The following is a 288,358-nucleotide window of genomic DNA, read 5'->3' as shown; positions in this document are numbered from 1 at the left end:
TGACATTCATTCCCTCTGATTGTACAGCCTGGACTTAACCACAAAATAACAGAGGGTATCACATAAAATAAAAAGTGATTTATGGTGTGCCTTCTTTATTGATGAGTTCTGCAAGCAGAGAACACCCAGAGCCCAGTCAAGTGACAGAGAAAATGAGTTTTCTCATTTGAATTTGAAAAACATGCACTTGACAGTTTTCAAGGGCTGTTTTTAGAACAGCCACAGATTTAAAAGTTAGCCAAGGTTTATCTGAGACCTGACCAGAGCGTTCTGTTGCAAAGGGAAGAAAAAAAAAAATATGCTGCATTTTCTCAAGGGACCTTATAATTTGCTGATTTTTTTCCCTAAGTGATTGCTCTTATTGAGCATCATTGTAGTCCTGTAAAAAGTAAGAACAGACTAAAAAATGTCCTGATCTTTAAATTGTTTGAGGGAATGATCTCAGTGAACATAACAGAAGTTTTGGGGTTTGTTTTTTTTTTTTGAATCAGGAATATAAAATCAATCCTTTATTTGTTATCCCAAGTCTACGTTTATTGTTCTGTTTCCATAAGAGAAAGTAAGTCCAAAGCTTCCCTACTATTTATTGTTCTACCAAAATCTACTTTTTTATTTTGATAGAAGGTATCACCTTATCTGCTCTGCATGGAACCTATAACTGAAGGGTTATATGTACAGATACCAGTTGGGGAGATTTGCATGGAGGCGATCATAAGACCCAGTTTAAATAATTTAGAAGAATTCTAACCTATCTGCTCCTCAGGGTTCCACTCATTTCTTTACATTTTCATTGCTGAGAATTAATCTCTGCTTTGTTTTCCTATTCCTTTGAACAGATAATGATTGGATAAAATATCACAAAATGGCTAGCTTTTACAAAACTCATCTGTAAAGGAGTAAAGTAACCTTCCCTGAAAAGAAGGACAGCAGAATTTTGATGAATGAACCATGAATTGAAGGTTTGAAAAATTATATTAGTTCAGCATTGGACTACTGGGAGCTGAGTTAGACCACATCTGTATACTTCTGAAAGTATGTTGTATTATTCATTATTGATATTATAGGTCTTTTATATAAAAATTAGAAGCATACTAAATTTTGAAAACTGCTCTTACAACTGCAATGTTGTTTTCAATGTAGATCTAGTTTCTAAAAGTTTTGAAAGCAGCTAGACAAAGGGTCTTCTTTCTTTTATTTATTTTTAACATTTCCAATTTGTCCTTATTTTTTGCCTGTCTTGAAATACACATGTATTTCAACCCATTTCATAGTATGTCTCTTTTCACTAGAAATAGTGCAGCCTTCTGAGAAGTGTAACTGATAGGGCAGGATGCAGCTGCTTGGACTGTAATCAGTACAAAATGGATTGACCATATTACATTAAATCTTGGTTCATCAGCTTGCATCAGCCCTCAGGTTTCCTCACTGATATAAGAGAAATTATGAAATCTCTTGGATTCTTTTACCTTTTGCATTCCAGAATTCTAGCTGAAAATCACTGAAGAAAGTTTTCAGGACACTTGCTTTAGAAAGCTGCTTTTCAGCATGGTGCTGTCTAAATAAAACTCCTTGTTATGAGATATTAGAAATGCATTTTGCTTTCTACTTGAAATTCATATTTCTTTATTCCATTTCTCATGTTTGGAATTATATATCCAATATGTTGTGTGGTTATGTTTTGGAATTTAATTCCCTACTTACCAACAGACTAAACTTATTGTCTTCCAATTCTCTGGCTACTGAAAAGTTAAAAGTTCAAATGTTAAGACTACTGAACCTCAGGGAGATTTTAACTTCATTGAAACAAAATTTCAGGACTAAGTCCCAGGTGTGAATGTCATTACATTTTAAAGCTTTTAAAATCCCTCTATAATTTTAAATACTATGACCTAAATATATATTCACCCATTTTTCTTAGTCTCCCCTATACACACATTTAAAGATACACACAAAGTCATTGTCTTATGAGTATCATATTTTGCCTTTCTGTTTTAATGAGAATATTCTCTCTTTTGAATGTAAATTTTGGAATCATATCAATACAGTAAGAACTCCTATAACAAAGAGACCTATCTATGCCACAGTGTTTTCCATTGATTTATAACATGTACTATATCGCACACATTAGTCTGTGCTAAGATTACATAGGCTAAAGCCAGAGCATATAGAGCATCTCTAACTTGGTTTCAAAGCAGCCTATGACAGCTAAGCATACCATAAAAATCAAGCTACTGCATGGCCTACTTCTGGGGAAAAGACTTACATATATCTATATTTTCACAGTAATCTATCTTTTGCTCTCATTTAAGTTCTATAACTAGTGTTATGCCTACAGGATAACATTGATACTTTGAATTTGAAACTAAAAAATGAATAGTAATATGCCCCTGTCATCATTTAATATTTGCATTAGGTCTTCACTTCGAATTCTGTCCTGTGATTAAAAAATATAATCACACAAAAATGTATAAACTATGAAGTGATAAAGAAAACAAAATAATATTAATCACTTTCCATTGGTGGAAATTTAAAGACAGAAGTAAACTGGGAGGATTATCAGTATTCATCTACTCTGATTTATAAGTTTAAGTATAAATTGATCATCTAAATCCCTCAGAAAGCGTGTCTGGCATTCCAGTTCTGTCTCCCCCACCATAAAAAACTGAAGCATTATACAAAGAGAAAATATCATCAACAGCTGTCTACCATCTCAAAGAAAGCTAGTATTAGACATGACCATACAATGGCTTTGCAGACAGCTCAGTGGATCAGTAGACGGGAGACAGGCACCGATTCCCACTTGTAAGCACGTATGGGCATTGCTCAAATGACTGCCCAGGGAAGGAGAAGACACTCAATAAATCTTTGCACCTACATGTCCAGGTAGTCAGAGTAATTAAGTAGGTCGTATGACTGTATGGGACAGATGAGTTTCAGGTGGTTAAAGGCTGGGTAAGGGTAGATAAATTAAGGCTGGATTTAGGATGAATGTGTCTAACACTTAGAAACAAAGCAAATGGATGCAATCATTAAATGGAAACATAAAATGTTTTCAGAAAACGTGCTCACCAAAGGGAAACTTTCCCTGGCAACCTAAAGCAATGGACCTGTGACATTCATCAAAACTGGCTCTTTTTCACATACTATATTGTATTTTTTGAATTAATAAAATAGGAAAAGTGGGTCACAGAGTGAAACATTTGCACGGAAAGAAAATGTCATGTAAGTAACAGGAGATTATTTGCTATAGGCTGAGGTCAGCATGCATCTTGCTGAAACAGCTCAAACTGTTTTATAACTGCTCTGATACCTGGCATATTTCTATTTTACAATGATATCAATGTACTGCATTGATATGGTAATGATTCTTGAACAGATTTTGTAATTCTAAGCATCATATACCTGTCCAAGGTTTCCACTTACAGAGAATCTTAATTATTCTATGGAATTAACAAAGATCTAAGTTATCTTATCCAGTGAAAGTTCAATAGCACTTGCAAAGTGGTTCCTGGCAGCATCAATTTACAAAATTCAAGTAGTGCAAAATCAGCTTCCATCTGTTAGGATAGATAAAGCAACTGTTAACACATTGAAAAGATTGAGTATATTGGCCTACATCCAGTAATTACAGGTACTTGGGGGGGAAAAAAAAAAAAAACCACAAAAACCCCCCACACACTTCAAAATAAACATGGCCTCCTTAGCTAAAGAATATTTTTCTGAGGTAGGGGATGTTGAAATGAAAGATATAAACTAAGGACCCATCTATCTCTCCATAAACTTGCTCGTGACTGTTTTGCCAGAAGACATTTTTCATCATATGGATATAGAATAGACCATTTTGATTTTAAACAAACACTAAATAGAAAATAAACTGACTAGAACTGTGGAATGGCTGCACTGATTACAAGCTAGCATCCTGAATTATACCTACGTGTACAGGGAGTACGAAGGGGAAGCTTCCACATTGTTTCTAATACAGAAATCTTGGAAGCTGAATTTTGGCCATGTGGAAACTGTCCATCACTGTAACAAGGTAAAATAGGTCAGACCTACATGGGGCAAAACTAAAAAAGTAAATTCTCTAGCAGTTTCCTTCGCTAGAAGATGGTCTAAAAAAGCCTATGACACCAGAAAACTTAAAGAAGATGTAATAAACACCGAAAGGGAGAGGGAAAAATATAGACAGAAATCTCATAAATAGGAGAGCGTCTTCCAGGTCGTTCAGGCTGCTGTGTATTGTAACAAGGCCTTATTGCAACCTGCTTTTCCTTAACAATTTATAGCAGGCTTACATAAGTAAGACGATTCTCTATTCGAACATCTATATTGGTCAGAGGTGTTGCCTCCCTCTGCCACTGATAGGAGCTGTAAAACCCCAACACTATTGTTAGTGTTATCATATGCCAGCAGTATATGCATTTCTATGGAGGCATAAAGTATTTTGTACCTTGTTCCTTTAAAAGTTCTTGAGAACCTAACAGGAGAGGAATACATTAAAGAGTTTTGGGATAAGACAACTGGTCAGTTATTTGAACCACAGTGCTAGAATGGTTGAACATGAGAAAACTTGCTCCTTGCATAGAAAGGAATTTAAACAAGAAATCAGCAACACTTCAGGTCAAAAAATGTTATACAGATGTCTTTAGCCCAACACAATGTAAGTCATATGTGTTATGAGATACTAACTGAAAGACAGTATTAAGAGTAGATACCTTAGAGAATCTCTTCCTTGCTAGATGTATTCATTCTGACCTGAAGCTGTTGGTTTTTTGGCATTCTTAATTCACAAATTGGGAGCCCTTTTGAGGAGTTTTGCTTCCAGGTACTATTCAGTCAAAATAGATGTATTGTTTCCCTGAAAGCTTAAAACCAAAGTCTAAGACAAGGGTCACTAAAATGAAACAGATATAAAGGAAATACCAGAGAGCCATGACTGTGTAAGTCATCAGACTCAAGCACTGTTCAGAGTTGTTTGACCATTGTCAAGTTTGACAAGCGTACCATGATGAAGAATTAAAAGGAAGAACTGCAAGAATGAAGATTGTTTTGTAGATGCTAAGAAGAGAAAAATCTTAATATGGAGACAAATTTCAAGATATCTATTTGAAACATAGAATTAAAATAATATGTAGAAACCCTTGAAAATTAAGTCTAGAATTTCAAATATTTTATATACAATGTGACAGATAAGGAAAAGGCCATGAAAAAACTTAGTTTCATGAACATAGGACACAAAATTTATCTGAGATACCATTTTGGGTATAAGCAGGGAAAGATGGCAGCTGTCAAGGATGAAGCAAGGGATTTTGTGATGACAAAGAGATGGTGTGATTCTGAACAACGAACTCAGTCACATACATAAACGGGAAAAGCCATAAACAAGACCTTAAATCAAAAGGATCTGCAAAATGTAGCCTTAGTTTTGACATGAAGATCTCAATGGATGTCCAACAGAAGGAGGCAGATGATCTTCCAATGGCAGACCTATATATAGGGAGCATCCCCTTTTTCTATAGCTTATCCCTTTCCCATGTAAGTGAATGACCTTCCTGGATCCTATTAACTTCCAGCTGGGAGGGTTCTTTTTTAATTAGTTTCCCTGACCCTGCCATAACACTAGAGCTATTGATGTTCATAGCATAGCAGCACAGATCCTTTCTGTTGGCTTCAGTCTGGAAGCTGAGATGAGCAAAATATATCAGCAGCGGTACTGGCAATTTATGCTTTTCTAAGCCACAGAAAAAAACATGGCAAACAGACTGCTGGAAAAGTTAATGATCCCTTTTTTCCTCCCTTCTTCCCCTCATAAATCCATCATAGGAGTGTTCAGGTTTCTGTCCACTGTGACAAAAAAAAAAAAAAAAAAAGATAAGTAAACTTTTGCTTTTAAACCACAACTAATTGTTGTTACTATTTTAAAATATGTTAAAAAGTAAAAAGTTGAGCATAACTGTTAGCTTAAAACAAAAGAATTAAAGAACAAAAATTTAGAATTTTAATTTGAGTTTGTGAGTCTGAAGTGAAATCAAAGGAAATCTTTAAAGAATGCTTTAAAAGATGAAAATGTTTCATCTAGAAAGCACTGAAACATAGCATTTATGAAAGCAGAAAGCATGAAAGCAGAGTTCATTGAAGTATACAATAACAATTTGGTGTTTTGTAATGGCTCTTCTGTGGATGGAAATGTTACTGCAAGGAAGGTGCGTATGGTCAAGTGCTGCTAGGGTCAGAGGGGGTCACCAGAGTGTGCTGCTGCACTCGAGGACAGCAGCTAAGGAACTTCTGTTATGGAGAAGAAGCTGGAGAATTACAGAGAGAAAAGGGTGAGCCACAGGGAAGGAGAAAGTGCAGCGAGTTGTGAGAAAATGTATGCAGAGTGAAAATTAGAGCCAGGAGAAAAAGGTCTGAAGGAGCAGAAGAGCAGCCAAGGCTGCAGACATGAGATTCAATTAAGCTCAAGAACAAACCTGCGTCAGTAGGAAAATGAGAGGATGGATTTGTCCTGGAAGATGTCAGTCAGGTCACAGGATTTTCTTCCCACAGAAAATGTGTTCTTGCCTACGTATGTAGGATATCTGTTGCTGTGGGTCAAAGTACTTTTGCTGGTAGCAGATCTTTTTGTAGCAATACAGTAATATTTTGAACAATCATTTTTGAATTGCCACCTCCCTTGGACATTTTTGTTTGACCATGCAGCCTCCCTGCCCAATAGACCTGTCTCCCAGATAAATAGGTCTATTGGACTCTTTACCAATCTACCTTAATGATTATGGGAGGACAGGAACAATTTTAAATCCTTAGGCTGAAAAACAACGAAATAGGGATCTAATAGTGATATGCAGTTCTAGTGTTCTTAGTGAAGAATCTAAGTCTCCCTAATTAATCAGTTCCAAATAATAATACTCAAATTGTTCAAAACTTAAACAAAAATTTACAAAAAAAATTGATTACACAAAATGTAGAAAAGAAAAATAATAGAAATACTTCTACTAGAGCTGACAGAAATGTCTTGAATGGTGAAATTCTCCCTGCAGAATGTGTCTTTACATAAATATGTTTTTCAATAAAATATTGTTGTACATAACACGTTTTGATTGAAAAAATACTTTTTTTTGTTGCACATTGAAATTTTAATTTGTATTTCCAAGTTTTTTTAAAAAATACTTTATTGTAATTCTCTCATAACATTTCTTATTGTTTAATATAATAATAATAATAATAAAGAATGATATTTACTTTGGGGGTCGGGAGTTCATATTTTCGTCTTTATCTTGGTTTCCAAACACACAAGGCATACGGGGTCACAGCGTGTGTCTATGGTTATGTCTTCATTCCAAGAACAGTTGCACCAGCACTTCACCCTGCTGGTGAGTTTCAACTGCATTTCACAGGCTTCCTTCCTTCCTGCATGCAGTGCCTTTATGTGGACTAAAGCCATTACTCATCTTCTGCATTTTCCCCCACTGAAGTGAAATGCCTCTCATACCTCCTCAACTACACTCCCATACTCTGTTTCTTTGTCCATCTTTTAAGAAAGAAAAGCAGACCTATGTGCAGGTTCCTGATTTCCTCCATACGCTGTGGTTAAAGATTCCCTGTCATTCCTGCCCCTGCAGACCCTAAAGCCTGTTTATCTCCTGCACATTAACCTCCCTGTATTTTTGGATATTTTGCTGTTCTCATTTTTCCTGTGATGAGATGCTCATCTCCTGACCATCTGCCTCTGATCTCTGTGGTTCACTAATCAGAGTATTTCAGGTGCAGCTATAACACTGAATTCTCCAAGCCCACGTAGCAACATGCAGAAGGACGGCCTTTCACACAGCTGTAGCCCTGTAGCACTGACTCCACTTCCTGACCCCTTCACGCTCCTGATCTGACATGCATGTGGGTCATCTGTGAAATACCTCTTACTGCAGAGGACAGGATATCTGAAGAAGGAGGAATACATTTGGAAGAGCTTCATATTCAAAAGGAACCCAATAAAGCAAAAGATTGCAATGCTTTACCATGGTTTTTTTTCTTCCATATCATGAGATTTACCTTCCCCATCAGATATGCTGATGTTCCTAGTATGTAGCATGATGTGAGTTTTCCTTTTCAATATGACCTGAAACACCAAAGCAAGAAAGGGTGGAGTGGCAAACTAGCTGATATGAAGTAAGAGCTGATGCTTCATTACCTATGGTGCCTACTGCAGTCACAAAATACCTTGAGTCCATTAAAGAAAAAAATGGCCAAGTGTCACATGTCTATCAGGGGCAGGAATTCTTTAATTCTGTATCTCATGGAGTTCACTCTCATTTTCATTCTTCTTATTTTCATCTGAGGGCTTTTTAAAACAGTATCAACTTAAGAAAGAGTTACAGAATTCTTAAAAAAAAAAACAAACCATGTTGATTTTGCTATTTTGTAGCACAATTTGAGAAAATTTGAGAGAAAGCAGTGGAAAATCGATTTAAAAAAAGGCAGAAGAAAGGAAGGCAAAACCACCCTATGAATATAGCATAATGGGGTACTTTTGAAATTAAAGAAATCTAAATTTGTTTCTTTATTAGCTGTCAGCAATACATCCATGATATAAAAAAGAAAATTCTAAACCCATGTGAATTTTTCCCTTTGAATTTCAGTATTTTGCTTAAGTGTTGGAAACACTGAATATGTGGGGTCTCTTTTATGTGTATGAAAATAATAAAATAGGAATGATTAAAATCTAAGTGAGTGATTGGTAATTATCTTTTGTACTGAGAGAAATGTAAAATGGTAAGACAACATAAATAAAGTGAATAATATGTGTAAAATTCAATCATTTTAAATACTAGTAAAAGTTATGGATGTTTTGGTATATTTTAAATATGTGTTTCTTTAAGGCTGAAAACTCTTTTTATCTTTACACTGTCTCACAGCTTTTAAGCATTGATTTCAATCATTAATAGTATGGATCCAAAGTAGTACAGAAAAAATATACAATAATCTATTTTCAATTATTGGAAGTCTTCTGTCCTCTATTTCCACCACCGTCTCCATGCTTATCTATTGACATCGTAATAAAACTGAGACAATGCATTTAACAAGTGATCTGTGTACTAATTGCTCCTTCATTTTAATGTCTGTTGTGGTACTTTTAGGACAAGCTGAGGTTTGCAGAGGATGCTCTGAGGTATACCAAGCTTCTGGAAACCTGATTGCAATTTATAGTTTGCAGGGAGTCTTGGTAAGTTGAAGAACATAAGAGTCAGATGCACAGCAGCTGTATGGCACATAGAGCTACACCGAATGGCACTGTGTGTCCAGTCTTTTATGTCTGGAAAGCGACATACCTTAAATGTTTAAATACCCTTATATTAAGACATCTTCAGCTGTTTAACCCAAACTATATGAAGGTCCTGACACATTGACACATACTGTTTGCATGCTCTCGCAGTCTTATATCGCTTTCATGAATATTCCAGAGACCTGAGAAGTTGCTGAAACTGTCTGCTAGAGCGGTCTGAAAGAAAAGCAAAATAAGTGACACCACATTCTCCTCTATTCTTCCTGGCTTTTTCATCAAGAAAAGGTCCTCTGTCTTGTTCAGCATGGTAGCTCTCACTTTCTCTGTTGCCTGTTATGCTTAGGAAAGACTGGCCTTCCTGACCCCAGGAGAAAACACTTACAAACCCAGCTGCTGTGAAAACAAACCTAACTGTCTCCTCTTCTATCTTAAGAGTCAGTGAGTTTGAGGGAACATAAGCTAGGGTAATTGATTCTTTTCTCAAGACCCTTTCCTTTGTAAGTTTGTCTTTCCCTTAATGCCTGAGGTAGATTAGGAAGATTTAGTTTCTGTAAAATAACTTTAAACTCAACTTCTATACTGTTAAGAGAACTTTTTGTAAACCTACTGGTGCCAGCAAAATGCTAGTCATTAAGCCATCCTTGACTTTACAGAAGGTTGGAAGGGGACTCGGTTCTTTGTTTCATTGTCCTCTCAAAAGTCATAACAGCTGTGTATACTGGCGTAAAATGTTTTCCAGTCAACGTGACACCATTTCTACTATCTTTGACAATGTGGTCTCACATATTTATTTATTCATTTTACATAATAGGAATGGCAATGCCGTTCACAGCAGTGAAAAGAAACTGTGTTTTATGCTTCAGACATGTGACTTTACACAATAGTTGTAAACCAGCTCACAGAATGTTTTTCTCTGCTTCACTTTGACTGAAGAACTGCGATATAAATCACAGTAAATACGTCTTTTGATTGGTTTCTGTCTTCATTATCTTTTAAATTTAAGCTGGGCTAAGCAACTGTGTTCCATGTCAGGACATGATAAAGCAAATTCTATGTTAAGATAGCTGACTATAAGGGAGAAGTTGCCCAGTATTTCTCAAGTTTGCTGCTGCACAGAAATTTTAGATTTAGGTGAAGATACCCCTAAACCCCAAAAGTTTATAATATCCTTTACCTTTATAAAAGTAATACAGAAAATTACTTTTCCAATTTCTAAATACTTACCATCAACTTGGGATTCAGAAAGCACTTAAATAAATATGCATGTATTGGTACTGGCATCTCCCCTAAGTGTTTTCTATAGAAAAACGGAAGCAAACCTTTTACTGCAGGCAAAAAGAGGTGTTGTAACAACACTAAGAGATGTTGTGAAGAAGAAGTACTAAAACTGATGCCTGTATTCACCAGTATAAATTTTTTCTGTGCAGTGGTATTTTGTTGAGGAAGATGAGAATCACTTCAGCGAACATGGCAAAGAAACAACATACGCATACTTGACTGCCACTTCCCTCACCTTGTGGAAGTCATGCAATATTTCCAAACTGAAATTATTGTAACAAGCTACCCGCCAGGTTGCAGATTCTTGTCCAAACTGAAGGTGGGCAAACCCTACTGTCCTGCCATGCATACAAAACTGATTTGTACAGTTGCTTTGATTTAATGTTGTTTTGGATTTACGACAGGAAAAGATGGTGCTCATATTGTGCATTAATATGGATGAAAAGTTTGCTCTATTATGGTAATCTTTCATCTACAAGGAATTCTAAATAACCTGTCAACATGGCACAACACAAGCATTAATGCACTATTAAAAAGGCTTTCATAAAAAAATATGCGCTTATTTTTCCAACGCCCACTCCTGAACACCACAAGGCAGTATTCACACATCACATCCAAATGCAGGTAACATATATGGCTGTACAGTTCTACTGAAAATTAACTGGGTCTGGCCCATGAGCTAAATCAAAGGAGTTATTTGGAAGCTTACATATTCAATACTTGACTTAATTTCTGTTATTTTGTATACACTTTTTGCAAATTTCTTCTTTGTTTTATATAAACATATATATGTATAGCACTTGCAATATTTCAGTGGTGTTTTCTTTACAATTACTATAGCTGAACTTTTAGAAACATTCATACCAAAAATGCATAAAAAGTCTATGTTAGGGGAAAAAAAATCTCAGAATTATAGATTTTTTTATTACTTTCTCATAGTGTTTTCAAGGTGTTATAAACAGCAACAGCCTAAAATAAATAAATAAATAAATAAAACCAAAAAACCAAGCCTGAAAATGAGAAATAAATTGACAGAGTTTTTTAAAGTAATAAGTCACAGCAGGGTGTGGGGCTACACTACTGCCTAATAGTTGTTAATCTGAATAAATAATATGTTTTTAATCATCAAGTGGCATTTAATTAACCTGCAATAACTGGCTTATTAATTCTCAATTAAATCATTATTTGAAACACTTAATTTAAATGTGAATTAATACATTTTCTGCTACCTCCTATAAGGTATCTCACTGTTTGTGATGAATTGTAGGTTAAAGTTTGGCATTTGCTCTCCCTCTTCCTCAATGAACATCAAGGACAGGTTTGAAAAGCTTCATGCTGTTTGTTAATTAAAGTAAACCAGAAGAGCAAAAGACAGGGAATTCAGAAAACAAAATAGCCCAATTATCATACACTCCAACAGTGCAATATGATTTATTTACACATAACCCCACATTTAAATTCTGAGGGCCAGATCCTCTGCTAGAGTAAACTGGCAGTATTGACTTCAATTAATTTATTTACTAAGTCATTATGTGTTTTGGTTTGGGTTTTTTTTTGTTTGGTTTGGTTTTTTCTTTGATGTTGGCTAAATATGGTCAAACTGCTGGATTTTGCCTAAGAAACAGAAGCAAAAAGCAATCCCCGTTCCAGGCAACTTATAGTCAGGGGCACAGGAAAATTGGGACAATATTTTGTTCCTGTGGTGTGATACTGACCCTAGTATAAAAAGAATATTTTTTTTACTAATAATTTGAATAAAAGCAATGACCTGTAACTGGGACTGGGAGGTAGAGGAAAATATGTCACTAAGGAGAAAAAAATGGAAATGTAGAGCCCTAAACACTAAAACACACTTGATGACAAGAAACATTTTAAGAAGATCTTCTTGTAATGAAGTGTGATAAGCCTTTGAAGGGTTAGTCAAAAAGACTGACTTTTACCTATGAAGGAGAATCTTCTTATGCATCCTCAGTGGAGGAGGACACCTTCAGTGATGATTAAGAGCCTCTTGTTATGAAACATCTCCCTTGTGGAACCTGCTCCTCTCCTTTGATTAAAAAAGATACCTGCAGAGACCAACTTTCCTGCTGTAAGATTAGACCTTGCAAATACCTCTCTGTAGGTTCCCTAAAATAGCCAAAGGAGCTCCTACACAAGAGAAATGCTGGAGTGGTCCAAAATGGCATTAAACTGCATTCCAAGACAATGCACAGCTTTCTCCCATGAACTGCTTAAAGTCCAGCCAACACAAATAAAAACTTCCAGGCAGTGAGCAAAAACTAAGTTCTGATTGTGTTCTGAAAAGATAATAAGGATGGTGTGTAACTTGTACCACAGATTTCACTGGAACAAATGTATTAAGCATCTGTGATAATGCGCCTGCATAATACAATCTGTTTCTTGCATTCACAGGACATGAATCCATCACAGGAATTTATGTTCTATATAAAGTGCAGTTAATATTTGCACCCACACAGGAAAGTCTTATGTTTATATTGTGTCTACGTATTAGCAAGCTTTTGTTTTCACAATTCTTTTGATTTCTTCACTTTGTTGATAATTTTTTTTTCTTTAATTTTTCTGGTCTCATAAATTCTCTTCTTTCACCTTCTGCCCAAGATGTTCCCCCAAATTACTTCCCTGGCAGCATAGAATATTTGCTCCTATAACAACTGCTTACATGCCAGAAAATCTCCTTGTTCTAAATTGAAATGGCTACTTGTTCTTTACACAGAGAGGCCAAATTAGGTTAGAAACATAGAAAATATTTTAAAGGCCATGGATTAAACAAAAATGATTCAGCAGCTTGCTTCATGGATATTTATTGATACAGGGATGAAATTAGACACTGATTTTAAAAAGCTAGTGAAATCTATGCCCTTCTCCCTCCTCCCCCAGTTTCTTCCTCTTCCTTCCAGATTCTCTCCCTCCCGCAAGGTGGTGCAGTACTGCAGTATTCAGATTCACTTCAAGACACCACTCTTCCTCCTTTAAAATAGAAGGAGGTAGAGGGATAAAGGATGATAGAAGTGTCCCTGAGTGTCCAAAGGTGCACCTTTAGGTCTTCTATTTTCACTTATATTCTTTCCATTTTAATTTCTGCTGTAATACTGCTGCAGCAAATACCTGTAAAAACATTCTTTTTCTTGTTTCTTTCCATTGGAAGCTTTTCCAAAGTCTCTTGTTTTGAGGCACCAGCTGCAACCACTGAATACTAAACTCCCAATCAGAACTTCTCGGTTCTCTGAGGTGGCAGGGTTAGAGGAGATACAGAACCTCACCAGAAGAAGCCTGTCTTTTAATTTCCATCAAGGGATACTTTGAAACAAGTTCAGGTATTTTACTACCAGCATATCTCTGCACTAATGTAGCATTTCACAGAGTTTCCGCAATAACTATCGTTGGGTCTTCTCATAAGAGCCCTATAATAGTCATAAATATTCCTCAGGAGAGCCAGATAGACTCTGAAAGGCATATAATAGCTATCATAAATGAATAATAAAATGTAGAAAGGACAAGCCGCCATGAAAATGGCAAATGAATATGATGACGTGTGTATTGTACATGAGTTAATTGTCTGAGTTTTTTATTTACAGAAAATCCCAACTGTTTTCTGCTGTGTCAGCAATATTTATGAAAGAAGAAGCATCCTCTGGAAGGTTAACGCTTTTTACGGAAAGAGTGAAGTAATTACGGAGTGGAAAGTTTGCACCATGTTCTGTATGTACTTCTTATACAGGTTCTTAAATTGTTTACTGCAGTGAGAAATTCTGGAAGCTACAGTCCAAGCATTATATTCATCTTGCCAAATGGTGTAGATAAATTTTACTTCAACATAAAAGCTAAATCAGGGATTTAAAAAATGAGTTAACACCAGTGGGTAACATAACACTGCACTTCAAAGCCTCCCTTTGAGCCTTTTCAAGCCTCCCTCTGAGCCTGTTCAAGCCTCCCTTTGCCAGGACTTTGACTGAGTAAGAATACCGGCCTCGGATGCCAGATTCTCTTAATAACAGTCACAATGTGATTACTTTGTTTTAGATGTAGTCCTTTATTTCCTGCATAACTTCATCAATTTCAGTCCAGCAATATATGGCGTAACGTACCACTTGATTTAGGAAGTGGTACTACTCTGTAAGTAGTGCCATTAAAATCAAACCCATTGTATTTGTGATGAAGTCTTTGGTTTTAGTTACACTGTCATAATCAGGCTTTAATAGTCTTCTTAAGGGGATATTATGGCTTCATAATTTTGAGAAGACAGACAAAACATGAATGAACATATGGCTGCACACAGAAAATACATACAAAAAACTAGAAAGGGAAAAAAATTCAGATGACGTCAGTGTACAGATCTGAATAGGAGAAGTCTTGAGATCTGAGACCTGAAAAAAAGTTAATCTCTCTCTATGTATCAACCAATATAGGAGCTTCTGTTTTAAAACAGCCATCTATGTCAGCATAAAAACACTGACAGTAAAGCACATTGCAAAGTGGAAATACACTATGACTATGTGACTATACAGTAGGGGAAGTTTGGTTAATAGCAGCTCAATATTCTCCAAAATATTTTACATCCTCAGTGCAGACCTTTTCTGGTTTTGCACAAAAGAAAACTTTCTTAAGGTAAGTCAGGGAGCTCATAAAAACCAAAGAGAGATTCTTTTTTTCCTTGGCATTTCCAAAATCCTTTTAATGTGTATTAGTAAATTGGGAAGATGCTATAACCATTTGAAGTATAGGAAGGCTATAGAGAGCAAGCATCATGATTTATTGAAGGCTGTTCCTGATATGCTTCACTTAGATTATTTTATAAGTCTCTTTAAATATACAATGTCACAAAAACACTGAATGATATAGCCTAGGTCAAAATTTCCACGGTGGTGGTTTCTTAAGAGGAAGGTCTTGAAGTCAGAAAACCTGCTCTTTTGATTGTAGGGTGGATTTTTTTTTTTCCTGTTTTCCCTATATTTTAATATTACTTTCTCTTGAGTACTGTGTGTCTTAAAAATAAGGGTAATTGAAGTCAAATCTGTGTTTAATTATGTGTGTAATTTACTAATATTTAGATATGGTTAACCTCATGCTGTGTCTCTGGCTTGCTTTATGAAATCGAATGCACAGTTGTACAGAGGTGATTTGTGTTGGATGTGAATTATTTTTTTAATGGTACATTAAGCTATGGCACTGCTCTAATCGCAGTTACACGAACCTGTTTTCTACACTGAAGATTATGGTGGATAGCCATTTGCTTTCTGATCCATAGATTTTGTTTTTCCTCTTCAAAATTCAGTGTTGCTTCATTTGACTGACACAGAAGCTAGCAGAGAAAACATGTCAGACAGAGATGCTCACAGAGGAACCTGTGAGCTGATGATGCCCTCAGCTCTTATTGAAGCGAATCACTTAAACGTTTACAGAACTGGACTTTAAGATGGACAGGAATGGGTCTCCATTGCAATACATAACACAGAACTACCACAAAAATTAGCCTGAATTTACAGTTACTTACCTTTTCATATAGTAAAGTAACTGCCCAGCTCCACATGTCACCACCTCCTCTCTAACACAAACAGAGCTGCACTACACAGGCTGCACATTTCTTGTTTTACTTCTAATTAGGCACACAGGGGGAAAAACCATTAAGATGTCACAATTTAAACTGAAAAAGACAAGTCTTAAGTTAGATGCCTGTAAGGATATCTGATTTTCAAGAATAACAAATGCTTACCTATGTCAGGATTCTAAGGGGAAAAAAAGATATAAGAGAAAACCATGAGGCTTCCATATAAGGTACTTCCTGTCAGCTCTTCTGACCTCTTTGTTTATAACCATGTGAAACCTCCAGTTGTAGAGTGGAGATCAGCTGAGGGAATATGATTCTGTCTTCTTACTCTGCAATTTTATATGCTGGTGAAATCAAGGGCTGCATAATTAGACCAATTTAACACAGGTATCAAATCCGTAACTTTCACATTGACTGTCTAAATTATGTACACTGATTTAATGGGAAAAAATCCAAGGATCTAACATTAGCATGTTTGACAAACATTAGGCAATAAGATTTGAAACATTAAGTCAACATTTTCCTTATGACATTGTATCGGAAAGGTTTACTGAAGTATCTAAGAACAACATTTTTAAAAGTCAAATGCCTAAGTTTAGGCAACTAAATTCTTATTTAGCTTTAAGGTATACTGTATATCAGAGAACTCCTACTGAGGTAATCCAGAATCTAGGCAAGATGATCATAAAACCAAAACATACTTATTACTCTAGCAGACAGTCTTTCTCTGGAGTTATAACTATTGTTATCCATCTGCAGTCATGCTCTTCTTCTATTTTGGGCATTATATTTAAATAATATAAAACTACATTATTACTCATGTTCAGAAAGCTCAGTAAATGAAATCTGTTCTTTCTGTGAACTTTTCAGAAATGCCTGTGTAATCTGCAGAAGACAGTTTCTGAAGAAACAGACGTCTGGAGATCACAGAGGCACCATCCATATGTCTGGACTGAGTTATGATGTAGAGCACATACTCCTCCTCCTTAATAAATTCCTGTGCATTTCATTTTCATTTGAGAAGGAGAAAGTTCATCAGAGTTTTACAAAATATTTACAATATGCTTAGAAATTTTATCTTCAAGCAAAATAAGGATATCTGCGTAATTCTTTTTATAAGCAATAAAAGAATAAGAAGGAATTTTTGTGTGTTTGCATGTATGTTGCCCTCTCCTTTATTTTCATGCGAAATCACTGCATTTGTGAAGCAGATAAATTAGTGATGTTCATATCTAAAAAATTCTAGACAGATGATATTTCAAGAGATATACCTTGGAGGAATGAGCTTAAAGGAAAGTGACTTCATTTGCAAGCAATATGTTATGGTACTCTATGCACTAAATGACCACGCTAATTTTTAAAGTTTTTATTTCTTTTATTTCAAATTAGGACCTATTTGTTTGGTTTAGGAAATATGCAACTTAGCCAAATATACCAGTGAGTGAAAAGAACTTCACTGCCTCATATTTTGACATTGACCTCACTCCATGTAGTGTTTAGTCACTACTTGCTCCTTAGTTCTCTATTGTCAAAGTTTTTAAAATCCATGATAAAACATTTTTCCATGCTCCAAATGCAAAGACCTTTAGTAAGGAAGTATGTTGGGATCTGCATTGCCTTATTTCAAACAGATCTGCAGTTTAATCGTCTTAGATCCATTAGGAAAAAAGTAAATTCTGAAATGACTGTAGGATGCTCTATGTGAAAGGAAAAAAAAACTTGTTTGTTCTGTGGGATAAACTGGGGACACAGCATCTATTACCCACAGATCCAAAACTTCATAAAGGATGAAGGGTCTTGCTTTTTCTGGAGAAACAATGCCTATCCCTTGCGTTAAAGGGACAGGGTTTCTGACAAAGGGGTTTTATAGTGAAAAAGTTCATACAGGTTGTGACTATGTAGCATTAGATGGCATGTTTTACTTATTTGGTAGGAAAAACTGAAGCAACACTAATTATATATGCAAATGTAGGACCTAACAAACAGGCTCCTTCCAAGTACAGAAGTAAGGGACTATCAACGGCCAGCATTTTCTTGTGATACAGTTTTCCTTGGCTCTTATTCATCCTGTTGATTTCCCTTTTTAGAGGGTTTCATAGTTATGCCTTAGACTGGAGAGTAGCTGTGCTTCTCACTTTTTCCAAAACAGGCATATTTTGTGTGCAACAGTAGTCAACAGAGTCCCCTTTTTTTCTAAGCAGTATTTTGCAAGAAGCGCTACAAGCATATGCATTATTCACATCCTAGATATGTAGATATTTGTCAGACCAGGGAAGGGAAATATATTTCCAAAGGCTAATTTTGTCTATAAAGGCTAATTTCCCTAGAGTCTCTTGTAGTCAGTAGAGGAAGATAGTATGATAGTATCCTCCAGAGAACGGTTCAGAGTAGGAGACTAATTAACCTCAGAGGGGGAGATTAACCACACTATACTAGAGTCAGGCTTGGTGAATGGCTCCCACTCTGGTCATTCACCCAGATTATTCCAATTGCACAGAAATAACTTCTCCTTTTCCTCATCTATTATTCCACCAAAGCCTGTTGTCTGCAAAACTTGCTAATAAATATTTTTACATCATCATAGATGCAGGAATGGACTGAGATTTTGTCCTAAGGGGACTCTCCCTACTACTCCACTGATACCTGTGCACTGGCTGCACATGTTGGCTGCTTTATGTATTCATCCCATGCAGTTACCTTACATCATGGTATGTTCAGGAACTTGTGGTTCAAGAGCACATACCGAAAGTATTGGAGAGCTGTGTAGAGCACACAGTAACAAGCCTACTGTTGTCTTATCCCCTCAGCCTTTTGGAAGCTATCTGTCAAACAAGCTATTCCCAGAACCACTTTCAGGTTGTGTTTCAGAGTGAGCTACTTAAATAATATCTATTTTAAATAATATGTATTTAAATATTATAATATTTAAATAATATCTATGCAGTACAATCAGCAGACTAGATATGGCAGTGGTGAGGGGAACTGAATTATTTGACAGAGCAAATTTATCCATTAAGAATAACATTTAATATTATTTGGAAAGACAGTTTTCAAATACATGTTGTGGATGTCTTAATTCCAAATAATGGTAGATCTTTAATCAAAATATTGTGTGGCACAATGAAAAATAAATTTTTAAATTAGGTTTTTTAACATAATACATGATCTACTTGGTGGGGATTCTTGAAGACCTGGCTAGTGTATGATTCTCATTGTTCTCTGATCTCAACTGTTTAATATTAGTAAAAAATATTAAAAATAAAGACACTCTCATGCAAAATTTATTTAGCATCAAAGCATTTGTCAGGGACTGTTTTATCAAATTAAGCAGGAAGAAAAGTGGATCTTATAATTCTGAATGAAAAGGAACTGTCCATGTAACAGTTTCTCCCTTTAATGATGACTGTTATTAAGGAAAAGTTTGACCCCCATTGCTTTAGAGGAAGACCTTTTTTTCTCTAAGAGTGTAAGCAACTTTAATTTACACACATACCACCCCCTTTCATATTTGCTCTACATTCCTCTGGCAAACACAGCAATCACTTATGTGGAAAAATATCTTGAAACAAAAGCTTAGCAAATATTCAAGCAAGACACATGCACTCTGCAGGAGACAATTCTGTAACAGAGATACAGATAATGGATCTCTTCTCTTTGTTGCATCCAGAGTTGAATGAAAACTGTAATATTGTTATTTAAATCAGCTCTACATGTTTCATTTTGTTGGCGCAATGAACAACTGTATACATCAAGAAGCAGAGAGGTTTTTAGCCTCATTCTGGACACAGGGCTATGTGTGAAGAAAATCTAAAAGCATGCAATCTCAAAGAAAATTCTGATAGCTGTTGTTTGAACTGCATCAGGATCATGCTGAGAGAAAAAAATACAGCTTAGAGTACAAGTTTTTTTGTACCCTGAAATTTAAGACAGCTAAACCAGAGGAAACTTTGCTTCTGTACGGATCTAATGTGACAAAGTTATTGCTCCAGCTGCTTCTGGTTGAAGTACAGATAAAGGCAAAAACATAATACACAAAACCTTGCATCAAATCATATAATCTCAACTGTGTTGCACACATGGAGGTGTGTCACTACAGTAATTCTCTCTTCTTTAACAAGAAAGAATGCTTCTGAAATATATGCACTTACAATTTTTTTAGACAGCAGCAATTGTATCTCACATATTCCAATGACATCACGAGCATGGATCTCTCAAAGGCACCGAGGATTTCATTACAAACGTATAAAGGCATGTAACAAGAGCCCAATGTCTCTCATTAATCCACAGAATAATATGAGATGTGTTTCAGTGAATAAGCACAGGCAATTAAGAGTAAGAGAAATAATAAACATCTATAGGACATGATTTCTGTAAGTTTCATGGGGTTAAGTGTTTTGCTTTTTGTTAGTGACAAAAGCTTACAGAAATTCACAGACTGAAAAATGCAAAGCCCTGCCACAGTAATTGCTTATTAAGTTCAAGATATGTTTCAACTTGCAAGAGATAACCTGTGAGTCTGGACTATATTCCAGTACTATTTTCTTAGAATGGGTAAAAGTACAGAACTTACAAACAACCAATAAAAGAATTTTAAAACTCTGTCCTTCCAGGCAAGTTTAGGGTGTAAAAAGTATATAAGACTTTCTCCCTGATGTAACCTGTCACCTAGGAGAGCAAGGCATCATTTGTGTGGAGCTTGGAGAGCACATGATGTCAAACTCCCATAGCTCTCTGGCAAAACACAGGTGACTTTTAACAGATATTTCACTTTTGAAAGACAGACACACCCTCAAAAGTATAATTTTTTTATTTGATGTAAAACCTTTATGAAAGAGCTGCTGAGTGTCTTGTTGTGACTGCTGGAATTAACACAGTTTTAGGTCTATGATTCATAGTAGTATGAAGGGGGAAATATCTTTTAAATTCTATGTCTGTGTGTTCTTTCATAACTGGTCTTTAATTTTGCTTGGAACATCATCTAGTCTTCTTAATTTACAGCCTAAGTGATTGTGAAAACCTTTTTTCCTGAGGTAGTAAGAAACTCCTCTACTCCTTCACAGAAAATATCTGGCCTCTTTAATTATAGCTCATCTCACTGTTGGATCTTTTTAAATGTAGGTAGAGTGATCTACTTTGGCTTTGGAAGTTCAAAGACTTATGTTTATTCTGCCTTTTAACAGTGACTTGATCAGTGATCTTAATCAAATCCTTTAGATCTCAAAGCAGGAAAACACAAAACCACATTTTTTATTTGAATAGGACTTAACATTTAGCAACCGCTTGAGAATTTTGCATTCTGTTGTTCTGTGCCTCCCATCTGTGTAAAGGAAAAAAGAATGTTTATACCTTCTTTTCTGCCCTCACAGATGTTGCAAGATTTAATCAGTTTGAAGAAAGATGGGGTTTTAATTGCATTGCAGAGAATTGAATGGGCATGATGCATGAGAAAAGATGCAGTCTGACCAGCAGAAAGATTTACAGAGAAAAGGTGGGTTTGAGGAACTTGAAGTACAACTCTCAAAGATTAGTGAACATAAAAGAAAAGGCTATGTTGCTTCCAAGATCCCATTTTAAATTTTTTTTTTAATTAGTGAAAAGTTTTCTTATTTTGTTGGGTATTTGTTTTGAAAACTATTTAATAAAGAGGAAATAGTTAAATATCAGAATTCCCTAAAAAAAATCCTCCTCTTACTTTTTTTCCCATTAAGCTCCAGAGTTAAGGAATGCCATTAGTATTGGTATTCTCAAACAGTGGAGTTGTAAAGATGAGATATGCATAAAATAGTTATACTTTCTTTCATCAGATAAATTTCCCAGGACTACTGGTATTCAGATAAATATTTTTCTTTTGTTTCTGATGAATTCTAAAAAGTTAAAATACCAATAATTAAAGGCACCCCTACACACACACACACACACTCTCTCTAAACAATGAAATCCAACAGACCAGCAACAAACAAAGGAAATAAGCTGTAAGAGTCATTGGGGACTGATTTGGAAATGCTCCCTGATATTTTTAAATGCTAAACCTTCTGTGTATATGTGTGCATAACACTGATGCCTTAGGGAACTCAGATGCTGGAATAAGTTTTTAGTAATATATTTTGGATACTCGGGGAAGCATTCTTCAGTCTTCCTGCTTCCATCTTGCAAGATCTTGAATGCCAAGAGGGGTCATGGGTGTCCCTGCAGATGTGACATTCTAGATTTGTCTTTTCAAAAGAACAATAGAATGAAATATTTGGAACAGATGACAGGAAATATTAAGTTTCTTCTCTACAATGCGATTAAAATCCCATATTTCTTCAAACTGAATAACAACATTGTTTTTGATCTATATGTTGACCTTGCTCACCACTCATAAAATAAAGCTGGACTCCTAAGGCAAATTACCTGGCTGCTTTTAATGAAAATATTAATGAAGCATATGTTTTAAAAAAGTAAAGATGGGGGAAAATGGGTTACTGTAAGAAAAGTCTTTATAGATGATGCAGTCCACAGATAAAAAACAATAAAAGGAACATATAGGTCATGCTTCAGAAACTGTAAGGTATACAACTGCACAGTGATTTTAACAGTCTGTACTTCAGGAAAATATGAAAACCTTTTAATTTTATCAAAGTTCATATCTGAAAATTACATAGTCTTTCCATTTGCTAGGCTTTGTACTAAGGAGGAGAACTGGTGGAATCTTCTGCATTAGTTCGTACTGCATGATCACAACTCCATTAAATTCTAACTTGCTTCCCTAAGCTAAGCATAGTAGACCAAAAATGAAGAAATATTCTTGCATTATGAATGTTTAGGTCAGGATATTAGAGGATTTCACAAAGATAAATCTTTTTTCATGGTTGCTTGGATTATCATTAGACTCTGGCTCTGTGTAGGTAGTTCATATAAAATTTTGGGGCCTGTTCCTGAAAGTAAACAAATAATTCTTTTTTAGATCTGCAACTTGTGTTCAAGATACCATTGGTTTTTTCACAATAAAAATAAACTGATTTCATAGGCACATATTCCTTTTTCTTTCCTCCAACATGAAACACAGAATAGAAAAATAACTGCTGTTTCAAACATGTTTCTTAAATTAAAAAAAGTGGTAAAAATAACCCCAAATCACTCTTAATCTTTTTTTCTGGAGGGATTTTGACCTTGCTAGCATTTGTTCAAAAAAGGGAATGATACGCGTTCTTATTCCTTTTGTGTTATAGAGGAAACCTGTATTTAAGACTGCTATATCTTCAGGGACGTGATATCACCTGATCGATCCTACAGATATGTAGATCTGCCAGTGTCTTAAGCAAATGTGCAAAATAACGGCACAGTGGATATGCAACAGATGTCGAGTACTGGGTGTGGGCATGTTTTAGAGTGGAGATCTAGGGTGTGCATCTCAGGGATCCACACCTTAAAATGGTTCCAGAACTTATTTTTTCTACCTTCTAGATGTCAGTTTTAACTACGGTTGTACCAGCTCTAGTATATTGGAGGATGTAGGGTTAAAAAAGATGGAAAGAAAGGAGTCCTTTTAGTCCACACTGTAGAAACACCATGGAATAATTAAATATTTATTGATCCAGGTTATGACAGTATGTGTTTGAAAGTGCAAGTAGTAAGAAAACCCATAGATTATTGATTGTTATGGCACTCTGACCAAATGTCAGAGTCTCAACAAGAACTAAACAGTACTCAACACAAAATAAAAAGAATTCATGTCAAACACCTATATACCTTGAACTAGAGAGATTTTCCTTTTCTGGATTATGACTTAGACCTGAATTTAATGATCTACCTACTCTTGCGTAATTTGTGTAACAGCATAAAACATGGTTGTTTTCAACAGCTGAGGATGATTTCCAGATGAGGAAGCTGTCATGGCAGTGGCCAAAAATGAATGTTGAATATAAAAATAGGAAAAGCATATATGATAATTCCTTCTGGTACTTTCCAGGCTTTAGTTTTTTTAAAGATCTAGGACTTTCTGAAGGTGTTTGGTAACATGTCAGGGCTCTAGGGACAGGCCTGACTGTCCCTGCCCAGACTCCCCCCCGGCACTCCCCACATTACCGATGACACAGGACCCCATGTCAGCTCCCCAGGGCCATCAGCCCCTGCCCCAGCGATGTTGCAGCAGGGCCAGTCTCCAGCTCCCAACAGTCCTGCCCTGCCTGGTCATGGGCCCCTGTCCTGGCCCAGCCTTGGTCTGTCTCCATCCCCAGAGAGGTGCCTGATGCCTGGGACTGGGGCTGTCCCAGTGACCCCCAGCTGCCCTGCTCTTGGCTGGGCAGTGGGATGAGCCTGGGCTGCCAGGTCCTGCCCTGACTGACCCTGTGGGGAACTCCCATGACTCCAGCACCATAAAAGTCAGCCTGCTCTGCACCCTCACGAAACCTTCCATAGGTTCTGCTTTTCAAACTCAGTTTCATTACTTCCTAATTATTTCCTAATTCACAGAATCTCAGAATCACAGAATGGTAGGGGTTGGAAGGAAACTCTAGAGATCATCTTGTCCAACCCCCTGCTTGAGCAGGCACATCCAGAGCAGTGTGCACAGGAACATGTCCAGGTGGGTTTTGAATAGTTCCAGGGAAGGACACTCCAATGAGACCCTGCCCCATTGATCACAACCCTCTGAGTTCTGTTGTTGAGTTGGTTCTCTATCCACCTCACTGTCCACTCATCCAGCCCACACTTCCTTAGCTTGCCTGTGAGGATGCTATGGGAGACAGTGTCGAATGCCTCACTGAAGTCAAGATAGACAACATCCACTGCTGTTCCTTTGTCAGCCCAACCAGTCATGCCATCATAGAATGCTACCAGGTTGGTCAAGCATGATCTTCCCTTGGCAAATCCATGTTGACTATTTCTAATAATCTATTTTCCTCTACATGCCTGGACATGACCTCCAGGATGAACTATTCTGTCACCTTTCCAGGGATGGAGGTGAGACTGACTGGTCTAGTTTCCCAGGTCCTCCTTCTTGCCCTTTTTGAAGATGGAAGTGAAATTTGCTGTCCTCCAGTCCTCAGGCACCTCCCCTGTCCTCCACGACCCTTCAAAGATGATGGAGAATGGCTCAGCAAGAGCATTCACAGCATCGTCTGGAAATAAGTTCTGACTAAAAAGTCTGTTATGTGACTTCTCTTTTGTATCTGGCTTCAACAAACTTGACTTTTTATCCCTTTGCTCTTATATGGGTTGGGAAAATGAACCTTTAACATGTTTTTACCCTTTCCATGACACCAAGGCATTTATACATCCTTATTACACCTTCGTTCCCTAGCTTTTATTTTGCAAACTGAAGTGCTGCTTTCTTTTTTTTTTGGCCAAAAATTTTTCTTAAAACCCACTCCATATCTTTGGTCATCCTTGTTGCTTTCTGAAGTTTTCAGAGTGTTCTATAACACCTGTGAGATGGAAAGAAAAGACCTACAGAGTATTTAAGATGTTGAAAACAGATTGAAATAGTGGCAAAATTATGATTTCAGTTTAATTCCCTATTCCAGTTTTAATATTTCCTAACAGTGGGATAATTTATGTTTTGATTTTTTTTAACAATATTGAGCAATGACCTCTTATTTTCTTGGGATGTGTCATAATCCCAACATCCCATTTGTTATCAATGGAGCAGAGTCTGGATGGAGGCTTGTCACTAGTAGGTATCCCCCAGGGGTCTGTGTTGGGTCCAGTCCTGTTCAACATATTCATCAATGACCTGTATGATGGGATAGAGTGTAACCTCAGCAAGTTCACTGATGACACCAAGCTGGAAGGAGTGGCTGATACACCAGAAGGCTGTGCTGCCATCCAGCAAGACCTGGACAGGCTGGAGAGCTGGGCCGAGGGGAACCTCATGAAATTCAACAAGAGCAAGTGCAAGGTCCTGCACCTGGGAGGAACAACCCCATGCACCAGTACAGGCTGGGGGCTGACCTGCTGGAAAGTGGCTCTATTGAGAAGGATCTGGGAGTGCTGGTGGACAGGAAGTTGACCATAAGCCAGCAATGTGCCCTTTTGGCCAAGAAGGCCAAAACTATGCTGGGGTGCATTCAAAGGAGTGTGGTCAGCAGATAGAGAAAGGTTATTCTCCCCCTCTACTCTGTCCTAGTGAGACCACATCTGGAGTACTGTGTCCAGTTTTGGGGCCTCCCAGTTTAAGAAGGACACAGAACTGCTTGAACAAGTCCAGCAGAGAGCTACCAAGATGATCAGGGGACAGAAGCATCTCCCTTATGAGGAAGGCTGGGAGACCTGGGTTTGTTTAGCCTGGAGAAGAGAAGACTGAGGGGGGATCTAATCAATACTTAGAAATATCTAAAGGGTGGGTGTCAGGATGATGGCACTGGACTCTTTTCAATAATGCCCAATGACAGGACAAGGGCCAGTGGGCTCAGGTTGAAACACAGGATGTTCCACCTCAATATAAGAAAAATCTTCTTTCCTGTGAGGGTGCCAGAGCAGTGGCACAGGCTGCCCAAGGAGGTTGTGGAGTCTCCTTCCCTGGAGACATTCAAAACCACCTGGACGTGTTCCTGTGCCCTGTGTTCTAGGTGTCCCTGCTCAAGCAGCGGGGTTTGGATAAGATGATCTCCAGAGGTCCCTTCCAACCCCTACTGTTCTGTGACTCTATGAACCTGAGTGACAACACTTACTTTTTCTCAGTATTTTCCTAAGCTTAGACACTCTGCCAATCAAATTCCTTGTTTTGCTGACACCTCTGAGCTGGGAGCATCAAATGCTTTAGGAAGTGAGATGAAATATGAAAACTGAAGGACACTGGATACCAACCTATATAAAGATGCAGAAATTTACCTTTTTGCTATGAATTCTTATTTGAATTAATAGCAAGTTTATTCTATTCAGAATTTTTTCAGTAAAATGAAGCTTTATCAGAATATAGCTCTTCATTGTACCTAAAATATTTCTCTTTAAAGATCTTGATTTCAAGCAACTTGCACCAAATCAAAGACAATCTTTTGTGAGGAAAACCTGACTGAATTCTTATCTGTTGTTAGTGACTGGGAATTCAAGGCTCTGAAGAGTCTAGTATTTTAGATATGATGTGTTTTCCCCCTGTGAATGAAATCTCATTATCCACGGTGCCAGGACAGTTTATCGTGGCAACACTCCTTGATCCCAGTTGCTGAGCTCCACCTCTAAATAGTGATCAGCTTTTGGCTACGCAGGAAGAGCCTTGAGATCTTTGTATCAAGTCTGGGTTCTTGGATTTTCCAGGTTTCTTGGCATGGAAATGTTGAAATGGACAGTTGTGACAATTTTACATGGCTAGCAGCAGCAGTCAACCTGACCAGAATGTTAATTCCACTCTAGCAGCTGCTGGAGATCAATGGCGTGTGACCATAGGAAACCCCACTGGGCAGACTGTCCTTTGGCCAAAGATTCTAAGATGTCCCGACTCCTGAGCCAACTTGTTCCCCAGTCTCTTGATCCCCTCAGGAATGTGATTTTTACTTAGCAGCTGCAGGTCCCAGTACATTTATTTTACTTGACAGTAACAGAGGGTGATAGGAGAAAATGCCTTTTTTTCTTCTCCAGAATTTCTGTTCATGAGAAATTTAACAAATTTGGTTTCTGCATGATTTGGTTCAAAAACAAATATAGAAATATCATTATGTAGGTTTTATTACACAAAATAGAGTATCTGAATTTTGGCCAGTTGCTGTGCCAACTATTCCCATCTGCCCTGAAAACAGGCATGCAGCAGAAGTAGGCTCTAAGGACAAAAGTAAGAGAGTGGCTGGTGTTCAGAGTGAATCAACTGCTACAGAAAGTTTGAGGGGAAAAAAAACAGCACAAAACTTCTAAAAAAGAATTTGACACAGATTCTTTTTGTATTCTTTTTATTAAAAATAAAGATAAAAGGTCTTTGCTTGAAAAGCTATCTCCAGAACAGCAAGAAAGCAATACACTTGTTTCACACAGCCATCTGGTGTTTCCAGGGCTCTAAAAGATAGACCCTGTTAACCCTGATCTAGGTTTATTTTTTTTATTTAACTTTCTGATGTCAGTGGAAAGTGCTTACACATGCAGTATCAAGCCATTTTGTATAAATCTGTACTAATACTCTTAAAAACACACAGCACTCAGAATCCAGGATTAAGGCTTTAAAGCAGATGAAATATATATTGGGATTCCCAACAAGTTTTCCTTCTTTTTGTAATGCAAATGTGTTAATGCTCTGACCTCAAAACTGAAAGACCAAAGCCCAGATAGCTAACCAGAATCTGGCAAAGCACTGTTCATCTACAACAGGCACTCAGAAAGACAGGACTCCCCCATGCTAAATAACAACAAAGAGAGATATCAAAGACTTATATCTCAGCAATGTCATTTTTTTTCCATTCTAACCACAATTTGAGATGAGTGTTGCAATACTTTCAGCTTTCTGCTTGTTAAAAAAAATTGTAATTCCACAAAGTAGAGTATATTTTAAATCTGTAGCTTCTTGAAAGAAAATATATTAATAATTTAATACAAAATACTGAAAAATGCTGAGACACTTTTCTGGCCTGCAAGCAGTTTATAATAAATAAATAATAAATAGTAACAACAATAAATATTTAAACAATATCTTCTATTTTTGTGATTTTTAAGCATGTATCTCGTGTCTTCCACAAATATATAAATTTTAGTATTTCTTTCATTAACGTAATAATCCAAATAAAAAAAAATCATGTGATATACTCAAAAGCGGCACTAGAATGCTACTCACAGTTCTATGCTCAGCCTAATAAAACACAGCTTGTCATATATTAGACATTCTGGATGCTTAGAAGCAACTGGTCTTCAAATAGAGAACAATATCAATTTTGTTAATCTTTCTTTCATGTTTTCTGTTGTTTTCCACACCACCAAAAAAAAAAAGTTATATATAACCTTAAGTGAAATAAATATAGTATGTTTGTGTATGTACAGGAAAGAATAATAATAATGCAAAAGCTGTGAAAGGTGCCCTAATTTGGCAACTCTTTGCTTCTTAAGCACAAAGTAGCATGCAAGTGATTTATCAGCAGTACAGCACACTGCCACTGTACAAACACTTGGTCTCACCCTACTTCCCCTTTTGAAGGTTTCCCAAATGTTTGATCGTCAAAAAGGACGGCAAGCCTATAGAATGGGTATCTTTGTTCTGTGCACGCAGCCTCTTCTCATTGTGGTTAATTTGTTATACTCTACCTGGAGGCTGGTAACAAGCAGAGCACTGCATGGGACTACCTTCCAATCTGTCCTGTTTAACATCTTTATCAGTGCTCTGCAGGAGATGAAAGAGTGTGTTTTCACAGAATTTGCAGAGGTCACCAAATTGTGGAGGATCAATTAATATGCTCAAGGGCAGGGCTACTGTACAGAGGAACTAGGCACTGGCTGGAGGAATGTGCTAACCTTACGGAAATCAACAAGGACAAATACAAAGTCCTGCACCTAGGACGGAAGAACTCATTGCTGGTTGGGGACTGACTGGCTAGGGAGCAGCTCCCCTGAAAAGAACATGAGGCTCCCAGTGAACTGTGAGCTCAATGTGAGCCAGCAGTGTGCTCTGGCAGCAGGATGGTCAACACAAACCTAAGGTCTGTGACTAAGAGTATGGTCAGTACATCAAGAGAAGTGATTGTTCCCCTCTACTGTTACTCATTAGACCACATGGAGAATACTGTGGCCAGTTCATCCCTGCCTTCTCCCCCAACCCTTGTCAAAGAAAAGAAAATACCAAGCAACTGGACTGAGTTCAGCTTCTTCATCAAGAAGGTGGAGCCAGGTTCTTGCCCTGGTTTCAGCTGTGATAGAGTTAATTTTCTTGATAGTAGCTACTGTGGGCTTACGTTTTGGATTTGTGCTGAAAACAGTGTTGATAATGCAGAGGTGTTTTAGTGGTTGCTAAGTAGTGCTTACACTAGTCAAGGACTTTTTCAGCTTCCCGTGCTCTGCCAGGTGCACAAGAAGCTGGGAGGGGACACAGCCAGGACAGCTGACCCCAAATGACCAAAGGGATATCCCATACCATATGACATCATGCTCAGTTTATAAAGCTGGGGGAAGAAGAAGGAAGGGGGAGATATCTGGATTGATGGCATTTGTCTTCCCAAGTAATCATTACGCGTGATGGAGCCCTGCTTTCCTGGAGATGGCTGAACACCTGCCTGCCCATGGGAAGTAGTGAATGAATTCCTTGCTTTGATTTACTTGTGTGCACAGCTTTTGCTTTACCTATTAAACTGTCTTTACCTCAACCCACGAGTTTCCTCACTTTTATTCTGCTGATTCTTTCCCCCATCCCACTGAGGGGAGTGAGTGAGCAGCTTTGTGGTGCTTGGTTGCCAGCTGGGTCTAAACAACTAGAGTGTTTCACAGTGGTGTAGGTTGGGAGGACAAGAAACAATCGCCATAAACTGAGTAAAAGACATAGGCTGAATATGACATACAGGTTAGAAGGAGAAACCTTTTCAGTATGAAGAATGTCAAATGGTGGGACTGTTTCCCAGAGAGACTGTGCCGTTTCCATCCTTGGAGATTTTCAAGATCCAGCTGGATAAAGACTTGAGTAACCTGGTCTGATCTCATAGCTGAAGCTTGTTTGATGGTGAACTAGAGATTGCCTGAAGAACCTTCCAGCCTGAAATACTTTATGATTCTGTGATTATATTAGATTTTTTTAATACTTTTTTTTAAAAAGCTCCTTACCAGTCAGACTAACTGTCCACTTTGTCAAGTACCTTGTTTCTGACAGAAACAATGGTGGCTGCCTACACAGAAGTGTAAGAACATGGCAAGTGTAATAGTCTGGCGGTTCCAAGCAAGAATTCATGATGAGACTTTGTGCTGGAACTCTCTCCTGGTTAACACCACACGCATCTATCTGATTCACTCTACCACCCTAAAACTGCTCCCCATTCTTCTATAGAATTGAATGGTTAAGGAAGGCCTTATGTTAAAGACAGGACAGAATATGAGGGTAGAGCAATATTGCATTTGCCTAGTTTCTTATTCTTTCCCTATGTATTTACATCATCTACAGCAATGATTTACAACATCTACAGCAATCATTTACAGCAAAGAGGTACTGGGTTAAATGGACACTCAGTCTGACCTTCCATGGACATTCATACAGAGAGCACCTGGCTTTGCAGGTAGCCATCAGCTTTCATATTTGTACAAATTTTAGATTCTCAATGCCACCAAAGTAGTCAAAAGTTAATCGAGACAATGTCTGAAAATCATGAGCACATGCGTTCATCCTTTAGGTGGGGAAAAAAGTGATTTTCTTAAGGCAACAATGGCATTCAAAGTTCTATGTCAGCTAAGTAAAGTGCAAAACCTAGGAAATAATAAATTGTGATAAAATTGATAGCCAAGCTTTGCCATTCAGCCAGATGCACATCTATAAAGATCCATCCAATTTTTTCTTGTAATCTTGCCAGGGAAGAGAAAAAAATACATTACCAGAATTTAACATGCTGTATGATTTTGAGAATAACCCTTCAAGCTGTCAGTCTTGTTGCCAAAACTACTGCACAACAGTATTAAGCAACAGGAGCATGGACTCATTTCAAGCCCAGGTGCTGAGCAATTTGAAATGCATGAGCTCCTTGTTGTGAAACAATCATTCCCTCTCAGGCTCTTTGTGTCCTCATCACTCCGTGAGCCATGCTCATGGTGAATGTGTATTTACTTGGTTTGTAGCTAGTGTTCACGTAAATATTTCTGAGCAGAGACATCACCTCCTTTCTTTACAGGATACTGTCCTCTTAAGAAATAGAGCACATTAAACCAAAGCTGAACTAGAGGGTTTATGCAAGAGTAGTAAAGAAAAGTTAAAGAGCAGATAACATCTGATCCATGCACAGCCCATGTACCTGTATCAGGTAAAAGAAGAAAAAGCACTTCACATTCCAAAAGAAAGACACTGACAGCCAAATAGGGCTTAAGAATTTATAATAATTCATGTGAATAGGGTTCTCCAACACCTAAAAATTTTAGTTCTTGGGGGATATTTAATAGATCTTACAAACCTGTTTCAAAAAATATTAAGGACAAGTAATCAGTATGCCAACAGTTACCGTAGCAAATCTCAGAATCATTTTTAGTACTTAAAGTTATGTTCATGCAGCATGTGATTCATCTCATCCAGCTTCAGTTATCTACAAGTTACTTGTTTAAGTCAAAGTTGGATCCCTTTAAACCAATGAGGAAAAATAGACACCTCAAGATGAGATAAATCACATTTCAGGGATGCCTATTTGTTTATTTTGACTACAAAGTAGAACTGAAATAATAAGCTGAAATTCAGAGACTTTATCTGTGATATCAGAAGTATGTAATTTGCAATTTGTTGACTTAGTTTCTCAGTCCAGTTGCTTATACATTTCTGTAAAACAAGGGGGTAAAGAGTGCAATACAGATCGAGGCAGAAAAAATCTGGGTTTGCAGGGTTGAGGAATACCTTAAGGCAATATTGCCATCAAATAAGGAATCTTATTCTAACTTTTAGACATACACATCAAGTGAGATAAATCCATGCACAGTACCTCACTTCAACAAAGCTGAAAAATGTTCCACTTATTTGCTTCAGAATTGTAATTTCATTATCTAGTCAAAACATCTGTTTTCTATTGTTATGTGAAAATTACCATATAGTGGATAGTAGAGTGCTTTCACAAGCTCAGACAGCAGATCTGTGCCAGAGTTGGAGACTGATCACTGGGCAGTACAGGGCAGTGCTAGAGCTAGTCCATCCACAAGGCACAGTTCAGTGCCATGCTGAGAGAGTAGTCCAGAAAAGGGTTTTCTGCATCCTGTATCTTGTACAGAAATAGGGCAAAGAAATAAAGCAGAGCGAATTAGCATGTTATGTATACCATGGCAGTGGTCTAAAAATAGAAACCAGGTGTGTTAAGAGGGACATAATGTTTTTATTAGACCAGCTGATACAACTGGTAGAAAAATGGCAAGCTTTTGGGCATGTAAGCACCCTGCACAAGTTCCTTGTTTTTCCAGCTGTACAAATTTAGAAAAGCTATAAACAACTGCAGGCAGATTTTAGGATGGAAAATGTAATGAAAATTTAACTATGCAGCTCTACTATTACTATTATTTACTATAACAAATTTTACATATATGCACTATATATTAATTATTCTTAGCTTTGCTAAGACACCTTCAGAGAAATAAAAGAATTAGTGTTCTAAAAACGTAAGTCTTCCAATCGTTCATAAGACATAGTATCTTATGACTTAAAAGCATACAATTTTTATAAATAACAACACAGCCCTAGCTCACAGAAAGTAAGTCGTGACATTAAAATAATGCCCTACCACAAACTAGGCATCAGGCAATGGCAAACCACAGATGAGTGAAAACCTCAACCTGTTACTTGTTGCTAATTCATGGAAGGAACCAAAAATCTTTGAATTCCTTATGTTATTGATAGCAAATTATCTGAGCACTTTACCTGGATAACTGTGTTGGGAATAAATGACAACACTTTTGCAGGGTGGGGTGGGAGTGGGGGCGTCGGGGTGGCCTCTGTGAGGAGATGCTGTTTCCAGTCAGCTCCAGCAGACCCACTGCAGGAGAAAGCTGAGTCTTTCAGCCAAGGTGGGGGCATCTCTGGAAAAATGTATTTAAGAAAGGGCAAGACGCTACGCAGGCAGTGAAGAGAGAGACGGAAAGTGTGAGGAAACAGCCTTCCAGACAGCAAGATGAGAGAAGGAGGAGGAGGTACTCCAAGTCCTGGAGCAGAGATTCCCCTGCAGCCCGTGAAGAAGACTATGGTGGGGCAGGCTGTCCCCCTGCAGCCCATGGAGGACCACAGTGGAGCAGATATCCACACTGCAGCCCATGGAGGACCCCATGCCGGAGCAGGTAGATATTACCTTAATGAAGCTGTAACCTGTGGAGAGCCCAGGCTGGAGCAGAAGAAAGGTCTGAGGAGGAAGGAGCAGCATAGAGGAACTGATAGGGACTGACTCCAGCTACGATTCCACATCCCATTGTCCTGCTCGTGGAGCCTCAGGTGGAGGAGGCAGGTGAAAGAGAGGAGTTGGGAGTGAAGTAGTGAAGTCCAGTCTCGAAAGGAGAGAGTGGGAAGTATTGTTTTAATTTTTTTCTTTATTTCTCACCATGCAACTTTATTTTTACTTGGCAATATATTAAATTAATTTTCCCAGAGATGACTCTGTTCTGCCTATGACAGTAATTAGAGAATGACCTCCCTTTTTGTCTTAAATCGTAAGCTTTGTCATTCCTATTATGTCCCCTGTCCTGTTGAGGAGGGGGAGCGGGTGAGCAGCTGGGTGGGGTTGCTGGCCAAGGCTAACCCACCACAATAACTTACAATAGATGAAGGTAACAATAAAAAACTTCATCCAAGTTTCCACATACTGACATGTATTATTAGCCTTGGTGCAGAGCAACAGACAAGACTAATTTACCACTACTAAGACACTTACAACACAACTTGTTCTAAAATCAGCTGTACAGAAAATTTATAAACTGCCAGTACGACAGGATGAATTTTTCATCTGCCTATAAGTAGATGCAATGCAGCAGGTGCAAGTAGGTTAGGTGAGATATTTTAGACCCCTAAGGGGATATTTTGTGTAGAATTTACATGTGCTCCACTTTCATTTTCCAAATGCATTTTCCAATAGTAATGATAAACCTTCAGAGCTCCTGATCATAGGAGGAACAAGATCTATTTTTCACATTATTTATTCGCAATTCTAAAATCTTGCACAGGAAAACATCTCTATGTGTTCTCAGTAACTTTAGGAAGGGACCATATTAGATAGTTTAACTTACACCTAGCATTGTGCTAACTCAAATTCATTTCCTGGTTCCCAGTAAATCCTCAGTCAGCCTCCTTCTAAGGCCCTCTGAATTGCTCTTCAGAAATCTCTTCAAAGGACTTCTCTATTGCCTTTCACTAGGCAAAGGAATTTAAGCTGAGTTTAGTCTCTAAATTCTTTAAAAATCCTGGTTACAGGTATATTCTTAGAAATAGAGATATCAGCATTCAGGGTAAAAGGAATTTTGTACCATACTGAGACTTCTATTAAGAAGTCCAGAGGGGCAGTCACTCATCCCATTAAGGATGTTCTCAAGGTGTGTTATGTTTCAGAGGCACCATAAACTACAGTCACTGAGACTGTTCTCTGTGGTATTTGGTACAGCTATTGACTTTTCTAAGCTAGTGTTTATATTTTTAACAGTGAATGTAAGCCCTTTTCGAAAGTTTTCATTGCTTTACAAATATATATTTTTTTAAGTTTTGTTCATTTTCATAAATCTGTTGATTAACAGAAGAACTATTTTATGTTTTAATTATTAACATTTGATCACATTTTTCAGCGAGCTACACCAGAAAACTCTGGAAGATGAGCCATGTGTGACTTGTGCCGATGTAACATATTGCTACAGAGAAGGATCTTATCTTCATTACAGTACCTCAGTTTCTCAGAACCCTTGTTTTACATTAAGAAGTCATAGGTCTGAAAGATTAATTACTGCTAAAACTATTTACTTGGTTTTGGTGTCAAAGTGTGACAAATTGGTGTGCCAGTTAGATTAGATTAATCATAATACCCATGTGATATATCTAGTAATAATAAAGAAAAAATCTGTGGAAACAAGAATCCCAATTTTTATTTTTATTTTTATTTTCCTGAGTGATTTCCAAGGTCAGAGGTCAGAACTCATTGGGTCCAGCACACTACTATGTAGGCAAAGGCCTCCATGCCCCTGAAAGAAGCAAACATTTACTGTAAAATATACTGAGAAACTACACCTACATACTACCTTCACTGCATACCCATAAGAAAAAATGATCAAACACAAATATTCATGTAGTGTCAGAAGACATAGAAGGAAATTGTGAAAGGAATTGCCATGACTGTAGCTTGAAGCATTCCAAATACAAATGTAAACTATTAATCATAATAGAAAGGAAGAAATAAAAAGCAAGTTGTTAGTGAGAGACTGACAAAAGACTAAATAAAGACTTTCAGGCTGAATGTTCCTTCCAGGCAGTATAGTGGAAACTATAAAATACCCAACATAATATGACAAAATGCATCTTTCACTACAAAAGGCAAGATCTAATCTTGGAAACGTAAAAGTGGATGAAGAATAGTTTAAACATTATAAAATAAAAATAAAAATCACCCTTTCAATCTTGATTGAAAAAAATGTGTTCTTAGGGCTTCCAGATACTACTCTGTGTTTCATGATTAACTTCACTTAGAGCTGTAGGTGTTCATCAACTCTGAAATCAAAGCACAAGTGTTTCAGGTTTGGCATATCAAGATGGAGGCATATAAATTTACTGTGCATCTTTTTCTCTATCTGTAAAATATGGACTATAAGGCTTTTTCACCTCAGAAGAGGTTTTGTGGCAGTTAAATTATTACTGGTTTTAATAATATCTATAGTATCTGGAAATTTCTACTTCTATTCTCAAGCTACTGAGTGAACATTGTTTTATAATTGAGTCTTGCTTTCACTGAAAGTGCCGTTTTACCATTTCATTCACCTGTGATTTTCCTATTGACATTTTCATTGTCATGAAGATGTTCTTTCATAGTAGGGACTGTTTTCTGTGTTATCTGTTTAATTGACTAGATATTTATAGAAGGAATAAAAATTAATAAAATAAGAATTAATAACTGTAACAACACATGAAAATTAGTGGCAATGAGAGCTACATGGAGATGCTGAATGAAGCATTTGTGCTAAAATTAGTCTACAGTGTTTATATTGATTTTAGGAAATATCAGTTATTATTTAATATGTCCTTTGTACAAATAAACCTTCCCTGTGTTTTTGACCCTCTTGTTACTTAAAAACTTCTATACAGAGCTTTGTGTCATCACTTTTTATACTCGTTACCCTGATAGATTCAAAATCCAAGACAATTCTAATCTTATCAATCAATCCTCCTAGCAGAGATAAACCTCTTAAGTCTTATAAATTTAGCAGTACAGGAGTCAGACTTAGTTACATATGGATGCCATAGATTTCATTTATATCAATCTGTCTGTAAACTATAAATGGATCACCTATTGCTTTTACAATATTTGTTAATGATTTCTTTAAAGACAAAATCGCATAGGTTTGGTGTTATCAAACCTAATAGAATAGGCTATGGGTGACCTTTTTGTAAGACCTTGGATTTGAAACATTCAAACTTCGATTAATTCCATCTTTGCTTTCAGAGATAGCCATTAAAAATATCAGTGCCAATCAGTTTAGTCGTGATGTCATGTAAAACTAAGAGTGAGCAAGAAGAAGCAAAGAGGGGGCATCTACATTTCAGTGTAACTATAATATCCCTATCACTGCATAATTTATTTTTAAACATCTAAAGAATTTCATATCACTAAGCAAGTCCTTATGCAGCAAAAAAAGGTGTGTCTATAAGTGTGTTTGTGCATGTTCATGCATGCATGTAACTGAATAGGACGCATTCTTGGTGCTTTGGAACCAATTGTTTTGAAATGATGTTATTTAGAATTGTATACGAAAGTAATTTCTTGTAAATGTAAAAGAAATAAATAGGACTAGCAGGCATTTCTTTCTCAGAAGTTAAGATTTCCAGACCATTTTTCTAGAGATTATTGGACATTACAAAACACTGATGTAATGAGAACTCCCTGTGAGTATTGCTCATCAGTCTTTCCCTGGAAGAAGGAAAAGAACTGAAATCAGGGTCCTAAGTTAATAATAAGAGCATGTGTCATAGTCTATTGACACATTTCTCTTTTAGAGGCTGGTGAGCTGCTCAAAAATGTTCACTTCTTTCTTTGACCATTGCTGTTTCAGAGTCCACTTTGAGCATGATAAGAAAACCACCAGGAAAGATTCCATTCCTTCATATCATATTTCCATATATGGCAAGTCCTGACAAAGAAATGGGAAGTATTATCAGCAGCCATATTTCCAACATCTCTATTATTTACATCCAGAGGGATCTCAGAGAACTATGTTTCATAACCAATGACTGATTCTATTAATGACAACTCACACATAGCGTAAAAGATATTACAATCTCATGTTTAAATATATGAACAGAAATTAAAAAAAAAATCCTTTTTGGAAAAGTCTAAGGTTTCTAAGTTTAATTCAGTGATGGAATAAAATCAAGACTTTAAAACCATGTACCAAAGAGACCTACTTTCTGAGGTAGAGACACCAATGTATGTATACAAGACAGACTTGCTACTAGCTCTGTGTTTAGATGCTGCAGTGGGAAACAGAACGGCCAGGTTGAACCACTGAATGAGTATAAGGATGTGTGCCTTCAGTTTGTCTTTCATATTTCAGGCAAATGGTCAAACCTCAGGAATATAAAATCGAGTTTTTCAATACATCCTCTCTGGCTTGTTTCTCCAGTTCAGGGGCTAAAATATACAGTCATGGTCTAAGAGATTCATTGTGTATTTTACTTGATATTTGAAAGAAAGACCAGAACCTACTCTTCCAATTCCTTTTCAATTCTAAATAATGATTACTCAGGGCTGACCTTTTCTTGAGTTTCACTATTTTTTTCCTGTGAAAAAACATCCTATTGAAATCTTATCTAGACTGATGAATATTGCTGGGAAAAATAACACTGTCAAGTAATTCACAACTTCCTATCCCAAAGAGTATCTGTGTGCAACTTTGAGGAAAGTTTTGAAGTTTAATGATTGTGCATTACATGTGCGTTCAGCCTTCCTGAGGTCATTTAGGGTCTATGTTTAGCTTCTCATTATATTTAGATTCCAGAGTTTCAGTACATTCACAATATATGAATCAAAGCACCATCTGAGTAAAAGCAAACTAGATGTGATTCATTGACAAAATACTTGCTGAGGTAATAAACTCCTTGCCTGAAGCTGTGCTGGCATACAAGTGTCTCTGAGATGTGTATGTTCGCCTTTAGCTCATCGACTACAGAGGTCTTACCGCTACTCTTGGCAACCTTGGGTTTTCAGATAGGAGATAAGATTCATAACACTTCTTACCATTTTAAGACACTAAGATTTTGCAGCTGCTCATCCTCGGGCTACATGTGAGGGCTGAAAATTTCAACATGAATAGCTACTGATTTCCTCTGTGCAAAGAACAGACATGGTAAAATAGTACTAGTGAGCAAATCTCTTCACTGTCTCCATGTCACCTACTATGTGCAGATCAGCTTACTCCTGAATATCTTTAAAGCCTCAAGCAAGTTAGAATCATAACAGACCTGTGCAACAAGATTGGAAAGTGAATGAAAACATTTTCAGATAGAACAAGACAAAACGTAAGAAGTTCTTCGGATCATTTATGCTACCGTTAGTACTCCAAACTGTCAACATCCAAACTAGCTTTCAACTAATTTGGGAGCTGTAACAGGTAAACGTTTCAGCAGAGAGCTCAGCCTCAGGGAGTGAATCCTACTTCTCAGTTATATGAGTTTCCAGATGATGCCTTTGCATTTCACTCTCCAAAGTTTGGCTGATAAATTCTGCTCCACCTCTGTTTCACTTCAGTGTGCTGTACACAGCATTTTTGTGACTAGGCTTTTGGTCAATCTTTTTGTGATGTTTTGCTTGAATTTGCTGAAGGTTTGTTTGTTTTATGGGGAAAGGTTACGATACGAAGTAAAGAGGGGGACTTAACACTTGGACAGTAATTATTGATCTTCAGTATGTTCATTTCATTACTTAGAGATAGTGACTAGTGTTTTATACACCTCCATAACTAAAACACCTCTTATGCTATCAGCAAACTGACGTTTGCCAGGAATTCGTATCTTATACACATTATGAAGCAAGTTAAACATAATAGATATAATATAAATTATACTAAAATATGTTATTAAAATATCATATTATTATATGCGATATGGTATAAATAACCTATTATTACAAGTCATGATTTACCACATATAACTACATGATTTATTATATATGTTACATATTTATATTACATATTTTAAAATTGTTCTTTTCATTTAGATTCATTTGACAGCAAAGGACATTTCCAAAGGTATATTTCTATTTTAAACCTTAGTTTGACTAGCTAGAAATTTTTTCCCTGACTCTGAACTAGTCTGGGTCTTCTGTATGCTGTGCATTTATGTGCTGATTGCTGTACATTTTACTGGATCAAAATAATACCTTGTGTGTGAAGAAAATCCATATATCTAACCTTGCACAGAAGCTGGAATGTTGATGCACGTACACAACTATCACTACTCCCTGCTAGTATGGTTATTGAGCCAAAGGGCTTGTTTACAGCGATATCTTTATAGGGCAAATGGTCAAGAAAATAATATTGCCAAAAGGCTTGTCTACATTATGGATCTTTTCTACAGGTATGGTTGCACCAATGTACAGTATATTTACTTGGTTTAAAACATGATCTGCACCCATATAGCTTTGGCTTGGCTTCTAACTGACTGAACACCACAGCAGGGGTAATCCTTATTTCACTACAGATGACTTCAGTAAAAGACCAAAGCTTCATTGCTAATAGAAAGTGCCTAAGGAGGTTAGGTTCAAATTTCTACATGCATCGTTTATATAGTTTGTCTCCATATGAGACAGTTTACAAAACACTTGAGCAGATATTAGGCAAACTCAGGGAAATTCTTGCAGTAACGAATCATGCGATCAGCTCAATAACAGAGACATTCAAATCTAATGTAACAATGTAATAGACTTCTTTTGTAGTCAATAGAAACAAATAAGTACTTTGCGTATGATTTAAAAATATATTTTGAAAGAGATCAGCTGAATCTTGCCCTAAAAGTGCCCATGTGTCCCCTCTAACAGTAATTGGAATCAAAAATGTTTACTTCATACCTAAATATAAGTGAAAGGAATCCCACTCTTAAAGCATTATTTAGACACTCAAATTAGTATAGAAAAGGTCAACATCATCGCTAGAATTTTACTAAAAAGGATAAAGTCTACAATGATGCAGTGATCTGCCATGAGAAACAAGGATTAAAGTCTGAGATGTTATAACTGGAGACTGTAGCAAAGCACTCCATGACCAGACTATGTTCCCAGGAAAGAAGATGAAAGGAGTATCTTCATGAGTTTTAAACAGGGGGGATTTTCGTTACTTATATTACAGGCTCCATATTTTCCAGTCTTATATGTCACTTTATGTGATTCATTGATGTTAGGCACCTTCAAGTTATTTAGGAGTGACTACAGACCCTGAGTACAGATAGTCTGTTCTGAAGGATTGCATAACCATGAAGCTCAGATAATAATAAATCAATCAAACGCTTGACCTTTGCTCCAAAGTGAGCTATAGAAACATGTGTTGAAATTATTTTACATTTATAGTGGCCCCTGTTTGGAATAAAGTAGTTAAGAAAATGTCCATATTTTTCTTACAGGTCTTTTTTTTTAATTATTTGGACATGTTGGGTATTAGGCCTGAGAGAGAAATCCATTACAAATAAATTAAATATTTCCTATTAATACTTGCTTTAACTTGTAATATTGCCATGGCAAAGTTTGCATCCTTTTTTTCATTTACCTTTGGTGAATGCTTATGGACTCAAATTTTATTAGTGAGGACAATTTCAAAGATACATCACACCAATATTTGTGGCTGCTGAGTGCCAAGTTCCAAACTTTTAGTTTGTATTATGCAAGCCAGAACCTTACTGAAATCTAGAAACAGCCTGAGTAAATTGCCTAAGGCTGTAATTTGCAAAGCCCACTGAAGAAAAAAAAAACAGAACTGATTTTTTGTCTCATCATAATTAAGCAATTTCATGTTACCTTTGACAGTATACCAGTTGTTTAGTGTTAAAACCAGGAAAGGAAAAAGAAGAAAAAGACAGAAGGATAAGAATAAGAAGGAGAATAAGAAGGAGAATAAGAAGGAGAAAGAGGAAAATGAGGAAGAGAAAGAAGGAGATGGAAAAAAGAGAAAAGAGAAAGGAGAAAAGAGAAAAGGGAAAGGGAAAAAAGGAGAAGAAAAAAGAGGAAAATATCCATATTTTTTAAATCTGTATTATATTTATATTAGATTAATGTTTCAAGGTTTTGGTGGGGGGGTAGGGCGGGGGGTGACGGTTGCTGCAGGTGTGCCTTCTGTGAGAATATGCCAGAAGTTTCCCCAGGTCAGAGAGAGCAAGTTTCATCTTGCTCCAAGATGGACCTGAAGTTGGCCAAAGCTGAGCCAATCAGTGATGTTGGTAACAAATCTGTGACAACATATTTAAGAAAAGGTGAAAAACACTGCGCAACAACAGCTGGAAGAGGAGCGAGACGATGTGAGAGAAACAACTATGCACACACCAAGGCCAGTGAAGAAGGAAGGAGAGCAGTACAGGTGCTAGAGCAGAGGTTCCCCTGTAGGCTGTGAAGAAGATCATGGTTACTAAGGTTGTCCCTCTGCAGGCTATGGAAGACCATGTCAGAGCAGATATCCCCACTGCAGCCCATGGAGGACCCTATGTCAGAGCAGGTGGGTGTGCCCAGAAGGAAGCTGCAGCCATGGACAGCCTGTGCCGCAGCAGGCTCCTGGCAGGAACTCTGGCCCATATGGGGAACCCATGCTGGGCAGTCCATTCCTGAAAGGACTGTACCCTGTGTTAGGGATCCATGCTGGAGTGGTTCCTGAAGAACTGTAGCCTGTGGGAAGGACCCATGTTGAGAGGAGAAATGAAGAGAAAGGGAAGGGAAGGGAAGGGAAGGGAAGGGAAGAGAAGGGAAGGGAAGGGAAGGGAAGGGAAGGGAAGGGAAGGGAAGGGAAGGGAAGGGAAGGGAAGGGAAGGGAAGAGAAGGGAAGAGAAGAGAAGAGAAGAGAAGAGAAGAGAAGAGAAGAGAAGAGAAGAGAAGAGAAGAGAAGAGAAGAGAAGAGAAGAGAAGAGATGAGACTATTTCAGTTGGAAGGGACCTACAATAATCACCTAGTCCAACTGCCTGACCAATTCAGGGCTGACTGAATTATTATTAAGCAAATTATTAAGGGCATTGTCCAAATGTTTCTTAAACACTAACAGGCTTGGGGCATCAACCACCTCGCTAGGAAGCCTGTTCCAGTGTTTGACCACCCTCTTGGTAAAGAAATGTTTCCTAGTCTCAGGTCTGAACCTTCCCTGGTGCAGCTTTGAACCACTCCCAAGCATCCTATCACGGGATACCAGGGAGAAGAGATTGGCACCTCGCTCTCCCCTTCCCCTCCTCAGGAAGCTGTAGAGAACAATGAGGTCACCCCTCAGCCTCCTTTTGTCCAAACTAGACAAGCCCAAAGTCCTTAGCCACTCCTCATAGGACATTCCTTCTGTCCCTTTCACCAATTTTGTTGCCCTTCTCTGGATGTATTCAAGGACCTTCACATCCTTCTTAAATTGTGGGGCCCAGAGCAGCACAAGCACTGCATACAGTGGGATAATCACTTCTTTCGACCGGCTGGTTATGCTGTGTTTGATGAACCCCGTTTGATGAATGGTTTAATGAGCCATCTTGGCTGCCAGGGCACACTGCTGACTCATACTGAGCCTGTTGTCAACCACCACCCCCAGATCCCTTTCTGCAGGGCTCCTTTCTAGCCACTCCTCTCACAATTTATACTTGTACTCAGTGTTACTCTGTCCTAAGTGCAGAATCCAGTATTTTGACTTGTTAGATTTAATCCCATTAATCATAGCCCAATGCTCCAATCTATCTAGATCCCCCTGCAAGGCCTCTTGTCCCTCAAGAGAGTCAACAGCACCTACCAGTTTGGTATCACCAGCAAACTTGTTAATGGTACATTCAACTCGTGCATCCAGGTTGTTAATAAGTATATTGAACAGAACTGGCCCTAGAATTGAACCCTGAGGAACACTTCTGGTGACAGCTTGCCAGCCAGGTGTACCCCCAGTCGCTGCAACACTTTGAGCTCTGCCCTTCAGCCAGTTCTTCACCCACTATGCCATGAACCCACTCATCCCACAGCTGGACAACTCTGTCCAGAAGGATGCTGTGAAGGACAGTGTCAAAAGCCTTTCTAAAATCCAGAAAAACTACATCCACCATCTCCCCTTCATCTACTAGGCAGGACATGTTATCATTAAAAGAAAAGAAGTTCATGAAGGACTGTATTCTGTGGGAGGGACCCCATTCTGGACCAGGGGAAGAGTGTGAGGAGGAAGGAGGAGCAGAGACAAAACATTATGTCTTGACAGCAAACACCATTCCTTATCTACCTGTCATGCTCAGAGGCAGGAGGTAGAAGAGTCAGGGGTGAAAGGAGAGATGGGGAAAGGTGTTTTTAGATTTGTTTTTATTTTTTATTATCCTACTCTGTTCAAATGGCAATAAATTAAATTAATTCCCCCAAGCTGAGTCTGTTTTACCTGTGACAGTAAATGCCGAGTGATCTCCATGTCCTCATCTCAACCCATGAGCAGTTCATCATATTTTCTTCCCCTGTCCTGTCGATGGAGGGGGAGTGATAGAATGGTTTGGTGGGCACCTGGTGACCAGCCAAGGTCAACTTACTGTGATATTCTATTAAAAAGAGGGAAAAAAGTTTTCTGGTGATCTAGAGCTTACTCTGGTACATCTCAGGGTGGGGGTGTGGATAAACTTTCCTCACAGCCCTCTAGTAAAGTTAATGTATCAGTGACACCTGTTGAATCTCTTGGTACTTTTGTCAGAAAGCGGTAGTTACTCAGCACTGCATCTTATTTAGTATGAAAGGTCTTTTCTGTTTTCCTAAACTAATCCCTTTTCATCTAAGTTAGTTGAAAGTTTGAAAATAGGGTCTGTATTTTCTACGTAAGGACTGAGATATACTTCCTCTGGCATGTATTTGCTAGGAAGCTAGGCTAAATTCTTCAGTGAGTCGTTTGTCCCACTCATTTTAGGTACCTAGTTTATGGATGTTCCTCCAAATTTTTCTCTGGAGGTACTTCTCTCTGACCATTTCATAAAGATAGAATTTAGACAAGAGTTTCATATTAGAGGCACAGCTTTCAGATAGGAAGATGAGACAACTATAACCTTTTCTTACAAAATTATAGAGAAGCATGAGACCATTAAGTGAGAGACAGCTAAGTTTTTCCTTTGTGTTTTTGCACTTTGGCATTAGGGAAAATGAAAGACAACACAAAAATGTACTTTCCTGAAGGTTCTTGAAGACTGTGAAAGTGAAGTTAGTTCAATCTTTAAGGGAAAATTTGAATACCACATCTGTCCCTTGAGTATGCTAATGATTTGGGAACTTATAAATAAAATGAACAGTGCAGTGCAGAATAATTGCTTATTTCCAAAAACTTCATAAAGATTTTTATTATGTATAGTTACCCTATGTGCTTGGATGAGTGCTTTAAAGTCTCCCTCAGTAGACATTGATACAGTAGACCATAGCAGCACTAAAAAAACCCATTATAGTCTATTATGTCAATGAGCTGTGCATGAAGAATTTCTTTAGTAGTATTTATTGGCACAATACACCATGACAACCATAGAATGTGTGATTATACTTTTGATGGAGGAGTCATAACAGTTACATCAAAATCTCATGGAAATTAAGTAGCAGTGTCCCATGCACTTCAACCAAAATCATCATGGCTTTAAAGGGTTTCCTATGATCACCGTGGATGAAATGGAGAATAACTGTCACTGTAATCAGACCACCTTTAGTATGAGGTCTTCTTTATTCACTTCTGCATTTATTTCTGTTAATGCTAAAAATTATGGAAAGATCCTTGTTAAAATCTGCAATAAGTTTTCATTTAAAACTCAAAAAGCCATGAAACTCAGACTGGTTTTTGTGTCCATATTTAACTCATTTAATTGCACCTTGAAGTATTAAAGGGGTCTAAAAGGACTGTGTGATCTTATTGACCATGTGTGTCATAATCCTCCCTAAATACAAAAGCTGTGTAAAAATAATCCAACAAAAGCCAGGAACTACAGAGTTAAGGCTTCTTATTCCATCCCTAATACAATCCACGTGTCTGGGGATTGCATTTGATGTTCTTTGGTTCTGGGCAGATTGGCTAGTAAAACACTGAGTTGATTCAGGATGAGGCACTCCCATGCCTCTCCTTTTTCCCACTACAGGGGGAGGTGGAGGTGCAGACAGTTTTCACCAAGGTATTACTAATTAGCAAAGTGTAAACTTGACATAGGTTGTCAACACAAGCTCCTTCAGTACAATCTGGTTTTAAAGAACTGTTGAAGTCTCAGTGTTCAGTCTCTCCACAGATGCCGTATGTGGAATTCCTAATTTTTTAGTTTTAACTCAGAGTTCCAAATCTCTAGGCACCTCAGAAGCTTTCTGAAATCTATATTACCGTAGGCAAAAGTCAACAAACATGAAATGGTTATATGGTTCTTCCTCACAGCCAGAACAAAAGCTTTTACAGATGCTGTTCTTTATAACAACTCTTACAGAAGGCTGTAAAGGTTGAATTCCATAGGTTTCTGTCAATATGGAATTATATGCAGTGAGATTGAGGTTAGAAAAATTAATCACTTACCTGACAGCCTGAAGTTCTTCAAGTATACAGAAACAGCACATAAAAAATCTTGTCATGTTGGAGAAAACACCAGTGATTTTGTCAAAGCGAATGTTTCTTTTGACAGAATGGAAAAAAAATGCCTAAACAAACCACTAATTGATATTTTCATTCTACTCATATAAGGCTTCATGTGAAACAGTGAGGTGGAATTACTCTTCACCTTTTTTTGGGTAGGGGGCGTTGTGGGTGTTTTTGGAGGGGTTGGTTTTGGGTTGGGTTTTTGGTTTTGGGTTTGGTTTTTGGTTTGGGTTTTTTTTCACGGACAGCTTATCCTTATTTTTTTTTCCTTCTCAAAGGAAAGGATATTTCAGAGTGAGATCTAGTTTTCCTTTGACTTCTGCTATCTAATATAATTTACATAGATGTAAAGTGGGTGAAAAATATTTTCAGAGTTTGGTTAGTGTTGTGGTTTAGCCCCAGTCAGCAACCAAGCACCACGCAGCCACTCATTCGCTCCCCTCCCCATGGTGGAATGGGTGAGAGAATCAGCAGAGGAAAAGTGAGGAAACTCATGGGTTGAGATAAAGACAGTTTAATAGGTAAAGCAAAAGCCGCATGCAAAAGCAAAGCAAAACAAGGAATTCATTCACTAATTCCCATGGGCAGGCAGGTGTTCAGCCATCTCCATGAAAGCAGGTCTCCATCACATGTAACGGTTACTTGGGAAGACAAACGCCATCACTCCAGTTATCCCCCACTTCCCAGCTTTATATACTGCGTGTGATGTCATATGACATTGAATATCCCTTTGGTCATTTGGGGTCAGCTGTCCTGTCTGTGTCCCCTCTCAGCTTCTTGTGCACCTGGCAGAACATGGGAAGCTGAAAAAGTCCTTGACTAGTGTAAGCACTACTTAGCAACCACTAAAACACCTCTGCATTATCAACACAGTTTTTAGCACAAATCCAAAACATAGACCCATAGTAGCTATTGTGAACAAAATTAACTTTATCCCAGCTGAAACCAGGACAGTTGGTTACAACCTCTGAGCAGTCTGTGCATGAATAACCAAAATCTGAGACAGTGGATAATCAAGGTGAAAACATATTTTAAAAAAGAATAATTAACTAAATTTTAAAATAATAAATTATATATCAAAACCAGAAAAGGCTATGAAGCAGAGAAAAGTGTATACAAAATACTTTGCGAAATTCACTGCTCCATTTGTGTTGCTAAAGTTTATCTGGGCTTAAATTTGGTCCTCAAACTGACACAATAAATGACATTTGCTTTTGATGCAACAAAAGGTCTCTGTATGGAAAACATTGCTGGAAGCCTCTCTTTATTAACTAAAAGACAGTACCTTGTTAATACAGTTACATGGTTTTCCAGTTGGAAGTTGACAGTTCCCTATAACCAGGCTTACAGAAGTTCAGTCTCATTTTAACAGTGGCATGTAGAAAAGAAGCAGTGGAGCAACAGAACCTTTTTGTAATATGGTTCTTTTATAAAATATGTTTTTCCAGGAGTACTCAAAAATTAATTGAAGCTACCTTTGTCATTTGATTAAAAAAAAAAAAGGTTTTGTCATTAGCATCTGTTTTGATACAAAACTTCTCAACCAAAATAAATCATAGAATCATAGAATCATTACAGTTGGAAAAGACCTCTAGGATCATCAAGTCCAACCATCAGCCCAACACTATCATGTCTCCTAAACCACGCCCTGAAGGGCCATGTCTACACGTCTTTTAAATGCCTCCAGAGATGGCGACCCTACCACCACTCTGGGCAGCCTGTTCCAATGACTGGAACTCTTTCATTAAAGAAATTTTTCCTAATATCTGATCTAAACCTCCCCTGATGCAGCTTGAAGCTGTTTCCTCTTGTTCTATCACTAGTGACCTCGGAGAAAAGAACAAAACCCACCTCACTACAACCTCCTTTCAGGTAGTTGTAGAGAGCGATAAGGTCTCCTCTCAGCCTCCTCTTCTCCACACTAAACAACCCCAGTTCCCTCAAGCTCTCCTCATAAGACCTGCTCTCCAGACCCTTCACCAGCTTCATTGCCCTTCTCTGGACACGCTCCAGTAACTCGATGTCCTTCTTGTAGTGAGGGGCCCAAAACTGAACACAGTATTCAAGGTGCGGCCTCACCAGTGCCGAGTACAGGGGCACAATCACTGCCCTACTCCTGCTGGCCACATTATTGCTGATACAAGCCAGGATGCTGTTGGCCTCCTTGGCCACCTGGGCACACTGCTAGCTCATATTCAGCTGGCTGTCAACCAACACCTCCAGGTCCTTTTCTGCCAGGCAACTTTCCAGCCACTCTTCCCCAAGCCTGTAGCATTGCATGGGGTTGTTGTGACCCAAGTACAGGACCTGGCACTTGGCCTTGTTGAACCTCACACAATTGACGTCAGCCCATTGATCCAGCCTGTCCAGATTCCTCTGCAGAGCCATCCTACCCTCGAGCAGATGGACACTCCTGCCCAACTTGGTGTCATCTGCAAACTTACTGAGGGTGCCCTTGATCCCCTCATCCAAATCATTGATAGACATTAAACAAGACTGGTGCCAAAACTGAGCCCTGAGGAACCCCGCTCATGACCGGCCATCAACTGGATTTAGTGCCGTTCACCACAACTCTCTGGGCTCGGCCATCCAGGCAGTTTTTCACCCAGTGAAGAGTACACTCTTCCAAGTCATGAGCTGCCAGCTTCGCTAGGAGGATGCTGTGGGAGACAGTGTCAGAGGCTTTACTAAGATCCAGGTAGACAACATCCACAGCCTTTCCCTCATCCACTAGGCGGGTCACCTAGAAGGAGATCAGGTTGGTCAGGCAGGACCTGCCTTTCATGAAGCTGTGCTGACTGGGCTGGATCCCCTGGTTGTCTTGCACTTGCCTGGTGAGCTCACTCAAGATGAACTGCTCCATAACCTTCCCCAGTACCAAGGTCAGGCTGACAGGTCTGTAGTTCCGTGGATCCTCTTTCCAGCCCTTCTTGTAGATGGGAGTCACATCCAAACTTTTTAATTAATTACTTCTGAGCAAAATCAAGCTGTATATAATTTATAATGCTAGTCAAAATAGAATCCAGCATTTCAAAAGGTTAACTACAATCCAAAAACTAAAATAAAAGGAAGTCATTCTTTCAGTGGTGGCCTCCCCCTCATCTTCTTAATTTTAGGCCCTAAACGGGCTTTTGAAAGGCTGATGATAATCCTATATAACCCCTGTTGAAGAACATTAAATAGGATCAAAATATTATATTAAAGAATGAAAAAGAGAAAAGTAGCAATTACTGTTTAATCTCCCCAGTTACAGAGCTTCTTCTTGCTTATTTCAACATACTGCAGTTATCGCACACCACACCACTGTTTCCTACACCGTCACAGTAAAAATAAATACAAAATGTGTGCAGTTGGTGTATGGACATGGTTTTGAAGGACTTACAGCTTTCATATTGTTCACAAAAGATGTAAGGGAGAAAAAGGTTCTGCGCTGTTTGTGACTCCTTATAGAGTCCTTGAAGAAAATGTAATGCAAATTTTATTCTATTTTTATGTCACATACTGTGCTCATAATAAGTGAACAAATTATTGATTTTCAATAGGAAGATTATTTAAAATACTTATTTTATGCTTTCTGATTCAATATTAACCATAACCATGGAGAGCACACTTATTTAAAAAATGTAACTTGTTATGTTACTGGAGTAACTGCTGAGTCTGCAGTACCGTGATACTGGTATTTGATATCAGTGTCCTGCTCCTTCTACAAAACAATTGAAATACTTATAAGAGTTCTAAGTAAAATTTTACAGTAATGCAGTTTAAAATTACTATATTTTCAGGTCATTAAGTAAATGTTGTCTCACATTCAGTTGTTCTGCCTTGTTGAAGACAGTCTTGGATCACTCTTTCAAACATTGTGGTAATTTTCTTGACTTGGTCTGTTGTGACAAATGCATTCCTATGGAAAATGGAATGTTAGCCTCCCATGTTAGCCAAAAGAGGGTGGTTCATGAGTACAGCAGAATTAACTGTCTTGATTATTATGCTTCAGCCGTGGGACTTACTGCTGCAAGAACTAAATCACATTACCTTCAGAAATACCAACAACTCATTCTGCAAAAGAAAAAGAAAAGAAAAAGAAAAAAAAAAGCCTAGAATCAATTTGAAAAGACAATGAGACAGAAAGTAAACCTGTAGTTTCTAGGTTGGGTGAGGTACTTAAAATATTACTAATAAATACAATATCAATTAGATATCACTTAACTTACATTATTTTCTACTATGCATGTGGATTCAGAAACTTGAATAACTCTGAAAATAGAAAAGAGAGACCTAACTTCTTCCAGTCATCTGAATGATACCAAATAGAGATTTACAGTATACACTCAGACCACCTTAACTCTGCTCCCTGGAGTAGTAAATTAACTGTAAATAGCCTAGCTGTACTCAAGATTCAAATGCGAGAGGGATTCATTGGAGCGCTTTGGAAGAGCTGTGATGGAGTCTCAGAGCAAGAAAAAGATCTTTTGCCTTTCTTCCATATTTCCATTTGAAATCTTTGTCCTTGGAATGATATGTAGTTCAGTAAGGAAAGAATAGGGAAGGAAATTGTAGATCTTGCTGTTGAGAAGAGTAACAATTTTGAGAGAGATGAATATGGCTGTAGCTGTAGTGATGGGTGAGAGCATTGTTCATGTGAAATGGAATGAACTAATGGTAAAACCAGATCTGAGCTTGCAAACATTAACAGATATATCTTTTCATAAACTTTGTTAACCAAATGTGTATTCTGCACAAGTACTAGTAACCCTTGTTCAGTACAATACAAGAGCAGAATGTACATACGTTTGTTCAGGGCATGTTGGGACATAGTTTGAAGAAAGAGATAAAGCTATGCCAGCTTTTCCCCCATTTTAAGGATTATGTTTCAAAATAACTCTGGAATATTCTAAGAAGTGGTGAGATACTACAGGAAAGCTTAACTCTTAACTTCAAAAACATATATCCGGTTACTCATCCTGACATATGCCACTTAAGAATATATAAGGTATATTGTCTGGCTTCCCTGTGTTTCCCCAGAAGTTCATAAGTCTCCAATATACCCTCTCAGATGGTAGTTGTTATGTAGTCTGGGCTACTAAATAAAGAGTTTGAAGGTGCCATTCATGTCAAGGTTAGGACACTTTCTCTTGCTCAATACAAGTAATGAAGTCAAGAGAATGAGTTATCTCAACAGTCACAAGGGTGAAATTCAGAAACTGTTAACTGTGTGTGGAAGAATGTGTCTTCCTAAGGTCCTATGTCATCCCCACTACCAAATTTAGGATGTTTCAGATAACCCTAGTGCATTTCAGAAGACCTAAGTGTCTATGTTTGGACAAGCAACTCCCATGCCAGGTCTTCATCTACCACAATGATGGCTTAGACAGCTAGTTCAGACATTTACATCTATACTTAAGTGTAGCTGTCTTAACCTAGCCTGAATTCCACACACAAACTTTCCACAGAAAATGCTCTAGCTTGTGTAGGATGGGGAAGAAGGGGTGTATGTGAGTATGAGATTAAGTTTCTTTCAACACTACACTAAGCAGGGCGTATATTTATCTCAGAACCTGCATTCAGGCAGGAAAAAACATCAGAGAAACAAAATGCTTTTTAACTCTCCTCTGAACATGAGAAACCCTCCAGTTCTCAAGTTTTGGGAACTCAGGTATATATAACCATTTTTTCTTCTTCTTACACTCTGTACCTCAAAAAACCTTAAAACACTAGTTTCTGTTTCTCAAGTGAAATAAATATATTTTACCTTGTATCATTTCATGAATGATGCAAAGAAAAGGCAGACTGGACTTATATCTTTAAAAACCTAGAAGTCTTTAAATTAAACTAGATGTGGATCACTGAATGGACCAAAATCCTTGTGAAGAATACTAAAGCAAGACAAACCAAGCAGGCAATGAAGTCTGACTGGAAGCATCGCAGTACTGAAGACAGAACATAGGAAAAATGTTTTATCCATATCTGTCTCTCCATAGTCAAGCCTGGGAAACCTGTTGTGTGAACTGAAATGGTAACCTCCCCCATTTTACAAGTCCTTCTTTCTGAGACTCTAGTATTCCGACTTATGTAAGGAGGACAGAATGCCTCAGAAAAAATGCATGACACCCTGGAGACATATGAAACAAAGAGAACGCGAAAACCCCCTGGATGTCATTTTGGCTGGAAAAGCAGAATGAAGGACCTATTTCTCAAGATAGACAGCTCCCAAAATCCCCGAAAAACAAGGATGATGAAGCTTACAGATATTTCCCCTTCAGTATTCCACCTGTCTTGCTCCCTAGTTTTCCAGTCACTTTCACAGACTTTCCTGTCTTCTAGTCCCACACGCTGACCTCCATCTCACTTGCAATTATGCCTCTAAATCTTTTCGGTGAAGAAAATTCTCAAGATCTGGTCACCCACTCTAAATATTTTAACTATATTTACTCTGACTCATAATATTTATTAGTTAAATAAATGTTATGCTAGGTGTGCAGGTTGCACAACCATTGTAAATCTAAGGACACTTATCAGAAGAATGTCTTAGCTGGGGTATAATGGTCACACACTCAAGATAGAACTGTTTTGGACTGGAAGATCAGAAACATTTCTTAGAAATTTTACAACAGGAGGGTGTAATGATGCATGAGTGCTATAATGACCAGTACATAGAAGAAGCACCTGTCATGTGAGTGAGGACTGATCATTTTTACTTGTGATCTTTCCTGCGGCTCAATATAAGGACATATTAATGTGTATCTAAATGTTACAGGAAATTGTCTATTACAGAGAAGTCTGTCTCTACTTCTAGATAATAAAAAATAAATGCTAGCAGAGGCAACCTTTTGTTCCATTCACTTTGCAACAAGTGGGGTCTGCTTCATTTTTAGTGACACTCTCTTCCCACCAAAAAGAATTTATGTGGATGAATATATTTTGAAGTTATGTCATGTGTCTTCCAAATTAGATTTCCACTCAATAAGATGTTGAAGTATAAAATCACACAATAAAGTTCCTCACTCTCCAGTTTTCTTCTGTTTCTATGAAAGCACAGATTCAAATTAACAAATTAACAAATTAATAGGTCATGAGTAACCTATTTCAGGTAGCAGTATCTGTCAGGAGAGAAACCTTTCAGGTAATTCAGTCTATGTGTGTGCAAGATGGTCTATGTAGTTCGTGAAAATTGAGGTTGCACTTATGTTGAGACCTGATTTTATTTTATTTTATTTTATTTTTTATTTTTAAATACAGATATCAGTATTGTTTTTATTAATTTTGCTAGGTGATACAGTAAGGAATTGATAATTGAGACTCTCCAAAGGCTTGTTTTGAACCTTTATGTGATCAACACAAAAATGTGGGTAGAATATTTCAGCTTTGTACCTTACAAACCTATTGTTCAAATGTCACCTAACAGCAAATGTTAAGGCCACATCTAACTTACCTGTTGGAATATTCCATTGTGTGATCTGCCTGGTCTCTTTATAGCACTGATAAATCCACACTGTCCATCCTCAGACTTCCAGTTAACTAAAACCTGCAGCAACATTTTTCTCCGACAGATGACACCAAGTGTGGCTGCATTTAGAAAGATTAGTATTTGAAATATATAGAAAGCCAACCCCCGCCCCAGGCTTTTGTTAGTTGTTGCTCATTGTTTTAACTTACTTTATTTCAATATAGTATAATTTTTATTAATAGTAAGTAATGGACTATTAAGATATATAAAAATAAAGGGGCTATACACGTATTTGGTAGAGTAGGAATAACAGCTTTATTCTGTTTTGCTCCTACTAAAAATTTCCAGTTTGTTCCTGAGCCAAGGGATTTTTCTATTATTATTAATAAAATAGAAGGAAGAATGGAAGTTTGCATTTACATTTTTAAGATTTTTTGTTAGTAGGCAAGCATAAACCAAAACCAAAATTGACCATAACTTTTGCACCCCACTACAACAGTGGTGACTTCATAATCTGTAATGAAGACGACATAATGGAATTTTCCTGAACTTAATAGAATTTTTCCTAATGATTGAATTAGCATTTGTATTTCATGTTTTAAGAAATAATGTTTGTTCTTTGTTGAGTACCCAATGTCATCTTTCCTTTTGTCAGAAAGTATATTAAATAGCTCAAAGGAGCTTTGTGCAGAAGTGTTTGCTCCTTTATTCTGTCCCAGAATGTTGGGAATACAGATAGCCTCCTTTCTTTGCAACAGCAAGTGTAATAGCTTTGACAAGAACATAAGAAGGATAGTTGTGAGCAAAGACAAAATGCAAATAATATGGCTAAGGGCCCGGATAGGGAATAACTAACACAAGTGTGAACCATTATTACCATGTCAAGCTTTGCTGAAGTAATTCCAAACTCCAAAATATTTATGTTGGGATTGATTTGGAAAGGTCTGAAAAATAAAATAAAATTGAGCTGTTTGCTACTACTTTGCTGATAATATGATACACAAAACAGCTCTTTCCTTCATTCATAAGAGATGGGTTCAAGCTGCTTATCAGTAGGAATTACAAAAGGAGTGCTTTTCCTGATTGGGCAAGACACTAATATCTCATACAAATATCAAAGTCTTTATGAAACTATTGTTGCTTCTGTTTGTTCTCATTTGGAATTACATGACAAAGAGCTAAGCACAAAAATCTATGGGACTTGAGCACATAAGCTGCCAGATCCACAAGCTGTAAGACTTTAGGGTCCTTAATTCAGACTATTCATAATTAACAAACCTTTTATCAGCTACCACCTAATTTTGGAGGTGCCTAAACTGCCTAGATAACTTTTTGTTAGTAAGAACTTCTATTGCCAGGCTTCTAATGCCATGAAAAATATTGAGTGCTTAGACCACAGTGGGACTGACACAGTTCAGAGAAACTTGTTAGGCTAATTGAATGGATATGGTCTGAAAACTCATGTTGGACCAAGAGCAGCACTAGTTCCACATCCAGTGACCCAGCATTTAAAGATGCTTTGAGCATTCCTCAGCTGCATCATTTAAGGTTACAATTTCAACACAGCTTCCTTCAATCCTTCAGTCAATGAAGGTATCAGCTCTTAAGTCAATTTTATCTCTTTTTAGCCAAATGAGAGATTTAATCGTGGGGCACATATCACAAATGAATGCTTAACATACCTCCTTCTCGAGAGCTTTTTTGTGAAGCCTAATAGAGCAGGCAGTCTTTTCTTTCAGCGTATCAATCACAGCAGGCTCTGTTGGAAGCAAAATAATTAGCATGAAACTTGCCTCAGAACTGCAGTATGAACTTCAGCTCAGAATGACTCAGGAATGTCAGGACTTGACTTGTTGATTCCTCACAGCTGTAACACAAACTTGAGCTTGCTGTAAGTGCTATCACTAGAAAGCTAGACAATAAGACATTTCAGCTTCCCTACAGGTGAATAGGAATTTTGTGGAAAGAGATTCGGAAGTATTCAAATGACAGTGAAATCCCTTAGCCATAATGGGAAATGTTATATAAAAATTTAAGAACATTTTGTATTACTACTCTTTATGTCCCACTTAAAGAAATACAATAATATGACACTACTCTAAAGATCTGCTATACCTGTAGGGCCCCTCTCTGTACTAAGCCTTGGGCTTTTCTCCAACAGGGAAAGTTTAGAACTACTTCTTTGAGAATGTATCTGAATGGTTATTAAATTTCAGTGACAAATTCCCTCTGACTTCACCGAGCAACAGAAGAAGGCTAAGACAAGTCATTAAGGTCCAGAACCTCCCAATTGCTTAAGCATCTGAATGTCATTGGTCTCAGAGGGAGTCAAGAGTCAGATGTGCTGAAGGATCTGCAATGTGGCAGAACTACCTTTCAACAATGACAATGCTTGAAACCTTCACCCAGGGGATCTGAGTACCAGGGCTACATAAATGTGGCTACACTCCTTAACTTTTCCTAAGCTGTTCAAAGGTCAAGCAGGAAGGTCAAAAGAAATCAAATTTCACAAAGCATTTCCATGTCAAGAATTCAGTTCTGTCCAGAAAAAAAAAAAAATATCTGTTTACCTTTCCTTTTGTATTATCCTGTGTTACAGATGCTACGTGATGGTTGGGCTGGAACCTATCACAACGAATAAGTGCAATGGACAAGATTTTTTTTTACCTGAACCTAACTCATAGTTCAGCTGCCAGTCCCTCCAGCAAGTCCCACAGCTTTATGGACCTGCAAAATTTGCATAGGCAGCAGTTTCACTAAGGAGGAAAGTAAAAAGGAACCAAAACACCAGTGTTTTGCCTAAAATAGGAGCACAGATTATATTACAGGAGCACAAAACCGTACATTACTGGTAATATTGTCAGCAAAGAAACAAACAATCATTTTGGGAAATATGACTTAATTTTCCTTTCCTAACCAGCTCCAAAGGAAACAGCAGGGAGAATAGCTTACGTACCTTCTTACTCCTTATCTTTTGTGACAGAAACCTTTATGGGAATCTATGCTGTGCCTACTGTCCTCCAGTCTTTGTCAGTATTGGTGAGACAGTAGAGGTGGAAGGTACACAGCAGAGTGTTGACAGCTCTGCTTGACTGTGTTATTTTTCCCCATGTGTAATACCTGAGATGTCTCACTGATAAAACTTTCTTTTTGTGGGACTACTCTACCTCCTGAGTTATACTGACTGCCCTTCAAAATCATTGCCTGAAGGTAAATTAGCAGTGCCTACTGGGCCTACTCTAAACAGAACTACCAGAATGATGTTTCATGAAAGCATCCTGCATGGTATCATGCTGCCAGAAGTGGGCTATCCTGCTCAAGATACAAGCTCAGTCAAGCCTGGCTACATTTCAAGACTATAGAATGATGATATTGCCCTCCTTTATGGTAAATCCTAGCTATTGCAATCATCGCTTAGTGAGGTGTTCCACATTCTGTGATCCAAATGCTCAGAACCAATACTGTATATTAAACTGTAATCTAAATTACAACTGCTTCAGGGATTGCTTCAGACTCTGATTACAGGTTGCACTACCAAAAATCAGTGATACAGGTGTTAAATTATCATGATAATGGTCTCTTGGTGCAGAGAAACAGCCCAGAATATATTTCTGTTACTGCTATAGTTTCATAATACTCTGGAAGATCCTTTAGCATGGAAGTGAGTGATTCTTCCTGTTTTCAGAAGCATAGACAGCTGGGGACCTCCTCTCTCTCTGCATTATTATACAGCATTCTCACTTTAGGGGAGATTGCAAATAATTATCATAATAATGATATTTATTACAGCAAAGCAGATCTGCTTTGGAACACAGGTAATATGAGTTACATTTTAAAATAAAGACTTAGGAGTAAGCCAACAGGGAAAAAAGTGCGAAAGCCATCTAACCAAGGTTTAGATAATTTTTAGTTTAGTACAGCTACTTCTGAACCTGTCACACTTGGGTCTTTTATATATAAAAAGTGTGGAAAAAAGAGAATTTACTGAGAACTAGTTTCCTGACATATTTTAGACAACTAATTTACTGTGAGATGAATTGCATTCAAGAGTTTCTATTTCCTTCTAGTGACTACAAATGAAGTTGAATGTGGCTGCTCTGGATGCAGATGTATTCATCAGGCCATACGAATCTCATCCACTCTGCCAACACATCAGGTCTTTTTACACTCCACGGCAGGGTCAATCCAGTCCAGCTGTGGAGAAAGGAGCACTGCTGTGAGACCACTAAAACACGACAAGATCAAAAGTATTTACTCTGCACTGGATGGTTTTAATGGAAAGGGAAGGAGAGAGATAAAGTCCTTTAGTCTGATAAATCCATGTTAAGAGTTAGCTGGCTCTACAGTGTTTCAGCTGAGCTGCTTTCAACACCTGAACGAGCACCATTGCCTGTACAGACGGCTGCCATCACCAGTTCGGACGTGTCCTAACACATCTGTTCTTTATCTGCACTGATAAGTTAAATCTCTAAGTCTGTTCTCCAGCACTGAGGTGACTAGCATGGGACAACTTGCTATTATCCATGTAACTACAGTGTTGCTTTCTAAACAGACTGATGACACAGAAACAACCTGCAACCCTTGGCCCACTCTAATTTCCCTGCCTGGTGAAAGTACAGGGGACAGTGTCAACTGGCCAAAATAATTCCTGAGGCTTTTTGTCAACTTGGCAGCAGAGAGAGTCTGGGCCTTGAGAGCACTCTGAAGTCTTACTGTTGATGCCCAGATCTCCTCAGGGTTTCCCTCCACCCTTCCCATGGACCAGTACCCCCATTTCAGCCCCAGCTGCCCCAGTGGAGCAGTAATCTTACAGTTGCTACTAGACCTGCTGAAGAACAAGAATCTGAAAACAGATTTTCTGTACCAAGACCTCTTATGAGAATGGAGGAGGACTCAGTTCAACTGGAGGTTGGACTGTAGCTGCACAGAAGTCATGGGGATGTCAGATGTTCTTATGGGTTGGATTTTGGCTTCTAAAAGAACAAATAAGTCCCTAAATCTAATTTCTTTCAAGAATTTTTAAAAATGTTAAAAGCAAAAGGAGGATCAGCGATAACATTGGTCTGTTACTTGATGAGGTTGTCCACCTAACAAATAGGGACGTAGACAAAGCAGAGATGTTTAATGCCTCCTTTGCCTCTGTCTTTAACACCTATGATGGGCCCTGGGACATCCAGAACCCTGTGACCGCGGGGATGATAAACTCCCAGCCAACCCCAAACTTGTTCAAGAGTTGCTGCTCCAGCTGGATGTATATAAGTGTATGGGGCCCAATGGGCTTCATCCCAGAGTACTGAAAGAGTTGGCTGTTGTTATTGCAGGACCTCTCTCCATTATTTTCCAATGGTCTTGGGAGTCTGGAGAGGTCCCAGTCAACTGGAAGCTGGCAAATGTTGTCCCAGTTTTCAGGAAGAGTAAGAAGAAAAAACCTGGTAATAATAGGCCTGTCAGTCTCACTTCAGCGCCTGGTAAAATAATGGAGAAAATTATTCTGGGAGTTATTAAAAAACACCTGAGAGCCAATGCAGTCATTGGTCATAGCCAGCACGGGTTCATGAGGGCAAAGTCCTGCTAAACTAGCTTAATTTTGGTTTATGACAAGATCACCCGTCTAATTGACCAAAGGAAGCCAGTAGATGTGGTAGTTTTGGATTTTAGCAAAGCTCTTGATACTGTCTCTCACACTATCCTTCTGGATAGAATGTCCAGCATACAGCTGGAAAAGTCCATATTATGTTGGGTGAGCAATTGGCTGATGGGTTGAGCTCAAAGAGGTATAGTAAGTGGGGTTACATCAGGCTGGTGGCCAGTCATCAGTGGGGTTCCCCAGGGCTCAGTTTTAGGGCCAGTGCTCTTTAATGTTCTTTGAAATTATCTGGACACAGGAATCAAATGTACATTTTTTGTTGATAATACTAAATTAGGAGCTGAGGGCTCCCTCAAGGGTATAAAGGCCTTACAGATGGATCTGGATAGACTAGAGAGCTGGGCAACCACCAACTCTGTGAAATTTAACAAGAGCAAGTGCTGGATTCTGCACCTGGGACAGTGTAATCCTGGTTATACGTACACACTGGGGAACAAGAGGCTAGAGAACAACCCCAAGGAAAGACATCTGGGGGTTTGGGTTGATGGCAAGTTGAATATGAGTCAACAGTGTGGCCTGACAGACAAAAGGGCCAATTTTGTCCCAGGGTGCATCAAGCACAGCATTGCTAGCCAATTGAGGTGATTGCCCCACTCTATATTGCACTGGTGCAGCCCCACCTCAAGTATTGGGTGCAGTTTTGGGTGTCTTCATATATAAAGGACATCAGACTGCTAGAGTGTGTCCATAGGAGAGTGACCAAGATGGTGAAAGGGCAAGACTTACAAGGAACAGCTGAGATCACTTGGCTTGTTCATCTTGGAGAAAAGAAGGCTGAGGGGTGACCTCATCATAGTCTACAACTTCCTCAAGGGGGGAAGTGGAAAGGGAGGTGCTGATCTCTCTCTCTGGTGACCAGCAACAGGACATGAGAAAATGGAATGAAGATGCTCCGGGGGAAGTTCAGACTGGATATTAGGAAAAGGTTCTTTACTGAGAGGTTGGTCGGTCCCTGGAACAGGCTCCCCAGGGAAGTGGTCATGGCACCAAGCCTGTCAGAGGTTAAGAATCATCTGAACAACATTCCTAGCCATATGATTTAGTTTTAGGTAGTACTGCAATGAGCAAGGAGTTGGACAAAATGAATCTTATCGGTCCCTTCTAACTTGAGATATTCTATGATTCTACGAATTAGAAACCAATATGGAAACTACATTGATGCATTGATGTACCAGGACTTAGTTGTTAATAAGTCCTAAATGTAAAAATGTTTTTCATGTTAACCATGAATTATGATAAGCCATTTACTCCTAGATTTTTTTGCCAATATGAATTTCCAGCAGTGTAATACCCTTTTGTAAAGGGGTATTATTATATGTAATGCTAATACATTTGCATATTTGCCATGAAGGCATTCCCTTTGCTTATTTTTGGCCTTGAAGTTTTAAGTCCCTGCATTATACACAGACAAGGTGGTATAACAATATCAATTTCATCTCCAGAAGATGGACACATAATTGAGAATGTTGCTGTCTATGGAAGTGTTTATCCAATTTAATCTTATTCTCTCTGAGGTAATTTCAGTCTATTGAAATAGCTCATAATGTGCAAAACAGGACAAACACAACAAGGGAAAGAAAGAAGATTAAGCAGAAAGAGAAGAAAAGGATTACTTAAAAAGGATGTTCTGTGGTGAGCAGGAAGCCTTGAGCTTTATCAACTATGAAGTTTGACTTGCAACAGTGCATGACACTCATGTATAACACATGTGCATGTACAGATATTGGTACCAGTGACCTAGTGGCCATCAGTATTTTCTGACTTCACAGGACACTCAGTAGTAGAATTTCTAATTCAGTTCTTTTTGGAATAATAACTAAATTGAAACATTAATTAAAGAACATCAAAGTACATATTTTCTTCTAATAGGAAGCACCTGCAACACATGAAAATGATTTGTTAGGATTGCTAGACTTTTCTAACGTTACAGAGGCAACTGACTGTACCCATATGCCCATTTGATGTGTCTCCCGATGATCAAATACATAGAATTTTTAAGATGATTCATTCATGAAAAAGGAGGGAAAATGAGTCATCCCTTGAAAAGGAAAACTGTTTATAATATTCAATAGTGCATTATAAACACTACTTAATGGTCTCAGAAGAGATCTACACCAGTACTGGACAAGATAATTAAGTTTACAGATTTAATGGCTTTGGCCTTCAGAATATCTAACATAAAACCATTTGGTAAAAATTACCTCAATGACATATCTAGATGATACTTTATCTTTAGCTGAATATCATAAATTACATTACTCCATTTCTATGAGTATATGGCAATGCCACAGAATGCTAAATTATTACAGCCAGTTTCTCACACCTGCAGAAATAAAATACAGTATTCACTGTTCTTATTCTGTTATGAAGAAAACTTCTGGGTTTATTCCAGGTTTCTAGATTTAAATCTATCCAGTGACATAAAATATATCTCTTGGAAACAACTGTTACAGTATATTTCCTCAGACTGCATCCAACGTAAGGGTCTGGTTACTGTTAAGGATAATTCACATTTGTAAGACTTTGAAAGCAGAGAAACTCCCATGACAGCAAAGACAAATGGGAACAATAGTGTGTTGCAACTTACACAGCATCTACCATCCAATGCACCTAAGGGCCATTAAAACTCGTAATTAAACCTTCCAGAAAGTTCCCATGAAGTAAATAGTTTTATAATTCCTGTTTTACAAATAGAGAAACAGGCACAAAAGCAACAACTAATTTGCTCAATGCCACAGACAAATTAGTGCAGCAAATCAATACAGACCTATAGTTTGAATTAATGACTATGAATCCTACTTCAGTACTTTGAGCAATAAACGTCACTTTTTTTTCATTAAATTACACATTGTATTATTATTATTGTTGTTGTTGTTATTAGAGGGAAAGGAAAGTTTTCTCAACTATAAATGAACAATTCTCCAGAGAACCAATAATGATAAAACTGAAGTTTGGATACAGAACTGAAAACCCTGAAGCTATTTCCAAAGAGAAATTCCAGCATACTGCTTGTTCCATCCTGTAATAAATTACCAGCATGACACACTGTGATAAGAGCCAGAGTTTATAACCTAATTTCCATTTTTCAAAATATTTTTGTAGGTCATCCAGCAAATGGTTGAAAGCTAAGTTAACAATTCCTGTAGGTCAGTATGGTTTAGCAAGGAGAGAAAAAGACAGAAGTGGAACCAGGAAACCATTCACAGTCACTGATTTCTCACCTTCAGGGAAGGATGCTGGTGGCCAGAAGCACTGGTCAGAGAAGAGGTGATCTGCTACACAATATTCTGTGAGCCCTGGCTGAATCTTTGTTCACAGTGAGTGGGAAAGATTAGAAATTGATCCTCCAGATCAACAACTGTGACTCAGAAGCTGCAATAACCCTGTGCGCTGCTGCTTTCTAGGATCAGTTAGCTCACTCTTCCAGGGACAGGCATTGGACTTCAGATGAAATGTCAGATAAAGTCCTGCTTTAATATTCCATAGAAAGAGCAGCACAGGTTGAAGACAGACATAATGCAAGCAGGTACTCTGCAAGATCCCAGCACAAGCCTGTCAATATGGCTTATTCGTGATTTGTAAAAGCCTTTGTATTCCAGCTCTTCTCTTCAAAATAGATTGCCAGACATCCTCTATTGCACCAAAGAAAGCTGAAATTTGAAGTACAAAATATGTATCTGGTTTCATTCTGGTGACTTTCAGATGCTCCCTCAAAGTCTTAATACTAATGCTAATCAAATCCTTATGTGGAATCACATAGAAGTCTATATTTTATAATAAATATTCTAAGTTGGGTTGTATTTGAAAGACAGATAATGGTGCAACCTTTCTTTGGAAGGCCTTCTGCTATCTCTGAATGCAACAGCACATAGCGAGGAGAATGGTCCTCACTTAATAAATTAAAATAAATATTTGATTATGGAATGTATTTAAGATTAAGGGAATACCCATCATCTACAGTGTCTGAACAAGAACTTTAACTTTGTAAGAAGATAGTGTTGTGGATTTCCTCTTACCTGGTGAGGTTATTGGGCCATTTCTGGCATGACCTGCCATGCAAATTTCAGCCAAATTTAATGGGATTATCTATGTGGAAATGAAAGCAAACTCTATCAAAATATAAGCATTTCAATCATTCAACTCTAAAGTCAGTGTGACTTTTTTGCCTAATGAATTAGTCAGAATTCTATCTACTTCTGTAAAACGAAGATGCATCTTGCACATTTTTTCACTGCTCTGTATTTGCTGAGTGCTCTACTTTGAACGTTTTCTTGATATCTATGTGCAGTTACTAATTGTTTCTTAAGACTTCATTGGTGTACTTCAGCTGAGAAGGAAATCAGATACGTTTTTGTGATTGACCTGTTCTCCTTTGACATTTATCTAAATTTATTTACTCCATCTTTTGTGTTCTGAATAAATATTTTTAGAACAGCTGCTGTTGACCTAAACACTTATTGCTTTTATTCTACCCCATTTCTTTTATTAATATGTTCCCTCCATCCATTTAGGGTGCTTTGTAAGGGTGTTTATTTAATAATAGATTTTTGTTGTTTATTGTAGGTTTTTTGAAAATTTATTTTATGTTTCCTTTATGAAGAAGTACCAGGGGCAAGGTCATGCTTTGTGAAAACTATTGGTACTGCTAATGATTATTGACATTATCACCACTATTATATAACTTTATGTATTATATAATATTATCACTATTATATAACTTGCTACAGCTGTTTATTCAAAAGGCAGTGATACTTTCTGCCATATACAGGAAAATTTTTTTTATAACTACATTAAAAAAAGTTCTGGCTTATGTGTTTCTGTGTTTGGCATTTCTCAACCAGTTTACATGGTTTTCCTCTATGTGAAAACATTAATATTGCATGATAGCTGGCTCACCACCTCTAATAAAAATAAGTTACACATCAAATAGTCTCAACAATAATATAGTAGTTTACAATCCATGTCAACAAATAGTGTCTAAATCCAGCACTAATATATTCCTAGGGGTATGAATGTCGGAGCTAGAGCACAGGCATTCTATTCTGCAAAGCAAATACTTTAAAGCATATCTTGCATTCTTTTTTTCCATAATTAAGAGGAAAAAAGCAACAAGAAATCCTGAACATTCTGTAACGCTAATTAAAAGTAATAGACACAAGATAACAACTCAGCAATTCAAGACCATTGCTGTGCTTTTGACTAGTTGGTGTTGTCCCTCTAATTAATACCATGTCATGTTTTCATGCTTCATGTATCCAACTGCTATGCCAAGTAGTCTTCGTCCATTGAACCACTTCCCCCAGGGGTTAACAATTTTAGGTTCAGTGTGTTTTGAATGATAGAGTTCATATTCTGAATTCAACGGGCCTTTTCTTCTTGCTTTGAGTATTATACCAGGTTTTTGGTGTTTGGTTTGGGTTTTGTGTGTGTGTGTGTGTTTTTTTTTTTTTCACAAGGCAAAAGGATGCCTGTACTTTTACTGAAATTATATACATTTGGGAAATCTCTTTTTGCTAAATCATTGGGCTAATTTTATTTGGATACTAGCAAGTGCTATGGTCAGAGGCACAAATATTTGCAGCCATACATGGAAAACTGTTCTAAGAACAGTATTTCATCAGCTAGTAAAGTATTACTTTTCTTAGACAAAAAAACATTCTAGTTTCACATAAAGTGGTGGAATTTTTGTCTGTCCATAAAGTTGCATAAGCAGGCAAGTGTTCAAGGACATAAACAATGTGATAAAAATGCAACAGTTTATAGGTATCTCAGAAGCTTCACAAGATGGAAGTAATAGGAATTTGAGTAGAGAGTTTGGAAAGGGCAATGTGGAACTAAGATCATATCTTTATACTAACAAATTGATTGTAATCTCAACATAAAAGCTTATGAACATAATTACCAGCAGAACAGAAATTTCTGACCCTCCTATTGTACTTGCATGGAAGGAAATGTTCAGTACCATGTTTTCAGTGGGACAATGTAAAGTACTACCCATTCTTAACTAAGAAACCTCTGTTTAACAATGATTTCAACAGCAAACACCATTTTAGTCAAGCCTCTAAGATTGAATTTAACATAAGAATAACACTTTAAACATACTTGTATATCTACTTACCACAGACTACAGTATTAACCACAAAGACATTGTCAGGCCGCTACAGACTAACAAAAAACATTTTCACTTGTGTTGGGACAACACATATGCAAGCATTCATACTCATTACACTGCTTTCTGCATTGTTGCCAAGTCCTGAAATATTTTGGAAATACTTCAGTGTTTTTGCTTCTGGAAGATTTCATGGTATGTAGAGGCTGATTCATGAACCGTGGAAGCTGTTAACACCAGGCTGATACAGTTCCAGTTTACATCATTAGGGCTGTACAGCCTTCACTAAGTTTTGCATCCTGGGAGTTAGCACTGTCCTGTCCAGCTCAAGTTGGTTGGAGGATGGATTTTCATGGGGGAGGAAAACATTTTAGACATGTTCATTAGCCCTGCAAATACATTGTCAGCTTCTCATAACTTCAGTGCTGTAGTTCTATCTCCCAAAAAGTTTTATATTGTATTGTTGATTCAACAGTGGAAAGGCAGTGCATGATATAGTGAGCAATATCCAACTAAGTAACAACACAGTTTGTCTTACTGTGCTTTAGAAAGTTCAAGACGAAAAAGCACCTGGAGGAAGGGAACAGGTAGATGTACAAGAGAAAGACAGACAGCTGAGGGGAAAGAATCAGTAGAACAAGGACACCCAGAGGGAGAGTCTGGTCCTCACGATTCTAGGCATCACACCGATGTGAAATATCAAAGTAGACTTCTCTTTATACACTACTGCAGCAAGTTTCCTAGTGTTCCTGGCTTTTAAGGTGGCACTGTCAGGTTGGAAAGAATGTTAGGATATATATGTCATATATGTCAATTTATAATCCACTCTGTAAGTGTATGTGAATGTGTGTTTGTATAAAAATATCTTTCTCTCCCTCTCTTTCTCTGTCTGAATACATGCATGTATATATCAGTGCTCACATAATTAGTTTTCTCACAGCTCCGACACAGAACAGTTCCCAGTATGAGAGGCCTCTAAGAGATTAGAAAGGCACCTATCTCTCTTCATGGACTGTGGCAATGCTAGGTGACTAGTTTTAACTAAATACCTAAGCATTTCATAGTTCAAATTAGCTGTGACCACATAAACTGAGCTCAGACCCCTAACCAGAAAAAGTTGTCCATCTGTATATTTATTTAAGGAGTTGTGAAAGAAAAGTTCTGAATTTCTGCTCAATAGCTAGCAATAATTGTTACAAATTAATGAATTTGCACTGGTGTAAAAAATAAACCAGAATTCAGAAGCAGAAGTTAGTTTTTCAATTCTTATACTATTGTTCACAAATAGATTCTTTTATTTCATTAAAATTGCTTTTGTATTAAAAAAGGAAAAGATCAGTCAAAGTGGGTTTTAGAATTAGTTACTGGAAATGAGATTAATATCTGGTATAGCTACTTTTACTACTTACGTGTCTTTGTAATAAAGCTTCTTTCTTTTTCTTTCTATTTCTGAATATAATGCAGAAGTCTAAGTGCATCTCTTCCATAATATACATGAAGAAATGAACCTACAAAGAAGTCATTGTATCATAGGAAGATGACAGGCTACAGTTGAAACTGGAATGTGATAATATTGCTATCAATTCTTCTATACAATACACCTGATTTTGTGATGATGGCTGTATTAGAAATCAATTGTCAAGTGCTATAGATTTTCTAATGTAGACATGTATAAATTATAGTTAAAAAGAAAAACTAAAAAATGGAAACTGAACAGAAAGAACAACTGATCATTGCTACTGTCATCTTAAAAAAAAAGTTATGGCTGATAGCAGGGATTCTGCCTCCTGTTCTTTTTATCAACTCTATTTTAGACACCTTTATATGGGAGCTTTACAGACACCTGTGCCCTTTTCTGAACACTGAGAGGAAAGAAAGGAAGTGATAGGTTTTTACTGGCTTGACACAGACAACCTCAAAGAACACAGGAAAAAAAAACCCAACAGAACAAACAAACAAACAAACCCAAATAATGCACATGCTGCACATAAAAAGCCCTCCCAAAGGCATTGGAATGACTGAAAAATCATAGAGTTTTTAATTTGATGCTTACCAGACATGATGTCCAACTGTTGACAGCTTAATGCAATAGGGTGGACATTGTATTTCTGTCTAAGATTCACACATCTGCATTAGAAGGAAAGCTTTGTAATATTTTTGTATCAAAATCTGGCATAAGACAACACAGCTTGGCTATAGCATGCAACTGAGTGTGATGCAGATAATTCCAAACCAGCTTCCAGAGTGCCCAAAAGTCCACATAATGCAGACCTGAAGCAAACAGCAATGCCAAATTGGGTCCCCAAAGCAGAACAATGTGGTACCTGCAGTAACTAGGCTGGCCTCTTACAGCTCAGATAGAAAACCAGAAATGTTCTAGATTAAATCTGGACCTGAAAACTTTAATTTTTATCATTTAAAATACAAATATTTTACCTGAAAAATGAAAATGCTTGGCAGATTGATGTACTTCATTCAAAGGTGTTTTAACACTGAACCAGTCTTGAGCCACCAAAATAATTCAGATATCACAAAGGAGTGTTTTTCCATTTTGGCTTGGCTTTGATGCACCATTACATTCCCATGACCAATACGGAATAAAGCTATGACAGTGAAAGGCAAAACTGAAGGTGCAATAAAAATAGGAGTGAATGATGGCTTGAGACACCCATATTTCAACAGGCAGTAGCTGGTCAGAAAGATGAACGTCACACCCTCACTGAAACAGTGTTTTTCCTTTAGATTTTAGTGCAATGCTACTTTGTTAGTTTATTTTTTTAATAGTTCACTATAAAAACGTAAGCTGAAATAAGTGTGTTATGCAAAGCCATAGAGAGATCAAAACAAAATGGAAGTTGTTTATATAACAACTGCAGCAAAATTGAGAATGCATGTTGAGTCAAATGTACCAGAGCAGGAGACAATTCTTTTATGTGTGCAGAGAGGCTTGAAAAATTTTTTGAGTTAAATGTTCAAGCATTTACAAAACAATAAATGATTCTAGATTTTAGAATTGTCTGAAGCTATTATTCTCAGTTCTGCCCCTCGAATTACCCCAAATCTTCTCTGTTCCATACATGTGTGTCACTGCCCTGCACACTGATAGAGACAAAAATAGCCTCATTTCCTACTATTTTTTTCCTCTTATTTTTTTTTTTAGTCTATATTCTTTCCAGCCTTACTGCAACCAGATGAGGAACACTCAAACCCAAAGGAAACTGAGAATAGAAGTTTCCACAGAAACTTTAACTGTGACCCTTCATCACCTGGTTACAAACTCTTAGACAAGTAGAAAACAGTTTGTGGGTTTGGGTGTATGTTTATATTTACAGTTTGTCAGACACCTTTAAATTCTGTAAAATATTTCCTGGTATCTTAGCTTTTTTGCAGGTTGAGAAACAGTCTAGAAGAATAATTGCTGCATTCAGAGTCACAGCAACTTATGTAGATGAACATTGTTAGAACATGCAAATACTTATTCTACAAACGGGGATTCACTATATAATAGTACAGAAATGTGTCCTGTAGCAATTTTCTTTGTATCTACTTACCTTAAATAGGCAAATTGTCAGGAGAGCTTCCCAAAAAGCTATAAAGCAAGATATAGAACTGAAAATGCTTTTTTTGTATATATATTTTAAAAAACACTTAAAAACCAAAAACAAACAAACAAAACAAAGCCCAAGACACTGCTTATTTAAAGCTACCTTTGCCTAGAGTTTTATTTGTTTTCTACAGTTAAAAAATTTCTGGGAAGAGATTTTATCCCATCAGCACTACTTTCATATTTAAGATTTAAACATACTAGCAATCTGACTTGCAATTAAAGAAAATCCATTGATCTAATAACACCAGTAAACAATAAAAAAGCAAAGAATAAATAATTGTGACAAAGAGAAGAATAATAGGTCTTAATGGAAATTAAAAAAAAAATCAACATGTGGAATCAGGACGTCTTTTTTCTCTACTACGCCATTCCAGAGTCAAACACTGTTGATTAGTTTTTGACAGCAGACTTTTGAGCAAACCATGTGCAAGGGTCCCAAAGGAGTCTCTGGCCCTGTTTATTGCCTGGCAATCCATGGTCCTCATGTGGACTCTTTCTGAATGTTGTGGAGTAGAAGGAGATACAGGAGCTGACTTGAGATGCCAAAGGGACCCCCGCACTCAAAGGGATACTCCCCAGTTATCCCCCAATTTGTTCTGACAGTTTCTTTTTCTGTCTTGTAACAAAAGCCACAGGGACATAGACAATCTGTACTTCTATTAAGAATTTAAGCATTGTAAAAACTGCTATTTTCTTTAATTTTAATTTGCCTTTTTAAACAGGTTGGAATTTCTTATGTTTCAGTCAATGTATTTGGGCTTAAACCTAAACTTGCAGAAGTTTTGCATATATACACTCTTACTGATAATATGCCTTCTCACCACTCCAAGGAAAGATTCTAGCAAAAGCACATCCTAACTAGCTCCAACAAGTTCTTTACCATTGAGGTAAGGACATTCACAATGAACCATGTGAGTACAAAAAGTGTATGACCTCTGGCAGGCAGGCTAAACCTGTAGATCTATTGACCAAAAGCTTGGTCATTTATTTCTAGGAAGGTATGGAGATGTTGAGAGAAGTGTGACAGAGAAAAAATGCAATTTGCCCATCCTCATGACAGACTGATACAGACAAAACCCTATAAGGGGAATCTTGCAGAGATCCCCTTCTCCAGCACAGCCATCTGTGCTTCTTATTTGCAGCTATTTCTATTTCACTTACTCTGGTGTAGTTTCTGAGCCCATTATTTTATGAATAGCAAAGGTGTTAAATTTTAAATTTTGGTTTGAATTTGCTCAGCACGTGGACCGTATTTTAGGGAGGTGATTGTCTAATGGACAATTTCCTTAGCTGTGACCAATAACAACCCTAGAACAACTGTAGAAATTACTTACAGGGATAAAGCACGTTAACCAAGTTAATACGCAATTGAGCTATAGTAAGTGTTTTGTCCTTACGGAACAAGTTAGTCATACTGTCTGGTTTTGTTCACTGTTTAATCTCTCACTCCCATCTGCTGTATTTCCTTCTCTTTCCTTGCTCCCCATATCCTGAATCTTCACCATCTAATCTGTTTCCCCCGTCAGTTTCTCAACATGTTTTCGTTGTTTTTTTTCTCTTTGGTTGCATCAGTGGAATAAAAATACTATACTTTTTTTCCTCCTATTAACTCTTCTGTGTTATCCCAGGCTTCTAAGAAATAAACTACCTGTATACATAGGGAAAAAAAAGCCTTAAAGGAGACCTTCTGACCATGCAGCTGTCTGGATAAATATGCTTTAGAACACATTTTCTCTGAGTGTTTATTTAAAGATAATTTAGCATGTTGTTAGGGAAACGAAGCATCAAACCTGCATTTTCATTACTGTCTCTTAGTGATTTTACATCTTCAGGGATTCAGTATGTTCAGACTATGGGTAAGTAGTACAGTAACTCTAAGTTATAACTGAGTAACTCAAGATAAATACAGTAATGATTCTCTTGCAGCTGAAAATTAGCATCTCCTGAGGAAAAATCAGAGCAGTAGTCTAGCTCAGTTGCTCTGGAGGAACTAAACTCTCCTCACTGGTACTGTAGGGAGCCTTGTCAGATGAGCTCTCTAAACTAGACACTGGGTTCATGAAACTGGTCCTGCCCAAGGCATGAATGAGCTCATGGGATCAAGCCCTGGAGCTATAGGTTGTGCACTGTATGAAAGCAGAAGTATGAAAGAGTGACACATGACATGTCCTTCCATCCTAAGGAAGGGGTTATCATTTCAACTCAGAAACTATTAAAATAAAGTGAGCATAAGGAATTTCATAAAGCAGAACAGAGCTGTGTTTCAGAAAAACTCCCCGGTGATTCTGCTATGGATTTGTCAGAGGTTGATCACGGTAAAAGAAATTTAAACTAAGCAGAAAAGATGTCATGCAAGCCCATTGCAGGGGATTACTAAGCAACAGACAGAGCACTGAAACAACTGCAGTGACAATGATGAAGAGTTTCTTGATGCATGCTCAACCCAGCTGCGTGGTACGTGTAGAGCAGGCCTGATGCATTTTCATCATTGCACCTTCTTCATGCTGGCTCTGCAAACTCTAGCTTCAGGGCCTGACCCTGTGAGTTCAAGCCTTAAGAAGCACACCTCCTGTGAACACAAAGATTAAAAAATAGTAAAGAAAATATCAAATATATCTTACGGATGATGAAAGAAACTAATTAAAAATACATTACAACTGCTATTATGTATAGACCAATATTTGCAGAATCCTTGTATTGAACAATTAGAAAGACTGCATTTATGACTACAGATTATTTCTATTAAAACATTATATTTCAATTTTAAATGCTGGTTTTTTTCTGTCTAATTTAATTGTATGTGAGTAGTCAGAGAACTATAAATTGTTGATCACTATCATTCAAAGACAAGTGTTTTTCCACTGACTGTATACCAGGTCATTCCCACTCATTTGCTACATACTATGTTACCATTTTGTGGGAATTATTTGTACATGACTATATTTTATGGCAGTGTGTATTCTACAGGAGTTGCTGGACAAAAATTTGTCCTCAGTTAAATCTATGCCACTTCAGTCAAAGAATCTTCACCTGGGTAAATACGAGAAGAATCTCATTTAGTGTATTTGTCATTATTAAGAAAATCTAGAGCATTATATTTAACTTGACTTCTACAACAAAGGGTTTTCTAGGAGACTCTTTCCTTTTTCTTTTGGGTAGTTCTGTGGATGCTAGCAAAAAAATTTTCCTACTTTTCTTCTTGTCATCTTGTTGATTTGTTTTGCAGGCCTCTATACCGATAGCAGAGTCAGTCAGTAAGGGAAAGGATATGGCTAGAGGACAGACATTTTTTGTGGCATCAGATGAACACACATCTATGAGATAGCTGTGAAAACTACTACACACATTGTGGTTGTGTGCAACAGAGGTGTGAATCCACAGGCTTGTCCGTTGAGTATGTGTTGTAGTATCTAGAAAAGCTTACATATTTAAAACCCATTATATGTACTCCTCTTGATGTACAGATATGCAAGACAGAAACCACCATATCTATAGTTTCCTGTTGAAATATTATTCTGTATATCAGAATTTTTTTAAATTTCATCTAGAAAGAGAAGAGAAAAAGTGGCAAGTATCATTTTTAGTTTTTTCTTATAAATTTGGAGAATTTTGTCCAGAAAAACAATTAGCCTTTCACCCCTATGCAACAAACAGAATTTAATATACTTATTTTTGTACAGATATCAACAAATTACATTTGTCTACTGTCTTTTCCATAAAGGAATGTTTAGTTATTTTTTTTATCTAGGACTAAAATGTGTTGGAGGTCTCACCTTTGGTTTTTATTCCAACGGGAATGTCTTCAAAGCTGTCACTTAAAAAGTCTTGGGAGAATTATCTACAGGAATGAGATCAACTCAGACCTTCTGAGAACTCTAAGCAGACAGAGGTATTTCTGTTGAAGGGGACAGCCTGTCAGCACCTTTTGTCAGGTAAGGGAAGCTAAGTTGTCCTAGGACATATTTACATAAGTATTGTATGATAATTTGCAGTTTGGAACATTTTGGTCAAAACATCATGAAAAGTTGGAGTGGTGTTCCTTCCCAGAATGTGGTGACCCATGTCACTACAGCAATCCATGGTATTGAGATGAGGAAAGGCAAAGAAATGAACAAATGTCTCCATTCAGGAATGGAGTGGTAGGGCTTCAGTGATAAGGACTTAGTTCTGGTCTGATATATTGTGATTCCTCTCCCAGGTGCACTTCAGAAACTTCTTTCAGAAAAATACAAGAATGGAAGCACTGTATCTTACAGGGCAGCAGTTAGAAGAAAGAGTTGAAAAATATGGGTTGGTTATCTAAGCATGAATGAATGAAGCATGGAACCAGTTATGACAATGAAAACTTGAGAGCAAACAACAAAAACAAGGAGCCTAGACCAGGCCCTACATCAATAGCATCCATATAGAACAGCAGCTCTCTTCATATGTCCACAGACATTTCCTTTCCTAGGAGAGGGAGCCAAACCTCTGGGAGAGAATAGATGAACCAACCCAATCATGGAACAATGTCTTCACAACCTAGATACTCAACAGAGAAAGAGATCTCACCAGCAGGAAAGGTCAGCAGCTGAGTACCTTATTCTCAACAGATGTATTTTTGCTAAGATAAACCACAGGTAATACCCCTGCCTACTGTTAATTTCTATTAATCTTTTCCAAATTTGCTTTTATTTTACTATATGCCTTTTCTTCCCAGAAAAGTTTGGCTTTTAGAATGCATGACTGTCATTTCTTGTGGACAAAGAAATAGTTTTCCTCTTGAAAAAAAAACAAACAAACAAATGAAAAAATGTTACTCTATCTTCCTACTTTCTTGATGAGGACTGGGGCTGTTATTACTGTAGTTTTTCTAGTATAGACTCCCAGAAACAGGTTTTTTAGTATTGAACAAAATCTTGCAGAATTGTTGAAATGTTTACATTTTCATTTTTTTCCCTTAATTTGTCTAGTGTTACCTTCAGTCTTTGGTTCTTGTTAAGAATTTCTTTGCTAGTTTAAAGAACCTCTTGACACTTTATATTGTCTACTTGTGTAGGAATTTATACAGAAGGATGCTGCTGCTCTTCAGCCAGTAATACACGTATTTCACACCCAGGATGACCTTCTAGGTTGAAGGGTTGAGGGCACATTTCACAGTCATTTGCAATTTAAATTACACAGAATACTGTTACAGAAAGTCAACCTACAATAATTAGATGAGGGAGCTCGAGGCCACCACAGAGATCCAGGTCTTGTTCTACATACATTTGCTGCTGCAGTAAGGGTGGGCTTAAGGTTTCCCCACTTCCAGCAGCTTGTTCATGCCTTCTCACTATTTACCATTCTTTCAGTCATGATGTCAGTACCACTTTTTGTGGTACTGAAATATAATTGGAGTCAATTTAATAACCTTGGTTGAAATAGAAGGGATTAACACAGATATAAAAATGAGTAATTGGAAGGAGACAGATCCCTTAAACTAAGTTAAATTCCCAAAGTAGGAATGTTGGGTGACACCCCAAGATGTAGATTCCTATTCCAATGGCACTGAGGATTCCAGTGTCACATTGCCACCTGAACACTTCAAACTTTCCTGTGAGAAATACTTAGCGATGAAGGTGCAAAAGAGCAAAATACATTCTTAAAAATTCTATTTACATGCTATTGTGGTAGTTTGATCTTGGCTGGCTGCGAGACACCTACCCAGATGCTCTCTTACTTCCATTCTTCAACAGGGTGGGGGGAGAAACTAAGGTTTAAAAGCTTATTGGTTGAGATGAGGACAGGGATATCACTCATCAGGTACAATCACAGGCAAAACAGACTCAACTTGGGGAAAATGAATTTAATTTATTACCAATTAAAAAATAAAGTTAGATGGCGAGAAACAAAGACAAATATTAAAACACCTCTTCCCCCCCACCTCCTTCTATTTTTTCCAGCCTCAGACTTGCTCATTCCTTCCTGACTCCTATGAACAGCAGAGAGGGGATGAGAAATGGGATCAGTCTGCAGCAGTTCTTTTCTGCTGCTCTTCACACTTTTTCTGCACTCCTATATGGGTTCTCCACGGGATTCAGTTCCTTTAATATCAGCCTGCTCTGGTGTGGGGTTGTCTATAGGCTGCAATGTGGAAATCTGCTCCAGCACGGTCCTCTTTGTGGGCTGCAGGGGAACAACCTGGTTCACCATGATCTCCAAGGGCTGCAGGGAAATCTCCACTCTGGTGCCTGAAGCGCCTCCTTCCCCTCCTTCTCCTCTCATCTTGGTGTCTGCAAGGCTGTTTCTCACACATTTTTACTCACTCCTCACAATGCTGTGCAATATTTTTCCCTTTCTTAAATACATTTTCCTTGAGGCACTACCACCTTGGCCGAGGGGCTCAGTGGTGCCCTTCAGTGGGTGGGTTGGAGCCGGCTGGAACGAGCTCTGTCCGGCATGGGGCAGCCCCAGCTGCTTCTCACAGAGGCTGCCCCTGCAGCTCCACTGCTGCCGACACTTTGCCACCAACACACCATAGAGCTATCTGTAAGCTAGTGGAACAAAAAAGAAAAGGAGAAAAAGGAAAAATAGATTAAAGATTGGTTTGGGGGATTTTTATTGTTATCGTAAATTGATGCTTAACTCTATACTGTCAAAAATACTTAAAATGGTGAACTGAGAGTAAGGATCTGACAAATCCAGAGATCTGGACTTGATTTGCATTTTTTTTAGTTAATCTTTTCAGCAATGCCATCCATTTTGTCTCTCGTGCTGTGCTAATATACCACTGATTCCTCATAAAAAAGATTCTGTTCCTCATCATAAGCTTTACTGGGCTTTATGCACAACTGTAGTTCCTGTCCCATGTAATTCTGGCTTCTGTAAGTTGGTGGGTATGAGTCCCAGAGAGCCACTGCATGATCTGTGCTCTAACAGTCATCAGTAAGTCATCAGCAAGATTAATAAATTTGGCTTTTGCAAGTAAATCCTGCCTCGTGACTGCTATAGGCGCAGTAATTTTAATGCAATCACAAGGCCAGAGGAATAAGGATTTTGACAGTTCCTCTGGACTTTGTAAGACAAGTTGTGTATTAATTATTTACAGTAGTATACACTTAACCTCTTTCCATTATTAAGCTCCAGACATTGTAACTCTTCAAATCACCTGGGGTAAGTTGAAGACTTTATCTAAGGGACAGCAGGAAAGTGGCTGCCACCTATCATTTTGATTTTCTTAATTCTCTAGACTTTAAATATCAGCCTTAGCTTTGCAAAAACATATTCTCCCTTCTTCTGATTTTTAATGTGTTTAACATTTCCAATTCCTTTACCATAAAAATATATTTTTTCCATTACACAGCTCTTATTTTCACCTTTATGGATCAATTAGGTTGTGCCTCTTCTGTGTTCCCAGAAAAGTGCCAGTGAAGTAATTTCCAAGTGAACACAGTAGTTAAGAGTGCTTGGCATTTTCCCCAAGTGCAGCTAAAAAGAAAAAGACACAGAGGACCTTAACAGAGATGAAGCTGGGTTAAATCTGATCTGCCTACAATGAGGTATTTTGAAGATAATGAAAGGAAAAAACTGGTGTTAGAAATTTACTATTGATTGTCCCAGTGAAGAATTATGTCTGACTCTGAACTAAACTGCATAAAAATAAGATTTCCTGTACTATAAAATAAATCAAGTAATCAGGAAAATTCCAGGGCTGAAACAAAGATGATAACACATAAGAAATTGATTCCAATCTACTCCAATATTCACTGGGACCAACACAAAAGAGGCCGTAGCCTGGCCTATATTTGTACTTGAGCTGTGAGAGCTGGCCAATTTAATACACTGGGACTATTTATTAGAGCTGGGTGGAATTTATCAGAGAATTTTCAGAAAGGTCTGTATTGCCAAAACTGGAGTTCCATTCCAATGATTATTTAATTATCCATGCAGAAAGGAACAGGCTAGTATAAATGAACGGTGACCCCAAAAAAGCTAATAAAAATCTGGCTAAAGTGTTCACCGGGCTTTGGAAAAAATGCAGAAAAGAATGACTTTAATTTCTCGCATTGCAGGTAAATGCCCAGATACTTTTATTATTGGACTTTTTAAAGTGAATCTCTATTTCACCATAAAATCCAGCCTGCACTGAGAGAGTTTCATGAATTGACATTTCTTAATGAAAGCCTTTTTCACTGTGAAACTCCTAGTGTATTTTTCTTCAGAGCATTAAGCAAGAACATGTGACTTGCAGTATCAAAGACTATTCATAAAGAATACATCAGTTGTTTGTGGAATACCTCAGCATTTACAGCACTGGCTTGGGTTTCAGATTTGTACTCTACTTCATATATTATCAGCAGCGAGTTTCTCAGAAAAGCTCTTAAGAAGTATTTACGTGCCGTTAGCTCCTAAATCCAACCTCCCTAGATCCATTTACTATACTATTCAGAGCTTCTCAGGGCAGCTTGAAGACCAAAATAACCTCATGTTTTTACTGTCAGTGCCAGAACACCCTCCAGGCTAGTTTTAGTTAATTTCCTGTGCAAGGTCTTATTCAGCTGCTACCCTTGAGAGTAAGTCCCCTATAACCAAACCCCTCCATATTTAACAGGGATTTACAATATTTGCTGGACCTTCAGAAATTACGTAGTAATAAATGTTTTAAATTTGTTCACTCCTTAGTGGGTACTAGTGATATATACATCCCATACTCAGCAGATGGATTTTTATCTCCAACGTAGAAAAGAGAAGAACCAGTGTAAAGGGCCTGTTTCAGAATAGTTTCAGAGGGTCAAGGGGGTGCAAACTGCCTGAGAGCTATCACAGGGAGGGTAAGGAAGCAGGCTGGGTTTGTCAAGAGTTCCAGCAGCTGTTGCAAGTCAGGTTCTTGGAAGAATTGCATCAGGTGGATTGTCCTCAGTTTTGGGGGTACTGTAAGACTGCTCAGGGGAAAGCACGGCCTGGAATGATTATGCCTAATGCTAAGCCAGAGAAATCCTCTCTTCATGCCACTGCACTGGAGTGTCCTTAGGGGATGCATTAAGAACTGGATGTGGCTGGGTAATTTATAGATGTAGTTTGGTATGACCTTAATACCAACAGAGAACTAGAATATGCAATCTAATTTCAGTTTGTATCTTGTAGCAGACTTCACTGTAGACAAAGAAGTGTAGTATTTAGCTGGCAAATGAAGCCTAAACCTGTGGAAAATCAAGTCAGTGAATTTCTTAATGACATTTTCCACTTCCCCAGTGACCTTTATCTGATGGTCTAAAAGCACTTTACAAAAACATACATTTGTTACAACCAAAACTAGTTGGAAGATTATGTTATTTTGTTTCTTTCCCTGTGGAAAATGTTGACTTCTCTCTAAAAAATTAAAAAGTGAAAAAACTCCTGACTAAAAACTTTTGCCTTGAAACAAAACCTCTCCATTCAAAATGCTTCTGTGTATTTTGGTGGGCGTCATATCTGTAATCACTGACTTTCCAGTTCTCTTGTGTGAACTGTGCTTGGTGTTCAAACTGTATCTTCTGTTGTGCTCCAAGTTCCCCCCTTCCTCAGAATGAAGATCTCAGAGGCTCTTGGTCATCTCCGACTATGCTGCATAAACCACTTGTGGAGTCACTATTTCATACTCAGAACCATTTTTCACTTTCTTGTAAGCACATCTTCCAGACAGTTATTTAAGTTGTTAGATGAATTCCTTATAGTTTTATAGCTGGATATCAGTGTTGGTGGTCAACATGATTATAGTGACTCACCCTAAATACCTCCAGAGCATCTGGGATGCATTCTTCAGAAAAGTGAGACAGATTTATAAGACATGTTATATATGTTCCTCCGCTGAGGATTATAGCACCTCATCCCATGGGTCTGAGAGAATTAGGTGCAATGGCTGCCACAAACTATTGTTTTATGTGGGCAAGGTCTGCCAGTCCACTGTCTCACTTTTACTGCTTTGCCACTCACAGATGCATAGTCTGACTTATGTCTAACCCACAGGATTTTTTGCCAAGAACACAGCAACTCTGTGGTGAAGCTAGAAATAGCCTCCTATAAGCTTAAACATCAGGTACGCACATCTTGCTATTTCCACCCTGCACTTTTTAAGATTGCAGAGTGTTTTGTGTAATCAAATCAAATAAAACAGCAGAAAAAATAACAATGCGGGTGTGAAACACACGGATGAATAAATTTAGAATAGAATAGAATAGAATAGAATAGAATAGAATAGAATAGAATAGAATAGAATAGAATAGAATAGAATATTTCAGTTGAAAGGGACCTACAATCATCATCTAGTCCAACTGCCTGACCAATTCAGGGCTGACCCAAAGTTAAAGCATGTTATTAAGGGCATTGCCCAAATGCCACTTAAACACTGACAGGCTTGGGGCATTGACCACCTCGTTAGGAAGCCTGTTCCAGTGTTTGACCACCCTCTTGGTAAAGAAATGCTTCCTAGTGTCAAGTCTGAACCTCCCTTGGCATAGCTTTGAACCATTCCCATGCATCCTATCACTGGATACCAGGGAGAAGAGATCAGCACCTCCCTCTCCCCTTCCCCTCCTCAGGAAGCTGTAGAGAACTATGAGGTTGCCCTTCAGCCTCCTTTTCTCCAAACTAGACAAGCCCAAAGTCCTTAGCCACTCCTCATAGGACATCCCTCCAGTCCTTTGACCAGCTTTGTTGTCCTCCTCTGGGCACATTCAAGGACCTTCACATCCTTCTTAAATTGTGGGGCCCAGAACTGCACACAGTACTCAAACTATGTATTCTGTCATTGTCAGAATTATGCAACCAAAAAACCAGCCTCTGAACAGAAAACTTGAAGGACTCAGCACAAAAGTTATTCAAAGACCACAAAGAGGCTGACACAAGGTATTAAAAGAATGAGGATACCTGAAGAGATGACATAACACAGTAGAAAATACAGCAATCTGCTAGGAATAGTAAAGATGTGAACTGAAAGAAAAATTGCAGAAGAGGTTAAGATAAATAACAAAGTTTTCTCTTTTTTTAGGAACATGTTGAACAAAAGGTCATTGGAAGAGACAGTGGAAATTCTAAGAGCTGGCCTAAGTAATTTACTGACTGAAGAGACAGACAAAACTAAAGCACAATCAAATGAATTCTTTGCTTCTGTGTTCACACAGAAGGTTTGGGGACAGATGTCAGAAACAGACATAAATTTCCCAGGAGAGCAAGAAAAAATATCGAAGGAGGTAAGATTTAGCCAGAACAGGTGATCAAGGAATTAGAACATCTGAAGCTTAACAGAACTCCAAGACCTGGAAGTATCCCCTTGAGGTTTCTAAAAAGAGTTGCAAAAAGGGATGGGAGAAACATTTCCAGATGGAGCTGAAACCTTTTTGAAAACAAGGACAACATGACTAGACTACATGAACAAATACAATTTGGACTAAATTAGGACAAAACCTGCTTCATTCTGCTCCAGTGAGTGTGGAAAGTGCAATCACAGCTGAATCAGATGGCAGTCCCACAGCATAAACTCTGTGAAACCACTGTGGAATGGAATTTACCTACTCAGAGTACAAAAAACATTTGAATTTTTTTCTGGTTTATAGTTTCTTTGTTTTTAGGAGTAATCATACATTCCAAGTCAGTAAGTCTTACTGAGTAAGTCTTACTGAGTAAGATTCATCTGGCCAAAGGAAGATTTCTTCACCTGGGCTAGTTTATTACTTCTTAGTAAGTCTTTTTTTCAAAAGTGAAGGCAGAGAGAGTTAATCAGACTGTATTTGTCTCTTCAATCAGTAAATTGCATCTTAGCTTGCTGCTGTGTCTGAAATAGTCTACCCTTATTGAAAAAAAGCAGGCACTTTTAGGGCATGAGTCCAGTTAGCCTGAAGCAGATGGATAAATTGGCCAGCTAAAGCACACCTGAATAGTGTGCCTATTTCTCCTTTGTCACTGAAGAAATTCTCAGATAGTAGTTCACACGTACATATTCACATTGAGATATCTGGAGGTAGGTCAAGTGACTCCTACTACAAATATTTTGAAGTTATAGAGTGCTTCAGGACCAAAAGTTAATTCAGCCAAAAGCTATTCCTTTATTCTTAAGTCTTGCTGATATGCTGCCTTACCCTATTCTATCTGGGTTGGGAAAAAGATCACAAATCTCATACTTAGAAGTGATACTAATAGGTAAGAAAAGATTTTTCTAGGGAAGTTACTTCTCATCACAGATCAAAACTGTTAGAAGGGGAACCAGTGACTATGTCTATCCCTGTCATTTTGTGCCTATCTGGTACTATGTCTGGGTGCAGGTCATTATCATCTATGGTACTAAATTTTAGAAGATTCTCTAGTATGAGTTTGGTTTTCTCCATCTAGTGCTTTTCATGAACAATTTGCAATTAATTTACCTACAATGTTTATGGATGCACCTGAACTCAATTTATGAGCCAGAAAAATCAGAGATGGGGCTACATTATGGAAAATTACACTTCACTTAAACAAAAATGATAATATTATTTCATTTGGATGAAGGCATAGGTGAAGACTATGGTTCTCATTTTATTTGAAAGAGCAAGAGCAGCCTCTTTAGAATGTAACAATGAGAATGTACCCTTCTATTATGCAGCACAAGCTGGCATCTGCTGTGCTTGCAAACTCCAAAAGGGTCACTGTGATTGGGTCACTCCAAAGGGCATATTCAATGACAAGAATAAAGGCAAAATCCAGATTATAGTGGACAAAGTTGAGAGAGTGAAGACAAAGCAGTGGGAGTTGGCAGCTAGTGTCTCTCTTTTTTTTCCCCCTGCAGTTTTCTTTCTTATATTCTCTGCGTTATGTATTCACCCTGCTGGCTCTTCACTTCAGCCACTCTATAAAAGGCTCTCCATTGTCCATCTTCTGTATGGAAGTGAGTGGAAAAGGATTTCCACGCTCCATAGCTCACACTACATCCCTTCTGTGTGTGCCCCAGACAAAGATCAGTGTACCACAGAATCTGCATAATGATGTCCTCTTTGACGGTAGGTTAGGGAGAAAAGGCAAGTTTTCCTTCTCTCAGAGAAGCAGCCCAGATGCAGTGCATCACAAGTATGGAAACAACTAGAGGTTTATAGATGTATTTTTTATGTACACATGCAATAAACTATGTAACCTAGATTTTACCTGATGTGCCACCAAAGGAAAAAGTAAAAACATCAGACAGACAAGCAAACAAAAAAATCACAACCATACTTTTCATAAAACCATGCACTCCCATTATCTGTTTTTTCAAAATTTTAAGAAAACAAAACTCTAATTTTTATTTTTCTGAAAGTTGCTGCTTTATTTTCCATATTTTAATCTTTTTCTCTGGCAGATATGAAATTAGAAGAGAAAGGAAGTGCATATATAGAGAAAACTTGTTCTTCTTCAACACCTTTTTTCAAAAATACAGATAAAGGAAAGATTTCACTCTATGTTGTCAAAGTAAAGTATTATAAAAGCTCAGAATTAGGATATCTGTATTGCTAGGAAGGGTACTAGGGCCAAGAAGTGCACCTCCATACAATCTTGAAAGCACTATTTTCCTGTAGTTGTTAGTGTTTACCTACAAAAGTAGGTTTGTTGAATTGCCTTGAAACCGAATTTGAAAGGTAAATACTTATCCAAAGTATAGTCAGTCATGTAAGGCAGAAAAAATGATGCAATAAATGAGAGTTTAAAATACTCAAATTCCTTCAAGATCATTGTTAAAGAACTGACTGTGTCAATTCATCCATCATCCCTCTCAAATACAGCTGAGTTTCATATAGCATGGGGCTACAGGACTATGACATGAAACCCTAACAGCTCCTGGCTTCTCTGCATGAACACTAGGGACACAAAAGGATTTCTCACAAGCAGAAAATCTTCACTGAGCTAAAATTTTCCATCCCACCCTTTTTTTCTGATATATTGGATGTCAGTTCCTGTTTAGTTAGGAACCAGCCTTCACCCTTTGCATGTGTAGGCAAGTTTTATGGATTCTACAACTGCAAAAAGATCAAAAATATAATTGAAAGCCTCCCTCCTCATTCTTTTCCTTCCGTCTCTCCTTATGAAACAAAAATATTCTAAGTGAAATCCTGTCTTCACCACAGTCAATAACGGAAGTCCTTGTAGACATCACATGGGGATGTTTTTGTGTTTTGATAATACAAAACTGTCTGAAAATCACTTGACATTTCTATCATTCATACTAATAAACATTTCTTAGCATTGGCTTAGAGAATGACTTCATGTCACCTATTGCAAGCTTTAGTTGGTAGCACTAGAGTGCTGATCTTTTTCCAACTGTTGCAGCTATTCAGAATCTTGGGTACTGGACATCAAAGAGGAAACATTTCTGGTAAATGTAATAAATAAAGGTAATGGTGCAAAGCAGTGAGAGGGCCCTAACATTAGTCTTAAGGAATGTACACCAGCAAAAAACACTTGAGAAAAATCAATAGAAAGGTCTCGCCTTTCTTCAGACATCTAAGTGAGCAATACTTTGGAGAGAAAGTACATAATTTGGAAAAGTCACCGTGACAGTCCTGTGGCTCTTTCAAGAGGGGGAATAAAACAGTATACCTTATTTTGTGGCACATTTTTCAAAATCCAAAGGCCTTTTCCTGTTTTCTGTTGCTTGCAGAATCATGTTTAAGCACTTACAGCAAATGCTTGATGGATTTTGTAGTCAGAATCTGCCATCAGTTCATATAATTTTAGTAAAGTACACTGGAGTTAGCAAACTGTGCATAAACTATTACAAACGAGTTTGCTGATCTGTGATAGTGACTTTGCTTTCTCTGGCCTCACAATATTAATTTTGGTGTTTTGTTCCATCTTTAATTGTTACAGTAAATCAAGGAATTTATACAGCAAGTTAGCCTCGCATAATAACCAATTTTATCCCATTTGTTTCTATCATTTTGGTTGTAATTGATTTTTCTTTTTCCCCCCAAATTACACAATTGTTAAAACATTAATGTTTATAATGAAACTGGGACTGATGCTACACAACTGAGCAATCAGGTGGAGTGAGATGACTCATATTGTCTATTGGCTTCAGCAGGAGAATGTCATGCAAAGCATTTTACAAAAGTTCAGAACCTCTCATTTTTGAATCTTCAGCCACTTATGGGAAAAAAAAAACTGTTTAAAAAGTTATTTAGGCATCTAATTTCCTAAGACATCAAGTGGAATGGAAAGATTATTAGTGCTGAACTATCTTTGAGTTTTTATGCAGAACCTTTTAAGAAAACTGGTGAACAGGAGGACCATAAAAAGCCAGAAAAAAAACCTTTCATGATGCCTTATCTCCCAGTTCTTTTGTCTTATTAGTTCCATCTGGTTTTCTTCCCTTTTCTTTCATACTATGTCTTAAAATCTTAAACATTATCTTATCTCAAACCTGAAATATTTACCAGAGATTGTACCAAGTAGGCTTCTGTAGGAGATGAGGGTATACAACCTTTAAAGTATTTTTTTTTCACAGCACTCTGTTATGGATGAAAGACATATTTTATGTTTCACACATGGGAAACTAAAGCAATGATAAACTAATGAATAGACCAGAAATATAATTGCATGGAATACCCTTGCAATTTATAAATCAAAATACCAAAATTTTTATCCTTAAGACTCCCATTCAGCATATCTTAGAAATTCCCAAATTCCAATTATCCTTTACTTTGTGACCTTAAAATAATCTCCCTAGGTAATCGCAGCTGAATTGTAGCACATGTACTTTAGGCACCTAAACTCTAACAGGTTTGAGAAACTCAGGACCTAGCCATTAAATAAAACTACTTAGAGACACCAGCCTTTCCTTTGCCTAAGCTCCCTGTGGGATTTGATCTTACATACACTCTCAGAGCATGCCAAGTGCACATATTAAAATTCTAGCAGAGAGGACAGAATTTGAAAACAAACACAGCTGAAAGACCAAAAGATTAATTTAAACACTGGGAATTTGGATGCCTTAAATTTTTGATGCCTAATTCATGAAGAGGTATCCTACGAAAGTGACTGCAGTCAGGTGGAGTGCAATCTTTTTAGCATCTTTCTTGTCTAATATGGTACCATATGAAAATAGCCAAAGGATAAACATAAGGATTTGCTATCCCACCTGTTACAAGGACCTGATCACTTGCGTGGCTCTGAGGAGGTGTCAGCCTACTGGGGATGCTCAGCCCAGGTTGCTTTTCTGCACACAGATACCTATAACTATCTTTCAAAAGGGGTTCTGAATCTTGAATCCCAGTGACACACATATCTCTCAGATCAAAAGAGAGATGGGATTTCAGATGTTCCCTTCTTTCAGTGTCTCCCAGGGTGTACCTCATTCATCCTGCTCCCTAGCATGCTGGACGTTATGCCTTTCATTCCTACAAACTAACCATTTAAATGCTATAGCAAGTTTATGGGTGAAAATTAATTCATGCTATACTTAGCATTTGGGGCTCTGTAGATGAGGAACAAAGATGTGGTTGGTTCTGGGGTGAGGTTTTTTGGTTTTGTTTTTTTTTCAGAGCTGACCCTCAGATCTTGTTTTCTGACTTTATTAGTCCATCGAGTTAGGAAGAAATAAAAACAAATTATGAAATGTTCAGTTAGGCTCATGAGGTTTAAGCACTTACATTTGCCGAGCCTTTTGTCAGTAAGAGTAAGGTGCATCTCAGTATATTTCCAGTTAAATTTTTGAGCTACTCTTTTAATTAGGTCACAATAACTTTTATTACTTTAAAGGAATATGCCATAAGGTAGGAGTGAAGGGCAGACATTTAACAGTGGAAGATCAGTGACATAAATGGGATTTCAGAGGGCTTTTTCCTCAGTGATGTAGCATCTATATATTATTTTTCTATTTATTTCCTCCCCCTTCTCTCTTTAACATGACCCTGAAGTCTTGCATGCTATAACACAGTAACTCCCATTTTGACAACTATCCCTTCAGAATGTGAACATGCTGTTCTGAAAAGTTCATTGTTTTTTTCTAGTATTATTAATCCACAATTACATAAGAAATAATAATATTTCTTCAATTTTTCTGCCATATTTTACATATTTCAACAGTCTTTCTGAATTAATAAGGCTGCACATTTATATCTCATAAAATCTGAATCAGTGCTAAAGTATGTGCCCGCTTTTGCTTTGCTGAATTTTGCAGTTTTGCTGTTGATTTCCACAAGAAAACAGTATGAGTCCTAGCTGCAGAAAAAAGAGATTATTCTTTAGCCAGTACATCTCAACCAGTCCATAATAACCTGTTGGGGTGGGAAAAGTTCAAGCCAAAAGCTGTTGATTTCCCTAGAGCCAATCAAAATGATAGACGCCGTGGTGGAAGATCACAGCTGACTGGGTTTAGTCCTCTCATCACTAGCTGCAGATGGCATGTAATTTAGGGATGCCCATTTGGTAAAATTTACCAGTTTCTCTTGAGATCACACATATGGGTTTGCATTTAAAAAACAATTGTACCAGGAATAGCATTTTAAGCAACAGATGTAAGTATTGATGCCCAAAAAGCGGAATATATCCACACCAGATAATGGAAAGAACTTGTGTTATGCTTTACAGCACTCCATGTGACATTTTAACTTTAAAAAAATGGACAGAAAATAACCATAAAATCAATGAATACAACACTTGCCAAACCTCCTAAATTAGACATGAGCTTCTGTCTTTACAGTTTATGGCTTTCAAGCATTTTACATCTTTTTTTTTTTTTTTTTTTAACTTCATATTTCAAAGCCACAATCTCAAATCCCAAAGAGCAAAGAACAGTCTTTAAAAGAATTATGAGTTGGGCTGATCTGTTTGCTTACTTTGAAATCTGCATTTCGCTAGAATGCATCACTTAAAACCAGATTATTTGCTGTAATCGGTCCTTAATTCAGAGCAGATATTTTTGTAGTGTTTAGATTTTGACCAAATGACTGGCTTAGATTTCCAGCCAGTTGCATGACTAAAGTAAAATAAAATAAATGAATCATTAATTCTGCAAAGTTATTATATCATTTAAAAAGCTGTCAATGTAAATCACAGCACTGAACTAAGCTAGTTAAAGAAACAGTTATGATCACAGTAAAAATCCACAAAAAAATTTCTCAATTTGTGTAACAGCAGCAAAACTACAAAAGCTACAGATCCAGTGAATGTGAAAGTGGTTCCACAAAGAAGACAAACTGATCTCAGTGCCAAAATATTTATAACACCATTATGAAAAGAAGAACCAGAACATTATAGAACATTCAATATTCTATAATACACAGGCAAATGAGTTGGTATCATCCACTTCTGATATGTTCTTATATATTTTTTTGCCTAGAGAATTTTTACCTTAAGCTATTACATTGGCAAACTACTAACAGGTTTTGCGTGTGCTACTGTGCAAGTTCAGAAGAGTCCTGTATGTAGTCATCATGAGCCCAGGTGGAGCAGGCAGCTCTTATGTTGTAAAAAAGAAGTATTAACCTAAGGGCATAAAAAAATTATATTTATAACTTTTACTTTTTTTCTTGGAACAAAGTGAAAAGAATTGTTAACTCAACTCTCAAAAACATACAGGCAGCTTAATCTCATACAAACCGATTCAGATCACGATTACAGATACTACAATATAATCTGTACAATCAAGGTAAACCAGCAAATGTTCTGAGAAAACATAATAAAATTAATTTCATCTTTGGTTTCAATTAGCTTCTTCTGTTGACATTAATTCACTAAATAAAAAAATACGATTATATCATGCTATGCTGCTCTTTTGTTCTTTTCTCTCTTTTTTTTTTTTTTTTGCTTTCCTAGATACCTTTGGGCAGATCTGCAGCTGGGAAGAGCTGGAGGAGACAACCTAACCAATTTTCAGAGTCTGAGGTGGGGCCACTTAACATTAAGTGACTCTCAAACTGAAAAAAAACCCAAATGTTTAAGGCTACGCATAAAGTCAGGGACGAGAAAGACAAATAGTGACACAAACTAAATATAGACTGCAGGTCTGAATTTAAACATATAATAACCTTTAACAAATTCTATAACTTCTTAATATTCCCTCATAACTGTTTACCTATATTATTAATGTTCTTTAATAAGCCACTTAGGTTCTTTTCCAAAATATCAAAAGAATTGATGTGCCAATGAACTTCTGAACCTTTGTTAATGAAGAATGATATAATCAAAGAAAACAAATTTATGGTCTTCAAACAGTCTGGGAGCTCTTCATAGGTCACATCAAAAGGGCCATACCACAGACATGGAGGAAGGATTCCTAGGCTTTAGAATCTTGCCTAAAAATGCCTTTTAAGACCTGTTAGAAATGTATTCAGTTATGTCTTGAAATGTATAACTTACATGTCAGAAAAGGAGGTAGTTTTCAAAGTATTATTGGACAGAGACCTTGCAGGATAGCTGAAGAAACTGAAGAGAAAAGAAAGAGAACAATGAAAGCCTTTGTAAACCTCCCTCACAACATCGAGGTCAAATCTTGTTGCTGATACATAAAAATTAGATTTGCCTATCTATATTCAGGATGCTTTTTGTGCACTGCTGCTTGCGAAGGGAATAGATCAGTGAATCTATAAACTACAGATTCAGCTTTGAGTTGCTAGGATTTGGAGATAATGGGATTATCTCCATTATCTGGTACAGTTACACCAATTCACTTCAGTTTACATTTTGTCCTGTACTCTCAACTGGCCAAATCCAAACTAGAACTTAAGTGCCTAAAGTGGAATGTAGATTAAACTTTAGACACTAAAACTGCAATCACAGTTCAGCTCGCATCTGATTTCAGATGTGACCTGAACTCTGTAGATGCCCCACTGTTAGATGCTAAACTCTCTTGTTTATCTAGGGACAGGTTCATCCTGCATACTTCCAGACACCAAAATTAGGTGCCTACTTACCTTAGATGTCCTCTTTATAAGCTGGAGACATATAGATACCCACAGAAAACAGGACTTCTAAGCTTTAGATTCTCTGCATTAAAACAAGCCAGTTTTAATGTGGCTGAAAAAAGCATCACACCTCAGAGCTGGGATTCAGATGTTAGATGTCTTTCCTATTACATTCCAAAAAAGGTTCAATTCAGAAGCTTTCCACATAGCGCATGTAACATATCCCATCAGGACCAGTTTTTTCCTAAAAGGTACTGTCAGAGCTCCAATATCAGTTTATAATGGGCCAAATATTAGCACACCTCCTTTCCTTAACAAGACAGACATGTGAGCTCAAATTCTTTCAAGTCTGTTAGCTTTGTAACACAATTCCATCATAATCCACCCCAAAGTCTTTAGCTAATGGGATATAGTCTATTTGAAATATTGGTACAGACATTCTTCCTGTTGACACCGATCAGGAAGAAATTCAAGATTCATTGGCACAGACAGTATTTATTATATGTCACTTACACTTACATCACCTCTTTTCATACAATTTTCTCCAATACGAGGGATGAGTAATATGAGGCTGCTTAGCATCTTTTCATTGATTAGATCAATATCAGCACCTAGACTACTGTAGCTGTTTCTGTTAAACCAGGTGAAAGATGTTTTAATGAGAAAAAAAGAAAAACTTGGAAAAACTATAGGTGGTAGGTGTAGCATAACTTATTTTTAATATTAAAGGTAGACTAAACGACATAAAACTGGCAGGATTGGCTAAGAAACAGAAAATGGGAGTACGTAAAACAATGCCAGCACATTAACGGAGATGTCCTCCAAGGTTTCACATTAAACTCCATGTTCTTTAATATATTTTATTAATGATTTGGAAGAGAGGATTGTGCAGCGAGGTGGAAAGATGACACAAAGTTGTCAATCAAGACCAGAAGGTACTGTGAAGAACATTAGGAAAGGAAAACTATCTGCTATCCAGTTTTACAGTTTTTGGATTCAGAGATGATAATTGATTCAAACTATCTAAACCAACTCTCAAGACCCTTAGAAAAGGATGCTCTCCTACAGGGCTCAGATACCATCATGGAAAGGGGTGGAAAGACAGAGGCTATACTGGTGGAAATAGGAAGAATGTGCTGCAGCACATTCTGTGGCTTGGGTCCCAGCTGGAACTCAGGAACACCTGAGACCTGGGCACCTCTGTGAATAAGTCAATGAAATACTTCACCAAAAATGTTATCAAGGTGTTTGGAGGAATAGTGTAAGAAATAATTAATATTATGGTAAAAGCTATGAAGCCTTCCTGTAAATTAGTAGTGTGGCCTTACCTAGTGAGTGCTGCACACCTTACCATCCCTCAGAAAGATTATTCCAGAACGAAAGAGTGTAGAATAAAGACAACAATAACAAGAACTCAGAAAAAAATCTCACATAAAGTGCAGCTGAAAAAAAAAGAAAGTTTGCTAGAGGGAGAGCAAGATCCCAAACTAGCACAAAATTATTGTAAATAATTACTTTAAATATTAAATTTGTGTCATGGGTGCACTAATAAGTTTTAATGGCCTGGAGCAGCCTGTCTTTGCTGCTCCACTCACACTCTGCCTACAGGTCCAGGAGCCAAATTCCACTCAGTCTTGGGCCTTCAGACAACACCTGGGCTCCGTTATAGGGGTACCGATCTCCAGCACTGCATCCTGGATGGAACTCATACCTATGCTATGGGTAGGTTTCCTCATCCATCCCTTGGATGTACTCTGCAGCTTGCCTCAGGCCCCACTTCTGCCCTTCTGACTTGCTGACCCCGATAGGATCCCCTGGATGTATTCTGGACCTGATCCTTTACTTGCCATGTTCGGAGCTGTTGATGGACCTTGCTACCACCCCACCCCCCCAGCTCTGCCCACAGTGCTCAGACCCTGTAGGACTGCATTGCGTCAGTGAGAGCACTACTTTGGGGTCACACCTGGCTGGTATCCCCTCAAGGAGCAGCCTGCTGCTGCAGTTCCTTGTTCAGCTGGAAAGTGCGTCTTTAGATGTCTAACTTTAAAATAGCAGTATCCTGAAAGTCCTCATTTCTTCTACAAAACATGCTTATTCACGCGAAGTCCTGCCCTGGAAAACATCTGGAACTGCCACTGTCTTGGCTGACCTGAGCGTCTAGGTAGCTCTCACCTAAACCCATCTGGGATGCATAAATGAAGAATAAGTATAAATAGGTCTTCCAGATATGTCCTGAGAATACCTAATGCACATGCATATTAATGAGATCTGTACAAAATACAGACATTTTCACTTAAAAATAAACTGATGTTTACTGCTTTCTTCATAACAGTGTGCTGCTACTTGTGCAGGAAACAGGGAAACAGAAAGTGCTGGTCCCTATCTCAAGCAGAAGAGAAGAATGTGAAAAATTCCTACAGTTTAGGAAAGAGAAAGTTACTTATGAGCTCTTGTTGAAGGTGGACCCTGTGGCACTCAATAAATGGAAAGATTTTAACTTCTCATTAAACCAACATTTTGAATAAGAGACATAGATTGTGACATTAGCCTACTTCTGCATTTTACATTACAGCCACTGAATAAACCCCTGAAATTATCCTGGGAAAATTCAATCATCCTAAACTGTAACATCTCTTGCCTCTCTTCTACATATCTAATTCAAGATCTGTGTGTCTGATTTGCAGTAGTGCTGGAAGCTGTACTCTAAACACATAAAACAAGTCAATACCAAGAACATTGAATAATCAGATACTAGCTGTCTTAAACTGGGCATTCGACTATAACATTCTTTTTCTGGTGGTCTTCACCAGTAAAATGCTAGCCCACTAACATAGCCTGGCAGGGGTGAAGCTGTTGGTTGTTTAGTGTTTGAGACTCTAGAGAAGAAACAGGCTCTGATAAAACTAATTACTCGATGTCCAGAGCAGGGTCTTGAAAAGTGTGCACTAAACAAGGCTTTACACCAGACGTTTTGAATAATAAGAACAGTAAATGAGCACATACCCCCAACTAGAGGGGACTGAATGACACATTTGATTATGTCAATGAAGACAGTGACACAGGATGAGTTCCAGTTTCTGTAACTCATCTGTAACTCATTCTGTAACTGTAACTCCAGTTTCTGTAAATGACAGATAGAGCTTGTGCCTTAGCTTTGGGTGTTTAGTGATTCAGTTGTCATGAAGTGAGTGTTTTATAAATGGATGCATTTAGTGTCCTTGAGAACATCCAGGGAAAGTTTCTTTTCACTTACATTTAGACATCTAAATATAAAAATTAATTAAAGCAACTGTAGCATTTTATAACTATATTGTTTGATTTTTGCATCCTTAATGATTATCTTTCAGATACATTTTTTCTTACAACATATTCTGTATGCAGATGAACCATTATCTGTTAACATCCTGAATTATATTTTAAAAAGTGAAACTGATTTCTTCTTTCTATTATTATACAGTAAGGAAGAATCCCAGCCATTGCTAATATTCATCACATAATGCATTAGATTTTTTCTTTTTTCTGGCTTCATATGCTTATCTCTTGATGAAATGTAACACTTCTTGTAAATACAGTCTTCCATGGTTGCTTTTTATGAATTGCTTACATTTATAGCAAAACATTAAGGTCAAGTGAGGAGTTACAGTGCAGAAAACAATTCATACCTTGCTTGCTCCCGGCTTTTTCTTTTATTTGCAGGCTAGTTTATGCGTCTCACACTCTACAACTTGTTTATTTTACAACTCCATTGCATCTTTCACAGCTGTCTCTGTGGAAACCAGAGTCTTAATTGCAGATTTTAAGATTAAGTTGCTTCTGTTAAAAGCTGCATCTCTGAGTGCTCATTACTGTGGAGGGTGGGCAGTGAATCTCTTTGGGTATCACACTAGTCATCACTGGACTGGCAGGATCCAACTAGTCACCTTGGCTTTATTACATTGACTACAGTACATTCACTTTTTGACTTAAGTTAGTTGGAAAAAGAGCCACAAAACATTATAAAGGTTGCAGCTATATGAAAAAAAGACACATCTTCCTCACAAAAAGTGATGTGTTAATCTTATATTTTAATTTATAGAGAAAGACCGAGTACTTTCTTTCTCATTCCTGAAAAAATCTCTTTTATTTACAACTTTTTCTGAGTGGGTGAATTAGTTTACCTTAGTTAAAAACTCAGATGTGGTTTGGGCAAAGGCCACTCCCAAAAAGCAGTGTAGATGATACTGAACCAGTCTGAATTCCTGTCCCAGTTCTCCAAAATCACAAAAATCCCAACATCTCAAAACAAACCTACCCACCAGAGGCATATCCTCAGATTCAGACTATGGAAACACCAGTCTAGTAGGCTGAACTATAACCCTCACATTATTTCAGATACTTTCAAATTAAAAAAAAAATAAATATATATACACACATATATATGCAAAAGTGAACTGATACTTGTATCTCATAATGGAGCTCAGAGGAGACACTGAGCCAAATGCTATGCTGTAAAGATATGGCAAATCATATGTAGAAGGGACTAGCTCCGAACAGTTTGGACACAAGTCACTGTACTTGGACATGGAGGCCAGGGGTCACTCACTTGCAGTGTGTAGCTACTGCTGTCTTTTAAAACTGTCTGCATTAGGCTAAGAGAAATAACCCAGTGTTCAGTTTAGTGCATTATGCAAAGTTAAGAAAAAAACACACAGGAATTCAATGTGTTCAGCTTAGGACAGAACATGCTAGGGTTTTATATAGACAGATGTATGCATCATGAAAGTGTATATATACATATATTAATGTAAATAAAGCCATTGTCTCACACAAAATATCACAAAAGTCAAGGTAGTTTTCTTTCAAGCAATTTACATGGACAGTCTGTGAGAGAGTACATGGTTTATTAGATTATATTTCTTTAAAGAAATTCAAAGGTTCAAAAGAAATCTAGCTCAAGTGGGAGATGATCAAGTTCAGTACCAAACTCAGTCTAAAAGGTTGCATTTGTGAAAATCCTACAGCTCTCTTAAGAACATTAGTGTCCATAGCAGAAAACAACAGAGGACTCATATAGCCCAAGATCCTGGAAGCTACAACGGATGATTAGGGGAAGATGACAAGTTGGGCAAGGATGAGGTAACACTTAATCTGGTCTTGCTTTCCTGTCCCAGGCACCAACTGCCTGGGGCTTCCTGAACTGGAAGTTGCATCCAGGCCACTGTCTCTAATAACTACAGAAGGACCTTTACTTTCTGAACTTTTTTTTTTTTTCCTACTGAATTTTTTTTTAACTTTCTGAGATTTAGCCACTTCCTATGAAAATAAAATTCACTTTTTAATTACACACTGTCTGAAAAAGGTACTTCTATTTAATCATATAATTGTAGAATAGTTTGGGTTGGAAGGGGCCTTCAGAGGTCACCTAGTCCAACCCCCCCTGCAGTGAGCACGGATATCTTCAGCTGGATCAGGTTGCTCAGAGCCCCATCCAACCTAACCTTGAATGTTTCCAGGAATGCAGCCTCTACAGCCTCTCTGGGCAACCTGTGCCAGTGTTCCACCACCCTCACTGTAAAAAATTTTTTTCTTTATATCCAGTCTAAATCTACCCTCGTTTAGTTTAAAACCATTACCCCTTGTCCTGTCACAGTAGGCCTTGCTAAAGAGATTGTCCCCATCCTTCCTATAGATCCCCTTTAAGTACTGTAAGGCCATTCACTATAAAGCTTCTGCCTGTTCATCTCCTGAGGTGATCTTTAGATCCAGAGTTATGAAAAATAGTGAATAAAAGTTCCCTATTCATTTAATCTATATTTTCTTATGATTTTAGTGCAGTCTTCCTTTTTTCTTTCTTTTCTTTTTTTTTTTAATTGGTTGCCTTAATGTCCTAAATCAGCTTTTTGAATATCCATCATTTTGCAATTACTGTGGATGACATTTTTCCCATGTTATTTTAGAGGGACACTTATAAAGCCTAACTTTCAAAATCTGGGTGAGATATTCTACAACAGGTGTTTCCAGAGGCTGAACTTTTCTCTGATCTGAACTACTTCCCTTAGGAAAGCTGCATGCTATCTCAAGACAGCATAACGTAACAATGAGAGAAACTCAGAGGATCAGTTTCCCATCACTTTTCTGACCATGAAGAATTTTGGCACTACGTCTCTTTCCAGATCCCCGTACACACTCTTAGGGTTATAATTCTCGTTCTAAGACTTTCTTCTAAGACGCAGTAATGCAACTGTGGTGGAGCTTGCAGCTCCAACAGAATCTGCAGTTTAAGAGCTTTTCCCAGACTCTTGTGGATATCCTGGAATATAGTTTAGCTGTTTGAGGACTTGTACCTGTTAAACAAAAAGGTAAATGTTTCACAGATATGAACTTTTAAAAACAAAAATAGTCAGCTATACTCCTTAGGTCATCTAAGGAAAGTCAAGTTTCACACAGGGTGAAATAGAGCATAATTGCTTAAAAGAATATAACTCAATGTTTAACTAATATGCCTTTCAAACTCTGAAGCTGTTTGTTCTTCAAATTGTGTGCCTTCTGGTTTCTGTGAAGCATTTTTTCCTCATGATCCTCTTACTTCTTATCAGCCTGGATTAAAAAATATTTTGTTCTTGAACTTCTAGTGTAGGGTGTCCTCTAACATGTTACTTCAAACATTTTGAATTAACAGCCCCCCATTCATAGACACAGATTAATTAATTATGTTGCAAGACCCAAAGGGTATTCCACACAGATTCTAGAGGAGACCCAGGGCTCAGTGTTTTGTGTCCCATGAGACCAGTCTACTCTGGAAGGAGACAGCTAGCTGTGAAAAATGTGAATGTAGGCCAATCCATGCCTTAGGGTGCAGGACTGGCCTCAAACTTATTTTATTTAGCAGTATAGTCATAGTCTGCATGGTCTGTGTTAGGGACATACACACAAGTGGATTTAAAAAGGAACAAATTTTCTGTAGTATTAGATGGCAACAGCCTCGAATGGCATCTTTTACCTGCTGTGTGATGGCATGCCTTAGCACATCATAAGACAATATTACACTTTCAGGTGAACTTTTTAAAGCATCAGAATGGGAGGGAAAAAAAAATCCACACAGAAAAAAACCCTCAAAATGCCTAAACATTCTCTTTGACATCTGTGTGTTTATATACTCTGTACAGCCTTAAACTGTTGGTGAGAGCAGACATTCAAAAACAAAATTATACAAAGAGCATGGTACTATAAAAAGCATAGCAACTGCAAAAAATGATCCCTAGGGATTAGTTTAAATAACGATGCATTTGTGTTGCATAAGCAAATATAGTTGTCAAATATTTATGAACAGAGTAAATGAGCCCATCCAGAATCTTTGTTAAAACAAAACAGCGCCAAGAAACCTTCCATGTAGCACTCTGATTGTATGAGTATGCGAACCTACTGACATTCTGGATGAGAGTAGGAGTCTGTTCAACATCATGTTTTGTTCTGACATGTCCAGTGCCAAATATTTCAATAGAAGTTGCAATAATTCTGTAGCGTAAAAAGTTGTGGAATAAGCTGCTCATTAAAGAGGCTTCCTCTTTATTATCATAGTTTGGAAATCATAGCGTGTTCTGAGGTATGAGGATTTCACAGATTCATCGATGTTGAGGCTGGAAAGCATTACTATAAATCATTTAGTTTGACCTTCTGCATATTGCAGAGAATTTCCCCCCCTAATTTCTCTATCAGGACAATAAATAGCATAACCAAATTAACAGGTTTTTATATTTTTGATCCTAATTCGTAGAAAGGTAAAATTTTCTTTATCTACATAAATTAGTTAAACTGTTTCATTGGAGTTGACTACAGTTTTTTATTTTTAAAGAACAGTGATTAGTATGATTGAATGATCAAGTCAACATTATTAATTTAAATTATAATTTTAATATTGTCTGCTTAATGTTCACTGAATCCTCCCACTAAATGCACATTATGAACACAAATTTTCAGAAGTGGCTGATTGTTTTGCAAGCCTAGAAGGTATTTATTTAGGAAAATCTGTGCCATTTACATTTCTGCATAGAAAATTTCCAAAAGCTAATCCATCTCCCCAAAATTATTCCTAAAATGCCATATTCCTGCAATCTGCAAAACCATCTGTCAGAATGGAACATTCTTTCCTGAAAGAAGGTGAAAACATCCAATACGGACCTAAGGCTTAGGTCAGAAATTGGAAAGGAAGGGGCAAAAGGCAGGGTTTGTTTCTGATAAAGCCTGTGGTGAAAAATTGCTCTTCATTTGCTGACAGGATAAACTCCAAAAGCATATGACAAAACAAAAATACACATTGTGTTGTTGGATATTAAATTTATTTTGTTCACCATCTGTATAGCAAGGTATTGAAGGAAATAAGGGTTCAATGCATCCCACATGGTTTATTAGGCCCTATATAGTGCCATACAAAGGAGTTAATATGATTCTTCTGGGGGATTTGCATCAGGATCAAATATTACCCTTGTAGAAACCTATGAAGTGCATATCTAGTCACATTCTAGGTCTAGTACTAGACTGGAAGTGATTTAATACACAAGAAAGGGACTACAGGAAGGAACAAATGACCACTTTATTTCATATTATCTGCTTCTCTTTATGGCCAAAGAGCAAAACACAAAGGAGGACAGAAGAAAAGGAAGGTAAAAATAGCTAAAATATCTGAAAGGTTGGTAAAAAGTTGCTGAAGGTTTTTCATAAATTGCCTGGAGAATAAAAACATTTGATGCTAATGAGTAAAGCAGACAGCAGTTGTCAAATTTCTAAGTACTTGAACCCCTTCCTTGGGTGCTAGATGGGAATGTAATTGCACAACTAAAGAGGGCCTTCTACATAATTAATACAAATAACACATTTGCAAAATATGTCACTTTCTCCTTCTCAGTTTTTTTGAAAGAAATAACTTATTCCCTGGAAAAAAGTCTGTCATTCTGAAGCATCTTTTTCACCATAATGTTAGCACATCTTTTTGACAGTTTATTAAAGTTTCAAGAAGTAGTCATGCAGATTAGCCTAAATATCTTATTTTGCCTTACCACCAGATTTCTGTTAAAACAGAACAAATCATTACATTCATTCATCATCATTTGGCTGTGAGGTTCCAGGATGCCAAAAATAGTAAACACTTGTGGAATCTACAATAATTGAGAGCAACAGTAAATTACATTTTAAGTGCTCATCAAGGTGAGAACAAGGCACTTCATGACTCTTCGTACATCCTTGTTAGGAATTTTGCCAAGCTAGAAAAATGCACGGGTTCATATAGAAGTTGCTAGCTCTAACCATCCTATGAGTGCATTTGTGCTGTGCAAACCTGGAGATTTTTTAGAGATACCTAACCTGGTTTAAAAAAAAAAAAAAAAAAAAAAAAAGAAAGGAAAAGTAGATTGCCTTGGATGGAGAATTGTGCTAGAACCTCTAATATATGCTGCACTTGGACTCCAATTTGATAGTTTCAAATGCAGTGTGGATACCTGCTTCATTTCCTTCAGGGTTCAGGCAGGATGAGATGTTGCATTTAACTGTAGTTTGCTACAAGAAAAGTTCCCTCTGTAAGAATCAGCATCAATGTCTTAACATTTAATATTGCCAATAAAGCAGATGTTGCTTGGTTTGTCAACATATGCATATGCTATATAGCCAGTAGAAACACTATCACAGAACAACTGTCTGCTTCAGAAGTTTCACTTTCTTCCCAGTTCTGCCCTTTTTCAATACAATTCAAGGAGCTGAAAAGGTTTGCTTTTGGCACTAACTAAACACATTAGCAAGGCACAGTTTTTGGATTCTCCTTTAGCTGGAACACCATCCCTTGGTCTTCCAAAATTTAGTTATCATTCTAGTTATAAAACCTACTTGGTCTTCTCTTGCCATAGTAAAGACACCAACTTATCCACACAGTAAATGAATTGTGTGTTGCTTCTTCGCGTATTCCACTGTAAGTTTTAAAAGTATTCCACTATGCCTGGAACCAGATCATTTTGGCCAGTGATGTCCCAAGGGGTCAAAGATTCATCTTACCTGTCCATTTGTATAGTAACCAAGATGGGAAGGGCTTGATCACTCATGCCCACTCTCCAGTTCTTTCTTTAGTGTGTGTGGAACATGAAGGATGAAAGGGAGATATCCTGTTTCTAAAAACTCTTGTTCTTATAGAAAGAAGTATTTATTTTTTTTTGGTCTTCCAATTGCTCATCTTTCTATATTCTGCTGCAGGTGGCTCCAAAACATTATAGCTGAGTGGGACTAAGATGCAGATAGTAATAATTGCTGAAAGACTTTATATAGGAGGCATCCAGGGAAAGCACTTGCATTAGAATACAGTGATTTGTAAAAATGTGTATGGACCTCTGTGTTACACTGGGTGCAAATTGCATTTCTAAGCTGCACAGATCCTTCCTGAGTGTGGTCATACATTATCAGGTGACTTAGATAAATCTTGGGAATGCACAATAGACACAGAGATCCACTTTGAGATACTCTGACTGGAAATTGCTTCCCCTTTCATTCTCTCAGCAAAGGAGACAAATGGCTTTAGAAAAAATTTTGAAAGGTTTTGTCCTACACAGATAAAAATCCAAGGCCTCCCACATATCTTGTTTCTCCTCTTTGCATTTGGCATGGTTTGGTAAGTAATTAAGTTGGCTGAGTTCTGAAGCTATGGAAACTAGAAATATCAGGCAGAAATATTACCACAATGTATTTTTGGGAAAGCAAATCTTGTATTCTCTCTCCCTGGAACCTCTCCTCATTCTTCCTATTGTCTTAAAAAACTGATGGCTATCATGTTTGGAGAAAAAACTGACAGAGAAAAGGGTAACCATGAGACAACGCTAAAGGACATTTGAGATAGTGCTGCATACTTATGTGTATTTGTTTAAATCCATAAGTTTCTAAACATCAACAGCATTCAGTGAGAGCTGTTAGTAAAAACCAGAGTGTATGCTCAGAGCTCTGACATATCAAAAGGCACCTTTGGTGTCCTGGAAAACACAGCTAAGTGAGAAAAAAAATTAAATTCAGAGATGCTAACCATCTACTTGATCTAATGAATTAATCGTTGAGAGTAATGACTGAATGTAAAACAGAAATAGATATGTTTAGTCATTTTCAGGCTTAGAATAAATCTTTATGTCTAATTTTTGTCTGAGTTTTGTTTTGGAGAGGAATTGGAAGGATCAGAAAGTTTCAATCTGTTATTCTCTCTGTTTTTTTGTTGATGATGAGACTCTAATGCTGTTGTGCACAGTTTACATGTATTGGTTTTTGAAAATTAAATCTGTGACAAAGAAAAAACATTGTTATAAAGATGCAGAACACTAGACATAAACCCAGTAGCTGTTTATTTGTTGTAATGGGAGACAAACTGTTATGAATTTTTACAAACATTTCTCACAGAGGCATAGGAGAGGGAAGACAGATCCAAAGGCTGTCAACAGTCCTGTCAAACAGGATGTTACCAGATAGTGATTTTGGTGACAAGTAAGCAGAAAGTATATTACCCCTTTGAGCCTTTTGATGTATCTGAGGTTGATGCTAAGAGCACTGTGTCCTAATGGGGCATGAAGATCCACAGGGGCTGACAGGGCAACAGTCACCAGACATGGCCCATCTCACTGCCCCCACTGAATGTAAAACATAGGGCTGTCCCCAGGCCATAACTATTACCTACTCATATAATACATCTCTAGCCTAAAGTTACAGCTCTATCTCAAAAGTTTTGCTGGACTCTACCAACGTTCACATTTCAGCCATATCCTCTTTGTAATGCACAGTGAATTTCATAGAACCACAGAAATGTTGGTTGGAATGGACCTCAGGCAGCCCTCTAATCCAACCCACTTCTTGGTGCAGGGCTATCACCAATATTAGGTAAATCAGCCTTCATTTTGTCTAGCTAAGTCTTGAACACCTCATGGACACAGATTCCACAACTCCCTTAGACAACCTGGCCAAGTGTGACACTACCCCCCTACAGAATTATTTCTTCATGTACAATTTTCTTTTCCCAAGCTACAGCTTGTGCCCATTGCCCCTTATTATACCATCTGGCACCACCAAGACGACTTTGGCTGCATCACCTTTGCATCACCCTTCAAATAAATACAAGAAGCAGCCCTTAATTTCTTCTTCACTGAGCTATATAACCTCAGTTTCCTCAGGTGCCATTCATGGTAAATAGTCTGTGGCCCTGATCATCTTTCTAGCCCTGCATTGGATCCTCTCCACTTTCTTCATATGTCTCTTAAACTGTGAAGTCCCAAACTGGATGCAGCATTTTACTTACAACCTCACTGGTGCTAAGTAGAAGGGAAGAATAACTTCGCTTGACCTTGTGCCCAGACTCTCTTAACATAGCTCAGTATACAGTTTGCCGTATTCAGGAAGAGAGAGCACTGTTGGCTTATCTCCAACATGGTGTACACCATTACCCTCAAGCTCTTTTAAGCAGGGCTTAAGCTAGTCCCTTCCTAACCTGTGTTGATGCATGGAACCTTTTCTCCTTAGGTCCATAATTTTTCACTTTTTCTTAGAGAGTCTTATGAGCTTTCTTTTGGTCTACTGCTAAAGTTTATTGCAGTCTCTTTGGGTAGAGTTGTGACATTTGTCATGGCTACAGTTACTCCTTCCAGTGTGTTTCATCTGCAAATGTTCTAAGTGCAGTTTGTGCTATTATCCAGGTCATTGACAATGTTGAACACTATGGATCCCAGCATGGAATTCTACAATACTGAACTGCTCACTGCTTTCCAGAGGAACATTTAATCATTGATCATTGTTGCAGCTGAATCCAGTTAATAATCACCCCATATAATTTACTCACCTATTTTCCCAGCACATAGTTCCTTAGCTGTGGGACAATGCCAAAACCTCAATAAAGGCAAATTCCATACACCACTTTCTCTTGCAATATACCCAATCATTAAATTGCACAAAGATAACAGATTTGTTATGCATGCTTTACTGTTGGAAATTCCATGTTGAGTATTCCTGATTATTTTTCTTGTCTTTCAGTTGCTTGGAAGTGGGTTCCAAGAGCATGTGCTTTTTCATCTTCCTATGGACAAGGGGAGACTGACTAGCCAGCAGTCCCTTTAATTCCCCTTTTTGCCTCTCTTAAAGATTAATGTTTCATTTTGTTGTATTTTATTTTGTTTGGTTTTGTTTCTTCAAGACAACATGATAGGCAGCAGCCTCACAAACACACCAATCAACACGTTCAGCATCTGTTAATAAAACTTAACAGCTTCATGCTATGGAGTACACCTAATTTCTACAGCCTTTTGAAAAGTGGGGATCTCTTCTCCTTCCCAAACTTTGCTAGTACAGAGGTCAGCTTAAGCCTTCAGCATTTTCAGTATTGTCCATGACTAGGCTGTCTTCCCCCTCCATCAGCTTCCTTTCATTTTCCCTGATATTTTCTTTGCAGCTGGCATAACTATACAATCCCTACATGTTTACTTTTATGTCTTTCACCAGTCTTAGTGCCAGCCAAATTTCTGCACTCCTGATCTTGTCCCTACGTGCCTAAGAAATTCATCCGTACTTATTCTTTGTTGCCTTGTTGTCTTGCTGCCTATTTTGTTTTTTTCCAGCTCTAGTGGACTCCCTTTAAGTTGATTGGAGAGTTGCACACTTAGCCAAGCAAGTAGTTTGCCAAAATTACCAGTGTTCCTGCACAGCAGACTGGGGACAAATATTTTAGTAGGGCCTTTAACAACAGAACAAGGGGTAATGATTTTAAACTAAAGGAGGATAGATTCAGACTCGATATAAGGAAGAAATTTTTTATGGTGACCGTGGTGAAACACTGGAAGAAGGTTGCCCAGAGAGGTGGTAGATGCCCCATCCCTGGAAACATTCAAGGTCAGGCTGGATGGGGCTCTGAGCAATCTGATCTAGCTGAAGATATCCCCTTCATTGGAGGGGGGGTTGGACTAGATGACCTTTAGACATCCCTTCCAACACAAACCATTCTGTGATTCCATGATTAGTTCCTGAGATGTCTTTAAGCTCTCTTCAAAAATCAGCTAGCTGTCCTTGATTTCCTTCTCCTTCATGGCAGCTTCCCAAAGAGCAACATCCTAAATAAGATTAAATATCAAGCTGCAAAGTCTGGAATCCAAAATTTGCTGCTTGCCTTCCCATTTTATCTCCAGGTCCTTAACTGAAACATCTCAGAGACACTGCAACCTAAGCTGCCCTCTGAGAGCGCCACCAGCTCTTCCCTATTTGAATAAAGTACTACCCCAATCACCCCTGCCAGCACTTGCATCAGGAGATTGTTACCAGCGTAGTCTAAGAACCTCCTGGACTTCCTGCCTGATGATGTGTTTCCCTCCCAGCAAATGCCCAGCTCATTGAAATCCCCCATAAGGACATGGATATCTCAGTAGGACACCTTTGCTAGGCAGGATGAGGGAGAAAGTCCCATTCACTCTATGCTTTGGGTGTTATCCCCACATGCCCAGTCTTCCCTCACCTTCTGATCTTGAAAGAGATGGTCTCAACAGGCAGGGCTCTAGTTTCATACTTGAATTCTGCATAAAGGAGATCCTTAACACAGAGTATCACTGCCCTGTCCCCCTGTTCTTCCCAAGTAGCCCGCATCCAGTGTTCTAGCCACAGCTGCCATCCTGTCAAATCTCTGTGATCTTCACTACACCATAGCCAAACTGAGGGTCCTGGATTTCAAATGTTTTTAGGCCATGGTGGGGGTTTTTATTTTTTAGCTATGAGCAATCAAGAGGAGGAGGGATTATTCTGCATCAATTTAGTGCACATCAGTTCGGAAAACATTTGATGAACTGGACTTCCCTTTAGATTGACTTGGAGCAATTTGAAGTGCAGAACTGTGAATTTGTTTGTTTGTTTGTAAAGCTTGTTATTTTACTCTTTTATTACAAAATATATTAAAAAATAATAAAGATACTGACACTTCTTCTTTGAGATACTTGATTTACATACATGTTTTAGACACACATGGGCCAAAGTATTCAAGGCCAAAAGTGGGGTTTTGCCTTTATGGTACCAGTAAAACTGTTTTAGTGACAGATAGTGTGCTTGGCAGCCAAAAGGTAAGACTTATGGACATGCCCTAGGACTATTTCTGAGATAAAAATCATCTGATCCCAAGGGTTTGGCTACATGATTGCACATAGTAAGAATGCACGGTTAATGCAAGACAAAATTTTACATGGCTATAAACTACTGTTGTTCTCTATCCATTACCAGAGTTTCTAGAAATACATTTCATGCTGACATACAAGGAAAGTTTTTACCTACCAATTACATCTGACATAAGCCAATGTGTTCACTGCGGCAATTTTAGAAGAATCTGTGCCTGTTTTGTAATATTCTGTAAATAATTTTCATTCATGTAGCAACTGCACAAATATTAGTTATAATGAAACTACCTGCATGGACAGAATCACTAATTTTTGCTATTATCATATAAGACTGTAGTCAACGATTTGATTTTTTTTTTTAAACAATGGTAAAAGTGCAATTACACCATTACTGGAGAGCATCAGCTCTTCCACAGAGATATGAAATCTTTCCTTGGCTAATATAATAAACCAAACTGAAGTTTCTTCTAAAGGCCCCATAAGTAAATACAGTTTATCTGCAAGAACTGCCATTGAGCCATTAATAACCAATGCCATGTTTTTTACCACCAATCCAAAAAGAAGAAGCTCAAGGTAAGACAAGCTCTCCATTCTTCCCAAAACCAGGATGGCAGTCGAAATATGGCTTTGTACGGGCCCACTTGGAGTATCAGTTTCACTTTCTGCTACCTCTGGCAGCCATCTAATAGATGTTCAGGGCTATGGAATACCACAGGTGACAGAACATTTGGAAATTGTCCATATAAACTTAGTACAAAATTTTCTATTTATCATAGGATAAGAAAGGAAAAAATGAGAGAAAAGCTGCTGCAATAAGGTCTGAAAAGACAGAGAGCTTATCAGATGAAATAATTTAGATTAATATTGATTAGTTTAATGTTGGCTTAGAAGAAAAGGACAGTATCACCTGGTAAACAGTCTAGTTTACTTAGTAGATCTCACTATGTTTACCTTGGAAATGTCCCAAGAATTGGCTAGGGTGAGCTCCAATTTGTTGATTATATCTGGCACAACTACATACTATAGTAAAATAGTTTTTGTGTACACTGAAAATTCAGGCTATATCTAAGCTGTGAAGCTTTCATGGTCATATATAGTTTACAAATTTTCAGTGTCTATCATCAAAGGAATTATAGTGTCTTAAAATAAATAAATCTGTATTTTATCTGCCTTGGGAGAGACAGAAGAGTTATAAGACTGTACTGTGTGAGAATAATTTACAAATTAAATTGAATTAGTAATGTGGAAAGATAGAAAGTGTTCTATTCTGTGGAAGTGATAATTACAATCCAGTCTTTACATTTGGTTAAGATAAGGCCATTCTAAATACTTATCTAGATTTTACGAGTATTTCTTCGATCTGCAAATATAAGTAGAAAAGAGTCACTGGGAAATAAATAATGTCTAGATGCCATTTCAATATTTGTAATTTAATGGACTGCCTAAAATGAGATTACAGATTCACATGAAAATGGAAAACTTTTAATTAGCTAACTGTGTAGTAAAACAGAATTACTCCTTTGCTATAAGTGAATATATCTAGGAAAAATTTTAACTCAGAATGTAGTTTAGCTGAATCTGTGTGGCTCAGTTTTAAATCTTTTACTTTCCCATGATCCTTCTCCTTGTCTGTGTGTGTTGCTTGACCTTTTAAATTTTAATTTCCACATTCCATTAAAAGATAGGCACCTTTTTCATGATGCCATTTTCCTTACTTGCTTAGAAACCCAGAAGGGAGCATATTCCCTATTATTATTTAAAACAACTTAAAAACCTTGGCTCCTATAGGGACTTCACTGTCACACTCATTCATGTTCTACTATGAGTGTCAGGTGCTACTTTTGGTATGCAACATGAAATAGAAATTAAACATAATCAAACAGCTTTTATACAGATTTACCAGTGCAACGCAATTATAAATGATCTTGAATATTATACATGGAGAGGTCAATTCATTTTCTTAAATCAAGACTAGTAGTTACAGTGATACAGTACCTATTTATCTAAAATTCTATTAAAACAATATTCTTTCTGCCAGAAAATTTGACTTTGAAAAATCCATAGTTTAAGCAACTATCTGAATCATATAACAAGACTCAATTACACCAGGTGGTATCGACTGATATATTTAGTAATGTAATAAAGATGCCAACCCTGACAAAATTTGTTAGTTTGAAAATAGGGCAAAATGCCATTTTATTACAAAGCTAATGAAAAATATTGCTTACAGAATGATGAGACCCATCAAGTAGATTTATAGCATACGACGTTTGTAAGATCTCAAATATTTCAAAAAGATTGGAAGGCTTATGCAATGGGCGATATGTCTATTGTCTCTGCAATAAAATGAGCATAAGAAAAAGAAGAGGGTCGAGCTTTGACATTCAGACTTGAGTGGTAGAGGGGTAGAAGCTTTCTGTGTGGTAAAACTCTTAAACAGAGCATCCTGCTTCTTGAGCTTATGCAGGCACTGTCACGGCTGGACCACCACCTGGATGTTTTGCAAGCTCTGCAATTCAGAGAGATACAGCCTGGGGGGGGTTAAAGACTGTGAGTCGGATTCAGTGAATCCAAATCCCAGCAGAAGTTTGGCAGAGGACTGAGCTGGTTCCTGGGATGCCAGCATTAATGGCTGAGGGCCAGACACTAATCTCAGATGCACGGCACGTGTCGCCTCCTATCTCGATTAAGCCACGTCTGTGGCTTGCACACACAATGCATAACAGTGGATTTTCTAAGGCATATACTGCTTCCAGTGCCATATGTCTTAGTTTAAAATCTGGTCTGTAAGGTATGACAATGTCTTTTCTTTTTTCTTCAGTTGTTTGATGAAGAAATAAAAACAAAAGAAAAGGAAAGTAAAAATTTGTTAACAACACTCACCTATTTTACCCCCGGCTTCTTCTATCTCCTATACCCCTCCTTCAAAAGGATTCACTCTGTACCACACCAAAGATGCAAAGAAATTAAAGTAATAATAGAGGCAGCACAGGAAGATTATTCTCCTTATTCGTTCTTCAGTACATGTGAGACATGACGGGATTCTATAAACTCACAAGTATTTACTCTTTAAGCTAATTCTGCAGTGTTGTAAAACAACATGCAAACTGCAGGCTAGAGAGAAATAAGAGCGTCAGCATAGCACAACTCGATTAGAAAGTTTGATTTGATTATCTGTTCCTTATTTGCATCACACTGCTGTTTCACTCAGAGCTACCTGACTGGAATATTTTCACTGCAGTCTGAGTGTGGAAACCAAAGCTATCGGCAGAATACCAGGCTGCAGGAAGCACAGTATTTTATGCTGGAACATTCCGGTACGCTAATTGCTGCTTTGAAAATCATACTCCAAACATTTTCTTCCTTCATTTCATGTCTTGGCTTTGATGGAAAATGTCCAGAAATTATGTGGTCGAACTTGAAGATGAGAAATGGGAGACTGAGAGGCTGAAAGGTATCGTATGAGTGGATTGATGCAGTGTCTTAATGTACTGGCCTTGAACTATATGAACCTCATGGTGAATTCAGCCAGATTAAGGAAAGTGAGAATCAATCAGTTTCTGGTGGCTCTAAAAGTCACAATAAAAGGGAAAATGGCTGTGTATTTATTGTCTGAGAGCTACACAGAAGACCCTCTTGTGCAATAATAATTAAAAAGGCTCAACTAGAGAGGTTAGCTTGAAAAACATGGAACAAAAAACCCTGACCTTTCTGTTCCTAGAAGAAAGCCCATTAGCTGAATGATTGATTTTGTGCTTAACTTTTTTCTGATTTTCTTTTTTTCCTCAGCATCTATTTTTCCTCTTGGTCTCATTGTCTACATTACATGAAACACCCCAAAGTATTTTTAGCCATTGGAGACTTAGCTCAAACTGGGGAGGGGTAAGTTGGAGGCTAATTAAAATGTCCTGTCTTATTGAATTTCACTTTCAATAAGCTACTTTTAGCCCTTCACATTCTAGCAATACAAGCACCAGAAAATATACTGCTTTCAATTATTTTTAAATAAAAGGAAGAATCTGAATAGATTATGTCTCAATTTTTAAAACCATATCCCTGTTTCACTGATGCATGACCATGAAAAGATAAATAAAAAATTGCAAGAAAATGGCACCCCTCTGCTTCTGAAGTGTTGTAACAAAGAATGTTCTTTGCTGTCACTGGCCCTGACTTTGCATAAGCCTCTCTCTTGCACACTAGAATCATATATAATGTAGATGAGATTGGTAGGGCCAGAAATCTTAATTTATTTATTGTATAAGTGTAATGCCAGCCACCTCCTGTTTTCATTATACCAATCTAATGCCAGCCATTTCCTGTTTTCATTAGACCATTGTAATGTTAGACTCCTACTGTTCTCATTAGTGCAGGACTGTGTAATGGCAACCACCTCATGTTTTCATTATAACAAAACTGTATGGTGCCAGCTGCCACTTATTTTACTTTACAGAATAGCGTTTGAATGTAGTCCATATTCTTTCCAAGAGAATATATACAGAGATGTCAAGGACCTTAGAAGTCTAAAGCCCCTAAGAAAGTGTTGGGAAATGCCATTCCTGACTATGCTGGAAAAACGGCAGAGAAATTATACAGAATATACAGAGAAGAGATTAAGGCTGAGGTTGAAAAGTTATGGAACATAGTTAAATTCTAGCAACTGTCTTTCTGATCCATGACCTGTCTATCTGGGCTTCCAGGAGAAGATGAAAAGGTGGTTGTAGTAGTTCAAGGTCTGGATTAAACTTCTAGAGAAATCCAAGTTAAACTCCTGGCTCCAGTATATATTGTCTGTGCAGACTGAAGCCTATAAATTCGCAGTCTTATTACTCCAGCTGTGACTGGTCTGGAGATAATAAGATTTTTTTTTCTTTCTAAAACATTGGATGTTTTGTTTTGTTTTGCTTTGCTTTTCTTCTGTATTATATCTGCAATACAAATTTCTCGCTACTTATCAGTAGCAATTAAAAAGAAGCTGTGACTCCTTCTCTGGGGTCTTCAAATTCTATTGTAATGGTATTAAATAGTACTAAGAACTGCCTGATGGCACAATAATCTTCCACTGAGAGGTCTTAAAAATGTAGTTGCTTTGAAAGCTGGAAGGGTTCTGTTACTAAGGTGCAGTTAAGTTGTGGTTACATTCCAAAGGATTATGGCTATTTATTTTTTGTAGCTGGTAAACCCCCCTTTTATTCTAAAAGGAGTTAAATTTTAAAATGTTGTGAAAATATTTTTACTGAAATGTTTTCTAGTTTTTACTTAAAATTTTTCTTTTAGATGCTCAGGTTTCTGCTGATATTGAACATTACAGATCTTAAAAAGAAACCCAGTGTCATTGCTCTGCAAAGACTGTGTAGCTGCTATGCGGCTGTCCTGTAATATCATTGCAAATAAATATCTGGTTTACGTAAGGGGACTGTGGCCTCGGGTCTATAATGAATGAATGAGCTGTGTTTTAGTCATGAGGCAGAGCCACCACATCTACTAGTACACATACATCTGCTGTCTCGATTCTGAAGCCTTGGGAGCTTGAAGTGCTTGCTATCAGGACCAGAAAAAGCACCACAGTGAAGGCCCTTATTCTGTACCTGACCAAAATTATCAGTTCTGCACAGTGACATTGGTTTTAATTATTCATGTGATTCCAGCTTGTCATGTTTTATCTGTTGTATGTTTTAATGATTTATAGCTTCTCTGTAGCTTGTGAGGAGAGGAAAAAAGGTCTGTGAACAGGTACCACAAAAATAAAATTTTCCTGTTATTATAAATACTCGTACCTATATTCATTTTTTCTGGAAGAAAACAGCTCTTCAAAAGTATTTTTGTTCCACTCTTCCAGTCTTGATGGAAAAGTTGTGGTTTCAAGAAAAGGGAAGTGCTTTTTGTCGTTCTCAGATTGCTGTATTATTAACATCACTGAATAGAGTAATTGACAGATGTGTATAAGTTTTGCTAAAATGATTAAAAGCTCCGCAAATCATAACCTGTCAGTGTTCCCTGGGAAACAAAAGACCTTTCCATCTGTTAGGGGACTCTGTAAATGAATGTAATGAGTCACCTTTAAAATGACAGCTGTCACCCGTAGGATTTGAGCCTTGAAGGAAGTGCAAAAATGTAATGAAATACATATAAACCGTTGATCAAAAAAAATCCTTAATTTGTTATTATTTTGATCACCTCACTATGGGCAGGGTATAATAACTTGTAATTTGTCTGTGATCTCTAGTGTTTGGATTGCATCCAATTCCATAGGAAGATAGTTATGTTTAGTGATGTTACAGTTTGATAAGGCACTATATGCCTGCATATATCTTTGCACAGTCTCTGTCACAGTCTCCGCAATGAATAAAATTTTACAAGGATATTGGTATGTGATAGCAGCACATTTGAAAATTACTTCTGGGCTGTGGAAACCCAATAAAAAGGGAACTGAGGGATGGAACTGGCGGAGGTGGAAGGGTTGGTGCACTTTTGGTTCACCTGCAAAAATCGTACACATGTACTCCCTTCCCCTTCAATATTTAAGTTGTTTCAGTAAAGGTAAGTGATTTGTCATTCTTTTGCTTGTACCATTGTTTCCCCTTTCTGATACATTATCTGAACTAAGGCAGGTGGAGTCATAACATTTTCTGTGAAATAAAATGCAAATTCTGCTATGCAAATGGACCATTAAGAACTGAATTAGATTAAGCAGTGGTGGTAAATCAGCAATTATACAGCTTTTTTTTTTTTCTTTCTTCTTTTTAAATAGCAGGATTCCAGCACAAATAAAATCCAACAAGTCTACAACACATGTTGTAGATGGTAATGCTAGTCACCACTAGAAAAGAAATCCTAGGGCTGCTGATGTACTTTACTGAATCTGGTGCACATTTTACCACCACTCTGATGCAGTCTTTAAAGCTAAGGATGCTGAGCAAAGTGCTTCGAGTCAGCTGGTAACACAGTATATTAATTAGGGCTCATAATAACTTCCATTTTTACATAATTGTTGAATAGTTGTGCATGCTATGCCAAATAAAATCCTCAGTCTGGACTGGTAATCATGATTAATATTTATGCTGCTGTTAAAAATGAGCATGCTTTCAGCTTCATCAATGTAGAAGATTTTCTGGATTATTTATAAAACGAAACAAAATTAAAGAAATCCCCAAACTGAGCAAACAAGTGGTTCTCCAAAAACAGTTCTAACTGTATTTCATCTGGCTGCAAAAATGCATTCTGTGCTAACCAACACATGCATTGAACAAGGATTGGTCTTTCTCCAGACCACCCTTCAAGGCTTGGAAATGTAGACTAGCATTTTCTAGTATGCCTTACAAATACTCAGGATGAAGGAAATAAAGAAAGTGAATGAGGAGAGCTGGCACCCGCGTACAAGAGGCTATGGGATTCAAGATTTGGCAGCAGCACCTGGTGGCTTCTCACAGTTGAGGGCTGTCACTGCCCATAGAAGCTTGAATATGTTCCAGGCAGGAGGTGATATGAACAGCACCTTAGACTAGAGGAATGACTGGTTATGAGCAAAGCTGTCTCAGGTTTACAGTCTTGATCCCACAGTAAGCTTGGCAAATCTCCATGAAAGCTTTTTGGACAAGAGAGCTTGATTCAGATGTCCTCCAATTATTCCCATGTCTCCTACTGTTGCAGTAATATGGTGGTTCCCTGACATTTCACCTCCAATAAAGGGATAAGTAACAGCAACTGAGTGTCTGCCTAAAGCATTATATTCTCTTCCCTCTTCTATCTTGATTTCTGCCCCCAACCCCAATAACTTTTGCAACTCTAGTGACTTTAAGTCTTAGCAGTCCAGAGAAGATTATTAAGAAGTGCTGGAGAATGAATCTTTTTGGAAAGGTGATTTCTTTGGAAAGTAAAGCACTGAATGCCCTTACTAGCATTCTACAGGTTTTACCTGGGTTTCTAGATCTTCCATTCCTCTCTCCTATTTTAGTCCACTGGAACAGGCGTATTTAGAAAAGAATGGTGGTGTATTTATAGTCATCAACAGCGTTATTCAACTGAGTTGTGGAGAAAAAGTGTCCATGAAAAAGGTATTATTTGACATTTTTCCTGTATTTTTCTTTTCTTTTGGATTCTGGGGACTACTTTTCAAAGACTGTTACTTTTTCAAAAGATAATTGTTCTTTTCCTTTTAAAGGATTGCTGTGTCTTACTTTGACATGTACAAAAAGATTAGGTCAACTAAACAAATCCATTTTCTATCCATATTGCATCCCTAAATGGGTCAACTAAGACTCTGCTAAGGTAGCACTGGAGTGCTGAGTGGCAGAGAATTCCTGTATACCAGGGAGGTTGGTTCACTTACTTACACTGGTGCACAGAAGTGCAAAAGCTTTTATGGAAGCATAGTTACCAACCTCTGGAGTCTCTTCCAGAAGACAGAACAAAAGAAGCCCAGAGTCTGGACAGCACTCTTATTCTGAAGCTTTCCACTAGTACAGACTTTGAACAGAGATGAGCCTCAATGTTTTTAAGAAGCTTACCTTATGGTCAGTGGTAAAGCCTTATTAACAGTTGCTAATCTCTGTTTGAAATCTCTTACAGCACAATGGTACTGTAATGTTATTAAAATAGTTTCACATGTATTCTTTTCTGCTGTATTTACTGTATTCACTTGGTGTTATACAAATCCTTATTAGACGTTATAGCAGTGGCTTATATTAATTTTGTTCTCAATTTAGAACGAAACACAAGGGAATAGAAAATCATTCCTATAGCCAATCTGGCTTTAAGCACAGAAACTCAAAGGGTATTCAGAGTAAATACAATTTCTCATCTGGTCTAAGACAGTCCCTAAACATGTACTCATAATGAAATACATTGTTATAAACCGTATTATAGTTAAAAGATACTAAATGTGTTAGTTGGTTATCCAGAATATACATACCAGATTTTCTCATAATTTCAGTCAACAAATCTAAAAATAAATAATTTTCCCTAAAGATGAAATAGCTATATGTTCAGTTGTCAAGGATGACTGATTTAGAGCTGACTAGTTTACTAAGTGTGATATGCCTTTTAACAGGATCTCCTGCTGAACTCAGAACAGTGAATGAAGAATTTGTTCATAAAAATATAAGTGTTTCAACTGGAAAATAAAAAATTTGTTTTAATATATTTTAGCAACTTTAGTGTGATCAAATTTTAAAACAAAGAATTTTAAGAAATAAATGGAGGTCTTATCTACAAATATTATGATTAATATTTTTTTAATTATATGTATAAAGTGTGAAACATCTTTGAAGGCAGATGAGGAATCTGCTCTAAATTCTCTACGTGAGATAAATTTGCACTGTAAAGTATTTTAAAAGAACATATGAAAAGGAGGGTGTGGTGACTAATAAAAGGGGCACTTGCGGAAATCATTATAACTTGTAGCATCAAAAAAGATGCCTGTTGTAAAAGGGTTAAAAAAATAGATGCATGGAACATTCTTCTAAAGTCAGTAATAACAGAAATAGATAAATGTCATTTTCCGATGGATAGACATCTACGACATTTTAATGTTGATGCCAGGACAGTAATCCATTTTTTTATCACTTTCAAATCAAACCACTGAAAAGAGTTCTTTATGTGATTGCCCCTAAAGTGATGGAAAATTTGCAGCTATTACAAAATGTAATTGCAAATTTGTTAAGGAGTATTTCTTCTTGCAAACATATTACAAATATGTTTTCTGTACTGCACTAGCAATCCACTGATTTCCAGATGCAACTTCAATGTTGGTTTTGACTTGGAAAAAGTTAAGGATAACTGACTAACTGATCCTCTAGTTCTCTGGCAGCAGTTCAGTAGGTGCACCTTATTAAGATTTCCATAAGGTTAGTGGTCAAGCAACTAAATGCAACATGTTTTCAGAAATGGAATTTTAATTTTTCTATTTCTCAGTTGGTCAAAATCTAAATCTGTTGTCCAGTAATCTATGCTTCAAGCCATGTCTATACTCCTGTTTCTTACCAAGATATATCAAAGAATGTTTATGGACATTTTGGAGTCTTGCCCAGATAAAAAGTATGTCCTGGTTTTGGCTGGTATAGTGATGTGTTCTGGATTTAGTAGAATAATGTAGATACCACTCTGATGTTTTAGTTGTTGCTAAATAGTGCTCACACTATTCAAGGACTTTTCGGCTTCTCATGTCCTCCCACCAAGAAACTGGGAGGGGGCACAGCCAGGACAGCTGTCCCAAACTGGCCAAAGGATATTCCGTACCATATGACATCATGCTCAGTATATTAACTGGGGGGAGTTGGCTGGGGGGCAGGGACTACTGCTCGGGAGCTGGGCATCGGTCAGCAGGTGGTGAGCAGTTGCATTGCGCAACCACAACACTCTAGCCCAAACAACCTAAAGGAGGGAACCATGTCAGAACATTATTTTAATTTTTACAACTAACAAAGGGCTCACTATTTGACCAGCATATAATTGGGGGAGGGGAAGAAATAACCAACTAAAAAAATATTAAAAAGGAATTGGTCTCCCAATCAGAGAAAAATATTGCCCCACAACTTGAACTAAATGTTTTTGTGAGCCAAGCATTATCAAGAACCATCAGCAATAAATAAACCAAGATACTGTGCTCTCTTCCCTGAGTCATAACATATGCATTATGGAATATACATCTCAGAAAATTCTTAGATGGCTCATTAATTCCCTGTTCCATTTCTGCATGCACCACTGATAGTAAGGTGACCTTTCACAAATCAAGCTATACATACAGCAGATAGCTGTCCCTTCTTTCTACTGGAGAAATTTCATTTTTAGGGAAACATTACTAACTGAAGAAATAAGCTTTCAGCTGCTTTCATGTCTTAGACTCAATGAAGGATAAGGATAGGGTATTTATCCCATGAGTGAACACCCTGAAGCAGTTATACGTGGTTGGCTTAAAGGAGATCTAAGAATCTGTTTGACAAACTGGCCACTTTCCAAATGAGAAATCAATGACTCTGTATTCTGGGTAAAGAAAAGCAAGGATGCTTTATGACTTGTTCTACATATACTGTGGATCCAGCCAACCTCTGAATTACACACAGTTGAAGACAGCAACATCCCATGTCCAATGAGGCCTTCAGCAGCATAAGGTACATTCTGGCAGGACTCTGCACAGACAGTGGCTTGCTAGATTTTGGAATTCAGCCTGTAGAAAGACAAATATATGTAGCAAGAAAAAGGGAAGAAAACAAAATGGGGTTTCTGTGCCTAGGATAGCCAACTAATTATATGCAGGCTGGGTTTGTTTCTGGCAAAGATACTTGCAGAAAACATGCAACAGATAAAAGGTAATTCAGCCTGCAGGACTAGCACATATCTTCATAACACCTGTAGTATTCTGAACAAATTAAAATTCTATTTAGCTGTCAAAATCAATGCTTATTTACTTAATTATTGGTTAAAAGCCACAAACAAACCAGCTCCAAACCCCCCCAAAAAAATCCAGCGTGGAGGCTTTACACTATTTGGTATGTCATTGCTACAATCACGCAGGAGCAGAAAGAAAGGGCCACATATGTTGAGGGATTGATCATGATGTTCAAACAGAACAACAACAAAAAAAAAAACACACAAAAAAGAGGTTAACAGAAGTGTTAAATTATAACAACAAACTCAAAACAACCAGACACAGAATTTAGTCATATTTTTCCCAGCATTTTGTCACATTGTTTACAGCAACATGAATAAAATTATTTACCTCTATTATTCAGGCTCTTAAGAAAGACACGTTTTAAAAAAAACAAAAACAAAAAACAAAAAACAAAAACCCCAACCCTTACATTCTTCAGATTTTTTTTCTCCACTTGTATACTCAAGCAGTGTTTTGATCTTTCATGTTGGGTTGACAGTCTTTGAGAACTTATACCCTAATTCATAGTGCTTTTGGTGAACTCACACCAGTGTGCTAAACCAAACTATACTTTATTTAGCTCCAAGTTTCTATGAGCAAATAACAGCCTGTAGGGATTCAGCACATCAGCTGCTTAAAAGATAAACCTACCCAGCTTGATGAAAACTCTTCACCACCTTCCTGTTGAGAGAAAACGGTTACACATTTCTAATAAATGAAGCAGGAACTGTCATTTTTTTGGCAAACTGATAACTAGCTGTAACAGCCGCATTGCCACAAGTTGCTTTTCCAAAGTAATTACCATCAGGCTCCCTGTGGTATGCAGCGTTTAACACATTTCTTCTGTGTTAATGAATGCAAAAGCAGGCAACACCACTATTAGTAATTGCTTTTTATTCGTAGTCCTCATTTTCCAGATAGGTCACATTAAACACAGCCATTAAACAATAGCGGTTGAGATAATCCATACAATGTATGCTGCTTTTGTTTGGTTTTTGTGTCATTCACCAGTCATTGGTGCAACTTTGAGCCATATGGGGAGACAGGGGCTGATAAATGTGAATGCCAACCTGTATCACAACTGGGCCAGAGAAGTCAAAACCTTAATCAGATTTCATTCAATTACACTTCAAATCAACAAATCTTGATAGCCAAACTCCCATTTGAATTAATGGAATAATAATCACTGCCTGATGTCAAAAGAAAAATAAAGAAACACTAATGAGTGGGCGTATACTATGCTAGGCTTCAGACTCCTCCTTGACCTCAGCAATTTCCCTTCCATTGGACAGCAAGCAGCTTGAAAGTTTGTTTGAATGATGTACCTTGCTCCACTATGAGTAGTGTTTGACCTCTAGGGCTAACTTGGACTGGGAAACCTACATTGTCAAGTGACAAATCACAGTTCAGGAGAATTTCTTTCCTGATAAATATGCCAAGAAAAAAAAATTACTAGAAAAAAAAAAGGGTCTGATTTTGAGCCCTGGTTTGATTGGCAAATAGTTTAAGGAACTCCCAGTTGCTGGCTTTCATCAATAAAAAAAAAAAAATATAGAATGCCTTATTTGCTATTCACAGTGTACAGTACAATTTTATTAGTTGCTTGACTTGCCTCCCTTAACTCCACCATTCTCTTTATAATAATGTGGCAGATATTTTCTTTCAGTCTTATAAAACATGTATGTAAGGAATGATAGAAATAACTCATAAACTTTATCTTTCATTGCTGCCTCTTTCTCCAGCGGTGATAGTAGAGATACCATGGAGAAAAAAATACCCTTTAATACTTTTGTGTGTAGTACTTCCTTCACACAGAGTTATGTTAATTTTGACTGAACCAGCAAAACTCACATATTATAAGCTCTGCTGATTTATCGGTTCATTATATATCCATTCTAAATTGTGAAACAGACTTTTTAACCTGGGATATCCTTATTGGAAGCAGTATGCCAGAGATCTACAACACAAGGCAGTTGTCAGCCAAATTAAATAAAAGCAAGATTTCCTAAACTCTTCTATAAAGCTGTGAGTCATGAATTCTGAATTACCTCTGAGTGGTAAATAAATAATCACTACTAAATACAGATAATGTGTTAAACAGCTAAAGCTAGTAAATCACTAGTGACAGAGAGCCTTAAGGTAAATTCTTCTTACATTGGCACAGCCCTTTCTCAGAATGTTGTGGTTTTATGTCTTCAGAAACATACAATGAATTGTACAATTGGTTACTCAGTGTTAAAATCATTTATAAAATACACAAATCTCCATCACTTGACTGCGTTTACATACTGGCTTAGATTTTGCTGAATAATGGATCTCACTGGCAGATCTAAAGACTTGGTGCACAGACACTGAAGTGATGAGCACCATGGAAATACGTATAAGAGACTGATCAAACAATAAGAAATCCTCTCCACTATGGAATTTCAAGCTATCAAGCTATCAAGCAAAACCAATCTTGGGTCTCCTGGCTAAAACAAAAGAAAAAAATAAAATATATAACACAGACAACACCACATTTTAGATACATAAATTGTCCAAAACATGGAGAGTAGCTTGATAAAACATGTACAAGATCCTTTTTTTTCACATGTAATTGTAGACTTTTAACAGGAGGAGCTAAAAGCAAACTGTCAGTATGGTTGTCTCCCAAAGACAATTCATTGTAGGACTGACTAGCTAAAATCACCATTTAACAGCAATCCTAACATCAAAATAGGCTGTTGGGTCAACTTTCTTTCTTGAACTGATGAAAACTATGGCTTTGTAGGATTTGAGATTGCCAACCTCTTTCTATAGGTTTGTATAGTACAGATTAAATATAAACCCAATACAACATTTTTAAACAATGCACCATAGTGGTATTTCCAACAGAGTATCTGAAGTATATAAGGGACAAATCCTGAGCTAAACATTTTATTTTTCTGTTTCTTCTTGTTCTGTGCAAGTTCATTTTGAATGTGGGCTGGTTTTTAACTTCCATCTGAAGGCAATTTTGAATTTTTCAAATGCAATAAAAACACACTTAGAAAAAAAAGAATAAAAAGTAGAAACAATATCCCAAGTTATTTTGCAAATACTTTTCAGAAAGTGTGTGAAACAAACAAAAAACACTCCCCCAAATAAGCAGTGTATATCTAGAACTGGAGGAAGCAATTGCACATTTTAAAGAACCAGATAAAATACTGCCTATGCCACATTGGCACTGATGTGTTTTTCAGCTCTATGAACTTAATAGCAAAACTTTGGAAATAGTGGCATCTCTTAAGAAGTCAATCAAATATCCTACCTTAAACAGGCTGGCTGCATGTGTGTAGAAAAAGAAAAAAACCAAGGAGGTTCCAGATGTTGGTTCGAGTGTAATTTTTGTTATTAAACACAGGTTTGCAATAGAAGCTTCTACAAGGACTTGCACATAACCATGACTGATGGATGTATTTGTAGGCCGTTCAGTTAGCTCCATCAGCTCACTCAAACACATTTTGAACAGATTATGTACTGCAGTACTTCGTAGACCATACATTAAACAAGAGACTTTGCTCTGAGGCACTGCTTCCCACAATCCATGGGGAAAAGGAAGCAGGAAAAAACAAAACTCATAGAGTTCGACAGCTACCGAGGCAACACTTGCCATTTACAATATAAGCCCAAATATTTTTGCAACACAACTATATATTAATTTAATAAAATACACAATATAGCTCTTATACACTCAACAATTTGGCTCATATGCACTGAATCTGCAATAAATCAATAAAAATATGTCATTTGATGTAAACACACTGAATCTTCTTACATTTGCACATTTAAATGATCATGTGATTTTTGTGGATGTCTGAGACATTTTCACTTTCCTGAGCTATTTTAGTGTCCACAAATGAATAAAAAAAGTGTTAATAATGTTAATTTCTTTTGTGTATTACCCTTAAAGGTAACTATATTTTTCGTTCAAACATTATTTTACTTCAGTGTTTTTAAAACTTACCACTAACTATTTATAGTTTTGTTGGACACTAAAATGCTAAATAGATATTAAAATCTTTTTTTTTTTTTTAACTGAGTGAATTAGCTTATGTGTGTGCAGGACAAGATGGACTATATCATTTTACATTTAACCTTAATATGATATGAAGTGTTTTACTAATGGTCAGGATATGTTTCATTGAATAATGATCTGGAATGGGGTTTTTGTTTTCTTGTTCTTTTTTTTTTTCTTATTTGTGGCAGATAACTTTGTACATAAATGTTTACCACAAGTGAATGTTAATGTTTGGTGTCGCTTGGACTACTACAAGGACTCTTTTTAGGACTTTCAGTAGAAGCCTGTGGTGACTGCTGGAAATCCACCACAGATCAGAATTGTTCAACCCTGCTTTTCTTGGGGTTTATACGTAAACAGTAAAGTCAGCATCAGCTATTGAGGACAGTCTTAAAGTATCAGACGTATTTCCATTCCACCTTTCTCACACCTTCCTATCAGATTGTCAAAATGGCACCGTCTTCCCTTCTTTCATTTTGTTCTTAGTGTACTTGACTCTGTCCTAATGAAAGCTTGGTCAAAATGAAACCAGTGTTATCTGTCAAAAAGAAAGAGCAGTGAAAAGAACATACTTGTGGGCACTTCAGATGTTCACTAAAAGCCTTAAAGCAGCATTGGTCTTCCTTCATTCCTGTAAATCTGTTACACCCAGGGGATTTATTTATTTATTTACTTTTAATCAGCAGAAGAGGAACGTAACTGCCAGCCTGTCCTTATTTTCTCCCTCACTTTCTGACAGCCACAGGGTCGCTTCCCCGACAGTCCTGCAAGAGCTTGTCTATTTCTCTCACAACTTCCTCGGCATCCACCGACTCCCTGCCTAGATCCCGGGCTGAACGGTCTAACTGCTCCAGAACAGAGTCCATCTCACTCGAGTCTCGGCTCACTCGGGAATGTACATCTGCAAAGGCCCTAGCCATCTGATCTGATGCAATGAAGGGAGCGTCTTTTGACTGTTTACTAGGCGATAGATACTGACTGTCAGTTGACAAGTACTGGCTGCTTGGTTCAGCCAAGGCTCCTGATTTCACTTCACAACCATCCAGTGGTCCTTTTGTTGAGGTGCAAGGCTCAATGCATGTCTTGGTTGGGCTGCTCGATGCTGAGGGAACCTCCTGAAGCAGAGGACTCAGGGCACGTTTGGCTTTTAAGTAAGGTTTAACATTGGCAATGAGAATAGTGTGCTCTCTCTTGTCTTTCCCAAATGTACAAAAAGTCTTTTTCCCAGTGGGATTCACAGTTTCATATGTCTCAGTCTCAACATTAGCTTCAACTGTGGGTACAAAGAGATTTGTGCGATAATCTGCATTCTCAGCCTGACTGGCTGCAGGGAACTGTGGCATCCAACACCTGTCAGAATGACCAAGCACTCTGCATTCATCTGTGCAGTTAACACATTCTTCTTGCTCTGTAAAACAAAGGAGAAAGAGAAAAAAACTCTAATTATAAGCATATTCCTTTAAACTAATGGATAGGCTATAATCAACATGTGATGGGCTTACTTGACATCTGGTTTCTTAATTATAGAGAAAAAGAAGCAGCTATAATTAAAATATTTCAGGAAGATTGCATATACCTGTTACTTGAGACAATAGATTTATTTAAGTCTGTTCTTTATGTATTAAAGCATTCACACAGCCCAATGGAAGTATAAAGGTGTCATTAGAGAATCATTCTCAGTGGAATTGAGCTTCATCTGTAAACTAATCTGCTGTAGAAATCTGCTAGGCTTTGTTCTGTAAAACTCATCCTAGAAAAGAGTGAACAGTACTTAAGGAACTCAAAAGGCATTATCAGGATTAATTTTTCAAATCAAATAACTGAGCAATGACTGCCTTTCTGGAAATACAAACACTTCATAAAAATCAGCAAGCTGGCTTTTCATTTTTGTCACCTCCATTTCGTTTATAATTGTTACGTTGTGTGACAGTCACAAAATAAAAAGGTTTTCTTAAAAAGCCTACTTTTCCTGCTGAGAACAGAGAGCTAGAATTTTCCATCAGTATGCATTAAATATAAGCTTGTCAAAAAGTGCATATTGCAATTTTATTAAACATGAGTATGGATCATGTAATCAGTTTTCCCCTTTTTGTTTTGGTGCAAGTAAGTGAAAATGGATTTGCTCAATACATACAATTTGGAAGAATGACAAACTGTGACACAGTATTTGAACTGATAATGTTTTCAGATAGTATTTCTATATTATTTCTTTCAAAGAATATAGTTAAGTAAGACTTTTTATTCACTACATTTAGAACAAATTTTGATACATCCTTTTTTACAATTCTAAGACATAAAACTCTCTGCTTCAAAAACCTTAGCTTGTCTGTCATTTTACATTAACAGAATATGTCTGGGTCACCATTACAATTTTAAAATTGTACCCATGACTCTAGCCCAATGTCAGGGATAAGAAAAATTCCAGAAATACCCCTTAAATCTGTTTTTTAGAAAAACACAATTCTAATCCATGTTTCTTTCTTTTCCTTTTTTTCTCAGTACTCTCTAGTCAATACTATTAGAATCCGCTCTAGGTTTCAATCAGCTATACACTGGGCTTTAGCTATTAAGCATTTCCTACCACAAAATGGTCAGATGTGTTCAAATATTCATTTTTATTTGAGGAATTTGTTATTTACAAAATGTCTGGAATTCCAGTTAGGCAAAAAAACCTATGATTATACCTTTAAATGTAGGCACACACACAGAGACATGCACAACAGGTCTTCAAAAAAGCAGAACAAACTTCTTGGCCCAAAGATAAGGAAAATTTATGTGACCATCATCTTTCTAAATTGGAAATTAAATTCCTAGTAATCTTACAATATCACCACCAGATTCATGGACAGTTTCACTGCAGAAACCTGACAAGGAAGAAACACCAAAGGTGAATTCTGAGAATCCAATAGTGTAAACAGATTTGACTGTTCACATTTCTAAAAAGACAGGAATAAATGTGACTTAAATTTAAATAAAAATGTGTTATATCACAAAGATCAGTTAAATTGGGGTAAGATCATTTACTCAGAACTGATTCTTGTTAATGACACAGTCCTGTGAAAAAGTGTCATTCTAGACATGCTCCCTTCATTCAAGAGTTTAAAATTTAAGACTGGTGTAAACCCTAAAAAAATATTGAAAGCAAGAGAGAATGAGATACAGAGAGAGAACAAAGTGGTTTTTGAGGAAACAAATGTAACAGAAAGGCATTAAACATAAAATTCATAAAAGTGAGTCAGCCTCGCCTCTGTGCCTGGTAAGATCATGGAAGAGATCTTCCTGAAGGATATATCAAAATATATGGAAAACAGAGAGGTGATTATAGACAACATGGCTTCACCAAGGGCAGATTGTGTTTGACTAACATAATGGCCTTCTATGATGGAGTGACTGCATCAGTGGACAAGGAAAGAGTTATGAATGTCATCAGCCTAGAGTTTTGTTAAGTCTTTATAAGGTCTCCCACAATATTCTTGCTGCTAAATTGGAGAGATACAGGTTTGATGGATGGACTGTTAGATGGATAAAGAATTGGCTGCATGGCTGCATGCAGAAGGTTGCAGTCATTGGCTCAGTGTCCAAGCGGAAATCAGTAATCAGTAGTGTCCTCAAGGGTCCACACTGGGACTAACATTGTTTAATATCTGCATCAATGACATAGTGGGATTGAGTACACCCTCAGCAAGTTTGCAGACCACAGTAAGCTGAGTGGTGCTGTTGGTTCACTAGAGGAAACGGATGTCATCCACACAGACCTTGACAGGCTTGAGAAATAAGCCAGCTGTGAACCTCATGAAGTTCAACAAGGCCAAGTGCAAGGTCCTGCACCTAGGTCAGGGAAATCACCAGTATCAATACAGACTGGGGGATGAATGGATCAGGAACAGAAGCCCTGTGGAGGAAGACTTGGGAATACTGGTGGATGAAAAATAGGACGTGAGCCAGCAATGTGTGTTTGCAGCCCAGAAAGCAAATTATATCCTAGGCTGCATAAACTGAAAGAGGTAGATTTAGCTTGTACATGAGGAAGAAATTCCTCACCATGAAGGTGGTGAGACACTAGAACAGGTTTCCCAGAGAAACTGTGGATACCTCATCATTAGAAGATTTCAAAGTCAGGTTGGATGGGGCTTTGAGCAACCTGATCTAGTGAAAGATATTCCTGCCCATGGCAGGGAGGTTGGACTAGATGATCTTTCAAGGCCCCTTCCAATGCAAACCATTCTATGATTCTATGACCTCCAAGGAAAAGTAAGCTGCATGCTGGTTTTAGTGTACAATAAAAATTAGAATTATCATAACGAAAAGCAAGAGTAAAAGACAAACCTTGGACTGTAACACAATGATAGAACTGAGAAGAGTTTAAGAGATTCAGGTTTGATTTTACTTTAGTTGAATGAGATGGCATTGGTATGCATAGCCATAGAGACAACATATGTGGTCACAATTGCTTAATGAAAAGAGAGTCAAACAAATAAAGGACATTGCTATACAACTCATTCCACCCATTAGTGAACCTCCACTAAAGTTCTCTGTATCTAGCTTTCCAGAGCTTCTACAGCATCAAAGAGCTGCTGCTTAAAACAGCCAAGTGAAACTGTTACCCTCCCTCTCCCTCAAAAAAATAAAAACATAAAACTCCACAGAACTAACCAAATCAATATATTTTAAAAGGCATATGGGGCAAGAGCATTGGAGAGAAAGGTTCCAAGCTTTAGCATGGGATGGGCAGTAGTTAATACTTGCCAGGTTTGATTACATTTTATCACAGAAATCCAACAGAAATAAACAAACAAAAATATGCCCCGAGCCCAACCCTTTCAGTGTTAATTCTAGAAATTTAGCTTTTGCAAATGCTTGCTATTAATTAATGGTAGTCTTTTTCTCTTCCTTAATCCTACAGAGTAGATTTGTGGCAAGCTCAGCCTGTAGGTTTAAAAGGGGACCTATAGAGTAGGGAGAAACAATAGGTGTCTTGTTTAGGGTTTTTCTAACCATACCTAAAATTATTTTTCTCTTTTATGAAATTCATGACAACGCTGATTTCCTGATGCATTTAAAGGCTTAGCAATTAAATAGCTTTCCAACTAACTGTTCTATTTTGTAAACTTAACTATCCTTTGTATGAACTTTTGTAAATAATTTCCATCCCTTTTTAACAAAAGATGAAAATAGAAACTTGCTCTATGTTAGCTACCATAAAGTGCTCAGAACTGCACTATTAATTGATCAAAACTTCTCTCTGCTGCTCTCTCTTTTTTCCATTATTCCATTAAAGCAGGAGTCTTTCCAACAGAAAGAAAAAGTAGAACTTCGTGTAAAACTTTATAACCATATTTGAAGTGTCAAGAGCTCATAGTATACTGGGAGGCCATCAGTGAACACATTTGGGAAGATTTCAATACCTTACAGCCTATTTCATTAAACCATAAAAAGACCATCTTTAGAAGCGAAACTTCCTTCTTTATATGTAATAGTTCTGTGTCATATTATCTTAAAGTATATTAAATAAATGTTTATGTATATAAATGTATATAGCTAAATGTATATACAATTCTCTGCTATCTACATTGACAACTTATGTATGTATACACATGAATTATAAAAACAGGAAATGCTATTTCGACAGTCTCTTATTCTAAAATTTGTCTGAACTCTATTTGTTTAAAAAAATAAAATAAAATTACTCCCTGAACTGAGATTGAAATGAACGAACTTTAGATGAAGGGTAAAGATCAGAGAAGTTCTTAGCCACTGGAAATAAGTTAACAACACTACGTATTCAGCACTGCGCCAAAAACTATGCTCTGAGGTATTCAAGACTGATTAGGTTAATTTTGTTTTAACCAAGTTATGTTTGAAGGTTTTAAATTCTTATCTCTTAAGCATGTGTGTACACATACACTGGGTATGGGGATAACTCTTATATGTAAGAGTTTTTACATGCTTTTCCAGTTTTTACATGTTTTTAATGCTCTTATATGTAAGAGCATTTACATTATTCGTCACTGCCAATAAAAATACAAAGTTTGCTGGCAATCTCTAAGTAAAAGATATATATATCATATAGCATATATATGTTATATATATTGCATGCCATATCTTCCTTTCCCTTCTCATTTCCTGCATTTTCTAAAGCAGTTTTTATACTTGCATTCATACTCACAGTATCGACTAACTTGCCATTTCTGCTCCCTGGGCATCCTAGCAGTGACTGAATTAAATATGAAGCCAAAAAAGAAGAAGAAACAAATACTGAATGACCTTGAAGTGAAAAGCACCTGCATTGCATGAGCTTTAGTGGTCTACTCTTGAAAATCTGTGTCTTTTCACTTCACTCTTTTATGTCACATCTTAGGAAATGGATTTTGAGTATTGATTATCATACATTATAAGCTGCTCGTCTCACCATTAACCTGTAATTTTGACTGCTACAGCTAGCAGACAGTGAAGAAAATCGAACAGGCACTTTTGTACTAGCAGCAGAAACTATAAACACAAAGTGAACCATCACCACCAAGGGCCAAATTAGTATATATGAGAAAATAGAATAAATTTAAAGGTAAATATATATATATCTCTATGTAAAATAGGTCATACACTGTGCTGTACAGCAAGATGTGCTGGTAGAGTGATATGCACCATCAGTCCTTATCTCTAACTTGTCTCCCTCCTGTTGAAAATAAACCCCTAACAGTGCAAGTGTGTACAATAAACTGAAGCAGCCTAGAGGTTTTCCTAACTCTCTGGAGCTTTAAGGGTAAACAGTCAGAAGTGTCTTATGCACTTACTTAGGGGAGAACAAACACTAAAATAGAACTGGTAAATTATCAGCCGTAGAAAGAAAAGGAGACGAGCTATCTGGAAACAACAGTCACCTAGATAGGAAATGTATACTGTACAGAAGATTAAGATGATGTAGGATGAGAGTTATGTTGGTAACCCATAAAATGCAATGCAAGGTAAGTGTTTTGGTGCAACATAAGACATATCTTACATATTTTATTCTATATTACCAGAGGAGCTATATTTAACATCTCCCTTCTGTAGCAAGCTTAAAGAAAAAAATACTTTTATTGTGCTATTTTTAATTTCCTACACTTTCCTCATAAATATTGTGAACCGAATTAAATATGGATACTGACTTCACCCTAAATATGTTACACTATAAAGTTAATTAATTAATGCTTTAGATAGTTGGCTCCTTTCAAGGGCTAAAACTGAGATATCTTAGTTTGACTCACTAATTATATGAAATTTGCATAATGATAACAAAGAAGAAACTCAGGAATTTTTTTTAAACAGTGATTCAGTGTAGCCAAACTGAGTTAATAAATACAATATTATTTCTTATTTAATTGCACCCTAATTATTTAAATTACACATACACATACAGCAGAAACGTAAATGAAAAGTAAACAATCCATGTACATAAAACATCAGCATACAAACTTTGTACCAAAGTACAGGCTTGTGTATAGGGGAACCCAGACTTTCAATATATGTATATGCACATATATATATGTACATATATATGTATGCAAATATATGCATATACACATATATTTAAAATCTGATTCCCCTTATACACAAGTCTGGACATATACCTAGACCTAGACCTAGACCTATATGATCATATTTCTCCCAAAACCTGTAAATGATGTTATCAAATTGTATTTGAAGTTAAACAAGGCAGGCAGAGTTCAGAACGTTATAATTTAAAAGATTTCTCCTGGTAAATGGTCATTCAGTTGCATTCTTTTTCTAAGAACTTTTTAATGACAAAAAAATAAAAAAAAATGTAGCTTTCTATTACCATATGTTCGTTGATGAAGGCTAAATAAGAATATGGCTAGATAAGTAGATGAATAACATTGAATATTTTAAAATGCCAGTAGCTTTTGCTAATTTTTATTGTCCTAGGAAATATTTGCCTATTTTTCAGATATCTTATTTATTTACTCTTTTCCTCTTTCAACAGGAAATGCCTATTTTTTACTATCACATGAACACCTCCTTCTATCTGTATCTTTTTCTTCTTTTCTATAAATATGGAACTAAAAAAATAATCATTAATTGTCAGGAATGGCTCACTGGCTTACTCAGTTGACTGCAATGGCTATCAGCTAACAACTCCAAACGCAAAATATAGTGGAGGATTCATTCCACAATATATGACTTCTTTTTGAAACATGCAGTTTGCTGATACAATCTACCTTCACTCTTGAAATGCTCTATTCTTCATTGCATTACAGAGTGAACAGTAATGCACATGTTTTCTGACCCTTGTTTCACATTACAACGAAAAAGATCTGCCTTTGAATGCATGTATGGAGCACACGCTGACTTCCCTAGGAGATAGATTAATTTCATTCTTGATGCTGTGAATTTGTGTTCATTATTGAAAATATTTCCATTTAGAATTCACTCAATAATGAAACAAGGTGTAAAATCCTCTGTAGCTTATATTTCTCTGGTCTAACAAAAAAACATTACATTAAAAACAAACAAACCAACCAAAACAAAACAAAAAACCAACCAAAAAAACCACCAGCACTTGTTCTAGACTACTATAATAAGGTATGTTTTATATGCTTTAATACCTTGAATAGATGTGAAAGATCTGTATTTTCTGTACGTACGTACATGTAAACAGATGGACAATAAATATCTTCTAATGCCTAATAAAGAACTCTGCCTTTCAGAACTTTAGTAATTCCTGTAATAAGACCAGAAAACCTTCCAGAATTAATATGAAATCGTGTCTTACTTCTTTATTTGAGACAGGCAATTGCCTTTACTAAAGAACTGAAAAGACTATAAGTAGGTATTTATTACAGAAGAAAATAATGGGCTGCTTTGACGTGTCCTAAACACTGGGGCTGTATGACAATTCTTATGAGAACAGTCAGCTAAAGTACTACTTCTGTGGTTGGATTCCTGTTTAATTACAATTGATTTTGACGTAAAAGAGCAGAGGTAAACAAATACCTCTATACACATGCTTGCTGTTATTAAACAGAGCCATCTCCAATCTGAGTATTTATATTGGCTTGTCTGTTTAAAGGCTCCTTTCAGCTGGGCAAAGCAATTATGTAGCTCAGATTAGCAAAATGACTGGCAGTAAAATGAGAATGGACTGCCACTTTTTTAAACCTCTTAGATCTTGTGGTCTTTTCTTGATATTATAACTACAAGCTTCTGAGGTCTGTAATCCTTACACAGTTTTCCTGTTGTTTGGGTTTCTTTGTTTGTTTGCTTGTTTTCTGGACACAGGATAATGAGAATATATATTTTATATAGATGTGGCATGAAACACTTCAAAAGCAATAAAAAGATGGTGGGCCTATAGATTTAATTTTAGTTCATTTTTGCCCCAAACCATAAATATGGGAGGAATATTTCAGGATTACATGGAGCACTACAGAACATTTAACATATTTTTTATGGAAGTATGCTCTCAAGTCATGCATATGATTTAATGGCAATCACATATTTTCATTTAAAGACAGTGTAAAAGCAAGAAAACATTTCTGTTACCTGAAAATTTTCCATCCTCACAGCGGGCTGGTCCACAGATCCCAACAATGGGTCTTTGGCCTCTGCCTTGCTGTTCTGGAGGCAAATCAGACCTGTGAGTCACAGACAGGGATAGGCTCTGCTTCCAAAATTCACAACAATGTCAAAACTTCCACAGCAGAACAACAGTTTCTATCTGTGGCCAAGGCACAGCTCACAGCCCTTGAATTTTTTCCCTGTGCTCCTCAAACGTACAAACTCAGAAGTTTATAGTTGGTAGTGAACTGAAAATGTCTGACTAGTAAAAAGGGTGTCTCATTTCTTCCTATCAGAGAAGAATGAGGAGAGGTTGCGAATGGACACCCAGTTGTGCTTTCCAGTGTTTGCCTGTGAGTCAGACTGGCACCTACTCTAATTTGCAGTAAAAACACCATATGACAGTCATGAAAAAATATTTTGGCCTCTTCCCCATCCCACCATAAAAAACTCTTCTAGCCCAGGGCTGCAAGGAGGAAACGTACAAGGTCTAGCTATGCCAGCCTGCACTTAGCTGAGAAGCTACAGGGAAACTTTAGTAATCTGACAAATTCATAGCTTTAAACAGTAAATCTTTGTTGTAGAGCCCAAAAGCTGTTTCCTGGAATAGAAGAGAAACAAAACTGCAGTAATTAACAGAAGAGAACAGGCTTGTGGATCTGTTAGGAAGAACATTGTTAATATAACACATTTTCCTACTTTTGATCAAGGCAGTTCCACAGATTTTACAGTGGTATTGTTTCAGTACTGGCACCTAAAAATGCAATGATTCTTATATCTGAAACCTAACTAAAGTTGTGTAATGATTTACAGAACCTGTATGATATTCACATTCTTTTTTATGAACTTCATTGTGAGTTAGTCATAATTACAATATAAATGATTTCCATATCTAATTTGTAATATTTAGTAAATACTAACACTGTATATTGTACTGTGGCAACACTTAGGAATCCAGTCATTAACCAGGTCCAATGTGAGGTATCCTATTAAAATATTAATAAATTGTACAGTTAGAGACAAGAGGTAACAAGTGATTATGACTAACAAAAGCAATGAATGGGAAGGAAAGACAACATTAATGAAAACATAATCATGTTGTTGACATTTCCTGAAAATATCAATATAAAAGCTCCATAATTTAAGGAAGCTATCCCCATCTGTCACATCATCAAGCCACCAACGATTAGCTATATATTACACCACTGAGCCTTCCTCACTAGTTGTCAATTATCTCTGTATACAAATCTTTAATTAGAAGGCACCAAGCTTTGTGCTTTGTAAGCTTGTCTTAAATTTGGATATGACAACTTGTTTACAGACACTGATTGATGAGGGTGCCACTGAGGAGAGAGACATGACAGGCTTCTGAAGAAACCTTTTTCTATGTCCTTTTGATGGCTCTGTTTACATCCTCACTACAGGTACACTTTCTTGAATGAGAGCCTGTCAGGTTCTGTGTAGGAACATGATTTTGTCCAAAACAGAATCAATGCAGTAAAGCTTTTCAAATGCTGTTTTCCTTTACAAAGTCTCACCAAAAATGACTACAGGCTATATATATATGGATGTTGAACCATTCAAAATCTGGCCACTTTGGTGAAAGAGAGTAGTTCCCTCCACATTCCTGACAGCATGCCTGGATTTACATTCAAAATCTCCTTTACCAGACATAATGAGACCATGTCTGTTTTATACTGATAGATGGAAAAGCCCACTGGTTATCATGCTCTGCTTCAAAATGTTGATGTCGTAAATGGGTCATATACTTTGGACTTCATGGGAGGTACAATGCATCTGACAGAACAGGGGGAAGAACACTTTTCATGACACTGCTCTCAGAAAAACCTTGAAGTTGTCCAGGCATCGTAAGGAACTCTCACTTGGACATGCAGATACAGAAATATCTCCATAGGAAAAAAGAAATTATTTAAGAGCTTTATATTGAGTGTCCCCTATGCTATGATAAGTAACATATTCATTATTGGTTGGTTATATAGTGCCCTAGACTATTGTTTAGCAGATTGCTGGTGTTGTGTTTTATTACCACCTTCAAAAGAGATTTGCCAATTTATGAAGCACCCCCATTCTCTTAGGAATTTGAGTTTCATAATGCTATCCTATTTAGCTTTCTGCCTGGATAGTGCTCCATTTAGATCAATCAGAAAGAATAATCAAGGATGCCATTTTCAAATCTGACTCTCTAAATATCACTGGTTTGGCAAAAAGAATTTTACAGGTAAATAGATTCAATATCATATTTTCAAGTTCTCTGTGAACTGTAAATTAATTTCTGTAAGACACTGTCTTTCAGAAGACAGTTCTTCTGAATCATCATTATTATGTTATTGATGATCATGATAATCATGATAATCATCATTCCTGAAAATGACTTCAGAATATTCACATCTTCCTTTCCCCAGATCCTTCACCAAGAACCTTAAGTTCCAGATCATTTTCTTATATTTCAAGGATTGAGGAGATTATAGATATTAACAACACTAATACAGAAAATCTCTCCTGCTAGCTGCTCAACTGAGAGTCACCTTTTTACTTGTCATCTTTGCATGTGTTGTAACTTCAACTTTTGAATTCATGTTGGAGTACTGTGATGTGACAAAACACGTCTTTAAAAAATCAGTAATTTGGGAACTATTCCCAAAGATGTTGTCATTTTGTGTTCATTGTTTTCAATATCTTCACTTTTTAAGCCTGGTAACTGTTAGAAGCTATTTTTCTGGTCTCTAGCAACCCCTCATTTGAGCCATGTTCTTGTAAAAAGTGTATTTTAGTCCTGGAGATAGAGTTAAAGGCTCGTTACAAACATCACCACCAAGTAAGATGCAGTGAGGGTAATTTCTCTTAGCTGAGCCCTCAGCTTACTTATCTGAACACCCTACAAAGGAAATCCAACAGTGAGGCATTAGATAAGTTAAACACTGTTCTGGCAAAGCAGCTAAAAGATGCAGCTGCTACCTTTAAAGCTGCTGAAGGATTCAGAATATGTCAGTCAGTGTCAATCTATTGACTTCCTTTGAGAAAATCTTTACTCAGTAGAGGTGATGAAGGTACTACACCCCTAGAAATGGGGCAGACATGTTATAAAATGCACTAAAACGTATTTTAGACGTGGATCTTGATCAACTTTCTCAGGGTATTTAAAGAGACCTTTTCATTTACTGGAACTTATAACTATAACATTTACTTGATTTAGAGTTTCATGTATGCTTTCCACCACGACTTGATTTTAATGGGTGCCCCTCCTCCCAGCTTTTTTGTTCCACTAGAAAGAAAAAGCAAGAGACCTGTACAGTTATTATTGGCTTGACTTCTTAGTATTACAGATAACGGGAAGCAGAGAAAACTGAGCCCCAATATCTACTGCATGGTTTTTCAAAAACAGCCTCTGGGTTTCCTAATAAAAATGTAGCTTTGCTTTATTTTTCTTTAAGAAAAAGAATTGTTTTAATTCCCAAAGAGAAAAAAAAATTGTGTGTGAAGCACCATATCTGAAAGCAAGGCTCAGTCTGACCTTGAACAAATTCTGTAAGGAATTAGAGTAAGAAAAAATTTTCTTATGGTGGGGGGGTAAAAAACACACCACATTTTTTTTAAGCCCACCTGTTGCAGCACAAGCATGGTATGCATCCCATTTCTCAGGTATCTAAGAGACAGCTTAGCAGAGCTCTAAACTTATTTGTAAACTCTCAAGTGACTCTCTGCAGTTCCAGCTAAAGATGGATACAAGGCAGCTAATTTGCTACCACCAAGGGAAAATGTTATAACATAAAAACATTCCCTCCCTTAGCTTCAAAACTGTTGAGTGCCTAGGGAGCCCGACTATTTGTAGAGTTGATACTACGCATATGCTTCCCCTGTAACTGTTACATGCATACATCTGGCATCTGTCTCTGTGTTAAACAGACTTAATTGTCCCTAGTATTACTATGTAAAAAACCTCTAACCTAGATGGTTAATGCAAAATAAATAAATGAAAGGTTATATGTGATTTTTTTAAAATTATTTTTGCGTCATTGGCAAGGTACGCAAAGAGATCTGCACTGTGGCTATCAGCTAAACATTTCAGCTCTGCCTTCTGAATAGCTTTAAATAGAGATTACGCTCTTTTCTTAGCATGACATTTGGCACTTTGTACAGCCTTTTAATCAAATGGGGTTGCTTTAGCTGAAATTCCTTTCTCCATTTATTATCTTTTTTTTTTTTCCCTTTCTTGATTGTTGATCCTCCCTCTTCTATCCACATCAGACTTCATAGCATTTAATCATTTGCCAGACACAGCTGGACTGATTCTGAAGATATGTAATTTCTTTTTTTTTTTAGGTGGTATTAGGGGGACTCTGCATGTTAGTAGATTATTCAGCTCACTGTTGTAGGCAAAGTCAAGACTCAAGCAAAGCACTTGATTTCAGATTTCAATATATTTTAAAAGATCAAAGGGCATGGCAAATCTTGTTCTTTGGCCAGGCAGACCATGCAGAACAGTAAAACTCTAAAAGATGGAGGTAGCTGCATAGAACTAACTTGATGACCTTTTGAAGGTATTTTAACCTTTATGTCAATGTTCATCTCAAAACCCCCAGCAAAGTAAAAAAAAAAAAAAAAAGCTTCTAATTGGAAAAACACATAAAAATTAGTCCTGTAAAGTAAGATAAAAAAATGCTGGTGATTTGATATCTGACATAATCCATGATCGCAAAAATGAAATATGCTCAAGGTGCTTCTTTTACTAAGATTTATTTCTTTGAGCAAGACTATAAAGCATAGTCTTTCCTAAGGCAACTGTACCTGCCTAAGTCTATTTAGTATTCAGAGAAAAGGTATTTCTCACCTGAGGTCTTCTGAAGAGCCTGATTTTCTGCTACCATGTGCACTAAGTCCTAGTGAGCAGGAAGACAGGCCATAGCATTTTTCACCCGTACTGTTCAAGCTTTATTATCATGCAACAGGGAAGCAAACCAGAGAAAGCTTCCATCTAATCTGCTATTTAAGGGAAAGTTCTTGTCAATCCAGGGACTGAAAAAAAACAGGAAGTAGACTCAGAAGCTGAATATTAGTTTCATCAGATGCCTAACAACAGCTATAAGAGAAAGAATAATTTCATTCAAGAAACAGAGACAGCCACACAATCTAATTTCTGACAATTATAATTAGGCTAGAATTCTTATGCTGTCTGTAGAGGCAATGGAGAAAGATGGATTCAAAGAGCCATTCAGAACATCAGTGATAAGCTCCAGATCTAAAACTCTTGCCCAATAGACCTACCTATCTTCACTGAATGTGCATGGAGTTGATGTCCTGAAGTTATCTGTCTCTGTGTTAGAGATATGTACCCATTGGTCTGGCTTTTCCTATTAACAGTCTTAAGCTTTTCAGCACTCAGAAAATTGTCTAGTTTGAGTCTAAAGGCCCAATATTCCCTAACTTAATGTAGGCAGGAGTTAGTTTTGTAACTCAGTATCATGAGTCCCCTTTTCCAAGATGTCTCCCTAATGAACACTGTCCTCCCATTGGTAGGAATATTGTCCCTTTGCAAACTAATAACTTAATAATTACATGCACATATAACTTCTGGGATTTCCACAGAATGTTCATTCAGTATCTCGGCAGATCAAGATTCCTGGGATTTTTCCACTGAGCTATTTTCTTGAAAAAGTAAAACAACTTTCCCTCTCCCCTAATACTGCCCTACCGTGTTTATACGAAACTACTACTTTTTTTACACAATTATGCCTGAAGGAATATATTGGGGTCTGCTGCTCTTCACTGAGGCAAATTGTAGCTGATCCACCCTCTTTCTGCAGCTACAGCTCTGGCTTCAACTAAGTTCTTGTCAGAACTGTAGCAGGTAGTGACTTTGCTGATGTATAGGTGACACAACCTGTACACAAACAAGATGTTTGACATGGTATGAAATGGTCTTTTTAAATTAAATTTAATTTAATTTAATTTTTAATTTTTGTATAATTTTATTTATTTTATTTTAATTTCCAGAAATTTAGCAAGAGAAATATAGATTAGCTGATCAACTACACTTTGCCTACAGAGCAAGTTGGCACCTTACGTATGCCCAGAACGTTATCCTATCTCCTGATGGAAGTTAGAGTCAGAGGCAGATGAGAGCCAATGTCCTTCTTGCCAACTCTTCTTCTGTCCAGCCGTACCTTGCTTTTGCATCCCAGCTTCTGCTGGCTCACAGATCTAGCTGAATCCTAAACACGGCAGAGTGCTGGGTACCTTGAAAAGATGTTAAATTCTAATTTCGCCTTTCATCTACAGTTCAAACCTACAGATCTTCTGCAAATATTACCAAAGCATATGTTTAACTTTTGCTTGACTAGGAAAATAAAAGGAAGGGAGCTTCATGAATCATAGCCCATATCTATGTACCGGATTTTTCATCCCTACATGCCTGTCCTGAGAATACAGAATTGCTAGCCTTGGACTTTGGAGTAGGACTTTAAGTTATCTGTGTCACCTCTCCCCTTTCCAAGGACAAAATAAAACATATTGATATAGAGCAGCATACCTGGAATTCCCACCAGTCACTGACTCTATTCCCAGAAACAATTCTGATCTCAAAATTCTTATGTTAAAGGTTGAGTAGGACTGAGCTCTTCCATTTGTTGTCTGTGACTTTCAACATCAACCTAAATATTTCTTCTTTAAATAAATTCTCAGTTTGAATTTTGCATGTGCTTTTTGATTCAACAATGTTGAAATGGTATTTCTCAGAGAGCCAGACTGGGATGATAAACAACTGTCAACACCTTTGTTCATAAAACATCAGTCACAGTCCTCTGAAAAGCTGGCACACTTATTTAGCAGTTAATTTTTCTTTAAAGATAATCAAGTGGAAAACCAATGATGGTAATCCTGTAGAGTGCATCTGCACTATTGAATGTTCCTGTGATATATTACCACAGCTACTTTTAGCCACTACAACTTACTGGTTTATGTGATACACAGATAAATTCAATTGCAGCTTGATGTTACAGACTGCCTTCAACATTTTCATCCACAGTTCATTACAACTGCATAACTTCAAGAAGTATTTCAGACCCATACTGAACAGAGTAGTTGAGCTAATATTCACAACATATATTGGGTTACAACATATATTGAGGTAGTTATTTTCAGTTTTAGAGCATGCTTTTTTGATAGAAAAAGAGCTAAGGGCTGTTAAAAAGAAAATAGGCATAACAAGAAATTATATTTAAAAATATAAAACTAGCATGGGAAAACAAAGGGCAATTCTCTAACAGGTTAACCACTCTGAATAAGAAGTTATTATGTAAATATGATTTTCAAGTCAAAAAATAAAAGAGAAGAAAACATATATCAAATCTAAATGTTTATGTAAAATGTCTTCCCCAAAGTTTCCTAGGATTAATTCATTAGAAATTAATTTGTTTGCAATCTTTCTTTAAAAAAAAATATGCCTGAAGTGATATATTTACTTTGTTTACTCTGAGAGTGTTTTATAAAAAAATCAAGAAATGTTATCCTTGAACATAATTGCCTATTTAATTTCAAAAAGGAAATCAAAGTGGAGTAAAAATACAGAATAAATAATTTCATGCAAAAATTATATTTATGTATATTTCTGTCACTTTTTATTTATTTATTTATTACCTTTGGAGAGGAAAATACAGCATCTTCTATAAGATTTCAGTGCCACAGTTAGCCTGCTCTTGCTATGATGACAACATGCATCTTTGATGACATGGAGGAATACGTCTAAATTTCAAGACTTCCTTCTAGCAAAACTAATCCTTTATGGAAGGTCAATCTGCCTATTAAGGCCAACTGTTTATAAGTAGTAAGCAACATTTGCTTGCTATGATTTTTCTCTCTGCTTTGCTATCTGACTTCTGCAGGGACATACATCTATTTTCTACACTAAATCCTGTTGTTCATCTTTTACGTCTAACATATTCTTTGTCCATTTCCTAGAGGTAGACAACAGAACTGGCTTTATTGTTAGCGTTCTCCAAAGACACAGTCAATGCAGATCTAGCTAATCCCCTCCTACTTATTAATCAGCAATCAGTGTCTGCCAACAGGATTTGGGAATCCCAAAAGACCACATATAAAGGGAAGGGTTAAATTCAGCTTGTTTAATGACATTTTCTGTTCCTGGGATCATTCATCATATTCATGGAATCTGTTCCATGGAGAGACCTAAGGCTGCCAATTAAAATAAATTAAAGTAGACGGACAGCCATCCAAGTGAATCAGATCGCTGTCATGATATGAAGTAACTTTATTAATGGTGAGAAGCTATGTTGGTACAGACAGTTCTTTTAATCTGCTCCAAAGGGCCACATATTCCTCACAGAAAGTTGCATTTGGGAGGTATCACCTCTAGAGCTAAGCTCCCTGAGAAGCGATCATATTAAGAGAAACCTGCTGGGGTACTTGATTTAACATTAAAGTGAATTTATCAGCTACTCCCAAATTTCTGAGAAACTAATTGAATTATCAAAGGCTGCAATGGGGAATGTAAGGTCTTCTGAGAACAGATCTGTAATATAGATAAAATCCTTGAGTCATACCATGTGATTATCTTAAAATGTAGTAATGGCCTGGGTGCTAAAACTCACTCGAATTTAAGATCTATTTTGCCTGCCTAAATCCTCTCTCTACTCACCAAAATTATGGGAAATGCTAAGTATTTGAGACAGGAAAAAGAAAAAACTATTTTAAAGCATCTTATTTATTCTGTGTTCTCTTCCAATGTCTTCAGGGGTGCTGGGTGTTCACTAGGGTAAGTTCTGGCAAATTCGTTGTTCAGCTGTTTAGAGTATATAATTTAATCTTTCACTTTTTGTAGTCTTTCAGAAAGAATCTACAATTTCTCTCATTTTCAGTGGGATCGCAGATAAAATCAAACATGAATGAATCATCTTCCTGAACTAGGGCATATAAGAGTGACAGAAAAGTTGCTATTAGGTCAGACATTAATTTCATCTGTGAAAATGCAACCTCGCCCAAAACTTTGTAAGATAATTATCTGACAATTTATTTTTATTTTTTAATTGTGTCTCTTTGATGTACATAAAGGTTTGGAATTGTAGAACAGATCCTGGCAAAATAGACTAGTGGATGGGGATGGGTGAGACTGGCAGTTGCAGGACAAAGGCCATTTATTGTATCCTACTGACACTTTGTCAGAGATCACCTTCATATACCTACATAAACATAAATGTTCCAATGATATTGTTAAATCTATATTATTGTGCTGGATTTGGCTGGGATAAAGTTAATTTTCTTCATAGGATGAGACTATAATTTGGATTTGTGCTGAAAACAGTGTTGATAATTCAGGGATATTTTCATTACTGCTGAGCAGTGCTTAACAGTCTTTTCTGCTTCTCACACCACCCCACCAGCGAGTGGGCTGGGGGTGCAGAATAAGCTGCGATGGGACACAGCCAGGACAGCTGACCCCAAATGACCAAAGGGATATCCCCCACCATATGACATCATGCTCAGCATATAAAGCTGGGGGAAGAAGAAGGAAGGGGGGATATTTGGAGTGATGGCATTTTTCTTCCCAAGTAACTGTTACGCGTGATGGAGCCCTGCTTTCCTGGAGATGGCTGAACACCTGCCTGCCCATGGGAGGGAGTGCATTAATTTATTGTTTTCTTTTGTTTGTGTGCACACAGCTTTTGCTTTACCTGCTAAACTGTCTTTATCCTAACCTATGATTTTTTTCCCTTTTACTCTTTTGATTCTCTCCCCCATTCCACCACAGGGGAGGGAGGGAGTGAGTGGCTGCGTGGTGCTTTGTTGGGGTTAAACCACAACAATTAGAGAGACAAAGCTGTGTCTATTATACATACATTTTCATACGTTTTTTACACAAACCTATGAAAAGTACTTCATTATCCTATTAACAATTATAAAAGTGGTTATAAAAGTACAAGAAAGCCTTGTTAAAATTGAAAGTATGAGAGAAAAAAATCACAAGACTTGCATGACTGAACAAAAGATACAAGACTGGCTTTGACCCTGTACATTTCCTATGCTGCAATCAAGTGCAGTGACAACAAGCTGGAGGTGTTCAGTGCATGAAGAGGTGAAAACAGGTGATTGTAGGAAGTGTGAAGACAATTTTATATCCATAATGCATTCATCCCAGAGTGCAAGGACATCTGTTAAAATGCTTTCTCTTAACAAGCAGGTTTAGAGATACTTGAGTAAAAGCAGGTAAAGAATCACAAATAGAGGATAATTTAACAAGATGCTATAAGGCATTAGAAAGGACATACATTGTAATCTTATTCTACCATAGAAGTGGATCCTGTCCTATGAATACAACTGGTGATAATTGTGAATAATTTATATTTATACCAAGAACCACCTGCTTATCTCCCATGCTCAGAGCAAAATCTGTAGCATTCTGAAAACATGCTGGTGGTGTTTGCACTTTTCCATCTCTTATGGAGACCTCCAGAGGCATACAGAATCCATCACTCAGTGAAGTGGACCTGGGAGTAGATCAGGAGAAGCTGAGGAGCTGTTAGTTGTCTCTAACTTATTCTTCTAAATTGAAATTGTCTGCTTATAGAATATGAGAAGGGAAAGAAAAAGATAGCTCTGCCCTGCGTTAAATGCAATTATATTCTTGCAGTATTTGCAAATCAGGTGTCTTGCCAGCCTCTCAAGAGCCTCAGAAGTCAGATTGCTTGTCCCTGATCTTGGGAGTGTCATTTCACTAACAATTCCATGATTTGACTTTCCACCTATCACCAAAGGAGAATTAAACTTTTTCAAAACTCTAAATAGTTTTAGACATTCACTGGCCTTTCATCATCTTTGTTCTACTAATATTTTTGATCATGACAGTTTTGTCCTCTTTGAACTTCTCCACAGGGCTGTTAGTCTCCCTATGTTTAATTCCGTTCACTAGACTTGTTTCTGTTGCACTGTCTACAAAGATAACATGCTAACAATAACACATAGTTTCATGAGCAATGGAACTAATTAAAGTTTATTTTCTGCAAACTTTTGTATTATTATTGACTAACATGTCTTGGAAGACACAGTCTGCTTGAAGCTTTCTCAGTAACAGGCATTGTTAATGAGTTTTTTCAGTCAAGAGTCTTCATTGTCTAATAATCTGTGTCATCAGGTTTTCACTTACATTGGGCACTTATATAGCCTGTTACAGCTGTCTGTATCTGCCAAATTTGTGGAAACACTTATGAGGCCTGTGTCCTTGGAGAGATACTGGTTCAGAAGTTACAAGTAATCAGGGAAACAGTCAGATGCAGATTGCCATTTCACGGAGTTATTTCTAAAAAGGACTGAAAATGTATCTAAAAACCAAAAAAATCAAATTCTTTTTTCCATAACTGTTGTTGAAAGACTGATCTCCCTACATAGGATTTTTTTTTTCTGGAATATCTGGAAGGCACTTAAGAGATCATGAATCCTACCATAAACTATTTATTGGCTAGTTTTTTTAAGCATCACTTTCTGGCCAAATCAATGTAAAATATATTTAAATTACTTCTTGTGAGAAGCAGATTAGCCTGATTACGAAGATTCACTAATGTGTCCAGGCTGACTCAGACACTGAACTAACTCAGACACTTCTACTCGGCATGCAGTACTGCTTTGTGCTGTTCACACAGCCTGGTACCTACATTTACAGCTAACTAAGGAATGTAAGTGGGACATAGCCCCAGACTCTGACACTTTCATGTCTCCAAGGAAGGTGTCCATATGCCGGATAGGTGTCTAACTTCCCATAATAGAACATGGAGACCTACTTAAGAGAGTCAACACCATTTGCATGCTAATGTAGATATTTACAGTTGATCTGAATCCCATTGCTAATTAGGTGTATGAATATGGACCAAAATTGCACTGCAAATGTCCAAATATAGACATAGGCAGAAATACTTGAAAATACTTGCTTCTCTACCCTAAACACAGTCTTCTATAACAAGACACTTTGCACGGAATTTTGGCAATGATTATGAACAGAGCTGCAGAACTGACATCTAATTGGATTCTTTGTGTTTCTGTGTTAGGAAAGTCCTATTTTGATTAATCAGTCTTGCTACAAAAACATGCTATTTCTTTCACAGCAGTTTTCAAGAAAGCTGTTTTGAAATTTCTTGGAAGACATGCTCCAGCTTGTTGTGCCCAGCTGTGTTACTTCACACAGCACACTCACACATGATTAATGAAAACCATATCATTCTACAGCAGTCAAGAAAGAATTAATTAAAGTTAACTTGCTTATATTTCTACCCCTTCCACAAGGAAAAAGATCTCCTAGTGCTACTTTAAAAAACCAATAACATTAGCTTCTGTACTCTCACACTTGGAGCAAAGGACAAGAAAGGAGAATTTTCAAGAGATTACAGGACAAAATTAACCATAAGGGGCCAACATACTTCTATCAGATCAAAATATAAAGATTAGGGGGGAAAAAAGCCAAAAGCTGAGGAAATACTTCTGCTGATAACTGCTTCTCTAAATCAGAATTGCAAGTTTAAACTTAAGATTCTCCAGCATGTGCTATATTATAAACCTTCAGCGCACATTAAATATCACTTATTTGATAGAGTTTTAAGTATCATCCAAGATCAGTCTACACAAGGAAGGGAAATTTAGGAACACAAACTTTCAGGTCAACAAACTTTAAACCTTTAAAACTTTAAATCTTTTTAAAACCAAAATGAAATAAAAATAACATCAGTGATTATAAAAAACTCCCAGTCCACCTTCTAAAAGAGGTTATTTTCCTCACTAAGCCACAAATCCCTTCAAGTTTAACTTTTAGCTTATTTCAATGGTTGTAGTTAAGCTCAACTGTATTAGGTGTGGCTTTGTTTGTTTGCTATTTTTTTTTCTTTAAGCTGGTATTAAGCAAAACTGGAAAAAAAATGTTATGTAACACAGAATAAGCTTTTTCTCCAGTAAGCTCTAAACCAGAATACATTTCTTCTCATTTTTACATGAAGATTGTTTTACCAGGATTGGTTCTGTCATAAATACATGGCAAAATTGAGTAACTGTAACCACTTCCATAATCCAAAATGAAGAATTAATTTTGCTTTTTGGGAAAAAGAAGTTTGATTAATTTTAAAAGACGTCATAAACTGGACTCTAACTTAAGTTGTTCCCCACCTCCAGCGTTTTACTCAAAAGGTCAGCTGAAATGAAGACAGCAGGACTTTTTATCCTAGGCACATATAGAGGACCTCCTTTTAGAAATATATATGTATATCTGTATGATGAATAGGAGAAATACCTTCTGAAAAGTATGTTTGCCTTCATGAAATATAAGCTACCACAAAATATGTGAAAAACAATGTATTATTTAATATTTTTTTATTTTCTGTTTTATTTTTCAGTCTTTTGTTTCTCATTTTGTTTTTCTGTTTGTCTGTTCATGTTTCTCTTCCTCTGTTCATCCTTCAAAATGCATAGTACAATGCTCTTTTGATAGTTGATGTATGGTTTTCTGAAGTGTCCACAATTTTATTCACTGAATAAAAATATCCAGGACTTAAAATAAGCCACAGAGTTACTCTCCAGAGCGGAACAAAACCTGAATGGTTATCACCTTTAGTTACTTTAATTTGCATATTGTAATCAGTTCTGGGTTTTTTCCTTATGAAGTACAGATTTCATAAACTCATAATTGTATATTGACTGAAGTTACGTGGCTCCAAGTGCGATGTGGAGTCAGTCACACGCACTCACGCAGGCAAAAAGCAGAAATAATGTTTCAAGTTTTATATTTTTGATCAGGTATAGAATTTCTAACAATATGGACAGGCAGATTATAAATAAAAACCTTTTTCATTCTCAGACGAAATCTGTGTTTTAGAGTAAAGCAGTTATTAATTAGACAAAGCATTTCATGCTTTAGCAGAAAATGCCTTTTCAATAAATTTACACTAGGTAGTAATGAGTGATATTGTGCGGTGTTTAATCTGCTCTAAAAAAAGTGGGAAGAAATTCTTCTGCCCAGCTCTCAGGTATTAAGTCCGTACATCTTTTATGTTGACAGTTCCGCTTCAGGCTATAAAATAGAAGAACCTGTTCTACATCTACTGTTTAAAACAAGAGCAGAAAAACTAAACCTCCATCAATCTGCTGTCTTCATTTTATGGCTTATCTGTGGCAAAAAATGAATCATAAGAAAGATTTGTTCTGATTCCACAGACAGATCCATCAACCCGCTGGTACCCGTGAACTATGCTTTCCTATAGAGATTGGTGGTAATGGTGCAGTTGCAGTATTAAACATACTATAACATTGAGCTACTGCTATTCACTTGCAATTACAGTAAGGATCTGTAATAAGTATGTATCTAGAAAATGTGCATGCACACACCACATACCCAAAGTAATGCAAGTTCACACGATCTTTTTTTTTTCACATCTATACCTCTTCCAAACAGCATACTTTTTTTTAGAAGCTCTATCAGGTCCAAAACAGATAGAATAAGACAGTGATATAATTTTGAATATTTTTTTCAGAGGAAATTCCTGTCCAAATCCTTTGAATACAAAATGCATACAAATATGCATTTTCTTCATCAAATTACTTGCAAGCTCTTCAAGAAATAACACAGTCTATCGAGTTCTGAGCTGTGACTTTTGAAGCTGTGACTTTTCAAGCTGCAACTTTTCAAAAACAAACCCTACACAGCTTTATAATCTCACATATAAGTTTTGGATCACAAGTGAAGACAGACAGCAGAGGAAGTATTTGCTCATCTGAAAGAAGCAGTTCAACAGACTGAAGTTTAATTTTGATTGTATATAGGGTGAGGATAGCAAAGGAAAACAAAGTCAGGAATGCTTGAAAAATAAAATATTATTAGTTAACAAGAAGGAAATTAAAACTTTGGGGAAAGGATTCATTACATATGGGAATCCTTCTCCCAAAATGGTCTCTGATTTTGTCTTAACCCTGTGAATAGCCATCTCTGAAGAAGTACATTAGCAGTTGCATTAAAGCACACCATTCTTTTAGTTAAGGGCCACTGCAGAGTGTATTCAGGAATAACTCCCATTGAGGCAAATAATCCACTCAGGGTAAAAAGCAGTGCATGGTGTAGTGGTGTTGCAAATGATTTAGTGTAGTAACTCTGTATGTAGTTTCAGCCCCCTCTGTCCTGACAGCAATTTCATAATGCATTCAAACCTGGTGCCAGAAAATATCAACTAAGTGGAGAAAAAAATTGAGACATTCATAAAAAATGATAGTTCGCTTTGCTTTAAAGCATGACACAAGTGTGAGAAAAGGGGACAGAAAAACACACAAGTATAGTTTAATGGCACTTATTCCATAAAGATTATGAAAAATGTATCTTGTACGGATTATTTGGATATTTGCAAAGCATGAAGAAAACAGCTAATTACATAAGCTATCAACAACTTCCCATGGAAAAAGCTTATAGGGTTTCTGACCTGATATCATATTCATTTAATCTAATTTATGAAACTGCTTGAGGAAACATTCAGCTGCTTTCTGAAAGACTGACTTGGGGATTATTGGAGCTGTGTAATTGTTCAACTGATCAGACTTAAAAAGAAACATTTTGTTTTACATTAATCTTGCAGAAATGGGCAATGAATTTGAGAAATAGATTGCTGTCTAAAAGTCTTGCCAAAAAAATGTCTAGCTGAGAGCAAGCACAACTACTTTTTTTTTAACAGTCTTATTTTCTTATTTTCAATCTTTATTCAACATCTGTTCTTTCCCCCTCCTCTGTAACATAATTATGCAGAAATCCTGCATAAAACAGGTTGAGCAGTTAATAACAGGCAGCTTAAACATTTTTTCACACTGATGCCCTGCAGATGTTTCTTTCGTTTCCTTTTTTTTCCTTTGGCTTCTCATTTAATTTGTATACGTTCCTTTCCTGATCTTGAAGTGTGCTCTCACAACATGTGGAACCACCTGAAAATAAGTCTGGGAAATACACATTGTTCATAAGGTCCTTATTGTGATAAGTAGCACATTTAAAGGGAGAAAATGAAATTCAGTTTGTCCAGTTAAAGCAGGAGGAATTTGATTGAGATAGATAGCTTCTCACCACATTCACTCCAGAAGGACTTCCAGACCTTTTAAAGACATTCTCTGTAAAAGCTGACAGTCTTTCAGTATACGTCTATGTATATGTTTTCTTTTCCCCAAAATAGGTTCACTTTTCCTTTCTATATTAGACATAAACTCACTACACATCTCAAAAATAATCATGGCTCCATGACAAATACTCAGCATTTTGCAATACTTCATTTCAGCAATTAGCACTTGACATTTAGCCTAAAAGAGGTGGAAAAATGTTATACTGACAGATGTTCAAAAGACCCACTAAAATATAAGAGCTCCTCCATGCAGAAATAGGTACAAGATTATATTTTCCCCTGAATTTCCAAAGAGTTCAGTGATTAAGGTAAATAAAGGGTCTTAATTCACATGGAAAAAATGTTTAAAGAAGTCAGGGTTGACTTAGGAAAAAGTACTAAAAGTCTAGTAAATCTTTAATTCACACCAAAAAAAAAAAAAAGTTAAAAAATTACAAAAGAGACTACTATGCAGAAACAGAATGGATTTCATTTTATGTGATATGTGTAAACAAACAAAGCACAGTAAATGTAATTGAATGTACAACCTATTATAATTAGAGGATTCTATCTTCAGGTTTGCATAAATACCTTAACTGGGATTATTCCATGAATGTTGAATTGGTTTATAAAAGATGAATCCAAACAACATTTTCCCCATTGGTTTAATAATGTATAACTCCTCACGTTTGCATTCTGAGGACTGAATAACCTGGGGTTTTTTCATATTGTCACTGGAGTATTTTATATTCTTGGTATTTAAGGCAACTATCATATCTTTTCCATTTGTGTGGAGTTTCACTCACATATTTATTATATTATAGTTGGACAAGATACTACCCTTTATTACCAAGACACCATGTAATCTGATGGCTCCTGCTGGAAGAAAAATATCATCTGCCTTCATCTCACAAGAGGTAACAAATAGTTAAAAATTAGCACAGAAGGCACACGAAACTCCTAGTTTATCTATGAAACATTTGTTCTTGAAGAGGGCCACAAAACTGCAGCTTCTGACCTTCAGGGTTTAAAGTAAAAGAGAAATTATGCCAATGCAATGGTAAAGTAGGTTTGACACAGATGAATAAAAGAATGGTTCTTAAAATGAATTTTAAAAAAATCTGAAAGATTAATATCTTTTCTTTGGGCAAAATTACATGTAGGATAGTTACAGATTATGTGATTATTTCATTTTCCTTCGTTCTTCTGAAAGATGTCTGGTTTCCCTCCCAGGCAGAAGGTTAAAAATAAGTTTCAAATGACAAAAAAGCCCAAAACAAAAAAAAAAACCCAATTTCAAATCCTGCTTTCTGATAAGGTGAGTAAAAGCATTTGATTTGTTTAAACAGTATCTAATGCTAGAAGCTGCTTCAATAATGAAAGATTACATGGATAGCTTTTGTAATGTGCCCAGTCAAGTTAGCCATAAATATGTGCATACGTAACAGAAGAATTCTTTTGTAATGCAAAATTTTACTTTGTGAAGAAATAATATTTCCATGAAGGAGTTCTTCAGCATATGCTTAAAAAGACTATTTTTATAGTTTCACTTCTAAATTACCGAAGTTGCAGAAAACTGTTTTTGTTCCGCACTGTCCTCACCTGCTCCCAGCAAAGAAATCAAAGCAGAAGAGGCAGTCTGGAAGCAGGCAGGAAATGCTAAAGAATGTGAAAAGAAACTGAGAGACACCTGCATCTGGTATATCCTGAAATTACCTTGGAAGTCTGCTTAGAACTACCTTCCATGTAGAGTGTTGCTACTTACTGTGCACTCATGTCTGTCTAGAAAATTTGGATTCTTGGAATTGATCCATCCAGACTGCAATTTGGAGTGAAGTTTATTAGATTATTGGGGTGGGGGTGGGGGGGGTAGGGGGGTGTTATATTAAAAAAAAAAAGGAAAAAGAAAAAAAGAAAAAAATACATCTTCAATACAAACATGAGAAGCTCTTTTATATGAGATTGGTATAACTGCTAGGGTTATGGTAGAGTTTTTCTGCACACCATAGTAGTTTATATGAACAAAAATGTAATGCAATACTGTATCATTGCACTTCAAATTAGATCCTCCACAGTTAGCTTCACATAATCTTTTCCAAGAGTCATAGAACTTTCTTCAGTTTCAGCATTTACTGATAGGAATTCTACTAAGTAGATTACTATAGTAAGTTACTACCATGATTTAAATTGCAGTTTTATGATATAGGGCCCACTGCTCACTATGCTGATCTGAAAAAGATGCACAATTATATGTTCTTAAAAAGACTAATATCACCAGAACCATCCCTTCAAGACATCATGAGTATATGACTTCATGACATAAGGAGGAGCAATGCACTATACTGCTACTGACAGTGGATGTCCACTTGTTAAACTTTATACACTCTTTGATGTATGTTAGGGTAATTCTGGGGTACTAATTTTATGCAAAACTATTCTTAGATTTTAAGTACAAGAGCAGAGAACAGTTATTTCTTGTTTGAAAAGAAAATCCTTTCTGTGCATGGAATTCAAGATTTTTTCCTACTATTCACCAACAACAGAGATTTTGTAATTGCTGTTAATTAATGTTTCATGTGCAGAAAAAGATATGAATACTATACACACACAACATCATTTCAAGGTTCTACCAAGACATGATAGCTGTTAGAAGAATGTAATATAATGGGTACCCACATGATGTGCACTGGCAGACTGATATTTCACATGGTGAAATTCCTCCTGAATTATCTTCAACTCTTCTCCCACACCCTGCTTTATTTTCTGTTTCATTTCAATCCTTTTCTATTTTCAATATTTGTGCTCTTCTATACATTGTGATAATTGTCTTCCTCCTCATGAGATCTGATTTATATTCTTATCCCCAGATTTCATCACCTTAGAGTTTTCTGACATTGCTGTCAAAGTTCTCAGGAAATAAGTTTTATCTGGTATCTGCTGCTTGAATCTGTAGTCTTGTAAATACACAATTCCATGCAGCTCTGCATCTATGATGTTAGTGTTATAAAATATATATTTATACCCAGAAAAAACTCTTCAGGTATGATAACTTTATTTAAAATAATACTGCTTATTTATGGATCTTTTATTAAAGAATTGAAACAGGAATTCACTGATACCTTTTTTATAATGGAATGGAGGAATCCTAGGTTTGGGAGATCTTGGCATAAATATGGTCAGAGTCAAGCATTACCCTTGCCTACTTGCATGAGCCATTTCATTACAGATTGTCTTGCCCTGGCCTTTGGCATTCTGTGTCAAGATAGAGGATACTAAGCTACAGATGTCTCAGATTGACCATACCAAGAAAATTTGTAATAAACATAGTTCATATTCAGGTTTCCTAGACTGTTGGATATACTTCAGCAACAAGCGCAAGCTATGTGTCTACCAAAAGTCCCAAAATTCAATATAGCTATTCACTGAAAAAAAGGGTCATACCCTGAGAAAATGGTGATCCAAAAAATCTTAATTATGCCCTTTGCAGCTTAGGAAGACAAACAATGACAACTGGAAGGTGGCTGGTAGTGATCTTAACCAGGCCAGACAGTCAAATAAGTCATCTTTCTTTTCTTTGCAGAAACAGTATTCTAATAAATGCTAAGAGATTCACCAACTATAACAAACTGACACTCACTGTCCAATCATCTAAATCCTGAGCAAGCTCAGGAAGATGCTAATTAACAAAAAAAATCTAAGCAAGTTTAATATTCTTGGAAACTCAGTCTGGACTTGGGTCATGGCATAGACTTGACAGTACACTGGTGGTTGATCTAAAGAAAAAAATAAGACATTCATTATTCTTCTATGCCTGTATCTCTGCATTATTTAATACTGTCAACCATGAGATCTGTCTAGCTTGTTTGATCTAGGGAGAATGTGCTATACCTTTTTGTCAGAAATGAGCAACAATAGAACCTACCTTCCACAACTAAGACCTGCACTTGTGGTGAACAGCATAATTATCAGTGTACTTTCAGGTCCTATCTATATATCATGATTACATGATATATCAAATATATTAGGTGATATAATTCACATGATATTGACTGAAAAGCCAACACCTTGCATGTAGCAGACAGCTTTACCTCACTTTATCTCAGGAAAATGATGTTACCTTCCCCAGGGAGATACACGGACAAGAGATCAGCTCATGACAGAATATTTACTAGTTCATCAGGGTAAATGGTCCTAAAAGACTCATAGAAGTATTGTGAAGCTCTCACAACTATACTGTAGTCTCCTGGGCTGAAATTGTACCACTGTCAAGAATAAAACAACAGGAGTACTGGGAAGGTTACATTGTTTAGGTATGTAAATTAAGAAGTTAGCTTTTTTATGCTCCCTGCTTACTCAATGGAGAAAGAGATACTCTTTCAGAGGGAAATTAAGTTCTTAATATTGACACTAAAATACTTTTGGAGCAAGTTCTTTCCTCAACAAGAATGAGGAAGAGTAGTCATTAACCCTATGACCTTCAACAAGGCCAAGTGCAAGGTTCTGCACCTGGGTTGGGGAATCCCCAATATCAGTATAGCCAGGGAGATGAATGTATTGGGAGCAACCCTGCAGAAAAGGGCTTGGGGATATTGGTGGATGAACACTTGGTTGTGAGCTGGTCATGCGTGCCTGCATCCCAGAAATCCAACCGTATCCTGGGCTGCATCAAAAGAAGTGTGGCCAGCAGGCCAAGGGAGGTGATTCTGCCCCTCTACTCCACTCTGGTGAGACCCAACCTGGAGTATTGCATCCACCTTTGGGGTTTCCAGAACAAGAAAGACATCTACCTATTAGAGCGAGTCTAGAGGAGAGCCACAAAAATAGCCAGAGGTCTGGGAAACCTCTCTTATGTAGAAAGGCTGAGAGAGTTATGTTTGTTCAACCTTGAGAAGACTCTGGGGAGATGTTATTGCAGCATATCAATATATATAGGGGTCATAGAAGAAAGATGGAAAGACATTTTACCAGGGCCTGCAGTGACAGAACAAGGGGCAAAGGCTTTAAACTGAAAGAGGGTGAGTTTAGATTAGAGATAAGGGAGAAATTTTTTACAATGAGGGTGGTGAGTCCCTGCCAATGGTAGGGAGGTTGGACTAGATAACCTTTAAAAGTCCCTTCCAACCCAAACTATTCTATGATTCTATGATTACATAAATCATGGAGCTCAAATTTTGTGCTCTTTGTTAGTATGTTGTTGTCACAAAAGACAATCTATAAATAATATTTTCCCTTTTTACTGCTTGGCTACAAAACTGTCCAATCCAAGCAGAAAGTGATCTGCCACTGCTCAGGTCTTCACTTCTCAAGTGAAATGTCATATATTTTGATATGACATTTCATAGTTACCAGAGTTACAAATTTTAACTAGAATTGGATTTTTTTGGGATACACACTACCAAAAATGCATTAATTTAAAGTTGAGGCACTCAGGTGTTTTCTCCTTTTGGAGAGAAAATGAGACATCTTAAGTCAAGAGCTTAATTCACCACTGGGAGGTACTCAGATACTGCTGTGATGAGTATCAACAGAATGAAAAGGAATATCTACTATATAATAAAAGCAATGTGGGAAAGGGTTGAATTTCAGAAAACTACCTGCTCTTTTCATGATAACTCGAGAGCATATGTGCAAGGCGTGCATATATATCTATAACCCTTTTTTTTTCCTACTACACAATGATGATAGCAACCTCCTCTTTTGTGCTATGCCCATTTAAGAAGCACGTTTTCTTCAGAAGGAGATACATGCCTTTCACTTCCATATTGAAATATGGCTGAAAGGTCTGGGTGCTTTTAAGTTACTACATTTTGCCAGAACAAACAAGAATACTAACCATAAGCATGAAATAACTAACATGAACAAAACTTTCAACAAACCATCCTGCTGGATGGTAGCACACAGGAATGAGTGCAGCATAAGATTAATATATAAAAGATAAACAGTGAGGTGGATCACAGAGTGAAGTTACTATTACATTTTTTTCCTGACAGACTCCTGTTTTGAAGACCAAATTTAAAAAATAATCTGACAAAAAAAAATTACGTTTAAGGCAGGAAGGATTTGGGGCCATTAACCTTGACAGAGCTAAGATCTAAGCTAAGACAGATTGCCCTAAGCAATCTTTGTGCTTTCATAACATGAGCCACCAATATTCATTTGGAGACTGAGATGAAAATCCAACTGTATTTCACTCATGGACTAGTACTCATGTTTTGTTAGATGTACCCACTTGGTCACTGACCTAGACGCACCTTAAGAGAAAGTGTAATTATTCAAGTGTGAAAATTTTTTCTTGTTCATGTATTCCAGTAATTTAGGCTGTGTCCAGGGTGATCATGTAATCACCTTTAACTTTATTGCCATAATCTATAGAGAATTTCCAAGGAGTTGTAAACTTAGACTTCTAACAAAAAGAAAATTACTTAGCGGTAACCAAGAACAAAGCAGTATACAAAATTCTTACTAGAAATAGAAAACAAGATCAGAAGCAATGTTTCTGATCAGAAGGATTCAAACTAATAGAATGAGGTGAGCCAGAAAAAAAGAATAAGAAAGGGAAAACTGTTTAGGGAAAAGTAGTGAAAAGATTAAAAGGACATGCTTTATGCAAAATAGGAAAAAAGGTGATTAGAATGTAAAAAGCTAATCATAAGATCAGATATATAAGCAACTTACCATAATTAAGAGGTAATAAGAGGAAAAATCAAATAGCAAGGTGAAAAACAGTATGTGACTAGCAGGAATTATTTAAAATGCTAAATAAGAAGGATAAAAATGGTGATAGTGCAAGAAAAAAATAAGCAAGAACACCAAAACACATGGAACAGAGATAAATGTAAAATGCTAAGGGAGAAATGTAATGACTGGATCAAAGGAGTGTGGTAGAAACCACATGAGTGTTACTAAGAATGGTTAAGGGTAATAATAATGATGATGAAGATAATTGAACTGATTTGTTTTAAAAAAGAAAAGTCAGGAACTAAGAACACTTATGATGGAAATGAAATAAAATTCACAAAAAGAACAATTTGATCTACTTGAAAATACCACTAATATCTGTGCAAGCTGACTAAATGTATACTTCCTAATGCATATTTTAGTGCCCATCAACAGTACATAAAGTGTTACACAGAAATGCATGCATAATAATAATAGAAGCCTAAACCATTCATCTGTATCACAAATAATAATTATCTGGGACACTAAAAGATCATGGCAAAAGCTAATCTAATAAGTCTTCCATTATCCTTTAATACTTTAAAACTGTGCCGTGAGCTAAGCAGTTGTCAAAATTGAGTTCTCTTTACACCGAGCTGAGTATCAGTGAAATAAACAGAGATCACTGCTGAGCTCTAATTACAAAAACAAATTGTTCACTCTGTAACCGAGCTGAAAAGGTTAGTCTCCTTCTCCTCCTGCCCCCCCATCAGACTTTATGCTTTTTGGAGGCACAAAGGCGGATGAAAGATCAGATGTCATTTGTTGAGCAGATAGGAATTGTAAGAGATAATAGACATAATAGAAAGACCCCACCAGATAACGCTGATTAGCTGCTGCCTTGCAGGGATGAGGTCACAGAGAGCACAGCGACTACTTTATACCAGATATTGTATTTCATTTTAACTCAGCTAATGGCATACTCCCTTGTCTCCGAAGTGCAGTGGCTAAAGTGTGGTCTACCAGATAAGTGCAATCCATGGCTATTCTCCTTCTGAAAGGAGGTACAGACTGCAGAGGTTATGCAGAGAGGCACGGGGGATCTGTTCTCTGCTCAAGATCTTAAGGACTGCCGTTCTCCATATCCCGTATGTAAAATCTGCAGTTATATATGCTCCACTTATGCAAATATGATCTAGCATAAATATTTGTGGAAAGCTGACTGCATACAGATTCAGGGACTATAATATTAATAAGCCGGCATCAGAAGATTGAGTTCAGATTTCATATAGTGAAGTACTGTCCATATGGATGTCCAACATGAATGGGAGTAGAATAGCTCACTACTTACCACATCTTTTAAATTTTTATTCGTTCCTACTGGGGAAAGATCATGTGCTATTCATTTTGAAGCAATAAAGTCTTACATTGATAGGCACTTTGACGTCCAGTTCTCCACTTCGCAGCCCTCTTGCCAATATTTTTCTTCTGTCACAATCACAGATTAGCTAGTGTCTGGCACCAATACAGATGTTCATGCCTGAATATAAAATGCCGACTGCATACTAACAACCATGGTTGCCTGTATCATCACTTCTCTACAGATATGTAATTCATCTCTTGAAAGAAATGTTATTACAATGCAACTAAATATAACACAACCCCTCAGCAGGTATCACTGTGGTGAGAATAGCCCATCACAGTCAGACTGTAAAAATTTGTTTTACACAAGCCAGTCTCTGCTTGTTCACTGTCACAGACAATACATTTTGCATCATCACTTACGTTGTTTTCTTTATCTGGCATGATAGTTACAATCTATGTTTCTCAGCTCTGTGCCCCAAGGACTAAAACTATCAAGGTACAAGGAAAGCAAATATGCTAATAAGAATGCAGTACCAACCCATCTCATGAACAGACCCAGAGTCACCTTTGATTTCGAACATGCTCACAGCCCTATCCAAGACAGCTGCTAAATTACTACTTTAAAACACTGAAAGCCAGCATGAGAAAAGCTCTTATTTTATGAATAACTGGTACCTAACACACACGGCCTAGCTTGGGTAGGAATACTGATTCATTATAACTAGCACACAGTTTTGCATATAGAACTCAAATCAAAGAAAAGATTACTGAAACTTTATTACGATGGCAAAGCGTACTGTTCCTTTGAATGATGAATTACAAAAACAAAAACAAAAACAGAAGAAAGGCAATTAAATCTACTTAATTCCAACTTCCTACAAAACTACACTAGATCTAAAAATTTAAGGCTCATTTAAAGCAAATGGAGTGGGTCATTAACAGCTTATTGAAGATGTCAATCAACTGGAGATGTGGGAAGAATTTAAACACATGCAAGTACTGGCAGTCCTCATGCCTGATTTTTTTCTTGTTGTCCTACTAAGGGGAAAATTTTAGTCTTGCACCCCTATTGGAACTAGAAATTCTCCCAACATAGATTTCCATTTATAATTCTTTCATAAAATATCTCCTCTAATACTAGAGATGTTAGAAAACCTTGTGCTCTAGAATGTCTATCTTCTTTATGTAGACTAATTAAATACAAATAATTTAAAAGTTTGCTACTAGTGCTTCGGGATTTTTAAGACATTTTACTAGGTGCATTGTATCTGCAGTTATATTTCATTTGCAAAATCTGCTTTTATAGATGTTGGAATCTTTAAAATTCCTTTAAATTTGTTTGTCTGTAGTACAAGTCTGAGCTTTCTGTTGGGAAACCATTTCAAAGTAACCATTCATGGTCTGCAAGAAAAAGATGTTATTCTTTGGTATCCTTCTTATAATTGTCTAATTTAAGATGGGACAGCATGAAGTCATTACTCTAACCAGAAGTAAAAACTGAACAGAAAACTGCACCATTTCCTTAGCTGAGAATTATGACAGTATACATTTGCTTGGGTAGTTACTAGCAAAATGGGATTTGTAATCTGATTAAGCCTGTAATACAAACATAAAATAATAAATAATGAATAATAGTGGAACTTTTAAGCTCTTATCTGTAAATAAGATTTATAATGAAGATGTCTCCTTTAAAAAAATAATGTAATATGAATGAGTTCTGTTTAAGAGTTTGATGCATCATGCTTTATAAATGATAGTTTCCTTCTTGCTGTAATAATGGTTTGGTAATTTGAAAATCTCACCTACTGCTTAAACTTTAAGACCTACTTTTTTTGCATACTCAGAACAGGTATTCATCCATGCTGCATGCAAAACAAGTAGCTTACGTTAAAAAGATAAAATAAAATAGGACAAAATTGCAGGAACAGATATTGTAAATAGTTTTATATTATCTTTCACCCTCATGTCTATTTCTAGCTGGAACCCTTATTCAAAGGATGTGATGTTTTTAGAAGATAAATGAAGACCTTTTTTTTTCTTTTGCAGTATCTGTGAAAATATACATAAAAAATACTGTGTCAGGATAAGCCTAATTCCAGAAAACTGTATAAACTGCAACAGGCTAAAGTAATTGTCCACTTCTTCATTTGGTCAAAAATAAGATTTTTGCCCAGAGGTAAAAAGATGGCAGTTGCCATCTTTTTATTTTCATTTAAGCAGCTTTTCAGTGTGGATCCCTGACCTTTCAGGCTAGCAAACGTAATTAGAAAAGACCTAGTTCTGACAGAAGAAAGCTTCTCCTTTCTTTAGGCTGTGGATCCACAATATGTAAATCTAAGCCAGACTAATACTGCCTGCCATCCACTCTGAATGCGTTTCTACCCTGTTTTAATGTTATGGTGAACATTTTTGTGTTCCCATGGCTAAAAGAACAGAAAAAAACCCAGACAGTTTTCTGTCAGTTCACCTTCCTGAACTGGCTTGCTGCAGGACCATGTGGGCCCTCTCTCCTTTAAAATCCTGAGCTGGAGAAAGGAAAATATACCATGTTGATGGAACCAGGACATTTTAACTGATGTAGACCAGTTAAAGTTGTGAAAGAACTTTCTAACACTGGAGAGGCTGTGATGTGCTCATCAGAAGCTAACACTTGTCATGGCCAGCCACTCACATTTTAATCTCTCCTTTTAATGTTAAAAGTTTCCTTCTTGCTTAAAACACATTAAATGCCTTTTTCCACTGCCAAAGCAAGCTGGTCACAGAAGATTTCCAAGATGTGAAATCTTCACTGCGGGGCCACGAGTCTCCCCATGTAACCTGGGACCACAGGTTACATGCTTACCACACGTGTTACACAGACAGTATAAGTATAACTGCTATGAGCCACAAACTGATGGCCCTAGCCTTACATCTGCTTCTGAAGTAATGTCATCACAAGGGTGTCACAAAATCTAAAGGGTAAAAAATAGTTGATTCTTGTTCAACCAGCTGAAGGATGTGATGATGTAAGACAAAAGAACATTTTGAATATCTGTATGTTAAGAATGTCTTCTGTTTCCTTAAATTATATACTGCAGGCTTACTCAAGTAGTTCAAAGTCTCAAGAACTCATTAGACGTACAGAGAAGGGAATAGGAATTCCTTATGTTTTACCTCAATAAAAATCGTCTATTTTTATAAGTTGGATTTAATATCAAACGTCAGTGTGATAATCTCTTCCTGCTTATACTGTTGTAGTTAGCATTACGTAGAAATCAGTTGGGGACACAAGCATAATATGTGCAGAACAAGAAAATTAGCTGTTTGAAAGGACAAACAGCCACAACTATCATATCAAAAATTCATATTTTCCACTGGTTCTCAGTGTACTTTCAATGCCAGTTCAAGAACCTGGCCATAATATTTAAGGCTTTGCTAAGCAGGATGCACGCAAGAACAATTCTCTGTTCACTGCACAATGAGACAGCTGTGTCCCTCTAGGCCACTCTCACAAGTGTGAAGCTCTCAAGACTCAAAATAAAATGTTCTCATTTGATAGCTGCCATTTGATAGAAAAGACACATCACAAGCAATAAACAGGGGCTCCAGTCAGATTCTCCTACACTGAGGAAGTAATCAAAGCCAAGAATAACAATGAAAGTAAACAAAAACAGAAGCTAAACTGCAGTAAATAAACCCTGCCATGTCTGTAAACTAAGGGTTGGAAAGCCAAGCCTGTCATTAACAACTCCATGGCTACGTCAAACTTGCACGGTGTGGATCTCCCAGGATCCCTATCCGCATACATAATTCCCATTCTTCTAATGAAGACTAGGGTGCAATGAGATAAAAATTAATTCAACAGAGCTGTGGGGTGTCATCCTGGATTTTGTCTGAGGAAGCACAAACAGGTCTCATAGTTTGGTCATATTGATACCTAAATGATTGGGGTTGTTGGTTCTCACAGGCTGTGATAAGAGGCACCTGGAAATGCAATTAAGGGTAGGTAAGATCTGAATCCTATGGACTTTAGCATACTGTACTTAACAAAATGAATGTGCTGTAGCTTTCTTTGTCTTTTCACTAGAAATATGACTTGAACATTTTTTACATTCTTACCTGCTTTACAAGGAAACAGGAGTCATTTTGTTTCTCTTCATATAAGACTACTGTCAATTTTTATTTATTATTTGCCCCAGCTCACTCTCCTTGCACACTATTCCTACAAAATATCTGGAATAGCTACTTTGGAATCAAAACCATTTCTGCTGGATAGAACAAATGGTAGGATGTGCTTGAAGAGTTACACGGCTGGCAGTCGCCACTGAGAATAAAGCATATAATTCTAATTCTCAGCATGCATCACGGTGGAATTCAAGCTCAGCTGAACAGAGTTACAGGTATCCTTGTCTACCTTTGAGCTGTTCAACCTGACAGTGCAGTGTACCATAGCTTTACATTCAGACCTGTTTTGTTCTTTCCAGTAAGGAAATCCTGAATCCCGGACTGATGGCATTGCTCGTTTGAATCAGCAAGAAGGCTATTAACGGGACATGACTGGGTCAAATATTCCACGAGTTTCAGGTTTTACTGCAACCTCTTTTTAAAACAGAAGTGGAAAGAAGTTTGCTTTTCCTAAGGTTCCCGATTAAGGAATTTTAAATAAATATATATTGTAATTGAACAAGAATCTAAGAAAAAAATGTAAAACCTCTCAGATAAACTGAGACACTCCTACCCTTGTCTAAGAAGGTGTGAGCTCTGTGGAGCTCAAAATATCAGTTCCTTCGCCACAGATTCTTCGGCTGGATCTAGGTTAGTAAACATAAAAGTGCCACAGCAGGAAACTGTCTATACCATGTAACTACTCTACCTATAATGTCCATGCAGCTGGAGTGATACCAGGCACACCTTTGGCCTAGGTCAGCTATCATTCTGCCAGGCTGTTTCAGACATGATTCACAAGTCAGCGTAGTCAGGAATCATGGCTGTGTGGTCCTTCCTCTTAGCATAATATTCTTCCTGGATTTTACCTCGGACCTTTGTAAAAATTCTGTTTGAAAAAAAGCCTCGATAATTACAAAAGCAGGTGACTTTTCTGTGCTGCAAGGTAAAAGAGACTACAACTATGTCTGTGGCCAGACCACGGAGCTCAGTTCTGAGGTCAGAGAACTCTTGCAGTCATAGTCCCTGTGGTTTATTTGCACAAAGTAAGGCTATGAGGGTGTTACTTGACAGGATCTGAGCAATGGTGAATAAAGATGGATTATCAGTATGTGTCTTTCATGTCTTTTGACTTTCTCTTTACCAGACCCAGCCTTGAAGCTGCAGCAAACCCCATGAAGCTATGGCAGCCTGGTTAGCAGTCACAGAAACCCAAGCAGATCCCAGGGCAGTTCATAAAGCAGGAGTGGACATTGGGTAGACAATCAACCTAAGGTATTGCTTTAACGAAAGATCTCCACAGCACACCCGTGAACACCAGAGCATGTAAGATCACACGTAATTCTGTCTGAGGCTACACTGAAAGACTCTGGAAAAGTAATCCTTATCAATTAAGCATGCAAATTTAAAGAAGATTAATTCAATCGCATTAAACAACTATGTGGGCATTCTTATTGTTATACTCTTATTCTTTTCCTTCTTTTTATCCTTATTCCTATTCAGAACTAAAATGCTTCTGATTCACTTTACTCTCATTCACTATGGAATTGATTTAAGCCAGAGCAACTGTATTTTAAGCCCAAATAAAGATATCTACACAGACTTTTAAAGTGTTTTGACTAATCCACCTGTAATGTTAATTTGGACAAATTTTCACAGCTGCTACAGTGTAGAAGAAGATAAAAACCAGTAACATTTGTGCTAGAATTAGAAAAATAGTAATAATAATGGTTGTTTACTTTCCTGAGTGGAATCCTGCAACTTGTGAAAGACTTCCACAAGTATTTTTCAAATGGTCAGAAAAGTCAGAATGACAACAGGATAAGGAACGAGACTAAAATAGGCATTTGGCAAATTGTGTAATAAAGGAACAAAAATAATTAAGTATTGTCTTTGATATGCATTATTACTAGTATACCAAGCAAGAATGGGCATTGTCACTACACGTACTTAAAAGCATTCTTCCTATTTGCCAAAACTCCCAGGGAGTGAGAGAATAAAAATCAGAAGGAGCTGAAAATAGGAAATTAGTGGCAATCGTTGGAGACTACCAATCTAATGTGGTTTTTTTTTCCCAGAAAAAGGAAGCAAAACGCTGCATTTTTGCTTGAATGTTAGTTACAGGTATAACTATCAAGCCTCTCTTTCATAAAAATTCATTATGAAGAGGCAGGCTTGAGTCGATTGAATCACAAGTGAAAGATAAAATTCAAGATGAAGATGCCATAGATCTCTCTATAACTGATTTTGATAAATGTGTCTTTCTTTTTTTCTTTCTTTCTCTTATGGCCTAAGAAAGAAGTGAAAATGATGTAACTTTTCTGCAACATTTACACATTTCTACTTTCTGATTTTAGATGCTAAATCTTACATATTTTTGGTGTTGAAAAATGACTTAGGTAAGAGGAGGGTATATTTTAACTAATAACCAAGGAAATGTTTGTAATGAATGGAACACATCCAAGAAGGGAAGGTGTCATGCAAGCTAGCACACAAAAAAGGCTGGTGACATTTGAGTTGGTTATAAGAGAGTGTTTTTTAAATTAAAGACAAGTGACAGGTGTAGAAAAGCACGTAATCTCAGATATGTCAGCTAGAGTGAACTCACAGACTGTACACTCAAAAAGGAAAAAAAAAAAGGCCAGAGTAAAAGTTAACCATATTTGAAGAGGGAATAGCAAAGAAAAACTTCAGCAAATAAAATACCAGTTGAACAGGGCACATAAAAATTAGCAATCAGACCAAACCCAAATATCTACTTGATTCTATATATTTCTTAAGTCTAAAAAATAAGAACTGCAGCAGCTGGTTCTAAGTGAGGAATATGATGTAACAGATAGCTCACAGAGGCAGTAGAAAGAAAACACCCAGTGGAACCCAGTGTAATTATAATGCCAAGATACAAATTATATAGGAATGATGAAGTACACTGCACTTAAAACAACTAGTTGAAGAGTTCAAAGAGGATAAACATCGCTTACTTGATTTACTTTTTTAGCATTCAACAAGCCAGGTTGAAAATATAATTATCTACATGCTACACTGTAATGCTGGCCATAAAGCATTCAAATTCAATGTCTCTGTAGAAGAGAAAAAGGCAAATAAAAATAAAAGACTATAGTAACATTTAACTTAAAAAAATGGGAAATACCTGAACATGACAAAGCTTTTCAAAGGAAATTGAAAAGGACCATTAGAAGACTAAATGTTTGCAGACAGCATGACAGACTGCTTAAAGATACTGTATTAGGAGTTCAGAGTAAGTGTATACCACTTAGCAAAACACTCTTAAAGGACAGAAAAAGAGCCAGCATGGTGAAACAACAGAGTAAAGGAGGCCATTAGAAGTAAAAAGATGCTCTTAAAAAGTGGGAAATCTGTGCAAATTACAAAGAGAAAAATGCATGAAGTCAAACAAATAAAATGTTACGATATTGTAAGGGAAGGATGGAAAAGGTTTTGAGGATAAATTCTTTGTGACATAATAAGCAATGAGAGGAATTTAAAAAAAAATTCAGAAAAGAAATGAAAGCCTGCCAGAGAATCAGTGGATCAGTGGGGCTTACAGAAAATCAGCATATAATACGACACTGAAAGAAAATACGGTCAGAAGTACCCATCCCTCAAGGAAAAAAAAAAAGCACCTTGAAAAGAAGGAGGCTAGGGAGATTCCCACAATGCAGTTATTTTGGAGATAGAAATGAGTTATAAAATCTGCCTGCAACTGAAAGATTAATAGACTAAATTTTAGAGAGAATGGGTAATATTACTCCTAACAAATCAGCAGACCGAATGGAACCCAAATATGAAATTGGAGCATTGTAACACTATCACTTAAATTAGCTTTGGTACCAAAACAAATGTGAGTAGTAAAAGCAGAGTGATTGAGAAGAGCTGCAGATAGATGTCATGCTATTGAATGACTACAGTAGAACGGCACATGAGATTCAGTGTCAACAAATGCAGGTAATGTACATGATGAAAAACAGTAACAACTCTCAATATACAAACTGCGGACTCTAAAACAGGTCTTTGTATTATTCTGGACAGTTAAATGAAGATATGTGGCTCATAGCTCATCAAGAGATCAGTCAGAATAAGAAGAAATCCTGGAAAAGGAATTGAGAATAAAACACAAAACATTCCTCTGTTTAGATCCACAGCTGCTGTGTCTAGACTTCTGTATGCAGTTCTGCTCATGCCATGTTCAAAAGAATATAATAGAACTGAAAAGATAAAAAAGGGCAGCAGAAATGATCAAAGTTATGAAAAGGCTTTCGTAAGAGAAGAGATTAAGTAGACTAAGATTTTTTTAGCTTGGAGAAAACACAACAAAAGGGAAAATATGAAAAGATTTTTGAATCATGACTGTCACTGAGAAGACTAATAGGAAACAATTATTTACTGTTTATCCTAAAGCAAGAACTAGGCACTGCCAATGAGATTATCAGGTGGCAGGTTTCAGTTAACAGCAGTGTGTTTGTGCATACACCTAAGTAAGTTGTGGAGATCATTCCGCAGGACATTATGGATGCAAAGCATCCGTAAAACAATTAGACAAATTCATGGAACAAAAACCCTCCCAGGTTTGATGAAAAAAAAAAATTTTTTTAAATTTTCTTTCATTCTTTTCTTTAGACTCTTAGCTGCAGAGGGGTGTACTTGTTCTAATGTCTTTGTGTAATTGCTGGAGAGTGACAGGAAATTCCACGAGGTGACTCAGACGTTACGTCTAGGTGGATGATAGAATTACCTTCAGCTGGTATAAGTAAAGGGTGTACATATAGTACAGTTGCCCTAGACTGCATGATGAGTTGTGGTTTGTTATCTCACAGTAACTTCCACGTCTCAACCCTGACTAGACAGGTTTGTTTTCATATGTTTTTAATTCCTACAGATTAATATCTTTCGTACTAAAGAAATGTTTAAATCAGTGCGGTAGTTGCTGAGTCAGTGCTTGCAATGCACCTTCCCAGAGATTTTTATTACTGTTGCTTTCATATCCATTATTCTGAATGTCAGGGAGCTATTTTTAAGTACTAACTTAGTTCAGTTTAATAAAATATATTAAAATATCTGCACCAGAAAAATTAAAATAATTCCTTATTAATAATTTAGTTTCATAAAATCAAATACATATGTAGCTAACTGCATGACTGCTCTAGACAAGATACATTTGACAGGAGTAACTTTTTACAGTCTACGCTAGAATAGTGATATAGAAAAAAGACAGATGGGATCAGGATTATGAAAAGTCACTGAAAGTATACAGTTAAAAATTTCAAGTATCAAAGAGAAAATTTGGCTACCCTTCCAATAGTTTTTTTTTTTTTAAATTATGATCACTATTATTACTAAATGATTGTTTTAAGCTGAACTTCCTTCATTTTCAAAATCTGATCTGTTTAGGTTTTTTTCAGAAATAGAATAATCATAATATTTAATTCTTACATTTATTAGAATGAAGTGTTCTGATGATTTTCTATTAAAGAAAAAAGATAGCTTAGCTTTCAAAACACTGAGGGGTCTAAATCCAAAATTGGAAACAATGTTAAGGGACTAAATTGGTAATTATTGACTCTATTGATATATAATGGTACAAGACAAAATATAAAGGTATGAAAAGCTGTGTAAAGGTGTAAATTAAAGAAAGTTTGATACTACTGCCAGTAATGGACACTTCTGCCTTCCCATTCTGTAAACTAGATAAGCTTGGAATATGTTGTGAACTGTAAATTTAACTGTGAATAGTAAAAGATAAAGTAGTATAATAGGATCTTAATCTGAAATATATTTCCTATGACTTCTGAAATAGAAATTTATAGTCATTAAAAACTGTCCACTTAAGGGTTTCACAAAAATCTTGGGGTTTTCAATTCTAAAATGGGTGGGGTGTTTTGTTTGGTTGGTTTTGTTATAAATGTATTCTCCATCTTCTTTTCCTCTGTAAAAGTAATTTTTTTTTTTGAAGGAAAGGTTGTGTTGTGCATAAGAAAAAAGGAAACTAAACTATCAGAAGAAAGTAGTCAAATTTCCCAGTAAACTGACTGTCTTGAGGGGAGAAAAAAATTTTCAGCTGAGATGTTTACTCCACTACTTGTTTAAAAGTTAACAAAGCTGAAAGTGCAAGCACAAAAGCAGAAGACAGTCGAAGGTTGTACAACACATAAAATTTACACTCTGACTTAGTTCTAAGGGGTACTTACAGAGTTAAATAGTTGTTATTAGGGTTACTCTGAACATGGGAAGGTATGTAACACATTCTTGACAATCCTGTTCAGCTTGCCGAAAATGCAGTTCAGCCTTTATCTGTGTAAGCCTTGTAAGAAAGCAAACTATGTTCACTATTAATAACAACACTGATGTTGAATAGCAACTTGTGAGATCATATATATGTTGTGAAGTATTTCTGGCAAAGCTATGTCATCAAGAAGTGTGAAAAAAAAATGACAACCCCAGTCCACGCAGCTATTTGGCAGAAAACTCTGACATTCATATAGTTATATGAATTTATATTTAGTTTAGTTTACCTCTTGCAGGGACACAATGCAGAAAGGCTCGAAGGAGACCTTTTCGTGCCAACATGTGCAATGTGTCCAGCAACTGGCTCTGGTGATAAAGTTGAGATGAGAGTGGCAGGTGTACTCCTGCAGAAAAACCTCACCTTACCACCAATCATGGCACATCTACAGTGGGTATGATACAACAGGATAGACCCCAAGTATCTTAAATAAATATTTACTTAGATTTAATAGGATTGTTACTGTATGTTTATGAAATGCCAGTGGATTCTTAAATGTATTTGCCAGGGATTAACAACTGTTCCAGAATCGATTGCTATTTAATGAACATACAAGAACTGTCTCAGTTGTAATAAGAAGTTAGTTTCAGTAAGATCATGAATTACTTCAACTCACCGAATGATAAAAATTTACTGAAGATTAACACTGTGTCAGGTACAGATATCTTATATAGAGGTTAATCCCTAAATTAATATGTTTTTATTCATCCCTTAGTATTTAATTAACTTAAACGCTAATAGTTCCAGTGGTCAGATAAATATGTTAATTTATTTTGATTTTAAGTAGAGGTCCATGTAATATAAGACAATCTCTTTCTTTTCCTGTAAGTCATTTTAGTAAAGCATTTCAGCACATAAGGCTTTTTAGAAGCCAAAGTACAGGTTGATCTCAGATTCTAATTTTAAACCTCCAACACATTATTCTTTATTGCTTCTGGCGCCAGCAATTTGGCCATAAGAATGCAAAAGAAAAGCCAAATACATGAATATTTAAGCAAAGCATCAAAAACTATGAACCTTGCACAGGCACCAAATTTTGTCAGTGAAGAAACAGTTCCCACCTGCAAATAAATGGAAGAGGGAACAATGGCTGGGCAAACAGAAATTATATTTTGCACATGGAAGAGAGATTCACCACCTCCACATCATGACTCTGATGAAATCTGAAAGATTTACTGAATAAATTAATGATGATGTCTCCAGAATAAACTTTGGCTGGAACCCTTAACGTTTGTAAGGTAAATAAGAGACATGGAAGCCAAAAAATTGGTACAAAGAGTGGCCACTGTGCAAAAAGCTGATTCCTGTAAAAACACTGAACTGCAATTAGTCTTTCATAATTTTAGATATCTACAATTATTGAACTACATCTAAGTCAGTTATCTTTTACTGACAGTAGAGAGGAATAAGCATTTGAGCGCATGGTTCACCTAAAATAGGTCAAATGAATCGTTCTCCAGAAGTACCTATTGCTCTCCTCAGTAACTCTAAAGTGCTCGTCAACTAATTAACTATGAAGGATCAGAGTAACTAGCTCAGAGGTAGGTAAAATGAGAGGTGAAATGGTAAGAACAAGGTTCCTGAGACCTTGTGACTTCTTTCCTTCAACAGGGTTGAAAATGTAGAGGCTTGGGATATTAAGATTTCTTTTTTTTTCTTAACTAACAAAACCTTGAGGTTTAGGTTTTCTAGTTTCCTTGTACTTACAGAGGACTAAATAGCTAGGAGAAAATCTGAGCCTTAGTTTTGAATCTATTTTGGAAAGGTAAGATTTGCTCGAAATGAAGATGCCATAAACTTGTATTTCCTGGATTTCATTAAGATTGTGAAATGTACTTTTAGTTGTCTTGAACTCAACCGTTTTTTTTTACTTTTGTTATACTTTCCAGAGTAATCTGTTCCCAAATCTTGTCATTAAACTAAACAAAGGCACTAAATCCCTAAGTAAAAATATCATCTATATTTTGAGGAAGCATTTTATATTTTTTTCAGATACAAAAGCTTACACAAAATATTTATGTTACCTAACACTGTATTAAAAAGAAAAAGTTATGTTTTGTTGATTTAGTACAATAAATAAATATACTCTGTTGGTTCAAAACGGGCAAGGGGGTACAACTCTGCTGACTCTGATGAGCTTCCACTGCAAAACTACAAGCACCTGTCTGATATGGAATGCATTCTAGTCTAGTATTATTTAATGGCAGCTACTCTCTAGGAAAAGTAAAAATATTGATCACTTTTGGGAGGTTTAAATTCAGCAAAAGCACTCTAACAGTGCCCACCTCTAACAATGGGGCAGTTTCTTAAGAAATATGAGTTTTGATTACTTGCTTTTTTCTCCTCTGTGTTACAAGCTATCTTCCCACAGCTTAAACTTCTAAGCTATTTTTTTCTTTCTTTCTTTTTCCTGTAACTCTTTCTCTCTCTGTCTTTTCATAATTCTGTATATCAGAAAAAGAATGAAGCTTACAATAAGGAAAGCAGCTGCACAGTACTTATCTTTCAAATATGTTTGTAAAAAGTTTAAATATAAGAGGCTTTTTAATGAATGAGCCAGCAACTGTTGTCATGTGTACCTGTGAAAAGCTGCAGAAATGTAATTGTTTTACAATGATCTGTAATTCTACTGACATCTGAATCTGCCTTTAAAGAATTTAAGGAAAACTTTAGGTTTTCCATAGCAAAGAAATTTTTAGGCTTTAAATAGTAGCTTATTTCATTTTACTTAAAGAGGTTACACATCTCCTGACGTCACTGTAAAATAATAGAGGATTAGTGATGGGGTAAGATTTCTTAAAAGCAAGAGGAAGCTGGGTTCCCAATTTTCACCATTTTGTCATCTAACCTATCTTTGAGAGTCTTTTTTCTTGTGTCAAAATTCTAGCAACATAAATATTTCTGCTATTCTCCATATACTAAGAAGAAATGTGACTGTATGCAAAATAAAACACATAAAACTAAAAATAAAGGAATAAAATTAAACAATAATAAAGAATGAATAAACAGGCATCTGAATGTAACAAAAATATTGGTGTTATCAATAGCTCCCTGTAAAGTAAAGGTATCCAGAGGCAAATTCACAACTTTTATACAACTGTATATCAGGAACAAGGCTTATACATCTCATGGGGTTCTATTTTCACAACAAATATTGGGAAGCCAGAAACTTTTGAGATAAGATTTATTTCAGAAATCCAAACTATTTAAATTCTGTTCTTATCTTGAAATAACCATACAGTGACAACTGAGATAGTTTTTACTACATGCATCAGTTTTTCATACTTCTGTCCAAAATTTACATTTTTACTATTGTTTTTTTATTGTTTGAAATTTGTAATATATGTTAAACATAATTGTCCTGAGTTAATATAATACTGTTTGCTCTGGGGACAGTTGCAAGCAGCAATATATTTTGCCATACATTACTATGTGAACTCCCCAGTGTAATTCCATCCAAATATATGTTTTGAGAATGTCCTTATTTGTTTTTTCTAAGCCTGAATGCCAAATAAAATATATTTTATACTATTATATTGTATAAATTGTATTGTATTGTATAAATTATATTGAGAAAAGGAGGCTCAGAGGGGATCTCATCACCACGTACCAGTACTTAAGGGGTAACTACAAAGAAGTTGGAGACTCCCTTTTTACACGGAGTCCCATGGAGAGGACAAGGGGGAATGGACACAAATTGCTCTTGGGGAGATTCCAATTGGACACAAGAGGGAAATTTTTCACAGTGAGGACAGTCAACCATTAGAATAATCTCCCCAGGGAAGTGTTTGACTCGGCCACGTTGGACACCTTTAAGAGTCGATTGGACAGGGTGCTGGGCCATCTTGTCTAGACTGTGCTCTTCCTAGAAAGGTTGGACTAGATGATCCCTGAGGTCCATTCCACCCTCAGATTCTGTGATTCTGTGACATGCTGTTTCCATTGATTTAAGGATACACAGTACCAACTTTACATGACTATTTTAATTTTAATTTCTATGGTCCAATTCAATAGTGTGTTCTGGTTACTCTATGGTAGCCTTGAGAAGCAAAAAGCAGCCACAACATGCTGGCAGATTAAACTGGGTTTAAAGCTTTCCTCACAGCAGTAGCTGCAGTGTTCACTGTAGTTTTCTTTCTCCACCCCTCTCTACTCTATGCACTTCCCTTAAAAATGCCTGCCTTCCCTATGTACCCAAGGTATTCTTACCTGGGTACCAGCCAGGTATTGCTGGGTCATAACACTCTGAGAAAAGAAAGAAAAGTGCTACCTGATGTAACTCAGGGTCACATTCATGGAATCATAGAAATATTAATGTTTGAAAAGACGTCTGGGATCATCATGTCCAACTGTCAACCCAAGTTGAAATTCAACTTTCTCTGGTTCATAAAGTAGACAAAAATCTTACAAATATTTCAGTCAAACTGTTTTAATTTGCCCTTTTTGAAATTATTTGCCTATGGACAAATACCAAGTGTATAAAAGAAATCAGGCTGAGAATTTGACAGAAATTGATTTCATAGATTATTTTACATTTTTTTCATGGAGAAAAATATTGATCCTTTTTAGGAATGGCCACCCAAAACTGACACTTTGGTGGGGCCACATGATATGATTTCCCACGTTACATGTGCAAAATTTCTAATCTAAGTCAAATATTCCTATAAAAGAGGTGTGAAGCTGGTACTTTCTGAAATTATCATAAAGGTGCAGTATGAATTTTATATACCTCAGGGAAAAAAAAAATCTTCAAATCAAAGTGGTAAAGTAAAAAAGAAATACCACATGCTAAAACTAATCACACACATTAAGTGTAGGACTATTCATATTCAGTAGTATACACGGATCCAATTTATACTTCCCGAGGCCACAGAGATTACAAATGTGTTGCAAAAGTCTTTTCACAGTATCAAAACAGACACAATTCCACCTGTATTTCTGTTAGTCTATATGTTTGACTCAGATTTTGGAAGGTTGTTTGGGCCATGTAACTGACTAGAGATCATATTATGTTAGAACATGTCTAACATATCGTGTTAGAAGGTCATTCATTTGTTCAAGTAAATACTGAGTCAGATGACAGTAAAATTCTGTTTGAAGAATTTAATTCCAAACTCTGAGAAATAGTTGATCGACTACCCTCTGAAAATCCAAGATGCACATCCCTATAACATTTAAGCAGACACTGTAATTATATAGTTATATATGTAAGTTTTATATATTTATATATAAATATATATGTACTTTACAGATACAGTACTATGTATTATTAACAATATATTAAAAATTTCATTTTTAGATACTGTTTTTCAGCTGTATACTGTATTTTAGATTGACAGCTTTTGCCTCAGTGATATTATACTTTCCCAAAACAAGTTTATGATTAAAATACAGTGTTTTATGTAAATAAATTTGTGCATTATTCTCATATTGCAGTTTTAAAACAAGCATACAGTGTTTTAAACTGTCAATTCCCCATACTATTAAGATACAGATTTATACAGATTATAAAATAAAATTTTCAGGGACACCAGTTAATGATATCTCATTTCTGTATTTATGCATATGTGTGTGTACATATATAAACACACTTATATTACATATACATATACAGTATTAATAATATTAAAAGTAATAATAAAAGATGAAGGACTTTTGACATGTAGTCACGAGCATGTCCACTGATTTATATGAGACAGTTTATGTATAAAAAGCTGAAGTGTATGGTCTTAAATTTAAAAAATACATTCACTTGTCTTAAATAAAGTTTTTTTTTCTGTGCCACAGTATGACTTGGTTATACTGGGCATATGCTCCTCTCCATTTCATGCTGCAGAGGGGAGCAGATGGAATTAAATATAGCTTGGCATGCAGCACGGGGGCAGCCATGGAGCAGTATTTTTTAGTACCATGCAGGCACTACCAGCTCCATATACATTAGAGATGAAACACAAAAAAGGGCATGTCACCTTCAGGAAAGGGTAGTAGTCAGGGAACATCTGTTATACATGCAGTGTTCCCTGTAGAAAGAACTGAAACATGATGAAATATGCATCAAAAGTTCCCTATGCACTGAGGTACATTAAGTCCCTTTCAAACCATATGAAGCCCACTTGGGGAAGGGAGGTTATTTGAGTGCAGCAGCTGGAATAGGAGAAAGCAGCAGCAGGGAATGGAAACCAGCTGTTCTGCCATTCTGGAAATCAGGATGGGCAGTAGGTGCACAGAGGCTGATACACGGCATGCGTATATCACTGATGAACAGAGAGGAGACGAAGTTTCACTGAGCAGTAATTAGTTAGTCATGCTGCAGCTCTGTCTCTGAGCAAAGTCCATGTTAAACACTAAGTACTATTATATTGTATCAGGGATTCTTGTTGTGAAGCACTACATAAGCCACATGCCCTGCGATTCTCTAACATGGTGAGCTCTTCCCGTAAAAGATGTTCACAGACAAAAGGCTGCAGAACAGGTCAGTGCAAATGTTCCCTTTCAGTATGTTTAATGCAGGACTAGACAGTATACTGCAGCCTCACGTTTAATTATGGCATCATAAAAAGCAGGGGTAGAGTGGATCCTCTGGCTTGTCTAGGCTAAAATAAATCTAGCTTATCAATGACAAATGTGTATTTAACCTGTCTTAAAAACTTCCAGGAAGGGGGATACTTTAACTTACGTGGGTAGCCTGTTTCAGTGCCCAGCTATCTTTATAGCAAAGTCTCCCTCATACCTGGGAGACCTAAACAGTTCTCCCAGAAAATTAAAAACAAAAAGAAGAGGAAAGAAAAAGCAATCACCATCCTATTTACAATACCTTTTAATATACAGAAAGACTTCTATTCTGTTTCCCCTAGTCTTTGTTCATTTAAACAAACACAAGTTCTAACCAAACACTTCTTTCAAACTTCACCTACAGGCCATGTTTCATAACCCTCTATTTTCTGCTGTTATTCTACCTCTTTATTGATTTTGAATTTGTCCAGATCTTCCTTAAAAATATCCCTACAAACAATGTGGTGGCTGCGTCACTAATTACGGTGTGCTGCAGCTCCGGCCCAAATTAAATTATACCACTTTTTTCCCTCTGGAAACAAGGGCATAAGAGAAAAGTAGTATGTACACAGAAAAAGAGCCACAAAAAGGACAGACTGGATTACTGTATACAGAAATTAGGAGATATTCCTTGTTCCAGAAGGACAAAATACAATTAGTATTATTCCACTGAAGCATTACTGAATGGAATAATTAACTCCTGTCTCTTATTTAAGACACTTCTATTATGACTTCCCCAGCTGGACATAAAACTATTGATAACTACAGTCCAAGTTCAGGTTTCCAGCCAATATACATTAGCTTTACAGTAACTTCATCTGCAGAATATTCCTTCTTTTTGGTAACAAGAATGTGGCTGGAATATGCAATGGGACTCTGTCAAAACTTGACTACTATTGCTGTTTGTCATAGCTGTATTTTCTGCTGACTCAGTAAGAGGAGATACAATCATACAATCATGATTTAAAATGAGAAAAGGAGGAGTTGTATTTATTTTGTCCCTATATAACCGAATAAACACACACACACTTGTGTATATATATTTTTTTAAACTATAAGTCTGTGCAACCTTAATTAAAAGAAAACTGTAAGTACATCATAAAAGAACATTTTCAGACACAGACTAAGAGGCAGGAATATACCCTCTGGTCCCGTTATCATAGTTTCCATGATATTAAGTATCAATCCAATATATGAATATGTGCCCTAAAATTTTCATTAACAAAAGTAAGCACAGCCAGAGAACATCCATTTACCACCTAGGGAATGCATAAAGCCTGAAACAATGAAAACCATCTATTTTCTGATTTTCTTGTTTCAAAAGTTGTTGATCTTTCTGTGCCCCCACTTTTCTTTCAATTTATAAAAAGAATCTGAAAAGAAGAAATGTTAGCTGAAGATAATGATTTTGACATAGAAGGGCCTCATCTTACTGAGAACTGCAGATCCTTCTCTTGCTCTTCTAGTGGGAATAAAGCAAAAAGATAACTTATGGATTTTAAGACTTCCAAGAACAAACTGCAGTACAACAACCTTGCTCAGCCCTGGGAAAGGTGGTGTCAAAACAGAGAATAGAGAAAGGAAGTAATAAAATTTACACTATTGACAGGGGAGGGATGTTCTGCTTTGTCGCCTCTAAAGTAAAGTATGAAGAAATTATCCCCAACATCCAGAGCACCCAAATGTTACAATTTGCACTCACGTCTCACACACAAAACTTATGGTAACAGACTTGTGACCCTGAAGTCCATGTTATGCATCAGTTTGCAAATAAGCTCATCAATGAAAACTATTCTAAAATTTATTAATACTTTTATTGGTACAGTATTGACCTTTTAAGGCGTTAGTAAAGATATATCTAAATTATGCAGTGGTGAAGCTTCCAATGGAAATAAAATACAGGGCAAAAATAGAGTAAATTTTCAACCACTGAATTTGTTTGTAATTATAAAATAAGTAGAAAGAATGGGGAAGGAGAAATGAAATTACGAGAAAAATGTAGCATAACACACTAAATGGTACACAGGTGAAGCTGTGCTGAATGGCTATAATCCCTTCTTTGTATCACAGTGACACATTTTGTCTGTGTACAGGTGCAGAAAGTTTTCTGTTTTGGAAGTCAGTTATAGAAATTTCCCCCCTAATTTGTGGCTAAATACATTAACTAAATGTGGAATATGCTATTCACAAAACTTCACTGCTACCAGATACATGATGATAATAATCTGCCAGATGCTGAAACATGCACCTGATTAAAAACCTGGTTTGGCAGAATTCAGCTCCAGTTGAAAAGCAGGATAACAGGCAATAATAGGTCGCAATAATAGGCTAAGATACTCAGATGCAAAGTGTATTCACTGTCACTTCAGCTGCCAGAATGTTTGCACTGCTTTTCTATTTTGTATCAATGAAGGCAGATAAGTAAGTAGTTGAGGCTTTAAGCTAATCCATCCTTTCTTCATTAGAATGCCACCTTCACTTTCTTTTCTGACTTCTTTTAGGACCAACATCTGCTTCCTCAAACTTTTCCTTCCTCACCTGGATAGCCTTGCTTGAAATCCAAATCTGCTCATATACTTATGAGAAGAGCACACTACAGGGGGAAGTTACGCCCTGGAATGCTCCCATCTCTAATGAGGCAGCACCAAACAAACTGGACACTGCTTAGAAGCACACCTGATTATTGTTCAACCTGACATCACACAGTGTCACTCGCGAATCTAGACTCAGTACTGAAATAACTAAAATGTAAAAAGTGGACCTAAATTGACTGGTAGACTAGTAGGCGATCCAAAAATAAAACTTAAAACCAGGAAGATATTCAACATAACTGCAACAGGTGAAAAAATAATAAAAAGTAAATAAAAGTTGGTGGATAAAAGAGTTTTGTCTTTATTTTGCTGAGATCCATCATATAATTTGTTCAATACATCATAGAGTAATAGATATGTCATAGATGACACAAGAAAGGTAATGACAATTATCTGTATAGCAAAGGCAGCTGACCTGTATTCCTCTCTCTAGTTCATTAACTTCAGTTCAAAGGGAGAATATTATTCTGATTTCTCACAAAAAGGCATTACAGAACATCTGCATAGCCTAGCTCAGCCTAGGTAAGGAAGCCTTGCAAAAGTGTTACCTAGATCATCTTTAAATGAGCTTTAGAGATCAAGGCAGTTAGAAAATTTGAAAATTTTATGAGTACTCCTCTGACTAAAAGTGAAATATATTCATTTACAAGTTTAATACTGATAGAAGTTTCAATATTGCCATTCACCAAGGACTTAAGAAGGATGAGATCAATAATAATGTTGCTAATTCTCTTAAATTCGGAAGTACTCTTTGATTAAAAAATGTACTCACAGCAGAAAAGTAGGAAGGAAGTACTGGCAGTGGCTTAAGTGTCATAATGAATTTGTTAAACACACTGGAGTGGACATCGAACAATAAATATTGCCTTATTCTTCACAGAAGTTTGCAATTTTGCATAATTTTTTCAGTCTTAAATTAAAATCCCACTATCAGAATGAGGTCAAAATCAAATACGTCCAGGGTGCTGGTAACAAATTTGGTCAATCAGAAGCAGATAAGTTAGCAGAATAGATAAATTAGTCTTTGTCCTATGCTAGTCTTCATCTAGGATCACACATGTGTTCGCATAAAGCACAGAAGTAAAAAAAAAAAAATTGAGAGAGAGAAATACCTGGAAAAAAACAAATGAAAGGCAAAAAAGATTTCTCATTTTGTGTGGGTTTCACCTAACTGTTTCCAGAATTTACAGTTCTATAAACAGATACTACTATTAAGTCATACTAAGAAAAGGAGAGACTCAACACAACTAAGTTGCTCTTGTAGCTTGCCTGGGTAACAATTAATCAGACAAAAGTGAAGAATGGGTATTGCATGCAAGTCCTGACGTACAACAGCAAGTTTCCATCTTACCTGACATGTAAGGGGTAAGCAATTTGGAAGGTATGATAGTCCTGGACATAAAGACTCTTAGGTGGTGTCGGAACAAGTAGTGCAGTCTGACAGATATTCACATTCTGGGCACAGAGAGAATGTGATAGGAGATGTTCTGTCCAGGGACAAAAAATCTATGGCAGGAAGCAATGTTGAACAAAATATTTCACAGGTTGTGTCTGTCAGCTCTGGGGGGACTCCCAGCCTCCATCAGTTTCTCAGCAGGGGCCATCACCAGTTCTGAGAACTTTGAGAAGAAATATTTCTCCACAATCTTCTTTTTCCATTATCTCATTAAGCTGATGTACTCATAAAAGAACCCATCATCCCCAATGGCATGGAAAGCATTGGTGACGATGTCAGACAGCCGAAATTCGCTTGATGAACTTTCTGCACTTATCAGTCTAGACTGATTCTCACTCAGTTAAACAGAATGGATTTTAATTATCCTACAGACTCAAGCAAGATTTTGGCAGAAAATCAGTGGACAGCTCAGAAAAAGTCTCGGTGAAAAATTCCGATAATTTCTGCTGTGCTGCAGATCGATAATGCAGAATACTCAATTTCAGGGATTGTTCTTGTTTAGAAATTGAGAATATAAAGGTACAAGTTACTACAGACTCATTCTGTGAATGTGTCCATTGGATAAACTCAAGATTTAACAATATTCATAGACATTCTGATACAGTTTTTATTCCTAATACTGTTGCATGCAGGACTGCATCATTAGTGATGCATATGTATTTTTGTTATGATGATGAAGAAAGTATTGTCTTTTTAAGTTATATTTAATCTCTCCCTCTTTTTTCCTGAAGACACATTCCAATCCTTTTATACTGGTCACCTATATCTTAGATTAAAATGATGCTGTTTTACAGAGAAGCCTGGTGAGCAATGCAAGTCCTACAGGAGACTCTGCTGCCAACGCTGAACAGTTTTCTTCTACCCTTCCTCCAGGGAGGTGCCTCCGTTTTTTGTTTATTCTCAGGATCTGTGCTACGGTTAACGAGGCAACAGCACATGCAGAAATGCCCCCTCTATGGGATGCAGGTGTGAACGGCAAGCAAAGGTGTTGAAAGAGAGATGTGATGCACAGTAATAAAGCAAAAACCTGAACAACAAAGCTACTGAGTTTGGAGATACTTAATCCCTTGGATATTTTTGTCAATGACACGAAAATGTACATTTATGTTAAAGCAAGAAAACACAGACAGCAAAAACCAAAATAAAAAGGAGGGGAAAACTCCTGAGAAAATCTAAGACTATGATTTATTAACAACTACAAAAACGTCCATAGCTTTATATTGTTTTACTGATTATAAGGTAAATACATACATGATTCACTAAGAAAAGTATAAAATGCACACACATGTTGCTGTTGTACTGCTTCCTTGTAGATATCATTTATGGTTCACAATATCATTTTCATCTTTGGATATCTTTTCAAGAAATACAGATTATTGCTGTTATACTTAAACCATACCAAACAAAGAGATTATTCTGTTATTTAAATATAAAATGTGAATAATATCTGCTACTTCAGGTGGAACAAACAGGTAATTTGACATATGTATTCAAAACTGTTAATTCTTGTAAGACTTCTAAGTAGGGTGATCTCAAATGTCCAAACTAGTGATGGGGTTTAAAGTCTCAGCAACAGAAGGGAAAAAAGAAAGGTAAACAAAACAAGTCTATCTAAACCCATTCTATTGCAAAAGCAGCAAGCATATGGAACAAGCTGCTCAGTGAGACAGCTGATCCAGATAGCATAAGTAAGCTTAAGAGACAGCCAGATACTTTTATATAGAAAGTGGACTGGAATTCACAGCAAGAGGATACATGGCTGAGATAACTAAAATGGGACATGCTTATTTTAACACAAGACTTACTGTCCTGATAACTTCTATTGGCTTGGGTTTTTCCCTCCTTTCTATTAAGGCCAAGTGATGAGCTTTCGTAAGCATTTCATAACTTGCATTATCTTTCCCGCTTATGTGAATGTTTACAATTACCACCAGACAAAACTTGCTATCTGGAGATATTTTCCTTGAAATCAAATACTTTAATAGTAAGTTTACTGAGGCTTTATCATCTGCTGTTTTCACTATTTTAATGTAAATCATAAAGTAAGCTTGACTGATTGCCTCCCATCCCATGCTGAAATCAGATGTCTTATCTACAAAAATTATTTTTTCATAAAATTTCCTACTTCTCTATTGTTGATAGAAACACAATTGCTGTAGTACTACTGACACTATTTTTGTCTCAATATGACCATTTAATTTTGAGGTTGTCTAGGCCAGAGTTGTTCAAAAGTATAGTTAAATTACTAGTACCATTAGCATTCTTATTAGTGCATGAGTAGAATTGGACCCCTGACAATAGCGTTTGGAATACATACAGAGGATGTCAAACTCACATTTAACTAATTTTTAAATTAGGAATCTCAAGTCAACATCCTGAATTCACAGTTAATCCTGAAATTCAAAAATGTCAGAAGGTCCAATAATTAACGCTGTTCTAAAACCAGAAGTTTAACTATTTCAAGTATCTTTAAACAACAATAATCAAGCCTGAAACTTTGCTACAAAATAGTGAATTCCCATCCCTGCTCAAAACCCGGAATGATGACAGAACCACAACTTCTGTTACTGCTTCAGGCGCTACCATAGACGAATGTTTCTAGCAAGCTGTCCATCTCTTTTTCCTGGAAAACAATTTTTCTCTAAAGAAAATGCAATCCTTTTTGTATCCTAATCACATATATTGTACTTCTCACCCTCCAACTTGGCTTATGACTAGAGAAAGCAATTTTGTTTATCTTCTTTCAAAAGATAAAAGTTACTTTGGGCTAAGAGCCCAGTGACAACCGATCATTGATTTCATTGGGAACACCACATTGCACCACATTTGTTACTGCAATGATCTGTAACCCCATAAGGTGCTCGCTGCAGGTTCCGTTTTCATAATATGCCAATGATTTTATTACAGCACATCTGAGATGGAGTTCATACAAGTAAACAAATGGATATCATTACAATTTGTAATTATATTTGAGGGAAAAAAGTAAAGAAAAAGAAAGAAAAGTACTTTATCTCTCTATCCTAATTCTTTTTTTTTTTTCTCTCAGTAGGAATATTCACATAGTACCCGTTGCTGAAGTTCAGTGTCTGACAGTACTTAACATTCACAGTTCAATATATGTTTAATAAGAATGTGAGGAATTCACAAGAGCTACTGGAATAAGTTGTTTCCTGATGAGTAGGGCCCCTCATCTAGATATAATGGCAAGTGCAAACCTCCATATAACTCTTTGCATTACAATGAAAATAAGCAACAAGACTGGTTGGCTTAATCGGTTTACTAGACTTTTTGTATTTTGACCAGTATTGGGTTTGATGCTGCTGGGCAAACTGCATTATTATGAACTCTGGCCATACAGTCCTTTCCTAAAACAACCATACATTTTTAATTTGAGTAGTAAATAATTTTCATAATGAAAATTTTTTAAATTTAGACCTCTTTCATGGATATGCTTGATAGATAGAAATCCAGAGGTTTTGTCTTTTTCTTACACAAAACTGAGAAAATTAGACACACACTCAAACAGCTTCTTAAAAAAAAACCAAAAAGTAGTCCAGTACTGCATCTTTATACAGATCAATGTCCAAATATAAGCAGGGAGTTGCTCTGGCAAAAGGTTAGGGAAAAATAACCTTTCTGGCATTTATTGCTTGGAAAATAAGGCCATATATGAGGTCAACCTTCAAATATATACAGAATAAATTACACTCCAGCATTCTAAATATTCTACACAGGAAAAATTATATTGCAGTCCCAACATAATCAGAAAAATGAAGTTGAACATGTATTTCCTGATGACTGTATTACAGATCACACTAGGTTAAGAGGCAAAAAAACTAGGTCCAATTACTCAACAATTTAAAAAAAAAGCTTAAAATATTTTTCTGCTTAATTATAAATACAGCTTCTTATTGAGGATGACTTATTTAATAATATTCTGTCTTAACACTGAATCATCTTCCCCACAACAAACTAAAATAATAGCAAGCATACAAAACATTTAAAAATAATTCAGTGGTGCGCTTCTTTATTGCTTACAGCCTAGTCGCAAAACACAAACGCACACACGATGCTGGAGTACTCAGTTTGTCTGATGCTTTTTCTTAAAAATAAAAAAAAAGGTCTCTTTTGAAATAAAAGACCTCATAATTAGATAAAATACATCTGGAAAAAAATTAAATGGACACAGAGTTTGAGGGAATAAGCATGCTTGTGTGTCAGAATGAATGCTTGGAGTGAGCACTGTCATTGTCCTGATATAAGCCATTTCAGCTGTTTCACAGACCCTCATCTTTGGTACCTCCACAGGATGTGAATGAAATTATACTGAAAATCAGATTATGTTATTACCTGACACTTCTCACACTACTGTTAATTGTGAAATAAACATTACAAATAGGAAAATACATCCGTTAAATGAAAACATCTTCTGATCCATCTTTACTCTTGTCTAATATCCCAAGTCTCTTTTCTTTTCCTTGTCTCCAAACTATGTGAGGAATGTAAATGACTGATGTTCTTTTATCTGTTGCAGTCATGTCTAGTTTGAATTTCCAAATCACGCTTTGGCAGAAGGACAGTATATAATATATCACAGGCAATGCCAGTGGAGATAAAGTATATTCTAATCATTTTAGAAAAGTACTAATTTTTTTTTCTTGTTTAATCTACTTTGGATACTTGCAGTTTCATTTAATGTTCATTTGGAAAGATACTGAGTGTTCTTTGCTCTGGGCTAGCTACAAGATTTACTGTTTTCTCTGATAGTATTATCAGTGGGCTATTCCAACCTGATAAACCACAACTGCAATACTGATAGGCTTATAATGACGGCTTAAACTTTACGCTTTTGTAAGCATTGGAGGCTTCACTCACCTTGTTCAAGTGGCTGGCTTTTAGTTGAAGTAGTTTTCATCTTGAGTGCCTCCCTAACAGACATGTCACAGCAGGAGCCTTTGTTAGTGTCTTGGTCACTGTCAGCCTGATCACTGTCCCCATGCCCGCTGTCCCTCAAGCTGGCTCTTTCTGGATCCTTGAACGTGGAGCTACTGAAATACATATTAAAAAAAAAAAAAAGAGAGAGAGAGTGTTGTATTTATTTGTTCTAAGTTGAATTGTACTCTCTGGCAAAGCAATTTTGACAAGAATGCAAATGGGGAAGCCAAGAAAGTTATTTAATAGGCCTTACCTTTGAACAAACTGCTGCCTGCTGCCCATGTAATTGGGCTCTGCGGGAAAATTGTCTGTCTGTGAAAGAGAAGGAAAAAAATACGTATAGTTGTACACTGGACAAATCTCCTGCAGAGCAACAAGATTTCCTAGAGGAGAAATGATTAATAATTCAAAAATTCCCTTAATCTTCAGATTTGTACATTTTAATTAAATTGGAAAATGCTGGCATGTAATTATGTGCTCAGAACAATTAAATGATTCCGGTCCACAAATTACCTGCTAAAGTAAACAATGAGGCTCCAATAAGTGGCATTCTCTGTTAGTAACCTGACAGATGACACCGTTTATGTATTTTCATTAGTTAGATATTAAGACTGATGGTTATTGAAAATGAGAGAAAAAAAATACTTTTGCGTACTACAAAAGTGAATTATTCAATAATACTAATTTTTAATCACAATTACATCATCTACTGGGATTCTGAGGCCCTTACTGCTGTAATACAATTTCATATATTGCTATATTACTCTTGAATTGGGAAAAAAAAAGCAAACAAATACCAAGAAAATTTGTGGCTGACTAGCTGGGGGGCGGTTTAAATGCTACTGGAAAAGTGCAAGTATGAAAATATTTGGATTTTCTCTCTTTAATTTTCATCAGTATTAATAGCTATGTCTAAATAATGAGAACTACACATGCAAACAAGAACAGTAAATGATTGTTGTAGACAAGTAGTTTTTAAAAGAAGATACTTTCATTAAGTCTGTCATGAGTATATTTTTAGCAGCATGAGCTAAGTAACTGTAGAAGCAGAAGTATTTACAGCATCCAGACCAACATGGAGTCCTGCCAAAGGGAACTGAATTCCCCTTGTATCATCAGCTGAAGTTCTTTGGGAGAAAGAGAGACTGCATCTTTCACAAAACTCCATATACTGTACATTCACACACGTCACTTCTTCTTGCAGCTGACCTAGCGACAGAGCTTCTACTGTTTTCTGCATCACTTCATATCACACCACTCTGCTTCACAGCAGCTATGAGTTTTGCAACAGCACCTAGCGTATCAGTATTGGTAACACAGGCAGCGCCCAATTAATGGAGCAGAAGGCCCAAGGTAAGGTTTAATGTTGCACAACAAGTGTTTACACAAGTGACTGGTCTCCTAGATATTTGTTTTTCCCTGCCACTCCCCCCCACAATTTTTCTAGCTCTGTTTCGGTTTTATAGGTAGATGGTCATTAGAAATATTTGCTACTGCTTGTACGGTTGGAATAGTGGATCTTGGAAAAGATGCATGAAATTACATCGGAAATTTAACAGTCTGCTGTCTGCAACAGAAAATAGGTAGCCACCTGCCACTCTTAAGGTACATATGAAATAGATGTGCTTATACACCATGCGTTGCGTCATATCTTGTGTCATTTAGGGAAAGGATGGAAGACAAAGAATTATCTTCTGGTCAGCAGGTATGAAGTCAATTTACACTGTACTTTCTTCTTGTTTCTAGTTAATTCCTTTGATTCAAAAATTAGGATTATAACACACATGTTCATATTTTGAAGCTGTTTCTAATTCAAGCTGTGGAGTACATAGCATTGTATATGTCATTACAAGAATGTTCTGATGTTTTATCAGTGAATTTTCTTTCGTGATAAACTATATGACAGAATCAGGTTTTACTCGTCTGTTTTCAAAATGTAATATAAAAGGCTTTAATTATAATCCTAAATTATTTTTTATCATATGAAAATTGCACATAATTTGGAAATCTGGGTGTTTAGGTCCAACTAGAGACTTGTTCTTCAGCAGCATTATTAAAAGATAAGCTTATGAAAGTTCTTAAATACTGCCTAAGAAATGCAAACTGTACACTGTATTACAGAATTCTGAAGATCTGGGACATCAACCTCAGTGTTGTGTCAGTGCTTTTCCAAGTCAGCGTTTCAGAGGCTGATGATTTCAGCTACAGGTATCCAAACTTTTTAAAATCTGGCCACTTCAATTAGGGGCCAGTTTTGTGCTTTGCACTTAAAATTAGACAAGATCTTGGTTTTAATATATGTAATTAGAATAAAAGATTATCTTAACTTTTAACATGTTTCAAGTTATAAAAACAAACACTGAAAACAAAAAAAAAAAAAAGGAGAAAGGGAGGCGCAAAGATAAATATTTCAGCATTCTTACATGTAATCTCTTAAATGTAGCACATCATATTTTGGAAGCAGCCTTAATTCTGCCTTTTATTCTTTTCTTGTCACAAATTGTAACCTAGTGCCTCTCTTGTGTGCAGCAAATCCACCCCGCATATATACACATATAATAAGTTTGACACTCACAGAACCTGGTACTTCTCAATCCAAATAAACTTTAACAATTGCAGAACTCATGTCTATTATTTTCAAGGTCTGTATCTCAACTATGGATACCCAGGAAAATTAACCCTATGCTTTTACTTATGTAAGGAATTTGCCTCCTCCTAAACACAGATGCTACTAGAATCAACATTTCCATTTTTCATGTCATTGTCAGGCAAAATGCCCACTATAAACCACCTTTTCATCAATTCTCTGCAATTAGAAAAGTCAGACTTTTGCCCTGGTATTAATTATAACACTTCCTTAAAGATGGTGCTAAGAACTTATCTATAAGCTGTACCACAGTAAGATCTGGTCATTCAGTTTGTTTCTGCTTCTTCACAGCCAAAAAAACCCACCACATTTTGCACACCCTGGACTAGTCAAGATACACATTTTAAAACAGAAGTTATGACCACAATTTATCTGCCACCCTAAAAATGGGAGCTGCTTCTGAGAAATTTTATATTTATGGTAATCATTAATGACCTTTAACTCAATAATAATTTGACCAATTTATTTCATACTGTATTTTGCAGCAATACAAAGAGTTGGGTGCCATGTTACAGTAAGTTCATTGCTGCAAAAGAACAAATGTACATACCTGATAACCATACACAGCCACAGAGCTCAGAGTTGAATTCTTTTCCTTCTGCTCTAAAAGCATTAGACCTTCTCCTATGAACTATGAAAGTATGATGCTTGTGTTGAGCTGTAACAGAGCACCCCAAGGTACAGGGAGCAAAGAGATAATTCCCTCATCTATAATAATATCTATACAAAACTTGGGATAATATTTAATTTTAAGGCTAGGTAGTTTAGAGGACTCTTAGAAAGGTATTTAGGTATAAAAATATTTAAAAGAAGGCTAGGCGTGGTGCTTGAGGATATGGTTTTCGTGGTGGACTTGACAGGGATAGGTTAGTGGTTGGACTCGACGATCTTAAGGGTCTTTTCCAACCTTAACGATTCTATGATTCTATGAAAGGTAAACATCTGCGTTGCAACAGATTAGAGAGAGAAATGAATGTCTAAGTTCCTTAAACATTTTTTTTTTAACCCCAGATGAAGTGAGAGGTCATATACTTAAAATTTTTACACTGCAACATCTATAGAAGTGGTATTACACATTTCAGTTCATGCATTAATCATACCTTTTTACACTGCATGGCTGTAACTCTAAGAAACGAGTGCTACTTTAAAAATCTATCAGCAGCAAATAAACTCTTTATTCTTCTCTGGATATACAGCCCTTTCTAGGAAATCAGAACTACCGTGTCTCTCTGCCTCCAGTTTTAAGGTAGGTGTCAGTTCACCTGCAGGTAACCATCTAAAACCTAGTCACCTACTCTAAGCTAATCAGCTATGATCCCTCTGTAATCATGAGAGACATAGAAGATAATTCATCCTATTTTGGGGCATCTAGCTTTAGATACATCCTGCTCCTGGAGATGATGTTCTCCAGTAACTGTAGAGTCTAAATAGTCAGCAAGATGTTCAGTGTAATAGCTAAAGCTAAGTAAGATGCATTGTTTCAGAAGTGAATTACATGGAATTACAATATCCTGATAAATAACCAAAAATTAGTCAAATGAAAGCACCTTTAAACTCCTGAAGAGAAAAATAAAACAAGCTCCACCCTCATCCTCCTCCCAAAAAAAACCCAGAAACAATCTATCTCTAGAAGTCACTGGAGTTAAATGGTAAAGATATGTTTTCTATCTCTGTGATTCAAGGTTGAGGGCTGGAGTATCAATTAGACCATCAACTACTAAGATACAAGTTCTTCAGTAGGAAGAAAACATACTGGGACAAATGGTCTCTAAAACTAAAGCAAAAGCAGACCAGTGCACAGCCCTGGTTAGATACCAGAGAATTAAAAGCCTGTTACATCAACCTAACTGCCCATATCTTCCCAAGAGGAGAGGTCCTGTTTTTATGGCTCATTTTCACAGATTAGTGGAACCAGCCCATTTCCAATGACAGTATGCTGTTAAACCATTCAATAGATGCACTTTTTCACAGTTGCTGCAATAGCCCCTTAAAAATACTTTCTTCCATCTATCTGTCTTAATATGTGACCCTAGAATAAATCTGAAATTTCAGGAACACTGCCATTACTGCAACGTTGCAGAAAAATTCCTAAGAATTTCTGTACATGCATTTAATACAGCTTTCTCAGAAGGATGAAGCTCACAAAAAATATGCCATTTTGAAAGAGATCAGAATGCATATAAACCTTTCAAAAGCTGCCAAAGATTTTAAAAGGGGGTTACTACCTTTCAGAAAATATCTTACAGTTTGATTATGTTACTTTTTCTCTCAGGGAGTTGAGGAGGACAAAAGTAAAAGAACAGACAAATTAGACCTGTGCAAAATACACCTTTACTGGTATGGGACTTCAGATGTGAAAATATAATTGCTGCAGTGGAATGATGTGACTTGAAGAATCATTTACTGGCCAGTGTTTGCATGAACAACATGTAGAACACAACTAATTCTATTACATGTGTTAGGGCTTGTGTATTAAGACCACACAGGTGCTTAGATAAACTACAATTGTTGCTAAATATTGCTTTCATATGGTGAATATGGAATATTGAATTTTATAAATTCAGAAGAAAACCATTCAGAACTTTGGAAGTCAACTGTTAAGGTTCTGCTAATTAATTCTAGAATGGCTATGATTTCCAAAGTTTCATTTAGGTAAGGGAAAATGTAAATTTATGGCCAAGAAGAGAGTATCAGAAACAAATTCCTCATAGGATCCATTAATCTCAAATAATCACATAAGAAAAAAAAAAATAAATGAAACCTTCATCACTGGAAACAGTTTGTAGCAGCCTGGGCAAAGCATTTCACAATTAATTATGAAGAATATTTTTAGCAATGGGCCAATGGGTTACATTAATCTCTTTTCCTTTTCTTTTTTTTTTAATGAGTTCATGTTAACAAGGTGTATGTGTTTATTTACATTGAAATATTTTGTTATTTTTATAAATAAAAAGGAATTTTATTGTGGCCCTGCACACACTTTTTTTTTTAAACAGTTAGGATTAAATTACAGCCCCATATTAATTATTCAGATTTCAGGAATTCTACTGTTGCTCAGTAAGACAATGATAGAGAACTTCACGAGGTTTCTGCTTTCAAGAATTCCTATAAAGAGCAAGGTGTCTGTTAAAAATTAGAGGTTCCTAGGTACTCCCACATTTTTGTTTTCTTTTTAATCAAAAACTTTGTTACATCACAATTCTGAAGGTTTCTAGCGATCTTTGGTGCATTCCACACTGTTTGAATAAAATTAGAGAAAAAATAAAAGAAAAAGTTTTCAATTCAACAGGTCATTCTCTTAAAAAATATCTTAAAATCAACATGACTACAAAGAAAAAGACAGGGAAAGGAGAGGAAGAGGTGGGGAGAGAGAGAAATGCAATATTTAAGTATTCTTGGCAAATTATGCCCAGAAATAATTGTCATATTAGGGAAAGATATATTCTAAAATGTAAAAAAAAAGGACTTAAAAAAGGACTTAAACATTAATCAGATTTATGAATATTAGGCTACTAGAATATTCATAATTTTTTCTCAGAATTACAAGAACAAGTATCACATTTTCAGAAATTATTCAGTGCAACTCCATTTTATGTAGGTGTTCATACCTGGAACTATAATACCGTAAAACGTCTTTGCTGAATCTAACTTCTTTTTAATTAAACATTAAATGCAAAAATGAAATGAAACATCTCTCCCCTTTATCAGACTGCCACTTAATATCTAAGTCAAGCATCTTCTGTGTCTTTTCTTGAAAAGCTTAATTCTGAATATTCACCCTTCCCCTGTGAAAAAAAGATCTTACATAATGGCAATCACTTTTCAAGACAAAAGAATTGTATTCTGCCAAATCTAGTTTTGAAAGAGCAGACAATTGTCTTCATTTTGTTAGGAAGAGTTTGTGTTCAACAGAGCACAATTTTTCACAAAGACTCCTCAGTATAAGGTTGCCAGTAAGTGTATATACTTAGCCTGAAGCAGCATTTTTTGATTTCACTAGACTTCCTTCATTAAGAAAATGTATTAGCCCAACAGCAAAAAAAAAAAAAAATACCAAACAAACAAACCCAAGACTGAGCATAAACTTTTAATAAGTTATTTTACCTTTTAGAAGGACAAAATTAAATAGGCTGTTTTAACAAATCTTGTCCTAATATGTGGTCTCCACTCTTACTCTTTAGAAAATGTTTTTGAGACATAATTTATATGACATGTATGTATTTGAGAAGTTTCACACTTGGTGCAAAATGTGTATTTTGGTGTTACAAGACCTGCAGTGTGTTTATATGAATTTCTGACATACGTAACATTCTTCAAAAGCACTCTAAAACACGGGGCAACAAAACCAGTCAGATCCACAAGGCAATATCACTCACCAGGCTGCTGTACTCTTTATTGAAGTGTTGGTGGCTCGTGTTTTCTCTTTCTCTTGAATGAGAAAAGCAAAACTGCGAGGGAAAGAGGTCCTGAGCTATTCAGTCAAAAGCACAGTGACTTCTGAAAAGTGAAACTCTGAGGACAGAGACTACCATCCTTTCCTACGAGTGAAGGAATGAAGATTCTCCACATATAAATGCTTGGTCTATGTACTATTTTCTCAGCCAGTACCATATTTGTTACCAAAAAAAATCATTACTGTTTTATTGCTTAAGCATTTATATTAAGGTATTGCAGATATTTCAGTTGTGTTTGCACTACTGGCTCACTGAAAACAGCTATTTCCTAAATTTTTATCGGAGTTTATTCTGCAATGTACAAGGCACAAAAGAAGACAGAAGCCTAGGCTGTAGGGATTTAATACAGTGCAAGGATTAGAAATCACACAGCCCAGGAGGTAAGCTTCCTCTCACCCCACTGATGGTTGCACCAAGCCTGAAGGCTGAAGAAGCTAAAAAGGTCACTATGGAGAGACATACTTTTAAGTCACCCTGGTAAAAAAATAGACCTAAAAGACACTCAAAAGATGGGGTGAGACCAGACCCTGATCTGAATTTTTTAATATGAAGTAAAAGATTGAAGCCTTTCAGGACCAAGTTTGCCTCTTCTTTAGTGGGCAAGTCAGTTTAACAAAACCTTTCTACTCCTCTGACAGAGCATATGCAGGATATATATTTCAATGCAGACTTCTTTCTCTAAGAAAGATGGGACTAGGAAAAAGTGTGGAAGCTGGACCCAAACCTTCCTCCTACTGAAAAAGGAATCAAGATTTTCCAAACCAAACTGGAATTGCTCTTTGTTACCCAGCGGTTTCAGATTTCTGATCCTCATTTTATTTTGCACTGGAGAAACATGAAATGTAAGCATTTAATGAAATTAGCATGATCTGGGAAGAGAATGTGGAAAGTTGTCAAATGGGACTAGGAAAATATAATTGTAATATGAGCTCTTAAGATGAACTACTTCTTGGAGAAGGTGCAAGATCAGAACATTAGAAAGAGGTGCCAAACATCACACCACATAAAGAGCTGGAGCTGAAAGTACAATAGCTCTGTTTCTGCTATCACGACGTCAATAAATACACATAATGAAATTCATGACACATTATTGCATTGTTCTGTATTGCCTCTATTCATTTAAAAATGATGAACACATTTAAAATAATTCACAACTTGTCAGGTGCCTCGGAGCGGTGCAGTGAGACTGGTGCTTTAAGAGGCATTCGTGCAGAACTTATAAGAGAACTTGATACGACTTATATCAAAGTAAAGATGGAAGTATAGGAAACAGAACAATAACTATTTCACCTGAATCTGCTAGTACAGTTACATCCAATGTATTTACACTGTTCACCAATGATATGTACTCACTGAAGCTACTCTGTCAATAAAAACCACATTAAGAACCTTTTGAAAGAGCTTCCCTGTCAATTAGGCTGCAGATACATTCTAGCGCTCCAGTTTTCCTGTCAATTTAATATACTGGATCATATTAACAGTACTAGCTTGTCAATAAGGTAAATCTGAATCCTATTAATGGAGTTATACTGCCAATATAATCGGCTTCCTATTTATCGAGCTCCCCAGTATTTGGGAAAGCTGTGAAATGGGATTATAAGGTTAGGTTACATACATCTGTCTCTATATCACATAAATATTTCAGAAATTTTATCCTCTTGTGTAAAGAAACATATGTAATCATGTTTTTCCATTACATAAACTTCAGTAGACAGAATAGTATAATTGTTTACCATTGCTGAGAAAACAAACCATCCTCATTTATCACTTTATGTTTCCTGCTTGCTCTAAGTAACACTGTTATTTTATAAGAGAGTCTATACGTGTGACACACGTATAGAACTGCTAAGAGATGTATGTATCCACCCCACCTGCACAAGATAGTATATGCTCCATAAATAAAAGGAAAGAGATAAAACACATTTTAGGAACAAAATATGAAGCACTCCACAATTTCAATGCTTATTTAGCCCTTGTACCATGCTGTATAATCTTGGTGGAGCTGAAGCTAGAAAGTAGAATTGTAGTGTAACAGAAACCCGTGGAAATAATTAATAAGAGGTAGTAGTTCGTGCATAAAAAAACAGTAAAAGTTCAGCAAGCCTTCTATTTAATAGAAGCCTTAATGAAGTTGAACATTAGTTGCTTTTAACCACATTCAATATTAAATAACTACTTTGACTGGATTAGCAGAATATACAACAGACCATTAGACCTGATTATATTAAAAAAATCTTTTGCTTAAAAAAATAAAAGAAAAAAGAAAAAAGTAATTGCATTAAAATGTACTGGGCATTCTCTTATCAAATTAACTCTCTAGGTCTAACTTGAAAATACGGTTTTGAAAAACATGGTCCAAAATGACAGTTAAAGGTCAATGAATCAAGTCGCCAATTATATTTTCTGGTAGCAGATGGGTGCAATGAAACCTAATGATTGAATTTGAAACGCTTTAATGCACCTTTTATCTATGGCTCCCACCATGTTGAGTCTACCTTAGTATTCCTAACAGATATTATGTTTACTGCATAACAGACTCAACTACAATTAGCTAACTAGAATGAAATCTGCACTTATCACAATACCCAGCTTACTCTAAGAATATCATACAATTAACTCAAAATAACAATACATTTGGGCAAGTATCTTTGATAGCGTTAGGGTTTGGATTTTTACTTTTCCTTTTTTTTTTGTTCCAATCTACATGTTAAATATAAATCCTGGAAGTTAAGGTATTAAAATTAGAGGGAAACTTAAAAAAATAGTGCCTTGAAATTTAAGGAGATGATAAAAGTATTTGTTATTATTTAAAATAAAATAATTTATCTTCGTGTGTTTAGAACCCTTTTTTCTGTATAGAAAGAACCTTTTCTTTCTCTCATGCACACAGATTCTACAGTGCAATTGTGAACTCTTGGCATTTTGTTTTTAATTTTGAGACACATCTAAAAGCTCTTACTCAGCAGGAATTCCCAGTGAAGCCAGTAAAGTGTAGAATTTGTCCTATTCTTACCAGTGCTGTTTTCCTGTTTCTAAGAGCAACATATCACAAGTGTTTTCTGAACAGATAAAAGCTTATAAACACTGCAGTACTATATGGTGGAGGAGGAGATCAAATTATGGCCTTTTAACACTGACAAATTGGTTTGTACTCACAATATTTAGGAAGACGAAACAGAGACACTGGATATTTTAAGTCTGTTAAGTTTGTGTTAACATCTATCCACTATGTTTACCTTCTTCTGTCCAACCCATACTCTCACTAGAGGCAACAATAAAACTCCCACAAGCCATGACCTGAGGTCCACTGAAATCAATGGATGTTTTCAAATTGGTTTCAATAGCCTTTGGATCAGTCTGCTTACTTCAATTATGGGATAAGTGAGTCTTTACATAGCATGCTACATTCCCACAGATACATATGTTGTATGCTGAAGAAAACTGCAAAGGAGCAGGAAGAGGATTACAATAGTGACAGAAAATGAGACAACACTCTTAAATGTAATATTCCCATATCCAAGCATATGGTCATCTCTGTGGACAGTTTTTAAACAGATTTGTAAAGGCAGGGACAGGGAAAGGTGATTAGCTAGGCAGCAAACACTCTATGTGGCACAAGACTCCGGTTCTATGTTTCTTCCCTACAGAGTGAAAAAAATTAGCTACGAAGGTAAAGCAGGATTTGATTCTGAAGCCACACTGCCTGCGCAGAGAACACACATAAAGAGGAGCTCAGAAGCTTTCTTGCTAGGTGATGAGGTGAGGTAGGTGATTTACCTAGGTGAGGTAAATCTGGATCACGTCTTTTCCTTTCAAGCTGCAACCTTATCCCCTTCCTTGTCCTAAAATCCTTCCCCAGAAAAGCAATGATTCACTTAAATTCCTTAGGAATTAGGAAAAAAACCACAGATGTTAAGACTTACATTGTTAGCTTCTAATTTCTTATTTCAGTCATGCAACTACTTATTTCAACATTTTGTTAAGAATCCCCAACAAGGTATTCAATAAACATTTTGTGAAAGGATACAAAGACCTACTTTCACAGACATACCTTGGCATGATTATTTCCTCTTAGCACTAGAAAAAGACACACCACTAAATACGCTGCCAAAATAATAGCTGAATTTATTACAGAATAGTAGATCATCAAACTTTACAGCCTCACATGCCTGTGTAAGATTTTCAACTGTAAAATGGTGATGAGTTGATTTATTATTTGTGACATAAGATAAATAATTTAGGCTTGCACAACTTTAGCAAGATGTTCTGTCCCTAAATATATTTTAAAGCCATAACAGTCATGTGCCTAGGATGAGGTACCTCATAAGATGGAAAGCTTGATCGAATGCACCATGAATATGGTAGCGGTGGTCAAGTAGGCTTGGACAATAAAAATAAGGCCTTTTGGCTATAGGGTTTTGTATAACCATCCACAGCTCTGTCACTTCAGTGTTAACCTACTGCAATGCCTTCATACAGGAATCTGTATAAAGTTGATTCAGAAAAAGCAAAAAAGATAGTTATCTTTCTTGATAGGATCACCTCATCTTGAGCACAACACCCACTTATCTAGGGATCTCCACAGGTAATCTATAAACTCATAGGTATGTAAGGGCTGACTTTGACCTGTAATTCTTAACAGCCTGGGAAAAAAAAGTTCTGGATTACCCCTCTCGTTACAGCTTGCTGTATTGAGAGTCAGAAATCAGGTTTGGCTGTTAAGATAAGGAAGATCTATATAAAAAATATTCTGTGCAAACATTCCAGGATTAGGAAAAATCTTTCCATTCCAAACCAGTGTTGGTTTGTCAACATCTAGGATAATTCTGCAAGTTTCACCAGGAATAGAGACTGAACATGAATGCTACTGTTTGACCGAGGGGCTAGTTAGAATACAGTCATTAAATTATGGGATTGCCTTTGAACCTAATTAGCAGATGCTCACCCAGCATGTGAGCACCTTTTTCAAAGAGAATGCATTCAATGGCAACCAAAGAATGCACATATATTTTTATATTTTTATTTACTTTTTTTAGTCATGAACTTTCAAAGAAAATAGTTAATGCTACCTTCTCTAAATAATGTCTGCATCACAAAAGTCCCCAAGCCGACATTCAGAAGTGTGTGTCGAGGGAAGCCTGGTTCAGAATGGGGAAAAAAAAAATGAAAATATTACAGGTACAGTGAAACAAATTTCAAACATAAACTCATGCAAAAGGGAAAAAAATAAGTTGTTAAGATTGTTCACACTCTTATTCCTGAATATTCAAACCGGATAATGTGTAACACAGACAAATGCTGCTCCCTGCAGGTGGATCATGAGCCCACATGAAGCCACACCAACTTCCAAATTCACTGGAATTCAACATGGAGTTAGGTACTTAGCTGCAGAGAGTAATCTCCAGGAGTGGAGCCTTTGCATGCCATTCTTTTACACATATGTCCTCAAAACTTGTTTTCAGGTACAAAAACTCATCAGGAGATTAATTAGATTACTTCTGTAGAAAGTTATTAAATTACATAATTTCAGGGCCATCTTAATTTACTGGTGCTTCTTTCTAAATAAACACACCATTGTGCCATTGGGAATAAAACAAAAGCCATAGAGTACTAAGGACATGCTATATGGCCTTCAGTTCACATGCAACTTTATTAACTTCATAAATTCCTAAGAATGAGTAAACTTGGGTTTGTTGGTTGTTTTTGTTTAAATCTTCTCATGCATAAAGTAATAAAGTACAAAATGCCCTTCTAAAATATGCTAAGATCAAGAGCAAACTCATTCACTTTGCATGAAAATAGAATTAGGATCTTAGGACCTTGCGTATCAAACTTCAGCATAGAGACTTTCCAAGGTAATGCTACAGAGCCCTATTCCTAAAGATTTATAATAGGATTGGAGCTTTAACCTTAACCACAGCATAACAAGCAGCACCAACATAATGATAATCCAAGCTACCAGCAACCTTAAGAACGTGCAAGGAATAGACAGATACTGGCGGGAATTAATCTGCCATTTTCACACATCTGCCCAAGGGAGGTATTGTAATTGCAAAAATTTACTCTTAGACTGCTGAGACTCATAGTAATTATGTTTCTTTTTTAACAGAAATAGCCACAGGTAGTAAGAAATTGGGTTTTGAGATGGGGAACTGGGCATGCATTCTAACCCAAATTACTATGTAATTGTCTTTATTATAAAATACTATGGAAAACCTATGGCTCAAAATATAAATCAGAACAAAACCTTTCCTTTAAATAAACTCTTCCCCTCCCACGGCTATTCAACATGTATACCTTATTTCTTCATTTACTGGTATCAGCAAGACCAGTACTACTGCAAGAAATTTATCTTTATCTGAAGATATTTGCCAATACTAAACAAAATTCCTGAAGCTTACATCTGCTTAATAGAACAGCTTTCTTTTGCTTTACTTTCATGCAAGTGAAGAAAACTAACAAGTAGGTCAAAATCTGGAAATCTGGCTACTCGTTCCTAAGGTTCCTTTGCGAGTATCAGGGGATAAAGAAAAGAGTGTGTGGTCTACATTTATTTTAAATGAACTGAAATTAAGTTTTCTTCAAAATTCTGGAAGCCTGTTTGCAACAAATGAGCACAGGAAAGCACTTAAAATGAGTTATATCGTGCTTGAAGGAATTATTATTTCATTACTGTCAATTATTGCAATAATGAGAGGTATACTGTTGGGAAAGATCATATATATGGTGGCCAATGAATAAATAATAAAATAAATTCATCCAGTTACTTCTGCCCCTCGCAAGACTATAGTCTGTTAGGCCTGAAAAGAAGCTACAGGTGGTTTAAACAGACAAGATACATTTACAGATTTAGCCAAAATGAAGAGTATGCATTGAAAGAAATAGCATAAAACATTGTTTTCCCCTCTTTTTCACCCTATGGCTACAAAGCTGACTGATACGTTCCCTGCCTTGGAGCTACAAGATGCAAATTATAGTGCACTTTTTAATACCTACCACAGTTGATGGAAGCAATTGAGTGCTGATTATTCTCACGTGTCACCTGACTTACACCTCCTTTTCATCATTACTCTCAATCCTGAAGTCTGATAGTGGGATACACAGTTTTAAGCAAGATATATAACTCCCACCATGAAGTGGAAAATGAGGTCTTTCCTTACCTATACTCTTGCCTCAGGAAAAAAAATGACAACAGCATTTGTCTCTAAACTTGATGCTTTCTAGGTTGCAGTAACATGTGCAGACTGACAGCATCTTCCAAAACACTGTTACACAGCTATGTACAGATCATAGGCAATATCAAAAAAAAAAAATAGAAAGGTGCATGTAGGTCGTTAATAATGTCCTTTATTAAGCTAGATAGTTCTTTTGAATCCCTGCTGCTCTCTTACCTATGTATCTCCACATACACATTCATACACACAGTTATATTATCTGACATATAGTCTAGAAATCTAAACAGTTTCTAAGGCTTCGTGGCTACCATTTTTTAAAAGCTTTTAAATTTATTATTTCCCAAGCACTCTAAATTCCGCTATATTCTTATTGTCATTTGATTCACCGAAATGATGAAGAGATCAGAAATGAACACACTTGGTACTTTACAGCTGTGGCTGGATAATCTTGCTCATGATCATCAAAGCAGGATTGTTTTTATGATCTTCAAATCTGGATATCAAATTATGCAAGTCAATGCGAAAAAGCAAAAATATCAAATATTCAGACATCAGGACTATCTCAATAGAGTACTAGAGACTGCAGGTGGAGGCTAAGTGAAATGAACAACTTTGCAGCTTTGCAGTGTTTTTAAAGCAAAGAAGAGAAGCAACAGGGAGCAGTTCAGCTAACACAGACTCACAGATTCTGGGTTGCACATGCTTATGTACATCAGCAACTCCATTCCTGTAAGTGGTCTATTTAATGCAGTGGTGCTATTGACCTAAATTAAAATCTTCACTGAATAAGTGTTTTAAGGATCATTCCTTGAAAGACACAATACTAACACAATTACAAATATAGAAGATAGTTTCCATAGGCCTTGAAATTAATTATGCACTGGTTAGGGACATGATCCTGCTCTTTCTATGTTTGTGGAAAAGCAGTCTTTCCCTCAATATCAGTAGGAACAAAGCTCAAGTGGTGAATCAGAGGTGGGTTATTAAAACAGTGTTCTTTTCTTTGTCAGCTTTAAAATTTTATAGAATTTAAATATTTTCATTAAGAATTAATGAAAATTTGTTTAGCCCACTTCAGCTCACCTTTTTTTTAAACTGAGTTGTAGCTAAACAATCTTAACCATAAGTGGTTGCTTAGCAATCAGCAAAGAACGAGACAGAAATATAGCGAGTAAAGAAACTGACTGACATGTTCTGTGTTTGAATCACGGCATTCATTAAAAAACAGAATAACACCAACAGAAGTTTGAAACAGAATTCTATTAATAAAAGAATGCATATAGCTATCTTTTGGAAAAAAAAATACGCATTTAAAAGATACAAATTGTGATTCACGTCTGCTTTCTATAAAAACTCCTTTACCTATTATTAAAAATACATTAAAATCCTTCAAATTTTGATGAAGCCATTATTTACCTTTTGTTTTTAATTCAATTGTCAAGTGTGCTTCCAATGATTTTAAAAACAGTATATATCTACAAAGCAAGCAAGAGTTTATAGCTTTGAAGACTTGAAATTGATTTTTAATGCACCAGCTTTCAAACACTACAAAGGCTGCTCTCTGCTGATAAAGACAGTAAACAAGAAATTGTCCTTTAAATGTTCCCTTTAATGTTTTTCTTTAATTAAAAATCAATCAAAAAAACACTGCAACATTAAAAATTTTAAAATTAAGACATTAAAAAATGGTTAAGGTTTTTGACACACAACGCATTCAAACTAGAATGAAAACTTATGATGTTACTTTTGTTTATTGATATTAGTTTAGACTTTCTTTGCACTGTAAACATTGTTAATGGAGAACTAAAATGACATAGAAGTAGTTTATTACTGAACACAGTTATTTATATTGAGTCAAAATATTAAAAATATGATGAAATGAAACTAGATGTTATAAAAGTACTGAAGTAAAACATTTTTAATACCTTTAGATTATTTTAATATATTCCTTTCCTCTAATCAGACCGCAGCCTATTTATGTAGATTAGTTACATCTAGAGTCTCATTTATCCAACCTGTATTTATCCTTTGATCACAAAGCTTGTTAACTTAAATGGTCTTTTATTGTTATGATTCGTTTTCCCATAATTATGCAGTTTAACTGCCTGATTTTTTTTGAATAAATATATGCAAACGCGCCGATCATATTCAGCAGTGTTATGCTGGATGCTCAATGAACTGTAAGAGCCATTTCAATACAATAAAGCTGCCTGGAAGTGTTCCAGGGCAAGGACTGCAAATACCAGTAATCATAGTGTCACTAGAACTAGTACAGGCAAATACAAGCGTGTCACACATACATCAATAGATGGTCTGAAACACTGCCTGAAACTAATTTTGCATGTCTATCACTGCAAGAACTTACAATGCATCGATCAGAGGTCCCGCCCACACAGCTGAAATTGTGCATTTGTATCTTGTAACAAGGCTTTTCCTTTCCCCTTTAGAGTCCTCCTTTGGTGTGCCATGGAGACTGCAGCATGCAACCACCCAGCAGGGAACAGGATGCGATTAGAAACTTTTCTATTACAGGTAAAAGTATTTTATGAACCAGAGGAACTCTGACCTGACATACATCACAAAGCCAGGAGAAAGGTCCATGACTAAAATAAAATACTGTTCACTTGAAAGATTTTACTTGCCTAGATAGTTATAGCATACTTCATTGAAAATAGATTAGCATGGGATTGATTGCCTCGAGGGCTGGAAGAGGACCTATCCCCTCATTGCACAAAAGTGAGATGCAAACGGATCTTTACGCTGTCCTGTACAAGTAACACTAATAACTGGCTGAAACTATGCAGAAACTATGCAGTAATCAGAGACTCCTCAATTCTGAATACACATCACCAAAAAAGGAGCTATCTCTCATCTCAGGCGAGAGATGAATTGTCCTTATGCTATCCTTTCTGTACAGGTAACAACATTAACTAGTGGAAGCAGTTCAGTAGAAGAAAGAGATGCTTCTCACGTGACCTTAATAATTAGGAATTATATCAGCAGCCTTTGGGATTTAGCTAAAAAATATATGACTGCTCAAGGAGGTTATTTAAAGCACTGCCTAATATCCTAATTAACAGGGACATTCATATGAATTTGCTTGTTCTTGAATGTAGTACTTAATACTATTTTATCTAAAATGTTTAATAGTTTATCTATTTTCTCTTTCTCATAGGATTGACAGTAATTAATCCAGAATCTTCTGTTAAAAAAAAAAAACAAAAAAAAAAATGTCTACAGCAGACTGAAAAACAAACGTTGCACTAAAAAGACCATGACAAATATATTTCTAGGGCTTAGAACACGCCCTGGCTAAGATTTATGACAGGCTGTATACTACTCCATTTTATCTCATCAGATCAGCAAAAGCAGCAACAACTAGTTAATCATTGTTGCCCCCTTAAAAACATAACAAATGAAACACTTAAACTCAAGGAACTTTTCCCCAAAATCATTTTGCTACTCTCTTCCTAGTACCTTTTCCTTTTTTTTTTTTCTTTTTTCCTCTACTTAGGTAGGAGCCTGGGAGCCTGCAGTCCCCTGAGAGTTTCTCTTGTTTCCTATATTTTTGAACCCTTTAGCATTAATTTCACCACTTCTCTTCTTACAGCTGAAGCAGAGATACAATTGAATGTATCAAGCTCTCAGGCTATCTGCTGCAAAAATTTGTCCCAACTGCTCTATTCTGACCTTTTGACATCAACGGATTGCTTCTATACTTTTAAAGATAAAAACAGAGCTGTGTTTCTGCTCCGGTCAACAAATCATTGTTTAAGTTCTTTTCACAGAAAATTCTTACCTGTTGGAAAATACTAATACTAGTGTCAAAATGTCTTTTCTTTGTGCGGGCAGTCAATCCTCAGTCTTGAAGAGGTATCTCAAGACCTCTGCCATGCGTCCTGTATCCTTTCTTCAGAAAGAAAACAACAGCCCATATACATACACTTTTTATATGCCGAATGAGTGTCTTGCAAAGTAAAACCTAAAATGAATTTGACAAGGCGTTTTAACTTTTGTAGAAAAAATGAACGACAGAGGAATTAAGCAGGATCTTTAAAAACATATGGGTAAATATTACCCGCTATGTTAATGTTTCCTGGGGACGAAGGTAGTGAAAAGGAAGAAAAAATGCTGCGGGAAAAAGAATGAATTATTTTTTTCCATTTGAAAAAAAAATCCCAACTGGTTTACCGTGAAATGTTGTGATTCAGGAAAAAATTATTTTTAATGACATTTTTGCCTTATTATTGAAGACAGGTTGTATCTATGCTTTCTTAATACCAAGTGATACTTGCAAATATTTCACATGAACCTAATGATAATTTTCCACATAACAATACTTGCTGAATTTTGAGAATAATGCCGTATTATGCACACTTTCAAAAATATGTGAAAATGTGTTCATCAACACATTAAAAAGTGTCTTTGATTTATTCTTTCAGCCACACACCTGATTATGTTACAGTTCATATCATAGTTACAAAATCTTTTAAATTCCAGTCTCCTTAATTGTTTGTAAAGAAGCTGTAAGAAAACATCACAAAAGACTGAAATCTAAAAATAAAAGGCCCAATCATACTATTCTTAGTTACCCTCTCCAAGGCTCTTAGTCACAATTTACTCCTGAACCACTGAAGTCATTGATGAAGTCAAAATTATGCTTTTGACTGAAATATGAGTAAGAACAGGCCTTTTCATCAACGTGGGTAAGGATAATAGAAACCTGACGAAATCTGTTCTTAAAAGATAACTCTTCAAAGGATCACTCTTTGAAATTGCACTGGTAATCACAAATTTGTGTGGATTTTCCCATTTAAGATTAGTCAGTGATGGTGAGCACCAAAATGAGGAATGCTCAGACAACATTAAGAGTCGCTGGGAGGTGTGATCCAGTAAATCCTGCATGACTTGTTTTTTAACTGCACTAACTTTCTTTAACTCTTATACTTTATAAAACAGCAAGTTCTACTGAGACATTATTATTCTTAATTTATTGGTTAATGAGAATTTCTGTTCTGGCAAAGTAATTTTATTTCTTATAATATCAATTTTCTGCTTCAGACTCTTAAACTGTCTTTTTCTGTGTTATGTTTATTGTTCTATATTATAGCATTTCATCTTGGAAAGTTCTTTAGATCTCATATGGACCCATACATCAGGAATGATCCCTTTGAAATTTATTGCTATAAATATATTGCTATAAACAAATACCGACAAGGAGCTGAAGATCAAGACCAGAGCAGATGTAACACAAAACAGGAGCCCAGTTCTGCTTCAACTGCCTATTTCAGCAGCCAGAATGGATGCCATAGTGAGTAGTTGCCAGATCTGGTCCTAAAATACATATACTTTGTGCACAGTACTATGCAGTGTATCTTGATAAAAACTGAACTAACGCTTCACAAAAATATAGAAAATCTCCTGTCCTGAAATTCCTACACAGCCAACCCCAGTACTGGCTTCACTGAGTAAGTAAAACTACAGCTACAGAAAAACTTAACACAAAATCATACTAACTGCAGACTGTATTACACAATGTTAACATTCACGGGAGTTACCTTGCAAGACATCTAACCTTGTAAATCATGGTAAAAACTACCATAAGCATCTTAGCTGGGTAGTTCTGAAGTGTCATCTGATGACAATTTAGTGTCCTTAGATACAGCCCTCGAATATGCAGCTGTGAAATTCTGGGAATTACAGAGTACGAACCTGCAAACTTGCAAATGTGTAGAACTGCACCAGTATGCTTTCAGTGCAAAATGTTAACTTCTACTAGCTCTAGTGAGAGAGAATAATATTGCTCATTTGCAGCAGAAGGTATAGAAATAAAAAAATATATACCTCTGTTTTCAGATAGGAATTGAAACGAGAGAACGAATGCAACTTCTGTGAGGAAAGCTGCTTCTCCTTAGACTGCAGCAGCTGCAGGCTTCTTTTTGCAATCTTGACATTTCTGAGCTGAAGTTTCTCAAAGTAAAGCATGGAATAGTATATCTAAAGACAGAGCAGCACTAATATAGCTTACAGTTTTTATTTCCCCTGAAAACTCTATCTTCTTAGACAGTACTAGACACCTGGCGACAAAGCTGCACTGGGACTTGACAGTAATCTACTGACACATTATAAACATCAGGTGCTTGAAGTATAAGAATGATCTGTACTTTATCTTAAAATGGTAAAGGACTGCCTAGTACAGCAGCTACGGTGGTTCCCAGCTTGAGACCCGCTTGCAACACAGCCATTTGTTTTTAGTTGTTGTCTAGCAAAAGCTGTGACCACCGTTTTCTTTATTCACTCCCATCTCACTCCTGATATATTTACAAGCCTCTCCAAGTTGCACAAGTATAACAATAAATAATGTCTAGGACGATCAACGCTCCTTGCATATCTAGATAGTTTTCTACGCTACTGTTATGTCACTTTGAGGAACCTATCTCTGGAACCTATTGGTTTAAAGAAACTATTTGTTTCCCTTTATTCATCCACTCTTTCATCTATTGGAAACTGCAAGAAGAAATTGTAACTTGTTCACCCAGGGAAAGGCAAACTGATTAACTCGGAACTTTTTGGTAGGAGAGACATGAACATATATGTGTATGTTTGTACATGATATTTCTTTTTCTAATGTCTGGTCTTCAAAATAAAGCAAAATCCTGTTTCTCTTAGTCAGGTGAGTAGGTTCACTTGATTTACTCACCAGAATGAGATGAACAGAATTTGCTCAGTAGTCTTTAAGGTCTAGGGTGAACAGAGTCCTTCTTTCAGCCATGTAGAGTTTCCATTTTCTCCTGCTTTGCTTTTTTTTTTTCTCCCCAGTAAAAATGAATTGTTTGGCCCTTAAGTGATTCAAAAGGCACATGGAATTTTGAACCTGGCAATGAAAACTGTACAACACTGGCCTATATTTAAATATTTTTAACTCACTTGCATTTGAAAGCACTGTTTCTAAAGTACGTTTAGGATATGATTGCTGAAGTTAAAAGCAATGCCACATGCTAAAGTGTAGCTCTTCTGACTTTCCAGTACGCTACTAAACACTGTTCCTCATCCACATCAATCTTATGTGTGCATCAAATCACAATGGTCTATTTTCAGAGGCCCTAAGCACTTGAAAGTCTCTTGTGCCAATAAAAGCTGGAGGTGTACTGCATCCTTGGCTATCCACCCACAAACGTATACATACGTATACGTGTTTAAATTATTGTCATTTTTATGGTACTGAAGAAGTTTGTTGATTCATATAGGTAACACATGCAACCATAGCACACAGCTGGATGCTACAAAGTAGTGAGTAAACACACAAGTTGTTAAACTGTGTGACTAATGTGCAACACAAGTCACTTAAAGAGAGGTAAGGTTATACTGCTTTTACGCATATCAGGCAATATTTTCTTCACCTGCTGGTCATTTTGGGTCAGTCTGAAACCATAGTCTCTAAGTAACACTTTACAGGTATTAATTGTTATAAAATGGGCAAACTGTAGAATAAAGTACTACTCATGAGAAATAAGGGAATCATAAAGCCTACTAGCTTTACTAGCTCTTAATGCAAAGCAGAAAATTATTATGCACCCCAAATAAGAGTGAGAAAATTTGGATCTTACTGAGAAAGAAATTAATTGTTTCAATTTAAATATTTATAGACTCAATTGGATGTAGTAAGTAATAATATCATATTTAATATGTATGGATATATAAGTATGTATATATATACATATATATATTTATACATACATAAAACCAGAAAGTTTTAATAGCAGGCTCCTGCTGGAGAATTCTGCCATTAAACACTTGCTGAGAAAATGAGAGTGAAGAAAAGTAGTTCCATTGTATGAATTATACAGTGTGAGATTATCGTGGCTCAGTAATATTTCTGGGAAAACTAAAGTGAAATTGTGCTAGAGAACACTTACAAAGTTGTTTACCATTCCCTCACTGAGGTAACGAAGAAAACTGCTTTTCTGACCTGACTAATGAAAGGAGATGATAAAGCAGCTGTTGGGATTCCATATCTTTTTTCCCACTGGCTATTCCTTTGATTCCTAACTGCGCAATTTACTTTTCCAGGCACAGGTTTCCTGGAGTGATTAACAACATAGTAGATCCAGACAGAGGGCTGATCCTTCACTATTTCTCTCTAAGTTTGCAGCTTGAATTTTACATGAGGCAGAAGTAGAGGACCAGGCACAAAATAGTATCTACATTCTAAATGCAAATTTTATATAAAATTTACTCCAGGGATACGGAGATGGAGAATACAAAATGTGTTTTAGTAATGCAGAATTATAGTGAAGAGGGTCAGATTTTCTCATCTAGCTACTTTAAGCCTGGGCCTTTCTTCTAAAGAAACCAACTACTCTGTTTCATACTGTGTATTTGTTTTGTCAATACAACGACAGAATATAGTATCAATAAGTATGTTTGAACAGGTTGTTCACTAGGGAAAAATTAATGTTTCCTAATCTACTGGCTGGACCATCTAAACATCCAAAACACTCTGTGTAGACGTTCAGGGAAAGCGAAAACAATATTAGATATACCAGTATGTGCTATGAGGAGTTACGGTTAACATTTCCCACAGTTGTCATAACAAAAACTGTTATAGAAACCACAACACACCTTTTTAAGGGAGGAAATTCCTCTTTTAGCTTTATATAGATCTCAGGAAAAAAAAAAAATCATTATTGATATTATACAGTGAACACTGTAAAAAAAGGAATCATATTTTCCATAGGGATTTTACACTACAATTGAATCTTTACTACTCAGTAGCATCAATACATGAATTAATTGCTTTATATAGACATTACATGGTTGTAGGAAAGTATAATTTTCTGTCTTTTAGTAACTGTTACACTTGTCAGTAGGAAAAAAATGCGTTCTTTCTTTTTTAGCATTCTGACAACTCCATTTTACAGTAAAAAATAGTTGACATTACTTAAACAAGTGTCATTGAAAGTTATTTGTTTTTTAAAGCATGACTTATAAATCAAATTATCTCCGGTTGTGCCCTAACCTAAACTCTTTCCTGAAGTGTCACTTTTTGTTAAAATCAATTTCAGATTTTAAGTATTGCTCTACTCACCTAATTGATAGCAACACAAATTCATGATAGGTATAAAATGAAATTGTTTCTGTGACACAACTCAGTAGTGGGTTGAGGATTATTTCACAGTGACCTTGTACAGACAGCCTTTTTTCTTTATTTTTCTTTTTTTTCTTTTTTTTTCCCCCAGTTATAAATATTTAATTTACAGGCCATCAGTTATTGGAATTTTGGTTACTTAACCTGCCGATTACCAATGGCCACTTCTATTTAGTTTAAAACATTAGATGCAGCTGGCAAGTAGAACATTTGGTGTTCACAGACTGCAGGGTATGATAACTCAAAGGTATTATGAATTTGCTTTTGGTACATCAAGTGTCTACAGTGCAACTTCTTTCCCACTAGCTGCATAGACAAAATGAGTCTGTGTCACTTCTGATACACTCAGCTCATTCCCCTATGACTCAGAACAGCATATTAGGAGAACCACAGGATAAAACAGATATGACATTTCAAATGTATTTAATAGTCATTATCCAGAGCCTGCTTTCAATCCAAATGTTAAAAATCACTTTGGAACATACCTGTAGTATTTGAACATGAAGCTGCATTAATCATGAAGTAATACTTTAAATTAAATCAACTGGAGCCAAATTCTGCCCTCACCTTCACTCTGAGAGTTCACTGCTCTGGAATACATCTTCTGAGTTTGGACTTTAAACTACCTGCTAAAAATTAAGTCATTCTTTGATTAGCATCCTATATCCAATGGTCCAAATTCTGCCATTTCTCACATGCACAAAAGTCGGTAGAGGACAGTGTGTATATGACTGGCAGCAGAATGCAGCCCAGCTGTAATTTCTAAATGAGCTTTGGTAGAAAGAAGAAAGAACATGTAAGTCTTTCACTATAAAGCAATCATCAATATTGACTCAGGCTACTGGAGATCTGACTAGTTGTTTTGCTGTTTTATGACAGGATGTGAGTTTTGTTAACATTTGGGGGTAGGAGGGAATCACCACACACATTTTTTTTCTATTTGACTAAGCAAATTTTTCAGCGTTGAAGGTTTGGTTGTTTATGGGGAGAGGAGGAGGCAATGGGGCCCCAGCGATACTGTTCTGCATTAAAAATAAATTTGTATGTATATTCTAAAGAAGGAAATTTTAAAAATTAAAAACATACATCTTGGAAAGAAAGCTCATATTTACATACAAGATTGGAGGGCTATAATAAACTGTTGCAATAGATGTCCTCAGTGTGTAGAGTTTCTCCCACGTCCTGTTAGCTACTGCAGATGATATGAGTGCTTCAGAAACCCCCTCCCCCTTCTCCACCCCAAACCAAAGCAAAGTGAAACCTGTGGAAGCGGCCACCTCTGCCTGATGATCTTCTGGGAACGTACCCAGCGTGCCCCAAAGGTACTGAACACTTGCCTGCCCTCTGACATGCACCTCTTTTGCACTGCCATACCTCTCTTTGTGTCAGTGGGCATTTACTTTTTAATCACACAGGGACCACCAGTGTGACAGCAGAACCAGACCCACCAGGTGTGGTCTGGTTCCACTTTCATTGAGTCCACCGCTCTTTAGTGGCTTGTGTGGGTCCCTTCAGTGGTGCCTTACAGCAGATTTCACTGCAGACAAAAGGTGAAGTTAAACCAGCGTCTAAAGTGAGGTCCAGGGTATTCTAAAAGTCTCCTACCTGAATTATGGACATCCGGCTCGGGGGAGCCTCGCTGGCGTTAGTCCCTTGCCCTGTGAAGCTGGTGTGGCAGCCCACATGTCCCTGGGGTACAGTCAGGTTGTTGGAGGCGGGCTTCAGGTACATCACCTCAGACCTGGGAGAGCTGAGGGGCAGGCGGGTCTGGTAGTCAAAGTACATGGGTGAGGTGGCCAGGGATGGGCTGCTCACCACGTTCATGACATTGAGGGGGCCCCGGCTGTCCTCGCCCTCACTGGGCACCAGCATAATGTCATTCTTGCTGATCTTCTTCTTCTTGCCCTTGCCCCCTCCACTGCCACTGCCTCCTCCTCCCCCGCCACTGCCTCCCCCTCCTCCCAGCTGAGGGTGGCTATACTCGGCAATGCGACAATTATAGGTGCGGATCTCCTTGTTCTCTCGCTTGCACTTCACGGCAATAGTGATCATGGCAGCCAGCAAGATGATGGAGACAGTGCTCAGCGTCACGATCAGGGGCAGCGACAAGTCCCAGTGTGGTCGCCGATGCTGCTCGCCATTCACCTGTGGCTCGCCAGCCTCGGGCAGGGGCCCTGCCAAGGCCCTGACAATGAGCTTGGCCACTGCAGAGAGGCTGGGCTTGCCATGGTCACTGACTTTTACCACCAGTTCAGCCACAGGGCTGAGCTCCTCCCAGTAAGGATGCAAGGTGCGTATCTCACCGCTAGTGGGGTCCATCTCAAAGAGGTGTTCCTCATTGCCTTCCACAATCTCATATGTGAGGCGCCCGCTCTCCCCAAAGTCACTGTCCAGGGCGCGGACGGTGCCCACAGGATAGCCCACCCCAGCATTACGTGGCACCTGCAGCTCTGCGGTGTCATTGATGAGGGCAGGGAGGACGATGAGGGGTGCGTTGTCGTTGACATCGAGCACGGTGACTCGCACCGTGGCGTTGCTTTCACGGTGGGGTGAACCCGAGTCTTTGGCCAGCACACGAAACTCGAAGTGCTTTGTTTGCTCGTAGTTGAAGCTCCTCAGGGCATAGATGGCACCATTGGTGGGGTTGACAGAGACATAGGTGTAGATGGAGACATCACCCACATGCCCGGGCAAAATGGAGTAAGAGACTGTCCCATTTTGGCCCAGGTCAGGGTCCTGGGCCAAGACAGAGCCCAGGTATTCACCAGGGATGTTGTTCTCAGGCACCTGTAACACATAGAGGTTCTTGCTGAAGCGGGGTGGATTGTCATTCTCATCGAGGATCCGGACAGAAAATGACTTGGTGGAGTTGAGTGGGGGGTTGCCCTCATCACGTGCCACGATGGTCACATTATACTCATCCTGTGCCTCGCGGTCCAGGGGGCGGTCGGTGACCACAGTGTAGAAGTTGTCATAGTTCTCCTCCAGGGTGAAAGGGATGGCTCCGGGCCCGCCACCACCACCCAGCACCCGGCACTGGAGCTGCCCATTCTTGCCCGAGTCACGGTCAGTGACCCGCACCAGGGCAATGACTGTGCCCGGTGGGGCAGCCTCGCTCAGTGCTCCCTGGCGAACGGAGACAAAGCCAATGGTAGGCGCATTGTCATTGCGGTCAATGAGGCGGACGGTGACCTTGCAGTGAGCAGGAATGGGATTGGGCCCCAGGTCCCGAGCCTGGACATCGATCTCAATGAGGCCGCTCTCCTCATAGTCCAGGTTGCCCTTGACACGGATGAGGCCACTCTGCGGGTCAATGCTAAACAGGTCGCGGACGCGCTCAGGCGCGTAGCCACTGAAGGAGTAGAGCACCTCTCCATTGGTACCCTCGTCGGCATCGGTGGCATTAAGGTCAATGACAGCAGTGCCCAGCGGCGCATTCTCTGGCAGCTCTACTACATAGGAGGCCGCCTCAAAGACGGGGCTGTTGTCATTGGAGTCAATGAGGCGCACGTTGATCTGCACCGTGCCCGAGCGTGGTGGGTCGCCGCCGTCCAGTGCCGTCAGTACCAGGGTGTGGTGGCTCTGCTCCTCACGGTCTAATGGCTTCTGGATGACCAGCTCTGGAAACTTCGTGCCATCACCACGGGACTTCACATCGAGGGAGAAGAGGCCGTAGTCATCACGGGTGAGCAGGTAGGTGCGCAGCCCGTTGTCCCCGGCATCCGGGTCGTGTGCGCTGGTGAGGGGGAAGCGGGTGCCCGGCGCAGCATTTTCCGAGATGTCCATGTCCACTTGGTCAGAGGGGAACGCCGGCGCGTTGTCGTTCAGGTCCTGGATCTCCACCTTGATCATGCAGATCTCCTGGTCGTTGGCGAACACCTCGAGGGACAGCTGGCACTTGGCGCTGCGCCGGCACAGCGCCTCGCGGTCGATGCGCTGCTTGGTGTAGAGCAGCCCGCTCTCCCCGTCCACGTCCAGGAGGTGCGGGGCCGAGTTTTCCAGCACCCGAAAGGTGGACTTGGGGCCGCGGCCGCCGCCTGGAGCGCCGCCGGGAGCGCCGCGCTCCGCGGGCAGCATCCCGCCTCCCGCCGCGCCCGCCGCCAGCCGCGCATCGCGGCCGATGTTCCCGATCACCGTCCCCGCTCCCTGCTCCTCCGGCACCGAGTAATTCAGGTTCTTCAGCGACAGGGCGGGAGCCCAGCAGAGGAAGAAGCAACAAATGGAAAGGTACATCCCCGAGCAGGGGGTGGGGGTGGCAGCAGCTGCAGCGGCGACCAGGGTTGTCCCCGTCTTCTCTGCCTCTGCCTTCTTCCTCCTCCTCCGTCGGCTCTCTCTTTTTCCTTTTCTTTTTTTTTCTTGCCTTCTCTCTCCCCACCCCTATATTTCAAGTTCCTGAACCTGTTGCTCTAAAACATCTGCAGAGACACAGGATGAGAGGCAGCAAATGGACCATGTATCTCAGAGGGAGGGAGCAATCGGGGCGGGGAGGGGGGGGGCTGGGGGGGGGGGAAGCAGCTTCGGCAGCGTTTCAGCAAGCGCTTGCCGTGCTTGCAGTCCCCTCGCAGTTACTTCGGCTGTCCAACTTCGGCAGTGGGAGGATTTCAAAAAATCAGAAAATTTGCAAAAGATCTTCTCCTCCGGGCAGGCGAAGCGTTCCCGATCCTTGAATCCCCGCAGATGTACAAAGGATAATAAAAATAATAACAATAATAAAAAATCGCGGCAGTGGACTTTTTCTAAAAACGATCAAAAAGATTTTTTTTTAAATATGTGTATTTACATATACATAGGAAAGGGGGGTGGCCACAGGTCTGTAAGCAGGGGTAGAAAAGCTTATTTGCTACTCATCGCTTGTGATGCGATTGATGGAGTGGAGGGGTGGGAGAGAGACAGAAGGGGAAAAAAAAGTCTCAGCTTGTTGTTGAAGCCCTCTTCGTGTGCAATGAGAGGCAGTGAAATGTCTGATTGCACCGCGGGGTTGTTGGTTTTCAGGGAGTGTTTTGCTGCATTTAGAGATCTAATCTTGCATTGCTTGCGGCGGAGAGCTGCATCTCGCTGCCATCGGTATTTCCCCCCTCTCTGTCTCGTACACCCTCACTCTTTCCTTCCCGAATCAAAAGGCGAGGGAACGAGGATTGCAGGGCAAGAGGGGAAAACAAAACACACACAACCCGCACCTCCCCAGCAAAAACTAGTGTCCGGATTTGTAGCTTCCTTTCTCTCCTTCTACTGCCAGCCTCCCACTCCTCCTTTTGAGGGGAAAAAAATTTCAGAAACCCACCAGTTGACCTGCATCATTAGCAGTAAATATATATTTTGAGAGAAATCACAGGCTGTGCTCAATTAGATGCACACTTGGGTTTCTTTAAGACAGGCCAGTAGCCGCCGCCACCGCCACATCCTTTCTCTCCGTGTATCTATGCGTGTGTGCGTATGCGTGTCTGAGGAGCTGCACTTTTCTCGATGCAGTTTAATTCCAGTTTGCTTTTCTCTCCAGCCGAGAGGAAATCAACAGGCAACCCATGGCTGGACGCATAGATTTAAAAAAAGAGAGAGAGAGAAAGGAAGGGGCGGGGGGGGGGGGGGAAGGAAGAAAGAAAAGCCACCACACACACACTCTCTCTCTCTCTTAGTCTCCTGCTAAAAGGGAAACAGTCTCTGTATTCACAGGGCTGCGCTGTCAAGTGCCTCTCTTTTCTTTCTATTCAGCATCTCCTTCCAATGACACTGCCGCCTAGTCCTCTTCATTTAGGGGAGTGGAGAAGAAGAGGAAAAACAATCCTGGCGGTGAATAAAGTGGGAGATCTTTTAATCGACTAATTCGCTTATATTAAAACCTATGCAGTTCCGCGATTGGTGTGATGCATTTTCTGCAGCCCTTTCAAGCTTTAACAGTCTCTCTAGGCATCTTGGTAGCGGGGAGAAGAGCGACGGCAACGCCAGATGCGTTCCCCCTCTCTGATATACCTTTCCCAGCGATGCAGTGTATAGGTAAATATTGGGGAAGGGTGACTAAATTTTATTTCAGGTTCTTTTAACAACCAGAAATAAATGAATGGCACATCCAGAAATGCAGGTGTTTCAATCTGCTGGATGAGTCAGATCCAGCGGAACAAATCACATTCACTATCGCCTCATGTTCCTCCCTTCACAGACATTAGTTGCAGCTTCTTCCTAACCCTTCTCTGACTCACTCTATAGACAGGAAAAAAAAATTAATCAGATTTATATTTTGGAGGGGGGAAGGAAGGAAAAAAAAAAAAAAAAGAGAATGAGAGGGGGGGGGTGTTGGATCCAGCTACACTTTTACTATACCTCTTTCTCCGGGAGACTGAGGATCAGGAAAACAAGGCTGTTATCCACTCACTGGCACAGAGGCGCGTCTGTCTCCTGCTTTGCTGAGTGTTTTTAACCACCTTTCCTCAGTGTTATGTGTGAAATAAATCAGAGATCTTTCATATTAAAAGAAAAAAAAGCAACAAAAACATAGATTCCCAATACATAGCTCACAGATCTAGTTCCGAGTCTCAGTTCTGCACTGTTTTTTTCTCCTTTATTTGAGTCCGGACCCAAAGTACACAGTTAATTCTGCAACCTGTAGTAGTGAGGCTTTCAAAAGGGAAAAAAAAAAAGGAAAAAAAAATAAATATTCTTCTCTGCCTCATTGATGGGTGGCCCCTTTCAAACAGACGGTCGCCAGTCTTAGCCAGACAGCACGCGAAAGGAACGCCGATCCCCGATAAACCAGATCCATTTCGCCAGCAGCCCGCAGGTAAGTGGAGAATTCAGCGAAAATTCAACAGTTGGAGCCGCTCTCTGCCTCCCTCTCCTCCTCCTCCTCCTCTCCTCTCCTCTCCCCCCTCCCCGCCTCGCCTCGCCTCCCTCACTGCAGCACTCGCGGGGCCGCCGCGCCGCGCTCGCCCAGCGCCGCGCCGCGCTCGCCCAGCGCCGCTCGCCGACTGCCTCTATTCACCTCACGCCGCGGCTTAAACATTGATACGGATTCCCCGCCAGCCAATCGGCGGCGGCGGCGGCGACCGGCCCCGGCGCACACCCGCCAATGGGAGGAGGCGGGCGGGCGGGGGGCGGGGCCGCGGCGGGCGCTGGGTGTCATTGATTAGATCGGTTCGGTGGGAGACGCGCGACGTGCGAAGGGCTCGGGCGGGCGGGTTGCGGTGACTCCGAGCCCCGCACCGCACCGCAGCGCCGCGCCCCCGGCCGGCTCCGGCCCCGCGTTATTTATTTATTTATTTATATCCGCCCCCCACCTCCCCCGCATTATTTATTTAAGACATATTAACAAGTCTTGCGTGATGACGGGTGGGAAAGAGGGGGGGACGCCACACCCCCGCACCCCTCCAAAGGCCTGCGAGGGCGAAGACTCTTCTCGGCTGCACAGTCCCTGAGCACCCCGGGGGTTCGGCGCACACTCCCCCCCAACCCCGTGGTTGCGTGAAGGGGGGGTGGGAGGTGTCGGGGGGCAGATCGTGACCTCCCCCACCACCCCCGTCCCGGCCCCGAGCAGGTCACACCCTCCCCGAGGTGCAGGTCTGGAGCAGGGGAGCAGCCCCCCACCCTGCCCGCCGGGTCGCGGGGCGGGGGTACCGACTGCAGCCCCGCGGTGCGGGGCTCGGGGCAGCGGCAGCGCCCTCGCCTCGCCTCCCTTTCCATCCCCTCCCCTCCCCTTCTTTCCATCCCCTCCCCTCCCCTCCCCTTCCCTCCCGGCGCGGCGCCGGCCCCCGCCCCCGCCGCGGCAGGAGTCTCCCGGCCGGGGGCGGCGGGAGCGGGGGGAGGACCGGGGCTGGAAAGGTGAGCGCTCGGATTGCCGGAGCGCCGGTCCCGACCCGCGCGTACCGAAACGAAGCTGCCATTTGTGAGCTGTGAGTGACGAGCGTGTAAGTAGCATGAATCGTTTAAGGGGGAAAAGGAATTAAAAAAAAAAAAAAAAAAAAGGAAAATCAACTCTGGAGCAATTGTAAGACGCTCCTGACAATTATTTTAGGAGCGGCTCGTAAAAGATTCAGTTAAGGAAGCTGCTCATTCGCCTTGCTCAATAGGATAACCTTCAGCCCTTTCTGAGTTATTATGTCCATAAATAATCATTTGACTCGGAGAAAGTATTACAGATTTATAAATTCAAATAAGTGTTCTTCCTAGACCCATCTTCCCGTCCTGAAGACCTCTCTGTAGCTTCGAAACCGATAGTTCACCACGCAGGAGTCTGCTAGTAACCATTATAAAACTAATGCCGTGTTAAAATGCAGTATATAAATAAACAATACATACATTAGCGGCAGCGTAAAATCACTACTCTCAGACGTGCCAACTTTCTGTGTGAGAGCGACAGACAGATGAAATAAAGGATATGTTTACAAAAAAGAGCTTTGCTTTCTAAACGAGGGCTTCAGATTGGCTGATGAAAGTCGGCGTATTCGGCCAAGTCACTTATTTAGAGAAGTCCCCCGTAAAAAGCAGCACGATTTTAAAAACGGAACGAACAGCAGAGTAAGCCCCTGGGCTATCAGGAGACCTCGTTTCACTGTAACTTGAGTCTTGTGCTTTCCTTTCCCGATTCCGTAGCCTGTGCCAAATCTGCAGGACGTCTCAGGATGTCCAGAGTTTTCCTATGCAACTTCTGCAAATTGGGGGGCGGGGGGAAGGAACACCAACAACAAAAAAGGGTCATTGTAATTAGGTAATGGCTCCCTCTAGCGTGCTAGAGCTGCTGCTGCATGCGGGGTATGTACCGCCTACGCGTGCGCCGCAGAGGGCACGCACCCGGGAGCCCCGGTTCCATTTCTAATGGAGCAGGAGCCCACCGGCGGGATAAAACAATAATTTCACGGCTACAGTGGCGTATACTGTGTCATATGTTTCTGACAATGTTTCTCATTATTTACTTCTTTCAAAAGAAGCCACCAAACCGAAGATGAATTTGACTTTTTTTTGGAGGAGGAGGAGGAGGCTAGTGTCTCCATCATTTTTTTCTCCAGCCTCGAGAATGACTTTCCTTTTTTTTATATGACTCAGCATTACACAATAAATACTCTGACTCCTCAATGAAGTCAATACATTTCAGGGCACTCTGCAGTTTGTAAAACAAGTACTCGGAACTCTGAATTAAGGGGAAAACGATATAACCCTTTAACCAAGTAAGTGGAGTCTTGGCTTGTAAAATCTGCCTTTTTTTTAATCAAACATCTTGCAGCTTACAACATCCCATTGATACCAACGACATGCATGGAATACTTAGAGGAAAAATAAAATCCAAATTGCTAGCACTAGATACTCAAACCTATGACTGGCTACCAGGTGATTATCAGAAATGAAAGTTACCCCTTGCCCTACAAGTCATTGTGGTTTTTAGTGTTAACTTCATCAGAGCTACTTCTTTGTACTTATTTTCAGGTACGGCTGATTATTAGCAATTTCCAATGATTTACTGGAAATCGTATAATCTTGACGTCTTTAAAAATTGTGACTCTTAAACCCAATGGAGGCTGAGGTGCCTAACTGGAAAAAGCCAGATAAAAAATTATGCCTGCATATGAATATATGCCTCTGCCAGGCTGATGTTTGTTACATCAGACAGTTTATAACAACAAAATGGCATTTATTGATTTTAATCCACCTGTGCAAGTAATGAATATTTTATTTGTTCGATGATTTTACGGTATATCTAAAATGCTTTTTCTGTCAAATTTGTAACACACTACATATTTGATAGCTTAGACTGGCATCATAATTTTCTATATATTCATCAGGAAATTTCTGTATTTTTCACATAGAAAAGTCAGAAATACAATGTATGAAGGTAATACTAATGAGTGCCAATAATACCTATGTGCTGTGCCACGTCACTGTGTCTTGAGTATATAGCATATATTTATTGGAGAAAAAAGTGAAACGAAATAAAAACAAAATTAAAAAATGCTTATTAACAGCTTGGTGAGAAAGCCGTACTGTGGAGACACTTATACATAGAAAAAAATGCAAATCCTTAGTAATGGGAACACACGTACAGAAGGCTCACACTATCTGACAGACCAAGAAAAAGACGTTAAATACACTGTATAGGAGAAGCTCAACAATGGACCAAAGTCCGACATAACAGCCCTAACAATAGCCTGTATATGGAGGGGTTAAATTATGCTTTGGAAAACTTCTTTTTGATACTTGAAATGTTTGTTTATTGGAAGCTATAGGCTGACATCAACTAAAATAACAGATAGTAACAAGACATATCTCAAAACCAGCTTTTTAAGAAATGTTGATTAATCGTGAACGTGGTACAACGGTATTCAGACTTTTTTGGGGACATTTTCATAGCAAAATGGAGTAGTTCATTCCTCTGTCTTCAGCAAAGATGGATAGACCTTTCTACTTTAAAAAAAAAGGAAATAAATAAGAAATATCCTCAATCAGAAGTGTTGAAATGAAAATCTTTAGTCTCAGTGTGGAAGGTACTTAAGCATAGCACAAAAGTCTCAGAACAAATATCCCTAAACAAATAAAAGAAAATAGGAAGGCAAGGAAAAGATCAATATAGTTAAATGTCAAGGTTCAATATTTAAGTTATCTGAGCCTAAAATGTGTCATTAGGAAAGCCCAAATCCAATCATCTTGAAAACAATAGAAAGAAGTAAAATTAGAAAGGCCAAGGAGGGAATTTGAGGAACAAAGAATCCATATATAAGAGAATGAATTACCTGCCAAAAACCAAACATATACTTTATCAATATGAAGAATCCAGGACAGAACTGGTGGGCCTTTTAATTGGCCAGCTATAAAAGAAAAAGTATTGCAGAGAAATTAAATTTCTGTACTCTAGTACTCGTAGCAAATCAAGACATTTCCTCAGGTCAACTTTTTTCTTTTGTAACAAAGATGAGATGTGGGTGTGTACTGAGGTGTCAACAGAGAGATTCTTAAAGAGCGAAAAGCATCTAACTAAATGGTAGTCATCAAGCATTCTTACAGAATCTGAAAATGAAGTAAATGGACTGTTAAAATATGCAGTCATTAAGATCAGTTACTATGTGTGAGGATTAAAAGGTACAAAATCTGTTTGTCTTTTAAAAGGACTGAAAGGGTGATTAAGGAATTACGGTGTGGCAAGCTTTACTTTTAGGACCAGGAAAATTAGTTAAAATGCCTATTAAAAATAGAAATTGTATAGCATCTAGAGAAATGTAAAAAAAGTACTGTCCAGAAACTCAATTAAATCAATAGAAACCTTTCCACTGATTTGATTCATCCGATAATAGCAAAGTAGTATAACTTACATAGATTTCTTCTTTTTATGAGTGTTGTTTCAAAGTAGCAACAGAAAAATTACCTTTGTTGCTTTGTATGTAAGCAGTTTTATGTCAATTTACATGTGAGTGCACACCAGCAAGACACGCAGAAGAGAGGACAGTTGCTGAGAAAGGGAAGAGGAAATGACAGTGCAGTAGGTAAAGGCAAGAGATGGTGAATACCTGCAAACATTTTAAGTGGATTAATGGAGGGGCAGGAGCCAAGAAGAGAGAGAAACAGAAAGAGGGTGCTGAAATGAAGCATAGGGCTTTTTAAAAAGACTTCAGGGAAAGGGAATTAGCAAGTAGGAGATAAGCCTGAGAGTGACACTGAAACAGTTGACACCTGCGTGTCTTCTATCTACCTGGGAAGTATTACATTTACACTTGTACCTGTGTCATTTTGGAAACACACAAACAAACACAGACAAAGACTCATTAGGCTTACAGAAAGGGTGACTTGTTAGGCCACAGATAAGTGGCTTATGACTTGGATTCTCATGTCTCTTTTCAGGTGTGTTATTTAATGACTGTTTAGCACAGAAGACAGAAACTTTTCCTTTTTTTTTTTTTATTACAGGGAAAACAGGACACACTTTGAGATCAAACCCAGCGTGTTTCAAACAGACTAAGTAGAAGTTTTCTTAATGATTTAAAAAAAGAAAGCAATTTATTTAAGAGCAATTGAGCTAATGATAACTGTTTTCCTACAGGTGTGTCTTTTAATTTTCCCACTGCCACTACTACCAGCTTCCTCCTGTGTTTTCAGTGATGGTACCCTGCAGATGTGAGTGGCTGGCTGAGAGGGCCATGCTGCTGGGCCAGGCAGCAGCTGCCTTGAAAGGTACAACAGCTACTTTTCCTTCTCTCAATTAGGGTATCAAGTTATCTCTCATATATACATACCCACCAGTTGGAATGAAATTCTAACTATAATCACCTTTGAAATGTCTTTCCCACTGGCAAATTTGACTAAAATTGGCCAGTAGGTCACAAAGTTACTGGGCAGAATGACGGTGCGATGGAGAGACACTCATGTAACGCTGAGGTGGACTGTTTGTTTACTTACACAGCCTCCTTGAAAAAAAAACACCCTAGATGAGTAAAAATTAACACATTTTAGCCTTTTTATTACAATGTGATGTTAATCCTCGGGATACAATATGCCACAGTAATATCATCATATGACATGACTTTGGCATGTTGTTGTAATACATGCACTGATATTACCAGTGAGTTAGGAATATACTGTGTAAATATAGACACAAGATTTTGTAACATAGAATAGATATTTGCATTTTCAAATAAAGGATATGCTCTGAAGCATTCAGAATCTTTTTTGAAGCAAATATTTTATGGATTCTTCTTAAGCCTGGCAATTTTTTTTTTTATGGTGAATTGCATTAAAACCTATAGAGTTCAGCAATATGTTTTGTTACACTGAGTAATGAAGTAATTTCCTGATGAAAAACTATTTTGTGAATTATTTGTGGCAAGTTTGTTACAGATTAGAGCACATATATCCTTTATTATTTTAATGATTTAAATATTTGTTTAGAAATTTATAAACCATTAAATTCCATTAAGTAGTTTAGTAGATGGTGGTTAGTTTGTCTGCAGTTATTGTAGGTTAATGTCTCCTATGTCCTTTAAAGATTATATGGCAGGACAGGACAGATGTTAGTCTGCTTGCTCCCCTCTGGGTGAGGCTGCATTCTGGAAAGGTGGGAGATCGTGCCTTCCCTGAGATTGCACAAGTGAAGAAACTTATGGAAGCACAGGATCAAAAAGGAGAAGAAGGGAGTAAAAAAAAAAAAAAAGGACAAGAGTGAGCAGGAAGTCCAGAAAGTGCTGAGAAAAGCAGGGAACAAAACTGCTATTCAAGTCTGAGAGGGGAAGGAAAGAAAATATTCTTTTGGCCTTGGGGACTGGACGGTGCATCATTCTCTGCAAACCTGTGGAGCTGCTGGACTGTACATGGAGAAGCCCACCACATGCCATGTCACAACAGCGTGAACCACAGGGTGTTCATCTACACCTCTACAATTCTGTCTCACTTTGGATGTTTTATGAATCTTTGTTTTGCAGTGAAATTTGATCTTTGGGGTTTAAAACTTTTCTGGGAGCACTGGTAATGCTTGCTTTAAGGAAAAGGTAGAAGCAGATTGAGCTCAGAGGTCTGGCTAAGGGACATACATTGTGCAGATAGAGGTACTGGTAGAGTACTGATAGAGGACAAAGTTGGAGAAGCTGAAATTAAAGTAACATTTCAAGAAGGCCATATCTGATGATATGAAAGGTCAGGAAAGTCAAAGAAAATGGGAATGCAGTCTGGGCCCTGATGAAAGTCTTGACAAATGCATTTCATGAGAGCAGTCTAAGGGCAAAAGCATGTGCTGCATGGAACTGTAAGAAAGATGCTCTACCAAGTAGACTTTAAGGTTATGCTCAGTGAGGTTATATATGGAACGAATCTTTTCCTTCTCTTCATTAAAAAACAACCAAACAAAAAATCTAAGCAAACAAGATTACTGACCCAACAGACTATGAGGAAGCTGCTGGATATTTCTCATGTTTCTTATGCAGGAATATCCCTAATAATGTTATTATATTAACAATATTATTACGAAAAATATTTAATAATAACAACTAATTTGGAATTGACTGAAACCTCGATGTAGTGTGTCACTGGACTTCCTTTAAGAAGGAAAAGACTGCTCCTTCTAAGTTACAGTATTATTGAGAGCGAGCTGATATTGTTGAGTCAAGTTGAATCTCTGGCTAGCACAGCAGAGCCAATGAGTTTTTTCACTGGAACATCGCAGGCTTCCCACATTTCACACCTTCAAGCTGCAGGAGGTTTGAGTCACTTATTCGAAACATTTCCCCAGATTTTAAGTATCAGGGTATTGCTTCTTATGTAATGCTAGGTTTTTACTGTTCACTCTCTTCTAGTATTTCAGTATTACAATTGCTTCAGAGTTAATGTTTACTGGCAGTAGCCAAAGAATTGTGGTAGAGTTCAGTGCATCACTTTTTCCTCTCAAAGCACTACTTAGAGGTTGAAGGCTGTAAATCAGTCAGACAGGCCAACAATTTGCTTGTGAAGGCAAGACCAATGTCTTTGTGGAAGATCAGAGCTGCTGCTTCAACCTCGAAGTAGTGGCAGGAAGCAGAGGATTGAGAAAAGTTCCAAAATAATTTAGATGCAAAATACTATGTATTCCTGAGTCACATAAATTCACCTCTGCCAGTATTAGAGAATCACAGAATCACAGGTTGGAAGGGACCTCAGGGATCATCTAGTCCAACTTTTCTAGGAAGAGCAGAGTCTAAACAAGATGGCCCAGCACCCTGTCCAGATGACTCTTGAAGGTGCCCAATGTGGCCGAGTCAACCACCTCCCTGGGGAGTATTCTTACATTTACTCCCCAAGTAGGATGAAGATATCATAGTCTGAAACTTCTGATTTCCAAGTGCAGTGCTTTGTTTTCTGAAGAGGATAAGCCTGAACTATAAGAGCAAAATAATATGTGTGTATAAATTTGCAGGAGATAAAGTTCCTACTGGAAACAAAACCAAAAAATAATAAAAAAAAGGAATTAAGCCAGCTTTTTCATTGTCAGTTATTTCCATATTTCTGTCATTTTAGTTTTTCCTAAGTTAGCATTTTGCACCCACTGACAAAATTGCAAACTCTCCCTAGGGTTTATGAAAATTCTTATACGTTGCATACTAAAGATTCTACAAGCTAAATTTGCCTCTTATGCAACCCTTTTGTTTCCAAAGTATTCCCTTATTCAGTTATGCAGTTAGTAGTTTTACTTTAAACATGACTGATTGCAACACTGTAAACAATTCTGTTGCTAAATCTCACAGAGAAATGGAATCCCATTTACTCTCTCCTAGCTGCAATTTCATAAGATTAGAAAGAAAGAACAAAAAAAAAGAAAACACAAACGCAAAAAAAAAAAACCAAAACAAGTAATGAAACTGCCTCTGCTTTCCACCCCAAAAGTCCAGGGACACAACTAGGAATAAATAATAGTAATAAAATATCTGTTGAGTCAAGTGTCACATTAGTATGGTTGCTTTTAAAAGGGAGCAACATCTTTAGACTTTCTGTAGGTGAAAACCTTTCTTCACTGTTTTACACATCTATTTGAAACCAACCATTCCGTTTTGTTCCTTCTAACCTTTTTTATTTGTATACTCCTGTGTGAGCTCCAACATAAACAAGACTCGTAAACAGCAGACTATAGATAAGCTTTCAAAATGTTATGTGGCATTTTACCCACATATCTGTCAAGTAAAAGGTTAGAATCTTCACTTTTTAAAGAAAAACATACCAATTAGCAGCAAAGCAAGGCTGTCTAGAGCATGAGGTTTTCAAAGTTTGACACATCTGTAGATGCAACACAACCCATTTATTTGTATGAAGCTCCCTTTCATTTTCTGATAGCAAGTGAGGATCTGGGGAGGGCCCCGGTTCCCATGAATTTGGAAGTGCTCACAGGAGTTACTAGATGAGGTTCTTTGCCTGATGTGCCCAGTACAGCTACACCTGGATAACGGGGCAGCAGATCACTGCTTCGTTTTGTTTGCCTACCAAATTGAGGCCTCAGTACTGGTTTGTATTTGTAACGTTGTAATTGGCAAAGAGGGTTGTCAAACGCTTTTACCCCAGTGTGCTGGAAAATAAAGGAGACTTGAAGGCTGGCTTCCTGGCATGGGCTAGTGGGACTGCAGGTCACAGCGAAAGCTGGAGAGTGATGACAGGAGCCTGTGTGCGGCCACCGGTCCCTGTCCTGATGGGCCACTGGCAGCTGGTGCTCAGGGACATGCAGGGCTTTGGCTTCATCCCCTCAACACACTGGCCATCTGAGATGAGCTGACCTGACATTTGGCTGCCAGCACAGAGCAGTAGGAGTCTGTGCCCCCCTTAGAGCCAGGGGCAAGCAAGAGAGGAAATGATGTTTCTAAAAGCCATAATTCCCTTCTCTGTTTGCTCCTGGGATGGTGCTGCTATGCATCCCCCTTTCTGCAGGCAAACTGTTGTCTTACAGTCTTGTCATAAGTGATTAGTCAGAATCCAGTGCTATAAAAAACCCAGAACCAAATGGAATAACCAAGGTGCAAAATTAACATTTAAAAAAATCCTGTAACATGTTGCAAAAACAAAAACAGATACTAAAATTAAAACATGAAATACTGTATCCTTGAGACCAGAAAAATTGCTTAGTGAATTTATCTGTCTTTATGAAAGACATTTTAAAGAGGCTTGATTTTGTAAAATTGCAGTTTCTGTGTCCTGGAAGTTAGGTCCTTTAAGGTATCTTATTGATGAATACATAAAATCACTTATTACTCTGAAAATCTTAACACACACACACACACACCCCCCCCATATTGTCGGAATACCTATATCAAAATAGAGAAATAAAGAAAATCAGGGGAAAAAATCATGGAAATATAAATCCTGGTTAGTATTTCTATTATTAGGTTTTATCTGTTAAGTACCAAAATAGTTTTTAGTTTTATACAGGAAAGTGTATTCATGGCTGCTGCCCTGAGGAATTTATAGTGTCAATAAATTAGCATAAATGAATTGCTGCAATTTTCTGTTATAACATCTTAAATTGTTAGCACACTTAACAGCTTTACATACATCTACAGATAACATCTGACTTGCACATAAATCACTACAAAGTATAAGTTGCAGACAGTTTTTATTTAATGGGCACAATCATTAAGTATTTAAATGGCTAACTTCTGCCGTTTGCCTGTTCCACTAAATGTGTCCACCGTAGTGTGTAAGGGGGAGTGTACTATATTAAGATGAGTAATACTTTAAATTAAGATTTTGTTTACGCTACAGGTGTTTAATTTGGATCTAATGAGTCAGTTACATTACTAAAACAAGGTAGTTATTTTAAATATATTTATTCAGATGTATGGGCTATATAACTGAATTTTATCCTTTTTTTACTTCCTATTTAAAGTGTAGTAACTCCTATTAAACCTACATTAAATGCTTTTTGGAGGATTGCTGTTTAAAGTTTTACAGAAGAAGTAAAATTTACTTTGTAATTAACTACTTAATTTCCATGCCAAATTAAGGGCATGCAAACACCTCTGGGGCACTAGAACATGCTGTTTTGTTACGGTGAATGATGACCTGACATCAATTATATCCTCATTTCTGCAGTGGCGAGGCCACACACCCTCATTGCATGGGAAACTCCAGCTGACAGGGAGCTGCAGTGCAACTCCTCCATAACGCTGCCTGCCACCAGCGTTCATGAGAGCACAAAGCCTGTCTCAGGGTGTATCAGTCAAGTTCAATATCTCTTGCTTATCTGAAGGTGCTTAATGATTCAGGGTATTGAAAAGATCGAGTCCTTCATGAAGACTGGTTGAGTGTTTTGCTTTTTTTGTCCCAGTGGAGCAGTCTGCCACAAATATAGTTTATCTGGAGAAGGACCTGACACCTTTGGTGGACAGTTCTGGTACAGTGGGATGAAATCCCACAATAAACAATGACCATTTTATACATCAGCATGTTTCTGCTTCAGGTAGAAGGCTTTTCTCTTTACTTATCTTGTTTTAACAGAAATATGTAGCAAAATTTATATGTAGGTAATTTTAATTTATTAAGACAAAACACCTCACACTTTTTGAAGCAAGGATGGCAGAACAAAATTAAAATAGATTAACTTGTAGTGCTTGATATGTTAATATTAGATGTTCTCATGATACAATGATGGATGTCTATCAAAAACCTCTATACAGGAGAAGAGAAGACCACATATGACCAAAAGAAAGGTAAAATCACTGCTAATAGGTGGTGTCAGGGACCTAAGTTGTATGAAATAGATTAGGTCACCAAAATGTATGAATTTAGACATTACTGAGCTCTTATTATAAGACATAATCATGTAGAAAACTGCCGAAGAAGTGCATTTTAAATTGCTTTGCTATTTTCTTCTCTAAGAGAAAGTGTCATTCCTGATCATTGCCTCTGATCTTTAAAGGCTATGGTCATGTTACTATAGCTTTCACTTCTTCAGCAGATGTAAATTGTCTTCGCAGTATTATGGCTGTAATCCTGGTTCTGCCCTCTTGCAGAACTTTACCAAGTAACTGCTTGTTGAGTTTTCCTACTAAAGGCTCATCAAAGCACAGCCAGGTTTAAGCTTTCACCTACATGATCATCTTGTTATCATTTGTCCCATGTGATGCAAAATTCATAGGAGTCCCCCAAGCAACTGAAGTTATAAACACATTTAAAATAACTAATGAACTTTGAATCTTTCAGATTTTTGTTTATTTTTTAACAAATGAGTGAGGAAAATTCTGAATTTTAGCTTGTGGCTAGTCCTAAGTGTTTCACGTAGCAGCCTCTTTCATTTACAGACTATGGGAAAGAGTTCACAAGCAGGGGCCATTATTGTCTTGTAGTAAACAACAACTGTCTCAAACAACTGGCCGCAGTACCCTGGGAATTGGGCCCAAACCTCTGAAAAGCCACTTATCATACAGTAAGGACATAAAAGAAAAATTGTAAAAAATACAGAGTAGATTCACAGGAGGATTTGAAAGACCTCAAAGAGACCAAATTGTTGTCTATGCTGTCTAGCTCAAAGAGTTTAAAATAAGTTACAGTTGGCAGACCTAAGCAATACATCACTAGATGTCCACCTGCACAAATTACATGGCCTCTCTTAAGAAACAAAGTTAATTTGCAGATTAATATTTAATATCTTTATTCTGTTTGGTGAAGTTTTCTTTTTCAGTATGCTCATTTAGAGCTGAAGCTGTGGATGCTCTCTGACAGTTTCGAATACACATGTTCTCTTTCCAGTCAGCGGACCAAGAAGAAAAATGACAATAGTTAATGTTCACACCTGATCACATAAAGAGAACAGAGATGTTTAATAAACAGAGTTAGGGAATTACTAATACTTTGGGGGACTTTCTGTTGTGTATGACTGGCATGAGTTTAAAATTATTAAAACATAGTCTGCTATAGTGTAACCAAGGCCTAACTCCTACCCTACTGAACAGAGAAGAAAATTCTTGTTGGGTTTAACAAGCCTTTTCTAGTATTGAGCATATCTATGCAATTAATTAGGAGGAAAAAGTTTATAAAAACATGTGCTTTTTCCCTTCTGTGGGGTAAATAGCAGGTGTCAAGACTAACAGTAATGCAGCTAAAATTTCTAGTGTATCAGGACAATTAGTTGGAATATTGACTTGCAGAATAAAAAAGTATTGAGGTCTTGTCATCCTTTCTAAATTCCACAGCACTGAAAATCACACAGGGACAAAATTGGAATGTTAATTGGAAAGGTGCTGTGTTCCACAACAACAAGGACACTGAGACCCATGAGCTAAAAAACCAGTGATATGACTATTGGAAGGTCCTAAACAAAGGCATATATCTCTTTTCTATCTTTTTTTTTTTTTAAGTAAAATTATTAGAATCTCTTTACATCATTGCTTCTGTCCTTACAACATTTTTGCAAAAGCATAAATGAGAATTCACTTCCAATTATACATTGTTTATTTGCAGTCATAAAAACCAACTTTGAGTAATTTACATTGAATAAATGTGCTCAATTCATTAGAAAGGAAAGTCTAGAAGACAGATAGCCAGACTTAAACATGGGGAATTATCTTCATCCTTCTGAAATCAGATAGAATTTTGCAATTGATTACCATGGCAGCAAAAGTACACATTGTGATACTGAAAATAAGGGGTTTTGTCTTAATATACGTAAACAACAATTGTGTTTGCAATCAATAATTTATAAGATTTCTACCATACCAGCCAAGGTAAAACTATCCCAGTAAAAGGTAATGTAAATTATTTTAAATTAAGTATGTAAATATAGTAGGCTGCCAGACTGAAATACTGCTCTAATTTGGTCCAGGGATATGCTGAAAAAGATATTTTGATTTTTTTTCCTCAAATAAGATATTTTCAATCAAAATATTTAGACTTACTCATTATCAACACTGACTCACTAACACCACAAAGTGGAGAATAAAGTCTTTGGTCCATTTTTACTAGGACCAGTGCAAACACACCTGATATTAACAGGTGTGATCGAATTTAGCAGTTAAAAAGATGTGTTTTGGTTGTAGATGTCAATGTTTCTAGCATTGTTGTTGTATTTCAAAGAAAAAATAATAAGTAAATTTTGTATCAACATTGTTAGAGTAGATAGGTGAAGAGTTGGCATGCATTATAGTCTACCTCTCCAGATATGTGTAGTATATGTCACAAATAATGTGAACGCATGTTTGAATTTAGGCAGCTAGTGATCAGCATAACATGTTGAGCTCTCAAGCAGATTAATTTCTATATCACTTTATGATGACACATTTTTATCTCTGTGCTGGTTCAATTACTTTGATAAACTGGGGAGGAGGACTGGTTTCCCACAGTAGCGTCAGATACAGAAATTTTTAGTGGATTTCTTTTTCTTACTTAACTCATCTACTTGTTACAGTTTAAGATGCATGCAGCTAATTAATCAAGTTAATTATCAAGATGCAAACCTTGTGTGGCCAGGCTTTTTTTTTTTTAATTATTTCTTCTGTTAGTTCTTTTCATAGTTAAGCTAAAAGAAATGGCTCACATACATTTGCTTTAGAAAGAGTTACTGATTTGCTGCTCTAAGTTTTTGCTTCCATTTCCCTCTGCTTCTGCAAATAAAACCAAAAGCAGTTGCCCTCAGATGTTTCTGGTATTGTAATATCAGCAGCGGTAAAGATTTACAGGCATTAATTTAACTGACAATATATTACAGAATCTCATTGCCTAATAGCTGAATTATGGGAAAGATTTGTGTGATAAACAAGTTGAAATGCCCCTTGCCTGATGGAACTCCTGGGAATAAAAGGTTTTGTTGTGTCTGTAGCTTTTTTTTTTTTTGAGAAAAGAGGGATCAAACTGTTGCCATAAACTTTTTCCCAAGACTTCTAATTGATGTGAGTGTTGACTATGATTTGTTTCCATGATCCAGTTTCTTCTTTTTTGTTTTACAGATTTAGGTGTACCTGCCTTTCTGCAGTAGGAACTGTTTGGTTGAAAGGCAGCATATTTGTTTAAGAATTAACTATGGCTCAAGCCTCCTTTAAGAGAGTCACAGAGCCCGTAGCATGCTGTCAGGGGTCTTGTCTTAATGAGAATCAAAAGTATGCTTTAGCCCATGATAAAGTCCAAGCTGTGGTTTAAATCTGTATCAGCTGGTTGTGGTCAGCCTTCAAAGGAAAGGCAATCTGGTGAGGGAATCAAATTTGTCAAGTATTTCTCGCTCACACATAGTAACAACTATTCCTTTTCCTTTGCCTGAGTATAAATCTGGAGGAAGAGAGAATAATCTGGAGGAAAAGAATTGGAGACATTTCTATTGTTTACTTAGTCTGCATATATTTAAATGCTACTTTGTATGTTTATTTACAGTGTGGTGCGAGACAACAAAGTAAATTTCATAAGTATTATTTCTTCAACATCATTGTTATAACTTCAACTTCACACATGCCTTGTATTTTCAAAAATAATACGCTTGCCCCAAAGCACTCATAACCAAATTTGCACAGAATGCGTAAAGAGACCTGAAAGAGGAAAGCGAGGCGGGTTGGCATGATAGAGCAGAGAAGATATTTTAGGCACTGAACTAGGGAATGGGAATAGGAAGTCATGCATGAGATATGGATACAGACAGTAGGCAGGACTGTATCTGAGCCAGGAAAGAGTAAGGACTCAGTCCAGTTGTAAGCTAAGGCAGACTCTTGCAAAGCCTTGAAATTGCAGGGGAGAAATTTGACCTTGTAGTGTGATGAGACAGAAAACCACCTGAGGGACTGAGACATGATTTGACATGATCATAGTGGTGAACAAGAAAGATAACCTTGGCCACAGTGTTTGGAATGGACTGGAGGAGGGAGATTAGAGGGAAGAAGGTTACAGCGGCTAAGAGGTCACAGCAGGTGAGAGATAATGAAGGCATGAAGCAGGGAGGAAAAAAAGATGAATAGCTGAAGATACTGTAGATGGAGAAAAGATATGATTTGGCCAAGAAGCCCAAATTTGGACATTTGAAAGTCAATGATTATGTGAAAAAAAATGTATTCAAGGCTTCTGCTGTGTTTATTTACTATTCTATTGGCATGCTGCAGCCAACTTGCTGTAGTAAAAATTACAAAGCTATCTGGATCTTCTATATCTTTATCTGTCTCTACACATTCTCATGTGTTGATAGATAGCTATTTTTATATTTTGACTGTAGAACAGCAATATGGAAATCAGGTGACACAGGTTTATTTTGCTGGCTCTACCACTGATGTGCCCTGTGATCTTGGATAGGTTATTTCTGTTTGCTCTGCTACAGTTTTTCTGTCTGTAAAACAGTGAAAGCAGTTCTTTCCTTTCTTTGTACATTTATAGATGAAAAATGATAGACATTGTTCAGTGGACTTAGAATTCTCTGTAGACCTCAGTTATAAGATGCCCCTGGGCCATCCCACATGCACACCTTCACAACCACCACTGTGAAGCAACAGTCCATTTATAGTGACAGCATACCAGTTCTGGATATTCAGCTGGGTCCAGATGTGTCTGGGTTGCAAGAAAGTTGAAAATGACTGTGCCCAAGCAGGTAATTCTGGCTGCAGGTTTAAGGGCTCAGCTGTATCTGAAGCCATCATAAACAAAAAAATATTTGCAGACACATTTCACCTACCAGTTTGGTATGTGTGGCTTTGAAACATATGCTGTCAAAAGGCAGTGGTGGTATTCTTCCCTGAGAATGCTTCATTTAACGTGCCAATGGACATTTTAAAATATTGGTAAAATAAGACATAAAGCAGACAAAATGCTTGTTGGGAATTTCAGCTGGGAATATAAATATATTTGGAGTGTCACAATTCTAGTTCAGAAAAGCTGCAAACAACAAATGATCATGTTATAGAAGACAGGAAAAAAAAATCTAGCTGGTAGATTTGCCATAAGCCTAGGAAGCAAGAGCACCTCAGCAGTAAGCACAGACATAATAGTGACTATAATTTTTGCTAAATCACAGAGTTAGACTGTGCACTGATGAGTAAAACAACAACAAAAAAAGGGTGGTAAAGGATATTCTTTCCCCTGAGGCACTGTTGCCTTAACAGTCATCTTTGTACTGCTAGTGCTGAAGGTGAAATCCCAAGAGGATGAGGAACGGGGGGGGGGGTGCTGAAGGTGGTTATAGCTGCCAGTTTTTCCCCAGCTGAAATTCTGAATTAGAATTCCTGTGGAGGTAATTTCTGTGGCTCATTCCTCCTGGTTTTCTTCAGGTAAGCTATGAGTATAGAAACCCATTTGCAATGGCTGCTGTGCAGATTAGCCCATATCTAAAAAAAAAAAAATAGAAGAGATGCACCGTGGCATTTAAAACATTAACTGCACATTAAAAGAATGGACCAGTAAATCATATGTTTTGTGTTTACTATAGGAAAGCATGTTGTTGAAAAACAATGGCATAATATTCTTAGAGAGCAGAAAATTCTTAGAGGGATAAATTCAGGAAGAGATCTTCCAAGTGTAGTGAAGGAATATATTATACAGAAAAAAAATGGTTTGAATATTTAAGATACACTTTTTAACTTTATAAATTAAATTGTTGCCATTTGCTGCTGAGACAATTAGCAGGTATCAGTTAGAAGACACAATAGTTTATGTACCCAATTACTTTCTCTTTTCAGACAACAATTTGCAGTCACAAGAACGTGTGAGGTTTAATCAAAGATTAGAACTTTTTAATTAAATAGGGCCATATGTGACTAGTCATTTGACATTAATTACTGTTTTAGTTGGATTCCTTTTGATTCGTAAAAGGCCCTGAGCACTGCAAAAATTATGTCACATCGTAGAAACTGCTGATTATTAAAACAAAAAGTTTTCTTCATCATCCCATCACTCTCCTGCAAAAGAAACAGAATTTCAAAAGTGAAACGGCTGCCTTAGAGAGGAGACCAGTGAGTTTTAAAAGCAAAATAGCAGATGGTACTTCAACTGACTCCCTTTAGAAGGGACAGTCTGAAAGCATTTAATTGCAATGATTGATAAGGTCTTCTGTCAATGCTCAGCAAAACTTTCAAGGGGCTAAACAGCTGGCATGAGGTAGATTTGGAGTTTTAACTAGTTGACTACCCTTTGGGGTGTCTTAAAGCTAACTAGCATCACTGATATTAATAGAGGACATCAATCAAAATGAAACACTGTAGCAGAAACTGATCCGAGACTTCAAGTAATATTTTAATTTGTTGGCCTACAGAGAGGAGGATAAATGTTAACAGTGTCCTTGTGAGATAGCTTTAAATTCAAGTCCAATGGTGGCATCAGTGTTTGCGAGTCATTCTTTTGTGAGTTTTGCTTTTTCATACACTCCACTTATTCAGAGTAAAGTGGGAACAGTGACAATGAAAATCCTTATCTGAATAGCCTGCAGAAAGAAAAGGAAAAAAAAAAAAAGAGAAAGATATAAAGGGAGCAGGAATAATTCTTAGCTCATGTAAAGATTAGGGGTGAACTTCACAAAAACACACACTCAGAGTCATTGTACCTTTTATGGTGAATGTTTAGAGAGATTTGAGCAGGGGGATATGCCTGTCTGAAGGTGAATTAAGAAAGCAAAAATCACCCCTAACCTGCAGCGCTATAGTGCAGTTTCTGAACATGGGGCTTCGGTACCTATACCTGCAGCTGTTTTCTTAGCTTATGCCAAGCTACTGGGTCTGCCTGCCACAGAGCTTGTTCCTGGGCATCATGGGAGGCCTGACACTTAGAGAGAGCAATGGTTATAGACAGGCTAAGGAACTGTGGGTTAGATGAGGGGACAGTGAGGTGGATTGAAGACTGGCTGAACAACAGATCATGATCAATGGGGCAGAGCCTGGTCGGAGGCCCATAATTAGTGGTGTTCCCCAGGGGTCTGTACTGGGTCCAGCCCTGTTCAATATATTCATCAATGATCTGGACAAAGGGACAGAGTGTAACCTCAGCAAGTTTGCTGATGATACTGAGCTGGGAGGAGTTGCTGATATGCCCAAATGTTATGCTGCAATCCAGCGAGACCTGGACAGGCTGGAGAGCTGGGCCAAGGGGAACCTCATGAAATTCAGCAAGAGCAAGTGCAAGGTCCTGCAGCTGGGAAGGAACAACCCCATGCACCAGTAGAGGCTGGGGGCTGAACTACTGGAAAGCAGCTCTGTTGGGAAGGACCCAGGAGTGCTGGTGGACAACAAGTTGACCCTGAGCCAGCACTGTGCCCTTGTGGCCAAGAAGGCCAATGGTATCATGGGCTGCATTCAAAGGATTGTGGCCAGCAGGTCAAGGGAGATTATCCTTCCCCTTTACTCTGCCTTAGTGAGACCACATCTGAGTACTGTATCTGGTTTTGGTCCTCTTAGTTTAAGAAGAACATGGAACTGCTCGAGCAAGTCCAGTGGAGAACTACCAAGATGATCAGGGGACTGGAGCTATCCCATTTCCCCTCCTTAGTAGGACAGGGGAGAAATTAAGAAGAAAAAGCTCATGGGTCAAGATGAAGATAAGGACATCACTCACCAATAACCATCACAGACAAAAGAGACTCAACCTGGGGAAGATTAATTTAGTTTATTGTCAATTAAAAATAGAGTAGAATAGTCAGAAAGAAAACTCTATCCACTTTTGGGCTCCCCAGTTTAAGAAAGACAGGGAACTGTTTGAGCAAGTCCAGCGGAGAGCTACCAAGACAATAAGGGGACTGGAACCTCTCCCTTATGAGGAAAGGCTGAGAGACCCGCGTTTGTTCAGCCTGGAGAAGAGAAGACTGAGGGGGGATTTCATCAATACCTACAAATATCTAAAGGGAGGGTGTCAAGAGGATGGGACTAGGCTCTTTTCAATAGTGCTCAATGACAGGCCAAGGGGCAATGGGCACAAGTTGGAACACAGGAAGTTCCACCTCAATATGAGAAAAAGCTTCTTTCCTGTGAGGTTAACAGAGCAGTGGCACAGGCTGCCCAGGGAGGTTGTGGAGTCTCCTTCCCTTGAGACATTCAGTACCCACCTGGACGCATTCCTGTGCCCCCTGCTCTGGGTGTCCCTGCTCAAGCAGGGTGGTTGGACAAGATGATCTCCAGAAGTCACTTCCAACCTCTACCATTCTGTGATTATCTCACGGAGAAATTTTGGAAATGTTTGTACATAGTAAGTTTTCCAGAAATGCTAAGAAGAAATCTGGACCCTGTATGCCCCTGTTTTACCAAGGTCTAATCATAGTATTAAGCTTTAAATCAGCAAAGCAATTAAAAACTTGTTTCGCACCCCAAATTAACAAAGAACATTGTACTGAGAGTCTTTTGTGGGCAGAAGTATTGACATGCTAGAAAGAAATAATATTACTTGGAATTAGTTAATCTTCAGTAATTGATATCTGATTTACATGCAAGTCAGCTTCTTCAGGCATTCAACACAGCGGGTTAATCTGCAGTTTGAATAATAGTTAAAGGGACCAAAGTTACTTGATGGAAATCTGAAGTCCAGTTTATAACCTGAACTGAAACTCAACAGACCTGGGTTCATTTCTGTAACAGTCTTCACATATGACTGAAAAAGCGTCATTCAATTTCTCTGTAATTCAATTTTCTAACTATAGAAAGATGGCAGTATCTTTCTACTTCACTTATTAGACAGTAAGGCTTTGGAAAGAAAAGATACCTGTTACCATCATTGGTGCAGTGCCTGGGACAAACAGGTGCTTCTAAATACTGCTGTTATTTCTAGCATAAATTGTATTAATGCCTATTTTTCCAGTTTAGCCTCCTGCCTGCCTCTGTCTGAAAATTGCTATGGAAACTGTGGTAGTAAATGTGGTATTTAGCAACCAGTCTTCATACCATGTCTGGGTTAAATCTTTTCCTAAAAAGATCTATGTCACAGTGTATTTCCTTTAGGATTGCAGCCTCTCCTGACATGAACAGAAGTGTTCACTCCATTCAGATAAAAAGTTTCCATTTAAAGTGAAAAAAACTATCAACTGTGCATGAAGCCAAGCATTACAGGAAACTTTCGTTCTAGAATGAATGGGAAAAGGTATGCTTTATTATTGAAGAGATATTGTTTTTCAAGGAAAAAAAAAACCTGAAGAGAAACACAAAATTATCATAACACTTTGTATTCACTGCATCAGTTATTTCCCAAAGAAAGCCTATCAGTTAAAATGATGAATTTTAACCTTTACCAATTCTTCTAGAGAACATTCAATTTATATTCTTCAGGCACTTTGCTACTTGTTCGCCATACTGATGCAGAATTATTGTTTTTGTAATATTTACAAAGATTTAGTTACAAGTTTTCAAGGACATATTTAACATTGTTTTTCAAATCTAAACCCTCTAGTATAAGTTAAGGTAGAAATGTAACAAAAAAGGTAACATATGGTTCGTATATGCTTTAATACATTAATATTTAAATACAGTATTATATTGAATGCAAGTCTGGTGGTCAATAGAAAATCCAAAGGTCACGTTATCACAGAGTACAGAAAGCTTTAAGAGATGAATACCAATGGATAAACATTTCTGCATGGAATCTTTTCTTTTTTTTTTTTTGCTTCATGGCTCCTATGAGATCCAATAATACCCATATGAAATCAATGGCTTCAAATTCCCTTTATGAAACTCATCCTGTAAATGTTACTGGCAGTACTAAATTTGAAGCAAACAAACAAACAAACAAACAAAATAACTAAACCGCTTTGAACATAGGTTCAAATTGGAGGTTTGCTTAATTTGTGTCTCAAACAATTTCTGTAGCCATGATGTCAATTTTCCTTTAGGCACTCTAGGCTTCTGGGTGTCATTGTTAAAAGAGCAGCAGTGTTACAAAAGAATATCACAGCCCTTGACTGCTGCTGCAGTGTTGCAGAATTAGGTGCTATCCTTGCTCTGCAGTGTAAGGGTGTGTTGGGCTGATAGGCCTGGGATACAAAAATGCCAGCACTCTGAACAAGGAGATGGTGAATAAGAGTGCCATGAATAAATGGGATGACCTAGGTGTTTGCATGCCTGATGTAAAGGTAACTTTCTTAGGGTAAGGTTCACAACTGTAAATCCTTCAGAGAACATTTTTTTTTTAATTTCTTGTAATTCACTGTTGAAAATAATGTTTATATTCCTTCAGAAGGAGTGGGCCATGTGAATTCCTTCTGTAGGGGAGTTTGGACCTTTTATAAAGAACATCTGAGCAAGCACAGAGATAGGAAGTTCTGGGGAATGCCAGGGGTGAGAGGAGTAGGAGGCAGTGACAGGTACAGCAATGAATTGGGATCGTGTAGGTCTTGGGCAAACTTAAAGCCTTGTTAGAGGCTTCAGGGGTGACAGAAGCAAGGTCCCTGCTAACTGCAGAGGACTGTGCCATTTGTTCCAGCTGGGAAGCTGCAAGGTTGACTAAAATAAAGTGTAGAATCAAGGACCTACCTTTAAGATCATGGAGAAACATGGGTGGGGGAAAATGGTTTATAAATTAATTAATGTTTTTTTAGTGACTGTCCTAGTCACTTTGGCTTTTCTGTCTAAAAAGAATTAGCTATCCTAGTTGAAAGACTGTTAAAGCCTGGATTTTCTAGTTTCAGTCTCCTTTAGAGAGGTCACTCTAGGGAAAAGATCTAGACTGGTCCACCTCAAAGATTTGGCTGACTTGGGATCCTGCCAAAACTCTTGTAGATATTCCAGTATAGCTGAAATACTCAGAATGTGTTTCAGGCTTTGCTATGGAGTACACTGAATAATGTCTATTTTATGAATTTTGAATCTAATGATCTAGACACTTACCAGTTTAATGCTGTCAGAAGTTAGGTGTTAATATGCATGGCCTCTGGCAATAGCTTAGTTACAGTGGGGATATTACCAGTGGAAATGTTAGTCACCTCCTAAGTGATATCAGAGATTTGCAAATGTCACTGGTACAAAACCTTCAGATGTAGATACCTAAAGCAGTAGTTGTAGCCTAAGGACCAGCTCCAAAGGAAAGCTTGTGTGCTATTGTAGGTTATTTGCTGTATCTCAGGAACTGAATTTTGCTGAATTAGGCACCTAAGAACAGAATATACAAATGTTGGAGTACTGAGCAGGGTGATTTCAGGTTTGGTCAACTAGAAATGATAAAAATAGGTGTCTAAACACCCTTTCCCTTCCAATCTGAGAACCTAACTCTAAGACACAATTAGCTGCCTGGATGAGGATGGACCTCATTTAGGAATCTGCCTTTCACACAGTAGACTGGTGGTTAAAGCAATTGCTACGAAGCGGGAGATTTGGACTAAAACCTATTTCTCCTATTTCATAAGTTGCTGCACTGAGTAGAGAAGAGACAGTTTTGCATTCTGGTACATATTCTTGCTGTCACCACAAGTGTTTTTATCTAATGGGATTTTAATGTAAACTGGGTAGGGAAGCCAGTGCCCAGTTCCCCCCTGCTCTTCAGTACTTCAAGCACTGTGCTGCGTTGTGCTGCAGCTGTTGTATGTGAATGTAGAATTCCTGCTCAGTACTCACCTTTTGAATTTACTCCAAGCTCTTCTGAAGCAAAAGTTTGATTTAAGTATGTGCTCACTTTTTTCCTAAAGTTAGCCTGTGTTAAGTCTGGGAATCTGACTTAGAACGAACAGAAGTTGATTCAATCATTTAAAGCTGCCACCTGTTTGCACATCTGAAGAGGGATTTTTTCCTCAAGAAAATCTCTACAGCAATTTGGATCATTGTCTGATAACATCTGAAAATACCGTGAATAAAAACAAGGGTTCGTTTCCTTAGAGAAAAAGTTTTGTGTTAGAAGAAAAATTATTAAGATCCAGGATTATCATTGATAGGAATTTATTGATATTCCATTGATGACCTTGGAATAAATGTAATGAACTACAGAGCATTGGGAGGGATCACAAGTTCAATGGAGGATCTTGATATGAGAAAAAATGGATGACATGGATGACTGTAGTGTAGACAGAGAATGAAACATACTTGTGTCAAGTGCGGTATCATTATCTTAGAGGGTAATAAACTAGGAGCTAAATCAGATGGGAGTGAAAAAAAAGAAGTAAGAACTAGCTGTAATAGTCTATCAGGGAATAAAATTTCCTCATGAAGCAGCTCCCTCAAAAGGCAATTACAACCCCAGTAGGTGTCAGGTAAAATTACTTCAGCAGAAACAGTAGAAACAGAGAAATAATGTCTCCATACAAGGAACTCTAAGTCTGAAATTTTAGTTTGTATTGAAATCTTCAAAACTTCTGAAAATATTCCTCTATTCTAAGACATACACATATTGTAGGATTCCTTTTCCTGAGAAGCAGATGACATGGAGTCTTAGGAGACTTGTCAGACAAAATCTTTTGCATCTGGTTCATTTTTATCCCTTTACTTCTAAGTTTTTTTGCCAGTATTAGATAGTGTCTCCTCCAAAGCTTCTGCTCATATGAAAACCACAAGAATTCTTGCTGAGTAAGTGAGACTGGGTCTGAAGGAGGTGATGCCTTACAATAGATTAACTCATAACCAGTAGACATAAAGGCACACAGGTAAACCTTCTACAGTGGTGAAATTAAAATACCAACATTCAGATTTAAATTAGTTTGAAGACAGCTGCACTGAGATTAATCTGGTGACATTATTAATTTACACCATCTGAGAGGAAAGGTATTTTGAAACATTGTGGGGGAGAGAGTGTTAAAAAACAGGAGGTTTAAGATCATATATCCCATCATCGGGTTAATTAAAACTTTTGTCTTCTATACTTTTTGAAGAAGTAGAATTTCTCATGGAAATACCAGTGGCATTCCCCCATCAGGGTAAGAGAACTAGGACGATAAATATTTGATCAGTAGATTGTTGAAGATAAATGAAAACCACAGACCTTGTGCTGGAGTCAAAGAGATGACAAAAGAATCACTGATAGAAATTATCACTGTCTTCCTTTGCTTTCTAGGTGCTGGTCCAAATAATTTAAAACTGTAATAAAATATAAACATATATATATTGGTTACATGTAGGAGAGAGCCACCAAAAATTAACACAAATAGTGGTTAGGTCTTATGTCATTGTTTGTTTATATCTTGTTTTTTTGGCCCTTAGACCAGAAAACCCCTGCATGTCAACTACAAGTAAACAAAAGACACATTCAAAAATACTTGGCGTGAGAATTAAGTATCAAACTAGAGATCCCATTTTTCATTTGTAAACAAAAGACTTGGAGTCAAAAAGAGCTAGTGTGGGAATTTCAGTAATGAAGATCCATATAGTAGGAGTGACATCTTCCACCTACATGGCCTTCTCAGCCTTGGTGCATTTGGAATATGGTATAACTCAGAGCTCTGTAATAACATTTTTCTCCAGTAGGTCTTTAGTCTGTTTAGCATCTAGCCAGTATCAAGAGGTTAGGAGGTACTGTAATACATGAGATGAGTCATTTGCCGCTGAGATCTTGGAAGCAAGACTAGTCATTAACACACATATTGTTGGCAGTCTAAATTGTTCCTGTATCACAACCCAAAGCTCTAGGAGATAGGAACTCTCACCTTGCCTAGCAGAAACTTCACTGCGTACTGCATACTCACTGTGGCGTTCCTCACAAGACAGAATAAATTGTGCTTGTTGGCAGAGCAAAGCCTTCAGGCCAGCACAAATTTTCAGTGCCTCAGCAAAACCTTTGGAGTCATCTTGCCAAGAACATTTTATCTTTTTTAGAGATAGGGGACTTCCCTCTTGTGAACAGGTCTTAAAATTCCCTGGTTTTGGCCAACAAGGTTTATGAAGGGAATGTGTTGCAAAGAGCTGCTGCCTGTAGGCAAGTGAACAAGCAATAAAACTCTGCTTATTCCCACCCCAACAGCTGTTAACACCAGTAGAAGTTAGGCAGACACCTGCCCTAAGTGATTTTTAGATAGGGTATTATGTTTCATGCAAATGATAGACCATTGCACAAAAGTTGGAAATAATTTTCACTGTTAACATTGTGAACAGATGATGTATTGCTCCTATTCTGTTTCTAAAAACATTTGCCCTCTGATGCCTCTTTCCATTTGCATTTCTTTCCCTTTCACCTCTTTTCTTTATCACAGTTTTTTGTGGACCTTGTTTTGCCCTTCTTCCCAGAATTAAAATTCACAAACTAGTCCAGAGGAGGCCAGGTTACGTGAGCATTAGAAATACTATAAAGAGATATTTTTAATACAAGCAAGTAAATATTTTCCAGCTTTGAAATTATATGAACATATATCTACCAACAATACTTTGTCAAACATGGAATGGAGTAAAAAAACCTGAATAACAGAAACATTTTGTTTGGGCTCAAATGGTGTGATCTTCAAGACATTCAACATTTCAATTTGTTTCATTTTGTTCTAAAATTTTTTAATATATTATTTCACAAACATTATAATAAAATTGTTATTGGAAGTTACTAATTACTCTATTCTGATAACCACATGGGGCCTTAATTAAAATTGTAATCCATTGTAAAATATACATGCATATAATGAAAACACAATTCAAATATGTTGTCAGATAACTGGAATTTATTACTTAAGCTAAAGGAAGTAAATCATTTTCTAAAAAATATGTTCTGAAAGTATGATATTTCTTGATGTTGCAGTTGTTGTCTGCTATCCAGCAGTGAAAACAATAATTATTACCAGTTCTTCATGTTCTTAGGGTTGGCATGGATATTTGTTTGCGTGAAGAATGCAACCATGCAAAAGCACAGTAGCACTTTAGAGGAAGAGAGGTTGCCAAAGCCTCTGGTGAGGCTTGCCAAAAAAACAGTCACAGTAGGGTGTCTCTACTTGCTCTCTATCAGAGTGCGTATAGGTCCTGCTCTTAAGGGTAATCACTTGCTACTGAATAGGACCATTCATTGAGGCTGAGGGAGTGACTAAAACAGTCTCAAGCCTTTCAAAGCTGCAAAGTTGCCAGTGCTCTTATTTTCTCAGGAGCCTCCTGATGCTTGGTTAACTTGGGCTTAGCGCTGTGTTAACACTACCATCCAGCCTTGGAACTGGGCTCAGCTTATAACTGGCTAGCTGGAATTTGGGATAGGATGCCATATGAATCTTTACATCCACTTACGAAGCCATGTCCTCAGCCTTTCAATGTATCTTAAAAAAAAATTCTTCATGGAGAATTCGGTCCTGCTTATGCTATCATCTTTCTTTTTCATTTAACATGTGACAAGGTTAATTGAGCCCAAGAATGAAAATGGTGTGGAGAACTCAGATATATGTCACTCAGCTGAGAGTAAGTAGCTAGTTCCCATGAATAAATTCTTGCTCTGATGTGAAAGAATTCAGATGAAAAGAGTGAGATGCTGATTTTGAGAGCCTACCCCCCTTGGGGGAATAGGCACCAAAGGGAATGAGTTTGAAAAGTGGTGATAAATTGCACTCCATGTCTTTTGAACTGTAGGCTGGCAGTTAAATCATTCATCCAGTAAGCAGATTTTTGAATCTTGACGCAACTGAATGCCTCCTGTTCCACCGTACAGCAGTGGCCTTGACCACAAAAATCTGTGACCTCCTGAGACATGAGCAGCAAGTTGGTGAGACAAATGTTTGCCTTTGTTCTTGCAATTAAGCCATTGTATCCAGAAAAGTCAAGTGATCATAGAAAGGGTTCTCTGACCGTCCTTCGAGTGGGACAGAAATCGTCTTAGTCTGGGCTGTAGTCAAGTTTGGGCTTCTATCTCCCAATTTAGACTGACCTTAAGTGATGCCTAAATTATCTTAGTTTCATTTTAGGTCTAAATCTCATATTGTGTCTGGCCCATAAGGTCTTTTCTGGAACTGGTTTGTGGTGTAGGCCCTCAAAAAGAATTTTTTCCATTGAGATTTGAACAGATTTCTTTTTTTTTTCAAAGTGAGGGTTTCTGCATGGAAAACATCTGTGATGATTTATATATTTTTTGTAGTAATCCCCTAATTCATTAGAAGCAGTATCTCCATTCAGAGGATTACTATGTAAATATATGTGCATAAATCTAGGAAAGTTAACTTCTAAAAGGCTAAAAGGGATAGACTTTGGTTTTTAGAAGCATTTTTATTTGTGATGTTGTTTCCAGCTGTGACAAATAAAGGTCTGAATTGCAGTGGAAAATATAGAAATCGAGACCCTGATCCTGCATTGAATTCCAAGTGGGCAGGAGGTTTGCTAACACATAGTTCAGTGCAGGATCAGGGCCCTAAAATCTGAACTTACAAGGGCTGACTTTTTTATTCTGCAGTGTTCAAATGGACTGCTTAAAAAACCTATAAATGCTTCATCTAGACAGCAGGGCACCATTTCAGGAACTGATTGCCTATTATAGTACTGACAATAAAATAGGAAAATACCCCAAGGGAGAAGGAGCAGGGCCTTATGACTTTCCCATTGAACTCAGTGTGAAACTTATAATTTCCTGCCCCCACTTTGTAGGATGCGTCAGTTTTCAGTGGCCGTTGCATTATGCTCCTAAGCCTCTTTCAAGGAAATCTGAAATGAGGGAACTTATTACAGTGGAACACCAGAGAAAATCAGGGCAGAAATCTGAGTTCCACTACAATAAAGATTTCTTTCATATATACAAAAGAATATATATTTTTTCTTTTATATTGCCTTCCCCCTCCCTCAAAATTAATCAGCTAGAAGTAATACTCCTTTGATGTACATGTTCTTTGCTAGATTGTGAAAATATGCTTGCCATACACAGAAATGAGCGTATCTATTTAGGAGATATTTTAAGATCTTTATTTTTTTCAGAGATACTTTTAAAGGATCTCTGAAACAATACTCAGGGAAAACAAATCAGACTCATATAGAGACTCACACATTCTCCTTTCCTGCATCAGAACTAAGAAACAAATACATACCCTCCTCTTCACACTAAACCTTCTCCATGAAACTTCCAGCAGTCTGTGGTAGCAGAGAGCACCTGTCTGGATAATGCGAAGGGATAAGGGAGTATGTTAAACAAGGGCAGAGGGAATTGGGGAGGGATGCAAGAGACAGAGAGCTAATTGAAGCAAAGCATTTTATTAATCTAGAGTGCTGTCTCCAGGCATGCCTGAAATCTAAATAATGATACTGAACTTCAAAGGCCTTATTCTCCATTCCTTGTACACTCACTACTCCTATTTAAGTCAACAGAACTTCTAAGTATATAAAAATGCAGAATCATACTGTGAATGAGCTGTAAGAATCAATTAGCAATAAAATCTTATACTGTTTACAAGAAGAAAAAAGCCCTTTATCTGGTCAATTATTTCCTGACTGTTAGTAGCATGAGTAGCTTGAACACCAAGGTATGCGATTTTGACCCTCTGGAGAGTCTGGATCTCCTTTGAGACTTTATGGTTTTCCAGTTTATTTATTCTGCTGATCTGTTCTGCTGCCATTGGGCACTGCAAATACATGGCACAACAACGGTTTGTGTAGAACCTGACTATAAAGTTGTGCAGCTTCTCAGGTGGGCTCGGGGATCTGGCTTGTGTGTTTTAAAACTCTTCTGTTGTTTCAAAGTCTTTGCATATTGAATTATGTTAATTTTATTAAGTAAACATTAATTACTTAATGGTTCCATAGTGTTTTGAAGCTGTAAGGTATTCTGAAAGTGATTATTATTAATTATAATATGCACTATTGTTATTTTGTCTTTATTTTTTAAAAGGCAAAGAACTGGTTATCCTCTTCATTAAAGAAGTCCACTTACACAGAGGCACAGAACCCCATCCTCCATCTGCCTCTTCAAGGCATGCTTATAGGATGTCATCTACTGAGACAGGGGACACTGTGGGAAATACTGTTGCACAAAAAGCCCAGTTATTGTTATCTTCAGAACCCCAAATCCAGGCGTTTCTCACTTTTGTCTTCCCCTAGCAATGTCATCAAAATGGACATCCTAGCACTCAACTCTCTCTGAACAGTGAGGAAAATGTTCTTATCTATTTTCACATGTAATTTCATGTGTTAGGTAGAATATAATCACTGAATATGCTGTGGGAGAGACTAAAGTTGCTAAGTGCCTTTCTAAATTGCATTTAAATATTCAAATTAACAGGAAATTTTTAGGGTTTATTTGAATTTTAAAATTTCCATGGCAGATTGTTTTCTAAACCTTTTCTGTTATTAAAGAAGCTTAGTTAGCCTGCTGAGGTTGGCTTAAAACATTAATAATAATTGGCTGGTTGATATTTTTTAATGAGAAAAGTATTTCTTGGAGAAATGGGAGTTCATCCAAATCAATAGAATTTGTGAGAAAATGTCTATTTTAATTAAATTGATTAGATTTCATGATCACAGCATACATCAGGAGAAAGGTAGTCTCAAGATTTATTTGCTTTTTTTTATAACTAAACCAAATTAAACCAAAATTGTTTTCTATATGGATTAATGTAGTGGATGTCCATGGCAAGGTATTGTCAGTGTGGGGGCTACAGGGGTGGTCTCTGTGAGGAAAGGCCAGGGCTGCCCGGTGCTGGGCACAGCCAGCTCTAGTCAGCTCCAATGGACCCACTGCAGGGCACAGCTGAGCCCAGCAGCCAAGGCGGTGGCACCTCAGGAAAAACAAGTTTAAGAAGGGGTAAAAAACATTGCACAGCATCTGCGTGAAGGGGGAGTGAGAAAAAATGTGAGCGAAGCAGCCCTGCAGACATCCAGGTCAGTGAAGAAGGAGGGAGAGGAGGTGTTCCAGGCACCAGAGCAGAGATGCCCCTGGAGAAGATGATGGTGAAGCAGATTGTCCCCCTGTAGCCTATGGAGGAACATGGTGTAGCAGATATTCACACTGCAGCTGATGGAAAACCGCACACCAGAGCAGGTGTATGTGCCCTGGAAGAAGCTGCAGCCAGTGGAGACCCCACGCTGGGGTAGGGAAAAAGCATGAGGAAGAAGGAGTGGCAGAAAGGAGCTGTTATGGAGTGACCTGAACCTTCCGTTCCCCATAATCCTGCACTGATCAACATGGGGAGGAGGTAGAGGAGTCAGGAATGAAGCAGCAAAGTTGAGCCTGGGAAAAAAGGGGGGTGGAGGGAACGGGGGTTTAGTTTTCTTTTCACAGGATCACAGAATGGTAGGGGTTGGAAGGGACCTCTGGAGATCATCTTGTCTAACCACCCTGCTTGAGCAGGGACACCTAGAGCAGGGGGCACAGGAATGCGTCCAGGTGGGTACTGAATGTCTCAAGGGAAGGAGACTCTACAGCCTCCCTGGGCAGCCTGTGCCACTGCTCTGTTAACCTCACAGGAAAGAAGCTTTTTCTCATATTGAGGTGGAACTTCCTGTGTTCCAACTTGAGCCCATTGCCCCTTGGCCTGTCATTGAGCACTATTGAAAAGAGCCTAGTCCCATCCTCTTGACACCCTCCCTTTAGATATTTGTAGGTATTGATGAAATCCCCCCTCAGTCTTCTCTTCTCCAGGCTGAACAAACGCGGGTCTCTCAGCCTTTCCTCATAAGGGAGAGGTTCCAGTCCCCTTATTGTCTTGGTAGCTCTCCGCTGGACTTGCTCAAACAGTTCCCTGTCTTTCTTAAACTGGGGAGCCCAAAAGTGGATAGAGTTTTCTTTCTGACTATTCTACTCTATTTTTAATTGACAATAAACTAAATTAATCTTCCCCAGGTTGAGTCTCTTTTGTCTGTGATGGTTATTGGTGAGTGATGTCCTTATCTTCATCTTGACCCATGAGCCTTTTCTTCTTAATTTCTCCCCTCTACTGCTAAGGAGGGGAAGTGGGATAGCGGCTGGGTGGGCACCTGGCAGCTGGCTAAGGTCAACTCACCACAATGAAGCTTTACATTTTTGTCTAGAAGAATGTTCGGGTATTTGTACCATGAAATTTTCTAGAGAAATTTTCATGAGTGTTAACCAAACCTGAGTTTTGTTCTTTACTTAAAGAAAATATTTTCTTTCAAAATTGTCATAAAATGTAAAATCCAAATCAGCTTTTTTTTTTTTTTTTTTTTAACGATTGTCTTTTCTTCAGTGTTCCCTAAAGAGCCTGCTATGCAATTAACCTGTACCTGCAATTGGGAGGCTTAACTCTGGTTTCAGACTTCTGTTGACTCCTTCAAGTTAGAGGGAAGAGAATCCTATCTCCAATCTTGTAATTTCAATGGTGTTTCTATATGCCATTTCAAAGGCTGAAAAGTTAAAAGCAAATCTTTTCCCTTTGCTTTCTGTCTTTAGATATGAAAGGCCATATCTACAGTGGGCCAAGGCCAACTGTATGAGATTCAACAAGGCCAAGTGCTGGGTCCTGCACTTGGGTCACAACCACCCCATGTAACACTACAGGCTTGGGGAAAAGTGGCTGGAGAGCTGCCCAGAGGAAAAGGACCTGAGGGAGTTGGTTGACAGCCAGCTGAACATGAGTCAGCGGTGTGCCCAGGTGGCCAAGAAGGCCAACAGCATCTGGCTTGTATCAGGAATAGCGCGGCCAGCAGGAGTAGGGAAGTGATCGTGCCCCTGTACTCGGCACTGTTGAGGCTGCACCTCACCAGTTTTGGGCTCCCCACTACAAGCAAGACATTGAGGTACCGGAACATGTCCAGAGAAGGGTAACGAAGCTGGTGAAGGGTCTGGAGCATAAGTCTTATGAAATGCAGCTGAGGGAATTGGGGTTGTTTAGCCTGGTGAAGGGGAAGCTGAGGGGAGACCTTATCGCTCTCTACAACTACCTGAAAGGAGGTTGTAGTGAGGTGGGTGTTGCTTTCTTCTCCCAAGTAACAGGCGATAGGATGAGAGGAAATGTCCTTAGGTTCCATCAGGGGAGGTTTAGATTGGATATTAGGAAAAATGTCTTCACTGAAAGGGTTGTAAAGCATTGGAACAGGCTGCCCAGGGAAGTGGTTGAGTCACCATCCCTGGAGGTATTTAAAAGACATGTAGGTGTGGTGCTTAGAGACATTGTTTAATGGTGGACTTGGCAATATTAGGTATACAGTTGGACTCAATGATCTTAAGGATCTTTTCCAACCTAAATTATTCTATGACTCTATTATTTCACCACTCTGACTCTCCTTAGTATAAAATACACTGGAAAGATACTGGAAACTACTTTTTTACCAAATGCTCTTCTCTGCACACTTTTTCTCAAGGGACACAAGAGAAGTAAAGAATAAGAAGCTGACAATGCTATATCTCTGAAATCGTTCTGTAAGCAAAATATCTAAGAGTAGTACAACAATATTTGTTAGCCTGAAAGGGAATGTGGAAAGCAGAGACAACAACTCCCCCAAACTGGATATATTATTTTACTAGTGCAGTTCACATTGGTATGGCCAATGTTTTTCAGGTGCAACCTGACAAATCATTCTTAAGTAGTAATGAATATAATTTGCACACATAAACAATCTAATGACACTAACAAGTCCATTTCAATAGATGACGTTAGATACTTGCTTATGTCTCTACCCCTACTAAAGCTTATTTAATAAAAAAGGCACCTCTTCTTTATCTAAAGGTGATTTCATCACCACTACCAGACGCTTATTATTATCAGGTGGAGGAAAAATGGGAAGAAGGAAAGGAACAAATTATCATTACAGGGTAATCTACACAGACAGAAGGAGCACCAGCAGGGGTGAGATGGAGGTAATGCCACACATGGAAGCAGCCAATGCATCCAAAACCTCTTGGCAACACTGATATATTCCCAGGCTATTGGGACATTACAGCATGGAGAACAGTTCCCATGAGAGTAAATTGGAGAAGATTGTATGCTGGGAAAGAAGCTTCATCAGGGAAAAGTTGCCCATAGTAGCTGAAATGCATAAGCAGAAGCTGGTGTACCAAAGAGGTAGTTAAGTTCAGTAGTAAGATTTTTTTCAAAAGGTGTTTGGATTTTTTCTTGTGCACCAGTGAGTCACCAAAATTGAGGGCAGGGCTGCTGAGGGGTGGTGCTGGGGGATAAAGTGGTGTAAGATTTTCACCAGGCTGGAAAATTCTTGTGACATCTTTCAGAACCAGTGGGAATTTGAAGTATATTCAATACAATTATTGGGCTGAAAGACACACTGCATTAAAAAAAAAAGTAATTAGCATATAGCATTGTTCCATTCCATTGAAATTTCTCTCGTTTTGCTATTATTTGCTTAATGTGTACTAGCACAGTAGATGTATTGTAGAGTAACCATTACTTCAATTATGAGACATAATAGAAAGTCACTAAAAGATTTTTTTAATGATATTTTTATGTTAGTATTTAGATATATAAAGAAGTAATGCTTTTACTGTTACTTTTTGCACATTAGACTAAATTACAATAAGATAACTAATTAAAGCGGGCTGATGGTCTGTTGATTTTGCCATGCATTTTTCTATTAGTCCACCTCATTGAGTTCAGGCCCAGATTTTGTCTTCCACAGATTACCAGTCAGAAACAGTGGTCTGCTTGGGGAGAGCAAGAAGAAGCTAGATAGAAAAAAAAAGGAAGAGGGGATTTAAATATATTCATTGATATGTAGGTGCCTTAGCCCATATTCACAATTCTTTAAAGCCCCACAAAGCTGCTTCTCAAGTTCTTTGAGTAGCTGGAGAAGTGTATACTCTGGCTGTTCAGCGCTGAACATATTGACACTGAGGTTGAGACTGAACTTGTTTGTGACTGGTTTTGATCCAGAAGCAAGAAGTTTATCACACAAAATCCTTTTAGAGTCTCATTAAAGAGGAGAAGAAATGACAGTATACCTTAGTATCAGCCTGGGAAAATTTACACTTATATACTGATATTCTCCAGTTATTCTCCAATTAGTTCTGAATATGAGATACAGACACTATGTCTGGAACTGTCTGGGACTTCTCAACCTCCAGGTGAACATCCTAGACACTTGGATACAGAACCATACTCTGGTCCAAAATATTTTGTCCTCCACATTATAAAGAAAAATGAAGAATACATCTTTTCAGAAAGCGTATTAAAGAATCCATCTTAGAAAATTTTGTTCTATTCTCCTCTGTTCTAGCTTCTGAACTTGTAAAATATTTAATCTAACACTCAGGTTTTGTGACATGTCTTTTTTTATTTACTTCAGCATTACGCAGAATTCCTGAGGTGAAGAGTGCTATAGAAAACATTTATTTATGCAATTTCCCAGCTCAGGCCCTGAGACAGAGGAGGCCTATGTTTTTCTAGACCATGTTAAGACAATATATAATGAAAAGAGAATTTGAAACCCTGGAGCTTCCACGAGCCATTTTAATGGTTCATTCAGTCAGCTGTTTTAGCAAGCAGCCAGTTTCCCCAGATTTGTTAAATTTCTTTGCTGTAGAATCTATATACTGTTACAGATGGAGTAACAGGTTCCTTAATCTTTTCACAGCAAATAAGTAGCTCTTTTTAGAAAAAAAGGAATTGTAATAGCTTGATCTTTTCAGAGGCAGGCTAAATTTACTAGGCTAACTAGCAGCAAACACTTGAGTTTAAATTATTGGGATTTCTACAACTGGAGTAATGGCAAGATCAATCATGATAGTTGAATGTAAGAATTTATGAGATATGTTTGAAGTCCTACATATAAACATTGTGTGCTGACAAATGCCATTGTTAAACAGAAACTACAAAAATGACATAAAGTACTCGTTAAAGAGTAGTGTTTCAATTATGTTTTGTGGTACAAAATATAAAAATTTATCACTAAATTATTAATACTTCAGCTTCCTTAAATGTCTTTCCCACTTATTATTAGAGCTGCTATGAAAAGGAATTCTAGATGATAAAAGCATTTGTTTTGTTTTTATAAGGAATTCTTAATTTAAAACAGCTTTTAATTCTAACCGGTGTTGAACTAATACAAGTCTACTAAAAAAGATCTGTCCGGGATTTTATGTCTTCTTTGTTAAGTTTTGTCACATCAGTGGTTATTTGACTTTTTTCTTGAACCTTTTAGGATTTTTTCCTTTACAAGACCCAAAAGTTATTGATGATCATCTGTAGTTGAAAAATACGAGCAGAAGATTCTCCTTTCCTTTGGCCATGCATATCATTGCTGTGCATAGGAAGTTATCCCCAGACGATTTTCTAAAGGAAACTTATGACCCCATAGATGATACCTTATGACTATTTTTCATACATTGCTGTTAAGTGTTGAACTACTTAATCCAGTTATTGTTCTCAATGATTAGCAATATATTTTTATGTAATGAAGCCTTCCCCACACCCACGACTACACTGTTTGAATTAGTTTATTCTATTAATTTTCCATTCTGTTTTTTATCAGCTCGTCATATTTACTGATTTATTTTCTGCTTTTATTCCTTCACCTGACTTGCTTTACTCTTCCCACTGCACATCAGAAAAAACAACAGTACATTTTTAGTAATGGCAGCATTTATATCTGCATTTCTGTGTTTCTATTTATAGTGTCTGCCATCATTTCTGTTGGAAGATAATCTTCATTAAAATTCCCATTCTAAACTTGCTAAATTTTCTGATACATTGAGGACTGTAATTTTTCATGAATAATGTTTATTAAATGACCATATCTGGATATGACAGGTGGTGTATCAAATCCTGTATATTACCTAACACCATCAAGCTTTTATTGCAAATGCAGAGACAAGTAACTTTCTAAAAGCATTTGGCATTGCTGGCAAGTATTAATATAATCTAGAAGTTCTTGTGTGAATTTGCAAACTGACGTGGAGAATGACTGTACATTGAAACCTCACCTGCTGTGAATTTTGTATTTCTTAGTAATTAAGTGTTGTATTACATAGATTATCTCTGTAGCCAAGGTTCATATAGGACAATTTCATTTCTATTGCCACATAAAGACAGAATATTCACTTTCGATTATAATTCCTGTAAATAACCCACCATCAGAAATTATTGTAGTAGAAAACTAGTCATCTGGGTCATACAGGGTAAAGAAAATACTAGACCAGTATGATTCCTTTAATTTACCTTTACATTTGTATTAAGCAGACACCTACAAATCAGCTACTTGTGTAGACTTTTTATATTAGTGGGGAGAAACAGGCACTCAGTCTGTGATTCATATAATCCTAAAGTACACATCTATAGTTGGTCACATAAATTCCACCCTCTACTGCCTATTGATCTCCACTGGATATAAAAAAAAATTTGAAAGTGACTACTGAAAATGCAGATGTCTTGTAGACCTCTAGAATTAGGTGAGATGTCTCCTGACTACTTACTTAAATGCTGTGGTATAAATATATAAAGTTACTGATTTTTTTATTGCTAGTTATTTTCAGCTATTGCAATATTTTTATCCTGTGTAAAATGTATGTCTATTATAGTCCATAGTTTATAAGGCTACATGGCAGAACTATTTGGTCTTTCCACTAAAATGATTATTTTTATAGCTCAATGGTATTAGTTGGTAAAATAAATTAGTTTAAACTTTTCATAGTTTGTATTATTTTGTGTAACAAAGCACAAATTATAAAAAAATTTTTAAACTTAAAAGTATTTTTGGCAATTTAGTGAATACTAAGAAAATAATAATTTAATATAAATTTAAATCATTTCTTAAAAGATGGATGAAGAGCAAACATAGGCTTAAGAATCTGCTTATTAATAGAAAATAAAAGAATATTTGTGATATCTTTTATTTTCAGTAGCGATTGCAACATTATGAAGTCTGTTTATTAATTATCATCTAGAAAAAGAACAAACTCACTTTGAAAGCATTGACCCAAAATGAAAAATACTATTTTTCTGAAATTTTCTAGCATATCAGTATATTTGATTTTTCAGTAGCCTGCTGTCGTCATCTTCTTTTTAAGGCTTTGTTTTCTTTAGGATCACATTTACTTTTTTTTTTTTGTTCTATATCTCTCTTTTTCTTTGTTTCCCAACTTCTCCACATTCCACTGAATCACAGAATCAGAGTGGACAAAAAGAATTACCCTGTTCTGTCTCAGCTGGGACAGTATCTGCAACTGGTATTACAAACGTGAGAGAAAAGCTTGTAAAGAAAAATTGTTTCTGTTTCTTTTATAAATAACAAGTAATCCTTCCAGTGGAACTAAAATCTGTAAGAGGAAAGTACAATTTTTACCCAACCTCATTCAAATGCAAAATACTTTTCAGTATCTTTCTATTATATTTGTGCCAGTATCTTAAGTCATAAATCTTGACGCTGCTGTTATTTAAATACAAATCCTTCAATAGGAAATAAATATAAAATTATGTTAAAGAAGGAAGTGACAACAACTGTACAAAATTAACAGAATTCTAACTAAAGACTGTTTTATCTAAAAACCTTTTTCTTTAACAGACTTTCAGATTTCCAAGTCGAAAAAACATTAGGCCTTAGGTGTCTGTTTGACATCAGTGAAATTTATTGTGGGTATTTAATTAGAGAAACCTCTCTGTTGCCAAGAAAGATTCTAATAATCGTATTTATTGTTTGCAAAGAAAAGTTAAGGTGTGTGTTTTAAGCACATATTTCAGTGCTGCTTTCTAGTTATTAACCAAGTACAGTCAGAAAATAGCTGGTAGATGAGTACTTAAAGTAGGTTAAATAAGACATAAAATACACGTATCAATGAGGGAGAAGGGGTTTTAACTTTCCTCGATGCAGTGTTTTTTGTTACCAGGCTACCCTGCCTTCCAGTGCTGATAAAAACAAACAACATAAAGCAAGTAGTAAAGGCCTCAATACAAAACAGGAACTTCAACTGCAGTTATAAAACAATATAAATGTTTTCTATTATTTTGGCAGAAAAAAATTCGTGTTTTCTTGTTACAATTTCAGAATGACTGATTAGAGAAGAATTTACAAAAAGTATTAGGCCATACCTAATCTCAGTTAATTTAACAATCATCAAGGCACTAATTTTACTGTAACTCTATGCTTGCACCAAAACCAACATGATCTCAGAATATAGGATTACATGTATTGAACCATATTGACATGTAGCCCAAAATTATTAATAGATTATGGTGATTTATTTAATTAAAATTATAGTTATATTTTCATTTTGTCCTTTCCTTTACATTTTAATTTATCTTCTGTTATTTTCACATCTACCCAGTCTTTAATTTTCAGAATGTCAAAACCAAAAAATCTTATTTGAGTATATAAATAACACTGTTTGTGAATCTGTATTTATTGTTGCACACTGAAAATATTTTTATTAATAATACTGTTCTGATTCAGAAAAGGTTTTCTGTATAATTTGTTATTGAGGGATTTGTTGGTTGTTTTTTACAGATTTTTTGATTGGTGCATAAATAAAAATAGTTTTCTAATGGAGACCTAAAACAAACTGAGATTTGAACATCTTTTACCTGGACCAATGACACTTGCTGCTGGACATATTTTCATTAGTTATTTTTCTATTGTGTGTGTTTGTTAACAGCCTAGCTGGATTAAATGGATCATTCATGTAGCTATGCAGCAGGGTTGGACCTTGAAATGGAATTTTAAAACACAATGTCGCTGATGGCCTACAGATGGAAAAAAGGCATGGTATGTTGAGGGTAAAAGATAAAAGAGGAAAGGAAAACGGGAAGGTGAGGTGAAGTGAAATGAAGTGAAGCAAAGAGAGAAGAGAACATCCTCCATAGATGTATGGACTTTGCAGAAAGAGTCATAGAAACACATTTTTTCCTTAAATGTGTGATTACACTTAACTGTTACATTATTATTTAACTACTTTTTTTATCTATGCACTCCACATTTTTTATTTTCAAACACGCTTTGAGAATGGAGCAATGGGACTGTGTTCAAACCAGCTGTAACTCCACTTAAGACAGAAAACAACCTCCAGATGAATTCAGTTTCAGAAAATTTTCATTGATGAAAATTGAGGAGATGCATAGAAAAAAACTCTATATTTGTGGTTCTTACTTTTACCCTGGAGAGGTCCTGGCCCTTACACTATCATTTGTACATCAGATTTCACTGAGAGTGCAAGTGTTATCACTCTATAAGGTTAGTTGCATTTGCATGCCCATGTTGTGTTATAAAGTGACATTTAGCAGCAACTACTTTTTTGGCTGCCATTTCCTCATCTTGCATAATACGTTTTTCTTACATTAGAAGCTGAGGCACAGGAAAATTTTAAAGTTTGAGTACACCTGTGGGATGACAGTGTGATAGACATCTGTGAAATAAATGCAGACTTATGGTGAGCAGGTTCAGCTGCAACCCCCTAAAATGACATTTTATAATACGGCAGGCTTAAATGGTAGAATGTTGAACAATCACAGAAAAACATTACATCATGTAAAACTGTAGTACAAGGGGAAAAATGACAACAGCGTGCAAAGCTGCAGCTGATCCTGCTTGCCATATGGTATGTCACTCACTGTAATAACACTTACATTCCCTCAGTAAGTGCCCTTAAATATCAGGGAGTGAATAAGGCAGTCCACAGATTGCAAAAGGAATTTGTAATCATATACATTATAAGCTTTGTACTTTCAGGAATCATTCTATCCTGTCATTAACAGAATACCCTTTAAAAATGCATATGTCTTAGAACGTTCCCAGGACAAGATAATTTAAAATCTTCTTGTGCAAATGGTTAAAAGCAAGGCTTCTTTAGCCAATATAAAACAAAAAAAAACCCAAAACTGTGAACAAATAACTTTTATAATTTCCCTCCCCCTCCCCTTTCAGAATACTGTCATATTCACACAAATACTGTTTTCTTATATTTATGTATTTTTTCACTGTATTCTGGTCTAAGTGATCCTGATGAAAAACCAGCTAGCTCAAGGTGTTTGAAGGATGAAAGTTTGCTCTTTGTCATGGATGTATGGCACTGTTTAACTGTTCGTTATTTTTCACAGTGCAAAATCTAGAGAGCACTCAATGCAAGTTTCATGCAGCAGTTCTGAAATAAACAAAGGAAGTACTTTGTCATATCGCGCCTGTAATTAAATTGTGGAACTCATTGCCACAAGACGTTGCAGAAGCCAGAAGTGTAATTAGATTCTTAAAAGGACTGAGGACAGGCCCATCATCTCTATTGAACACAGAAGTCTGGAGCCTTCATCTCAGGAAGTCCCTCAGACTCTTACTGCTGCAAGAGCATGCCAGAAGAAAGGTTCACACTAGACATGCTGTTCCCCATACTGAAGTCTGCTGAAGAAGAATGCTGGGACAGGTGAAACCTTGTCCTGATTTGATCTGCTATTTTATGGAAGTATTTACGTTGGACTGAATTCAGATCCAGGACTGAGTTAGTAATTTCCTGTGTCTTTCACTGGATACCAAAACATGGAAAAACAAGAACCAAAACCCATTTGCTAAGTTTGGTTTTGGTTTTTCATTTGATTTTATGTTATTTATTTTTCTTTCTGGAAAAATACAAACGCAAGCCGAGTTTGAGGCAAACACAAATCATTACATTATTTATTCTTCTTAGAATATGTGAGTTTTTAGACATAAGCAAGTTACTTTCTATTCTGACAGGCTATAAGGGACAAATTCAGTCCTTTATTAATTGTATGAATAAAAGATTGTTTTGAACTTGTTTTCTGATTTTAATATCTTCTTCACATATCTTGCAGTTCATTTGTGTGCTGGAACCATCCCTGTCCAATGGAATTGTGATCAGATGACTGGAAGTTAAATGCATCTTTTTACTGTTTGCAGTTTCTAAGATCTTCGTCCCTGACAGGAAAATAAATATTCTTCCATCAATTACTTTGTGAGAGATCAACCATTTTCATAGTTTTATTGCTAATGTTTCTGGCTGTACACTGTTACCTAAGCAAATATCTTATTGGTTTATCTGTAAAATTCTTTAGCAACTTTATGATACAACAGTTAAAACGTACCACTAAGAAAAGTCCTGCGGTGACAGAGAAAAAGGCAACTTGACTACACAGGTTTCTTCCATTTCTAAATTCTGCAGAATAATCATTCTCTAGGTGTCACTTAAGGAAGCAAAAGTGGGTTGAAAATCAGGATCTGAGATCTTATGACATCCTACAGGGCAAGATGTGTTCAGCACACATGCCATCAATTCTGAGGTGGTTCCTGTAGCATGATGTCTACTATATTTTCTTTTCAGTTCTTTGGCAGATTGTTCCTTTTCTGTATTTTAGCTTTCCAAGCTAGTGGAGTATACAGCCAATAAAAATAGATCTCGGTGTGGGAGATTTGATAACATTTATTTGTTATTTTTCCAACAACTTTGACCTTATGCACGTGATTCAGGATGTTGTTTTTTCTACTGACTGACAGATCCGATTTTTTATGAGACTTCTCTTAGTCAGTAAATGTCCTAATACTTCTGCTCACACTTTACATGTCCCTGCTTACCATGTGGCTTATGGGAACTTCACTCATTTCAGCTTTCTCCCACAGCTTTTGAGGCCCTGAGAGTTTTTTCTGATCATTTCGTATTATCATATTTTTCTACAAGTTATTTCCTCTGAAATGACAGGTCTCTTCTGCCAACATTTCTGTCATCACTAGTAAGGCACAATGTTGGAGAATGTCCTTCTGATTTGTTCTGTTGCCTTTTTCCACAGTTTATGACAGTATCATTTGCTGCTTCTCTCTGTTCTTCCTCAGTAATGCACTGACTAAGCCAGAACAACTGACCTAATGGTTTCATCATCTGGGACTGCAGACCTGCCTTTTCAGTCACGGTGCTTGGTATCTGGGGATCAGGGTCAATATCAGCCCTTGGCAGAATTTTTACATTTCAGGGTACTCTCTCGTCTGCGTGATTTACTAATAGTTTCGCAGGAGCTGACAAAAGTGAGCTTCAAGTACATTTTCTTCAGCTGTAGCATTGGAAGAAAATGTTAGTCGGAGAAACCAGATTATCTAAGCAGAGCCTGATGAGTCTGTGTCCCTGCTCATTGATCTTTCTTAATCCATGTTTGCTTAATTCATTCTAATCCACGACCTTTGCTCCCACTTCAGCTTTGCAGTGCCCCATATTAAGCAGCGCATCATGCTTCGGCAGAGTGTCAGTGCGTTAGGACTCCAGGATATTATCATCCTCGGCCATTGTCAAAGAGAGGGGACCCGGACAGCAGTCAGGTTAACTGGCGTTTCTTCATCGAAGATTATAACAATAACCGATGTAAAAGGATTATATCTCTTAAGATTAGAGTTCTGTCCCTATGTAGGGGTGCCAGTGCTTTCTTGTTTTTTAAACATGATCTTTGAAATTACAAAAGATATAACAATTAAAAGGTAGAACACAGCTAATGAGTCAGCAACTGTATTTTAATGTCGTAGAGTGTTTTTGTGATAGCAATATCATCAAAAGTGAGAAATTCAGCTCGTAGGTGGTAATGGAGAAGTTTGTGAAATGTATAGTGAAAGCTGGCTGCTTTTGTGTCATGAAAGTATTATTTTCCTGAAAAAGTAGGTGATGGGGATATATAACTATGTATTTTTTCTAGATTCCACCAATAAATAAAGAAGCATTTCCATTACAAGGCTTCTCCCATATTAGGACATAACAGTAAAATATTGAGTGATATTATATAAAGATTTTCAGCTGACCTTTCACATTGGGAATGCAGATAATTTTCACTCTGAGTATCACAGTGAGTCAGTACATCCAGACCACTTGAAAACAGAAAAGTTTTCTCTCTTTTTTTTTTTTTTTAATTTGATAAGCATGCTTTGTATCCTTTAACATACATTTGGGATACACCCCTTAGAATTTTATTTATAAATTATATACTCTCCTGCCTGTCTTCATTTGCACAGTGTATCATATACAAAACAATTGTGTGGTTTTGAGTCTCTCCAGTGTACTTTAAACAGGTAATAACACAGGTATCTTTAAGCACAATGAACTTACTTGGAATGAGATTGGGCCAACATAAACTGAAATGGAGAATTATTAGAAACACAGGTAGAGCTGAAACAAAGGAGCAACAAAAGTAGATAAAAATGTTATACAAAATGGTTCTGAAAAGTTACCTACAATGGCTCTGCAAGCCCTGGGGTAGTCCCACAGCAACCTGAACACATAGTACTTCACGTAGCAAATAGAAAATGACACTTGCCAGAATCTGACCTTGACAGAACTATTTGAGTAATATTTCTAGTATGATAGAACAACTTCCTCATTGTTTTAGGCAGTAAGAGGTTTTCCAGAAACCTCTGTCTGCTAGTCCTTGTTATACTGTCTGCTTTCATAAACAGAGGGAGAGGAGTACAGGAATCACAGAATCAGAGAATGGTAGGGGTTGGAAGGGACCTCTGCGATCATCTTGAGCAGGGACACCTAGAGCAGGGGGCACAGGAATGCGTCCAGGTGGGTACTGAATGTCTCAAGGGAAGGAGACTCCACAACCTCCCTGGGCAGCCTGTGCCACTGCTCTGTTAACCTCACAGGAAAGAAGCTTTTTCTCATATTGAGGTGGAACTTCCTGTGTTCCAACTTGAGCCCATTGCCCCTTGTCCTGTCATTGAGCACTATTGAAGAGTCCAGTCCCATTGTCCTGACACCCACCCTTTAGATATTTGTAGGTATTGATGAAATCCCCCCTCAGTCTTCTCTTTTCCAGGCTGAACAAACCCAAGTCTCTCAGCCTTTCCTCATAAGGGAGATGCTCCAGTCCCCTGGTCATCTTGGTAGCTCTCCGCTGGACTTGCTCAAACAGTTCCACACCCTTCTTAAACTGGGGGGCCCAAAACTGGACAGAATAACCTAATCCGTCCTTCTGGCCACCCTCCTTTGAATGCATCCCGGGATACCGTTGGCCTTCCTGGCCACAAGGGCACGTTGCTGGCTCAGGGTCAGCTTGCTGTCCACCAGCACTGCCAGGTCCTTCTCAGTAGAGCTGTCCCCAACACATACTGTTGCATGGGGTTGTTATTCCCCAGGAAATGTCATTGCATTTAGTTTGTAACCTTTTTATCTAGGTTCTTGTGTGGTTTGCACTACATGGGTGTCTGAGCAGTTTACAGATGTGAATTCCTCTGCTTCTCCAGGGAAACTATTATTGTTGAGAGAAAGAAAGCAAAAAACTGAGGTAGAAAGAAGCAGAAAGATCTTTAAAGGCATTCAGGAATCTAGAAAACAAACTGAGCAGAACTGCAATCTTTCATTCTCAGAAAATGGCAAGATGGCAGGCACTGAAGTTTTCTCCATTTAAGATAAGTTGTTTTTTAAACTTAATATTCTGTTACTACACATGCCAAGGAGATTCGCCATCTTGGTTGTGCTGAATATCTAGCATATTCTTTTTGCTCAGGATTTATGACTAACATTTAGTCTAGCACAGACCTAGATACTTTCGTACTGTATCCTAATGGTTAAATCAGTTTTCCAAGAAGCAATACCTCTGTCATGTTAGCCTAGAGGACCCCTTACACTGCCTCTCAGAACAGGAGGAGCTAGATAATGAATGTGGGTGTCCCTTGACATTAAGCCTCTTGTGTGTTTTATACTCAAGAACAGAAGCATCATGGGACTAGAATAAAAATAAGGGAGAAGAAACTTGGGCATGCAATATGAAACCTTATTTCTATCATCCTAAGCACTGTGAGGACAAGCCTGGCTTTTAGCTTCTTTTCCCTGGACTGCTTCAACATTCAATCCATTGAGATCTAATGTAAAATTCATAAAAGCCCCAAGGTCAGGTTTTATAATGACTGTCTCTCAGGTCTATGCTCTGTTCTTTAAACTGAAATATTATATTTCCCCTTGCCCCATTTCCTCCCCCCATGATCCCATGATTCCTGTGGTCTTGGCTACATACTGGCTATATCTCAGCAGCTGATGTGATCTCCCCTTCTTGTTTTTACATCCCCACATGCTCTGTATTCTGAAAGGTATATGCCTAACAGGTATGATCTGTATTGCCTGATCAAAAGTGAGATGAACCCTCTTCTCCATTTTCTTCTGTGGCTAATGTCTCACCTTCTGACTCTGGGGGCTAGTTTTGTTTGGTTTCCCTGCCCCTGCCCCCCCCCCCCCCCCGCAACTGTCATTGTTATGAATTGCAATTTGCATGATGTTACAATCCCTGAGGTGTAAAGAGAAGCAAAAATGAAAGTTGTAGCACTTAATCACCTCACTTAGGTACCCAAGCATCTATAGATTCCTAAAATGAAGGACTTAATTATTATGACTGGAGTTGCCTTAAACTTCTCTATAGTCAGTACAGCAAAGTAGGCTTCTCCAGAGACAATTTCCCCTCTCTGGAGAGAGTGAAAGAGTCTCCAGAGAGACTCTATAGTTAACCTAGTTTGATAAATCAGGTTTTAAAGTTATAAAAACACAAAAGATAGGTTTGAAAATTATTAGACATTTTAATCTAGATAAGGTGAATTCTACATATATTAAAAAAGGCACTTAATTTTTTTATATTTATGGCATATAAATTATCCTAGTGTTGGTAGGTCCTTATAGAAATGCCTGATTTCCATGTGTTTCTTGGAGCTCACTAGTGTTATTTAGGTATCAAGTAATTTCTCTCTCCAGCTCAGTTTTAGTGTTAGTATACTGACTGCCCATGGTTTATAAATGTTAGTTTGTTCCTAAATTCTCTTCTGACCCAAACACTTCCCTCCTAAATTAAATCCAAGCATGGTTCAGTGGGTTGCACATTCCAACAAATGCTTTCAATAAGCATTACAGATGAGAGGGGTTTTTCTCCTCCTGCCCTGAGCAGTCCTTCATTATTATCTACCAGGCTAGGGACTTTCCTACACTCCCCTATGTCCTTGGTCACCCCCTCAAGATACGTGACATATGGCCACATTTTCATGTGATAAAAAACCTTTCAGGTGGGTTGAAACACAATTGTCTCATTATTTCAAACACATTAATTTAAAGTCCTTTCCTCAACCCTCCCATCAATAAATACATGTACACACACACACATATACACACAGAGATCGAAAAAGAAAACCACCATATTTTATATATACATACATATATATATATGAATTTACAAATGGACCTTTGTATAAACTATACAAGGCCTAGAAAGGATCTAAAGCCAAGAACTGCTCATGCAAATACAACTAATCTACCCTAGAGGAGGCTACTTCTGAGGCTGGCTGCCAAGCATCCCTCCCTGGGGTGGATGCAGTTAGAAGAGTAGATGTAATCTGATTTGCTACAAATTGTAACCACAACTTTTCTATACTAGAAAATGTGGTGTGTTATCAGGCTGGTTTGTTATAATTCTTCTTCTACTTTTTATTTCAAGTACCTTTCTCATCTTGTCATTTTATTTTCAACTCTTTGGGGTAGGGCTTATTTTTACCATAGGCTTGCAGAGCACCTTTCAATTAAGCAAGACTATAAAAATAATACATTTCAATGTCCCAACTAAATAAACTGTAAACCAATACAGCTAGCCAAAAGAAATATACTTATAATGCATTGTGCAAATCTTGTTTGGGAGAAAAGTGCTTTTTTTTTAATCCCAGAAGAAAATTTATGTAATAATGCATTGTACCACAATCTAATTTACAACTATTTCCTTTAAAAGATCTTTATCAATATGTACATACACAGAACATGAATACCCTTGAAGCTGAGGAAACCCAACTTCTTTCTAATGGATTTCTTTTGAGCATACTGGAAACATATAACTTAAACTTCTGTATTCTGAGAGAAGAAACGAAAGCAAATAATGAAAGTTGCAACAAAACTAAAAATATGATATACCTCTTCTGTCTGCATATCCTTTGGAAATTATTATCTAATTATATTTAACATGGAATGAGAACATAAATCCCACCGTTTTGACAAGTAACAAATTGCACATTAACACCTTGTAAATAACATTATTAAAAAGAGTTGTCCTTGTGTGTAGTTTCTTCTTTGTAAGAATAAAATCAATTTGAGGCCCATCATTCACAAGATGTGCATTATAATATCAAATTAGCAGTTTTGAGACACTGGGAACTGAGATTCCTGTACACCTCCTCTCTGCACAGAGGGAGAAATTTGAACCACTTGCAGAGGCGATCACCTCCGGTGCAGGGATGTTCCGCAGCGGAGCGGTGGATGGCAGCATACAGATGGGTTTCCTGTGCTGGGGTAACCCCAGGGGAGTGCGGAGACCTGCCAGGAGCCAGGATTTCTCACAAGAACAGCTGACGAGGCATTGACAGGGCCAGGAATAACAGCGGCCACCCTGCGCTACCACAAAAGGCAGCCCTAAGCAGCACAGTTGACCACGAGTGCTGCGACCAGGACAGGCAAACAGGGCATGGCGCATCAGTTTGCACAGCAAAAGCATGCAGGTAGGGCATTTCTTCAAAGGAGGGGCATTCCTCTGGCCCAGTAGGAGACTTGAAGTACACATAACTCAGCAACTGGTCACCATTCTGTGACCATCAACACATGTCAAGGGCACTCATCCTACCTGACCCTCAAGGCAGAATGGTGGGCAGTTGCCTGAGGGCAAAGGCTGCAGCTCCAGCTGGGGGTTCTGCACCATCTACCTTAGAAGTGGCTGATGCCTCCATGCAGATGGAACTGCTGAAGGTAGAGGTTGCAGTGCAGACCTCAGACTGCAGGAAGTGCATAGACCTTTCTCCTGGAGCAGGGACAGGCAGCTGAGCTGCCTGCAAAAGTTGTGCCCAGGTAGAGGACCTCCTGCAGCAGGTGGCTGAGCTGCAGGAGGTGGCAAGAAGGCTGTGTAACAGGAAGGCTGAGAAGGAGTTAGACAGCTGGTTCCAAGTGCAGTCTGCAGTGGATCCACAACCCATGCACAAACAGAGAAAAACTTCCCCACTGGTACACACAGAAGGGAGAGGGGCCAATAATGCAGAAGATTTGTCAGTTGCAATAGCAAGGACCAACAGGAGGAAGAGGCCTCCCCCAAAGCCTGAGTGAGGTGTCCTTGCAGAACCTCTTCAACGCTCTACAGAGTGAAAAGGAAGGACCTGCCACACCAGGAGAGACACTGGACCTGAGTAAGGCAGCCCAATCTGCTCCCCATATAACAACCAGTGCAATTAAGAAAAGGTGACAGGTGATGGTAGTATGCAACTGTCTTCTGAGAGGTATGGCAGCACCCGTTTGCTGACCTGATGCACTCTCTAGAGAGGTGTGCTGCTGGGGCTCATATCAGGGATGTCACCGAGAGACTACCAAGCCTCGTACAGTGCACTGACTATTATCTGCTGCTGTTTTATCATGTGGGTGCCAGTGATACAGCCAGAAGCAGTCTGAGGAGAACCAAGAAGGATTACAGAGCCCTGGCAGCCTGGTCATAGGCTTGTCAAGCTGGTGAAGAGGGTTTTAAACTAAAGTTGCTGTGGGAGGGGAACCTCAAGTCTATCTCATTCCTACCAGTTTGATGCCAGTACCAGCAATAGATGCCCAGAGCCTAGAGAATCAGAGAGTCATAGAATCATAGGATCATTGAATGACTTAGGTTGGAAGGGACTTTTTGAGGTCATCTAAATCCAACCCCCCTGGAGGGAGCAGGGATATCTTCAACTAGATCAGGTTGCTCAGAGCCCTGTTCAGCCTGACCTTGAATGTTTCCGGGGATGAGTACTACAGAAGGATCCCAGGTCAGCAGAAGAGCGCCTGAAAAGCAGCACAAAGGAATTCCAGCCACTCCAGCCTTCATCAGGGACCCAATTTAAATGCCTCTGTGCAAACACACATAGCATGGGGAATAAACAAAAGGAGTTAGAGACATGTGCATGCCTGCAGGGCTATGATCTTATTAGCATCATGGAGACATGGTGGGATGGCTCCTATGACTGGAGTGTTGGAATGGAAGGATACAGGCTCTTTAGGAAAGACAGGCAGGGGAAATGAGGAGAGGGTTTCACCCTCTGTGTCAATGACCAGCTGGAGTGCATGGATCTCCACCTGGGGATGGATGAGGAGTCAACCAAGGGTTTGTGGGTCAGGATTAAAGGGAGGGCAGGGACAGGTGACATAGTGGGGGTCTGCTACAGGCCACCCAACCAGGAAGACTGAGCAGATGAGGCCCTCTATAGGCAGATGGGAGCAGCCTCATGTCCACAAGTCCTGGTCCTCCTGGGGGACTTCAATCACCCTGATATCTGTTGGAGGGACAGCACATCAGGGCATAAGCAATCTGGGAGGTTCCTGGAATGTACTGATGATAACTTCCTTCTCCAAGTGATAAAGGAGCCAAAGAGGAGAGGTGTTATGTTGGATCTTGTTCTCACCAACAAAGAGGCACTGGTGGGGAATGTGAAGTTCAAGGTCAGCCTTGGCTGCAGTGACCATGAATTGGTGGAGTTCAAGATCCTTAGGGCACTGAGGAGCGTGCACAGCAAGCTCACTACTGTGGACTTCAGGAGAGCAGACTTTGGCCTCTTCAGGGATCTTCTTGGTAGAGTATGATGGGATAAAGCCCTGGAGGGAAGAGGGGCTCAAGAAAGCTGGTTAATATTCAAGAATCACCTCAGGAATGACACATCCCAACAAAAAGGAAGTAAAGCAAAAAATCCAGGAGGCCTGCATGGGTGAACAAGGAGCTCCTGGACAAACTCAAACACAGAAAGGAAGCCTACAGAGGGTGGAAGCAAGGGCATGTAACCTCGGAGGAATACAGAGAAATTGTCCAAGCAGCCAGGGATCAGGTTAGGAAAGCTAAAGCCCTGATGGAATTAAATCTGGCCAGAGATGTCAAGGGCAACAAGAAAAGCTTCTATAGGTATGTCGATGATAAAAGGAAGACTAGGGAAAATATGGGCCCTCTCCAGAAGGAAACAGGAGACCTGGTTACCCGGGATACAGAGAAGGCTGAGGTACTCAACAACTTTTTTGCCTCAGTCTTCACCAGGAAGTGCTCAATCCACTCTGCCTAAGTTACAGAAGGCAAAGGCAGGGACTGGGAGAATGAAGAACCACCCACTATAGTAGAAGATTAGGTTCAAGACCATCTAAGGAACCTGAAAGTGCACAAGTCTATGGGACCTGATGAGATACATCCATGGGTCCTGAGGGAACTGGTGTATGAAGTTGCTAAGCCACTCTCCATTATATTTGAGAAGTCATGGCAGTCTGGGGAAGTTCCTACTGACTGGAAAAGGGGAAACATAATCCCCACTTTTGAAAAGGGAAAAAAAGGAAGACCTGGGGAACTGCAGGCCAGTCAGTCTCACCTCTGTGCCCAGCAAGATCATGGAGTAAATCCTTCTGGAAAGTATGCTAAGACACATAGAAGATAAGGAGGTGATTGTTGGCAGCCAACATGGCTTCAATAAGGGCAAATTGTGGCTGATAAATTTGGTGGCCTTCTACAATGGGATTACAGCACTGGTGGATAAGGGAAGAACAACTGACGTCATATACCTGGACTTGTGCAAAGCATTTGACGCTGTCCCACATTACATCCTTTTCTTTAAATTGGAGAGACATGGATTTGATTGATGGACCGCTCAGTGGATAAGGAATTGGCAGTATGGTCTCAGTCAAAGAACTGCAGTCAATGGCTTGATGTTCACGTACAGGCCAGTGACAAGTGGAATTCCTCAGGGGTGGGTATTGGGACCAGTACTGTTTACTGTTTAACATCTTTGTTAGCGACATGGACAGTGGGATTGAGTGCATCCTCAGCAAATTCACTGACAACACCAAGCTGTGTGGTGCAGTCAACACTCTGGAGGGAGGGGATGCCATCCAGAGGGACCTCGATAGGCTTGAGAAGTGGGCCTGTGTGAACATCATGAAGTTCAACAAGGCCAAGTGCAAGGTCCTGCACATGGATTGGGGCAACCCCAAGCACAAATACAGGCCAGCAGAGAATGGATTGAGAACAGAGCTGAGGAGAAGGACTTGGGGGTGTTAGTTGATAAGAAGCTCAACATGACCCAGCAATGTGCGCTTGCAGCCCAGGCCAAACATATACTGGGCTGCATTGAAAGAAGTGTGACCAGCATGTCAAGGGACGTGACTCTTCCCCTCTACTCCACTCTTGTGAGACCCCACCTGGAGTATTGCATTCAGCTCTGGGGCTCCCCAACATAAGAAGGACATGGACTTGTTGGAGTGAGTTCAGAGGAGGGCCATGAAGTTGATAGGAGAGTGCTGGAGCACCTCTCCTGTGAGGACAGGCTGAGAGAGTTGGGGTTATTTAGCCTGGAGAAGAGAAGGCTTCAGGGGGACTTTATAGCAGCCTTCCAATACCTGAAGGGGCCCTGCAAGAAAACGGGAGAGGGACTTTTAAAAGGGCTACGTAGTGATAGGACAAGGGGTGATGGCTTTAACCTGAAAGAGAGTAGATTTAGATTAGACATAAGGAAGAAATTCTTCACTATGAGAGTGGTGAGGCCCTGGTACATGTTGCCCAGAGAAGCTGTGGGTGGTCCCTCCATGGAAGTGTTCAGCGCCAGGTTGGATGGGGCTTTGAGCAACCTGGTCTAGTGGAAAGTGTCCCTGCCCATGGCAGGGGGGTTGCAATTAGATGATCTTTAAGATCCCTTCCAAGCTGAACTATCCTATGATTCTATGATTCTATGAAACTTGGTGCTGTAGTAAGAAGATGAAAAGAAAGGTTTGTGTAGTCTATGATAGCAGCATGATCCCTTGTGGTAATCAGATTTTCAGTCATGATTAATTTGAGTCAGTCACTCTACTAATAATATTATCCTGGCTATAATCTATGCATAATATTGGTTTCCATTGAGAAATGTAAATTGAAGATTGTTAAACACTTTTAATTTTTTTATTAGTTGACTAATTAAACTGAATTGCCCACCTTTTTCTTCTTGAAAAATTCCACGCAGAGATGAATTTTAATACTTTGCATTTAAACACATAATCTTTCATACAAAGATCCAAAGGTGCTTCACAGTGCAAATATTAATTTGCACTGTACAAATGATTTCACAGCAGTCCAATGAGATATATTAGTAACTGTTATTTTTTTCAGGCTGTTTTTAAAGTAAAATGTTCACATCCTTCAGCAGGATGTGATAACAAGAACATCTACATGTTTGCAGAGTTCTTTTCAAGTCAAGGGACAGCACTTGCTGGTAGCACAAAGATTCAATCCATGCAGTAACCTTACCAAAAGATAATAACTCACATTAAAAGTAGGAAGACTTTTTTCCATTAACTTCAAAGGGGTCAGGTTTTCACTTAATAATGCATAATGGTAGAAGTGTCAGAGACAGATATAAAAAGGGAACAGTCAAAATCATCAAGTATTCTATATGCCAGTGCAGTGAGATTCAGAATACACCCACACAGACGTATGATATATAGGTTTAGTTGTTTCCCAATAGCATTCTTAACTTTTGTTTTCTCTTAAAAAAAATTTATGTTCGTAAGAGTATTGCTTCCTTCAAGCATGGGGCCAGACCAAATGCTGGATCAGTTTTGATCCTTAAAGCTAAGATGCAATAGAGCAGTTAAGAGCCTACTTTCTTAGGGATGTTGCAGTGGAGATCTCTGTTGATTACATGACGTCAGTAACCACACTTCAGAGTTGATGAGCAAAGCGAAATGAGTCATGACAGCAAGTGTGACTACAGGAAGTGAACACACTGCTACTGTATATAGTATTTAGTTTTCTTCTTATGTTCAGGTTCCTCGTAAGAAGCAGGGCTAATTTTTACTTTTCTTTAAAGATAAATTAATTCCAGAGTAATTTTTTTTTTACTTTTCCATTCAGATTTAAACTCAAATGAAATCAGAATGTGGCCTTCATAGTTAAGGGTAAAATTTAAAGAATATCATATAATTGTTAAAGCAAACACATGATGATCATAGAAATGCTATACTGAGTACTTTATATTAATGAGGTATATGCACAGAGACAGAGCACTTCAAATACATGGCTAAAAAACCAAGTGTGCTTACCTGAAACAAGGTCCTTGAATACAGTGCTTACCTTAGGGTATTGCTTAAGGCTTTTTCAGTGAAATCATAGATAAGGTGCTTGGCAACTCAAAGGACTGAGTCAATTATGTTAAAAAAACAGTGGTATGCTCATAAAGTGCATGTAACAGCTGCATGAAATGGCAATATGATATTATTACAAGGAAAATAAAATGGATCATTATAGATGAAACACACAGAGGATTGTTATCAGCAGAACAATTGTTATGTATTGAGCAATCAGAAACACCCACTTGGAAATCCTTAGTGAAATGCTTAACATTTTATAAATAGAATTTCCAGGGAATTTAGAGATCAATACAACTGTCTAGCCACCTTCCACCTGTCTGGAACTGCCTTCCAATAAGAGTAACAGAAGGAAACAACTTAAGTAGCTTTAAAGTGGAGCTTAATACATTTTTGAATGGGATTATAAAATGCAGGAAATGCCTGTTAGAGCAGGGGAGAGGAATCAATGACCTGGGAGGCCTTTCAGTATAATATGTTGTGCTCCAGAAACCTTCTTTGTTGCTTTGTCTCCAGTAGACACAGGTTCAGCACAGAAGACAAGTTTCAACAAAACACCCTGTTGTTTAGAAGTTGTTCCAGCTAATAATGGTACTTCAGGAACATGTAATCTTCAATTAATTCTGATATTAACCCTGTATTAGTGGACTAGGAATCCAGACTTCATGAGTGACTATTTGTAATCAACAGCAGAAATGTCTCAAATCAATAGCTAACATGCAGCAGGGCCCTACAGTGAGTTAGGGGCAGAGTGTTGAAAATGGAAGTTGCTCTTCAATACGTCTGTGCCAACTGAGATCAAATGACCATTCAGTGATTCTGTGATTCTGTGAAATTTCCACATTTCTTTCTTTGGTAGTCACAACTAGAATTTATGCAAACGTGCAGTATGAAGGCCTATTAGGAGACTAGGCGTTTCTGGGCTTAAATCCCTGTTTATTCATCCACCTTATGTGCACATGTAAAGAATATCAACACACAGAAGGAGGAGAAGAAGCCCTCAAGGTCAAGAGCAGAGTCATGGGAATTCTTCCTATTCTAGCTGGAGAACGGGAAAAAACAATCAATGCAAATTCTTCTTGGCTGATGTGCTGCAAGTTTCTCATTATGGTAATTAGTGACGCATGAACACTGTTAGACTTTGCAGCATGTTATATCCCTTAATGCTCACTATTTACTGTAGTGCCCAGAGGCCTTAATAGGAATGCTGAGACGACGCAGCACAGCTGGGAGGCTGACAGGGCTGCAGTAGGAGGAAATGCCACTGCTGGTCTTACCAAGCTCCCAAGGATCTATCATTGCCCTCCGTCTTCTGCAGAGGCTGTGGCTGCTGAGGTGGAGAGAGGAAGCAGAGCTATCACCCTCGGTTGGCTCAAGGGCTCTGTGTTCATGGTGCTGCACCTGGGAACTTTGATCTGTCTGTGGCATGGGAGTCCTTTCTTTGCACTGCCCATAAAAAATGAGCACTCAAAATGGACCTTGTAAAAGATTAGTACTACATTGTGCAGAGTACTGTGAAAACAAATATATATACATTTTCTTGTCTAAATTCTAGAGCATTTCAGTTGTCATTCAGAACCAGGTCACCCACATGTAAATGTGACCCTTGTAAAACTGCCAAGGTCAGAGAGACTTAGGACAATCTGCTGTGTAAAGGCTGATTGCACAAGTTTAAGCTGCCTGAGGGCTGCTTTAACTTATCTCGCCAATTTTTCTAAAACTCAGGGGGGGAGAAAATACTGTATGCTAAAACTGATTCATTCTACTTCCCTTATTTTTCTCTTTACCTCTTCTGAACAGTCACCAAACTCTTTGTCCACTGCTGTTTGGTAGATATTAAAAGTATTTTACCATATCCACAAAAATATTTTTCTGAAATAATTGAGGTATACATGACATAGGTTAGAGAAACAGCTATGGATCAAATGCTTGGCTGTGCTTGCTGGAGATTAGAAAATGGTCTAGCTCAGTCTTAGTTAATTGAGACCTCTCTTCTAAGCTCTTGCTTGGTACTCCAATGTAAGTGTTAGAAGTTAATCCTTTAAGTCTAACCGTTCACCTAGTCTTTCCTTATGTCAAGGAGACAGAAGGCATTGTCAAAGATTTGTCTCATTCTGTGATAGGCATTTAAGATGTTTCAGATAAACTACTCTTACTGAGGTTCCTTTTTCTTCAGCACGTATAGATCTAGGCTCAGTAGGTTGCTATGTCTAATGTTAAAATGTATAGGTTAGATGAAATGAATTGCACAGTAGAAAGAGGTGCAATGTGATTTGCATGTTTGACCCAGTAAGGGATTACAAATAAAATGCTGGCATTTAAAGGGAAGAGTTGCCTAGATGCTGTCATCCACAAGCAGATGGTTGGCATTTTAATGTAAAGATGTAGTAGCCAAAAATATCGGTGTGTAGCCTGTGGAAATAATTTCAGCACATAGACATAATGAGTCAGTAACGAGAAATTATGTATCTGATAAAATGGTCTGTTTAATGTATGAAATAAGGCAGAGTGAGAGTTTCTGTATGTGTAAAAATTTCTATTTCTAGAATTATATGCCTCTAAAATGACGGAATACATGACATCAGTGTGTTGGTTACACAGCTACTGTTGCTGCAATTGTAAACCAAAAAAACCCCAGAACCCACCAAATAAACAAATATCTGGTAGAAGGTAGTTTTAATTAATGCTTTGTGCAATTTACACTTTTATTTAAAATGTTCTAATTTAATCATCACATGCCTGTAGGCTGTGTCAATTCAGAATTGATCATTCAAACCCAGAAAATTCTCCTTGAAATCTGCATTCCACCTGGTAAACTTATCTGAACATATTTAATGAAGAAAAATGTTCAATTTTAAATGCACACTATGAAATTGCCTACTTCATTTCTGTTGTACAATACCTTAAAAATGCACCTTAACACTTTTATCTGATTAGTACGAATGATTCAATAAAAACACCTTAAATGCATAGAAACTGGAGATCATATAGCCTAACCCAGCTGTCATGCAATTTATAAATACAGAAGCTACTACCCACATCTGTTCTATTTTCTTTTTTCGATTTAAGAGGGAAATTGACCTTACAATCTTCAGTGTGACTTCAGGTCATTGTTATTAGTGATGAGAAAATGCTGTGTTCTTCTTTTGACTGAGTCTGGCAAACCTCCCAGATATTTTACAATCACAGTATAAAAGCTCTGAAATGCTGTACAATATTTTACTTTTTCATGTTTAGACACTTGTAGTAGCCTGTACAGCTGGCAAATAGAAATCTTTTTGCAGGAAGTCTGTGTGTTTTTTGTCAGTTAAAATGATGTTTCTCCTTTGAAACCCTGATTTCTAAAATAACTTAGCTGGCATAAATAAGTTAGCAGATATTTCTTTTAGGCAAAGAGGTTAGTAATTTTCATTTAGGGGAGATGGGTTAGGGAACAGTGTTATTATTTTTCAAGTTTTAGAAAGAACAAGTATTTGTGTGGAAAATTAGAGTTGGGATGAGGCTCATTCTCAAGAAAACATGGATCCACAAACACAGAAGTATGGAACTTCCCATTCTCCCTACATGAAGAAAAGAGAAAATCCAGCTTTTTGCAGCATAATTTCCATTAGCTACAGTATTAATCATGCATAATCCTGTTTAATTTTTTTTATGTCTAAGTTAAAAAAATCAGAGTTTAAGTACCCCAATAGAACAATTTTATCATGATTTAGCAGCATCCAAAGGATCTCCACAGGAACTTGTTTAACTTCTTATCTTCTATCTGCAGGAATTTGGGACCCATGCAACAAGTCTTCATTTTAATATAATAAATAGCAGCCTGTAAGAACTGAAATAAAAATTGATGCATGCATTTATATTCAGATGGGATGCAAAGATGCTGATCCTGAGGTTTACGTTCTTATCTCTACCTTTTGAAACTGTTCTCTTTTGCATAGTATTAAGAGAGAAAGATATTCCTCCTCTAATAGTTGGTTAATACAGCACATGCACATGATTTTGAATCTGGGACTGGAATTGAGGTTTCTCTTTTTTCACAACTGTTAGGCAAGAGAATAAGGTAAAAAGTATACTTACTGCTGAAAGAAGGCAAACAACCCTTGTAAGAAGAAAGGTACTCTTTCTCTTTCCATTGAAACAGATTGTTGTTCAGTGAGCAATTTTGATAATTTTGAGCAGAAATACTAAAATAAATATTGATTCAGTGACAAAGATCAGAAGCTTAACAATACAAAAACAAAACTTTTTTTCCTTTAAGCAAATATGTCATCAAAACTGGTTGTACAGAATCTTGACAATTTCTATAGAAAACAACATAAGCTACCTCAGATGTCACAGCATTCCTGCATTTGTCCCTCTAGGAAGAAGGGAGAAGAGTAGGACATCCTGCAGATATTAATGAAAGCACATTCATTTGCCATAGGCAATTTCTTCTCGGTCTTCTTTATATAGCCTCCTTGGAGAAAGGCTGGATAAACAGATAGGTTTTGTAGCATGATTTTAAGGCCAGCAAATTCAGTGTTGTTAAACTGTAGGGGTAGCAAGATCAAGGACTCTTTGTTGAAAAAAAAACCTGCAAGGAGTCATCACAACTAGTCATCTCCCATTATAAAATGGGATTACCTCCTGTCTAAAGTATAGAGTTAATATAAGGAAACCGAAGAGTTCATGATGTCATCCAGGAGCTTAATCATATGTGCTTAGTGGGGGGTGGGATAAAGGATATTTATTACCCAGTTGTTTACCAGGCAAAGTTTATTATAATTGTAAAATGTAGTAGTAATGTAGTAGTACAGACAGCCCTTAAAATTTAAAACTCTAGAATAAGGGTTTATTTTGCAAAATGAACAGATCATTGAATATGCATTGCACAGTACCTTTATTACTTTTCCCACCATTAGCTGTTATTTAACAAACCCTGCTATTAATAAACAGAGAAAAGGTCTGACTTAAGCTTACAAAAGACAGGAAATTCAGAGTTCAGACTTTTTCTTCCATCTTTACCTTGCAACTTTGTGTCTTGATACTGCAGGGACCAGGGAGCCTTGAGCAAGCATCTTTTACATTTTACCACAGTACATGCACTGCAAAACATAAGAATGCAGCCCTGCAATAAGACATTACCTTTGACAGTAGCAGGCCATAAGCTTTGCATTGAGTTTGCACAGCCTCAGGACAGAGGTTTGTCACACCTGCTCTGAATGAACTTTTCCTGTCCTGTCTGCAATTTCACTTTACTTGGTTTAGCTGTCATAGCAATTTCTCTAATTGTCTACAGCTAATTTGTTTTATTTTAGTTGTGGGTGTATGGTGAAACCATTGTTTTATACAGATAGCAGAAAGAAGCAGTTTTCTGCAAAATGAAATATTTATGGTACTAAGGTAATGAAGTAAGGTAGAGAAAAAAGGCCTCATACAACAGCAGAAGGCTTGAGGAGTGGGGGACAGGATGTGGTATAGGAATGGGCATGGGGTGATAAGGGATGGGTCACAGGATGGAACTTCAGACCCCAAGGTGATAAACAACTCACCATGGTCAGTTACAGAAACACAGATCTGGACAAAACTAGTTTTAGGGATTAAAAAAGAAGACCAAAGAAGTAAGATCTACTAATATTTATAGAGTACAACATATAGTAAATTTGGTTGTAATGTGGAGTTGCAGACCAGCAAAAACTAGCAGAGGTGTAGAAGCAAGTTAGCAAACATAAAAATGACCCTGAGTGAACCCTAGAGTGAAGAAGAAACTATCAACATAAACACCATGTTCCCCCCAGTGAAGGACTCCAGATGCTGACAATTTACCTTAACAACACCCCCACACATTCTCCAAGAAATAAAACACTGACCCTGAGATCGCAAGGAACAGAGCAAGAGTGAGAATAACACCAGAAAAAAGGATAGAAACAAAGTGCATGTATAGCAATTTTAATTGCATTATTATTCTTTCTTTTTATATTACAAGCAAATCTGGACTAATAATGATTAGACTGTTCAGATTTTGATTATATGAATAATAAGTGCTTGGTTTTCTACGTACATAAGGTGTGCCTACTCTTCACCCATAAAAATGTGTAACAAACATTGACTGTAGTGAGGTAGAAGGAGGTAAAAAAATGTTATAGGAGTCAGAACCAGAGCTGTTCCATATGGTGGTCATTGCATTACTACTGTTTTGGATAGCCAGTTTTAATATTCAGATTCAGAAGTAATGCCTCTAAACTGCCTTAGCTAAGTACTATTTTTTTTCTTTTATCATTCATGCACTAGGAAGGGATGCAAAAAAAACCCTAACATAGAAGTTGTGATGATATCACTTAACATTATTTTACACAGAGTCATAGATTTGTAGGTTTCAATTGTTTAGCCACAAAGAGCTGGTTGCTTGGGCAACACACTCTATTTGAAATTCAGATTCCTTGATTTTGCAACAGATCTTCTACATAATCCAGGAATAGTCATAAGCATTTCACTGTCCATCTGTTTATTTATTTAATCCCACCTTGATCCCTGGTATTTTTAAAAATTTCTTCTTCAGCTCTTTTGCATGGTAATGTGTTTTTTTGGAGAGGGTGGAGGTTGTTTGGTTTTTTCATGTTTTTTTTTTGTTTGGGCACCTTTTGGTTTTGGTATAAAAGTGATCAGGATGAAGATCCGGTGTTGATTAGCTTTAGAAAGTGCACAGAAGAAGAGTAGATGTCTGACTGATTATCATCAGGTGTTCCAGCAATACTGCTCAACAGGCTATTCAGCAACCTCACTCAAACAATTTTGCTAGTGAACAAAATGTTTAAAAGTCAATATCTGAAGGCAATGCCTCTATTTTTCATATATTTCCATTGACAAGATCTGTTTGGCCTTCAGTCCAGGACATGAGATTGCTAATTCATTAACGATGATGACAGTGAACTGAAATGTGATATAAATTACAACTAAATTATTTAATACTTGAGTATACCTGGGCAAAGAAATAGATTCTTCTCTAAAACAAACAAAAATACTTTTGATTTTATCAAAATCTTCTAAAACAATCAAAATCACATAAAAAGATTATTCTTGTAATGCAGGTGTTCAATAGGATTTTATAGTACTTGAGACATAATTAATGCTGACTCTTTATTCCTGAAAAGAAAAGGAAATGTAATAAGTTCAAAGGAACTAGAATGAAGGATCCATCACTAAGTGAATGAGAAACTATGAGTATCCATGGGTCACTAGTTAAATATGCTCAAATGGCTCCTAAAGAGCTGTTGCACACTCTGAGAGTACTTACTAACTTAGCTTATAATGTATCAATACAGAAGAAAAAATATCAATATCAGAAAATCATCTTGGTAGGTGTATAGCTGATTCAGATCTTTTATGTCCACTTTTCAGTTATTATGTCCATGAAATACCTATGTTTTATTCATGGAACCAGCTATTGCTCATGGTGACATGACACAATCATTGTCTGAAATTATTGCTCCTTTCCACATTTTTTGAAATTTATACCACATAAAATCCAAGTTGTCAACTTGCAGAAGTCATATTGCCTCTTTTAATGTGCAAGGTAGGTGGTTGGTACATGGCCATGTGCAAGAAAATAGTCCAGAAAATTCCTGCTCACTAACCTAGGGCCCCTTAGGGGTCTTTGCTTTCCAATGTCTTAGAGGCTTACATTTTTGGCGAGAGTTTACGGAGACATTAACATTGTTATTACTGCAGTGCATGCCAATTTAATTCCACAATCTTGTGTGTTCTTCACATGAATGTGGAACATTTTATAAATCTGGAGCTTCATTCTAATTTATTATTAACTTTTCCTTTTTAATCCATTCTGACCTTTGTCCATATGTCCACGAAAGGACATAAAAGGAAGAGGAAAGAATTCAAGTATTTTTCAGTGAGCATATTTCACTGTAGTTCAATAACTGTCAAAGTAAAGGTCCCTTCCCACCCAAACCATACTATATTCTACAATTCTATGATCAAAAATGTAACATTAACTTTTCTCTTAGGTAAAAAGAAGGCAGCTATTGCACACTGAAATGGTGAAAATCTTTTCATGGGAACATATTATAACTGAGTTTGAAAGGGATCTCAGGAAGTCATTTATTCCAAATTCCTGCTCAAAGCAGTCATCTCTGAGGTCAGATGAGGTTGCTCAGAACTTTGCCTAGTCAAGTCTTAAAGATCACCAAGGATGGATGCACGACTTCTCTGGACAACTGCTTTCCCCACTTGACTGTCTTCATCATGATAAAGCTTTTCCTTACACTCAGTCTGGTCCTCTCTTATTTCAGCTTATACCCACTCTCTTGTCCTCCCACCTTGCACAGCTGCGAAGAGCCTGGCTCTGTTCTCTTCATTAAATTCCTCTCATATAAGAGAGGGCTGCTGTTAGCTCTCCTCAAAGCTCTCTCTGTTCCGACAGCATGTTCTCATATATCTTTGATACTATTAACTAAATTTTGAAAACTTGTAAATACGTTCAGTAAACCTTACTTTTAAAATCATTGGATTAACATGTAACAGCCTTAGGCTTAGATTCAACAAATGATTTATGATTTTACCTGCTGTGAAAGCTTTTACCATCTAACGTTAGCAGTCAGAAGTTGAAAGCATAAATATTTTGTTGGATTTGGGCCTTGGCATTTTCCTTTCTTGTTCTCACTTTGCCCTTAGTCATGCATCTACCCAAATTACAGTTACTTTTATATTATATGCTATTCATGCAATCCTTTACTGAGATTTTGTCCTTTTTATTCAAACCAAGTGATGCATTGTCTCCTTAAAATGTGTGTAGCCTCAATCAGCAATACATGATTTTCCCTCAGCATAATATGCACCCAAAGGTTATCTATAAATTCCTTATTATGTCTCTTCTCTCCAAGGTCTGTCAATTTCTTCCTGTGCTCCTTCAACGATTCATCAGTTCCTTGTTCCTGTCTCAAAGGAACTATCATTTCTATACTCTTTTATCATTAACACTTCTCCAATTCCATTGTCTCTTACCCCTAGGACTATTTCCCTCAAATCTATCAATCACAGAGTTATTAGTCCTTTTACTTTCTACCTGTCCAGCCATCACAGCAAGATCTAGTTGGTTTCTCAACCCTGGATCTTCCTATATGACTTTCTCTAGAACAACTTATCAGAAATCAGCAAGAATAAATGGCCTACATCAAGGCAAATGCTATGGTTGTCCACTGTCACGGTCATGGCATTTAATCTCCTTCTTGTTTCCTGCTGAAAAAAAGGGAACTTAATGCCTCCACTTAATAGCCAGCAAGAAAAAGGGATCGCCTGCAATACCAATGCAGAATTGTCATCAGTAGGACCCTACCTTCTCTCTCCCCACAATTGAATAGAAGGAGGTACAAGTTAGAAGACACAGGATAGGAACCTGATTGATGCAGGTAAGCAGTATGAAGATCCTGGATTAATAAGGGAGGGAAAGGGTAGATTTGGGGTTTTTTGTTTTGGTGGTGGTGCTTTTTTTGTTTTAAGCATGGAGTTTCTTGTGATTGGATGATGTATTTTGCATATCTGAGTTGAATAGTCTTTGAAGACGTGTTATAGTATCAGTAGCACATTTTCCCTTTTTGCTATTACAGCTGTCTTCCTTTTTTCCCTACTTGCCTGCACAGCCCAAAATCTGAGCCTTCTTTTTCAGTTTTCACTTGGTTTATACTTCTCTGTTCTGACATAGAAGAGGAAATTGTCCACTTTTACAGAGCTGCTTTTATTTTTCTAGGTATCATCTGAATTCATGTAGTAGTCGGTCACCCTCCTACTACTCTGTACTGGTTGCTGGTTACCAGACCAAGATTAGACACCTGTGTGCCTTGGGATAACTAGCCTTTTTCTCTCTCCCAGCCAGCTATGTAACAGGTGCCTTCTGTGGCATAAAGTATTGTGCATTTCTCATTTCCCTAACTTTCTGACAGGGTTGCTCTGTACACAGAGAATGACCAGGTTTGTGAAGTCATGTCATACCCTTTTGCATAAGTATTCAGGAACAACTGAGAAGGGACCCAGGATGAGAAAAATCCCCTCTATCCCAAAGTGGAAGACATACTTTGCACTAGTGAAGATCCGATGTCATTTGAATGCTCTTCAGTGCAATGCGGAGATTAGGTTTTACACCAAGGCAGAGTAAAAAGGTGTTACCCATAACAAAGAACACAGGTTCAATGCATAAGTTAGCTTTCCAGATTTTTCATTCATTTTTTTCCAGTACATTTTTCATTTAATTTTGAACTGCTTAATTAAAAGTGTATGCTTTTGTCACTCTGACCTGTGTTTTTGTCCAGGCTTAATATGGTACAATTGATACTAGCCCAGCGTGAACTGCTGTTGGGTCTACTAAAGAGACACAGCATAGTGCGATGATGTTTGTTTCTGCTGAGATTTAATGGCTATTTGACTTGGCAGCTGCTTTCTGAGACATGGTTCTCACAGGGGATCTCTCCATTTCAACAGCCACAGTATAGGTTTCCTCTCTGGTACTGAGTGTCAAACATCTGCTCTACTCTTATCTTTCCCTTCCAGTTTTCCCTATCTCTGGCATAGCTTGCTGTGGGCCAGGAGTCCATGTTTCCCCCCTTCTGGATTGTGACAGCAGCTCTTTCTTGCTCAGGCCCACTATGACAAGGAATTTGTAGATATTTCAGGAAACATAGGGAACTACTGTGACCTGCCCCTTCCATCTTTGCCACTACTGCATTCCTCTCCGCAATGATCCTGAGTGCCAGGATTGGTCCTGAGAGTGCCGCAGGCACTGTCAGCTGGCGAAGGGACGAGTCAGCTCCAGCATTTGTGCAGTACTTACCTTTGTACCTACACATTCCCATGGCTGCGTTTTCACGCTAGTTCAGTTCCCTGTTTCCTAACAAAAACTCTATTGCCCTGCTCCAATTCTGCCTTCTTCCCATACACAACTTATTAAAATGGAATGTGGAACAATTAGTTGTGTGTTTAGTTTTTCGTTTTTTGCTGGTTCAACACAGAATTTAATAAAAAGAGATTGCCAGTTTAAACTTCTATTTCTTTTCTTGCAGGGTCAAATTAAAATTTTGCATTTCTTGGTCCTTACCTTTGTTATTGGTATTTTTCTCTCAACTTCTCTACCTTGTTTTTGAAAAGGAATTTCATTCAATATACCTTAACCTCTGGAGCAAGCCTCTAATAGGAAATGTGCCTGTGTATTTTTATGAGGAGAAAAATGGATTTAGCTGTACATAAAGATTTTAGTTTCAGGTTTCTTCAGAAATGAATACAATTGCTTTCATGGTCCATACTTAGTCTCCTTTTCACACCATCAAGTCATCAAAAGAACCTGTAAGGAAATAAAATACCATATTTTCTCATAATTTATGAGCTTGTTTGAGGGCTTGTATAAATATATGAAATTCCATTACCTCCTATTAGCAAAATGAACCTTGCCCTCTACTAGTTATGTTCAGGACTAGAATTTGGATAGCTGGCAGTTGTCCAGCAAAGCAGTATCTGTGAAGGCTCTCATCTTTGAAGGCTCAGGCATCTAAGCTTTCATTAAAGCATAACAAACAGACTCAAAACTTAAGCACCTTGAGTTTTTTACAAGTAAATAACTGTATTTGAAAAAAAAATCTGAGTAGGAGGTTTAAGATACTTAAATGCTGCTACACATAGAAAATCCAATCATACAGTTAGGCACACAGACATTGGAGGTAGTGGTAAAGAGTACCGAGCAGATGGGGGAAGAGGACATATGTGCCTAAGTGGGTTGTGCAAAAGGGGTTTCAGAAGTGTGTTATGGGCCAAGAGTTGATTTGAGAATAGCAGGGCATCATGCTGGTTTATTGTTCCTTAATGTCAAATTATAGTCTTGACTGATGGATACAGTAATACCTTCCAGTATTTGGCATTTATTTTGCTGACATTTTAGTTTGTAGATTCAGACAACTTCCCTCAGATTTAATGTGTTGTCTAAAATTTTTATGAGAAATATCATAAATCTTCCAGAAGAGTTCCAGACAGGACCCCAGATAGTTGCATGGAATCCACTTCTGAGATAAAAATTAATGGCTCTGTAGAAAGAAAGAAAAAAAACCCCACATTCTTTTCTAGTTTTCTTCCTTTTTTTTTTTTTTTTAATTTTTTAATTGGGTCTTCTTCCTGAATACAGAGATGCCAGACCTCTCTAGTGACTCCTCACTTTTGCTCTCTGCCTTTCACGGGAAAGAGCTGATGTCAACCTCTTAATCTTATTAGATGTTTCAGGTAGAGAAATTACAGCCTAGGAAGGGAGTGCAACAGAGATATTCCTCTTCTAACTAACCAGACCTGAGGTAGGAACAATAGTCAGGCAATTACTGCTGTAATTTTACATCAGAAATTTTATTCAATATTTTATGTTAAACTCTTACATTTTTTGTTGGATGAACTGAAAGGAAAATTTTCAGAGACTGTCATATGTTGGAGAAGTATTTAAATGAAGACATAAAGAATGGTCATCATGATTACAGAATGGAAGCATTTCCAAGATATTTTGACTTGTAGAAAGTCAGACTTTGATTGTGGATGAAGATTGATATTAGAATAAATACCTATTTGATATAAATCATGAGAAAAGAGATACACTCAGTGGCTGAACTCAGACACAGAATTTGAATGTACTTTTAAAACTTACCTTTTCTATAATCTATTCTATTTTTAAGGCAGCATAGCAAAAGGGTAGGTGCACTAACAGTAAAAAATTGCTGGAAATGCTTTACAGCACAATGCTTATCCAGAGACAAGGACTATCTTTAGACTCAACTGGAGCACTCCATAGCTTCTTTAGAGGCCAGTACATTGAAGTTTTTCCTTTTATCTGCACAGGCATGGTGCTTACAACAAAGTCTGTGGGAAGATCTGCCAAGATCTGCTGGAGAAAGAATCTCAACAAAGAGTCAGACAATAGGGAAAAACCTCTCTCTACTTCTGCTGGCCAGATTGCATATAAAATTCACATAGAGAGACATGGTGTACAAATAGGGCAAGGGCTGCACATTAACTGCAGAAGTTGGTTTGTCTACTGATGTTGCCTCTGTAGCAGTCTCATCCTGACCGTATGCCAAATAGCTCCTGGCAGATGCTCAGCTCAGTGAGCCTACATTCCTTAGCAGCTACAGTTTAGCGAATACTTGTAAGAGACAGAGACAGACTGTGAAGCTGCTGGTTCAGAAAGGATCTTGCTTCAGAGGTAGATGATGATTCCATAAAGAAAACAAATGACAGCTACAGGTTTGAACAAGCACAGGCAGTCTTGTGCAGACCATGCTGATCTTGACTGACAACTAATTAGTCCCAAACAATGATTCTACTCTCAAAAATATGATCCCAAAGTGAATTCTGAAGGTTATATTTCAGAAGGAGGAGCAAGTTCTCTAAAAATACATAGATACTCCTAAATCTTAGCTAAACTGTAGGAATATCACATATTAAAAATAGGATTTTGAAAAGCGATACAAAGTCATATAAGGGGGATCTCTGGCTCCAGCTGTTGTCTGTGTAACACAAGTTATAATAAACTGTTACTATATGGCACATGATATTTTTACACGCAGTCCAGGATTTTTTTTTAAAGTAGCCAGATGTTTCTTGGCAATGATGCCAGGCTGCTCTCCAGGATGTCAGCTAGTGTTTAAGCTAGTTTTTTTCCAGAACAGACAACTTTGATGCAGCCTCACCTGGAGCACTGTGTGCAGTTCTGGGCCCCGCAATTTAAGAAGGATGTGAAGATCCTTGAATGACCCCAGAGGAGGACAACAAAGTTGGTGAAAGGGCTGGGAGAAATGTCCTATGAGAAACAGCTACGGATTTTAGGCTTTTCCAGTTTGGAGAAAAGGAGGCTGAGGGGCAACCTCATTGCTCTTTACAGCTTCCTGAGGAGGGGAAGGGGAGAGGGAGGCGCTGATCTCTTCTTCCTGGTATCCAGTGACAGGACACGTGGGAATGGTTCAAAGCTATGCCAGGGGAGGTTCAGACTTGACACTAGGAAGCATTTCTTTACCAAGAGGGTGGTCAAACACAGGAACAGGCTTCCTAGCAAGGTGGTCAATGCCCCAAGCCTGTCAGTGTTTGAGTGGCATTTGGACAATGCCCTTAATAACATGCTTTAACTTTGGGTTAGCCCTGAATTGGTCAGGAGTTGGACTAGATGATGACTGTAGGTCCCTTTCAACTGAAATATTCTATTCTATTCTATTCTATTCTATTCTATTCTATTCTATTCTATTCTATTCTATTCTATTCTATTCTATTCTATTCTATCTAGAAAAGGAAGTTGAATATTTTATTTGAGGTGGATGAAATACTAACTTAAGCCACTCAGAAGTGATTTGTGGTCCTCTTAAGGACCCTGTCTGAGGCACTCTGAGGAAAGACTTAGAAGGGAAGACATCTGACAGAGAAGAAACTGGAGAAGAAACATAACTGCTCACAGGAAAGCAGTGATAAAGTCTGGCAACCAAGGGTCAATGTGGAAAACAGTGAGAATCCATCAGGATCACAGAACTTGGCCCAAAGTGCAGCTGTTATTTGTTGGGTGAAGTTTATGAGTGCAAAGTGCTGGAGCAGAGTACTTAGTACCCTAAATATGTTCCCAAGATATAAGAACAGACTGACTTGTCCTCTGAATCAGTCTTCTTCAGACACAGTGGCCAGATGTTTGTTTCACTATAGTCTGGCAGACAGGGAAATAAAACCCTGTAATGATCTGATGTTAGCATCCCAGTGCAGAACTGTAATATCCCATCAGTTTTCCATGTGCAGAAATGTGCCCCTGATACACTGTGGAAGACATTGCTGTTACAGACTTCCAAAAATGTTTGTGAACACCACCCCCCCCCCCCCCCCCCAAAACAAAGAAGGTGGATCATAAAATCATTAGACAGGAAGGGAGGCAGTAAAGCTAATGATTTTCCCAACCTGGGTACTGTTTAATATAAATGCTTGTAAACAAAATTTAAAATGGAAAATTCTCTCCTGTGCTATCTGTTTTTCTCTGTACCTATTATTGAGGTATTTTATCTTTAATGTGTAGTCACACATTTCCAGTTGTCTCTCTGTGAATTCATCCAATTGAGTCATTCAAAATGTATTTTTGCAGTTACTCACACTCTGACATTGTCACGGTTTAACCCAGCAGACAGCTAACCACCACACAGCCGCTCGCTCACTTTCCCTGCAGTGGGATGGAGGAGAGAACTGGAAGGGTAACAGTGAGAAAACTCATGGGTTGAGACATAGACAGTTTAACAGGAAAAGCAAAAGCCACGTGCTCAAGCAAAGCAAAACCAGGAATTCATTCGCTTCTCCCCACGGGCAGGCAGGTGTTCAGCTGCCTCCAGGAAAGCAGAGCTCCGTCACACGTAATGGTTACTTGGGAAGACAAATGCCATTGCTCTGAATGTTCCCCCTTCCTTCTTCTTCCCCCAGCTTTATGTGCTATGCATGACGTCATACGGTATGGAATATTCCTTTGGTCATTTGGGGTCAGCTGTCCCGGATGTGTCCCCTCCCAGCTTCTTGTGCACCCCCAATCTACGCACCAGTGGGGTGGGGTGAGAAGCAGAAAGGACCGTGACTGTTAAGCACTGCTCAGGAGTAACTAAAACATCCCTGTATTATCAACACTTATTTCAGCACAAATCTAAAACACAGCCTCGTAGTAGCTACTAATACGAAAATTAACTCTACCCCAGTGAAAACCAGCACAGGCATTAATCTTCAAGAAAGTTTAAGTCAGGACTGACCCAACTGAGTCTATTTTTAATAGACTTTTGTTTTTAACCTCTTTTGCATGGTTTGAAAATCTTTGTGCAGGTGTAATTACTCCCGTAAAATGTGGAAGACCTGTCCTTTGCATCCTCTCCTGACCCCACAAAGTTGTTTAGGTTCTTCCTCTGTCAAACTGAGAAAAGGAGAGAGTTGTGAAGTGCTATTTGTGTGACTATGGCCATCTCATACATACAGCTGTAAGAGGAATGACCTGTCATATTATATTTAGAATGGTAACACAAAACCTAAACGATGATAATTTAAATGTCAACAATATCAAGACGAAAGCATAAAAGAAGGAAGAGAAACAATCCTAATTATACTTTAAGATTATAGACTCAAAGAAGCAGATTGAAAAGCATTTTGAGAGGTCTAATAGTTTGTCCTTAACATAGGATAAACCAAACTTAAATAATTCATTGTAGCTTTCTCTAACTTGTTTTCAGAAAATTCCACTGATAGAAATTCCACAATATTCCAAGAATCTTCACCATCTGCACAGGTCAAAAGTTTTTACTCATACCTAAACTAAATCTTACTTTCTACAATTTAAGCATAGTACTTCTTGTCTTTGCTACACAGACAAAGAAATCAGACTTCATTAGCAACTTTTCCTATATTTCAGCATTGAAAAATTTTTGTGTAACAAATTTCTCTAGATTCTTCTTTTATTATACTTTAGCTCAGTCCTGATGAGGTAACCAAATATAATTTTTTCATCCAATCAGGATGGATTTCAGCTCAGACTGTGTAAGCCTTAATTTCTAAATGTGCCTGTCAGGTCTTTGAACCACACAACCAAAATGCTGCATTTAGATGTATAGAGAGTCATGTGAATCTGCAGTAGACACTGGAAATGTAAGGCCCACACATAAGTGCCTAATGTCATCTGTGATACCCAAGGTGTCTGAAATATCCAGCTGGGACTGCCAGTTGTGAGAAACCTGAATTTTCCTGAAATGGCATCTGCAGGTCACTGAATCAAACCCAATGTAGCCTGGAGAGCTATTAATTTGACAATGTATGTATGCCTACTTTCAGGTGAGCTAAACAGCCTCTGGGCTCTGTTGGTCATATTTATTTAAGACTCAGTTCAGTTACCCATACATGGAGATTCCAAGAGCCATTTGAGATGCCCAAGCATACCTGAGACATGCAGATATGACCCCAAGGCCAACCGGTGACATGCTTTTCTGGAGGGGTCGCTGGAGGAGAGGCACAATACCATAGGTTGTATCAAACAGTGCTAGGTGCCCACTGTGTGTAACTAAGCCAGACAGTACTTCAGTATTTTTTAGCAGCACTGCTAACTCGTTGATTTCAGTGTTGTACTTGCGGTTTTTTATATCTACTTTAAAGCGATGTTTTCTACTTGTCCCATTTTGAATTGCACTCCATTTACTTTATAGTATTTTCTCCTTTCATAAATAATGTTGAATTCTAACCCTGTGCTTCAATGTGCTTGCACCAGCTCTGTTTGGTATCATTTGTAAATTTAATAAACATCACCTCTATTCCACTGTCCAGATAATAAGTGAAAATGCTAAGTAGTGTTAGTTTCAGGACAGATTTCTGTGGAATGCCACTTGACACAGCTTTCTATTTTGGTACTGCACCATGATATCTAATTTTTTGGTATGGATTTTCAGCTAATTGTATATGCAACTCACAATATTTTGATCTAGATGAATTTTCACTCATTTTGTAATGAGAACATGATGTGTGGCAGTGTCACATACATTACGTATATTAAGGTGTATGACAACAAATCTTTTTCTCCTTTACTACAGGTCAAAGTTTCTTTGGAATGACATAATTTATTCCTGACAATTCTGTGTTGACCGTTACTTAGCCTCTTGCTATCTTCTGTATCCTTACCAATGGGCAGTCTGTCCCAGAAGTTTCCTGAGTTTGAAGTACAATGATAGCCCTACACTATTCTGGCTGTTTCTTCTTATAAGCAAGCTTTTTGTTTGTCCTTTTAATAATCTGGAAACGTAACTGTCCTACACTAATATTTTCCATTCCTTCACCAGGTTGAAGTCTAAGTACCTCAGGGTAAATTTCACCAGGTCTAGATGAGTAATGGACAAACTAGTAGGATATTACTTTAATTTCTCAAATATTTGAACTTCATTTGAAGCTTTTTTAGATAAAGGGGTTTAAGACTTTTTTTTTTGGTGTGTATTTCCCAATTTAAATACTGTCATTGCACAAACAGTAAGGAAAGACTGAATCTAAAATAAGCCTGAAAAAAAAGGATGTTTTATTGTTTTATCTTTACATTTTTTTGTAAGACAGACATTTAGAAACTTGATTAATAGTATTAATATTGCTAACAGGTGAATGATGTTTGTTTTTAAACATAAAACAAAGCTCCTTATACACTACAAGTGAAGTATTGGAGGAAATATCTAACATGCTAAAAATATTCTCCATAGCAATGTTCTAAAATAACAAGCTTCTGAATAATAAAAACCACTGTATACATAACACTAAAACAATGTTAAGGCTGGGCCAGGCTGACTTTAGCTTTTTGTGGAACAAAAAAAATGAAAGTACAAGGAGAAACTCAGACAGGAATGCCAAGCTCTAATAAGATGGTTTTATCAGGACAAAGCTGTCTGGTGCATGTCTGGTGCATACCAGATTCTCCTAAAGATGAAATACAAATAAACAAACAACTGCAGATAACACTACATCATCTAAACAGACTGGAAAACAAACTGTTGTACGGCCTGGACAGTCTGTTATACAGACTCGAGACAGATCATAAACAAAAACAAGCTTCTGCAATTTCAAAGGAAAAGCTGAGCCATGATTATATATGCCTTAGAATGCAGAAAAAAAGGAATAGCTTATTAAACCTTGCTGCATAAATACCTCAGGAAGCATCTTGATAAAAAAGAATCCTTTTGCCACATTTGGATATTAATGCAGACAAAAGAAATTCAAACAAACTGCATTGGATATAAATATTAGATAATTTGAAAATGCTGCCTTTCTGAGTGAACCTTGGGACACTGATGTCATGCAAATATTTCCTTCTTAAGGAAGGAATCACCCACAGGTGATTTCAGTTCAGAAGCAAATAAAGGGAGTTGCATGTTATGTTGTCAGAAGCAAACCGATGAAGTTGGTCTAAAACTTCTGGGTAAACATCACAAGACAGAGTGTGTGCAATTTACCATAAGATGTTGGAATGGACTGGAAGAGCTTGTTCCCCATTCTGTAGCAGTCCTGCCTGCTATAATATTTAGGAACTTGAGTCAATAAACTACTTGGTATGTCTCAAGTTTTTAATCCCTTGGGGAAAAGAGAAGAATGAGATGTGTAATATTGTCCCGAATAAAATCTGAAAATTTATTTAGACTGAACAATCAGGAAGTGTGAACTTTTAAAAGAATTGAAAAATGCACCAATCAATGGTTTCAGTGGATAAGTAACAAAGAATATCCCTTCTTGTACCCACGTGATCTTTTGGTTATCGTACATTAAGTACTTTTGAGAGAGCATTTTTTGGAACTTGAGATTCTGTGAATTACTTAAATGTTTCATTAGAAAAAACTTTTTACTATTTGCATGTTTTATTTGCTTTTAAAGGATAGAGACTGCAAACACTAATCAGAACATTTTCATCTTGGTGTATTTCTTTAAAATACATTCTTTCATTGAGTCATAACATTTGTGGGGAAAAAATAGTGCAGGAAAGTTTTTATAATGAGATTTTTAGTTCCCAGGCTTTCCAGTAAAATATGGCAAAATGAGATAGAATCCAGCCCATGGAAGAGAGGGAGAGAAACAGAAGGAGGTAAAGCTGAACTGATTCCTTCTCCTTTAAAAACATGCACTTTGGCACATTTTTGTTTTGTAAAAATAACCCCTCCAAAATATCTAGGGTTTAGTCCAATATAGAAGCTGAAACATTGTAAATATTGCAAGTTTTTGCAAAACAGTATTGTTGTTCTCCAGCTCGCCCTATTCAGTAATATTCAGAAAATTCATTCAACTACTTTAACAGAGCTTTTGTCCTAACAGGAAATGTGCTCTAAGAAAGAATGCAAGTATGCCAAGAATAAAGTTTTTCAGATAATGTATTATTTTTTGCAGTCCACAAGATAAAGACTTTCACAGAGAAAGAAGCTTAAAATAACAGTATGATTCATAGAGTACAATGATTATTATTGTTTTATCATTTTGCTAGGATAACATAAAAATTGATTGTAAATCAAGAAGAGGATTACACATTATCTGTACTTATACCATCAGGGGATTTCAATATAAATTAGAAGGAGTTTAGGTTTAAGCACATGCTTTTTCTTTCTTTTTATTTTTTTAAATTTTTAAATTGTGTTCCTGGGGTATTTTATGCCTGCATGTGGAACAAATGAAAAAAGTTTATCAGTAGAAAATAAGCTTTTAATGTAATTGACATTTATGTAATTCAGTAGTTGTTTATATACCTATTCTACTGATGGTTGCACTGTGCTGGACTTCTGATTGATATTCTTTGATTGCTTTGATCAACATTAACCTGGACTCACTGATTAATGAAGACATGCAAAGGAAGCACAATTTTCTGTTGGGATTAAAGATTAACTGCATTAAAAATTTAGAATAAACGTAGCATCATACAATTCATACAATATGAATGGTATTCATTATTTGATCTATTATTTCTTGATATTTTTAGCATCATATACTAAATCTATCAATTAACCTTTACTAGCAATATATAATAACTTCCATTTAATTTTTTTACTTTATTATTTGTTTTTAAGTTGCATGATGATAAATATGTTGAAGTTTGTAGTTTAGCTAAACAACTTGAAAATAATGATTGTGTAAGACACATGCTACAGTTAACCGATAAATTACCTTTATTTAGATTCTGTATTTTATACTTTATTCAGTTAACTGTTCGCATGCTTTGCAATGTTTTCACACTACCTAGGTTTATGTGCTTTATTTGACTGCTGACAAAGTGTGGAATTTTAATCTGTTATTGTAACAGTTTGAAATGAAGAGAAATTTGTGTTATACTTTTATTGCTGCTTAAGTTGCTGGCAGAAAATCTGATTGAAAGTACAGAGAAAGCAGGCATGAAAAGGAAAGTGCAAGCAATCTTCCATTCTCTATATTATGGCCTGACACATATTAGATCAGTGTCTTTTTGTGCAACAGACAGTCTGAGATAATGAACACCAATTTCATGCATGTTACACACAGGCAAGTCTTATTGCTCACCTTTTGCCTACAGTTTTCTTAGAAATCGGACCAGATTATGAAGTCTACTTCAGTTGCCACATTCTTAGTATGAAGTAAAAAGACATTTTGCCCAAATCTTCCCTGGCAAGAGTTTAAGTTTAGTAAAATATTCCTTTGAAAAATGAACAATTTCTTTTATGGAGAGGGAACTCAGGTGTGCAGGCTGGAAAGCTGCCACTCTGTGCTACTAACAGGTCTCTGACTTGAATGATAAGGGGACCAGGACCTGCCAGCCTGCCACAGAGACACTTACCAAGCAATTTAGATGCAGCCTTACTTACTGAACGTCACATTAAATGCAGATAGATTTTTTTGCTCCATATATTTTGACTGCATGTTCTCCAGGGCACTGCACAGAAATCTGAGAAGCAATTCAGGTGCCTAACATTGGTGCGTGGTGTCTTTTTAGATGCCATACAGTGTATAAAATATTCACAGAGGAGTGGCAGGTATAATACAGGACCTAACTGTGACTCCCATCTTTTGCAGGGCATCAGGAGGCCAGACGAAATACTTTAGGGTGTCTGAAACAGCATCAAGCACCTCTGTTCAGACTCCTGTACCTCCTCATCCTTTCAGAATTTTAGATGATATTTTCCCTCTAACGTCAATGCTGTTCTCATATAAATAGTCAGTTTAGATTTTGATTGATGTGACTGTTTCTGTTTTTTCTTGTTCTGGCTATGGAAGCTTGTGATGTTATATATGTTTTCTGTAGAAGTGATCATAATGTCATACTAGGTCACACTGTGATCCCACTGTGATTGGTAGTCACACAAAGTGTGGAGTTGCATTAACTCCAGTCCACCTATTTCCATGTAAATTTGTCTACCACCAAATAATTTGAGTGTATGTGGAAGAAACAGATCTCTCCCCTGCTCCCTGCCACCAAGGAGAAAATAGAAATATTTTGTAGCTAAAAGCCTTATTGCTGAGGTAAAGCAGCTTCTTCCACAGAAACATTTTCATCCCAAGATGCTCAGTACATGGCATGTAAGTCTGAGTTGAAGCTGGTCAGGGCCAAGCTTTCTCCCCGTGGTTTTAAATAGATCCATATTTATGGAGCTATTCAGAAAAAGCAATACGTTTTGAACATATATTCTGTTTCTTGTTTCTCCTTGCGAAGGAGAAGTCCCAGTTTGACTCACTATGTTTTCCACATAATTTGCCTAAGTGACACAGAATATTTACAAGCACAGTAGCTACTGGCTTACTTTGTAAAGCAAAGACTTTTATATAGCTACCTAAATGCCTGTTCCACCTTCATCTTCCTCAAGGACCGTGAAACTACCTTTAGGGACCTAATTTTAACTTTTCTTGTCTGATAATTATATGTATTCCTGTGTAACCCTATGGTTGCTGAAGTGCAATGAAATAAAGATAATGTTCCCTTACAAATGTTTAGTTACAACACATGGTTTAAATTACGTTTGATAGGACCAACAGCCTGACAACTTTATCTTCTGAGCAGAAAAGACTCTCTATGCATATATCTTAGAGGAGTAGGACTCATGAGGTCAGACCTGTAGGCACTTTCTGCTCTCAGTGTGTCCAGTTACCTCAGCAGGTCATTTCACCGTGCTGTGCTTCGATTTCTTCATTTGTAAAAAGAGAGACACTCACATTTTTGTTGAAAGCTTTGACAAAGTGCTAGCTTTTGTTATTCTGCAGGCCAATAGCATGCCAAGACCAGTCTTCCATAGATCAGAGAAAGGTACTAAACATTTTCTGAATGATCATATTTGTACAGCCTGTGATACTGAATTTTACAAAATTGCAAAAAATAAGTATCACTATTTTTCTCTTCTACCCTGAAGGTGGTAAAAATAATGTATTTCTCAGCAGTGAGAGAAAAGCAAAACTAATTAACAAGAATGGTTATAAGTTTGACAACTTGAAAGAGTACCTCAATTAAAAGGATAAATTAACTGGATTTCTGGAATCTGTCTTACAACATAATTTAATCAAGGAAAAAGTGTGTAGAAATCCTACCTTTCAGGATCAGTTCCGTTTCTAGATTTTTGCACGTTATCTACATTACACTTTTTATGCTGCTATTGCTGTCACCGTATTTATAAGAAATCCCAGGATACCACGGTTTTACAATGAGTGTAAGGTAAAAAATGTGTATAGGCCTGAAATCTTTCTGTTTTATGCGGCTTCCCCATAGCTACTTTGCATTTTACTGTTTTTTCTACAAATTTTATGTAAATGTCTAAATTCAAGACATAAAAGTCAAGCAAACTAAAATTAAAACAGTTTCTCTTTTAACAATTTTATAAGTAAATTAGTACATTTTTCAAGGAAAAAATATCTGTGCTGTAATTCTCACTAATGTGTTTAAAAGTCTCACCCATAACTAAATTTAGATGTCACTGTTAAGACTGGTTATTCTACATCACAGTCACTGAGCAGAGGAGTGATTCTAGTACTGCCTTCACCTAAAGTTTTAGCAGAAACTTCCTCCACAGGACATGTAACCAGCTGCATTAAATTATAGTTTACACAGGATACAAATAATTTCTTCCTGACTGCAGCATGGTATCAGAGTATATCCTACAACAAGAGATCTGATTAGCCTTATCATTATCTTAGCTACCATAGTTACAGATGTTATTAGTGGGTATAAAATTACCCTCTTTTTTGTTTTAAGACCTAGTTGAAATATATTCTTTTATGTTTTTCTGCAGTATTAACTTTATTTGCTGAGATTATTTGGTGTTGAAGCATCTGTTTTAAAACACTGGATATTTATCTTGTTTTTACTTCATTTTATAATGTGTTTTTTTTAATATTCTGTGGGACAGGCCAGACAACAGTAACTATTTTTTTCTTCTTTTTCTTTTGCTGTGTTTTATATTGTATCAATAACCTGATTCAGTTCCCTTTCTATATTTCTCTTTTCTTGACTAAATAATTCAACCTTTTGCATGTTTTTATTGCGTATAAATTCTGCCATACATCTCAGCCATCTTCGCTGGCCTTAGCTGGCCCTATTCCACTTCCAAATGTGTCTTAATGCCTTTATGTGGAAACCAGTTTAACATAAAAGAGCATAATGATTTCTGAGTGTTTGCACTCAGCTGTTGCAGGCCATTCGGTCAATGGTCTGTGAACTCAAGTATCTCTAAGTAAACCAGAAACAGTTAGGTCATAATAGCTGTGAAATAAAAAATTGGAACATCTGAATTTTAATAACACTCTAATTATATATTTATTCCTTTCAGTAAAACCACTTAGAACTTTTATAATTCTGCATGATTTCCTGTAATGTCTCTGACAAAGTTGTCAACATCTGCTGGTTCCATGATCTGCAAATAATAAATGTAAAAGTGCATACTGACTTGGTAAATCCTAAGGCCTCCTTTCTTCAGTGCTGTTTGAAGAAAAAGGTAGTTCAGATCATCCTACAAGTTAACAGCAACACACCTTTAATGTGATAGAGCCTCCACAAAAATGTGTGGTTTTGATGTAGATGAAATCAGTTGTACCTTGCTTAGCACTTAAAGACCAGATTTATGGATTCTGTGATCAGGTTTCGTGGGAGCATATACAGGGTATGAACTGTGAAAGACTCATGTATCTAAAACAAGAGTTAGGTAACCTGAGGTCCCCTAACACAGAAATCATGAACTGTCAAAAACCATCTGGGTCAGCTGCTGCCTAAATTGTGCAGGTTCCTGTATGCTTTAGTATATAAACTGCTAGAGCTCTTCTGCACACACCCAAGCCAGGGCACTTTGCATCTTCCTGCTGAAGAACCAGCTCCAGATGCCAGGGCTGGAGTATGCCCCATTTACAGATGTAGACATACTCACTGTAGAGATGCACAAGGAAGCCTGTGATATATAGCTTAAACATAAACTGGGGCAGAAAAAAAAACAAACCCCAAACCAAAACCACTCTCAGGATGAGTTTAAGCTAATCTATGAAGCTGATTTAGATGTCTACCTTAGAATGTCATGAATAAGGCTTTGGAATTGCCCATTTCTTCCAAGAGCCTATATAAAGGATCTTTTGAAGGTCAATTCAGATGTAAACATCTTCCTTTGACCAAATGACTCCTATGTGCTAGAGACAAATGTAGCTCACTATAATTCTTTGGAACACATGCTGGCAGTGTGCATCTCAGGTAGCATAAGGAGCCTGTATTTAGTCAAATTAACTCCACCCTGGGTCACCTTTCGACTGAGCAATCAAATCTGGAAAGAACTC

General features: G+C 37.5%; 1 protein-coding gene and 1 long non-coding RNA gene across 6 annotated transcripts; one reads left to right on the top strand and one right to left on the bottom strand.

The window, feature by feature from the left end:
* Positions 1–116,037: 116,037 nt before the first annotated feature.
* PCDH17 (protocadherin 17) lies at positions 116,038–209,888 on the bottom strand. 5 transcript variants are annotated; one of them, XM_075087973.1, is made up of 6 exons: positions 209,273–209,884; positions 204,563–207,619; positions 179,787–179,845; positions 179,474–179,643; positions 129,389–129,463; positions 116,038–121,256 (listed from the first exon to the last, which is right to left on the bottom strand). In XM_075087973.1, exons 2-6 carry the CDS (start codon positions 207,188–207,190, stop codon positions 120,574–120,576), a joined length of 3,615 nt encoding a protein of 1,204 aa, XP_074944074.1. In that variant the 5' UTR covers positions 207,191–207,619; positions 209,273–209,884; the 3' UTR covers positions 116,038–120,573. The 5 variants fall into 5 exon arrangements, with proteins under 5 accessions (XP_074944074.1, XP_074944066.1, XP_074944083.1 ...); XM_075087965.1 differs by having other exon boundaries at positions 179,474–179,646; positions 209,273–209,883; XM_075087992.1 differs by having other exon boundaries at positions 120,989–121,256; positions 129,389–129,480; positions 179,474–179,646; positions 209,273–209,887.
* Positions 209,889–210,095: 207 nt separating this feature from the next.
* On the top strand, positions 210,096–239,700 carry LOC142054839 (uncharacterized). The gene is made up of 4 exons (XR_012659673.1): positions 210,096–210,852; positions 214,968–215,098; positions 236,746–236,878; positions 238,982–239,700. It is a non-coding gene; the product is annotated as an uncharacterized LOC142054839 (long non-coding RNA).
* The last annotated feature ends 48,658 nt before the right edge of the window (positions 239,701–288,358 follow it).

The sequence above is a fragment of the Phalacrocorax aristotelis genome, chromosome 1 (genome assembly GCF_949628215.1).
Source record: "Phalacrocorax aristotelis chromosome 1, bGulAri2.1, whole genome shotgun sequence".
NCBI lineage: Eukaryota > Metazoa > Chordata > Aves > Suliformes > Phalacrocoracidae > Phalacrocorax > Phalacrocorax aristotelis.
The sequence above is the reverse complement of the archived record's forward strand: the minus strand, read 5'-3'. Positions and strand labels throughout refer to the sequence as shown.

Bases quoted from the DNA above. Each gene is read 5' to 3' on its own strand.
- PCDH17 (XM_075087965.1), bottom strand. From the start codon at position 207,190: ATGTACCTTTCCATTTGTTGCTTCTTCCTCTGCTGGGCTCCCGCCCTG. The intron at 179,846-204,562 runs GTAGGAGACTTT...TCTCTTTCACAG, and splicing joins GCCGGATGTCCATAATTCAG to ACAGACAATTTTCCCGCAGA. The intron at 179,647-179,786 runs GTAAGGCCTATT...TATGTATTTCAG, and splicing joins AGGCAGCAGTTTGTTCAAAG to TAGCTCCACGTTCAAGGATC.